Consider the following 202621-nt stretch of genomic DNA (forward strand, 5'->3'; position numbering starts at 1 on the left):
CCGCCCCTGCTTGCAAAAAACCAAATGGAACGCTTTTTTATACTACGTCGGTGGTAAACAAGCTTACGACCCGCCTGGTGGTAAGCGGTTACCGTAGATTATGGACGCCTGCAACTCTAGAGAAGCTAAGATAAGCGTTAAAATGTATAGAAATGTTAGCAAAACGTTGCTTTGTTTTCTATAAACGATTGTCATCTTGACTAGGCCCCCTGACCCTACAAACAAATGAACGCAGCGAGTACATAGTATAAGTTTCGTTGTTTAATGCAGCTTAAAATTATAATATAAATTGTATTAGTAATTTTAGTTATATTAATTTCAATGTTAGGATTTTAAACATAAGTAGAAGTATCTGTCCGAAGCATTGAATATTATGAAGTTTGAAATTAGTCATATTTGTATACCTACGGCCAAAGAATATTATGCCCATAATATATTAGTAACACAGCTTTTTAGGCGAATTGAAGCATTATTATAATGAAATTTATGTGAAATAGTGTTATGCCAATCGTGTTAGCCATGTGAAAATATGACAATCCATTTTATGCGAAAAAGAGGGCAACCGGATAAAATAGATTCCGCCATTTGTTTTGCTTCAGATTTATTAAGTAATTTTTCAATGTGCAATCACTTTGTAAATGTGTTAGTTCATTTTAGACCACAAGGGTACGGCGTTTCATCCGGCCTAGGGACCAGGGAGCAGGGCGGCTGTCCTCGCAGCCAGTCTTTCAGCACTTCAAGTTGCTGCTCCACGGCCTGCTTGGCTGTCCCACCCGCGCTCGAGTACTGCTCCACGCTTGATTCCCACGAGAACAAAGAGGCCAGCTCCTTCTCTGTACCGAATTCTGGACTGAAAATGAAGATACAATATTACATCTTGAGTAAAATATAGCCAGTTCAATTTAAAAAATCCAGTAAGTTTTGCAACATGAATTATTTATGCAAGGCCTCGGGAATGGGATACAGTCTTAAATTGTTCTAGTTAATAACATTAAATGCATTCATTTTGGTGCCGTGGTCAGGATACATTTAGTAGCACATATTAGTTACAAATTCTAGTGATCATTTTATGTCTACCTTATAGCAACGTATTCGTTATGCGGCAGTCCCTGCAAGTCGACGCCCAGCTCCGAAGCACGACGCAGGGCAACGCCGATCAAATGGTGCGCACGACGAAAAGGCACGCCGTGCCGCACCAATGCGTGTGCTAAGTCCGTCGCTAGCATGTCTGGCTCGAGACAGCTAATTGCCCTACTACTGTTCACCTGCAATGTTTCGATCTAGAAATTAATCTGTAACTTTTTATTAAAAATCATTTTCAAACATAATTAGCACAATCGGAATAGGAACAACCTTAAAAATCTTAAAATCTCTGGTACAGTCCTAAAATTTGGCATGTACAGTGAAACTTGGTTAAGTGGGACCTGGATAAGTGAGAAACCCCTATAGCTGGGACTCATGATGCGGTCCCGATTGAGCACTGAATTACTTCTGTTAGTGAGACAAAACAAACCTCTATAACTGAGATTAGTACTTTGATTTTATCGTCACATTTACCTCTATAATTGAGACAAAAAGTGTATTTACCTCTTTTACTGAGACCATATTGGCAAGAATACTTTTGCTCAATTGTTTTTTTAAGAATGTTATAGGAATCGACCTCTGTATCTGAGATAACGTCAATCCCTCAACCTCTTTAACTAAGACTATTCCAGATAAATTCCCGTTTTTTTTACTAATTCTCACTTTAGGATGGTATTCCACCTGTATAATTAATTTGTTCAATGTGCCTTGCGTCTCACTCTCTCATTAAAGCAAAACGTTGTTATACCATACTTACCCACAAATTCCGCATTTGGTTAATTGCGTCGGTCTTCAAGTTTTATTGTCTTAGTTTAAATAGTTAAAACTATAGAAATATAAGCTAAAATCTTGATAAGTAACGTTTTTCATTTTTGAAAATGGTGAGACACAATAAAGCCTGTATCAAATTTAATGTCAAAATCTATCTTTTGTAGACACATTAAAAATAAGTTGCGAAAAAATATTTATAGACTCACAGAAAAGTTCACTCAATGTTCTGAAGGACAAGGATTATTTTACCTTATTTTTATTGATAAGATAACAACTCATACGTAATGTTTACAAAATAACTTACTAACTAACCACCTCTATAACTGAAATAACCTCTATTAATGGAACCTCTGTAAATGAGACATACATTTATTTATACCTGGCTAATTGAGACCCTGAGTAAGTGGAATACCTCTTTAAGTGAGACGAATTTGCAGGTGCCTTGAAGTCTCAGTTATCCAGGTTTCACGGTATATAAATTAAAGGCCCCTTTTTCATGCCCACACTATTTGACATTTGGGGACCTCGAGGAATCGCAGCCATTTCGGAAAATGTGTACCATCCAGGAGAAATTCGCTTTTTACTCTAAATCTACGTTCTTTATGAAAATATTGTGTAAGGCAACATTCAAGCTTATTAAATTCTACACAAAATAGTCTTAAACATCTTTGTGGAAAAAATATATCTCGCTATAAAAGAAAAATTTGCTGAACCCAGATATACCCTTTACGCTTATACCCTTTCAGGGGATATTCTCTTAATAGGATACATGGAAGAATATTAATTGCACTTTAACAATATATTTGTACATGGTCTATCCCAATATCAATATTTTACTTGATTGCGACTTAACCAGAAAGTAGGGTCATGGGTTTAAGTACTGATGATTCAGTACAACCTGTAGGTTAGGTAGATACTGGAACGATTTTTTTTACTGACGTATCTATAGATTCCTCTTGCCCTTCACAACATGTGTACACTTGTTTTATTAAAGAAAAATAAATACAGCCGCCTTGAGAGGATTTCGAATATTAAATAATATTTTTTCTTCTACTATTGAGCGTATTTCAATAAAATAAACATCAGTAGATCCATAATTAGTACACGAGTGCTATGCAATAAAAAGTTAGTGAAACTATCTGAAGAAAAATGTGTAGGGCTAAATAGTGTGATTGCAAAAACAGATTTTAGGTCTTATAGCGGGTTCAAACAATAGTGACAGTAATCAACCTACAATTTCTGGGATCCCTGTTTGCGTGTCTTAAAATTTGAGCTTCAGGGACATTTCGGGGACCACGGGATCAGACGGCAACAGGTGTCAATTTATTTATTGCCACTATTGTTTGAACAGCCGCCGAACATCATTGAAGAAACGAAAGCCGCCAGACTCCGATGGCTCTGGCACGTAGTCCGGATGGGTGAGGATCGTGCAGTCTGGAGGCCCGTACTCTGGAGTTCCTAATGGCCGAAGACCGTCTGGACGCCGCAGGTACCACTGGAGAGACGAAGTGCAAAAAGACCCTAGCAAACTCGGCGCCGTCGACTGGACAGAAACGGTTTTGGACAGAGAAGCATGGCGGTCTTTGTCACTTCCGATCGCTGCGCCACAACAGTAAGTAATGTTTGATTGAACCTCATTTAAGACCTAAAATCTGTTTTTGCAATCACATTATTTAGCCCTAAACATTTATCCGCTGTTAATTTTAGTCACTTTGTATTGCATAGCACTCGTATACTAATAATTATGGATCTACTGATGTCTATTTTATTGAAATCCGCTTTATAGTTTAGACGTTAGAAGAAAAAATATGATTTAATATTCGGAGTCCTCTCAAGGCGGTTGGTTAAATTTTTCTTTAATAAAACAAGTGTAAACAGGTTGTGAAGGGTAAGAGGAATCTGCCAATAGGTACATCATTTTAAAAAATCCTTCCAGTATCCTAAGCTATAGGATGTACTGCATCATCAGTACTTAAACCCAAAACCCTACTTTCTGGCTAAGTCGCAGTCGAGTAAAATGTTAATATTGGGGTAGATTACGTAAAAATGTATAGTTAAAAGTGGAATTTATATTGCTTACACCATATTTTCATAAAGAACGTAGATTTAGAGTAAAACGCCTCTCCAGGATGGTACACATTTTCCAAGATGGCTGCGATTCTTCGAGGTCCCCAAATGTGAAATGGTATGGGCATGAAAAAGGGGCCTTAAATGTATGTACATTCAAATTTCAGGACTGTCATAGAGATTTCAAGGTTGATCCTTTTCCGATTGTGCTAAATGACAGGGACCGGACCCGCTTACCCTAACCCGTTCAAAAACCCGGGTTATTGTAAAGCTGTGTTCCAAAAACCGCTTCATTTCGGTAAGCTTTTGATTCGCTTACCGGTTAAGAAACTAATCCTTTTATTTGAATTAATTCAGGTTAGCGCTTACCGATATTAAAAACCCGGGAAAGGGTTACCCCTTCAAGCGCTGATTAAATACGAACAAGCTGTTTTAACTTTTACGTGAACTGCATATGGTCTATTAACGTAGCGCCCGACGCGAAACACGGCGGCGCGGCGGCAGTCGGTATTTGTCAAAGGCTTTGTAATTTGCCGACCTAATATTGCTAATTCAAACAAAAGTGTACGTTAAGTCAAGTAGCGCACAACGTAGATTTCAAAACACATGCTAAAGTTTAAGGCAAATTACCTAATATGGTAAGGCGTTGCATTGATTTTGGTATATTTTTGTTTAGTACCTATTACTCCTATTATAGTCACTTTCTTTATCGTTAGCTGTCTGTGCACATCTCCTGTGTCAGTGGAACTCATCAATGGCTTCTAATAATTTTATCGAGTTCGGGCTCATTTTAAAGGTCTTGACGAGTTCTTTACGATACACATGGTGGAGAGGGTCTGATGGTGGAATCGGAAGGTGTCGATGGAACTCATCGATAACTACTAATAATGCTATCGAGTTTGGGCTCATTTTAAATATCTTGACGAGTTCTTTACGATACACATGGTGGCGAGGGTCTGATGGTGGAATCGGAAGGTGTCAGTGGAACTCATCGATAACTACTAGTAATGCTATCGAGTTTGGGCTCATTTTAAAGGTCTTGACGAGTTCTTTACGATACACATGGTGGCGAGGGTCTGATGGTGGAATCGGAAGGTGTTGATGGAACTCATCGATAACTACAAGTAATGCTATCGAGTTTGGGCTCATTTTAAAGGTCTTCATGAGTTCTTTACGATACACATGGTGGCGAGGGTCTGATGGTGGAATCGGAAGGTGTTGATGGAACTCATCGATAACTACAAGTAATGCTATCGAGTTTGGGCTCATTTTAAAGGTCTTCATGAGTTCTTTACGATACACATGGTGACGAAGGTCTGATAGTGAAATCGGAAGTTGTCAATGGAACTCATAGATGACTTCCCATAATGCTATCGAGTTTAAGCTCATTTTAAATGTTATGACGAGTTCTTTACGATACACATGGTTGAGGTCCATCATTTTTGAAAACCACATTCCCTAAAACCTATAAAACGACATCCATGACAACTTTTATGACAAATTGCATGGCCGCCATCCTGGATTCCAAAATAGTCATGATTTTCAAAATCTGCACTCCCTAAAACTTATATAACGACATCCATGACGATTTTTATGACATTGTACATGGTCACCATCTTGGACTCCAAAATGGTCATCTTTTTCGGAATCTGCACTCCCTAAAACCTATAAAACGACATCCATGACGACTTTTATGACAAATTGCATGGTCGTCATATTGGATTCCAAAATAGTCATGATTTTCGAAATCCGCACTCCGTAAAACCTATACAACGACATCCATGACTATTTTTCTGACATATATCATGGTCGGCATCATGAATTCCAAAATGATCATCTTTTTCGAAATCCGCACTCTCTAAAACCTATAAAACGACATCCATGATGACTTTTATTAAATAGTACGTGGCCGTCATCTTGGATTCCAAAATAGTCATGATTTTCGAAATCCGCACTCCCTAAAACCTAAAAAATTACTTCCATGATGACTTTTACGACAACATGTGTGGCCGCCACCTTTGATTTCAAAATGGTCATCATTTTCGAAATCCGCACTTCCTAAAACCTATTAAACGATATCTATGACGACTTTTATGACAAATTGCATGGCCTCCACCTTGGATTCGAAAATAGTCATCATTTTCGGAATCTGCACTCCCTAAAACCTATATAATGACATCCATGACGATTTTTATGACATTGTACATGGTCACCATCTTGGACTCCAAAATGGTAATCTTTTTCGAAATCTGCACTTCCTAAAACATATAAAACTACATCCATGACAACTTTTATGACAAATTGCATGGCCGCCATCTTGGATTCCAAAACAGTCATGATTTTCGAAATCCGTATTCCCTAAAACCTATAAAACGACATCAATAAAGACTTTTATGACAAATTGCATGGCCGCCATCTTGGACTTCGAAATGGTCATCATTTTCGAAATCCGCACTCCCTAAAACGTATAAAACGACATCCATGACGACTTTTATGACAAATTGCATGGCCGCCATCTTGGATTCCAAAATAGTCATAATTTTCGAAATCCGCACTCCCTAAAACCTATAAAACGACATCCATGACGATTTTTATGACGTAGTACATGGTCACCATCTTGGACTCCATCCATGACGACTTTTATGACAAATTGCATGGCCGCCATCCTGGATTCCAAAATAGTCATGATTTTCAAAATCTGCACTCCCTAAAACTTATATAACGACATCCATGACGATTTTTATGACATTGTACATGGTCACCATCTTGGACTCCAAAATGGTCATCTTTTTCGGAATCTGCACTCCCTAAAACGTATGAAACGACATCCATGACGACTTTTATGACAAATTGCATGGCCACCATCTTGGATTCCAAAATAGTCATGATTTTCGAAATCCGCACCCCCTTAAACCTATAAAACGACATCCATGAAGACTTTTATGACAAATTGCATGGCCGCCATCTTGGACTCCAAAATGGTCATCATTTTCGAAATCCGCACCCCCTGAAACGTATAAAACGACATCCATGACGACTTTTATGAAAAATTGCATGGCTGCCATCTTGGATTCCAAAATAGTCATGATTTTCGAATCCGCACTCCCTAAAACCTATAAAACGACATCCATGACGATTTTTATGACATAGTACATGGTCACCATCTTGGACTCCATCCATGACGACTTTTATGACAAATTGCATGGCCGCCATCTTGGATTCCAAAATATTCATGATTTTCGAAATCTGCACTCCCTAAAACCTATATAACGACATCCATGACGATTTTTATGACATAGTACATGGTCACCATCTTGGACTCCAAAATGGTCATCTTTTTCTAAATCTGCACTCCCATAAACCTAAAAACCGATTTACATGACGACTTTTATGACTTACTGCATGGCCGCCATCTTGGATTCCAAAATCGTCATCATTTTCGAAATCCGCACTCCCTAAAACCTATAAAACGACATCCATGACGATTTTTATGACGTAGTATATGGTCACCATCTTGGACTCCATCCATGACGACTTTTATGACAAATTGCATGGCCGCCATCCTGGATTCCAAAATAGTCATGATTTTCAAAATCTGCACTCCCTAAAACTTATATAACGACATCCATGACGATTTTTATGACATTGTACATGGTCACCATCTTGGACTCCAAAATGGTCATCTTTTTCGGAATCTGCACTCCCTAAAACGTATGAAACGACATCCATGACGACTTTTATGACAAATTGCATGGCCACCATCTTGGATTCCAAAATAGTCATGATTTTCGAAATCCGCACCCCCTAAAACCTATAAAACGACATCCATGAAGACTTTTATGACAAATTGCATGGCCGCCATCTTGGACTCCAAAATGGTCATCATTTTCGAAATCCGCACTCCCTAAAACGTATAAAACGACATCCATGACGACTTTTATGAAAAATTGCATGGCTGCCATCTTGGATTCCAAAATAGTCATGATTTTCGAATCCGCACATCCATGACGATTTTTATGACATAGTACATGGTCACCATCTTGGACTCCATCCATGACGACTTTTATGACAAATTGCATGGCCGCCATCTTGGATTCCAAAATAGTCATGATTTTCGAAATCTGCACTCCCTAAAACCTATATAACGACATCCATGACGATTTTTATGACATAGTACATGGTCACCATCTTGGACTCCAAAATGGTCATCTTTTTCGAAATCGGAACTCCCTAAAACCTAAAAATGATGATTTTTATGACAGTGTGTGGCCGCCATCTTACTAAAACCGGATACAAATAAGCATCTATATAGTAAGTCAACATTAACGAAAAGTACTTTTACGTCGGTAGTTACAATATAACTATCGAATCAATTACGTAATGCCCATCTCTGCCGCGATGCCGCAGCGGTGGAGGAAAGGCGCGGGAGAGGGGTAAGGCTTACCCTAAACCGAAAGGTTACCGGTTAGTACACGCAAAACACAAACCGAATCAGCTCCTGTAAGCGGTAACCACTTGTTACGATTAGGTTAATCTGAATAATACGGGTTAATCATTATTGTTGGGTAACCGGTTGAACGGGTTACCCATACGATTAGCTTATCATATGAAGGGGTTACCCATTCGAACGGGTAAGCCAAATGAACGGGTTTTCCGGTCCCTAAATCCGGTTCGAATAATTCGAAGTAATATGAATTCCAATAGAAAAAGCAAATAATGTAAACAAATATGACAGCTTTTGTTGCATTGACATATATCTAAGGACAGGCCTTACGGGTACCAAGACTGGTGCTAGTTGAGTGGTGTCACTCACGAATTCGACGATTGCACTGCACGATTGGGTGCAATTCGTGTGCGTGACACCGCTGTACTGGCCCCATTCTTATTGCCCGTAAGGCCCGTCTTTAGATATATGTTAATGTTTTGTTGGCATTTGGCATGTAACCTAACTTTTTTTATGGAGGTTTATTTACTGAAATATTATAAACATAATATTCAACAAAAAATTGTACAAATAAAATATTTAAGTATGTGTAATAAATATAAATTGTTGATAAGATCATAATATTCATAATTGTCGACAAAGAGTGCATGATTACGAAGTATTGAAGGTAAATTGATTTGTTTAGATCATATGCAATTTCTATTTTACTCCACTTATAGACCGATCTCTATTAGAACTATGTCGTATTATGACTGTAGGCATCGGAGTTTTTATCGCACGGTAAGACGTTAGCGAGCTATGGAGTCGACATTAGCAATAAAATTCAACTCATATTCATAAAAATTCAACTCATATTCAAATCAAAAAAATCCATTAACCCGCATGTCATATCAATGTGGTTCAGTGAAGGGGACGGACTGAAAATCAGCGCTGCGCAATCAATTTGTAATAAAATGGCTGACGCAGCGTACGCTGAGTCCGTTCCTTTTGCCGCGCATGCCTATTATTATTATTTTTAAGTGAAACATTGTATTTTGTGTGGCAATAAATGGTTTCTTATTCTTATTCTTATTCTTATTCTTATAATATAAAAATAACTGTTTGAAGGCTCAAGTGCTATGCTCATTTCTAAGGCGTTTTCATTATGGTAAAAACCTGTCAAGTGCGAGTTCGTTTTACTCGCGCACCGAGGGTTCCGTACAAACTTTTAATTATCTCGTGTAACTATAAAGGCGAAAGACCTTTGAACTTTGCGCGATGAAATGCACGTAGGTTGGTTTTTCGAGGATAATTCTCTATCGTGTGAATTAGGAAAGGTTTTTTGTTAATTAAAAAAAAAAAGTTACCAAGAATATTTTTTATTACGATAGGCTATTAAAATTTAGTTTTAAATTGATTTATTATACAATTTCCATTTTGATATTTAACTCCCCGCTCCATAAATGTGACCACGGCCGTCAACGTTCCAAGTCGCTTGCTATAAGTACACGTAACATGAGTTACTGACAGTGTCAAAACTGACATGTACGCTATCGAGAACGTAATTTACTTTCTATACATCGCGCTCGCACTTATATGCGAGTACGAGCGAGATGCATAGAAAGTAAGTTATGTTCTCTCTGTAAAGTAGGACGTTTTGCCGGCCGCGGTCACAAATAATGATGCTTTTACCTAAATTGTTAATTGAATGAACCTTCAAGAAATACCTTAGAAATACTATGAAAGTTTATACTTAGTCATGTTTTTTAAATACACATGTATTTTTTTTAAATATATTTATTTACTTCGCATTCGAAATTCAGCCGTTTTGCCATTTGTCAGATTTTCCAGTCGTTCAAGGGAATGCCAAACGACATTTCGAATAGGTAGCTAAAAAGATGTTTCTATGTTGCACATTTCTAAATGTCGACTGTGCTTTTTTCAAATATGCATAACACAGGCCCTTCAAACTTGTATTTACAACTTTAAAAAATATTCTAAATCTCAATTATATAATATATTTTGGAAACAAAATATATATCAATGTTACCTTTAGGCAACTGAACGAACTTAATGTTACCTTTAGGCAAGTCATAAAGGTAGTTTGGATTACACTAAGAGCTAGACTCAAATAAGTCAACTTTTTTTTAAAGTTGTGTTTTTTTATGACGAAGTATAAGAATTGTAAGGGAGAAATTGAAACGGCTTGTGGGCGCACCACTATTCAGCCTGCCACTAATCATAATTGAAAGAGGTTCCGTAAATTCAATTATAGAGGCTTTTTGGTGCCAGGGGATCGGGACCAGAACTTTAGTTGCAATTATTGAGGTTTCCCATCTATCCAAGTCCCACTTAACGGTTTCACTGTGTAATGATAATGATAAATTAGAAATACAAACCTCCATTGTGCTAATAGCCCCCGTTACGACTTTGAGGCAATCGAGCAATCTGTCATAAGATCTGAACAGTATCTCCTTATCAGACTGCAAGTCCTTATTATACGTGCTTGGTAGCCCTTTAAGGACACAGCTGAACGAGAAACTGTCTCCAAGCAGTAGCCCGGCGGCACTTCGAACCAGCTCCAAACCATCGGGGTTCCGCTTCTGAGGCATTAGACTGGAGCCAGTGGAAAACTGATCGGAGAAACGGATAATTCCGAATTCTTGTGAGCTATAAATGATTAAATCTTCCGATAGCCTGCTGAGATGTACACCACATAGGGCCGCCCAGTTAAGGAACTCCACTGAAATATAAATACACGATAGTACTCGTAACTTTGGTTTTAATTTTTTTAAGATCATGCTCATGTTCTAATGTTGGTTCTAATGCAGTTTGTCAGGTCCTCTCTCCAACCTACATGGATACAACATGTAGATTCTCCTGAATGTAAACTATCAAATAACCAAACAAGTGGCATTGAGTTACCAATATGATCTCGAGAAGATACAGCGAACATAGAGTTGGGCGTGATATCTTGGAACCCAAGGGACCGAGCGAGCCTGGAGCGGTCAATCGGTAGCGCACAGCCCGCTATGGCGCCGCTGCCCAGCGGACTCCTCGAGAGACGGCCCATCTGCTCTCCTAGCCTCATTACGTCGTCACGGAGACCCCATGCATAACTATTTAATATTTGAAAAAAATAAGTATGAAACTTATGGATACTGGAAACTGCTAAGTAAATACGCTTGGCTAGTTTTATAATGATCTGACGAATCTAAGAACTGTGTAAAATTTTTCCATGTGGGAAAAAAATGGTCTAATATTGGGATGTGTCTAATAGTGAACAATTTTCTCATTAAAATGGATTAGAAGCAAATAGATATATAAATTGTATGAAAACGGACCGATACCTTAATAGAAAGTGACTCCAACGAATTGGTTGAGCACGTTGGAGATGTGTATAACCTGGAGCGATAATGTCTAATTCGTCGCTTGCTTGCTTAGTTAGAACCTGTAAACAGTGTAAACAAACCATTAATTAAGACGGACGTCTGACATGTCTGATATAAATTTTATTTAAGAATTCGCAGCAAGCTCGTTTCTCCATACAAACATAGTTACGCTCTCATTTTAAAACGACTAGCCAGCTTGCTCTGAATTAGTGTAATTAGTTTATGTAGCTTCAGGTACTAAAAAATACAGCGAATTTAAGTTTTTCATGCAAAACTTGTTTTTGCTCTATTTGTTTTATAACTTGGAACTATATAAACTAATTACAATCCAACACGTAGTTTTAATATGAGAACGAAACTCTGTTTCTATGGGAAGCTGAAAATACCTCAATAAGTTGCTTGAGTGCAGCACCCAGCGTCGGTAGCGAAGTCAGCATCCACAGCCTAGTATCTGTGGCCGACTGGTCGTTGCGGCTGCGCGCGGTGTGCAAGCGCAGCGCCGCGTCGCCCGCGTGCGCGTGCAGTCTCCGCTCCACCACCGAGTGTATATCCTCTTCTGGGTCGTTGAGGCGACCGGTTTGGGAAAGTTCCTTTTCGATGTCTTTTTCTACCTGGAAATTGGGATAGTGCTAGAGTCAAACCAAGATACTAAACTCTGCACCGATTTTGATTGTGCTATCAAAATAGCTGCAGAGTTATCTTGATCTGCTTTTTAAATTTTGATACTACAGACAGATAGGAGATAGGTATTTATAACCATTAAAAATAAACATCATTCAATACGGGTTTGGTAATAAGAAAACAAAACTATTTTTTTAAAGTAAAATAAGTGTTTTCATATAGCCGGTCAAACAAGTTTGTCAGTAGTAAAACGCCTACATTTTTAGGGTTCCGTACCTCGAAAGGAAAAACCGGAACTCTTATAGGATCACTTTGTTGTCCGTCCGTCTGTCTGTCTGTCAAGACCCTTTTTCTCAGGAACGCGTAGAGGTATCAAGCTGGAATTTATATCTAATACTCAGGTCTACTGTCCCTTGGAGCAGTGAAAAAAATCAAACTTCTGAGCCAAAGTAAACAAAAGATACAGCCGTTTATGCCGCAAATTTTCGATACGCGCAAGGGAATCAAAATCTACAGCGTAATTGTCGTGAACTCAGAATCTTGAAAATTGGTACGAAGCAACGTCTTATACCACAGATTAAAGGAAAAATTGCGAAAACCGTGAATTTTTAGTTACACCATATAATAGAAATATTTTTATTAATTGAACTCGACTGCTATTTGTGTGTGCATGCATGTCATTAAATGTATCTCCATCTATCTTTAGAACCGCGTGCGTGAAAGGGACACAGTTAATAATCGGCATTAAGCGATTGTGGACGTTATTATTGTGGGTTTAGTAAACACAATGAAACTGATAACCTTCTTTCTAGAATCGAATGCTGTCACATGCCGCGAGGCGAACCACTTCTTGTCTGATTTAGAAGCCCTGTACCCGTACCACACACAGACAGACTCTGACACAGACAGGTTCTGACAGTGTCAAAACTGACATATACACCAAAGAGCATATAATCACTACGTGATAGATGTCATAGAGAGCCGGAACAAACTTGTGTCTGAAATTGAGACTTCCCTAAAAGAAGTCTCTGAATGGGGTCGACTTAACTTAGTCCGTTTCAACCCTACCAAGACACAAGTTTGCGCGTTTACCGCAAAAAAGTTAGAGTTTGTCGTATCACCTCGTTTTGAGAGCACTCCCCTGACTGCCACACCCGGTATCGGAATCCTTGGCGTCGACATCTCGAGTGAAGTCCAGTTCCGCGGCCATCTAGAGGGTAAGGCTAAATTAGCCTCAAAAAAGCTCGGTGTGCTCAACAGATCGAGACAGTATTTCACACCGGCCCAACGCCTACAGCTTTATAAGGCGCAGGTGCGCCCGCACATGGAATACTGTTCTCATCTATGGGCAGGGGCACCCCAGTACCAGCTTCTCCCTCTGGACCGCATCCAACGAAGAGCGACTCGAATTGTCGACTGCCAGGGCATTTCGGATCGGCTTGACTCCTTGGCGCTGCGTAGAGATGTGGCTTCGCTCTGCATTTTCTATCGCATGTACAACGGGGAGTGCTCCGAGGAATTGTTCGGATTAATCCCTGCCGCTTCTTTTCGCCATCGCCCTACGCGACAACATTTCCATCCTCACCACTTAGATGGTTGGCAGTCCTCAACTGTGCGTTTTTCCAGGAACTTTCTGCCTCGCACAGCTAAACTGTGGAATGAACTGTCGCCTGCGGTATTTCCGGACCGATACGACCTTCAAACCTTCAAGAAAAGAGCGTACTCCCATCTTAAAGGCCGGCAACGCACTTACAACCCCTCTGGTGTTGCAGGTGTCCATGGGCGGCGGTGATCGCTTACCATCAGGTGATCCGTCTGCTCGTATGCCTCCTCTACCATAAAATAAATAAATAGTGATATACACTATCGAGAACGTAATTTATTTTCTATACATGTCGCGTGCACTTATATGCGAGTACAAGCGAGATGCATATAAAGTAAGTTACGTTCTCGATAGCGTTTATATCAGTGCCGAACTGGTGGTAGCCACACTGGTACATCTAAGCTAGAATTACGTCATAAATCGTCGGTGTGTCGTCGGTATGTCGGTATTACGACAATATGTTGTTAGTATGTCGCTGTTACGACAATACGTCGCTAATAGTATGCTGCTGTTACGTTGCTATTACGTCCACGCCGTATTAGTGAATAGCGAGATATTGGCGGCCTAATAGCAACATACCGAAGATTCTCGACCAACACCTTGAGAGAACCTCGCTACGTGGTTGGATCAAGGGTCAGACGCAGAAGGCGGTGATCTTGGACACGGTGCGGATAGTCAGGCGGTTCCTCTCTCTGCAGCCCTGAGCCGCTGCTGGCGGCACCCTAGGTTAGGTTTTTATAATGTTTTTGTATGTATTTTGTATTGTTTTGTGTTTTACTTTTATATTCATGTTATAAATGACCTAGCCTAAGATCAAAAATAAATAAACAGGTAATAATAATAATAAATGACCTAGCCTAAAATCTAAAGTAAATAAAGGAAATAATAATAATAATTCAGCCTATATACGTCCACTGCTGGGCACAGGCCTCCTCTCATGCGCGAGAGGGCTCGGGCTATAGTCCCCACGCTAGCCCAATGCGGATTGTGGACTTCACATACACCTTTGAATTTCTTCGCAAATGTATGCAGTTTTCCTCACGATTTTTTCTTCACCGAAAAGCTAGTAGTAAATATCAAATGATATTTCGTACATAAGTTCCAAAAAACTCATTGGTACGAGCCAGGATTTGAATCTGCGACCTCCGGATTGAAAGTCGGACGTCATATCCACTCGGCCACCACCGCTTATTAATATACTAGTGTGTCGTGTGTGTATACTAGTGTAACTTAGTATAATAGCGATGTCACACTAAGAAACACAATATTGACTTTAGATAATGCAAACGAAAGAATGAATGCACTAGTTTCAGCCATAAACTATTATTATAATATAGCTTTTCCCGAAAAACGTGTCACTGTAAAGCCCAGAAACGATACCTGGATCACAAAGGGTATAAAAACCTCAAGAGAGAATCTTAATAAAATGGAGATACTACAAGCACACTTTCCTGATGATCATAGGAAAAACCGGATTAAAGTGTATAAAAAGGTGCTGAAAAAAGTGATGATTTGCTCTAAGAGGTTTGGAATCTCTGGACGAATACAGAACTCTAATAATATAGTCAAAGAAACATGGACAGTAGTGAACGAACAGACAAACCGGTGTATTACTGGGAACTCGAATGAAATTGAAGAGCTATTAGACAAGAATGGAAACAGCACAAAAGACCCTTCTAAGATGGCACAAGTATTTAACGATTATTATGCTACAATAGCAGAAAAAATAACATGTAGCTTAAAAGTTAGTGCAGAGGAATCCAAAAACTATCTAAATTCTGCTATGAAGCCAAACAACAAGATACATTTCGGACTTATAACACTAAAAGAACTACACATGATAATAAATAAAATAAAAATCAAAACGGCGAAAGACATACAAGCCATGGATACTAGAATATTGAAGATCATAAGATATAATGATAACATCATGGAATTACTGTTGATTGTCTTAAATAGCTGTATGGAAGAAGGGATATTCCCAGAAATACTGAAAACCGGTAGAGTCGTACCTATCTTTAAGAAAGGTAAATCTAATGACCCAAGTAACTACAGGCCAGTGTGTGTACTACCTGTCTTCTCAAAAGTCTTAGAAGCGGTGCTAAAAACCAGAATAATGGATTTCTTTGAACAAAACAATCTCTTCTCACACTACCAATACGGCTTCAGAAAAGGAAAATCTACAGCCATGGTTATAAGAAGAGTTGTCGATTTTGCTTTAGAGTCTATGGATGGGTCTCAGAAATGCGCAAGCATGTTCTGCGACCTATCTAAAGCTTTCGACTGCTTACGGTATGACATTCTCATTCACAAACTACACCACTATGGTTTTGATGGCATAGCTTTAAAAATGATGACTAGTTATATGCAGAACCGGAAACAAGTGGTGGAAGTGAGAAAAAATGTCTCCTCCCCTGAAATGTGTAAAATAGGCGTACCTCAGGGATCAATTCTGGGCCCAGTATTATTCTTGATTTATGTCAATGACTTACCTGCGAATATACCAGAATGGGCACAGATCAGCCTTTTTGCAGATGACACACATATAGGAGTCAGACACAAAGATCAACCATCGATGGAAAGACACCTAAGATGCATCACAGACATATTGCACAAATGGTTTGAATGTAACGGCATTGTTTTAAATAAAAATAAAAGTACATTTGTGAACTACAAGACACTTTCAAGTACAAGAAATACTAATATAACAACTACTTTTGAGTACACTCACAATACATGTTTCTTAGGCTATGAAATTGACAGTCAACTAGCACATTGCATGCATATTGATAAAGTTTGTAATAGATTAGCATCAGCCAATTACGCATTGCTGAAACTAAAACCTCTAGTTAACAAAAAAACTTTAAAAACTGTATATTATGCCTATGTTCAAAGTGTACTAACTTATGCGATTACTATTTGGGGAAATGCAGTAGATGTAAACCGGGTATTAATTTTACAAAAACGCTCGATTAGAATAATATGCGGGGTAAATTGGCGCACATCTGCGAGGACCTACTTTGTGAAGCTTGAGATAATGACGGTCATATCATTGTTTATATACAACTCTGTGTTGGAAATTCACAAGAATGCAAGCACTTTACTTAAGCGTTCGGATTGTCACAATTATAATACAAGGAACAGTAGTAAACTAATACTTCCATCACTTAGATTAAAAAAGTGTCAAAAACAGGGAATTTTCATTAAAATAAAGCTATTTAATAAACTGCCCACAAATGTCACAGATTTACCTTATAATGTATTCAAAAACACGGTCAAGACTTTTTTTCAAAACCATGCCTTCTATTCGATTACTGAATATTTATCATTACAAAATATTTTAATTGAAGCAAATTGTAAATAGATTTTTAATATTATTAATCGTATTTACTTCGTATAGTAAATTCATAGTGTAGAATATTGTGAAATACTGACTTACCATGTAATGATCATGTTACATTATGGTTAATAAATAAACTAAAACTAAAACTAAAACTATATATTAGTACTTTTCTATGGGGTCATTTTGCTATTTTATAAAACCAGATCCTTGTTTCGACAGACTGTTTGTCCTGCTAAGCATTCTCTCCGCCTAACGGTGTCATGAAGCGGGTTTTTACTTGTTTAGGAATCCTAGTGCTCCAAGTTTCAGAGGACTTTGCGTCTATTTTATACCACCATAATGGGCGAACATATCTCCCTCGTCTCAAGGTCCTGCTGTTAAATAGAAGTGAAGGCATCACGTGCGTGCTGTTTGGAGTAATCCATGCTCACTGAAGTCTGCAGTAATTGGGGTTAGGTCTTGTATGAAATGTATGTATATATTTCGGTGCTCTGGTTCGTGCTTGTGCTGGTTGCAGGGAAAACTTCTGTCATGATTGATACCAAACACAAAGAAAGTTTTAGTAATGGCATTGTTTCCCACGTGACTGGTGGGGGTGTGTGCTAGGGTGCTGATTATCAATAGACACGCTAGGGCGGCTTACTTCTGCCACCTTACCCGCGGGTGCAGAGGGGGCGCCAAGAACACTGGCCTATAAGTTGCATTTTCGGTTCCGCCAGCCAAACTTTAAATCTTCCAAACTTATAATTTATCTGAGTAGAAAATTAATGTTTTATTTGTATTTATATGTATTAATATTTCTATTTATTAGAGATATAATGTGGAGCACGCTCTAACGTTTTTGTCATACTAAATTGAACCTTATCACAGAGCCAGAAAGTTGTTCTTACCAGTCTAGAGAAAACGGTCCACTTGAGATAGCAAAGGTGGGTCGCAGTGTCTCACTCGCACATGTTGCCAATGTTAAAAACATACCATTGTGATAGTATTTATATCAATATACTACTGAAATTAAATACCTTCTTATACAATTTTAGTGCTATATTCAGAGTGCGGTTCTGATATCGTATTTATTTATTTAATCTTTATTGCGCAATACATGAAGGTACAAATGGCGGACTTAATGCCTTAAGGCATTCTCTACCAGTCAAACTAGAAAGATTAAGTAGGTGCAGTGTCTTTTAAAGTAAATGAATTTGTAACCGAGAATATATACGAATATAAACTATATATAGGTAGATAAACTTACACATATACTTAATACAAATAAACATACATAGATAACTGTTTTTTAGAATCATGTTTGACCCAGGATCGAGTAACTGTTTTTTTTTTTTTTGCGGGGGCTCGTCTATGGAACTGTTGGAATTATCGTCGGATAAAGGTGAGCTTACTCTCTGATTACTATTGCCACGTCTCCGTCCTTGGCCTCGCCCCCGTCTACGACTATGTGATCTAACTGTACCTCTAGAAACGCTGTTGCTGCGGCCTATTAGATAATGCTATTACCATTTTAGTACCAAGTATTAAGCCCTGGATTACCCCGGGTATATATTATACTCCGCTGCATAAGAAATATAATTATAAATTTAAATCCGTGCTTATACTCATTTGTCTTGTTCAATACAAACCCTAATGAAATTTATAATAAAAAAATAAATATTATAGGACATTATTAATCTCGAAAGTACCTAATAGAAAAGTTTATCAACGTTACATTAATGAACTATTTAAGTAAATATGAAATATTGTCGAAAAACCAATATGGCTTTATAGAAGGTATCTCCACAGAGGATGCGGTAACTGCAATTTCTACCGAAATTTTTAAAAAGGTGGACAACAATGAAAAGTATATTACCGTATTTCTTGACCTCAGAAAAGCCTTCGATACTGTCCCCACACTAATAAATACTTTGGAAGCAATAGGTATTAGGGGTGTCCCTCTTTCATTGATAAGAAGCTACATGGAAAACAGGAAACAACGGGTAAAAATAGGAAAATATGTCAGTGGTGAACGTGTTGTACGTTATGGTGTCCCACAAGGTAGTGCGTTGGGCCCTACACTATTTCTAATTTATGTTAACGAATTGTGCAATTTAAAAATCGAAAGAGGATCTATCTATGCCTATGCTAATGAGATGACACGGCCGTCGTATTCTGGGGTGATAGCTGGGATGAAGTTAAGAATACAGTAGAGCAGGGGCTTGCTACTATTGGCTGCTGGCTGCAAGCTAACTTACTCACCCTAAATACTGACAAATCTAATTACATCTGTTTTACCAAATACAACAGGACACAGTCGGATTTAAACTTCATAGTGACGATACATACGTGTGACAGACAACACACTTGAGTCTGGTTGCTCTAGTTCAATTATCAATATGGTCGAATGCACAACCGGTAAAATATGGGGCATCTGGTCATCCTTGTCAGGCTCCTCTTAGAAGCAACCGCGCCATAGCTGATGGTATCTGTCCCTCAGTTTCAGTACGACCAAACAGTATCTGGCAAAACGTGTTCTACAAAATGTCAAGAGAAAACCCAACCTACTTTATCAAGTCCAAGTTGGATGGCGCTGTTGTCTTGTTCAGACAGGTGTCCGCTGCGGTGCAACTCACGTGCCCAGGCCCGGCTGCCGGCGATGTCTTCTCTGTACAGCCGGGAGTCGACTGCCAGCGAGTCGTTCAGCCGCCGTAGTACTGCTGAGGGCTCCTCCGAGAAGCATCCGCCCCAAAGCTGGTATCTGTCCGTCTGTTTCAGTATAAGATGTTAGAATTTCTCTAGGTGAGATGGTTTTTAATATGCTAAGTACGCGACTTCGATGAAATCCATAGGACTATACTGTAAAACTTCCACCGGCTTGCATGATTTGAGATAATTATTCGTCAGAATGTTCAGGTTTTAAAGAGAAAGCCACTAATGTCACGTTCGTTAAGTCAATACAAATTAATAAACGTAGTAGATTAAAGTTTTACAAGATTAGCTACCGTTTGATTAAAATATACCTACCTATTCTGCAAAAAATTCAATCTTAAATAATACGTGTGCGGCATTAGAAACATTATCGTTTGCTTGCATGGTGAATTTACTCTCTGATAAGGCCGGTGTCTACAATGAACAAAGAGTCAAGTCAATAAACCAAAACAAGTAATATTAAAAATGTTATACAAATACATGCATGTCGATTACCTTACCATTCGTGCTTAAATTAAGACCTTAACAAGCGAATGGTTTCAAAATTGTGGAAATGATGCCTTTCACCCGAGTTAAGCCCTCTACTTTTCATTTCGAATACGAGGAAAGTAAAATACATGTGTTTAAAAAAAACATGACTAAGGATAAACTTTTATAGTATTTCTTGAGACTTTCAATCAACTTTCAATTGTCAATTTAGGGAAACGTATCTTTATTTATGGAATGGATACTGAAATATCAGAACACAATGGAAATTGTACAACAAAACCATTTAAAACCTAATTTTAATAGCTTATCGTAAAAAAAGTGAAAAAAAAACGTATATTGAAAGTAAAATGCTCTAGTGCACAAACGTATCACTTTCTGCACACTTCATAGAACAACAACCACCCACTTTCAGAGCATGAGAAATGAAAAATACTTTTACACATAAGTGGATAAAAAGCAATAATTTCTACTGTAAGAAAACTTTTCAGAGCGGGTGTGGCATGGTGAAGAATTATTAAAGTATTTACTAGTATATACTTACGTTAGACATCTAATACGAGTATACTTCTGAGCGTATATAAGACAAATTTCAAAAAGTTATATATTTATTTTCCTTGTCAGTCGACGAGTTAAAACATAGGTACTGCTACTACGAAACTGCTGCAATACTAAATAAGATATTAATAGAGAGAGGTTCATGAGGTTATCAATATTTTTTCAAACGTTATCTCAACGCTGGTGGCAATGGCAACTTTAACGCTTGTACAATAATCTTGACTATACAGAGTGTTTATTTAGTCACCTGCAATCATGTACGGGGTGAATATATAGGTCATACTGAGCAACTTTTAGTATGGGACCAACCCCGAAAAAAAATTGGCTGTTTCATACATTTGGCTGTCTGGATTTTTTTTTAAATAACCAATTAGGATAAAAAATGGTTACCACGTAGTGCGGTGGGACCATGGTAAAAATAAATTAATTTAGGACAACGGGTAAAAAACCCGTGGACGCTTGAACCTGTGGATCGAATCAGTGGGACCACAGTTAAAACGCGGAAAATTTCGGAGATATCATAGATTTTGTGTTCTCCCTAAACCGCAATAAATTAAGTAACTTTTGACTATTACGATTGAGTCATTTCAATAAATATAAATGTAATTAGGTGATATGATATTTTGTACGTGTTCAAATAAAGAGCTTAGCTGGGCACCGTTAATCAAATAGTTAGCTTCGTTAATCGCGAATACGTTATTTAAAACATTAAATAATCATTACATTTCGGGCGATGTAACGGAACTTAAAGTTAATCGTTAATCCGGTATCACGTAACAAAAATAGCTTTTTATTTTGTTGCAATACTTGCGATGGTGATCTACTTATAAAAAAAAATTACTTTATTAAAATAGGGAGTGTTTGTTTTTTTTTTTTAATTTTAGTTGGTTCGAGTCCCGGGCAAGGCTAGCGAGTTTTAGAAAATCTTGGAATGCAGTTTTGTTTCTTTTTCAAAATAAAGGAATGTCTCCTTTAAGTAAAATGAGCCAGCTTAAGGATTTAAGCTAGTTTCCCTCCAGGGCCCGACTTATCTTTCCACACTGTATACAAGGAGTAATAGAGAGAACCGGTACTGTTTTAAAGAACCGGGATTTTCGGTGGCAAACTACCACGGAAAGTACACAAAATCATACCTACTTAACAAAAAAATCGAAACACTCGACATTCAATTGCCGGGCGCTGAGTAATGAAACAATCTAAGGATCATATGAACACAATTTAAGGCTATAATAAGGAATTTGACACAAAAAAGAAAATAAACACATAGGTAAATAGAATATTACAAATTACAGTGATACATATAACGTGGTCCTTGTGAATTCGTTCAAAGAACAAAAACAAATCTAACTCAATTGCTACTCGATGAAGTGTCCGAATTGCGCGCGTAAACGGAGTTGAGTTCAAACGCGCGGATCGGCCAGCAGCAGGTTCGGTCGCCACCCCAACACAATACCGATCTGGTACGTTCAAACGCACATCTGCTAGGACTCCAGGGTTGCATAACTTGCCTCGTTGCAACTTAAATATATGTGAAGGTAGCTCTAGGGCTAGCAACAATAAACTAGAAGTTATAAGGGAACTGGTTAACTTCTAACTTGCCATCCTATTATTATTGTATCCTTCCGTTCCTAAACGAAAAATTTAGGGTACATTATAAAAAGGGTATACTCAGTGTAATTTTAAATATATATACCTAATATACTTATTTTGGAAATTTGTTAACTTCGTTAATGATTAACGAATGAATGCCCAGCTATGATAAAGAGTTATACTTACTTATTGTACTGAATCGAAGTCGAATATGACCTTTCAATGTGATGGCCACGAGATACAAACCTACAATTTACAAATTTGACCGAGCGTTAGCGAAGGTCTCCGTTACAGCTTGGGCAGAGCCATAAATTAATTCAGTTTTAAGTTATACGCGTAAGGTCTAGGTCACAGTGCCACTAGTTATTTATGTAACAATCACGTACCAAGATTTTACTTTACATTTCAATAAAATGTGCTAAGCCCATGTTTTTCATTCTAAACAAAATAGCGGGCTGCAGTCCTTCAGACATATATATTCATGGTCCTAATCACCACATGGCAAGCCACTGAAAATCCTGCGCGGAGGACTACAAGGTGGGGCTTGCAGACTTTGCATTGCAGGACCCAAGAGGCATCCTGCTTGGGTGTTGCCGGACGCCATCGCCATGCAGTCCAGGACAATAGACACATATTACACAATCCTGCATAATGAGGCGGACGGTAAGGCGGACTGCATGACAGGAATGTATATGAGGGAGTGGGGGGGGGGGGGGGTCTGTACGAAACCAGACTTGTTTAACTTGTTTGATTTTTATCGAATTCTACACTAGATGGCGCTGTTAAGTATAGTAAAACTTCTGAATCGCGCTGTTTTCTTGGGATGTTGGCCTCAGATTAAAGTAATATTTAATTTAGTTTACGAATCGCAAGCGAGTTGACGCTGACTTGAGTAGTAAAAATCCTAAGTCGCGTAGTTAAGATTTATAGCAAGTAATGGCGGTGTTAGTACCTACTTAGATACCGCTTGCTCAAGACAAAATACTAAAACGGCTAGAGTCTGTGCTGAAAGAGAAGAGTCGTAGAATGTATTGGATGCCATAAAAGAGTATAATAAGTATCTCTAGATTCAGACCAAGCTAAGTTGGCGGCGATTTTGATAGCACCACAGACTCACCATTAGCTTTACGCTTACCTGTCGTCCTAGTCCTGTGGATAGCATAGATTGTGCAAGTGCTATTTTTAAACCTCATACTTCTACATGAACCTAGTATTTAGTATGGATTGGGCATGAGTGGTGGGGGAGAACTGACAGAACGAGACAGTCTTATGAATCTTTCAGTAGGAGTACCAGAGAAAGCGTTATTATTGTTTGTCCTTGGTCACAGATTATTTATTTTATTCCCTACCGTAAATTTTACGATCCCACCAACTATGTACTTTTTTAAAATTGTTAGGTTTACTTACTTTTAACCGTAGCTGGGCACCGTTAATTAAATATATCGTTAATCGCTAATCTGTTAATAAAAAAGTTTACCTCGTTAAACGCTTAAGCGTTACATTTCGGAAGATTTAATCCAAGTTAACGTTAATCCGTTAACACGTAACTAAAATGGCATTTTGCTGCATTATTGCGATACTTGTGATTATGGTCTACTTATAAAAAGTGATAGTTTGGGTACTGGAAGTTAACAGGTTAAAAATAAAAAAAACCGGCCAAGAGCTTGTCGCGCCACGCTCAGTGTAGGGTTCCGTATTTACCTGTCTATCACAATAGGTTGCCTTAATAGTCCCCATCAGACGGGGGAGATTATTGAAAGACCTATTCACACCATGGGGTTGAAGCGAAAATAATGATTCATCTTTACGTGTAGGGGAAGTACCAAAAAAATATGTGTTTTTCTATTTTTTATTTTACCACTTCCCCGCGTGATATATAATTTATATAATAATGCTAAAATTGCAGCTTCTAGCACTAACGATCATGCAGCAAGGTGCGGACGGGCAGGCAGATAGACAGATGGACATGGCAAATCTATACGGGTTCATAGTTAACTACGGAACCCTAAAAAGACGTGAAAAATTGGGATGTGTTATTGAATCATCTAAGGGCCACCTCTCTACTGCTCGTATATTTAAGAGTTATAGAGAGACAGATAACGATAGTTCGATTTTTGCGGTGGGCTCAGATGATTTTAGTCTCTTAAATACACGTATTTTCGTCCATACTCCATAGTTAAAGGTATGCGAATATGGTATTAATTTGCACAGTATACTCTCATTCTTGCACTCTTCCTGTATAAATAGTAGAGGTGCAACGAATATTCAGCCACTATTCGGTATCCGGCCTATTCGGCCACAATTTCACTATTCGGCCGAGTACCGCATAGTGGTATAGTATTCGGTCGGATACCTAATAGTACGTTAACACGTTGGTAACGGTAAACGAGGGGTAAAAAAAGTAACATACTATAAGTAATATTAAAACCAGTATAATCTTTCAGATTACCTAGATAGGACAAGAACATGAGAAAAAGAATACAAAATTAAAAATTACACATACGACGAAAAGTCGAAAACTAACGCACCGTAATGTACGTAATTCAATACTCACTGCGTGCAGAATAAACGCAACATAGATCTACTTCATTTTAGGTAAAACTTGTAGCCGAATATTCGGTTATTCGGCCGATGGCTCCGCCGGATATTCGGTATGCGGCCAATCCACTATTCGTTGCATCTCTAATAAATATACACACTGCATAGGTGCAAACTATCACGGAAAGTACGTAGAGTTAAACCAAGATAAGTTGGCAGAGATTTTGATAGCCCAGGCTATGCAAGTGTTAAGTAAATGTCGTTATTACATTGGTGGTTGACGTTTAAAATAACAATTGCGCTGTCTGGGCTATCAAAATCACTATATTATAATTTGTATTAAAAAAAACACTAAGCGGCTCTTAGTAATAAAACAACCTAATGATCATCTGAATCAAATTTATTCGCAGTTTCCTCACTCACATGCACTGGCAAGTATCTACCTTTATAGTTTCGTTTCACTCACGATACAATATACGCTACGTGCCGCACTTTTGGAACGGTCGCGCTGTGTGATTAACGGCATTACGAAAATGTAACGGAAGTTAACGAGCCGTAAACACTTTTTGAAGTTAACTATTTGTTAATCCGTTAATCGAAATGATAACTTCGTTTATTAACAATAGGGTTGTTTCCATCTACTAAGATTTGTAGATGGAAACAACCCTAGGGCAGAATAGTATCCCAATAAATTCTTATGGATTATAAGAACATGTTGAACTACCTTTAGTGGACCTCTAATGAGCATATTTTTGTTAATATTGAATTTAAAATATCTTTTAACACACGTCACGTGACCCAAGCCGAAACGACATTGAAGATTCTGATGACGTCACAACTCACGGTTTGACACTGGGCTATAAATAAACCCGAAAATCGAAGTTCGTCATTGCGGGCATTTTGCTCTGTCATTCTAATTACGTCTTGGTAAGAGTAAAAGAGAAGGATCCCCACAATATGCGATTTTCTGTTTTTGCGGTAGGCCCCACGTTTTTATTATCTTTATTTATTTATTGAGTTTTTTTAAATAAATAGGCCCCCCGTTGTCTGTTCTCAGTACAAAATTTAATACTCAAGCCGTAGCCATTTTGGTGGTGGGCAATTGAAGCTTCGATATCTGCACTAAAAATTAACATCATAGAAATGCCAATGGATAATGAATACTTTATGATATATAATAACCAAAGAATATAATACTCACTAGGAGAAGAACGCTAACTCCATACAAAAAAATGCCTCTTTCAAAAGTTCGTTTATACTAGTGGCGCTCTCTTTGTATCTCAGTACTAAAATTGACAACCGGTTTAGCCTGGCGGGTTTTGGTAGGTAGTGATCCAGTTCTAGCTAGTGGTTCTGGGTTCGAATCCCGGCGACGGAATTTCTTTTTGTATTTTTTCATTTTTTGTTTTTGTTGGGGTGAGGTTTTTAAATTAGTATTTATCAAATAAAAAAATATTTTGTTACATATTAATCAAAATCACAGGCATCTTTTGTCCTAAGAGATAATGATATCTATATTTTAAAGTTTTTTCAATATAAAAGGTAACAATACAGTTTATTATCAAGTTATAAATATTTTTATTCCTATATATTAGGATGAAAAGAGCTTAATTCGTTCGAAAAACATACAATAGGCAGGAAAAAAGTCATTTTCTATACAAATTTATGTATCGGACAGTGCTTGTTGAACTAACTGTGACACTTCCATATAATATCTACATACCTATATGAATTTTATTCAATGAGACCACAGGTCGGTAATTTCGGTTCATTATTGATGTGGGTACCAAATAGTTACCCTATCCTGTGCGTGTGATTATCTTTTGATTTTTTTAAGGCGTTATTTATGTTTAGGTCGCCTATTTTTAGCGCAAGTTTTAATTCCCAGATCACTTTCATAACAATAAATAGAAGTCATTAAAATCTTCATGATAAAAACAATTTTATATTTTATATAACAATACCATCTCGTCACAGGTCGGCGCTCAGCAAGGTGATCCATTGGGCCCCCTTGTGTTTTGCCTAGCTATACAAAGCCTGATCACAACATTAGAATCACCTCTGAATGTCTGGTATTTAGACGATGGCACTATAGGAGGTGATTCTGATGTTGTTCTCAACGACGTCGGCAGACTTCTGCCAGCCCTGCAATCTATTGGCCTGGAAATAAACCCAGCGAAGTGCGAGTTGTTTGCCTGCAGTACCGCTGCGATGAACTCCGTCTCCAATTTCGAACCTTTACTTCCAGGCATTAAGGTCCTAGATAAATCATCCTTTTGCCTCCTTGGTGCACCGATTTTTCCAGAAGGGGTGAGATCGGTGCCCCAGGAAAAGACTTCGGCATTAAGATCCTCTTACGAGCGCCTAAAGCACCTTTCAGCGCACGTATCTCTAATATTGTTACGCAATTGCTTCACTATGCCGCGAGTAACTTACACTCTACGGACGGCGCCAACGTGGATGTTTAAGCAGGATGTTCAAGAGTATGATTCCACACTCAAAGAAGGTCTTGAAAACATCCTAAACGTCCAATTGCATGAAGCACAATGGAGCCAGGCAACGCTTCCTATCCGCTATGGGGGTTTAGGAATCCGTAGCATGAACGATGTTGGAGTTGTAGCATTCCTTGCTTCCTCTCATGCGTCGACAGGACTTGTCACTAAAATATTATCTTTTAATGGTGGCAAAATCTGTCTTCCATTCGTAGAGGAGGCCTTAGCTGAGTGGACGACCCGCTGTTCTGGAGCCGTACGCCCGGACAACCCCGATCTGCAAAGACCTTGGGACAACACCTTGTGTGAGCGCACTTATTTCAGCCTATTGAACAGCGCTCCACAAGTAGAAGATGTGGCCAGACTAAAAGCCGTTAGGCAACCCGAGTCGGGGGCCTGGCTGCACGCACTGCCTTCTCCGCAATTGGGTACCTTTTTAGACGATGACACATTAAGAGTCGGAGTGGCCTTAAGACTAGGATGCAAGGTATGCGAAACCCATCGCTGCATCTGCGGGACGATGGTCGAGGCTAATGGGCACCACGGCTTAAGCTGCTTGCGATGTGCGGGGCGAATACCAAGACATAACGCCATCAACGAGCTGATCCGTCGTGCCATGGTCTCGGCCAATATACCATGTATCCTGGAGCCGCAGGGCTTAAGCCGCACAGACGGTAAGCGACCGGACGGCCTTACGCTGGTACCTTGGGCAAAAGGCCGCAGCCTGATTTGGGACGCCACTTGCGTTAGCACCTTTGCCCCCTCCCACATCACCCATACTAGCAAATTAGCAGGCGCGGCCGCCGAGAGTGCTGCGAAATTAAAATATAATAAATACGCAAACTTGGTACCAGCGTACGACTTTGTTCCGGTCGCAATAGAAACTGCGGGGCCTTGGTGTGTGGAGGCCAAAAAACTTATTAGTACTTTGGGGCGACGTTTGAGAGATAGGGGCAGCGACCCCCGTGCCGGCTCTTTCCTGGTTCAGCAAATATCGCTAGCTGTGCAACGCGGCAATGCCGCTAGCATTTTTGGCACATTTGGAATTGGATCAGGTGACAGTCGGAACGGGACATAGGGCTTATTTCTAGTTATAATTTTTTATCAGAATGTCTTTTTATAATATAATATAATAATATAATTATATCATAGTATTATATTTTATACTTTATATAGGTTGAAATAAAACTGTAAATAAGTTGCTCCTTATTAAAATTTCGTTATTTTATATATAATTATACATATACTATTTATTGCACTTAATATAGCTTTTTATATATCTAAAACATGATCTTTGGTAAATCTGATTTTACTCCACAATTGCAATTAGTGTAACTTGTAATCATATCACATATATCAGCCCAAAAAACTAAAAATACATGAATATATGACAGACAAAGTCGTTATTACATCTATCCGATTGTCGGACACTTTCTGCTCCACAGCTCAGTGCAGCGGTCTTGTTGATGGTCACCGGGAAACTACAACTAGTCACAATTATGTGGCGGATCCGTGCCTTTTGATTGTGAGCCTTTCCAAGGAAATGATATGACGCCCAAGGATTTTTTGCTCACGTTCACCCTCTAAAACAAAACAGTCACATTTTAAACAATACTATAACCTATGTCCCTAATTACTAACCTTGCTAATAGCTACCAGAGTTCTAAATTGCTAGCTAAAACTATGTTAGAATTTACATCTATGATGAATTTAGATTGTAATTTTGGACGCGATAGGGCGGCCGTGCGACTTAAGAGGGTGGTAAGATTAAATTTATGTAATTGAATTTGGCAATAGTACACTTATTTTATTTATAGATTAAAATATTTCTTACCTTGAAATAATTGTTGTTTCTTAGTTTAGTACAATGGATTAAACTTTAACCGAGTCTGAGCGGAGATACTGTGCGGTGGATTTTTAATTTTAAAAATTAATCAATAAATCTATTTCAAGAACATAAATCGTTATTTAATCATTTTATATGAAAACTGATAGTTTTGAAAATCAAAATATATTGCGTCAATGACTTTGACAGCATTGACATTGCAGACTTTTGTCTATGTTCTAACCGGCCAGACCCAAGTGCAAGGCTTTATGGAGGGTATATATGCCTCTGACCTCCATAGATTTTATGAACATAGACAAAGACAAACTGAAATAGGTAATAATTTATATAAAATAATAATAATTTACATATGGTAGTGTGACATAAATCAAAATATTTGATAAAAATGATTTTATTTGTTCCCAAAGTTGAATAGACAAAGTCAGATAGGAGCAATGTTGCTGTAACAAAATATTTTTATATTCATAACTGGTATCTATTTCCAGAAGGTCAGACCACACATGCGCAATTATGAAGCGCCACGTCTTTCTAAGGAAGTCGACAGGCCTTGATAATAACTCAATTATTACAGAAAACATATTTTATTAGTTGTTTAAAAACCCACACGCACGCATACACAGCTTGCCCACCACCTAAATGGCTATGGCTTGAGTATCAAATTTTGTACTGAGAATAGACAACGGGGGCCTTGGTGTTACGTGTGTGTGTACCTATATACTTACTCTACTTTACTCTTTGGTATGTACATAGTTGTGTCAAATCGTAAACTGTGACATCCTACAATTTTCAAATAGCGTTTTCAGCGCGAAAGCAGGGGGCGGTGGCCACCACACTTTGGAACTTTTGAATCTAGCAATTTCGAGTACAAGTATCCGAACGTCGACGCGCGACGAGTTACAAAACGTCAAAAGTGTCAAAATAGTCGCAACTGTCAAAACAAAGTGGTTACTCGAGATAACCTAAGCATATGGTTAATCGATTCATACCTTATTTTTCTGAATTGTATAGCAACAATAATATGATTTAAACCGTGTAAAATTTGGTCTGCCTTAATAATTCATCCTTACGACTTAAAATGGATGAGATCGATAATATTGCAAGTAAAGACAAAATTGAACCGGTTAGTTTTCATCAATGCACACTTTTTGATATTAAGGTGGATCCTGGCTTGAAAGATGATGATGGAAATGAATTTCCGAGGCCATTTACGAAAAACCAGATGCGCAAATGGCTGAAGAAAGTAAAATGGGAGAATCACAAACAGGAAAAACGAGCTAGAGAGAAGGCCCGTGCCAAGCAGAGGAGACAGGAGGCGCGTGCAGCAAACATCGACCTCGGGCCCAGCAGAAAGTCATTGAAGAAAATGAAGTTCGAAAAATCCAAAAAGTCCACTGGAATAATAATTGACCTCAGTTTCGATGATCTAATGATAGAGAAGGATAGGTTCAAAGTTATAAAACAAATTTTAAGGTGCTATTCTGTTAATCGAAGATCTGCTTCACCGTTGCAGTTTCATATCACTGGTTTTAGTGAACGAGCAAAATCTGACATGTCACGGCATAATGGATATGAGAATTGGGATGTAAGTTGTGTAGCTTTCTGTTTTTATGTACAGATAATATGTTTGTAAATATTTTTTCCGAATATCAATTGTTATCTTCAATTTAGCCCTACTTCCCAGTTTTATCTTGAACAGTTTTTAATTTGGAATTTAAAGTACAATGAGAATAGGAATAATATTTAGATAAAAAAGATTTGGATGAAGAAACTTTTTGTTCACAGATCCAGTTTCACAGTGAAAGTTATTTGGATCTATTTCCTAAAGAAAATTTAGTTTACCTTACAAGTGAATCAGAAAATATAATAGAAAAATTTGAAGAAAATACCTTCTACATTATCGGAGGACTTGTGGACCATAATCAACATAAGGTACTGACAAAATTGGGTTAAGACACATCCCCGACTATACCAAAGCACAGAGCAAGTAATAGTACTACCGTACAGAAAAGAAACTTCTTACAAAACCAAAGTTTGACAGTGATTCAGGGACGAATAATACTGTCCTTTTCTAATGTATGGAACTATCCCTATCGGGTATTTAGGGTTGTCAAAATTCAAGTCATTATCTTACCTGTGGATATGCATGCAAAGGGACATCATCAAGTTGTGCCAACCCTAATAATTGCTCGGAGCAATGCTGAGCTGAATGGACCCGAGAATGCCCGAATGCTGCAGTTTTTCCCCCTTGATGAAAGTACTGACTTTTGACAGTACAGAGAGTAATAAATTTTTCACACAACAACAAGTCTTTATAAATTAAATAGTCTACTTTACCTTTTTTATTACAGGGCTTGTGTCATAAAATAGCTCAGGATCAAGGCATTAAACATGGACAGTTACCCTTAGACAAATATGTCAATATGAAGACTCGGAAGGTTTTGACTATTGATCATGGTATGAAATCAAACATACATATAAACAGCAATTAATCCTCTACTTAGAATTGTAAAATGCATAAATTATCTTTTGTTGCAGTGTTTGAAATCATTGTAAAGATTAGTGAGGGAGTGCCATGGCAAGAAACATTGCTCAAAGTCCTGCCACTTCGGAAAGGTGCTCATATTTGTGACAATTCAGTCTCAAATACTGATGATTCAGATGGATGAAGTAATCATTCACATTTTATTAATATTTTTATTGTTACTAGTTCATTATATTAATGTGTAAGGATAATACTGAGAAATAAATTATTATATTAACAGTTAACATTGACATACTTAATAAAAATATTTTATTTATTTATCATATCACCACATTTATAAAATTAAAGCTTTGAATTAAGGTAACAAGCACATTTACAAGTAGTTTTATGGAAAACATTGAGGTCAGTGTTGAAACTAGGAAGTATCCATAGCACAGAGTATTTGCTGTATTAGAATACTATAATTTACTATTTGAGATTATGTTTTTGTAAAAATTGTTGAATGAGTGGAGCTATAATTTCAGGATTATTCAGATGAACATGATGTGTACCAGGCACAAAGTGACATTCAAAGTTGTTATTGTTTTTCTCGAGTAACTCCCTCATCTCAACAGAAAACGCGTCAGTCGCATAGGGTGAGTCAATTGCTTTGACATATAATGTAGGACATATTAATCTTTTGGCAACACCTTCTACAAATTTCTTATCTTCCGGAGTAAACAAAATGTGTTTCAATCTAGCATCTCTAGAGAAATAATATTTATTTGGGTCTGCGCTTGAAGGTTTTAGACCTCTTGTCATTAAGTATTTTACACTTTCCAAGGCGACGGATTTTTTCGTACCCATATGCCAAATCTTTTTTATTTCTTCTGGTGTATAGCTAGGTGGCTCCGTCCCCAATCGTTGTTGGTCTGCTTCAACTTTCTTTATGTAGATGGGGTATCTCTCTATGACTGCGTCTAAGTCATAGTCGTCCGCGATCAAGCTGTCAATCGCAACATAAAAGTCGACATCATTAGGAAATATGCTAGCAAATCTCATACTAGCAATAGAGCCCATAGAGTGGGCCAGCAGTGAAACCTTGTCCCATTTGAAATGATTCTTCAACACGTATATCAGCCTTGGTAGTTCCCAAGGGTAGTAGTGAACACCTGAAAAAAATGTGGTTATTAATGCTATAGATACGAGTAGGGTCTTAAATTCAAAATAATGTAAGGAAGGTAACCAAGGAATAGGTCATGTCCAAGATCTGTTAGAAAGAAAATCGTAAAAATCTTAACTAATTTGACATGGTGACTAAGGTGACATGGTTGCATCGTAGCACAATATTTCATGATTTTGTTGAATGTGCATGGCTGGCTGGGCATAAAACAGCTCATGTGAAATTAAGAATATGAATAGGAACTAACCGGGAGGAATGTGATAAGATAGTCCGTGTCCCGGGAAGTCAATCGCCAGGATCGGACGTTCCGAGTTCAACATGGGAATCAGCGGGTCCCACGTGCCCGCGTTGTCCTGCCAGCCGTGCAATGCGAGTATAGGTCGGCTGTTGTTATCTTTACCCTTCCATAGTTTTGCAGCTAAATGCCCAGCACTTAGTGGGATTTTTATCTCTTCAAATGGGGCCTGAAACATGCGCATAATTATAAATCGAAATATTGAAGAGAACGTATAAGTAGGTAAGTCTACCACTAGACACAAGACGGTTTGGGTTGTGTGGTAATTCCGTAAGTACAAGATATGTTGGTTACGAGTTTTAGACATAATACCTACAATATATTATCACATCTTAGCAAAAAAATGCCTTAATAAGCGGTAGACTTATATATTCCAAAATTATTTTAAAATAAATGAAGCGCCTGTTGTAAATACAAGAGCAAAATTTAAGCCACTGTTGATGTTATCGATCATTCGTCGACATGCGCTTTTCTCTGACACTTCTAACTTCTGCCAAATACATACATTCTTACTCATTTTCTTAGGTCTTACTATCAAGCGGTGCAATTAACAATATAATAAAATAAGAATGTAAACATAACATACCTCTTTGGTGCTAAGTTTCCTACGATAAATGCTACCTAATGGCTTTATGGGCTTTATTTTCTGAACACTAGGGTTTAAAATTACGTTTAAAAGCAGCCGTTTAGCCATAGTGACCTAATGCGATACCCGTGTATAATCTGTTGGTTAAATTAAATGCTTCATATACAAATATATTTTAACCCGAATTCATTCCCGTTAGCTACTAATAATAACTATTTAGGTTATGTTTTCACACGACACGACCGAAAGTTAAAATCTAAATGATGATTTTCAAGTTAAAACACTCGCGTTACTTGTTTAACTATGACATTGCACAATACCACATTAATTTTACGGGAAAATTAACTTTTGACTGAATGAGTCATGGCGCGTGCGCTGTGGACTTTGGTAGATTGCTTACTGTACTGCAGTAAAGCGTAAAGGAAGAGTAAGCCGTGAACAAACCTAGTCAAGGACAGGTATTTGCGGCAGTTGTATAAAATGCTTACGTCATTCGTCTATCCGTTATTATCTATTTATTGATATAAATGCCTACCTATACTAACTACCTAATTGTACCTATAAACGTATGGTAATAAATATCAGCAACAAAAGTTGCTAAGCGAGCGAGGTGTACAATACAACCGAGCTAAACACGACTTTGTTGTTCAATTAATAAGAGCGAGTGGTAGGTCTTATGTGTACGTCACCTCATCCGCTTAGCGACGTGTGTTCCTAACTGTATTGTATCTACATATCTAGGTCTAGTATTAAAATACAAGCAGTCAATTCAATTAAATAAAACTTCGAATTTCATCAAATCTAACGTTCTTATAGATTATGTATTATCGTTGGTTGGTAAGGTTGGTGGTGGTATCTATTTCCATAGCTCGTTGCCATTGTGATATGGTTCTATCTTGTAGTTAGTAAAGGCACCTATTAAATCTTTCACATATCCTTCTAAGTTCCAGTAGCTTTAGTTTTGTTTTTCAATTTGGAACCTTGTCTTATTTCATAAAATGACTATTTTTTAGGGTTCCGTAGTCAACTAGGAACCCTTATAGTTTCGCCATGTCCGTCTGGCTGTCTGGCTTTGCTTCGTGGTCGTTAGTGCTAGAAATATGAAATTTGGCATGGACATACAAATCAATAAAGCCGACAAAGTCGTACAATAAAATCTAAAAAAATATTTTTTTAGGGTGCCTCCCCTACACGTAAGCTGGGGGTGAATTTTTTTTTGCTTCCACCCTACAGTGTGTGATATAGTTGGAAAGATCTTACAGTGTGTGATATAGTTAGAAACGAATAACGGGGTTTTCAACAAACATTTTTTTGATAAATATATTCGGAGATAATCGGTCCGAAAGAAAAAAAAATTGTCCCCCCCTCTAACTTTTGAACCGTAGGTCCAATGAAAACTATAGCGGACATGGGCAGTTTAGTCGTTTTTGAGTTATCTCAAAAAGATTCCCCTTCATAGTAAAAATACGTACATCCACAGTTAAATGTTATTAAGTACGACATTAAATGGGTTGTTAAAGTTATTTGGCATTATTCATGTAAAAAATTGCTTATTTTATTCATTCTATTTTTATTTAATATTTAATTTATCTAAAACAGTTTCATTGGCTGTATGAGTAAATCCGTTGACTATTGGCAGTTTCAGAACGAAAGAGTAAAAATTAAAAAGTAAGAGGCAATCCCGCTAATTTTATATTCATATTCGTTTATTGCACTTATGTACGATGCATTATGTCTAGGACTTATTGTTATACTTTACTTTTTCATGCTTTAATGAACCAAATCATTTTAAAATTACTGCAGTTTGCTAAAATATGTGTTTTATTCATCTATATAGCAATCTAAATGTTTTTCGCTATGGGATATTTTTCTTTAAGCTGTATATTTTACTGAGGTGTGCCAATATAATATTGTATCTATCTATGTGATTATGCAAATTTGCCTATTTTTTAACTCGGGTGAAAGGTACCGTTTCATCCCTTGGTTAACAATCTACTATACTTTAAGCTCCAGTTTAGCTTATTGTGACGGAAGAGTAACTACGGAACCCTACTATGAGCATGGCCTGACATGCTCTTGATGTTTTTTTTTCACTCAGGAGGCTATAATAATATATAGAGCAACCGTATAAAGGTATAAAAATAATCGTGGGGGACACTTCAATCTTAAATAATAAATGTAAGTACGTTAACTTTTATGTAGGTATAGGTAGGTAGGTATTATTATGTATCAGGAATAAAAGTAAAAGCAATGTTTTATTTAGAAACTTTCTATATTCTACAAAAAATATCACATTAATATTTCTGTACATACTTATTATGCTATCAGTACATTCTAGTATTTTTCAATCTCATTTAGAAATAGTTGGCACAAAATTCACCAATATGTTTATGTCCATACAATGGACAATAATTTTTACAGTACATATGGTACTACTTTTCCGCACTAGTGCGTAAATTAGTACATTATGTAACTATGTCGAAAATTTAAAGGGTCATATGTACTGTAAAACGTTGTACGATACATGTGCAAATAGGTAATTCGCAACTCGTGTTGATTTAAAACACTCCCTTCGGTCGTGTTTTAATTTATAGTCACTCGTTACGAATTTCCTATTTTTCGCACTTGTATCGTAAATAACTATTACCTGCTTATATCATAATAATATAAGATTCATCGTTAACAGAAGAAAACAATTTACGGCATTTTAGATCTGATATACGTTTATAAATTAATTTAAAAATACAGAATGTTAAGGACGTAGCTGGGTATAATTAATCAAATAATTGACTTCGTTAATCGCTAATCCGTTAATAAAAAAAGTTAAGTTCGATAACCGCTAAACCGTTACATTTCGGAAGACAACGCAAGTTAACGTTAATCGTTAATCCGTTAACACGCAACAAAAATTAAGCAACAGAAATTGCGCGGATGGACAGACAGACAAACGGACATGGTGAAACTATAAGGTTTTCTAGTTAACTACGGAATCCTAAAAAGACGTGAACAATTAGGATGTGTAATTTAATCATCTAAAGGCCACCGTGAAAATAGAAAAGGTATTTACCTCTCTATTGCTCGTATATGCAAGAGTGATCTATCACCTCTCTACTCTAGAGGCAAATAACGAAATTTATATTTTCGCCGTAGGTAAAGATTAATACAAAATAAACATACCTAGTCCCTCAAATACGGCCACGTATAAATTGGAATGCGAATATGGTTTTAATTTGGACCGTTTACTCTCACACTTTTGCACTCTTTCTGTTTTTATGTTATATATAAACGATATCACAGACTAAAAAAAAAAAAACTTTCGAACGTTCTTTGAAACGTTCGAAATTTTCGAACGTATTACTTTATGCTGATGATACTAAAATATTTAGAGTAATGAAAAGTCCTTCGGACCGTGACCTATTACAACAGGATTTACTAAATCTTAAAAGATACTGCTTCGATAATAATCTTTTCCTAAATAATGATAAATGTACTGTTATAACATGCTCAAGAAAAAAGAAAAATATAGATTATTGTTATACACTTTGCGATGAAATTTTAAACAGAGTTACTGAAATTAGGGATCTTGGTGTAACAATGGATGCAAAATTGTCATTCATTCCTCATATAGAAAATATACTAAAAAAGTCTTTTAAACATTTAGGTTTTATTTTACGTGTCGGAAAACCCTTAAAAAATTCATTAACTTATAAAATACTTTACAACAGCTAAGGTAGAAGTACTAGTGCTCGACGCTGCACTAGTCATCGACATGGACACTTTATTTCATGGAAATATAGGTTAAATTTGAACAACGAAGATTTTTCTGTATTCGAACTTAATCCTTGTCACTTTGACATAAAGTGCTCATGTCGAGTACTAGTGCAGCGTCGAGCACTAGTACTTCTACCTTATGTCCGTAGCCGTCTTGATTTTGCTTGTACCGTTTGGAAGCCTTTTCATTCTATACATATCGATAGAATTGAAAAGCTCCAAAAGAAGTTTATAAAGTCGCTTGATTTTAGAACTGGAAATAATTATGTTAATTATGCCGATTCCTTACGACGCCACAAAATGCAGCCACTCAGTAATCGGCGTGACTTCGCAGATTCTGTTTTATTATACAAAATACTTAATTCAAATTAGAAATCCCTTCCTTACTTGAAATGGTTTATCTCATGGTCCCTCGTGCCCGTATACTCAATGGCGCAGAAAGGAATTGTTCTCTCTCCCTATTAGCAAAACATGTTGTGCTCGTAATATGTTTATTAGACGTGCTTGCAGACTTTTTAATGAACGTGAAGAACTAACAGATTTTGATATTTTTAATAGTAGTATAATATCCTTGAAGAAAATGTTCCAATGAGTAGCAATACAATTCGCCACTGTATCAATTCGCCTATTTAGATCTCTCTATCACTCTTCCATATTATTGCGACAGTGACAGTTGCGTTTCGATTGCTACGGAGCGTAAGCGATTTGCATGTTGGCTACGCGGCCAAGACTAGTTTTTTGCGGAGCAGTGCGGCGCGATTAACGATTAACGGACTTAGGAAAATGTAACGGAAGTTAATGAGTCCGTGAACACTTTTGAAGTTAACTTAAAAGTTAATCTGTTAATCAAAATGTTAACTTCGTTAATTACCGATTAACGGATAATCGAGTTAATGCCCAGCTATGTTTAAGGAGATCATAATTAATCATAATGTACGCTATCTACTAATGGACGAACATATGTTCTAAATGTTTTTATTGTTTTCTCGTGTCAAAGAAATCTAATTACTATGGTAAAAAATGCTTCCTGAGTTTACTCTAAAATTATCACTAATCTTCGAAATGATTATAAACTTCTATATACACAAGGAAGGTGCTAACAGCGGTTCATGAACGGCTTGCTTCATAGCTGTCAGGAGTGGCCGCGGCACGCAAGAGCACGCGCCGCGCCAGTCGTCGAGGTCCATGGCCCATAGCGCGGCGCCGCGCAGGCCCGCGCGCATGCCCAGTGACGTCATCAGGTGCACTTCCTCCGGAAGCAGGTATGACGCCCATTGCGATCCATATACGGCATACGTGCCTTTGCGAGTGCGAGTCTCATGCCAGTCTTCTGGCTTGAAGGCGCAGCGCTATCAGGAAAAATAAAGATGTTAAACGGGTGCTACAGACTCGGAGTTTCGAAGGTCAGAAATAACTTTCTAATTGTAGGTAGTTCGCATCAACATAATGCTTCCACATAATGGGTAACATGAAACAGAGATTATCAATGAGGAACCTAAATCTTCGCATGGCCGAAACTTTTTTAACGAAATACCTATACGGAATTAAAGAGATAAGTAGGACAAAGTACAATGTGCGTATTTGGCATCTTATCTGGCAACGCAACACCTGATAAGATTACTATTTCGTATTCGTACTGTGATCGTACCTATTGTCATAGAGACAAAATTTTCGGCCTATATGCTTATATGTATACTTAACCCAACAGTATAAATATCATACAGTCTTAGATATTACAAAATTTTAGTATTTTTATTTATTTATAATTGTGTAATAAAGACAAACCTCATGATAAGCTAAAAAGCCTGGAACTCCGGTGAAGGGTCCAGGTGCACCAGGGCCGAATACTGGCGCGCCCACCTCGCGATTGGTCACCGTTCTTAGCGAGTACGTCCTGGCATAAGCTGGGATTCCAAGCACTAGCTGTCTGCCTGGTACTACGCTAGACCAGTATTCTACAGTTGCGTTCTGAAACAAAAGGTGAACATCATCAGTATCTAGACAACTTGGTTGAGAACAATTTAAGGTACTTTATGCTTTAATTGTGCCTATATGTGTTAAGTATCGTGTATGGTTGCCTATGATAATTTTTTCTTCCATTTCCTTCCAGTTGTTGATACAATACTGTTTGACCACCAAGATAAAAATCGGACTATAGTATCTGCCTGGATCTTGGTAGCACACGAAATGTCCATTGCCACTTTAGATACTTGGTTAGAAATAGGTAATATCAAAGATATTTACGAAGTTATTGTCCCACTGTTCCGTTGTCTCTAAAGGCACCAAATATCCAGTCCGTCCACTGGAAGTAGTGTAGTAATCATTAGCAGCGATTGCTAGCCAGTCAACATTATCTTTGAGCACCGCGTGATCGTAAGCAGTAGAAGCAATTTCAGGTGATGCCGCGACCATTGCGGATAACTCCATGGCGTGAGACCGAAGCTTTTGCGATAGCTCTATCAGCAATGAGCTGAAGTTATCCCGCTCTGCGAGTTGTCTATATGATGAGCATGGGACCTGCGAACAATGTAAAAGTTTTGATGACCATATATGTGTACACGAAATAGATACTAGTACGTTTTTAATTATTATGGAAACTGAAACTAACCTGATGACAACCAGGATACTGCCAGGCAATTTGCAACCCATCAAAGTTCCATTTCCGCAAGAATTTGTAAACAGATCTGCTGAACTTCTTTCTGTTTTGTGAGGTTGAAGCCATTTCATGCCACTTTTCTTCCTCTGAGTCTTCGAGACCACCGACGCCCAAGATCACCTTCACTCCAGTATGCCGGAGACTTGTAACTTTTCCATAGAAGTCTGCAATTATCAATAAAATAATATCTTAATGGCAATATAAGATTACACTTACATTTCTATGTTTAAAACGAGAACATTTTTTACCATATCCTACGTCTAGTTCCGAATTTCCAGGCATTATTTTGAAAGACTTCTTGTCAAGATGGGCCCAGGCATAAATTACATGGGTACACATAGAAACGTCTAATTGATCCGGACCAAAACTTCCATTTTCACGTCTGTAATAAAAAAAAATACTATAGGTAGTATCAATTGGCAAACAATTAGTAAAACAATTTTCCAGTAGAGTTGAAATTAATCGTAGTTCTGACCTGTAATATGCCCAGTCAGTGAAATAACACCCAACAATCGGTTTTTCATTCGAGTCCACGACAGTTCCTTCCCCTGCAGTTATTCTTAGATTCGTTTTGGTCCTGCATCGGGATTTATGTGGTTCATCACAGTGATTCTGCAATAGAAAACAATTAGTTAGACCGATGGCTGTAATAATAACAAAGATGACGAAGAAACAATTTTATATCAAAATGTCTTACTCCATTCCAAAGTAAACCATCCGGACAAGTAAGCTGCATGTATACTCCATTGAAACATAGGTAATATTTATTGCAATTAGTGTCATCGCCTTTAAACATCATTCCAGAGCAAGGTCTGCCATCGAGATAGCCCTGTAAATCGAATAATTATAATTACACAAATCGTAGTGCAATGTCTCCAATTCAAAACACGCATTGGTGAGAGGAACCTTACACTTGTCTCAATGTCCGAGTCTATTTCAGGAATAGCTGGCGCAGATTCACCGGACTCCACTTCACTGGATGTATCGGTTATTGCACCTTCTGTGATAGCTGTTGGTACTGTTGCCCCCGGTACTGTGGATATAAATGAATCTCAGTGTTAAATCAATTTCATGATCCCGATATCTTTCTAGTTCAAATTGATGTCTCAGTTAATGTTGTTCAAGGTATGATTCGCTGAAATGATACTGACCTTCCTGCAGTTCACAAGGTGGTGGAGCCTGCTTGCCTCTCAGCACGTGATTTATACTGCTCAACAGCGGACTCTTGCCACAGCCGCAGTACTGGCCCGTAAAGTCGTCCAAGTCTAGAGCCCACACCATATTTCCTCCCAGTCCCATTGCACGTGCATACTCCGCTTTGTGGCGTGCCATGAAATCGTCGTCAAATGAAACCCACTGGTCGTCGCGCGTTGCGTATGGACCCATGCGTCCGCCATAGTCTTTGACCACTCGCCAGCCATAAACTCTAATGCGTTCGCATATCTGTCAGAAATAGGTCTGTTACATAATCTTTTTGCAATTTATAAGAACGTATGAGAGAGATGAATCTTTTTGTAACCAATGTATGATGTGGAATATTTTATGAGCCAAACTTTACCTCGTAGAATGCTAAGAAGCCCCTGGCTCTAGTCTCGTCTCCAGGATCACCGCCAGCGTCTGCGGGTGCGCTTAAGCCGTTCGCAGAGTTGTCCAGGAGAGAGAAAGACTGTCCGTACATGGGCACTCCCAGAACTAGCTTCTGTCGAGCTGCACCTTTCTGGATCCAGTAGTTGACAGTGAAGTTCTGTAAAAGAATGTGGTGTGGTAACTAATTCATAGAGTTAGCCTGTTGGCGACCATAAAAAATGATGAGTCTTATTTAAAAACGTACAGCGTTGAAAGTAGAGTCATCGTCGTCCTCGCGAGCATACATGGGTGCAATGTGACCAGTCTTCTTATCCCATTGGCCGTGGTAGTCGTACGTCATGAGCGCTATCCAGTCCAAGTTTTTAGACAAAGTTGGCACATCGTATGCTGTGTAAAAAAATGTTATTAGGTATATTTATTTTAGTTACAATATACTCCATTCATGAAATTTTATTCAACTGAAACACTGCCTTGAGAAATGAAAAGAATACATCCGTTAATTTTTTTTAATAAACTGCTGTTGCTGCTTACCATAATCAATGACTCGTTTGCTTCCAGAAACGGCGGTAGATAAAAGAAGTCCTCGTGTGTCGAAAGCAGAGCGAAGCTCTTTTATTAAGCTGGCAAACCCTTGCTTATCGGAATAAGGTCCCTTTTCGCATTCCACCTGTAATCATACCATTGTTGTTATAGAGATTGTAATTAATTTGTAGTGTTATGATGGGACAGGTCTGATAGATATTTTTATATACTTACTTGCCAGCACTTAGGATACTCCCAATCTAGGTCCAGTCCATCGAAGCCAAACTGCTCAATGAAGTCTATCGCGTGAACAACGAATTTCTTTCTAGCTGACGGGTTATTCACTAGACGCGAATACTTGTCGCCAGCAGAATCATTCCAGCCGCCTAGACCAATTACGACTCTAACGCCTCGGCTTTTTAGGGCAGTTACCTTTTCATAGAATTCTGCAATATAAAATTAAATCGAAGCATATGAACAATGTTTTGAACTAAGTACTTATATTTTCGATTACTTCATTATTTAGGTTCTTGTTACATACTGTTTTCAATATCCAACGATGTGTCGTGTGGTTTCATAACTAATGTGTCAGCGTCGAGGACAGCAAATGCGTAAACAACATGAGTGCACAGTGAAGGATCGATGTCACTCGGAGTATATTTTCCTGGTCCAGGTCTGAAAGTGAGAAAGTTGTAATTCATTAGATTAATTGACACTTGTAACCGTTTTAATTTGAATACCATACGCGAGTTATATGATGACGATAGATAGGCATTAAATATAGAAAAGAAAGAGGGCAACGTTAGTATAGTTACTGAATACAGACGGAAATTAGATAGCATGTTTTTCTTTTATTATTTTTTTATTTATTAAAATACAGCGGTATTCTTAAAAATAATCGTAGCCCCACAAAATTCAACAATGAGTTTGACTGTGGGGTCGCCAGTCTCTAGTTATATAACTAAATATACTAAATAAACTAGGTAAATAACGACTACAATTTAAGAAAATGTTTTTTAATATAGATTTTAATTATTTTCGCGTCTTATGGCTTCAGGCCAACTATTAAGTGGATATGGAATCCTTTTCCTAAGGGTTCTATCCCCGTTCCCCGTAGTAGTTATTAATTCTAGGAACGGATAGTTTGCCTGAAGTCACAGCCTTTGTGATGTAAGCATGATTAACTGGTGTTAAGGAATCCGCTGAGTTAAGCTCTAGGCAGCTATGGTTATTTATCGCAAGTAGGTATTTATGTTTTAAGCTAACTGTTAAAATATTGCAAATTTTAAATAGAAGCCTGTAGTAAGTAAGTAAATATTCTTTATTGCACCAACAATTATACATTTTACATACATGTAAAACTACAAATAAAATTTTAAAGAAAATAGAACCAGGTAACAACAGGCGGGCTTATCGCTAAAAAGCGATCTCTTCCAGACAACCTTTAGGTAGCAGGAAATTTAGAACTCGTACAAAAGTCAACAGGTAGTGCAAGGAGCTAAATATGGAGACTATTAAACACAAACACACATACCTACTACTTACCTGTAGTTACCTTTACATTGGAGTTTAGTTTTATGATTAACGAGTAATTAAACAAATCTGATCTGCATATTCTCTACGACAAATAGTCAGGTGAAAGCAGTGTTTTGAATCATACAGTTAAACTACATTAGAGTATTATAAAAAAAACAGTCCAAGACTAACCTGTACCAAGCCCAATTGGTGTAATAACAGACTACTTTGTATCTTTCTTCAACATGTGGTACTGTAGGTTTTTTGGTAGTTTGTACAATAGGGCTCATTTGTGAAGTAGGTCTCATAGGGCGCACGGTAGTTGTCCAGGTCGGTTTGTTATAACCGGGCCTTACTTCTATGTCATCAAGATCATCATAGTCATCTATCGATGGTCTGCTTGTGGTTGATGAATAGGTCGGCTGTAGATGAATGGGCTCCAATTCTATTTTTGGATTAAGTAAACCTTTTTTGATGGTGTTGAGCAATGGGTGTTTTCCTTGTCCACATCTATAATTAAATTTCGGGTTAAACTTTTGAATATACGATCCATCTTACAAATTATATATAGTGTTGTTGGTTATATAAATAGAATTTTAAAAAAAGATCATTATATTATGATTATTTACAAGGCTGTACATACCTGTTTCTAAAGTCATCAAGATCAAGTGCCCAAATCATACCGCCACCAAGATTCAAAGACTTAATAAACTCCGTTTTCTGTTTAACAATATCTATGTCATCAAAACCGACCCACTGATTGCCTTTGTAAGCGTATGGGCCCATTCTTCCGTGAGGATCCTTTTCCACTATCCATCCTTGATTCCTAATTCGGTCACAAATCTGGAATTATCGGAATGACAAGTTAATAAAAGGTTCATTATGATTAAATTAAGAGATGATACAGGTCTTCGCTTAATGTAATCGAAAGTTCTAAAGAATAAGAGCGTAACTGGGTAGATATCAGGATTTTAAGTATCAACTACCAAGGTTGTTTCAATTACCTCGTAATAAGCCAAGAAACCTTTGGCCCTAGTGTATTCGCCCGCCTCGCCTCCTGTAACAGCGGGCACGTTCAACCCGATAGCACCTTTTCTACCAAGCAGGTCTGGATCCGTGTCCCACTGGACCCCGGTCGTGAATGTTTGTCCGTACATCGGAATACCCATTACGAGCTTCCTTGATGGCGCACCTTTAGACATCCAATAGTGGATGGTGTAATTCTAAAATAAAATATAAGTATGTAAAAATCATGTAGGTACGATCAATCGACTGAAAGTCTGACCAAGCAGGGTAGCCCACGATTTTATTTTTGAGTATCTGAATTTAAAAATCATTGAAAGAAATACGTACAGCGTTGAAATAAGTAGTATCATCATCAGGGTGATAATACAGTGGCGCCACATGTCCAGTCTTTTTATCCCACTGCCCGTGATAATCGTAGGTCATCACAGCAATCCAATCCAGGTATCTTGCCAGCACAGGCACATCGTAGCCTTCGTCTATGACCTTCTTGTTGGGGGACACAGCAGATGACAAAAGCAGGCCTTTAGGTTTCATTAACGCCGATAGCTCACGAACTAGATCCGAGAATCCTTCTTTGTCGGAATCAGGGCCCTTTGAGCAATCCACCTAAATAAAAAAAAAAACTTTAAATATTTTCAAACCAATAAGCCAACAGGCTGCGAGCTGCGAGTAAATCCTACTCTTAAAATTAATTACCTGCCAGCACTTAGGATATTCCCAATCCAAGTCAAGTCCATCGAAATTGTACGTCTCAATGAACTGAACAGCGTGCGTGACAAAGCGGGCTCGAGCGATGGGGTCGTTCACCAGTTTGGAGTATTTGTCTCCTTCGGAGTCGTTCCAGCCACCCAGAGCCAGGGATACTTTGACACCGTAGCGCTTGTACTCGACCACCCGTTCGTATAGACCTGCAAAAATTTATTGTAACGCTTATTGTGCAATACTTTCAAAGTGAGTAGAACGAAAATCAAGAATAAAGCGAGATAACCAAGGTTAGAAACACTTGTTACGATTGTCATAGTCCGCCCAAGAATCATGCGCCGTGATGAGACCATCGCTGCCGAGTACCGCGAAACCGTAGACGATGTGCGTGCACAGAGTTGGGTCGATATCTTCCGGTCCGTACTTGCCCAGCCCTGGTCGGTACCACGCCCAGTTCGTGTAGTAGCAGACTACCTTGTATTTAGCTGAAAATATGTAAATTAAATTAGAATGCAAAACTTTTTATTACATTGAGAGCACGCTTCGAAGAAGGTAATCGGTTCCAACATTGCGATAAAAAGCGCAAGAAGATCGAAGAAACCTCAAACACCTTTTTAAGACACCAAACGAAATAATATCAACTTTAGAGGCTAGATGAAACAGTTAAAAAATTAAAGTTAAGACAGTTATCAATTGTTAATAAAACCAAAGTATGTTTTCTTAGGTGAAGTGATGGTGACTCTTTCGGAAATTTATTTAAAATAGGTACTTCAATCTGTAGGTACTCACTTTTTAGAAGAGATGGTTTATTAGGCACTTCTGGTTGTGTGGGAGTGGGTGTGGAAACAACTGGACGTGCCGGTTCAAAGTGCTCCGTGTGCTCGTGATCAATGGCGGGTTTGGAAGGAGTTTCCACCATCGGCCTTGTTGTTGTCATTCCACTCTTGCTTTTACATTTCGCGCTCTTGGGCCAATCGCAGATTTGTTTTTCCTAAAATGCATTATCGGTTGAAAAATGAAATTAGATAAAAATTATATTAACATAGGTATACGTACTTAGGTACTTATAGCATCTTGGAAAGAGGCTCCAAATACACAACAACTTTCATTATGGACATGCATGACAACGTCAGCGTAATTTTAAACAATTTTGATTATTGAAATTGAGATTTCTTATTTTCATGCTGTTTTTACCCGTGTGCTACCCTCATTTATTTCATCCCCCTCTTTCATCTTTTCAAGACCTACTTTTTATTATATCATGCGTTGATGTTTGGCATGTTTTGTTCTCACCTCATTCCAATGAAGGCCAGCACTGCAAGGGAACTCCTCGAACTTTCCAAAGAGACAGTGTCTGTAGCGAGTGCAGTCTCCCTCCACCTTGGCGTATTCGCCATTTTCACAAATTTCTATGGATCGACAAAACATTATAATTAATTCCTTGATTACGATATTTTTTTAGAATTTTATTAGGTATTATTATCCCTTTCCAATACATGTATTTTTCCACATTTATATAAAAGTAATGCCGCAAGTAGGATAGGTGGAAATGAAATGATGAAAAGTTTTAATTTATTATGTATTTACAGGTACAAATTAGAAATAATATCACAAAGTTATTTCATTTATAACAGGCAGCTGATATAGTCGTTCATTTTGTAGCTGGCCCCGAACGGCTTATCCTTGGTCTAGTAAAACCGTACGCACTTACCTTCATAAAAAATGTTTCGTTCGTTTTAACCGGTTATTGAATTGCGACACTATGGTAATTGCAATAAAATTCAAAATTATGTTGCGAGGCTGTGTGGGGTCCCTCTATGGTTACTGAGTGCCGGCGAGTCGAACGCTACAGAACCAGTCTAATATGAGTCATCAAGATGCGTAGGTAACAAAGGCGCGTTATCGGAGAGCGCACTTACACGGCTGCTGCTGTTTTTTTTCAGGTAGTAGCACGAGCGGTTTTACTTACAATAAACAAAGGATTACCCGTTCGGGGCCAGCTAACAACTAACAACCATACAACCATACACTACTTATCTATTTTTTTGCTCTCTACTGTAAAGGTTATTAGTTAGATTGCAAAATATGTGATATTCACAGCAAATTTGTTTATTCATTTACACGAGTCTATACATATAAGTAAGACACCCTATTTTTAAAGTTAGATAATTGTTATCTACAATCAAGCGACTAGGTAGGATATTTTTCTGTGGTCTGGATACATGATTTGCCATACAGTTAAAAACATATTGTCGCGATAGTGCACAATAAGCTTTCAATAACTGGCACCGAGATGTTTAGTCTATTAACTTGTCTGGTCCTGGAGCTGCATGGAGACGGGCGCGGCGGGGTGCATGTTCCGGCGGTCGCCGCACGAGTCCTTGCGCGGGAAGTCGCACTGGCCGTTGGGTCCCCACACCAGCCCGGGTGCACAGCTCTGCGCCACCAGCTGTCCGTTCACGCACACGTAGAACTTCTCGCACTGAGGGTGCGGGTGGTATGTGCCGGTTTGGCAGCGCTGGAGAATAGTAGAAGAAATATCACATATGTACTCGTTAAAGGGCAATTAACACTCGCAAGCAGGCACCTTACAAACATACTAGTTTATGATTTCACTTGGAATTTTTTTAGAGTGCTGATTGATTTTTTTAACAATTTTAATCTTGTCGGTTTTTGCGAAGATCACGAGACACTCTTCCTATACCTATAGGTATAAGATAGATGGCAAGGTATTAATTTTAAACTTTTATTTCGTTAATACAGTGTTACATTTAATTAATATAAATAATAATTATATACTTAAATAAATGAAATGTTATTTATAACACAATCTTTAACAATTTAAACTAAATTAAATAATCGTCACGAATCGTACCTGGCTCAAATATCCCCATTACGCTGGTAGCGTTACCGCGCTGAATGGCCAGTGAGATCCATTGGACCAGGTACGATCTGGGCAGGGGATCGCACCCCCTGTCCCTCAGCCGCTGACCCAAATCCCTCACAAAGTCCCTGGCCTCCACAGCCCAAGGTCCCGCAGTCTCGACTGCAACTGGCACAAAGTCTTATATTGGTTCCAAGGCAGAGTACTTAGCACGCTTCATTTTGGCGGCATACTCCGCGGCTGTCCCAGCAGACCTGATAGTGAGACTCAAGTGGGACGATGCAAATGTACTCGCGCACGTCGCATCCCACAAGAGACATCGACCCTTTTGCCATGGCACCAATGTCAGACCATCAGGCCTCTTGCCATCCGTGCGGCACAACCCTGGAGGCTCCAAAACGCAAGGAATATTGGCCGACACCAAAGCTCTGCGGATGACATCATTGATGGCATGATGCCTGGAAAAACGGCCCGCGCACTTCATGCAGCTAAGGCCATGGTGACCGTCTTCTTCAACCATGATCCCACAAATGCACCGATGCGCCTCGCAAACCTTACACCCTAAACGCAAGACAACCGCGATCCTTAAAGAATCGTTATCCAAAAGTGTGAGGGGGCGCGACTTTGAGGCGCGCCAAGTCCGATTCTACCGCCTCCCCTAACATATTCACAATGATCTTTCTGCACAAAATATCGTCCCAAGATACATTACAATGTCTGTGATGTAGGTACAAGAATGATTGTAATCACTAATCTTACCGAAGGCGCGGTCGTGAGGTTTTCAGTAGGCTTCTTCGAGGTGGTCCATTGTTGTGGTCTCTTGGTGGATGTAGGCGGAGTTTTCGTTGCACCGGGTTTGACTAAATAACAAAAACCATAAATTACTACAGGTTTTTTTTTTTATACGAATTTGATCAGGTAGATACTTCATATTTAGAAAGATTTTAGGATTTATGTATTTTTTTTCATTGTAGAGCTTTTGTTACTTTGATAGGTACCGAATGAAATATTATTGGATGATTAATTTCGAAATTAGAAATTGTTAATGTATTAAAATCTATTTTATTTAATTTTAATTGCTTACATGTATGTACAGTCAGCTGCAGAGTAGAAAAGGTTAACCCCCCTGCATAGAAGTCTGTATGCAAAAGTGCTAAGCGAATGATTTTGCTGACTGTACATATGTCAGGTCTTCAGGTAACAATAAAATTGTCTCAATACATGATACCCATATCCCATATCGGGTGTGGCAATGACAGATATTTCTTGGTAGTAAAAAGCTTAGTAGCAGAAAATAAAAGAGCAGCTTGTCAAAGCAAACCATCACATATGATGAACTTTACCCAATTGCCGCAGTTAGTCTACTTGTCCCCACGTTGGCCGGGCGATGTCTCGACTAACTCCTACTCGTTCTGTTCGAACTTTAATGAGAACTCACTTTCGTTCTCCTTTTCTCACAGTAGATATGTCAGTGAAATACCAACCATCGCACATGGCGAACTCTGCCCAATCGCAGCGGTTGGTACGCTTGTCCCAGTGCAGGCCGGGCGGGCACTGCTGCTTGCGCCAGCGGCCGCCCACGCACAGCAAGTACGCGTCGCAGGTGCTGGCCGGCGTCATCGACTCGCCAGAACCGCACGAGCTGTCTTCGGCTGGGATGTTGCTTGGCTGAGCTGTTAGTAAAGCATTATATATATAGCATGATAGTTATTTGTATGGCCTTCTTACAATGGTTAGCTTAGCTCAATCAACCAAGAATTAAACGCTTATTAATTGGCTAGGTATCGTTTCAATAATACGCATACAATGACATGGCGGACGATATTGCTCCTGTTTCACTTCACCAATGGTGGCAATGGCATTGGCGTTATATAGGATCCATACGCATCGAATAGCTAACCACTTAATAGCGCCAAGGCATGATGAATAGGATCGTAGATAACTAACTATATTTGATTCCGCGTAAAGCATCGGCGAAAACGAACAATGACAGTATGACGTGCCTTGCGTGCAGATGTTCAAAACGAAGGCGCAGTGCATCACAAGATGTAGAAGGTAGAAGAGTCATCAACTGTCAGCGAATTTATTTTAAAATTATTTTATCCTTATATGTTTATACATATAAATAAATGCACTATTGTAACATCATTAATATCATCATTATCGGTTACTAGTAACTTACGAGTGGTAGGGGGTCTGGTTGGGAGTCGAATAGTTGTTCGGGTCGGCAACACAGCCGGAGTGCTTGACGAACCTGTGAATTATTATGCTGGTCATTCTGGCAGGCAGGTGTTCTAAATTCATAGAAAAAAATAATAGGGTCGTGAGAACGGGCCATCAAGTGTGTCCACAAATAGAAGGTAAAATTATAGACCGTGTCCAGAATCGAAATCTGAGACGAGCGCAGCGTACCATCTGTCGCTGTGTAAATGCAAGTCCCCAGAAACATAATAGTGAGGTATATTCTTTCGATTTGAATCATCATAAATAATCTATTATCGGCGTTGCTTATTTCGTCAAATTTAAAATTTTCTACGTCTCAACCGCTTAGACTCTGCCATTAAAAAAAGCGGCCAAGTGCGAGTCGGACTCGCCCATGAAGGGTTCCGTACCATTTATGACGTATTAAAAAAAACTACTTACTAGATCTCGTTCAAACCAATTATCGGTGGAAGTTTGCATAGTCATGTATATCATATATTTTTTTTAGTTTTATCATTCTCTTATTTTTTGAAGTTACAGGGGGGGGGGGGGACACACATTTTACCACTTTTTATTATTTTATTATTATTTAGGATTACCAACAGATAATACATCTTACATGCTCTTAAATCTATATGACAATCAGGACTGATGCTTATCTAATTATAGGTAACCACATCTTATATAAGTGTCTTCTACCAGTGAACATGCAGTAATCTTACGGTTAAATTAATTAGTACCAGTACATTACATTAACTAATGCTATTTGTACAACTAGGATGATGGTACGAGTAAATAGTTGATAACAATTATTAACTACTTATATACAAATATTTTATATAAATGTTTTATTAAGTATTTTTAAGTCATCTGTGAATCTGTGGCGAATTACTTTGTGATATCCAGTGAGCCAACATATTTCATCACCTTTCTTTTAAACTGATCTGGTCTATCGTTGAATATGTCAACTCCCGCAGAGCCAGGGATATGATTGTATAATTTTGCCATTCTTAAAAGGGCAGAGTTACGACCTAAATTTGTTTTCCCAAATGGAATTCTAAACAGCTTATACAAACCAGAACGAGGTAGCTTAGCAGGAACAGTTATTTTAATTTTACTTAACTGTTCTGGACAATCCAGCCCCGTACTATTAACCAATTTAGAAAGGAACATTAAATCTAGCACTTTTCTCCTGTTACTTAGTGACATAAATCGAAAGAATTTTAGTCGTTTATTATGTGATGTGAGTTTACGGCTTTTGGAAGAGGAATATCCTAAATGTGTTAAAACTTTGGAAGTGTCTCTCGCGCAAACTATTCAGTTTAGAAAAAAAAATGATATTAGAAACCTCAATATCATTTTTGAAGACCTATCCATAGATAACCCTCACGTATGGGTTTGATGAAAAAACATTTTTTGAGTTTCAGTTCTAAGTATGGGGAACCCCCAAAATTTATTGTTTTTTTCCTATTTTAGTGTAAAAATCTTAATGCGGTTCATAGAATACATCTACTTACCAAGTTTGAACAGTATAGTTCTTATAGTTTCGGAAAAAAGTGGCTGTGACATAAACGGACAGACAGACGGACATGACGAATCTATAAGGGTTCCGTTTTTTTGCCATTTGGCTACGGAACCCTAAAAACCACTGTATAGATGTTTTTCATAATTTTCAGTTACAGTGGGACAACGAATCGTTGTGTATGTACAGTTTGACATAAAATAACACCCCTAATTTTTTAAAGCATTTCAATTCGTGCAATCAAGCAATTTTCAATTCGTATTTTAGGCGTTGTACGTGTAACAGGGATAAAAACAAATTAAAATAACACTTTATTATACCCAATATAAAACTTAAAATAATAGCTTAGATATACCTTGACTTATTGTCTCACTAAATTAGTGGCGGTGATTACTATAACTGTTCCAAATTTTTGCTGTCTCCGTCAAACGGTCTCCGAGAAAACCGAATTTAACCAATTTGCGAAACCGAAGTGATTCCAAAAACGAAAAAAAAAAGAATATACAAACATATTGGGTCCAAATTTTCAAAGCGAGGTAGCAACCTCTAAAACGTAACTGAATATTCCTAAAATACCCTTAATTGGTTTTTTATGGCAGAGACTACATTATGTGGTTGAGACTTAGAAAGCTTTACTTCGACGAAATGAACATACTCGTACACTAGTGACTACGTAGCCGACGTGTCCGTCCACTACGATATTATTAGCATGTACCTACATAGATATAGAATAATGTATTAATAGTTAAAAATAAAATGTGTCCGATTAATTTTTATAGTAAAGTAAAAACAATAATTTTATTTCGTAAGTTGGACCCGTTACTGTCAACCATTGTTTAGCTATAAAATTGCGCTATGTTTAGTGCATAAGCTGCGACCGCCACGGATGACTATGTATACCCGTTAAGTTCTTGTAGCGTTATTGTATTAGTTTGTTAGGGTTCAGCTCTGTGTTAAAACACCGCCCCACAGGATATTGTAACTTCCCCTACCTACACCCCAAACTACCCCATCTATTAAACCCCAAACCTAATAAAATACTGAACCTAATCGTTAACAATCCCACCTTTAAAATTACCCCTAAAATTTACCCCAACAATAATTATACCTTAACAATAATTTGGCCAAGTGATCGTCTAGTTAAAGGTTAGGACCCCTCGAAGTGAACCGCGGTACTCCAGATTCTTTAATGAGTAACAACTAAATCTTGGACTCTAATTCTACCTGATTAAATATTACCTAGATGCTAAGACTCGGAAATTTACTATACTAAATAATTTATTATGTTGATAAGAAGTAATCGATAGGATTTTATGTTAAGATTCAACCTTCAGCAAAATACCGTAAGAATATGTTATTCCAAACCCTTTTCTATATTAAATATGACACCTTATAAGTAGAATGAAAATATATAACAATCGACAAGGTATGAGCAGTGTCGTGGTAAGGGATATAGGCTCCGCCCACATGCACAAGGTCGTAGACGACGGGTGTAGCCTTAAGTTACAGAAACTCAATGATTTTTGATGTAATGTAAGATATATTTTTATTAATTTATTAGAAAGATATTTAGTTATTGCAGCATATATGACTATATAAATATAATAATATATTTGGTAAAATCCTGCTACTCCTATTAAGTCTTCGGGGTAACATTGAAGCAGCACTCCTGGGTTAAGCCCATTTACACACTTATAATAAGATTAAATATTATTATTTATCAATCCTATCATCTTCTAAACGAGGTGTGAATGGATCACACGTGCTGCCTCTAATGCTAGATGCAGGTCTGAAGACTCTTACTCCGATCAGCAATATCAATCGGGCCACCTAATCCTATCTTATTAGCCAGACGGGCTATGACCAACGCTTCGCAACCCTATGCAAACCTAAGGACTGACGAAAAGAAGCGATAAGTATTCGTCAGACACCATTTACTTATCTCTTTTTTTTTATATCCAAAAGCTAAGGCTACTAAGCCAATATCCCAGTCCCCATAGCTAAAAGTAGGCTGAATTCCTAGGCCTTTTAAATGTATAAACGAAGTACAAGTTTAACTCATTACTGTACTTTATGAGATCGAACTATCAAGGAGAGTATTATTCCACTCAAAGATTCCAATGGACTGCGCTCGCCTGCCAAAGGATCTCTAAAACAAACCATTCTTTAATCCCAGAATAGTCTGTGTTCCTAAACCCAACTTGATATTTAAGGATTGAATATATAAATACCTTAGGACCTGATCGTAATACTCAGTACTTCGTCTCTACACCAAAAACCCAGAAATTAAAATAAATAGATATAAGATGTTACAGATGACCGTCAATTTTTTACTCAGGGTAACAGTCTGAAAGATTTAGGTAATTAGAATCCATTACCAGTATTTCACTAATATTATCATTAGTACACGTTATAAAACCATAGCTTCACGCCATTAGAACCTTTTGAAAGATATATATACACCAACCAATCAAATTTCTAGATCAAACCTAAGAGAGACCCTATAACAGAGTGTGTGACTCTACCCTATTCCTACCCTTAGTCCCTAATCTAGTATGTCCAGAACACAGATCGTACTTACCATTGATCTAGTGATTTGGAACATACACAAGTGTATCCCTAAGTCTATGCTGTAAAGTTCGGCCGACAAAACCGAGGTATAGCAAACCCTAGTGTCTGTGTGATTGGCCCCCTCCTCATCGCCACGTGGGCACGGTGGATGAGAATAGACCGCCCTAGCATGTCTATAGGTAATCAGCGCACTAGCACACACACACGTACCAGTCACATGGGATACCCTGCCATGACTAAAACTTTATCTGTGTTTGTTACCAATCATGACAGAAGCTCTCCCGTGACCAGCACTAGCATGAGCCAGAGCACCGAAATATATAAATATATTTAATACGAGACCTAGCCTCAATTACTGCAGACTTCAGTGAGCTGAGATTACTCTCAATGGCACGCACGTGATGCCCTCACATTCATCTAACAGCTGGACCTTGAGACTAAGGAGAGTATGCTCGCCTCTTATGTTGGTAAAGAAGAGACGCCAAGTCCTCTCAACTTGGAGCAAAAGACTTCTAAACAGCTGCAATTTGTCACCGTTAGGGAGAAGCTGCTTAGATGGACAAACTGTTAGTCCAAACAGTGATCTGGCTTTATAAAATAACAAACTAACCTCATAGAAAGGTAGTAAAATAACAAAATTAGATTTTACTAACAAAAAACTCACAATATAGTAACACAGATAAGGAAGTAAAGAATCTCCACCATAGCCTAAGCTTAGCATTACGACAACATTGTCCCCGCAATGCCAAACCTAGACACAATTTACAAGTTTAAATTTACCAGGATAATTCCCAGCAAACACAAACAAATAGAAGGAATAGTAGAGAAACTTTACTTACCCAAAGCCAGAGATACCGCCAGTCCGATGGTCAAAGAATGAATAATCTCCTCCGTACTTTACGGCCCTTTTATATACTTTAGTAGCGACATAACAGCGACATAACAGCGACATAACGGCGACATAACGGCGACTAGCGACATAATAGCGACATAACAGCGACATATTGGCGACTAGAGACATAATAGCGACATATTGGCGACATAATAGCGACATAACGGCGACATAATAGCGACATAACGGCGACATAATAGCGACATAACGGCGACATAATAGCGACACAACGGCGACATAATAGCGACATAACGGCGACATAACGGCGACACAACGGCGACATAATAGCGACATATCGGCGATATAATAGCGACATATCGGCGACATAACGGCGACACAATAGCGACATATTAGCGACATAACGGCGACATATTAGCGACATATTAGCGACATATCGGCGACATAATAGCGACATAATAGCGACACAACGGCGACATAATAGCGACATATCGGCGACATAATAGCGACACAACGGCGACATAACGGCGACATAATAGCGACACAACGGCGACATAACGGCGACACAATAGCGACATAACGGCGACATAATAGCGACATAACGGTGACATAATAGCGACATAACGGCGACTTAATAGCGACATAACGGCGACATATTAGCGACATAACGGCGACATAATAGCGACATAACGGCGACATAATAGCGACATAACGGCGACATAATAGCGACACAACGGAGCCATAATAGCGACATAACGGCGACATAATAGCGACACAACGGCGACATAACGGCGACATAATAGCGACATAAAGGCGACATAATAGCGACATAACGGCGACATAATAGCGACATATTGGCGACATAATAGCGACACAATGTTTTTCACGCACACAACGACAGTATTTGCTTAGTAGTCAGTTTAAGTAGACCAAAAAATGATAAAAGGGAACGTTCCAAAACCTGTCAAACATGAATATGCTAACATTATTATTTAACTTCAGGTATTATAGTTTTGTTTTCTGAAAATAACGTCTGTATTGTAATATTTTACGTTTATTATTAAGTTAGTAACTCAATGTTCTTTATTACACCAATAATTATGCATTTATTCTAGGTTAACTTCAATTGATTATTATCATTCTTCGCAGCATTTTAAAATAAAAAAACAATGAAAATTTACTGAGTGTTATGTATTTAATGGTACAAGTGGTAAAATACGGAAACGTGTCCTTCAAGTTGTAATTGTTAGAATACGGAGTGAAATCATGAATGAAAGATGCAAACGAAGAATACTGCAGTTTTTCATTATTTTCTATGTGTTTTAATATAAAACCAAGGCCAATATCACGAAATAGGCATATGGCTAGTCACAATATCTGCAGAGTCAAAGGAGTATTGTTTATTTTATTTTTGTACAATTTAGTGTAGTTTTTAGTTGCGTGGGAAACTCTTGGACCGCTATATCGTACCTTTATCGGGAGATAGTGTTGATACTATTGATGTCGAGTTGAGTACCTAAAACTATAATGACTCACTTTCACACTTGGCGTATTTGGGCCAATCGCAATAGTTCTGCGTAGGGCTCCAGTGCAGGCCGGGGGCACAGCGCTGCCGGCGCCACACGGAGCCGTCGCAGTGCAAGTATGCGTTGCAGTCTCCGGCTACGGGCTTGTATGTTTGGCCGTTGCATGGTGTTCCGTCCATGGAATCCCCTGTTGAAAAAATAAGGGCAAGTTAAGGTTAAAACTTTAAGATTTGGCTTTTTGAACCCGTTTAGAACACCTTTTTACAGGGCATACAACAATAATAGTTCCCAATGGAATTCAATAGGTACCTAGTTATTAACGAGTATTAGTTTCTGAAGGAGTATTTGGTTCTAACGACCATGTGTACAGTTTTACGTAGGAGTGGCAAATAATAGATATTTTAAGTGCTAATTAATGATTTTTTTAAATCACTGTCTGTTCTAAGACACTAACTTATATACCTACGAGTTTACATTTTTTTTCTTTCAGATCGATTATTTGTGTTACCAGAACTTGCTGCTTCAGTAGTTGGTCTACGCGTAGTCGTAGTAGTGGAAGTAGTGGTGCGTCTGGTGGTAGTGGTAGCTCTGGTAGTAGTGGTAGGTATGCTTGTAGTGGTAGGTCTAGGCGGGGGTCGTGCCGTAATCGGTGCGAGTGTGCTCGTAGCTGTAGTTGATTCGCTGCTTGAAGTCGCTGGGGAATAAAATGCATTCGGTAATATTATATTTTTATGTTTGTATAAATGCGACGCAACAAGTGCTCAAGTCCACAATTGCTTGAGCAATTAGGTGTCAAGCTAAAGATAGCTTTAGCGATAGTTGCAAGAGCTCATGCCTGTGCTTTACGTATCGCAATCGAGTTAGCTGACACAGTCCTTCCTCACAGCGCAAGGAAAGCTAATATACTCGACCAACCTGAATACCTACTTGGCGGAGCTTGCCAGTCTCAACGGTAGCGGCGGACCAATGCTGCAGTTTACAGTTGACGTCAAATACATGTTTACACGTTTGCTCCTTCGTACCTAATAAGGCGAAATCGTAAACATATTATTGTCGTCGACTGTACCTACACGTGCGGTACTAGAGGTAGCAGTAACAGTTCTTCCCACGCCCAGCATATGGGTAGGTATTTAACCAGTGACGGCAGTGACCAACCTGAGCACTTGGCGAAGCTGGGCCAGTCACAGCGCTTGGTAGCGGCGGACCAATGCAGGCCGGGTGCGCAGCGATGCTTACGCCAAACACCACCCTCGCATTGTAGGTAACTTTCGCAATCGCCTGCTGCCTCACGGTATTCGCCCGCAGTGCAAGGTTTGCCTTCCGCTGTAAAAAATACACCATTATTTACATATATCAAAACACATATTTTTTATTATTATATCGCATTTATCATATTAGATTTTGTATATACCTATCGCGTCGCAGTAATTTGTAAGTAAGTTAAATTTTGTGAGCAGGTTCTATAATTATGTAGATTTATTTATTTTGTAAATTCGGTTTTTCGAAAAAAATCGGTTTCGCGACTACCGCTCACAGAGCCACTAGTATAAAGTGAAATATTGTTTAAACTAAGCTCTACCCTACTTTTTTTTGTTGTTGTTACTACGGCTCAGCTTGTTGATAGTGTACGGACGTGATTCAAATATAGAATGAATAATAATGAAATGCTCTATATAATTTCATTTCATTATCTCTCTAAACGTCATAGTGAGCGTGTAATGAGTGTTTAAATATAGGAAACAAAATAAATTGACAGCTTTTTTTTTACCTGACAGTGTAAGGACGGACGTGCCTATAAATTCGGCCTTATTGCTGGTACCACAGAGTTCACTATTACAAGATAACTAGTTTTAACCCCTGATTCATATATAGAAAAATTGGCCTAGCAGAGTAATACGGGCTATCATATTCGACACGGTTTTTATATTTTTGCTGTCCGAACCTACACCGTGCACTCAATATTTAAAAAATTATGGTTGTCAAACTTTTCAGTTTGAGGTCAATGAACCCATGTGGGGTCAATGAACTCACGTGGGTTTATTGACACCATAAGCGCGGTACGTTGAAAGAAGGTGATATAATTTTTTTAGAAAAAAAACCGACTTCAACGAAGGAGACCAGTGAAAGAAAGATTATTGTTGATTTTGGATTTCATAAAAACATAACGAAGATGACAATTCGCCAAGCGGGAACTATGTGTCGTTGAAGAGTTCCATTCTGATCAGCATCAGCTGTTCCACGTTTCAGATAGCGTTGTTGTAACACGGGCAATTACATTTAACTCGACCAAACAATTGAAAACTATGACATATCAATGACATTTCAAACATCGATCGTCAGAGATAGTACGTACGTTAAGTAGCAAATGTATTTACTCGTACTAAACACGAATCAATATGAAAACAGGCCCTAAGGCAAGTGTACACGCTTTCTCGAAGGAACGGCAAAGTTAACCTTAGCAAGCAGTTCTGGGCTTCATTGATCAGCTATTATACAGCTTAATGTGATGGCGTTATAACCGAGTAGGTTTACACCATTATCCAGACAATAACAACATTGAATATTCTTATTCCGCCGTTACAAAGCTTTAGTTTAGAAAAAATGCTATTAGTTTTTTTTTGCACTTAATTCTGTATAATGGTGTTTCTTTATGTTATTGTAAAGCCAAAAGTAATAATTTTGGCATTATACAGCGGTAAATCAGCCTCACTGCATAAAAGAAACCTTTTCTGCGCTAGTTCAACTTCAACCCTTTTTGTACTCCGTTGTTCATCAGTTTTTAAGCTCTAAGCTGTTTATTAGCGGATTTAAGTATTTGTTTAGCCTTAAATGTTACTTGGGTGGCAGCGTTTCCGGACAAAAAATAAAATCACATTTTTTTTTAAGGAACATGTTAAACAATATTCGAAGAAGTTTAAAATAGATTGCCATATCGCTAAGCGTAATTATTTAGGCCGAAAAAATAAAAACTAGTTCCGATATAATTAAAACAACGTGGAAAGTAAAGGCGGCGTGGCAATAAAGTCCACGGCACCATTTTTTGCCACGCCGCCGCCGCCGATAAATGATCGGCGTGAAATCGGCGTGACCTTGAGTGTTAACAATTAACTATTCCAAGATGGTATTTGAATTACAATATGTTTTTTTTTTTAATTGCATGTGTTACAGTTGTCACATATATATCAATTAATTAAATGAAAAGTTGCACAAACTATTTGACGCACCGATTTAAGAAGCTGAGTAACCCTCAGTATTCAGCGTCAAGAAAGATGATGGAGCGATATATGAAGTAGGATTTATTCCTGTCAATTGTGAATTCACATTGCCTCACATACGAAGGTAGTATTTTCCGTCATGGAAATACTTACAATTAACTAATCAATGAAAACAGGGCCTATGTACCATGGGGCCTCAAGGTGGAAGAGAAAAGGAAAACTAACTGGCTAATTATGCGACCATCATCCTTGCTTATTTGCTTGCGTCTTAAAATGTAGTGGAGTCCTGCAAAAATTTGAGAACATTGATGTGCGAATATTCTCGAGACCTTGAAAAAAGTCGTGTGCCAAAAATATCGAGAAATAGAAAGAGAGAGACAGAGCGACACAGATTCACTGTCAATCTGGCGAACCGCGCAAGCGCTTGCCTCGCGGTTATGTGCAAGCTGTAAATGGGTGAAGCAAAATTTTCTTCTCACTTGTTGCTATAGTTACAGTCACGTGGATCACTGGGGCTAATATGATTTGGTACAAAAGTTCTTGTAACAACTTGTGCTATTATATTGTCACCTGCCTGACGGGAATAATAACAAGAAATATACCAAAATGGCGGCTTTTCTTTTATTTTATTTTAAAAATAAAGAAAATTTAAGTTGGTATTTACTTGACATTGACAACCGGTTACATTTATAACTTAAGTATTTTACTGAATAGGGGCATGTCATAATCATAAGTTTCGTTCATTGAAACGTGCAGCAATAAAGAATAGTACTTTTTTATGAGAGAATACTTATAGATAAAAAAATAAAAAAATACAACATTATAAACAATAGGAATAGTAATTGTCCAAACTAGGGAAATCAAGTTATTATACCTATCCTATATTCATTTACAAACCCTATTTGACTCACAGATTATTCAAAACTTTACGTAATTCACCGATCAGTGTTCTGAATTGATCAAATTTTCAAGAAAAACAACAAATTAATGATTTTTCTTAAGAAACCTGAAAGTCAAGGTCACGCAGATTTCACGCTGCCGCCGCCGATTTTTTGGCAAACGCCGCCGCCGATCATTTTTTAATCGGCGCACACGTCTACTAAGGACTTAAATTCATCACCCCCGTCTGCCGTTACATTGTTAGAAGAGAATGTCCCAGAATGTAATAGAAACCTTCATTTTGAACATGTGAGTGCCTCAGATATATTCAAGGCGTTTAAATTAATTAATGTAAAAAAATACTAGTGATCTCTGGGAAGTCTCTGTTCATACTGTCAAATCCTTAATAGAAGGTGTAGCGTCTGACTTGGTAGTTATACCTATTTAATAACAGTGTTGACTGCCGTGAGTGTTCTGATCTAATGAAACATAGTAAAGTCACTCCTTTATTTAAATTAGGCAGAATGACCTGCCATACCTTGTAAAGACCCACCATGATATAGTATTGTTTGCAGACGATATCTCACTTATTTTCAAAGTCAAACGACAGCAACAAGCTTGCAGTGATGTAAACAATGCTATTTCTAAAGTAGTTCAATATTAATAATTTATTGTTAAATGAGAAAAAGACTAAGTGCATTAACTTTGTTACAAGCCAGATAAGGAATGAACAAACAAGTGTCATTGTCAAGTATGAGGAATTGAAACTAGTAGATAGTACAGTTTTTCTTGATATAACTTTAGATTCTAAACTACAGTGGGGTCCCCATATTGCTAATCTCTCGAATAGACTGAGTTCTGCAGCTTTTGCAGTGAGCAAGATCCGTCAGTTAACAGACGTGAAAACAGCTCGATAAGTTTATTTTAGTTACTTTCATAGCATTATGTCATATGGTATTTTACTATGGGGCAGTGCTTCAGAGATAAATACCATTTTGTTCTGCAGAAGAGGGCTATTCGTAGAAGAGGCATATATAAAATGAACCATAGAGACCGACTTAGAAATAAGTTTAAGGACATTAAAATAATGACAGTGCACCGTCAATATGTTTATGAAAATATTCTGTATTTACATAAAAACATTGCCAGTTTTAAGAACAACTGTGAAATACATAAGATTAATACTAGAAATAAACATAAGCTCGCAGTGCCCTTCACTAGGCTCCATAAAATTAAAAAAATCATTCATGGGCAATTGTGTAAGATTTTACAATAAACTTCCTAATATTATAACTGAAATGTCCGTTAGTAAATTTAAAAATTATGTAAAACGTAAGCTTATCTCTAAAGCCTATTATAGCATACACACAAGACTACATGAATGATGAAATACTGTGGGATTAAGTGTGATTGTAAATAATGAATTATTTATTGTTAATAATGATGAAATTGATAATTCAATGTATATATACCGTACTTTTTTGACATTTAGATTTTATTCTAGAAAATTTTGGTGTTTGACGATCCTTTTGTGAAATTCTTATTATTAAGTTTGATATATCTATAATAATTCAATGTTTTTTGAGAACAATAATAACTGCATCAATAAATTGCTCTGATATTTAAATAAAGATGATATTTGTACAATTTGACGATTTAAAAGTGCTTGTTGCTAGGCCTATTTGAATAAAGAATATATTGACTTTGACTTTAACTCCACATATCACGCGATTTGTTAGTCGGAGGTACAAGTGCGGACTGAAGGGGGATCGGGACAAAATTGCAAACGATCTTGCCAGGTGTCCGATCTTAGTTGAACTCACCTTATAAGATGATTGAAGGAACTGTCACAGGGACCATCATTCGACGCGGGAGGTATAATATATGTATTATCTACAAACTAACCTAACCTATGTTAGATTGCAAATTAACGGGTGCAATATCTTACGGTGTCATTTATAAGGAGTTGGGTTGGTAAGAGTAGCTTTACGTTCCGCGTTCTCAAATTGACGGTTCGCCTTATTTAAGATGAACTAATTTGAAATTAATAAATAGAGAAGGTCGGATTGGGTAAAACACTCACCAGATTGTGATGATTGAGTGGTCGCCCTTCTTGTAGTAGTCGTTCTGACAGTCGTAGTGGGCTTCATCGTAGTAGTGGTAGCCTGCGACCACCATGTTTGCGCGGTCGTAGGTGTTGTGGATGTTGGCTTCATGGTAGTGGGCTGGGACCACCACGTCTGTGCCGTGGTAGCGGTGGTGCTCTCCGGTTTCCAAGCGGGCCAGGTGGTCTGCGTAGTCGGATGGTCATGACCGGGGTGGACGTGATCACCGCCAGCGGATCCTGGAAAGCAAAGCAATGTTGCGAAATACGAATTGAAATTTTCTATTTTCGAAGTGAAAGTTTCCTTTATGTCCAGTGAAATTTTCTTGAAATTTGCGAGAATTATTCCAACTTTTCACAATTCACAAACTTCATGCAACTTGCATCAGTAGGTAAGTATTATTAAATGCTTTAATAAGAAATGGCATATTAGAAATAAAGTAAGTTCACCATCAGACGCAACGGTGGTTGTCGTAGGCGGTGGCGGCGTGATGGGCTGAGGCGGGCGCTCGCAGGCGCCCGCGGGCTGGGGCACGGGCCGGCCGAGGGCGCGGCCCGCAGCCCGCAGCAGCGGCCACGGCTCCCCGCAGCAACGGTTGTTGAAGTCGTCTAGATCCATAGCCCACGCCGTCACTCCGCCCAGACCTTGGCGCATAGCCCATTCTACCTGTTGAAGTAAAGTAACAATAGTGAATCCAGCCGTTAAACTAAAACTATTTTTTTTTCATTCAAATTCGTAAGTTCGTAATGCGTGTGTATGTGTTGTTGTTCGTAATGGTAACAATTTTTTTAAGATAGGCAAGGCAACGTAAAGCTATAGGATAAAATTCTTGGTACCTGTCAATCCTGTCATAAATTAAACATGTTTGAATTAAAGTGATAAATTGATAAAATTGTACGTAAGAATTAATTATCAGAATAGAAACTTAATTAAATAAGTACTTGAATTATAATATGTGATAAATAATAGGCACCTTGTACCAAGTTCGGATTTCCCAATTCCACAGGTAGGTAGGTATGTTAATACAGTTAATAAAACAATAGGAATTCACCGTAGCAACCTTAGCCTACTAGCCTAGAAGTCTCTAAAAGTAAGTACGTATGTGTTATGTATGGCATACCACAGCATAAAGAATCTTCTGCCTTTTCGAAGTCCGTGAAATTTTTCATTTTCACGCTACTTTACTACTACGTTTCGGATTCAATATTTGACCATTTTTAGGGTTCCGTACCCAATGGGTCAAATAGGACCCTATTACTGAGACTTCCCTGTCCGTCCGTCCGTCTGTCACCAGGCTGTATCTCATGAACCGTGACAGCTAGACAGTTGAAATTTTCACAAATGATGTATTTCTGTTAACGCTATAACAACAAATACTAAAAACAGAATAAAATAAATATATGAGGGGGGCTCCCATACAACAAACATATTTTTTTTGCCGTTTTTATAAATAATGGTACGGAACCCTTCGTGCGCGAGTCCGACTCGCACTTGCCCTGTTTTCAAACGACGATATCTTGCGCGCATGTTCACATGTTCGTATTTAAGAAAAATACCCAAGTGGCTGTGTTGCGGATAGAAGTACGATACACGTCTTTGTTTTTTTTTCATAGTGCTGTAGTGAAAAGTGTTAAATATCAAATAATAAAGTGCGAAAAATGCAGGATACAATTAGTACGATGTAGTAGTAGAATATATTCAGACCGAAATCCGATGCATTGCTCAGCAGATCAGATATACTGGAGATAACTGTCAGCGCTGCTCTTCTCCAGGCGATGGAATATTACCGAATGTGACGGCTGGGTCACTATCCTCGGCAGTGTCGGCGCGAATGAATAAAGGAAAGAGTAGACGAAAAAGTTCTTAAATAGGTGTAAGGTTGACCTTTTTACGATTTCGGGGTATATAATAGTAACGTTAATCGTTACTAGATTTTGAGCAAGCATATTATGTCCAAATCTAAAGCCCCATGCCTTGGTTAAAGAATTTATTTTTCCTAGGCATAATGCTTGGGTGCGGTTCCGTTGTGTTACTAGTACTTAACACCGACCACATGTTTTATATCGAGTACAACAGCTGGGTTTATTCGAAACGCCAGTATACTGTAGATTACAAACCCGATAATTCCAGCACCATACGGACAGAAAGCTGTCGTATACCATTTATGCGAGCAGATGAAAAGTCAATTGCAAAAATGGGAAAAGATATACATGAAATGCGACCATGCACACCTCACCCTTTGTTGGGCTCAAATAAAACTCACATTTGGATTGTGAAAGAAAATATGTTTCATTATAATTTAAGTAGTTCCACTAATTTAACATGTTGCTACAAATCCTTTTATCGTCCTACGTCTATCGATGACATCACAGCTTCCGACATTGATGACCGAGTCAAATACAATACTTGTCGTAACTTTTCAGACATTATTATTGTGAGCGACGAGTTTGTAAGAGTTGTTTGTAGTGATACAAAAACACTCTTCGACTCTTTTTATGTATTTGCTCGTAAAAAAGAATTAGTAGCAAATTCTCAGACACACTTACCCTATAACATATTAATTTTGGGAATAGACGCAGTTTCTAGATTAAATCTTCACAGGACTATGCCTAAAACTATACATTTTTTGAAGAAATTGGGCGCTGTAGAATTATTGGGATATAATAAAGTTGGAGATAATACATTTCCTAATTTAATACCTCTGTTGCTGGGCAAAAAAGATACTGAATTACAAGACACATGTTGGCCAAACAGCAAGTCAACTTTCGACAACTGTCCTTTTATATGGGAACGATCCCAAAAAGCCGGCTTTGTGACGGCGTTGGCCGAAGACACCTCCTGGTTGGGCACTTTTAACTATGTCAAGCGTGGCTTCGTGGGCACTCCAACAGACTACTATCTGCACACTTTCATCCACGAAGCGGAGCATATTGCAGGTAACAATAAAGACGGTAACTCAAAATTATGCATGAACGAAAAATTCTTCTACAAGATTCTTGTAGACTATGTCGCGGATTTGACAACGACGTTGAAAAGTAAATTATTTGGCTTTTTTTGGGAAACAACCATGAGTCACGATAACTTAAATTATCCAATGGTGATGGATGACAGTTACAGTGACCTTTTCAAAAAAATGAATATCTCAGGTTACATGAACGAAACAATTATCTTCTTAATGAGCGATCATGGTATGAGGTGGGGAAAATTTCGCTCAACGAAGCAGGGGTTTTTAGAAGATAGGTTACCATTCGTAATCGCCTTAGTGCCCCCATCGTTTCGATATAATTTCAACGAGGCATATAACAATCTAAAAATAAACAGCCATCGTTTAACCACGCCATTCGACATGCACGCAGTGCCGGATTAACCCTTAAGCAAAATAAGCACTTGCTTAGGGCACCACGTCCAGGGGGGCACCAAAATCGTAGGCAAAAAAAAATAGTATTATGAAACTTTTTATACGTGTACAAGTAGGAAAACGAAAGGACGTAAGAGTAAGAGAGTAAGGGCACGTAAGCACGTCTTCAACATAGGCCTTTAATTCGACCTTACGCGGAGGCCCTCAAAGCTCATGGCCAAAAAATCTTGCAGTCGGGGTCGCCTACCCGTCAGCCGATTTTTCGACATAGGCTACCGATTTTGTAGCGAACTTGCTCTCTTGCACGCTAGATTTGTCGGCCAGGCCGAGCCGCAATCCTGCGACCTAATTGTCATTTTTTTAAGTGTTATAAGGGGCCCCGCGACGGTCGAAAACCAAAAAAATCCTATCAAGTCGCGCATTCGAATAAATCTAAAGGCCAAGCAGTACATACAGGTGTTTACATAACTTCGATTTCAAGCCACTGTTTTGCAGTTGGTGGGTCTTATGCGGAGCTAGGCCTTCTAGAGGTTCTCTAAATCATTGTCGGCAATTATATTGCCAAATGTCATTTCGCAGCCAATTCTTCGCATAATTTCATTTTGCCGAATGATCAAGTGACAACTAACTGTTAGCAACTGTATGTTTGGCTAACAACAAATAAATGCTTTTGACTTTTCGACTTTTAACATCAAAAAGACACTTTTTAAAACGTAACGTTTTTGCAAGTCGATCTTCTGCCTCACTTACACGGGTGGCGGTAATCGCTTGCCATTAGGTGATCCGTCTGCACGTTTGCCTCCTGTATCATAAAAAAAAAACTTACACTATGGCCATGGATCCAAATCCAAGCTTTCCTCTCTCGCAGCTCGGCCTTTGGCCTCGTCCACACTTCGCCATTGATCAATTTCAAGCTCTGCTTTCTTGCAGCTCGACCTTTTGTAACCTCATTCGTAAGAGCCAATCGGATGCTCCGCGTCTTCAGCCTTGTTATAATCTCAGCCATAGACTTTGCCTTTACACATTATTATTTTCGAAAACGGGACTTAATCGCGTTTAATTAAGTTCTAAAATTACCTTTAACGTCAAGATAATGATGTCGACTTTAGCCAGTCTTCTCCGAGACCATGGGGATAACGCCATCCTTAAAACGTCGGAGGTAATTTTAAAACTTAATTATACGTGATTAAGTCTCGTTTTGTAAAATTTGCTTTTTAAATTTGGCCATTAGTTGAGTCAGAGCCAAGCCCAACAGCTTAAGAGGTTGAAAAATCCTGCGCGGAGCACGGCCAATGTCTTCGCTTACACTTGGATATCGGTTGGCTCTGCCTTCGGCCTCGCACGGATTCCCGACACGGTCGGATGTTCAGGGCCTCCGGCTTTTTTTAACTTTATTATATATTTATGGCATCGCACGGCTGTAATAAATTAAATACACTGTTCAAAACTTTCAGGGTACTCTTGGTGTATAAGTCATGTTGCCTACACTGGGGATTATTTGAGGATTGAGAACCAAAACACGTTTTAATCGCATAGTAAAGCAAGCACAGAATGGTAATGAATGATATATTAGGTAATTTCGGTCATTTCGTTTAAATAGGCGCTATGATAAAAGTGGCATTCGGATGGCGACTGCAGCAGCATTACTGTTCCAACTACAACGTTACTGCTGCAGCACTGTTAATATCCATGATAAAATGATGTGACAGGTTGATGATTCTATTTTCAACAGTAATGTGGCATTGAACATCACTCAATTTACCAAGAAAATTCAATATAATCATGATGACTCTAGGGACAGGGGGCACCATGGTCTAGAAATGCTTAGGGCACCAAAACATCTTAATCCGGCACTGCATGCACGCCACATTATCCGATTTAATCAGTCTAGAAAATATCAAAAACGCTAAAATAATTTCTCGAAGTTACGATGCCTACTCTACTAATCGAGGCATCAGTTTATTTTTACCTATCCCAGGGAACAGAACTTGTGAATCAGCCGCCATAGAGGACCATTGGTGCACATGTTATCGATATACTAAGATTAAGTCCAACAGCCGTGTAGCTAAGGAGGCTGTTATGCAAGTAGTATCTCAGTTGAACGGTCTCCTTGAGGACTATCCAGAGTGTGCAGAGCTCACAATTGCGGAAGTGCTGGAGGTGACACGACTGTTACCCGGTAGCTTCAAAGAAAACAAAAAAGATTTTATTCAATTGACTGTGGTGGTACGTACGAATCCTGGCGGGGGTGAGTTTGAAGCCACCATAGGGCGTGAAGGTGGTCGTGGTGGCAAGTGGACTCTTGCAGGTTCAGTGAGCAGGCTGAATCTCTATGGAAATCAAAGCTATTGCGCTCCAACTTCCGAACTCAAACTTTACTGTTATTGCGTTAATTCGACGCTGACTACCACGGAACTTACATCTTTTGAAAACTAGAAAAAATGATGTTACTCTACGTATCAGAATCGTACTTCATACTGTAACCACATCATACCTATGTATTTCTTTGATGAAATTATTTTCATAGTTGAAAATAATGTGGGTGTGCATTTTAAAGGCCAGTCCAGATCCAGACGATGACAAATTTCGCCCAATCTGATTAAATTGCCTGATCAAATCAGGTGGTGCAGCCGCGAAAATAAAATTAGCTCGAGATCTTTCTTGATTCAATTTTAAGATTTTGATCTATCAAATGGAGATGCGGATCCAATAATGCCAATGTTCGACGGACGCTAGTATGCGAATTTGGGGCTATTATTTTTTATATCGAGCGGTCGAATCTCACCATAAATCTAAAATTGGTGATAAAACTGTGTACGTATGGACGCTAATGAGATTGACGCCAATTTGCGTTCTGATCAAATCGGTCGATTTGATCATTCCGTCTAGACTGGCCTTAAGAATAATGTTTGAGTGACTTTAGTTTTCTTATTAGTGCGGTTGCATGCTACTTATAAAGCGATTAACTATTGTAATTTGTAATTACTGTTTTCAATAGTGTAAGTAATTGGCCGAATAAGTCCAATCGCAGGACGTGTTTCTAATGGCAATTATGTAGGTCCTTAAGTCGGTATCATACTTAAAACGCGTTTTACAATCTAGGGTACGCAGTCTTTTCTAAATGCAAAGCAAAAACGGTAGTGTTACCAAACCACCAAAGTATAAAGTTGTTTAGAGTAATAAGTAATAAATTGTACATTGTAATTTTTGCTATTTTCTTTTATAATAGTACATTACGATACAAGTGCGAAAAATAGGAAATTCGAAACGAGTGGCGATAAATTAAAACACGACCGAAGGGAGTGTTTTAAATCGACACGAGTTGCGAATTACCTATTCGCACATGTATCGTACAACGTTTTACAGTACATATGGCCCTTTAAATGTTCGACACAGTAACGTAATATGCTACTTCTCGCACTAGTGCTATAAAGTAGCCCCATATGTACTGTAAATATATTTAAGTTTAAGTACGAAAGTAAATAAATGAATGTTACAGAATGGTTCGTTAGTATTATTAAAAAAAAAAACCTTATATATGGGTTATACAGACCTTTTCAGTTATGGATTTCGGGTCGTCATAACCCACCCATTGATTTTCTGAATACGCGTAGGGACCGGCTCTGTCTTGGCGTCCTGTCTTCCATCGCAGATTTTTAACTGTAGTCGAAAAATATACACAAAATAAGATTACAGTCCATGTGATCCCTTCAGTAGTATCAAATCAGGTATGAACTCGACTCTATTATCTCATACCGACGCCTTTAAGTTTTAGAAATGATTTGCAAATTTGGTCGTGTTTTAGGTTGTTGCCGCCAGATACACACCTGGCTTATTCGGCACGAACTATTTTGCAGTGCTTAACACTTTTTCCATCGCCTAATGAACGAGTTAAAGATAAAGATAAAGATAAAGATAAAAAATATTTATTGCCCCAACTACCAAAGATACAAAATAAAAAATAACATACAACAAACAATTTAGCTCCTAAAATTTTAACTACTTATCTGGTTTTTTGGTATAGGCAATGGGTACCTGTCTCAGCTTTATTGCTAGATATATACCCAGCGCTGATTTTCAGACGGGTCCCTTTTTGACAGGTCGGTCATTATATATCCTAGTCATAATATCTAATATATAATATATGCGATCGGCGCGGTTGTTTTGTGAATATGTCTGTGTGTGTGTGTGAATGCGTGTGTGATATATATATATATATATATATATATGTATATATTTATTAGTTAGTTATATATTTATTAGTTAGTTAGTAAGTTAGTTAGGGGGGGGGGGGGATCTCCTTTCTGTATTTTAAGTAAATGTACTTTAACCTGCTTCTTGAATTCTAGCAACGGCATAGGACTCCTTAGTGGTTGATGGTGCCAATGATTAAAGGTGTCCAACAAATAGTGACTAGAATTGAGAATATTGAGATTATGGTTCATTCATACCTCGGTAACAAATTTCGTAGTAGGCCATCATGCCGGGCTGCTTGGTGAATTCGCCGGGCTCGCCGGGGCCGGATGCTGCAGAGCCCGGGCCACTGGAGCCAGTCGTGGCGAGTCTGTACGTCTGGCCGTAGAATGACAAACCTAGGAGTATTTTTTTTGGGTCTGCGCCTCCGCTGATAAGAGCTTTCACGGCGTACTCCTGTTAATACAATTTTCTTGTTGTAATTGTTTTATCTTACGTGAAAACTTTAACTAAAGCAAGTTTCGCAGCGCTACAGCCGATATCCATCTACCCACATCGGGTAATATAAATTTTGCGCTTTCGAAAATATTACTTTGGATACTTACACCAAGTTATTGTTAAAATCCTATTTATTTTTAGAATTGTGAAACTTGTAGATATCATTAACAATAACTAATCATTAACTATTAGAAAGATCTCAATTTATTTACAGGTAGCTCTATCTTGGAGCGTGACTTATTCAAGATATTTCGGGTAGTTACATTTTTGACTTTTGGTTACATTTAGATCCAAATTACAAAATAAAGTAAATAAAATTCTTACGATAGAGTAGTGCGGGATTGTGTCCTTCGGAGAAGGCACCAACGGCGTGTGGTGCGCAGTAGTGCTTTCCCACCCACCATGGTAGTCATACGTCATAGCGCTTAGGAAGTCGGCGGCTTTAGAAATAGTAGCAAGGTCGTATGCCGCTTCTATCACTTCTTTATATCCAGATATCGCTACACCTAGTTCCATTCCGGCGCCGTGCAAAGCTTTAGACAGTTCCTGAAAAAGAACAGGTTTTATTTATGACAGGTCGACGATCTTAAATTGCCTTCAACGAACTTAAAATGTAAGTAACTAAATTAGGTGGTCTAATAAATATGACTAAACTCTGCAAGATTAACGCCCTACCTAAACTCTGCAGCTTTTAAGAATCTGGATAAAGCTTTATGACACAGATAAACTAAACAATTAAATAGCAGGATCGTTGTCAGCAGTACGCATAACAAAGATGAACACGAATTGACTTTTAAAAAATCATAATTTTACTCTTTTTATAACTACAAAGCGATAAATTTCAAGAAATAAATAGCCCTTACAAAATTAGCTTACCTAAAATTGTTATTTCTCTAAATTTAGTTACTTACCTGTATTAATTTTGCGTAATTCGCTTTATCAGATGCTGCGCCCTTCTTACAATTACTCTGCCAGCAAACCGGATAGTTCCAGTCTAAGTGAAGACCTCTGAAGTTATGCATGCGTAAGAAAGACACCAGCTTTTCTGTAAACTTAGTTCGTGCAGCACTCGAAGATACTAGGCGCGAATATTTGTCGCCGGCAGAGTCTGTCCACCCTCCCAATCCTAGTAGGACTGTCACGTCTTTCAGAGATGTTACACGTTCATATAAATCTGAAATGTTTTTTGCCAAGAATTAGAAGTTGGTATATCCAAGTCCTTATCGATCGTGATTGGTTATTCGGAGGCTCTAAGTAGACCAAATCTGAAAAAGCAAATTCGGGTAACTTACTGTTGGTAATATCAGTCCACGGGTCGAACTCTTTAGCGACGAGCTCATCGGGTGACAGTGACCCGTAGGCGTAAACTATGTGTGTGCAAAGTCTGGTATCAATTTGCTCCGGAACGAATTTACCGTCGCCGCGCCGATAGAAAGCCCAGCTGGTCATGTAGCACACCACTCGTTTGTTGTTTTCGGGACCTAAAGACAAGAGAAATGTTAATAATTCGGGGACGCAAAATTGTAGTTGGTGAAAGCTTTTGCTGGAATTGTTTATACATATGTTCAACATTATGAATCTTCATTCATACTGTTAATGGATTTTTGAGGTAGGTACTGCGTACCTATATATGCGCTACTTTGGGACAATTACACGAGTCGGTAACAACTAATACTATTTTTTAGTAATTTTCTATCAAACACTGTGTAGATGATAAATAGGAAAATATTTATAAAAAATGTTACCTAGCAGTTTAATAATCATACGGCGGTAGAATAGAACAACGTATTATTACATACCTTCTCTTGGTACTCTTGAATTGATATTATATGTAGCAAAAATGTCTTCATCCTGATTTCGCTTTCTTGAGTGATTCCCAAAAGTTTTCTTCTGGTGTGCTTTTTCTTAAGAAATTAGTAGACATCGGAAGCAAAGTGCCATAGAAGAGGAAAGATGTAATGAAACAAGACAAATATATATATATAGAAAGAAAAATTAGCAGAATTAGTGGTAGAAAAAAGAAAACCTAGAGATAAAAATACAAAGTTTTAGACATAACTTACTCTTTTTGAAATTTTCGGCCATTGAAATTAATTGAACTGGTTCTGTGTTCATCATCATGTCATGATTTACTTGGTCACTCCACTGCAATAAATTATTAACGCATGAATTAATAAAGTTAATATTCTGCGTGGTTGGATACGAAATTGTACTGGTATTGTATGTAATATTTACCTCGAAATCATTATCATATGCATGAGGTAATAGTCGTGCTGCTTCCTCCACGCTGATCCTAAGGCTTTGACCCGGTAGACACTTGGTAACATCCTGGTGTCTGCAACAGTAAGTATACTTAAATTATACATGAAGCGAAACGCGCTGAAGAGTATATTTTATAATTATTTAAAAACAAATAGATAGTTCCATTGTTTATTGCGTAGGTAAGTTATATCGTACAATTAACAAACTCAAATGTAGAATAGGTAGAATGAAGAGACAAAATGCTGTATCAGTGAAAGCTATAAGAAGAGGAGCGTTTAACTGTTCAAGTATCCAAACTATTGGACCATCCCGTTACTTTAACCGGATTACCGGACTATATATTAGGTGAATTAAAATAGTTGATGTGCTGGACATATACAAATACAATACAAATACGTTAATTTCATTAATTATTACAGCCGTTCATAGATACAAATATGTATTAGGTAGGTAAGTAGTTCATCTTAGGTACAAGGTGTAGGTAAGTATACATACAAGGCACATTTAAGGCAATTACCCTATCGTTCAAGAAACGTTCACGTGTCTCAACGCAGGATTAGTGTCTAATTAAAGCGAAAAAAAGTATTGACGTGGTTAAGAGGCTATACCGCCAAATTCGCTATTTTAACGTCGTTATAGCATGCTTGAACGTTGTATAAACAATTACGTTCTGTACACAATCTTTTAGCTTGATATTCTTTAATTATGGCAAAGAGAATTTGAAATAGAGGTGTATTGTCAGAGAAAATTTTGTAACGAGGTAAATTTACTACCATATTACGAAACATAATTAAAACTTTTAGAACGCCATTTGACTTTGATCCTTATTTTTTCACTAATATGTGTTCAATTTGTTAAATAGCAAAAAGTGGCGCCATCTAATAAATCAAAGGCCAAAAGTATAGCAGCATCATTTCGAGTGATTGCGCCATAACCTTTAGGTAGTGCCCGGTAAGATGGCGCCACTTTTTGATATTTAACAAATTGAACACATATCAGTGAAATAATAAGGATCAAAGTCAACTGGCGTTCTAAAAGTTTTAATTATGTGTCGAAAGATGGCAATAAATTTACGTCGATATAAAGTTTTCTTTGCCAATACACCTCTATTTCAAATTATCTTTGATTATGGTTACTATGATATTTCAAGAATATACCGAATCACAAGTAAATAACTTTTCCGTAAACCCTTTTCTTGAGTTAAAATCCGTATAAACTCTCTTATTATGCAACGCTTAAACATGAAACTTTAAGCAATAGTGAATAATGATGTACACTTCAATTACGTCTACCGATTTTTCAATTATATAAATAGTTTTTGGTAAATCGATACTATTTAACTTCGTGCGATGCACCGGCGCACGGGTGTCTACGCGGGCGATAAGGGGCAGTCGTCGCTTGGCCGTCAGACGGGTAACGGGTAACCTGTGTCAACGGACGCAATGACTTTTTGCTTGTGAAAATTCAAGTTGTCAAAGTGAAAAACGAGGAAGAGGGGTCGAGGGACTTGGAATGCTAGAGGTCATTTAGATTTTAACCTACCCGCAGAAACCCGTGGAAGGATCGTAAAGACGTTCATCTTCGCAAACCATCCTGAAGTTAATACCGCCGGTGCAGAAGTGGAAATGGGCGCAAGACTCTTCATCCGACGCCAAGTAAGGCATCATCGACTCACAGGATCCAATTTTTAAGGAAGACTGATCACTTTGGACGGGTTCATCTGTTAAATTATAAAACGAAATTATACAATTATCTAAGAAACAAGAATTTCATTCAATATCATTATTACTCTGCGATAATTACTGCTTAGCATTGTAGAAATTGTGCTTAGTAAGGGGAAGGGAGAGCCGCAGAGTCCACGGAAGTCATCCATGTCTATAGCCCAGGCCGCTGCTCCAGCCAAGCCTAAATTCATGACGAATCTCATCTGTAAATGTTACAATAAATTTCAAATTAATTACACAATTACTATTTCTAAAAGAAAAAGCGCTAGTGGACTAGCGGTAAAAGTGTGCGACTTGCAACCCGGAGATCGCGGGTTCAATTATATGTACGAAATATTATTTTATATTTACTAGTCGCTTTTCGTTGAAGGAAAACATCGTGAGGAAACCGGACTAATCACAATAAGGCCTAGTTTACCCTCTGGATTGGAAGGTATAGCAGTTGCTTTCGTAAAAACTAGTGCCTACGCCAATTCTTGAGATTAGTTGCCAAGCGGACTCCAGGCTCCCGTGATGAGCCGTGGCAAAATGCCGGGACAACGCGAGGAAGAAGAGATATTTCTAAAAGAAAAATATTGTTTACAGATAATGATGACCCCTGGATGTTTTACAAAGATTTCAATAATGAAAATAATGTTGAACTTCATAGGTTGAGCCGTTCTTGCAGTTCTTCGCAAAAAAGCATACCGTCTTATCAAATTCGGAGTAAAAGGAAGATACTGTTTGTAGTTTTTTGATCCCGTCAGTCAAATTTAGATTATATGCTTTAGATTGAGAGACAAAACATCATTTATATATGCGATGAACAGCGTTGGGCCCAAGATGCTGCCCTGGGGAACCCCAAATGACACAGGCATTGGCTCACTGACTAGGCTACCGATTTTAACGCACACTGGTTCCTGTCAATCAAGTAACTAGAGAACCATTTCAAGGCGATTCCACGTATGCCAAGTGCTCCCAATTTTCTCAAGAGGATTGAAGTAGAGACCGTGCGAACGCTTTTGCGAGGTCTAAAAATACACCCAAGATAGAATAGACACCCAATTGAATAATTCAATTATTGCGGAAAACATATTTTAGTTGGTTTTGGCAGGTCTCCCATGGATTTCCGCCACTGATTAATGTAATATCGAACTCTCAAAATCATACTGAAGACTGAAGATAAGAATATATAAATTTGTATTATGATGGTTATTTGTTCATTTTAGGTAGTTGAAATCCTTTCAAGTAAAATTAAAATTGTAAAAAATGCCGATAGTTTATCGATATGACTTCATAAAATGTGGCTGTGTGTGTGTGGCTATAGTGACAGCTGGCCTAGACTCATCTTTAGGAATATTATTTCTATGTATATGACAGAACCCACAGATATAACTAAAAAATAATGCGTATTGCATCCAAAGAGTAAAGTCAGTATATGTACCTATAGGAAAAGAGAACCCTCTTGAAGCATTTTAATGAAACTAATTTCGAATCCGTATCTTTAATTTGTATGTGAAACTAGCTATGTATGTGTGCGTGCACATCTACATATTCATGCGTATATGTAGGTACTTTCATACTATATGATAAGTTTTCAAATATATTAACAGTGTCCTGTAGTCCGGTTTTAGTAATACAACGTTGTATTACTAAAACCGGACTACTGAGGTTCCGTTTTATTGTAATTATCACGTGGCCACTGTCATTTATCCAGTATGATGGAAATTGTCACCGGCACCACGGCAACTTCAAGTCACGTCGGGAATAAATCAAATATTGATTGCAATATATGACTTCAATACACTACTATAAATAATATAATACCTTATATTAATAAGTTTTGGTTAGGTTACCTTTTCGGCAATAGTTGTTTGTGAATCATATGTAACCCACTGGTCATCAAAAACTGCGTAAGCATTACCGGCTTCGTCAGTCCCGGTTACGCCTTTACCTTCGCGTTCAGCTATGCATATCTGAAATCATTAATAAATAACAGTGTTGGGATTCTTCTTAGTAAGAATTATATGTTAGTTAAACTTGTAAAAACACCGTAAAGCTATATCCATCCCCTATTTCAAAAATTTACCTTTTCATAATATACGTGTATTTTCAACAAATAACGAACGATATTATTTCTCTCAAAAGTAAAGCTAGGTATGTAAGTTCTGTTGAACACAACCACTAATGGCAACCAGGCGAAGGCCAACTCGAGTCCGCTTGAATGTACTTATAGTTTTGAATTTAATTAAAAAAATTACATTGTTATATTGCCAAGGCGTTGGAGTGCGTGTTCAGATATTTTTGAGCACCTCGGCCGCTCCGATATATCTGATGGCGACTGTATAAGGCCTAAATTGCTTGACATGTGATATTTAAAATATTACTATGACTAAATACATAATGAGTACTAGGGAAGTAGTGATAGCTTCTCGCCATGCTATGGCAGGGCCTGTCAAACAGGCTATGCAATAACAACAACAACAACAAACAACAAGCAATGTGACAACCACACAATATCTCTCACCTCAAAATAAGCTAGGAGTCCTTTAGTTTGCGTATAAGGCCCCTCTTGGCCCCAACCGCTGATGGGCGCCCCGGGCGAAGTCAGCGTGGAGCTCGCCAGAGTGTAGCTCCGGCCGAATAAAGGCACCCCGAGTACTAGCTTCTCGGGAGCCATGCCATGACGAAGGATATATTTAACCATGAATTCCTATAGGAAAGATAAAAGAAGATTATTTTAAAGGGAGCAAAATGCTACTTTTTTTCTAGGAAGGCGAGCCGATCCAGAGCAAGATTTATTAAGCCACTCAGAGTCCTCTGTTGTCATAGACAAGTAACAATTCATCAAAGACAGACATTCAAAGAACTCACTAATTTTAGCAATTTTTTCGATTCGAATATGTGGGCTAACTAATATTAGTCTCTAAAGAACAGCTGCAAAATAAAAATAAAAAAACCTACAAACTTTACAATACTGGTACATACAATGTTATCGTATCGCTGGTCCCTAGACGCAGCGCCAGGGTCGCGGTGGAGGGCGCTATGCTGGACAGCCTTCGTTGGAGGCTCGTCCCGTTTCCCATGCGTCATGTCCCACGCCTGCAGAGTCACGTAGTCGGCCGCGCCGCTGACGGCAGCTAGGTCATATCCGTCTTCGATCTGATACCTTGGACAAGCATAGGTATAAATGGTAGGTAGGAGGTCTATAGGGAGAAATTAGATGATGAAGACGCCACAATTGTTTCTCTCTCATACCTATACATTATATTTTATACTACGTCGGTGGCAAACAAGCATACGGCCCGCCTGATGGTAAGCAGTCTCCGTAGTCCAGAGGAGTTACATGCGCGTTGCCGACCCTAAACCCCCCCCCCCCCCCCCCCCCCCCCCCTCCTCGTTGAGCTCGTTGATATTATAAGCTGTTCTCATAACTAGGATTAAATAAAAAAATGGCTCATCCCACGCAATGAACTAGTTAAATATACATATGTTGAATATATTTTTTAACCAATCCATCAGGATATCAATTTTAAACATGTATTAGACCAAAAGAAAAAAGTTATTATTCTCTGCCACTTTTTCTATGCTAATTAATAAATTATTTTGCAAATGACTCAACCAAAACTTACATTCATCAAATGCAATACCTTCCTAACCTAAATTAAAACCTGTCAGTGGATTGAATAATTAGGTACCTGAATGGAGGTAAGACCGTAGCAAGTAGAAGTCCGTATGGCGACATTTTTTCTCGCAGTTCGTACAGCAGGGATGTAAACATGTCTTTTTCTTCTTCATCTCGTTCACCTATAAAATAAATTAAGTCAAATAAATGGATAATGGTGTCGCTTTCGATTATAAACAAGCATCAAAACAGAAAACACACTATTAAATTTCTTTACACTGACACTTTACACTTGTTACGAATGAAATTCCCAAAAAATAATGTGGGACTTAAAATGTGTAAACGTCCCAATCAGTGCTAGGCACTACGCCTATTAATTTGCCGAGGTCTTATTATGGTGAATAGAGATGTACGAGTAGTTGGTGAAGGTAAGGGTTTAACATAATATAACTTATTATTAACTTGCTCGCGGGATCGCATTCCGCTAGAGGTAATTATTTATTGGTTAATTTATGGACTTTAAATATTTAAAAACACGTATAATTTTTAAATGGCTCAGATAATCTGACAGGATAAAGATTCTTACCTGGATAAATCCAGTGAAGATCGAGACCGTCAAAGTCATGTTCCCTCAAGAAGCTCACTGCGCTGTCTATGAAGTTGCTTCGTCTATTGGACTCCTGCACCATCTCGCTGAACAGCCGATCGGTTCCGTCGCCTCCGACGCTTAACATCACTTTCAGGCCTGTTTTTCTTCGCTTTAAACCTGCTGCAATTCGGTACCCGCCTGAAATTAAAAATACATGTAGGTCTGCAAGTATTGTTGTAATATTAACTAACTCAAATACAAGTAATAGGTATCTTACCCTTAATTATATCATAATCTTCATTTGCCGGCATCAGAGCATAGGTGTGTGGATGCATCACAGCGAAGGCATAATGGAGGTGGGTGCAGGTCTGAGGTACTAGGCCCGCGGTGAACGCCAGCGGAGGCACCCGGTACGCTGCCCATGACTCCACGTAGCACACTATTAGTCTCTTTGTGGCTGGACCAGTAGGCGTCTGCTGCATTTCTGAAAAAATACTCAGAATTTAAAACCCCTGACAAAAATGATGGACGCGGCCTTTGCACTGTACCTAATGTAAAATGTTTTGAAGAACCATGATGCTACCAGTTATTATAGAAAACGCAATGAAATATGGCAAACCTTGTAGATTAGCATTTCCCAGCTGGAACTTGTTCAAGTAATTTGCAGCGCCATAATATTGTCTGAGGTTGTCCGTATCTCCTACTGGAATATCTTCAACGTCCTGCAAAACACGGAAACACTTTATAAATACCTACTTAAAATGCCAAGAAAGAAAATTAGATGATTCGAAGCCGTTATCATCAAGTTAGTAACAGTTGGAAACTATTTTCTCATCTTTTCAGTTTTGAGAAAGAAAAAAAAACCCAGTAGTTAATTACCACCAATCAATTCGCGTTGGTGGTAACCGATGATAACAGCCCGATAGTTTGATGTAGTTTGTTAAATTTGTACCTCTACATTTACGCGCAAGGATTCGTCGCTTAATACTTCAATGGGTCTCTTTTCTACTGCATCACGCAATGGCAGTCTTTCATCCCCTTCATCTCGAAGACTTCTGCAAATGTAAAAAAAAATATATACAGATTTTATATTCATAATATTTAGCGATTTTCATTTTTAAATTATTGTTAATTTGTCTTCTGCACATATACACCTAATTATGTGATCTGATTGAAAGTGACCATAGGAACTCCGTGATTAAATAACGCAACCACTTAAGTTTTAGCTCGTTAGATTCGTTGTTAACAAAAAAAAACAGTTTAAAGGTGTTACCTAAGGTGCTATATAAATTATATTTTACCTCAGAGGAATGCTTTCAACTGACGCTCGTATAGGCGCAGGTATTGGGTCATGTTCAGGCACCGTCTCCACGGCACTTCTCACGAAGGATAATTTGTCTGATCGCGGGGACGCGACTGTGTGTGTACATAACAACCACAGTGCACACTGAAACATAGAGCTTGTTGATTATGTGGAAAGGAACATTATCTACAAAGAAAATTATAGTATTTGATGTACGACTTGTACGACTTAAGTAGTCAATAGATAAATGAAGAAATAATGACGCGCGCGGGTAAAGCCCAATATCAACATAAGGTTCACGATAACGCTCCGTGCACAATAGGAGTGGAGTTCAAAAGGTTATGAAGCCTTTCTAGCCTCCCTCCCTCTCAAGAGTTACAAGAACCTTTTTGAAATGAAGGACATTATCTTCATTTCCTTCGTTAGAACTATAAAAATTCGCCGCCTAGATTCGAACTCGTGGCTCCGGGACAGGGGTACACAACACACGGAAGCCGGACAGTGCTTTAGTAGCTCAATCGGTTAAAGTCTGAAGTGCTGAGTTGTCGCTGGTTCGATACTTGCTCAAAACGATATTTTTTTTCAACTATGTTCAACATTCATTATGCTCTATTATTGCTTTTATTTTCATTCTATATTACATAAATAAGATACCCGTTTAGCAACTTCTTATTCACGCCGATTAACGCAGCATGTTCTGAATAAATAATCAGTTTGTTCAACAAACGCCGTAGGCTGTTGACCCCATAAAAAAACTTAATACATTAGTCAACAAAGAAGATAGGTATCAATTACTTGGGCAATTCAATTCATTGACAATTTGCGAATACCGACCGTTAGGTATCGCGTTAGTTACAGTATACTCTACCTATACAATGCCAGCAAAAAATGTGTGATGGTACACTTTTTGTAAGTTATGTCGTCGGAAATAGGTTTCTGAATGTGCGAGGGTAATAGACGTACTACTTATAGGTATAGAAAATTTGAAGGCAATACATGTTTAGCCCTTTGAACGCTTTATGTCATAAACACAAACATCACTCAAACGCCAAGATACCGGGCGCAAGGGAGCTAATGTAAAATTTACTCGAAAGTGTGTGTTTACTTTGACAGCGTCCGCCTAACACCTATAGTTGTCCTTGGCGCTCTGGGCACGAATACTCGTAGTAACAACGCCTTTAGTTGTTCTTGGCGTTCAAAAGATTAACGCTTTCCTCTTTGGAAGTGATTTTTGTAAATGCCAATTTACTAACTGCACAATATGTGGGTGTACAATCAATACGACGAAAGTGGAGGACTGTGCGAAACAGCTTTTCTATACAAACGTAGTTCCCTTTTTCCTTTCTGGATGCCATTATAGAAAAATATTTATACACAATATTTGATGTATAATTAGCACAGCTCTATGCCTCTTCATTTGACTTTTTTGATTTTTTTATTATTACTTATAAGAGTTAGGACTTTTAAAAATTTATGAAATTTGTTTTTTGCTCCTAACTTGATCTATAATCTAAATCTCAGCCAAGAGCATGTCGGGCCATGCTCAGTGTAGGATACCGTAGTTACCTTTCTGTCAGAATAAGCAAAAAGGTGGCTATTAGAAGTATCATGTGCATTACAAGCATAAGGGAGTACCTTTGCAGCGTTTTGTACGTCTTTTTGTTAAGTATTTGTTGAGCTTTTGTTTTAAGAGTTTTTTTTCATATTTTTTTTTACCCATGGTTCAAAAATATTTACTTTATCAAAAAAGCGGCCAAGTGCGAGTCGGATTCGCTCATGAAGGGTTCCGTACCATTTATGACGTATTAAAAAAACTACTTACTAGATCTGGTTCAAACCAATTTTCGTTGGAAGTTTGCATGGTAATGTATATCATATATTTTTTTTAGATTTTTCATTCCGTTATTTTAGAAGTTACAGGGGGGGGGACACACTTTTTTTTCACTTTGGAAGTGTCTCTCGCGCAAACTATTCAGTTTAGAAAAAAATGATATTAGAAACCTAAATATCATTTTTGAAGACCTATCCATAGAAACCCCACACGTATGGGTCTGATGAAAAAAAAATTTTTTTTTTAATTTTATGACGTATTAAAAAAAAATACTTACTAGATCTCGTTCAAACCAATTTTCGGTGGAAGTTTGCATGGCAATGTATATCATATATTTTTTTTAGATTTTTCATTCTGTTATTTTAGAAGTTACGGGGGGGAGGACACACATTTTTCCACTTTGGAAGTGTCTCTCGCGCAAACTATTCAGTTTAGAAAAAAATGATATTAGAAACCTCAATATCATTTTTAAAGACCTATCCATAGATACCCCACACGTATGGGTTTGATGAAAAAAGATTTTTTGGGTTTCAGTTCTAAGTATGGGGAACCCCCAAAATTTATTGTTTTTTTTTCTATTTTTGTGTAAACATCCTAATGCGGTTCACAGAATACATCTACTTACCAAGTTTGTACAGTATAGCTCTTATAGTTTCGGAAAAAAGTGGCTGGGACAGAATCGGACAGACAGACGGACATGACGAATCTATAAGGGTTCCGTTTTTTGCCATTTGGCTACGGAACCCTAAAAAGCAGCCAAGTGCGAGTCGAACTCGCCCATGAAGGGTTCCTTACCATTTATCATTCTTGAAGACCTATCCATAGATACCCCACACGTATGGGTTGGATGAAAAAAAAAAGCGCCCAAGTGCGAGTCGGACTCGCCCATGAAGGGTTCCGTACCATTTATGACGTATTAAAAAAACTACTTACTAGATCTCGTTCAAACCAATTGCAAACTATTCAGTTTAGAAAAAAATGATATTAGGAACCTAAATATCATTTTTGAAGAGAAATCATATTCCCACGTTAAAAAGCATAGGTCATAAGTCATAGGTTATAATCAAAACTCAAAAGTTTCGGGGTATGTACAATATTCAAATCAAATTCATTTGGCTACAAGTTCTATTGAAAAAAAGGTTTATATATATAGAGTCCCACTCTAAAAACTTTTAGTGTCCTATATGCCCTTTGCTTTCTTGCTTTACTTTTAAATTAAGTGCACCGAGTACATAAATCATCTAACGAAAAGCAGATAAGCTTAAAACGTATTTTATCCCAAAGTTCTGAATGTCACGCTACGCACGATCTTAAAATATGAATTGTACTTACCTACAGGCTATAAGGACCTACGTTGAGGAGTAGGCGCCTAGATTTATTTATTTAAACTTTATTGCACAGTAAAAAATGTACAAATGGCGAACTTAATGCCACACGACGGACCAAACTGAGATCAAGCAGTAATAGGTGCAAGATTTTTTTTTTCTATATCTCATGCTCTGAAAGTCGGTCGTTGTTGTGCTAAAAATTGTGCAGAAAATGGCTAGAGCATTTTACTTTCCCAGTACGTTTTTTCTTTTATATTATGATAAACAATTAAAATTACAATTTGTTGTACAATTTCCATTCTGAAATTTTACTCCCCATTCCATAAATCACGATACTTTTACCTAAATTGTTTTTTTTTTCTTGACAGGAATGAGTGCCTTTCAATCCCTTGGTTAACAATCTACTATTAAAAATACGAGAAATTGAATATTAGAATATAAACATACACATACATATATACAACATACATATATATAATGCTTATGAAACCGATGGCTGAGATACACGTCATACTCGTGAACGGGTGCTGTTTGTGGAGACCGGTCTGTTTAAGCTTACACGGGGTACAGGTTATGTTAAAGTATGTAACTTTACTTTTGAGTGACATTAACGTGAGACACTTCATTCGGTTCTTGTCTGTTTTAATTTTTTTGTCTTTTAATTATTTATATAAGAATTCAAGCCTTGGCGACCCTCTACATCTCTAAGGATAATTTAATATATTTTTTATATTTTATCTCTGACACTTAGAGACTTATACATCTCTAAAGAATTTTAGTATTTTATGGTTTTATTTTTTTATCATAGTTTTTTTTTGTGTAATTTGACATTTAGAGACAGTATACATCTCTAATAAAGTATTTATTATTTCATAGATTCGATATTTGTAATTGTTTTTTTTTTTTAATTTATTGTTTGTAAAAATGGACATGTAAAAGTGCCCCTGTGGCCTATTTGCTGAATAAATGTTTGATATTTGATGGTCCCGGGTTTTGAATCCTGGTAAGGGCATTTATTTGTGTGATGAACACAGATATTTGTTCCTGAGTCATGGGTGTTTTCTATGTATTTAAGTATTTATAGATACTTATTATGTATATCGTTGTCTACATAAGCTTGGACACTAATGGCTCCTCTTCACGATGGCCCAGCGCTGGCCCAGCGAGATGGCCATGCGATGGCTGACACGCCACTACACGATGGCGACATTCAGTTGCGATCTATTCGTTTTCCAAGATGGACGTGGAAGCATTAACCGCTGCAGCAATTTATTTATATGCCACGTACCAACCTTTTCTTAATCTGCACAATAATAAAGTAATTAAAAAGAAATGACGTAGAAGATTATGGTGGATGTTATCTATCCATCGCAATAAGTAAATAAATAAACTACTTATTATTGGACAGTATTACACAAATTGATTAAGTCCCACGGAAAGCTCAATAAGGCTTGTGTTGTGGGTACTTAGACAACGATATACATATTATATACATATGTATAAATAAATACTTAAATACATAGAAGACATCCATGACTCCGGAACGAATATCCATGCTCAATTGCTCATCACACGAATAAATGCCCTTACCAGGATTGGAACCCGGGACCATCGGCTTCAAATTTGTGCAATAAACTCTTCAAAGCTTTGAAACCCTACTAAAAATCATTACTTGTCTTGTCTCTTCCTTAATGTGCCGCTGTGTAGGTATATATTGTGCACATATATTAGCGACTCGCGATCAATGCTATCGTAGGCCTTTTGGAAATCGACAAAGAGGATATGAAAATCCTGGGCATATTCCCACATCTTGTCCATTATCTGTTTAAGGAGGAATAACTGGGTCCACTGTGCCTCTGTTTCTTCGGAATCCACACTGGTAATCCCCTATGGTTTTTTTCAGCGTAGGGTTCTAGCCGCGACAGTAGGACATATGCCAGGATCTTGTAAGCAGTGGGAAGTAGGGCAATACCTCTATAGTTTGCACATAGCTTCCTGTCTCCTTTCTTATGTAGTGGGCATATGACCCCAACATTCCATTCCCTTGGTTGACGTTCCTCCGACCAGATACGTTCAATGATTTGGAAGACTAACCCTGACCTCCATTCCCCCATACTTCCATACTTCACTATGCAACCCGTCGATACCAGGAGCTTTATTGTCAGGAGCCAGGAGATGGAAGATCTGTTGTCCGAGCCGAACATCATTAGAGAAACGAAAGCCGCCAGACTCCGATGGCTCGGGCACGTAGACCGGATGGGTGAGGATCGTGCAGTCTGGAAGGCGTACTCTGGAGTTCCAAATGGCCGAAGACCGTCTGGACGCCCTAGTTACCGCTGGAGAGATGAAATGCAAAAAGACCTTAGCGAGTTCGGCGCTGTCGACTGGACAGAAATGGCTTTGGACAGAGAAGCATGGCGGTCTTTGGTGTCGGAGGCCAAGATCCATTTCGGGTCGCTGTGCCACAGCAGTAAATAAGTTAGTATATCGTTGTCTACGAGTACTATTATTTATTTCATATAATATACATATTGCCATAATATACATACATATACAACATACAAATCTGCTTTTAGATTAATATGAGTCTTAGTCAAAAGACCTTCCCAAAAGATGTCTTATCTCAGTTATCTTTGAGCTTGCCAAATCTTGAGAGGGAGAGAATTCCAAAGACGAATCGCGTGTATGGTGAAGGAGTTGGATATGGATCCGGAGCGATGGAACGGCACTGACAAAGTTATTTTTCTATTATTATGTTCATTTACAAACGGTGTTGAAAAGAAAGTGTCAAAATGTTAGTTTATTTTCTACACCTTAAAAAGATAAAAAAAACTTGTTTAATTGTTTGGAGATGTCAACAGTGCATACACATGAGTGTGCACACCGTGGGCGCTGCGGTCGCTGACCGATCAGTCAAGTATCGCACTTCATCTAAGCGAACGATTTACATAACTTGACATATACGAACAGGTCCAAGATAAAATATGTTTCTGTATCCTAATTTATCATTTATTTTTACTTATAACACTATTCCGATACCATTATTATTCAGGGTAATTATGCGATTGTTAATCAATAAATTAAACGAGTTAAAAGGCCCCTTCTACATAATTTCTCGAAATGTTTGATGCGAACAGTGATCTAATAAATCACCGGTGTACGAGCTTTGAGGACATTGACACGTCTCGGTCGGAAAACAACAGCATTTGCATACACAGAAGAGGCAGGTAGCGCGCACAAGCTGCCAGCTCTGGACCAGAGGTCATCGTCATTTCTCCCGAACCAGTTCAAGGTAGGTATTTGCTTCACACACCACCATCGATTAGGATTCCACCTTTTATTTTTAAACCTTCATATAAACTCGTTTTGGGCGACATAAAGTGGCCATAATTTTGGGTGTTCAAAATGTATCTCTTTCTCGAACGAAAATGCGCATTTTATTGCGATAAAAGCAAAAACTTACGTACCTAAGATCACCTGTAAGTGTTCTTTTAGGGTTTATATTTTTAGATTTTCATTAATATTGGGCTTATAAACCGTAATTATTTTGTACTTGTAATAGTAAGTAAACATTGTAAACAAATTGCATTAACAATTGACGTGAAGTGACAGAAATGACCTCAAGAATATTGTCAAGTGCAGAAAGGACGACACGGAAGGAAGGTCGAGGGATGTCGGTGCCAGCACCGCTGCGTGCTTGGCATACCCTGACCATTATTACTGAGCATTCTAACATAATATATCCTTCTTATCGCCTTGGTGAGACTACATGTTTTTTAATTCGATTCAAATACTTCAAACTGTTATTTTGGACTTAAGTATTGTATGTACCTAAACTTTTATTTGGATTAATATAGGTAAGTAATTATGGTATCTATGACCAGTATTATGACATAGATGTTGTCATATTTTGCTGTCAACGAAGTTGTAAATAATGCATCATTCTGTTTATTTTTATTTTGCTGTTATTGTTTATTATGGAGTTATACTATTATTAATAAAAAAATATTCAGTTATACTCGTGATTAGTATACCACTTAAATGGAGTGGTATAATTTGTTGTGGTATTCGGAAATTCTATCCTAATCACGTTATGATCCACGAACATAATGCTGTATAAGTATTTGCTTCATGCCGTATGTGTAAGTTTGCTTCTAATCTTTAAACTTAAATTTGAACTTAAAGTTCCTGACATGTCATTCAGTTGAGATTCTTAGTACTTACAGGAGCTGATCTGATGATGCAGTCGGAAGGTAGCGGAACGAACTCTTCGATAGAAGAACACAAACACATCGAGTTCAGGCTCATTAGAAAGGTCTCGAGAAGTACTTGATAGATATGCATTTGAGAAGTACAGTCAGGAATAAAATTTAAAAAACTTGCTTAGGTATGTACCTACACATTTTACGTCATTAATAATAAATCGTTGCGGTTTACCATATTTTAATAGATGTTGATTACTCCTCCTTAATTATTATATTAATGAAAGATGAAGTGATAACGACCGCACGTAATAAGAGTGTAAATATACGGTCCTGTTCTTGTATAAGTTCCCAGTCCTGGCATAATGTGTATATTTATGGAGTAGTCACGCAAGTCCTACTGCCCTACAATATCAGGTGGATCGGTACGACTTTACAAACGGCGTACGTCGCGCATATGTAATGAGCCAAAGTAAATGCCGATGCATTTGATTGAAGGGAAATTTTGGCCGTCTTATTTTAGTTAGTACCCACCGAATTTCGATTTTAATTTAAATAAAATCATAAATTTAAGTTCTTAAGTGTGCCAATTTTTGCTTAAATAATTGTATGGCAATGGGGTTTAGGAGCGTGTTTTTTTACTCTTAATTAATCAAAATTTTTAAGAAGGAATTAATCTATTCTTTTGCGGTATTAATAACATCTTTTATGAAGGTCATCAGCGTGCGGCGATTAGAAAACAATTTACTGTACCGTCTCAAAATTGTTTATGTCTAGAAGCATCCTAAGATTCCTTATGTAATAAAAAAATAATCACTTACCCAGAGAACCGTGTTCCACCCCATACCAGGGAGCTTAATTCATCAGCAGCTCTGAAAGTAAAAATTTTAGAATATTTACTGTCGGATCAAGAGGCTAATTTTTAAATATTGCATTGTATTGATTAGTTTCTTATCTACCTAGAATAAGGTTTTAGATGATAGATAAGTTTCCGCGAGAGCCTGCGTATGGGTCGCGGGCGGCGTGCGACTGAGCGGGCGGCGCGGGCGACTCTTAGTGTTAAATACTCGGTGTCATCGCGCTTTACATCTCACACCCACACTCACCATATGTAATTTGGACGATCCCCTGCATGTTTCTTTTTGGAAAATTATGAAATTATAATGTGATATTTGGGCATGGGATTCGCTGGTTATCATATTTGATAAAGATGCATTCGGCCTCAAAAGCGGCTGGAGACATTGTTTGGCATTGTTTTACTTTTCAAATTCACATTTGTAACCTACCGGGGCATGTTACTGCGACAAAGTACTACCTAGAATGTGCAGTGATTTCTGAAACTACTGCGCTTGAAAGGCATCTGACAAGTTAGGATTGAATAAAGGTATGATTAAATTAAGTATAATAAGTAGGTAGTTGTAGTAAGTAGGTATCTAAGTAATTGGGCGACCGGCGTGAATTTTCTTTTTCACGACACTTATTTACATACAATATACCTGTCTATATGTATTGAAATATTTTTTCTAGTAAGAGGAGGTCATAATAAACTGCATATATATATATATATATATATATATATATATATATATATATATATATATATATATATATATATATGTATATATATAAGAAGGTAGAGCCCGAGTGTCTGAGTGTGACAGTGACAAGATAGACGATAAAGGTGCAACCATCATATAACCACACACATTCGAACTTTCCCTTGATTGATGGGACTAATGCCGAAGTCTTGTGCGAAAAACTTTTACACTTCGTAAATTCTGGTGATTGCTAATGGTGGTCCCACACTGACTGTTGTATAACGATATTATAACATCGTATGACAGAGACAGCGTGTTAGTATTGATATTGTTTTATTTTGTGTTCCTCGTCGCGCAATGTTATATAACATTTTATAACAGCCAGTGTGGGAGCACCATAATAAAAATAATTGCATCTAATTATAAATCGTCTATGCTCACTGAAAACGGAGTCAGAATTATTGATCTACTCATGGTGAGATCTTTAGGTCCTCCCAGAAATGCACAAAATAAACGGACACTTATCTTGCTGGCGTGTGTGGGTGTATTTAATGATATGACCGCTTTGGTTGTGATATAAGTCTTATGCGGTTAATAGTTTAAAGTTACCTTTATTTTTATGGCTCAATTTTTGTTGTCCCGGCATTTTTGTCACGGCTCATAGGAGCCTGGGGTCCACTTGGCAACTAATCCCGAGAATTGGCGTAGGCTCTAGTTTTTACGAAATTAATTACCAATTATTTTTCTCTTGTGTTACTGGATGTCCTCAAATAATTCTACAATATTTTTATTTTTGGATACCGGGATCGTTTTTGTTGGATATAATTCGATGAGTTATAATCTTATTACATTCCCATGCTATAGAAATACAATTTTGAAGTCAAATCTTAATCAAAGAAGAAATATTCGAAAAAAACGACGTCATAAAATACTATAGTAACGCAGGGGATTCGCAAAGTCCAGTTATTACCGTAATCATGTGTTTTTTGTCAAAAAACCTCTCTTATAATGAGCTCCTTAACTGTGGAAAATATCTATATCAATTTTAATGTGCTTTCAAATTTTTAATCCTATCTTATGATGAAATCTAGATAACGTAACGCAAGAGAATTTCCGACTGTATGAAGAGCAAAAAGTAATTAAAACTCACATAATAGTAATTCTGACCTCGTTGCTGATATAAAAATAATTTAATTTAATAAATTATCCATACGCCAATACTATTCACTAACACAAATTTGACAAAAAAATATTTCTAAAAACTTTTTTGAAACCTGTTCCAAATTGGCCTCGTAAAAGTTGATTCGCCCTTGGAGCTCAAATTTTACATACAACGTATGCTCCTCTGCGGCGTCTGCCCCCCAACTCCCGACCCCCTAGGCCTCCAGCGATATCAACTTGCCTGCCCCCCCCCCCCCTCTAGTTCACTGGCTGGTTACGCCCTTGATGCCTGGTGATGGTAGAGAGCGATGGTGGTCATCCATAGGAACAGACGTCATACAAACGATTTTACTTACTAATAGATGACTGTTTAAAAGCGAATTACAAATGTCATCTTCCTCGCGTTGTCCCGGCATTTTGCCACGGCTCATGGGAGCCTGGGGTCCGCTAGGCAACTAATCCCAAGAATTGGCGTAGGCACTAGTTTTACGAAAGCGACTGCCATCTGACCTACCAACCCAGAGGATAAACTAAGCCTTATTGGGATTAGTCCGGTTTCCTCACGATGTTTTCCTTCACTGAAAAGTGACTGGTATATCAAATGATATTTCGTACATTAAGTGCCGAAAAACCCGCGACCTCCGGATTGCAAGTCGCACGCTCTCACCGCTAAGGCCACTAGCGCTTAAAGCCTATTACAAATATATAAATAAGTAATAAGTAATGTTTTATTATTATTTTTTGGTAAGAAACTCATTCATATTTTATACCACCAGATGCTTACCGGTTTCCTTCATTGGATTAAGGGTTGTAATATTTATGCTTATTGGCTGTTTCGTAATTGATTACTCTGATATAGTCGACTTTTACGATTGTCTAACCTGTTCCCGTGCCGTAGGGAGGGACCTATAGGTGGTTAAATTATTTTGATATGGCCCATCCGACACACGACACCAACAATTCGTAAACCGTCTAATAACTTAAAAGTTGAATTTAAATAATTTCCAAAAAGTGCCGTAAGTAGTTACCATCTTTTGACTAAGAGATTAGGCAGCTATTTAAAACTTAGATACCTATTTATAGTACATTGTGAAACGAGGGGGGGTAAGTGAAATTTTGGATACGAGGGTGGTTTGAAGACGAAAGACCAGAGTTTGTAATATTCTTACCCCCCGGAGTTACACACAATGTTTTTCATTACACTTGCGAATAAAAAACTACATTTTAAACGAAATAATTCTTAAATACGGTGACATATCAAATATTCGTCCGCCATTTTGTAATTTCTTGACAGGTTAGAATCGAGGGCACAGACCTTTTCGGCATTCAGCCACGATTGAAAATTATGCAAAAATATTTTAAAGGCTGTTAAATGGATCAAATTATTTTATTTTAAACATAAACAAAAATATTAATTTATAAACGTCAGTATTTTAAAAGTAAAGCTCATTTATGCTACATGATTTGTATGAATAAGTGACATAATTAAACAAAAACTATAACTCCTTAGGGAGTTATAGCTGTTTTTCACAATCCATCCTCCCTCCCGCGGGAACAAAATAGGCCTTTGTCGTTCAGTACACCTGCATGAAATAAGAACTTTTTCGAGCAAGTGTGACGAAAAAAATATTTTTCATTTCTCACGCTCTGAAAGTGGGTCGTTGTTTTTTTATGCAGTGTGCAGAAAGTGATACGTTTCTGCATTAGAGCATTATTTTACTTTCCCAGTTTGTTTTTTATTTTTAGGATAAGCAATTACAATTTGGTTTTAAATGGATTTGTTGGATAATTTCCATTCTGTTATTTAACTCCCCATTCCATAAATAACGATACTTTTGTTATATAAATCCTAAATTGTTAATTGAAAGTAAATAAACTAAGTACTATGTAAGTTTATACCTAGTTTTTTTATACCTCTTGTATTTTACTTTCCTTGTGTTCAAAATGAAAACTAGAGTGTTTAACTCCGGTGAAAAGCACCATTTCATTCTCGGACTATTGGCGTTCGAACTCCAAACTACCTCGACAGAAATAAGTGCCTTTCATTCCTTGGTTAACAATCTACTATTGATACATTACATATCAGGTAATTATTACCAAATTTAATACCAGTTATTTTGGTTTATAAGTTCAGTGTTTGCGGTACTCATGTTAATCGGGATGGTTCGAGGTGAATGCTCGGACTTATTTATTTTGAAATGACATTTAAGTGATACGAATACCTACTGCCATTGTTGAAGGAGCTTATTCATTTTAGGATTCACGGAACTTAAACATGAAATATACTTTGATACTTATAAATATTTAATATGTTTAAAAAATGCCTGGATATAATTAGATATCAGACCTACTTAAATACTAAATTGATATGGGCAGTAAATTTATATACCGTGGCTGTGATGTACATCGACAGGTAGTAAGAAAATCTAAAGAAATCAAATCGATCGATCAAATCAGATGTCATATTCAACTGCAAGGGTTCCTTTACTAAAACTAAAGCAGGTATTTATATACCTATGTTGTTTGGTGCACGTACCTACACTTTTACAAATCGATCCGTATCGACACCGCGAACCCTGCTGCGGAGTTGTTTGCCAAATTCAGATAACCGTTGGTGCGAGTAGGTATCTGTCAAACGTTCTACAAAGAGTTTTCCAATTTTAATTATACATATATTTAATCTTTACAAAATGCGAACTTAATGCCATACGGTATTCTCTACCAGTCAACCTTTAGGCAAAGCAGATAAGTTGTAGGCAGTGCAAAAAACATGCGGTATAGATGATACAATTGTTTTTTATTTTTATTATCATTACTTAAAGTTCTCGTTCAGTACAGTACTTTCGTGTTGTAGAAATTAATATAATGTACCTACTGAGTGATGCTTTAACCCTTAAGCCCGTGTCCAAATATTGTTTCAAAATTAAGAACTGTAGTTATGTCCTGAATATAGAGAGCCCTTTAATTTAATTAATGGGTTGTCAACGTGTTACTCTACGGGCCTATGAGGGTCACGCTTGTATCGTCTGTCATCGTGGTGGTATAGATGATAAAAGCGTAGCCATCATATCCCTCCTTGAATCTTCACTTTCTTGTAGTTGCGGATCTCGAGACAATTTATTACACTGGGCTGTAAGATGGCTGTAAGCCTTCGCCTACCCCACTAAGCATAGGTACCTATCATTACCATCCCTAACAGCCATTGGAAAACTCATTTAATTATATACCATATTTCTAGCACAATAAACTCCAATTCAAACTGATTTTCAATGGCTGTTACGGCTGTATACCTAACTCGGCCGTCACTCAGATGAAAATTTCGTGCGACAATTTGCATTCATTCATTGACATTTAAGAAATCGTTAAGTTTTTTATCAAAGATTTCGATAAAGTTAAATGAACTCTGTTTTTTATTTCCGCAAAATATATGGCTTTCTTAACATGATTTATCCTTTTGATATTTATCTTTGAATTCTTCCAAATAATTTAGGTTGATCTACAGACTATCATAAATAAGCTAAAGCGTAATTTTATACAATTAAACGATACACCACTTTGTAACTATCAAGTGCAACATTGAGTCTGGAATCCAGTCCAAATAAATTTCCGATGTATCGAAAATAAACACTCACTTATTGCAAATAATATTACAACTCTCGATTTCCAGGAAACACAGGCTCACTTTTCACTACTCGTAGAGTATATGCCTCCGGGTTGCTTGCTGCCGGGCAGCGGGCAATAAAACACTTGCGCACTGTCCACTGCACTGGCTTGCTTTAATATAAGAGGTAAGGAGTTCTCAACCGTTGGTTTATTTTAAGGAACACATTAAAAAACTTCTGATTATGTGTTCAGTTTGAGCGTGAAATATGTTTCCTTGAAAACAGTTATGATTAAGTTACCTGAAAATACTTTGCCATGCGTTTCTTATTAGGAGTATTTCGAGCTGACCCCTTTATCTTTAAGTTAAATTAGCAAATATACTTACTATAATTTGGTGTAGGTATCTACTTAGTATTATTCCACTATAGACGAAAATTAAAAATCCAGATTGGGGAATGTGATCCCTGTTGAGAAAGTCACTAAATAGATGGATAGGATGCAGTTATATTAAACTGCTTTGTAAAAAATACTCCGCAGAGATAAAAAAAAAAATAGATACATTAATATCACAACAATTTCCGCAAGTACTGAGTGTACGGTTGTCAACTTCTGACGGACTGCAATCCGTCACTGTTGAGCTCAAGAGACCCCATAGGTGACACTCGGACAACACTGGACAGTGCTGTTATTACAATTGTTTACAGTCAATTCGCAAAAAAATACTACTATAATTCAACTATCGATTATGCATTAAAAGTTACCAATCTAGGGATCAAGTTATACCAGAAGTTCTCCTAGACTCGAGTAATATACGTTGAAGCAGTTACATAAGTATCCAATTGTAAATCTAATTGCTAGGAGTTAAGGTCTACCATTGCTCTGTTAATTGTTTTGCTGTTAGTAGTGACCCCTGCGGGCGCTCTGTGCGCCACGGTCATTGCTATGCATGCGGTGTTCCTTCCTTTTGTGTTTCTCACTGGCATTGTTTCCCGGCACTAACTCACGCGGCGAGTAACTGTAAACTGACTAAGTGGGCCCTGAAATTGGCATTGCCCTTGTTTTGAAGAGATGACCTGTACGTGTGACCTAGCGCCCAAGTTACGTCGGGGATGAGAAGAATTTAGTTAAAATCATCTTATTATTCAAGAGATAAATACTTAAGTAAAGTTCTCAATGCATCAGCCTAACGATCCAGCGAGGAAATGCTGCCAGCGTCTTCGGTACTATGCCGCAGGGGCCATTATTAGATTTGTTTTAGTTTATTTTTAATTTTATTTTAGTCATATTTTAGTTTTATTTTACTTATAGTTTTTATTTTATTATTAAGTCTTTGATTTGATTTTTAAAATTCACTTCAGTAAAGTTTAAGAATAGTTAATAACTTAGTTTTAGCCTTAGATAATTTAATTTACTCCATAGAGAGTTAATTATAAAAAAGTATTTGGCTTCGGTTATTCAAAATCAATAGATGTACAAGTACAGTTTTTTAAATGGTTTCTTAGGTATGTCTAAATAATTTAATGATTAAATTACTTAACAGCGTAGATAGCCATTAACGAATGATCAGTACCAATACTTCCAATCGATATTAAAAATACTCAAAACCTGATAAGGAAAATATCTTCTTTAAACTCATTTAACGATCATAAAGCAATTACGGGCCGAGATAGCGGGGCGTAGCATTTGGCTCAATGTTAAGGCCATTGCTAGGACCTGCCCTTTGAAGATGGCCTAGAGGAAACCGGTCAGATTATTTACCTTTGCTAGGTGTTTTGTATGAAACAAGTGCTGAGCATATTTGTAGAGCGCGGGAGCCCGGGAGCATCCGAGCCAAGTTCAAGGCGGGCCGTTGGCATTTATTGGGCTATCCGTCAGACCCGGGCTCGGACGCCCACGTTGACTATTGGGATTCACATTTTGACGTGTAATTAAATACAAAAGGTCCATTGTAATTCGATAGAGCGATGACAGGCAGTTTTTTATGCGAAACGAAAAACCTCCTCTGAGGTCGGTCGGGACTTCGGAAACAGGACTTGTTACGACACTTTGTGTAGGTACCTACCTACTTGTAAAGGCCGGTTTTATTTAGGACCTAAAACATATATGTTTAGATGTAATTGAAGACCCGTCTTAATATAATTATGGATAATGGATAAAGGCTATTAAGTCATTAAATCTTGGTTGAAACAAAGTTTTTTGTCGACAAATTAACTAAGCTTTTACCTATGTCACTGTCACAAATTGTAATTTAAAAGTAACTATAATTTATAAGTAGGCATTTTTTATGCCAGTGTAAGACACTTTTGTATTAATGTTGATGCCGAAATTTATTTTTTCACCTATTAATAAAATAGCACCATACGTCTCAAAACCTGTCTTTAATTCTCAAATTACATCAACCATACTGATCTATGTTTCAAAGCTACTTGCTTTTATCGGCGTTATCGAACTGTTTACTTTCAATAAACATAAAACTGCCCGGCGGTCTGATAATAGAATCTGTTAACAGATCCATAGCGAGATCAATAGTTCACTAGTACGTTGACGGTCGTCGTTCAGTGCGCTTGTTACTTTTAATTAGCGAGCAATGGTTTTGCCTAGCCTTCAGTTGTTTTTGAGCCAGCGCGTCGTGACGGAGGATGGAGTGTCGGATGGTGGCGTCCTCGTCAATGAAAATGGCGTTATCGAAGAGATTCTCACTCGAACACAGGTTGACAAACTTATACAAGAGAGTGATGGAAAGATAAAGGTAACATTCACGCCAAACTACTTTGTATATCATATCAGTAGCATGAATAAGACACCAATCAATTCATTATACTTCAGTTAGCAACTACATACATATGGCTACCTAATTGGACTTGTAGGTACACGCACTATAGCTTCGTATTAGGTATGTTGGTATCGCAGGTATTAGTGTTATCACATCACACTGATGCGGATGACACGCCTGCTCCGATGTTTGAGCGAGACAGCGCTATGCACGTATAGGAATAACGATGTCCAGCTTGCACACCGGAACGGTCGCGGATTTGCATCTAATGTGAAGATTGCGAAGACTACCGGTAAAATGATATGTAAACTTCGTTTGAAATTTGAAAACCCTGACTGTGACAAAACGATGCTAATTAAAAATACCTGTACATGCATATACTATACATGCATGAATAGATGCACTCAACTTGCTGATAACTTTGTTTTCCGCTTACCGCTCCAAAACTAGCTACTTTAGATTAGAATATGTTATTGTTGTAAATACATATCTTATTTCTTTATTAAGACGATAATGGAGGACCCGCGCGAAACAATACAAATGTAGAAACGTTGTCCTCATTGTCCTCTCTGGATATTAACATAATTGAAAATATTTTGACACAATTCGTTATACTATATCAACATCACAGCTATGCCCCTACGTTTGTTTTTTGTTTCGAATTTTTATTATAAGAGTTAGGAGCATTTAAAAATTTGTATGAAATCTGTTTTTCGCACCTAATTTTTACAATAATCAAAAAAAAATTAAAAAGCCAAACGTAGGTGCCCCTAGCTATGGTTAATATATACATCTAATTATGTAAAAATATTTTCCATAATGTAACGTTTGTATGGAGAAGCGGCCGTCCCCTTTCCACTTAATTATATATTGCCTATTTAATTATCACATTATTTTTGTACAAGACTGTTTTTTTCCTAATTAAATAAATAAAATCGGTCAAGTGCGAGTCGGACTCGCGCACGCGGGGTTCTATACCATTACGCAGACATGTTTGTTGTATAGGAGCCCTACTTAAATATTAATTTTATTCTGTGTTTAGTATTTGCTAGCTATAGCAATATAGCGGCAATAGAAATACATCATCTGTGAAAATTTCAACTGTCTAGCTATCACAGTTAATGAGATACACCCTGGTGACAGACAGACAGACAGACAGACGGACAGTGGAGTCTTAGTAATTGGGACCGTGCGAAGTGCGTGGTGGGGGTAAGTAAAGCGATCCCAGCGCATAAGGTGGTAAAAATTTGAACTAACTGCGGATAGCGTCTTTAACATTTCGTACAATTATATGGCTCGAAATGAAACTTTGATTTACGATTACTCCTGAAATATTCATTTAAATTGTATGGTGTAAGGGACCATTGTAATCTATATGAAATGCTTAATATAACTAACGTATTTATTTTGATAATTGTTAATAATGTATCCATGTAAATAGCTTTGCAAATGCCACATATTACGTGATCTTTTTCTAGAAGTTAAGAATGGATATCGTAAGTTATCCTTAAAAGATAGACATTTCACATCGCGGACTTTTTTGTAGACCTATGAATAAGAAACAACCCCACCATACATTGTGTTGTTATAGCTCAAACGGATTAGGCAGCGTTTTCGATTAAAGCTCCTAGCCAGCGTGATTTTTTCCGACAACATCGTTATATTTCAAACAATTTACACAAAACCTTAACAAGTTATATACTTAAGCCTTCTTCAAGAATTACTCTATTGATAGATGAAAGTCGTATGAAAATCCGTTCAGTAGTTTTTAGTTTTGGAGTAGTTTTATAAGATGTAGTGAATTGACGTTTTCCCCTAGAATTGCGGACACTAGGTTGCGTGACAGTCGTGCACGCTCCCAATAGTGTCCCGTTTTTACCCTTTGGGTATGGAACCCTAAAAATTATAAGTTAACACGTTTTTGTCTAAAACAAATGCATGTATCGTAATTAATCTGCTTAGTGCACAAACTGTCATATTATGATACGTCGTAGTTATTGAGTTTTTGCCGTTTTTGTTTCTTTTCTGTGGTTTCTTATAATTTGCCCGAACATGGCGGTTTAAAATTCCTAAAGGCATTTGACATGAAAATTTCAGGTGGTCGATGGAGGGTCGCTAGCGCTGTTGGCAGGCGTAGTGGATTCCCATGTCCACGTGAACGAACCAGGTCGCACCGCTTGGGAAGGGTTCCGGACAGCAACCACCGCCGCCGCGGTTGGCGGCATCACCACCATCGTTGACATGCCTCTGTAAGGGTCTGTAAGTCTGGACACTGCGGATGCAGGTTCTGCCAGGAGTCCGAGGAGACTGCAATGCACATTCTCTTTTCCTGTGGACCACTAATGTCAAAAAGAAGTACCTACTTAGGGCGGCATGTATTGCAATCCTATGAGGTACAGAACATTACGGCCCAAAGAATCTGGAACTTCCTGGATTCCACGGGCATTAGTAATGAACTTTAAAAGGCCTTCACAATAGATCACTGCTTGGTCGACGTGGGACTCAAAAGCCCGCAACACCCCAATAATAATAAGGGTCTGTAATACAAATAGTTTTTCTTGCCTGTAGCAGAAGGCGACGTAGTCAGGGTTATCACGTCACTAATGATGATAATTGAGTGCTGCCCTAAAACAATTATTAAACTTCGCCTCTACGAGTTTGGTCTTATACGAACACCAATGGCGCAGACATTAAAAAAAACATAAACTTATTCGAAAAAGAAAACATAAGTATAATTATTATCGAACCGGAAAATTCACGAAAATCGGTTGAGAAATGCGACCTAGAGAAATGAGAGGATAACAGCCGGCCATAAGAAGGGCCTCCGCTAGCTGGCGCGAGTGCACGGAGCGGACGAACGGGTTAACGAAAAATAGTATGAGCAACGCTAACTGAAGCGGAGGCGTGCAGCGGATTTCACCTACATATAGCACCCGCGTGCTTGCGCACGCGGCGGGCGTCCGCGTCAGCTAGCGTAGGCCCGAAAGCATTTTTGTTGAAGCTGAAATGGAGACGCTTCGCGCTTGCTCGGTCAACAATAACGTGATTCAAATACTATTTTTATTTTAATTACTTTATTTTTGATCGAGCAAGCGCTAAGACTAAAATTATCTCTGTGGTTTCCAGAAATTCCATACCGCCTACTACTACCTTGGAACACTTGAAAACCAAGGCATCGTCAGCCAAAGGCAACGTTTACGTTGACGTCGGTTTCTGGGGAGGTGTTATTCCTGGAAATCAGGTAAATAATCATTTCCACCCGCAATTGAGTCGGTCTGCTAAGATGATTCAAACAACCTGGCAAGGACATATATCTATCCTTGGAGTTTGGAGCCGCGGGAACAGGGTTTTTTTTACGTTTCGGACTTTGTGCGCGATTGCTCTAATGAGCCTCTTCCATTTCCATTTGCGAATGGATAAATTGCTCACCACTATAAAATTCTTCCAGGATTCACTGAAAGACCTGGTGAAGGCGGGCGTAGTGGGATTTAAATGCTTCCTGTGTCCCAGCGGCGTTGACGAGTTTCCAAATGTAGACGCCGCCGAACTGGAGAAATCATTTAAGGCTCTTGAAGGAACAGGATCTTTGTTAGCTGTAAGTTTTGAAATAATAATCCTAATAATACATTTGGCAATCAATTGGAGTTGTAGGCGTTCATAGGCTACGATGGCTGCTTACCATCAAGCGGGCCGTATGCTGGTTTTCCATCGTCGTGGTACTAGGACAATTTAGGAGCCTAACATCGTCATTATTTACTTTGAAAATAAGTTGGTATTGTTGAGGTACTCAATAAAATGAATTGTCATAAATTTACTTACCACGCCTTGTAGCCTTGTACGAATGCCGACATAAATAATAAAATACGAGTAGCAAGTTAAAACGTTATGTTTAACTTCGGTTTAATTAAATATTAACGTTTTTAATTAAAGTTCCACGCTGAAATGGAAGACGAAAAACCTAAAAGTGGCAGCAAGAAAAAGTTAAAAAAAGGTAAATAATAGTGCTAGTTATTTCTACCTATATTTTTGTTAACAACATGTGACAAATAAATTATATAATATAAAAAAAAAACAAAAAAAAAACTAACTATTGGTTTCAGATCCCGAAGAATACTCAACTTATCTCGAGTCACGCCCTCCGACTATGGAACTAAATGCTATTACATTAATTACGAAGTTATTACAAAATACAAAGTGAGCACCTAATACCTAATGGAAAGTACTAATAAAAGGGGATTAAGTTGTTAATATCTAACTATACGTAGATATATAGAGTTCGTGTCATCCACGATGACATGACATTACGCATCGTCGTGAAAGACACGATCTATATTCTTATACTCAAGTGTAGGAAAACATAATGTTTATCTCGAATAAAATAGTTAGCTACAGAGAAATATCAATACGTGTCTAATTTTCTGTATTTTAAATCCATTTATAAAATGATTATTGAGTTCTATATTACAAGCTTTTATTTAACTTGCAATAAACTACCTATGTATGTACGTTTGTACGGGTCACATCTTGTAAGATAAATTTAACCCACTTCCCGAATTCTGATGAAGCTGAAAACTTGCATACATATGTAAGTCGGCTGACAATGTAATATTATGGTACCATCGAGCTGATCTGATGATGGAGACAGAAGGTGGCCATAGGAACTCTGGGATAAAACAACGCAACCTAATTGTGTTTGGGGTTTTTAGAATTGTCTCGATGAGTATTAGTTGCCTGTGGTAAGAAAAGTAGGCACAGTCAGCAATAGTAACTTTTTGCCAAAAACTTATTTTCATATCCAGAGTGCGCGTGCACATAGTGCATGTGTCATCGTCCAGCGTGGTGCCGCTCCTAGAAGAAGCCCGCGTAGCGCGCCGAGCAGCCGGGCATGCAGATTGGCGCGCCGGTGTCACCGCCGAGACCTGTCACCATTACCTCACCTTCAGTGCCGACCAGATACCCAGAGGACACAGCGAGTACAAGTGCGCGCCGCCGATCAGGGATCTGGACAACAAGGTATGAGAGTTATATACTGTACCTAAAACATGTGTCATCTGCTAGCTTGATATATCCGATAAAATATTAGATATGACCTTAGCCGGTCATAAAGGGTGGAGCACTGGCGTCACCTTCGTGTCCTGTCACTACCACCTCACTTTCTGTGCTGACCAGGAGCCACAGCGAGTACAAGCGCGCGCATCCGAACAGGGATCAGGGTGCCTGGCTAAGATACGCTGTGTTTCTGTTGCACTAATATGGAAAAGTGATAGAAAGAGATTAGCGTTTCGTTCGCCACAGCGCAAATGATCGGCATCTTGGCTAGGACAACAAAGTTAGTAGGTATGAAAGTTACTTTTTACCATTGATGTAAGTATATTTAACTGGATTCACAATCAGCCGAAAAAAATGGCTCCACAAAAGTAATGCTCGAACGGCTTGAGCATGAGTTTTGCTCCCAGTCTCGTTTCGGCCGGCGACAACGACAACTGTCAAAGATGACGAAATGTTCTGTGAAAAAATGCGCTTATAATAGCAAAACAACAAGAAAAAAGGATATCATGTATTTATTTCAGTGAGTTCTATTGATATTTTAACAGAACTAATGTGAATTAATGTTGATACAAATTAACGGCTGTCACAGAACAAAAATCTATGGAGTCTACATTAGATTTTTTTATATACCATATAGGTGGCAAACAGGTATACGGCTCACCGGATGGCAAGCGATCACCGTAGCCAATGGGGTCCAGTAATACCAGGGTGTCACATACGCGTTGCCGATACGTTTTTTTGTTGTTGTACATGGGTGGGCTTTTTTATGCGTCTGAAGATGTATTTATTGTTTGCAAAACAACTGAAACTTTTTTAAAACATAACATGCGAAGGGGAAAAAATAAACCATGACAATTCTATAATAGCATCTAATGTATTGAGATTAGCTTGGGACAGCACGTGATATTACGATGTCCTTGCTAGCATGGTTGGGCCTTACCTAAGCATCTAGTCGGGCCCCAGAACTGCGAAATCTGCCACCACTACCCTTTTTAGGCTTCCGTAGCCAAATGGCAAAAAACGGAACCCTTATAGATTCGTCATGACCGTCTGTCTGTCCGATTATGTCACAGCCACTTTTTAAATTATGCCACGACGGTGACAAACAAGCGTGAGGCCCGGCCAGCCTGACCTACCATTAATCTTTGAAATCCTACTAAAATGGATGATATTGTCCTTGTATAATGTTTGTATGAATACAAATATTAAATCACCTAAATAACAGACTTATGGTATTTGTTATGGTTTACAGGAAAAACTATGGGAATATCTATTAGAAGACAAATTGGACCTGGTCGTCTCGGACCACTCGCCATGCACCCCTGAACTCAAAACGTCGAACAATTTAGAAGCCTGGGGTGGGATTTCGTCTGTCCAGTTTGGTATGTAAATGTGTAGATATTTAAGTTAGTTATGCATGTCAGGGAAATGAGATTATATTAAATAGAGAATAGATCTGACTCAGACGTCTTACAAAAAAGGCGCTTAATTGAATGTCAGGTCTGTGTGCGTGCGGTGCTAACTTACACAATCTTGCCTATACTTGGCACTTGGCAGTACCTGGGTTATGATGCCACACTAGCTATTGTTCTGATTGTCTTTAAGCAGCTCAAGAAGGTGATTTAGTTTCTTTCTCTTCCACCAGGTCTGTCGCTCTTCTGGACTGCGGCGAGTTCCCGCAAGCTAAGCCTGCCGTCCATCAGCAAGTACCTCAGCGCTGGCCCGGCCCGGCTGTGCGGCCTGCAGGACGGCAAGGGCGCTCTAAAGCCTGGGCTTGATGCCGATCTGGTGTTCTTTGACCCTGAGGCTACGTTTACGGTTACTGCTAAATCCGTGCGGCACAAAAATAAGGTTAGATAGTCAACTATTATTTCCTATATCAAGTACTTATTCTCATTAAATACTTCCAGATGTTAGTCAGTGATACTGTATACTATAAATATAATTTTTTCCAGCTAACTCCATACATCGGCAGGGAGCTACGAGGGGTGGTGAAGGAAACTTACCTGCGCGGTCGACTCATTTACGGCAACGGGGACATCATTGGAGGGCCTAGCGGAGAGCTGCTGTTGAACAAGTTTTAAGAAGACTACCTAATAGATATTAGGAATGTATTTTTTATACTACGAGTAATTTGTTTGATTTCATCTCACTTCTGGAACTTGACTTTTTTACCTCGAAATGCCTATATTCCCTTTCCCATCGATCCTTTTTTACATAATTCGTGAATATAATTATAAACGTAAGTAAAAATCTTCAATTAAGACAATTAGGTATTGAGAGAGCGCGACTGCACGCTACAATTAATGCGACTATTGCGACACAAAGTAAAACTTCAACATTTATTCAGCAAATAGGCCACAAGGGCACTTTTACACGTCAACATGGAATTTACATACAAACAAAAACAAGCACAACAACAATTATAAAATACAATAATTCATTGAAAATATTAATGCAAACTACAGTATTATTGTTTAAAGAAAAAGTAAGTAAAATATTATTATTACTTGCTTAAATATGTATAAAGTCTCTAAATGTCGAATTACAAAAAATAAACTAAAATAATAAAAATAAGAAACCGGTTCGTTTTACTCGCGCACCGAGGGTTCCGTACAAGCTTTGAATTATCTCGTGTAACTATAAAGGCGAAAGACTTGAACAGAAGTACCTATACTAAGTATAATTGTGTACTATACTGTTGTGAATGTGAAAGGGTGTTTAAGAGCAAATTTGGCCTGGCCAGCCACATAAGAGCTCATAAGAGGAAAAACCCTTGATTGCTGAGGTCGCCGTCATCGAAATCGATGTGGAGGACTATATATATATAATTGTGTACAGCGCCATCTATCGGCAAATTGTCTAACTAATTTTCGCGATGTAATGCACGTATGTTGGTTTTTCGAGGTAATTCTCTATCATGTGAACCGATTTCAAAAATTGAGCTTATATTTGAAAAAACGTGTATTTATGTAATCTCATAGAAATTTCAAGAGTATTAAACACACGTAAAGTTGGTTAAATTTCAAACAGAAATCGGAAAGATTTTTTGTTAATTAAAAAAAAAAGCTACCAAGTAGAGGTCTGATTTTATTTTTCCTGTAAAATTTATAGTAATATTAATATTATGTAAAAATTTCATAATTTTTCGTCGGTACACTTCGGAGATAAAGGGGGGGGGGGGGGGTATTTTTTTTCACATTTTCCTTCATAAATCGATTTTTTTTCTCCAAGAAAAAGAAAAAATGTTTTAGAATGTACAATTTGATAGCTTTGATAGCTTAAGTGGTTCTCGAGATATTTAGCGATGTGACAGACAGACAGACAGACGGACGGACGGACAGAGTCGCACCATAAGGTTCCTTTTGTACCTCGTTGGTACGGAAACTTTTTGAAACGGAAAATTTCGATCCCCATACTAAAAAGTGTCAAGTTTCAAGTAAAATTCATAATTTTGGAAACATTCCAAAGGCACATCAGTATTCAAAAATGTCACAATGCATAGACTATTTCACGAAGGATCTTGTATATGTATAACATTATCGTTCGTCAATCTTATATTTTATCACTTGATGCTGATTTCAAGTATGCTTTCATTTATTATTATTATTATGTAGACGTCATTCCTAGTAAATAATTTTAGTAATTTACTCTTGTAAGTTTGTTCACTGATTGCATTGCAACATTATTATAATTGCAGACCTTTCTTTATTCTGGACGGAGGCATCCGCGCAAGGGCTCGGGGTATCGTCGGCCTCTCTCTATCTGTCCGCGGGCCCCGCGCGCCTCGCCGGGCTCCAGGAGCGTAGGGGGTTCTCCAGCCCGGTCTCGACGCCGACCTCTTCTTCGATCCCAACGCTGCATTCATCGTCACGCCTGAGATCATCCGCTGCAAAAATAAAGTATATTTACTTTGTTCTTAAACAATTTCACGCAACAGGTGGCTGACGATGGCATGGCATTGAAATACTCGTATATTAATCGTCGAGGAGGAAAAATGAAGATAATTTTATTTATTAACTGTAACTAAAGAAGACAACTGTAACACAATAGGCTGGTTTCTTGTGCTACGCTATTTTTATGTTTCTTATTATGTACTGTGTGAAATGAATCAGAGCGATCCCCAATAACATTTGAAAATTTATTTGTCCTTGTTTCAATTCTAATCTATTAGCCTCACTACCTACTTATTGTTGATACCTGGCTTACTTATTTCAAACTGTAATTTAAATTCGATTTCATAGACTAGGTACATGTGGGCGGCAATCCTTGATGTTTGTTTATATGCATATTTTTAAATACTTAATTTTAATTAGATTTTAATAATCTAAAATCGATAGTTACGAATTAATATAAAAAATATTTGATTTAAAGGAGGCATAGTCAATTGACTGTTTAATTATAACTTTTATATGAGAAGCTGATCATGTTTAATTAAAATAATCACAATATTATTGTACTAAATAAACATTATTGTTAAATTATAACTTATCTTTAGACGATCTAGGAAATATTAATAATTGGGAATTGTATTGATAAACAACTATAGCTCAGGTGGTGTGGCGTGATCTCAGGTAGTCCTATCTGGAAGGGTAGGGCGGGAAAGTTTATTTAAGTGGTTGCATGCCTTTGGTTGATTCATTCTTATGCTAAGCCTAGACTGTGTAAGAGCTCTAATCGTGAATAAATAAACAAGTGAGTTATTAAGTGAAACGTCTGTTTCTTATCTTCTTTTCTATCCTAATGGATGAAGATGAGAATGTGTTACCACCCGATGACCATGCGGACCATACGAATAGTGGAACTTCGCCGACAGCAGCGGTGGGATCGCAATCCCCTATACTAGGCAGGCACCGTCGACCGGTTGCTCAACCCGACATACACCTTGCTTTGTACCTAGGTGTTTAGACAAGTTTTTTTTTTCAGATCAGCCCTTACAAGAACAGGGTTTTGCGAGGAAAAGTGATACAAACATACGTAAGGGGAAGGGGTCAACTTGTGTACGACCAACTCGTATGGGAACCGAAAGAAAAATTGCTGCTTAGTAATCTGTAAAAACCTAACAAAATTACATTTTATTCTAAAATAATTTTGACGTTCTTATTAAAAATAAAGACACAACCTGCTAGTCCTGCTACCGTAACTTACGGGCGCTTGTAAATCGCATTGCCGATACCTACTTAAAAAAAGCGGCCAAGTGCGAGTCGGACTCGCCCATGAAGGGTTCCGTACCATTTATGACGTATTACAAAAACTACTTACTAGATCTGGTTCAAACCAATTTTCGTTGGAAGTTTGCATGGTAATGTATATCATATATTTTTTTTAGATTTTTCATTCCGTTATTTTAGAAGTTACAGGGGGGGGGACACACTTTTTTTCACTTTGGAAGTGTCTCTCGCGCAAACTATTCAGTTTAGAAAAAAATGATATTAGAAACCTAAATATCATTTTTGAAGACCTATCCTTAGATACCACACACGTATGGGTTTGATGAAAAAAAATTTTTTTTTTAATTTTTATGACGTATTAAAAAAAAAACTACTTACTAGATCTCGTTCGAACCAAATTTCGGTGGAAGTTTGCATGGCAATGTATATCATATATTTTTTTTAGATTTTTCATTCTGTTATTTTAGAAGTTACGGGGGGGGGGACACACTTTTTACCACTTTGGAAGTGTCTCTCGCGCAAACTATTCACTTTTGAAAAAAGCGGCCAAGTGCGAGTCGGACTCGCGCATGAAGGGTTCCGTACCATTTAAGACGTATTAAAAAAAAATCTACTTGCTAGATCTTGTTCAACATTTTACCACTTTGGACACACATTTTACCACTTTGGAACTGTCTCTCGCGCAAACTATTCAGTTTAGAAAAAAATGATGTTAGGAACCTAAATATCATTTTTGAAGACCTATCCATAGATACCCCACACGTATGGGTTTGATGAAAAAAATTTTTTTTTAATTTATTGACGTATTAAAAAAAACTATTCACTAGATCTCGTTCAAACCAATTTTCGGTGGAAGTTTGCATGGTAATGTATATCATATATTTTTTTTAGATTTTTCATTCTGTTATTTTAGAAGTTACAGGGGGGGGGACACACATTTTTTCACTTTGGAAGTGTCTCTCGCGCAAACTATTCAGTTTAGAAAAAAATGATATTAGAAACCTAAATATAATTTTTGAAGACCTATCCATAGATACCCCACACGTATGGGTTTGATGAAAAAAATTTTTTTTTTAAATTTTTATGACGTATTAAAAAAAAAATACTTACTAGATCTCGTTCGAACCAATTTTCGGTGAAAGTTTGCATGGCAATGTATATCATATATTTTTTTTAGATTTTTCATTCTGTTATTTTAGAAGTTACAGGGGGGGGACACACATTTTTTCACTTTGGAAGTGTCTCTCGCGCAAACTATTCAGTTTAGAAAAAAATGATATTAGAAACCTAAATATCATTTTTGAAGACCTATCCATAGATACCCCACACGTATGGGTTTGATGAAATTTTTTTTTTTTTAAATTTTTATGACGTATTAAAAAAAAACTACTTACTAGATCTCGTTCGAACCAATTTTCGGTGGAAGTTTGCATGGCAATGTATATCATATATTTTTTTTAGATTTTTCATTCTGTTATTTTAGAAGTTACGGGGGGGGGGACACACTTTTTTTCACTTTGGAAGTGTCTCTCGCGCAAACTATTCAGTTTAGAAAAAAATGATATTAGAAACCTAAATATAATTTTTGAAGACCTATCCATAGATACCCCACACGTATGGGTTTGATGAAAAAAAATTTTTTTTTAAATTTTTATGACGTATTAAAAAAAAAATACTTACTAGATCTCGTTCGAACCAATTTTCGGTGGAAGTTTGCATGGCAATGTATATCATATATTTTTTTTAGATTTTTCATTCTGTTATTTTAGAAGTTACAGGGGGGGGGGACACACATTTTTTCACTTTGGAAGTGTCTCTCGCGCAAACTATTCAGTTTAGAAAAAAATGATATTAGAAACCTAAATATCATTTTTGAAGACCTATCCATAGATACCCCACACGTATGGGTTTGATGAAAAATTTTTTTTTTTAAATTTTTATGACGTATTAAAAAAAAACTACTTACTAGATCTCGTTCGAACCAATTTTCGGTGGAAGTTTGCATGGCAATGTATATCATATATTTTTTTTAGATTTTTCATTCTGTTATTTTAGAAGTTACGGGGGGGGGGACACACTTTTTACCACTTTGGAAGTGTCTCTCGCGCAAACTTTTCAGTTTAGAAAAAAATGATATTAGAAACCTCAATATCATTTTTAAAGACCTATCCATAGATACCCCACACGTATGAGTTTGATGAAAAAAGATTTTTTGAGTTTCAGTTCTAAGTATGGGGAACCCCCAAAATTTATTGTTTTTTTTCTATTTTTGTGTGAACATCATAATGCGGTTCATAGAATACATCTACTTACCAAGTTTGAACAGTATAGCTTTTATAGTTTCGGAAAAAAGTGGCTGTGACAGAATCGGACAGACAGACGGACATGACGAATCTATAAGGGTTCCGTTTTTTGCCATTTGGCTACGGAACCCTAAAAATGATATTAGAAACCTCAATATCATTTTTAAAGACCTATCCATAGACACCCCACACGTATGGGTTTGATGAAAAAAGATTTTTTGAGTTTCAGTTCTAAGTATGGGGAACCCCCAAAATTTATTGTTTTTTTTCTATTTTTGTGTAAACATCATAATGCGGTTCATAGAATACATCTACTTACCAAGTTTGAACAGTATAGCTATTATAGTTTCGGAAAAAAGTGGCTGTGACAGAATCGGACAGACAGACGGACATGACGAATCTATAAGGGTTCCGTTTTTTGCCATTTGGCTACGGAACCCTAAAAACATGAACAGATTGATAAGTAAGTACTAGATTGAAAATCCAAAGTGTTCCTATTTTGTCGTGGAATGTTGTCCAATTATTTCATATAATTTTGGGTAAAATGGGACTGCAGTGTTGTTGGTTTATCTCACATTTTGTGCTATCGTATATGTAGGTACTTTTATTTATAATTAGATTGTTTCGATTTGTGACATTCTTATATACCTATGTATTAGTAATTAGCCAGATTTTTTAAATACTAGATATAATATATGCAAGAATCCTACAAATATTCTACCCGGAAGTAGGTACTTAAGTAGAAAAAAATAACACACTTTATCTACAAACATAACGTCATTTACCTAAAATCAGTAAATATGTAGCTAATCAATCAATGTACAGTCAGCATCAAAAGTAGCGGATCAAACAAGGTTTCAAAAGTATCTATCATTCTGTTACAAATTAACAAAATATGGTGGTTATATATGTAGAACAATTAAGACGGTAAAAGATATACTTTTGAATATAAATTTTAGAGATTTATCTATATTTGGAAAAGTTATCCATAATATCAGATACCTTTGACGCGTTTGTTTCATCCGCTACTATTGATGCTGACTGTGCAAGTCCGGCGCGCGAGATACCTACATACACATATCTTAATTTGCTATCACAACTGTGGCGTTCCATGCCTAAGGGCTCCTCTACACGATGGCCCAGCGTAGGCCAGTATAAGGGACGCAGCTATGCGGTGGCATGAGATAGCAATATCACTTACTCCCTCTAATGCATAACTGCGTCCCTTGGACTGGCCTGCGCTGGGCCATCGTGTAGAGGAGCCATAAAGGGTCCTTGTGCTAGGGTTGCCATAAAATTTGCATTTTTTAAATTTAACACCACGGGGACGACGACACCAAGCTTTAAACGGGGACGTGTGGCAAGTGGCAACCCTTGCAAAATTCTGAGCATTGACGGGGACAATTTGCTTAATGACGGGGATACGGGACACCAAGCTTCAAACGGGGACATTAACGGACATTAACGCTTATTACTAAGTAATTAATTTATGTTCTCATAATAAGTGAATTGTAAAATTCTTAATGGGAATAAATGATCTTTAAACCTAAACCTACATGTCCCGGTGTACCTTATGCTCCATGCGCATATGTAAGTACATAAGGCTTCTTTGATGGAAAGCCACAAATAGTAACAATTAGTATTTTGTATAGATGCTTATTAAACGACATAGAAAATATATTTTCATAAAACTCCTACAGAAAAAAAACATTTGTAATAGGTACATACATACTTGTACCGGAAAGCATATACACCGTGTGCTGGGGAGACCCGACAAATTTTAACCACACATTCCTGAGGTCATACATAAGGAGCAAAAAATGTTATATGAGTTTTGGTCAAATTCGGCAAAAGTGTCAATTTGATCCCTCTTAATAGGAAAGAAAAGTACCAGTTTGATCCCACTTAGCAGGAAATCAAAAGTTCTTTTTCGAATAGGTGATGTGAAAACGATATTTTGTTGTATTTTCTAGTTCGTATATAATACTATCTATCTGTAACACAATCACCGCTGAACTACGGTCGTTGCGCTACGTCGTAGCCGATATAATGAATTTTTCGGCATGTAGCGAAAATGCTTCGTAGAAACAATACGACGACGCGCGACGTGGCGTGATTAGCGCTGAATATAATATGGATATGAAACATCAGCTCAGCTAATATAAATTGTTTTCACCTCAGCAGCTCGAACAAGCAGGAGTGACGAAAGTACGACTTTCCTCACTCCAGGGAGTGAGACAAAGTAGCTTTTTAATTTAGTGAAGGTCATGAATACAGGAATAAAAAAATAACTTGATGTTTTTTTTAACCTTTAATATGTTCTCATTACTGAGGTGAAAAGTTGTATGTATCACACGAGAGCAAAGTTATTTTACATCTCGTGTTTTTGAGTAAGCGAAATATATCAACACTGGCAAGAAAAACTAACTTTCCTCTCTTGTTGCACAAATAACTATTTCAATTCGCCATATTTTTGTGCGTAAAATGACTGGAGTATATTTTCGAATGTTGGAAATTGTTTCCGTTTCACCCACTGCTCTAATGTATATCTAGAAAGTGTACGTACGAAGCTCCATAGCTATAACATAGCATAGAAGCTCCACACTTCCCACTAACAATAGTAGAATGTACAACAAGGGCATAAAGCGATCCATATTTACCCGAGGCAATTTATTGCCAAATAAACCAATATAGTTGAGGATAAAACTGGATATTTATGCCTGAGTTATACACTCTGCTTTTCACTTCGATTGCGAGGAAAATTTACAAAAAAATATATTTTTTTAATATTTTGAAGACAAGACTAAAGAAAATCATACTCGGGCTGGTCGGGAGCGCGCCGGTCGGGGACGCACCGGCAGAGCTGGCGGTTTGTATGGCAGATTTTGAACTTTATTACCAAGTGAATATAAGTCGTAATAGATAGTTTTACTTTATGCTCTAGAGCATAATAATAAATTTTACCTATGTCGCTTATACGCGACTTATATAAATTTTACGAGTATGAGAAGTGAAAAACAAGTTTAATACATTTGATTATCTTTTCTTTATTACCCGGACGCATTTACTACTTATTTGATCAGCATGGGTACATGCGATCCGCAGTAGGTATACTGCAGTGAGTTTAGTGACACAATTGATCAATATAATTGTCTTGCTGTTTGGCAGATCTTATCAGTTTAGAACAAGTCGTAGCATCGCTGCAACGTCTTAAGACTAACATTAATTAGTAATTATGAAGTTTCTTTATTGCGTAACGCAAATTGCATTGTTAGGTAAGTGTTTAAGTTACACAAGGTTTTCCTTAAATGTAAAGATTATAGTAAATTAAAATCATGTTGCACTGTAGGTACAATATTATGTCGGGAAATAAATTTAGTTCCTCGCAAGCAAAACAAGCAGTTGTTTCTGAGCCGGCGAGTGGTAACCGAGGCAGCAGAGTTCGACGGTGGAGTGTTAGTCAATGAGGCGGGAATCATAGAAGGCGTACTCACGAGGACGTCCGTGAATTCGCTCCTATCCGAATTTGGGAACAGCTTTGAGGTAATTACTTATAACTTCAATTTATTTAGAACCTATTATTACAAATGACATAAAATCTGGGTGCCTAGTAACAGCCCAGATAACCTTCTAACTATCGATAGGGCACCTTTAGGCTGTTCCAGAAAATGCACTTTTAGGTCTAGTAAAAGTTTCGTGGTTTTCGATATAATCGAACTTTTCTGTCTACTTACTTAACTTCATTCACCATCTAGGTCATATCTTTGTTTGTAAAGATTAAGATGTAAATAGCATGTGTTATACCATTTTTGAATCAATCAGTTCGTTTTTTATAGCATTAGAAAGAAGTTCACAGAATTAAAAATCACTTTTAAAGCTCTAACACACGTCCATAAAAATCAATATTAAGCAAAAAACAAGACGAGAAATCTTTTAATTTGTGGCCTGTAGTCGGTCATTAATGTTGAAGAAAGTACCAAGAAAAAAATATTTTTTAATCGTTTATGATGAATAAAAGTGTATGGAGACTAGTGTGACCAACTTTCAAAAAAATAGTTTATCTGATGCTGATTCTAAAATGGTATAAAACATGCTATTTAACTACATCACTACAAATAAAGATATGGACTAAATGATGATTCAAGTTAAGTTTAATATATTTTTTTAATAACTAGCACTTGAGCTATTAAAAAAGAGAGAAAAGTTCGATTATCTCGAAAACCAGGATACTTTTACAAGACCTATAAGTGCATTTTCTAGACCAGCCTAAGGTGCCTGTCGGTGGTTAGAAGGTTATCCATTAGTTACTGGGCACCCAGTATATAAAATAACACTTTATCCATTCATTTGGACACCCAGTATATAAAATAACACTTACATTAAGCCAAAACGTATTTAAGTAGATACTTGATTGCCTTATCAACTCTTAGGTGTTTTACTGCAAATAATCCAAAGAAGATAAGTAATTACTTTTATCAAGACAGTTATAAAACCAAATTTTATTAATAGGTACTGTAAAATGTGCGTACGTTTTTCATACCGATCCATATATTTTTCCATTTCCATCAAAATACAAAAGGTTCTTTCTTCTTATTTTGAAAAATAAAAGAATGCCTCCTTTCAGCAACTTCAGCTATCTTAACGTTTTAAGATATGTAGTTTCCTGGGAGTTCTCATATTTTTTCCATCCTGTATAGGTATCAACATTTTGGCGCGGCAATAATTTAAAAAATAAAATAAAATTTCGAATTGTGGAGAAAAGTGGGCACGTTTTACGGTAGTTGTCTAGACTTTGACTAGATACAGAAATTGATACCAAATAATCCCTCGAATATCAAAATTTAAAATACTTTTCCATTTACCTTTCTGTGCTTTGACTCGATACATCGCATCTTAAATGGGTTGATTATGGGAACTTAACCCTTTTGATAGTAGTTTTGATATTTCCTTAAATTTTATTAGCATGGGCTTCAATCAATAGTAAAAAAATATTTCATTTGATATGATTATTGACTATGATTAGCTTTTAAACGCACATTATATAACGGTTTTTAATTAGGTGATAGATGGAGGAGAGCTGGCGCTGATGGCAGGAGTGGTAGACTCGCATGTCCACGTCAATGAACCAGGCCGGACCTCCTGGGAGGGCTACGTGACCGCCACGCAGGCCGCGGCAGCCGGCGGAGTCACCACAATCGTTGACATGCCATTGTGAGATTTCTTCTTGTTTACGTTGTTTACATCTTATTTAGTTATGGAATATCGTGTCTCGCCAACTCTACTGCCTGTCTGTAGTATAGTAAACCAACCCTTAGCGTGTAAGCTGCATTCTCGCATGCCGAAAAAATTAACGGTATACTTGTCGAATTGGTGTCGAAGTGATATCACAGACAACTATTTTCATTTATTACAGAAACTCCATACCGCCAACCACAACACTGGATAACTTGAGAATCAAAAAAGATATGGCAAAGGAGGAGGTTTACGTGGATGTTGGATTTTGGGGTGGAGTTATTCCTGGGAATGAAGTACTTTATATTTATTTTATTGTATCAAAATCGTCGAAGCGCTGGTGGCCTAGCGGTAAGAGCGTGCGACTTGCAATCCAGAGGTCGCGGGTTCAAACCCGGGTCGTATCAATGAATTTTTCGAAGCATATGTACGAAATATCATTTGATATATACCAGTCGCTTTTCGATGAAGGAAAACATCGTGAGTAAACCGGAATAATCCCAACTAGGCCTAGTTTACCCTCTGGGTTGGAAGGTCAGGTGGCAGTTGCTTTCGTAAAAAGTAGTGCCTACGCCAAATTTTGGGATTAGTTGTCAAGGGGATCCCAGGCTCCCATGAGCCGCGGCAAAATGCCGGGACAACGCGAGGAAGAAGAAGATTGTATCAATATCGTAAAATGGACAGTTTTGAAACATTCCCTACCAGCCAACCGTCTGACTAGAGATATAAATTAATTATGACTACCTACTTCATATTTTAGAAAAAAAATGAAGTTCCCCATCTATTTATAATTTCGGCATATTCACACTAACGTTAGTTGTTGTATTGTATCCTTTACATCTCATTAAAGCGTCAAAAGGGCCCCTACGCGCCTCCCAAAAGTCCGAAACACCATTGTTCCGTGATGTTAAGAATTAATGATAACAATAAGTTTTCCTGTTTTTGTGTTGAACTGACTAATCTGCTGTATTATGTTATCTACGAATTAATGGCTGCAACAGGTATCGTGCTTGACTCTGATACCAAGGTGCATGTAATTATTATCGATTGCCATTATTTATTCGCATAATCTTACAGATGGAGTTGCTTGACATGATAAAGGCAGGCGTGGTGGGATTTAAATGTTATCTGATAGACAGTGGTGTCTCTGAGTTTCCCAATATTACTCCTGATGAATTGAATAGTGTGTTCAGTGTCCTTAATGGTACCGGTACTGTTTTAGCGGTAAGTATCTCACGCCTATGTATACGAGTATATACTTCACAATTTCTTAATTAAAATAAGCAGCTAGATCCCTGCACAATACCTTTTCATACTACACGATGTTATTGTTCCCTTGTGGGTAGGTATTTCTTTATGAATTGAATAGTGTGTTCAGTGTCCTTTAATGGTACCGGTACTGTTTTAGCGGTATCTCACGCCTATGTATACGAGTATATACTTCACAATTTCTTAATTAAAATAAGCAGCTAGATCCCTGCACAATACCTTTTCATACTACACGATGTTATTGTTCCCTTGTGGGTAGGTATTTCTTTATGAATTGAATAGTGTGTTCAGTGTCCTTAATGGTACCGGTACTGTTTTAGCGGTAAGTATCTCACGCCTATGTATACGAGTATATACTTCACAATTTCTTAATTAAAATAAGCAGCTAGATCCCTGCACAATACCTTTTCATACTACACGATGTTATTGTTCTCTTGTGGGTAGGTATTTCTTTATGAATTGAATAGTGTGTTCAGTGTCCTTTAATGGTACCGGTACTGTTTTAGCGGTATCTCACGCCTATGTATACGAGTATATACTTCACAATCTCTTAATTATAATAAGCAGCTAGATCCCTGCACAATACCTTTTCATACTACACGATGTTATTGTTCCCTTGTGAGTAGGTATTTCTCCCTTGTCGGTATTATTGGAAATAGAAAACAGTTTTTATGATGTACTTCGGAGGCAAACGAATAGACGAATCGCGCGATGGTACGCAATTACCGTCACCCATGGACACCCGCGACATCAGAGGCATTGTAAGTGCGTTGCCACCCTTTAAGATGGACACCTTTCACACATGTCTGTGATCTATAATAGTAGTACTAGTAGTTCGCCCGGAAATGAGAACTCGCGGCTTGCTAAAAACGATTTACCTAAAGCGATTAAATTTGTTGTCTGCAATGGATCGTAAACCTCGTTCGATTTGTTGCAATGTCTGTGGAGCCCTTAACTGACAGGTTTAAGTCACTATAGAGATTAAAAATAAACTGTTTCTGTGATAAGCCGTAATGTTTTTTGTCAAATATCAAATATAGTCCGCCAAGTCATTTCCGTCAGTAGAAAGTCCTATAGAAAATAAGAAATTCGCGCCTTTTTCCACTGACAAGTTGGGTGTTTTTTAGTTTATTACGTTTAAGTATTTTAAATATGGTAAATGTAATTACAAAATTATAAATGTGTAAACCGAGCGCTTTCATTTTATACCAAACTCGACCATATAATTTCTTGCAAAGAAGATGACCAGAATACCTCACAAATAGCCTTTTGGCCTTCTAAGTTCTTGTAGCTCCAAAATCCCTTGAACGAGCCTGCATATAATTGTATTTAATGAATAAAATATAATGGCGTAATATAAAAAATACTAAAATTATTGCGTAACAAACTATCCTCTGATAGCTCAGTTAAAAAAATGCACCTAGTCAGTCGTGTGTTCCAAGTTGAATGTAAGAACTTAGCTTCGCTTCGCTCGCTCGTTCGATAACTCAATAGGTACATAATTCAATATATTTTGATTTCAGTTTCACGCTGAAGTACAACTGAATGGAACAACAGATTGCAGTGAATGCGGTGAGTGTCTATTACCAGAACTATAAGTACTTATTGTCTTGTCAGGGTAAAAACAATGGCGTGTTAGTCATTGGTATCCTACGGACGCATATGCTGCGTATATAGGTACCTATCTGCAGCGTCACCATCTACAAAATGTGCCACTGTACGCTGCAAACAGCGTCAAAAGCAAGAATAAATAATAAATAATGTCGTATAATAATAAAAAAACAATGTATTATGTAAGTAATATCTTTCTTCCAATTGCAGATCCTGAGTTGTACAGCACGTATCTGGCGTCACGTCCCGATCAAATGGAAATCGATGCTGTCAAATTGATTGCCAGTTTCATACCTAAGACTGAGTTGGTATCTACAATAATGGCGTGTTTAGACGTAGCACTCAATGATTTTTATACCTGTGTGTCTGTGTGGTTATTCTGTCGCTGCTCTCTAAATAATGACATTGAGATGAGACCTTTAATGCCATTTGTGGGTCCTACTGAAAATGACACTTTCCTTTCTGAAAATGAGCCTACAAAATCCTTCTATTGCGCATGACACCAATGCTGCAATGTGCGTCTACGAAAAATGTAACAACATAAAGCCACGGGCTACGGCGTAGCACTCGTAGATTCGTAGCACACTGAAATAATAAAAGAATTGGCTGAGAGCATGCAGTTAGTTAGCATTCTGTTAGCATAGACTAACGCAGCGGCTTACGTGAGCGAATAACTCGCGAACGCGAAGCGGCGCGGCGCGGCGCGGGTGAATCAATCCTTTGATACCTATTGGGCGATCTGGTTGCGAACGCGAATGCGCTTCGCGTTCGCGAGTTATTCGCTCACGTAAGCCGCTGCGTCAACGGGGGCAAGAGAAGAATCGTGGAATGTATTGGGCCCCATACATTCCACGACTCTTCTCTTTACGCACAGACTCTATTAGCAAGTATCATGTACATTAGAAGCATAAGGGAGTACCTTTGCAGCGCTTTGTACGTCTTTTTACTAAGAAGAGGAGATTTTTTGCAACAACTCAAAAATGGATGAGCCGATCAAATTCGATATAGTTTTAATTGAAAGTATTTATTAAGATGTTTTTAGACCCATGGTTCAAAAGTTAGAGTTCCACTTCCAAGCGAGGCCAAAAACCGAGCAGCATGAGAGCTGATTTAATAGGGAGTATTAATGCAATGTTCTGTCACGAGAGTGCAGCTCTAGCGCACATCCTAAATCATAGAGTAACTAGTACATACAGTTTTTTGACAAGTTTTCACAGATAATTTGTTGCGAATAAATATGACATTGAAGCATCAAGACTCAAGACGGTTTGTTTACAAGAACATACCGCGAAAGCGAAACGCAAAAAAAATAATTTTGTTATCTCCTCTATCGTTCGAATATGCAAGCTTGCCTTTGGCCTCGGACGGAAGCTCGGATTCGACGCTCCGGGTCATCAGTTCTTTGCAGACCTTAGTCTTTGGCCTTGTTTTTAAAAATACAGCCATTTTTTCTTGTCCAAGTTTAGCTCTTCTGAAGCTCGTCTTTTGGCACCCCATGCAGAAAATTCTGCCTCGCGTGCATTTGGACTTTATTTGGATTCCAAGCTCTACTTTTCGAACTCTGGCCTTCGGCTTTGCACGGGAACGCGGAACGGGAAAGTTTTGGGCTTTCGGACTTGGATCGTTTTTGAGTTTGCGAATAAAGACGACTAACGTGAAGTGAAGCGTCCTCAGTAAATAAGTCGATGGGTAAAACAGACTCCCGTAGAAAGCGGCGTAGACTAAGACGCGGCAACATTTAGCGCACATAGCATTGATTGTTTAGTTTCATACTTGTATTACAATCAACTAATAAGTAAGTCTTGACAGTGTCCATGTCCATGTGGTGCACGTGTCGGCGGAGGGCGTAGTCCCGATCCTGGAGGAGGCGCGGGCGGCGCGGGTGCTGGCCGGTCATCGTGGCTGGCGCGCTGGTGTCACGGCCGAGACCTGCAACCATTACCTCACGCTCAACGCGGAAGACGTGCCTCCAGGAAGGACAGAGTTCAAGTGCGCACCACCCATTAGAAATAATACTAACAAGGTACTACTGCCGACGCTTTGCCAATGGATTGTGGATGGGAGACTGCTAAAAAATGAACAAGAGGCCAATTAGAACTTACATTTTGATATCTAAATGATTTCATTTCCTTGTTATTCGCCTGTACGTCTCGCTCACGCCAATACAAATACAAACAAGTACGAGCGAAATGCACACGCGAATGATTGGTTGACTGGTAGAGAATGCCTTGAGGCATTAAGTCCGCCATTTGTACCTTCATGTATTGTGAAATAAAGATTAAATAAATAAATAAATGATAGCAAAGTTACATCATTTAGATATCAAAATGTATGTTAGAATTGGCAACCAGCTTTATGTTTATTTGAAAAAGCGTTTCAACGCACCACTTACCTACCTATGCACCTGATTTGTAGCACACACACTGACAATAAGTATGGCGGGCGTCTACCTACGTTGTCTACCTATGCACCTGACTTGTGGCACACATGTGCACTGACAATATGGCTGAATCGATATTCCTCACGCCATTCATGTGTCTTTGCGATACGTGATCCAGAAAGCGTGGTTGACTGTACGAGTTGCGAGAACTGTATAATTAATTATGTTTCAATTTTTAGGAAAAATTGTGGAAGTATATTAAAGACGATAGACTGGATTTAATTGCTTCCGATCACTCCCCGAGTGTTGCTGAACTAAAAGGATCAGACTTTATGACGGCCTGGGGTGGAGTAGCCTCGTTGCAGTTTGGTAAGTTTATATAATATTATTTTATACAATCGTGATATAATGGAGAGCTTTTCAGTCGAGTACCGAGGTACGAGATTGAAAAGCTTGATTACGAGTATATCATGCACTATTGTATATAATAATACTGTTTCTACGAGTCAACATAAATAATACTTTATATCTACTAGTAAAATCGTATAGTAAACAAACCAAAAGTAGCTAAGGTCCGGCCGATATCTCGGTCTCGGTCTCGGTCTCGGCCTCGGCATTCTCGGCTAGATAGGCAATGAGTTATCATTGGTGGATTTGAATTTACCGCACACGAGCGCCCGTTTCTTATTCACCCGTTGGTTGCATCGCCCGGTTGGTGTGACGTTTTTGTGATTTTGATTGGTTTCGTACCCACATTTTAAGCCAATTACTTATCAAATACTAGGTGTTGGAATCGGATAGGCGCGGTTGCAAGTAATGACTTTTTCATTTGGTTCTTTTCGTTTTGTGGGTGTTATTATTGTGGAAGAGATAATAAATAAGTGTATATTTGTTATTGAGATGTAACTTAAATTAACTTGATTTGGGTGGAAGATGGATATTTTGATACTTAATATATGCATTTGTATTTACGGGAAAAAGTAAAGCAGTAGGTAAGTACAAAACTATACCTGTGGCGGATTACTGGTGGAATATTGGACATAATTTCATGCGAGCTTTGCGAATACTATTCTATGTAATCTTGACGAAAGTCGCGGTGTGATGGTCGTTGGGTTATAGGTTGATTTTCATTTGATGTGACTTATGTGGCCAGCGAACAACTTTTTTGCAAGGTTGGCCAGTTATACGAAGAGCGTTGTCACAATTTAACAGGCCATAACGCTGAAAGATTACCTTTTTAGGGTTCCGTAGCCAAAATTGCAAAAATGGACCCTTATAATTTCATCTTGTCCGTCTGTCACAGCCATTTTTAGGGTTCCGTAGCCAAATGGCATAAAACGGAACCCTTATAGTTTCGCCATGTCCGTCTGTCTGTCTGTCTGTCTGTCTGTCTGTCTGTCTGTCTGTCTGTCTGTCCGAGGCTTTGCTCCGTGGTCGTTAGTGCTAGAAAGCTGAAATTTGGCATGGATATATAAATTAATAAAGCCGACAAAGTCGTACAATAAAATCTAAAAATTTAATTTTTTTTAGGGTACCTCCCCTACACGTAAAGTGGGGGTGAATTTTTTTTTTTCGCTTCAACCCTAGAGTGTGGGGTATCGTTGGAAAGGTCTTTCAAAACTAATAGGGGTTTTCAAGAAACATTTTTTGATAAAGTGAATATATTCGGAGATAATCGTTCCGAAAGAAAAAAAAAATGTGTCCCCCCCCCCTCTAACTTTTGAACCATAGGTCCAAAAAATATGAAAAAAATCGTGGAAGTAGAGCTTAAGAAAGACATTAAATGAAAACTATAGCGGACATGATCAGTTTAGCTATTTTTGAGTTATCGCAAAAAGTTTTCCCTTCATAGTAAAAAGACTTATTTTAATTAGGTACTGATTATGCAAATTTGCCTATTTATTTAACTCAGGTGAAAGGTACCGTTTCATCCCTTGGTTAACAATTTACTATACTTTAAGCTCCAGTTTAGCTTATTGTGACGGAAGAGTAACTACGGAACCCTACACTGAGCGTGGCCTGACATGCTCTTGGCCGGTTTTTATTTGGGTTACAATATAAGTATTAGAACTGTTCAATTTTGATTATTGTTATTGTACCACTTTTTAAGCACATCCGTATTGAAAAACCGGCCAAATGCGTGTTGGACCGCATTATGGAGGCTTCCGTACCTTCATACGATACAAAAAGACATACAAGCAATAGAGCGTATGTTCCTGGCACTTAAGTCCTTTTAATAAGATCAGTTTTTTTAATACCTCTTAAATGGCTTTACTGAACATATTCAGAAAAAAAAATCATGAAAAAGTATTTAACAAGCTTAATTTTTTAGTTATTTTTAATCATTTTGCCCTCCCGGTTCAAAGTTAGAGGGGTATTTTCTTAGTTAAAAAAACATTGTTAGCAACCTTTATGTTAATTTTAACCTATCATTAGAGAATATTACTGTATGGATGGAGCCTACCTTGAAAATATTGTTTTATTATTTATATTATAAACTACCTAAGTAGCAACTTACTTACATAATACACCTACCTACCATCCAAATTTCGTTATTAAATATATCGTATAGTTTTCGAGTAAAATGGCTGTGACATTCGGACAGACATACAGACGGACATGACAAAACTATAAGGGTTCCGTTTTTGCCATTTTGGCTACGGAACCCTAAAAATACTATGTAATAGCGCTATGAATTCATTATGATAACTTTTTTTTGATAAATCGTGGAATTTCGATTATTCAAACATTTGTAGTGTAAAATTGTAAAAAACGTGTTCTTTCGTCTATTTTATAAATTCTCGGTCTCGGTCTCGGTCTCGGCCGAGAATCCCATTGAATCTCGGTCTCGTTCTCGGCCGAGTCAATAAAAGCGATCTCGGTTGAACCTTACTTAGAGCTAAAATACGCGAGCAGCCGCGACGCGATACCTCCATACGCGCGGTACGCGCCCGACCGGCTGATCAACGACACCGTCTCGTAAGTCATGAGGCGCTCTGGTACTTGTTTCCTTGCTAAATAAATTTTTTGACAGTTTTATTTCTCGATTGTGGCCACAGTCGTCAATGGAGCCTAACATGAAACGCTAAGCGGTCTTCGTAGTCCATGGATATAGCTATTTTAAGTGTGTCACATGCGCGTGAGAGTATCTAACCTATGAAGCAATTGTTTCTATTATACAAACTAACATAAATAATTAATTTGTGTTACATTTTGTTTCGTCTTCTTGACCGCGGCGGCACTTGATTGGTCAAATTTATTATAGTTGACTAAATAGCGTATCGGTATGAATATATTAGTTGAGTCGGGATCCCATAGTGACAAGTATGCGATTTCAGTTTGGTATACGAAGTCTTAATTCAACCATTCGACGAGTAGAAAAATCATTATTATTTAACAGTTGAAGAAATCAAAAAGATATAACCGCTCTCTTTTACAGCTACTATCTAAAAAGTAAACAGTGTAACTTAACTATCATGGAATTCAAATAATGTCTTCTAAACCCTTAATTGTTTATTAGGGTAAGTTGGTCTCACATATTTTTAATCAAAAGTATTCCCTTGCAGATCTGCCATTATTCTGGACGGAAGCGTCTGCGCGAGGCTTTGGTCTATCAAGGGCCTCACACTACTTGTCCGCGGGCCCCGCTCGCCTCGCCGGCCTCCAGGAGCGCAAGGGGGCGCTCAAGCCCGGGCTCGACGCCGACCTCATCTTCTTCGATCCAAACGCTGCATTCATCGTCACGCCTGACATCATCCTTTACAAGAATAAAGTAGGTTCTTAATTTCACGCACCGCTTGACTTTGACAGCATGGCATTGAAACTTATTGTGCGTCAAGTCGAACAAATGCACATCAATGTCTGTAATTACAAAAGAAATTAAAACCGGCTCCAATTTTCTTGTGGAATTTAAATTGTCTTAGAGTCATCCTGAAATAAATTTGTTAAAGACAATCTCAATTTTTTTGTCGAAAGATGCAACGTTTTATTCGATTCGTTAAGCCTTTTAGGTATGTCGGATCTTTACAAATTGTATTCATAATCAACTTACTTTCATGATTTTGACCCATAACTCCCTATATTATTTAATGTAGGAATTGCAAGACTTCTTCGAATTCCTAAGGTTTCGTATGTTTTTTTTTTTACAGATTAGCCCATACATGAACAGAGTGTTACGAGGAAAAGTGATAGAAACGTACGTAAGGGGTCAACTTGTATACGCCAACGACCAACTCGTAGGGGAACCGAAAGGAAAATTGCTGCTGAATGATTTGTAAAACAACAGTAACGCAATAAACTATATACCTACCTAATTAAATGTCACTGTTTACAAAAATAGTTTTTTTTTCAACATGACAATTGACTAAATTTAATTATATAAAATGAATTCGAAGACTATTTCGAGAAAAGTGTGTTAAGAACTCAAAAAAATATTTCGCAAAATTAGTATGAAAAGGAAGTTGACGTCACTTTTCTTGCACAATCAAGAGCTGATCAAGACTGTCCTTTTGATATTCACAGTTTGCTCACAGGCATAGAGGTACAATAAGTATAGAGATGAAATAGTAGAGCCGGCAGATGATTCAACGAGATGCTCCTATGGAACTTTCAGTAGGAGTATAGCACACTTGTCACAGTTCCATTTTTTTTACTTCCCCACCTTAAATTTTTAAATTTTAAAATTACCGATACTGACCGATAAAATTAATTAAATTAGGTTGATTTTCGTATGTTGTGAGGAATGTTAAAACGTGTTTTTAATTTGGCGCAATGCGTATGTTATGTCCCTCACAGGTTCTAGTTGATACTACCATATATGGTCACAGGCCAGTACACAAGGGAGTATTACTGCAATGTTCTACCGCCAGAGAGCAGCACTATCACTTTTTTTTTATAAAAAAAAAAACTGATCGGCGATTGACCCTAGTCACACCTGATGGAAAGTGAAGACAGGGCCTAAGATGGAGGTCACCGGTTCAGTAGTAGCCTATTGACTCTTGCTTTAAAGAAACCGAGGTCATATTTATCAGGGAAAACAGATGGCGGGAGCGCATTCCATTCTTTAGCCGTCCGTACCAAAAAAGAGGAGGCAAACAGTTTCGTGCGAACAAATGGAACGTTTACCACGAACGGGTGCATTCGTTCCGCACGCCTGGATGTCCGATGATGGAAAGGGGAAAGTGGGATCAGGTCGTGCAGCTCCTGTGCGCACTCCCCGAAATGTATCCGATAGAACACCGATAAGCTAATCGTTATCTGGCCTCTATCGCATATTCGAGTGAACAGAGTTTTGCGTAATATCCCCTATTAAGGACAATTTTCAAAAGGTACTGAAATGTATTAAGTATATGTCAACTTTTTAAATAATTTATATTGTTAATAAATAAAGAAGACTGTAATAAAAGAAAATGATATAATTTCTATTTATATATTTCAATATAAACCACGTAACAGAGCTTCAAATTTTGACAGATCAAAATAATGAGGCGCATGTAATCAACATGCTACTTAAATGTACTTATTTTCAGAATTGATTTTTTAAACACTGACTTAAAGGAAAGTTTTATATATATAATATATATGTTTTATATGATGTTCAAAATTCATAATTTCGTGTTTTTCTGAGTTTTAATACGTGTTTTCCATTTTTTTTGTTAGAATTGAGATATTTAGACTATGTTCTGAGTTTAGTCCTTCGTAGGTTTTTAAATTATAAATTTGCCGTGGGAAGTATATTTAACGGCATTTTACGAAAATAGGCATTTTGATGGTCAAATGAGTTAATAAAAAATTATAATTAAGTATGGGTAATTTATAATGAAAATGAAACATATATGGAACAATATAGTTTTATTAATGAAATAAAATGTTTTTTTTAGATACTTATAACAGTTATAACAAAAAAAAAATTAATATAAAAAACAAAAAACACGATTTTTTTTTTTATTTATAACTTTTTAGTTACCCCCAAAAAACCCTATGACAATCTCGTGATCAAGACGAATCTAACGATATCTCATACATCAAAATCCATCTAGCCGTTTAGGCTACAGGAGGCCACGAAGAAACAGACATACATACACTCGAAAAATATTACCCTCCTCCCTTTGGCAGTCGGGTAAAAATACACATAACATGTATTTATAAAACGCACGACTCCCGCCCCGCGCCCCGCACCCGTTTAATCTTTTCTACGGAAGCACGGCGGCACGTGATTGGTAATTTTTTTTAAATAAATAAATCAAAATATTTATTGTTGGTCATGAGTTACAGAGATGTTATTCTAATATTCTTTATGCCCTGCCTCAGAGAGGCGTTCAATATGGGATTAATTCTAAATGAGATCATTTATGTGGGTACTTATATTAACCTTTAATATTAACTTATGCTACACATTAAAAGGTTTTTTAACATATTATTTTTCATCCTGTTAAGAAATCAAACATTTCTCCACAAGCCAGTGAAAAAGTTTTCTTTTCAATTACATAGGCATCAATTTCTTTAAGTGGATTGTTAATTTATTATAGGTATATCTTTGGACACATAACCATAACACTTTGAAAAAAATGCCGACGTTGACCTAGGATATCCAATATCATAACCATATTTAGACTGAAGACGTGGTCTTGGATTTCTGCCTTCAAACATATGCGGGTTATTTTTAAGTTAGTATTTTTTTTATAGTTGACTACAGCCTATCGAAATGGATCTTATAGTTGAGTGGGAGCCCGCAATTATAGTTTGGTATACGAAATCTTAATTCAACGATCATTGCGAATTTACATTCGCGTGCGAGTGGAGAGTTAACTCGACGAGCTTTGCGAAGGGGCTGTGGCCGAGACACGCGAGACGAACCTCAACCCGAACGACGAGTCGAGACGAGACTCGAGAGTGTATACATTAGCTCGAGGAGCTTACAAGCTGTGGCCGAGACACGAGACCAAAGAATATAATACTCACTACGAGACGATCCGTGAGCCGAGCCACAAGCCGCAAGTGTAAACCGCAGTTGCAGTCGACGAGTTGAAAAACCTCATTTTCAGCTGACAGCAGGGATAGTAAGTATTATATTCTTTGGCAGGGATCGGAAACAGGATTTTTTTTATATAGGAAGGTAAACGGTATTTTTTCGTTTATTGTTATTTACTTCATTTCTAATTAGTTAATCTAATAATACGAAGTCGTTATCTGAAAACACAACTGAGTCTTACATTTGGAGTATAATATGGTTATTTCGAAGTTTTTGCAAAAAACCGGTTCCGATCCCTGCCTGACAGATCAATATTATATCGGAAACAGTCCAAATCGATTTCGTTATCTGCTTCTCTATAGCTCGAATATGCAAGAGTGAAATGCTCTTGCATGTTCGAGCGATAGAGAGGCAGATACACATAATGATTTTCATATTTTCGATACTGGCGATAGGCCCCTGGTCACTGCTTTATTTATTATTATAATTTGGCCGAGGCAGGATTGTCTCATTTCAAACATACAGCCAATATTAAGGGATACGTATATTTTTCCTGGTTCTTATTGACTGACAAGTTGTGTTTGCCAGACTTCTTCCTCGCGTTGTCCCGGCATTTCGCTACGGCTCATGGGAGCCTGGGGTCCGCTTGACAACTAATCCCAAGATTTGGCGTAGCGTAGGCACTAGTTTGTGTTTGCCAGACTATAATACTAAATGGAAAAAACGTCGTTATAACGAAGTTACTGCTTTTATCACGTATGTTAAGGAACGAGCTGGCAACACTTGCTCAGAATAAAAATAATTGTTATTGTGGCAGCATTGTACAATACTTCAGATTCAGACATCAACTGCCCCATGATGAGTTCAAATTCTGTATTTTAATGAATTGTTTTTATTTATATTGTAAAATTTATAGACTGGGGTCCTTATAAAAGTGTTCAAAGTTTTCTAGTAAATATTTGTTAATTAGGGAGCAATAAGTTGAATGTCATAATTAAAGGTAATGTTGATTGTATTTTTGACAGTTTGTGATGGTCAAAGTAACCTAAAAAGTAAAAACAAAAATTATGTTTCATGATTTGTTCGTGATATTGTGACTTCGTAGATGCCAAGTGCTGTGGGCATAGTTGATACTTCACACCCTGCCAACAATCTCAAGATGCAACTTGAGTGTTTAGAATTGGCCGGGTGCACCCTGGACCGGCACATAAACGCCGATAATTCGCGCCCTTCCTTTTTAGAGGTATGTTTTAGCCGTCAGCTCGGTTTTACACAACATTTCGTGGAATTTTGACCTTCCGTCTTAAATAATGAAGAATTTATAAACAATTGAACAATATAACTACTAAGCATTTCCTTGCTGGGCTATGATACAACAACTAAAATGTGTGTATGTACTTAACAACTAAAATGTTTTGTTATTTATCTTTATACCCTGTAGATTACTGGGATAGCAGCTCAAAGAGTGCCAACATGCAGTGGTCTAAATGCTGGGGATTACAGAAACCTGGCCGCTCTACTCAATCATCCAAATTTGTCCCAACTGAAGACACTCAACAAGGTTCCACTACCACCAGAAATCATGGAACACTTTGCGCGTATCCTTTTCATTGTCCAAATTTAATATCAGCCTTATTGTCTTTATTGAACAGTTACACATTAATTCGCAAAATAATACAGTAATGTTTAAAACATTTGCTGCACAATCAAGTTGATTTGGCTTCATGTAAGGTTGCTTGCTAGTGATGTTGTATTTAATTTTGTACATAAAGTAAACAAAGTGTAAATGTTATTGATAGGAGAACTTTCCAATAAATCATGTTCAAATCCTATTTTTAAGGTTTATGGCAGATAGTTTTCAAAAACCATTTCCTTAATCCATTTTCCCAGATATGCAATGTCATTGTCTAATGGGAGTCTTTCCAGAAATTAGTAGAGTGTGGCTCACAATAGATAGTAACATCTATGTGTGGGCCTTTGAGCACGGCACTGATGTGGCCTACTTTGACGGACTTGGAGAGACCATAGTCAGCGTAGGCCTGATCAAACCCAAGCCTGGAGTGTTCCAAAACTTTGTTAAATATTTGCTAGTACTGACAACAACGGTTGAAATTGTAGTTTTAGGTAAGATATATGTTATTTTTTAACAGGTACTGATACTGGAGCAAATATCTATGAAATCCGTCCACACTGAAGGAGGCAGTTAGTACCCTGAAGACTGCTAGGTTTCATGGAAGAGCTGAGGTGGTTCGAGTAGAGCTACCTTGTTTCACACTAAATAGGCACAAAGAATGTTAATTTGTGGAAAATGCTCAACAAAATTAACTATTGTCTTTTAAATAGTCTAGCAAACCCCTCACTTTCCACTAATGCAATATTGGGTCAGCTGTGTCAATCAATATTCAAATTTAAATCTTGAACTTTAAGGTCATTTTGGCTGGTAAATTAGAGTCCTGGTTGAGGTGTTATGCCCCATTAACGTTGGGTTTGAGTGTACTTCATGCATGTCCAAGGGAGAAGTTAAGCATTTACCATTTTTACTAGATAATAATATGTACTTTTTACTTTGCAGGAGTAACATTTTCTTCTAGCAAAAATGAAGGTGATAATTTTGAGGAAATGCACTTGGTACCCGAGCCTGTGTTTGTCCTACCCACAGATGGTGTGTCAATGATGTCTGTCAAATCTACGGCCAATGGTAGAATTTTTATGGGAGGTAAAGATGGGTGTCTTTATGAAATAACCTACCAAGTAAGTATAATTGTATTTTCATAGAATAAGAATACTACAAAATCACAATTTTATGTGAATAATTTATTAGTGGGGAGCAGGTCTTAAAAAAGCACAAATGCAATACTATAAGAAACTTGGATTGGTTGGTTAGTCTGGAGCTGCCATCAGATCATACTTGATCATTCCTGACCTTACCCTCATAACTGAAATGATGCAAACAGTGCTTTTTCAGTTCACCATGTTTAACACCATGTATCCTGATGCATTACTGTACTGTACATGTATACAATAAATACGAATACATTGAAAATCCCTAGACATTATATTTAAATTGTCATTTTGCACATGTATTTAAAAAATATTTGTATGTAGACTAGTGGAGACAGTTTTGAAGTAATGTATTGCATATTAACTTTTTATGTTTCAGGCTCAGTTAGGATGGTTTGGTAAACACTGTCAAAAGATAAACCATTCAACCAGTGCCCTTTCATTCCTGGTGCCATCCTTCCTAAATGCAGCCCTGTATGATGAAGATCCTATAGTTAAAATTGAAGTAGACAATTCTCGTTACATTCTCTACACATTGAGTGAGAAGGGATGCATAGAAATGTTTGATTTGGGGCAAAAAGGAGACAGTCTTAGCAGGGTGGTCAGACTGACACAAGGAAAGATTGTATCTTCTGCAGTTGATATAGTAAAGTAAGTAATTTTTTTTAATATTGTTATTTTACTTGGACAAAATGTGCATAAAAAGTGACCAATAACACATAAATTGATGATAGCAGTGTGAAACCAATTGCTATGCCTCTTGGAACTTAGTCTTTCATCAGTTTTATCACAACCTATTAACACATTCAGTGCCAGGAAGAGGAACATGTATGTGAGTTAATTTTGAATTGGAAACAGGGCACACGGCATCTAAAGTGTTAACTTTAGAGACTAACTAAAATTCAGTTATTATATTAAATTATTATTTTTTTAGAACTCTAGAACCAACGAACTTCAAACCCGTGATAGCAATCTCAGCAGTAGATGAGTCAGAATCTGAACATTTCAATTTAGTGGCAGTCACTCAAGCTGGGGCTCGGCTATACTTTACCACTGAAGGAGGAGAGTAAGTATAACTACTTAATATTTAAGGTAAAGTGAATGTGGCTAATTCCGTCATATTTTAGCTATGTAGTTCAACTTTGGTTGAATATTTGAGACATTTATTTAAAATATTAACCCATGGCGTAATTGACATTGGCTATGACTTGGCTTTTAAGGTAAATGATGAGTATGATTCAGTGTATCTGTGTTGCATTTTTTTAAACAGTCCTGTAGACGGAATTGCCCTAAAAATTGGGGCTATTCCGTCTTACAAGATGTTCCCCTAGCATAACGAAGTTTTTTCAAGTCTGTGCTAGTTGAAAATAATCACACGCAGATTTCAATCACATATGTGCATTCAGGTCTTGAACATAAGATTCACAATATGAGTTATCAGCAAAAATGTTTATTTAGCGTTATTCCGGCGGTTAGTTTTGACAGTCTGATGAGCTCAACCTTTTTAAGTTCTTTACTATTTTTTTATCAACTATAGAACGTGTCATTCACGACGGCACATGCCTTGACTCAATAATCTTTATAATCTTTTGAATTTAAGATAAGTAGTTAAGTTTAATATTATGTAATGTGATTTTTATTGAAATAAACAGCTTAATATTTTTTTTTTACTCGACGCATATTGATATTTTATTAAAGGTTAGATTTGACAAATCTGCGCGTCATCGTGGATGACACGAACTATATAGCTTTATGCACTATGCAGTCAGATGTAGTGTCCACTATTTTTAGTAGTAATAACTTAACTAGCCCGAGCAATCGTTAACGGGTCGATCTACACACTGGGTAGTGTTCATTGGTATCGAAGTCGCGGGCAACAGCTAGTACTTATATGTAAACAATTCTTATAATTTACCGCACTAAAAAAAATGTTGACAACATCTGAAATCGGGAAATACGTATGGGTATGCCGTCGGGAATGTCGTATGCCGTACGACGACTTAGCCCTTTTAATAATGTACGGATTATCTCAATTCATCAATTTGAGGTTTCTAACTTTACACGGTGAATTACTTAAACCAGCGAACTTTTACGCATAATAAACAGGCATCTGCCTACTAAAAGTATCTACTTTTAGACATAACGTAATAAGCTCACAATGTTAGAAATCTGTTTAAAATTTAACTTTAAATTGCAAAAAAGCATAACTCTAATACACTCCAGTTTCCACTTCGGAGCACAAACGAACTTAGAAAGCAGGTATTCTGCTTCGTCGATTGCGTAGCGCCATTTGGTTTTTGAGCTTGAACTGTAGGTACTCCGTTTTTTTTTAATATTAGAACTTTTATATATAAAAGTAGGCTTTTGAGTTTATAAAATTTCTAACCTGAAAAAAACGGGGTATAGGGAGCCCTGCTGCTCTATCGACTGAGTCGGCAGTGGCATACTGTGCTTAGATTCAACGCAAGCGTGTATAGGACGGCATAGTCCCGTAGACGGAATTTGTCATATTCGTTAGAATTGAAAAAGGAATGAAGCCAGAAAAACAATTTTATTTGATTTTATCTTGTCCATATACATACATAATTATTGCTACTGCAACTGCTATTGTCACTGTTAGACACTGTTTATAGGGGAAACTAAATCTGTAAAATAATTGAAAATGAGACAAACTTTAGTGACACAAGTTACAGAATAATAAGCTAAAAAGTATCCTTCAAATTTGTGTATCATGATCATGGCTATGCTTAAAGTAATAAGTGTAACGGTTTTCGCTAGTTGTAAGGAACTAAAAAAATCCTTTTGTTAACCTTAACCAATAACCTTACCTTACCTTGGGTATTACAACTGGGGACCTCTAATTAGGTTACGCTAAACTACCCCAGAGCACAGGACACGAATGGCTCTGCTGATGTTCGGTATGTTTCAGCGTGGAAGCGGTCTTGAACGAGGCCCAGATACAGGAATGCTGTAGAGAGTCGCGGTACAAGCTTACGGCAAAAGTGTTTTGGTTAGAATAAAGAGCTGCCCTACACGGCAGTCAGCTAGAAGTAGTTAGTTCATGAATGAATGAATTTTTACTTGTTTCACAACATCTACTCATTGCTTGGAAATTGCTCACTGCTTCGTGTAGAGTGCTCGGATACCCTAGGTGTTTGCAATCTAGTAGCCCTAAAATTAGTCGCAAAGCTCAGATTAGACAGTGGAACGAGGGAAAACCTTGTGTCGTAAATCCATGATGGATGTACGCATTCGATTCGAACGATATGTAGCTTTGGATCGCCATTTCGGCGCTTACATTAATATATATATTTAATTCAGTAACGACAAGAAGTTTACAATATGCAGGTTGGTGTCTCTTTTTAAGTATCGAGACCCCTGAGTCAAGAGACACTGTTCTTCCACGATAATGTAGCTTTATTGGTACAAGGCGAGTTTATATGTATACATAAAGAAAGAATGTTCAAGAATGTTGAACATTAGTAGACACCTATCGACGACGTCTCTCATAGCGTAGTGTAACAGATTTAAATAAGTAGTGGGTTGTTGAATTTTTTCAATAATTTGAAACTAATACTATCGATTCGACTCCAATCGACTTGATTCTCCAATTCCAGTGCCGGGCAAGGAGGCCCCTCGCGGCCGCAGTACCTCACGCTGCTGCACGTGCGGCTGCCCCCGGGCTTCACGCCCAACGCTTCGGTACTTAAACCCAAGCAAGTTCACAGTGCCGTATATGAGAATGGTAATTTACTTATTCAATCTATGTATATACCTAAATAAGATAACGGGTGTCCCATGAATTAAATCCCTTAAAAATATGAAAAACCTATACTGAAGCGTTTTTTTTTAATGATAATTATTACAAAGGTAAGAAGCAGAGGTTTTCTACTTGGGTCACGATATTTCGATGGTGAAAGCTGAGGGGTTGTATTTAGGTACAAACAACTCTATTATGGTTTTATTATTGAGTTGGTAACGTTCTGTCAATCAATTGTAGGTATTTCTAAGACTTCGGCATCACGCTACACTATGGGTTACTGAAAAAAATATCTCGTTTGTAAACAATTAGGTTATTAAGAAGAAATAATGGTATTATTAAATTGCCTTTCATACAGGAACTCTGCTCATGGTGTGCTCCGCCGGCGGAGGCGAGGCGGAGACCCTCTGGTGCCTCTCTCGAGCCATCCCCGGGGCCGGGTTCAGCGAGGCTCACACGCTGCTCGCGCTGGACGGGCCCGCCTGGGCGCTCACGGCGTTGCCCTCGCACCAAACCGCACATCTATCCCCAGCTTTATTGACGAAGAAAGGTAATACATTATTCTAGGAACCGTTTGCCTTACGAGAGTCGCCGGAGAGGTCGGTAAGGACAATAACAAACAAGCGTTCGGCTCGTCTGATGGTAAGAGGGCAACGTAATCTATGCTCGCTTGTAACTCCAGTGATGTCTCAATCGCGTAATACCCAACAGCGATATATATGGGGAGTTTGTTTGTGTGCTGTGTGCTCTACTGAAGCAAAAATATATAGTGTTGCTTTAGTACTTTTAATATATGATTTAAAGAAAAAAAGTGGTCCCGCGGATCTTTGTAAGAATTTTAAATAGTTGATGTTAGACCATTTTGTTTCTCATTAGACTCTTGGAGCGTGTCCCGTTGGGCCGTGGTGACGGGATGCGGCGCGGCGTGCGTGGCGGCAGGTGCGGCGCCTGACGTGCTGCGCACTTTACTGCGCGACTGTCGCGGGCCCGACGCGCAGCCCGTCAAGGACTTCTTCCAGGTAATTGAGGATTGAGAGGCTTGTTACCGATATAGTGTTGTTTAAGGTCAAGTAGGTTGAGGTTTTGACGAGGTTTGAGCCGATGACTTTTTATAAAATATTTGTATTCCTAACTTTGTTTTTCTAGTTGCACGGTGTAGACCAGTCGTGCGCTTGCGCGTTATACCTGGCCTGCGAGGAGATGAACACCGGAGACATGTCCATAAGCGAGTGGGCCACCCGCGCCTTCTTCCTCTACGGCGGGCAGGTCACGCAACACCCGCAGCCCATGTTCCAGCCCAACTCGCAAATGGCGTCCACGATAGGTCAGTAGATTTCACTGACTGACATAATTACATTGACATTGACATTTTAACTAACTTTAAGTAAAAATAACCTCTGTCCAAAAAAACCGTATTCGAGTTAAAGTTTTTAAACGCCATGGTCTTCAAGATGTTAAATCTGGGATCACGGGCAAGTCTCCTGGCTCACCGGCTTTTTTTCCGGACCGATTCAATAGACTTTGCCTGCTCCACTTCCTTTCGAAGCAAAATAAATAAATAGCTTAGCTTAGAAACTGAAAAAGTGGTAAAAGCTTGAATTTAGCAATTTTTTTTTTTCATTTTAGCTTCACCAAAGTTTTCGCCACGTCAAATGTCAACGCCCATGAACGCGCCGAAGGGCCGGCCTAACCAGTTCCCACAGAGCCCAACCGGCAACTTGAATCAGTCGTACCAACTGAGCCGCTCATACCCACGATCCCCTGGCCAGCAGATGATGCCACAGTACCCTCAGAGTCCGGGCTTCAACCCGAGTTTTGGGGCAAATGTTACCCAGCAAGTGAGGGACCCGAGCTACCCCATCCAGTTTGAGTTTAGCGCAAAACACAATGGAGCGTATATTTATGTTGGCAAAATTCTGTCCCCAATTTGGAATCAGAAATGCGTTTCGAAATCGCAAACGCCTGATAAGAAGGAATTTGTAAGTACTTTTAATTTGTTTAACAAGAACAATTTTATTATTATTCTAAATTCTAGAGGATACATGGGTAATACTGAAAGTTACACGAGATCACGCAGTGAAAGAAACCGTATATTGTTAGAAAATATAAGTCTTCTCGTCTAGTTTTTGAGGTAAAATTTATATAGGTGTGATGTGTATTTTAGGAATGGTATATCGAGCGTTTTTTTTTTTATGATAGAGTAGGCAAACGAGCAGATGGATCACCTGATGGTAAGCGATTAACGCCGCCCATGGACACCTGCAACACCAGAGGGGTTGTTAGTGCGTTGCCGGCCTTTAAGATGGGAGTACGCTCTTTTCTTGAAGGTTTGAAGGTCGTATCGGTCTGGAAATACGGCAGGCGACCGACAGTTCATTCCACAGTTTAGCTGTGCGAGGCAGAAAATTCCTGGACACAGTTGAGGACTGCCAACCATCTAAGTGCTAAGGATGGAAATGTCGCAAAGGGCGATGGCGAAAAGAAGCGGCAGGGATTAATCCGAACAATTCCTCGGAGCAACCTGAGAAATTCTCCGTGTTAGAATTTCATACGTCTTAGCAAAGTTATACCAGGTTTTGAGCGTTCTTATAATGAATTTTATAATTTTAGTTCGTATTAGAGTTACGAAAAGCGATTATTTAGTACATTATGATACAAGTGTGCTAAGTTGGTCATTACACACGAGGCGATATTGTGCGCGAGAGCTGTAAGCGAGCGCGCAATAAGAAAGCCGATGTGTGTAATGACCACAGACTACCTAGACGCCGCAAACATACTCAATAGTATGGAGACCGAGCGTGTCAATTTTTTGATGCCTACTATGACATCACGCAAGCGATTTTGTGATGTGCAACGCTATCGCCACGGTGATCCGATTCAAAGGCGTAGGTAATAATAAATCGACGTTTTTATGATTGATTTTATATCGATTCTTTTATCGAATATAAATCGAGTTTATGGACAAAAATTGTGAAGCGATTCCAGTACAGTCGGTGCTCCAGATTTGAGAAATATACTATAATATGAAGAATAACAATATTATATAATCTCTCACTTTATACTTAAGCTTAAACTTCATAAAGATCTTCGTAACACGAAACCGTCACAAAAATCGATTAAAAATCGAATTTCACAGTGATACTGCATGAAACATCACAGTGTACAACACTAGTGACTTAAAATCGAAAGAATATGAGAAAATCCCTCCTACCATGCAACTAAACGATGTACGAAAGTATCATTTGTTTGCTGTCCATTGCGATCTACAAATAAAATGCCTTTAGTCAAAACAGTTAAAGTACAATTTTCAAAATGGTGCTGGTGCACCAAAGCGTGCCGGGCTTGTAGGCGCTTATTCGCCAGGTCATTGAAGTAAGCTACCAACACGTTTTCCAAGAAAGACTGGGCGTTTTTGCTGATTTTTCATTGAATAAAAGTTTCATATGCCGCCAATTATTTTTCACCCGATTTTGATTCTGTTCTTGGCTCTTGCCTCTATTAGTATAACTGGCAGCGTCAATTTTATGTGTTCTTCATTTTCAATGCTTGAAATTCGCACTTGTATCGTAAATAACTATTTCGTCAATATATAGTTAAACTAAAGACATGCAAAACTATTCCAATTTTGTGACAAATACGAAAAATGGCAGGCGCGTTATTTTTTTTTACCCACGATTCCAAGCGCGCGCAAGGCAAAGGCGCAAACGAAATGGACAAACAGCCAATTAAAAAAATGTAAAAAAGCTAATATTTTCGTATTTCTATTCGACGGATGGAGATCAAATGTTATGTTTATTTATTAATGTAATCATCGATAAAATGTTATGTTTATTCATTAATGTAATTTACGAGATAATTTAATCTATAAATTATGTTTGGTGTGATAAAACCTCTTTGAACTAACATTTTTAACCTAATAGTTATTAGCAATCAGTTAACTTCTTTACTCAGTCGGATAATATAATGAAAAAGCACTAGTGTTATAATAGGTGTACTGAAAAAAACATGCGTGTTTAATATCTAAGATTATGAGCCAAAAATTGGTGGAATAAAAACGTCGTTTTGAGCAAGTGTGTTGAAAAACAAATTGTTGCATACCTACTACAGTTCTTGTGATTAAAGGAACTTTCATTATGACTTGTGTATGTATAGGTATTTAATTAAATTTCATTTTCAGAAACTAGAAAGGCATGAATAATAAACGAATTTAGATGGAGACATCATTTAGAACCTGTATTTATGTATTTAGTATTTAAAACTAGTACGGGGTACAGGGAAGAGGGGAGTTGTTTATCACTTTCAGTTCCAAGCTACCCATTTTTAATAAAAAATGGACACCTAGCGTGTTCTTGGCATTAAATGTGATTCAACATTCGAAGTCACGAGCAGAGGTTAGTTTGTAACCATTTTGTTTTACAGATGTCCAGCCGAGTGACGGGCGAAGACTGCGCGTTCATAGTGCAAAAACTGCATCGCGTGGCCGCCTTCCTCCAACGCGCCGTGCCTTCGCAGCATTCTGATGAAAACTCCTCCTTGCATGCCTTGAAACTGTTTGTCAGTGAGTATGAGTATAGAGATCGTGTCATTCATGACGACGCTTGCCTTGACTCATGTTATTGAAGGTTAGATTTGACAGATCTGCGCGTCATCTTGGATGACACGAACTATAAGCCGCTAAAATGTGTTTGTAGTTACAAACCTAATCCTAAATGAAGAGTTTAAAACTAATTAGTTGAGTGAATATTGTTCACATCATCAGCTCCGCTATTCAATTTTGAGTCCTTGGAGTCTAATCGTAAATACTGTAAGAAAGAAACATCATATTTCTGATAACTCACTACATATTATTGATAATAATTATTGTTTTATATTAATTTTATGGGCGTTATTTAGTTACTACACGCAATATGATTCGAAGAACAAACTCTTCAACCGATTTGCATTAACGGCGCGCCGTGAATTGCGGCTCGTCGGGATAATACCGGAAAAACATGTCGCGATTAGTGACTAAAAATAGAGTTAAACCACGCCAGTTTTAATTTCGTTATTTGCATGTTATTTTAGCAATGGCGATAGAGATGCTCAGCTTGTGGAAGGTACTTTGTGAACACCAGTTTCACGTTATTGCGGCGAGTCTACCCCCGGAGCAACAGAGCGCGCTACAGGCTGCCAGCTTTAGGTTTGTTAAACAATTTCAGTATATTAAAAAAAAAAAACATTCTTTAGTCATAGGGACGACCTGTCTGGCCTAGTGGGTAGTGACACTAGTGACCCTGCCTATGAAGCCGATGGTCACGTGTTCAAATCCAGGTAAGGGCATTCATTTGTGTGATGATCATTGATATTTGTTCCTGAGTCATGGGTGTTTTCTATTTAAGTATTTATAAATATTTATATATTATATATATATCGTTGTCTAAGTACCCACAACACAAGCCTTATTAACCTTACTTTGGGACTTAGTCAATTTGTGTAAGATAGTCCTATAATATTTATTTTATAGGGGTTTATGAGTTGTATAGCTCACAGTATAAAGATTAACCACGACTATATAACAGGGAGCTGCTAGTCGGCGGGCAGGAAGTGGCCTGCCTCCTGCTGGACTCGCTCGTGGCCGGCTACCTGCGCGACAACGCGTCCGTGGACGGCATCTCCCACAAGCTGAGGCAGTTGTGCCCCACGCTGTATAGACAGGAAGATGCTACGTGTTCGAAGGTAAGAGAAAATAATGACTCGCTGGTTTGTATTTTCTAAGGTATTTTGGTCAATTTGAACTATAAAACTTCCTTAAAACAAAGATATTTAAAAAACCGACTGCGTTACAAATTAATTAGAAAATTGTAAGTGACCCGTTTGAAATTCACTTTTGTCAAATATAGATTTTAGCTTATATATTTCCATAGTTGGTCGTTAGACTTTTGGTATTTTCGTTTAAATACCAAAAGTCTAACGACTTATACTAACAAATATTTGCGTAGAATATTCGGTCTTAATTAATGTTTTATTTCAGGCTAACGAATTATTAATATTCGCCAAGCAACAGAAGAATCCTGCAGAGAGAGAAGAAATGCTGCAAACTGCATTGAAACTCTGTAAGGTAAGATGTGCCATCACTTTCAATCTAATAGTCATAAATGTCATAATCATCATAGTTAACATTTTGCTTTAGGCCCTAGTCAGCAATTCAACATGTTAAATTCTCTCTACGTTAAGCAATTTTCCTTTACTACTTCTTCTAACTTTTATTATTTTAACCGTTATTGAAGTGAAAACTTCATTAGGCGCGTTGGGCATTTTTCCAGATGAGTAAAAACCATTGAACTCGCGACACTGTTACCGTTACTGACACCTCTGTATATAAGTATGTACACATGTTGTGTATGTACATACATAGATACACATGCATGTTGGCATCTTTTGAGATGGCATTCAAGTTTTCACTTCTGTCGGCACTCCTTTTTTAATTAGATCGTAGCTGTTTAAGTTCTGGGTGATTTTTTTCACCTAAATGAGTCTATATTGTTTGTGCCTTTTTCTTTGACACTTGATGTTCCCAGGACGTAGCCCCCAACGTGAACCTGCCGCTGGTGTGCTCGAAGCTGGTGTCGGCGGGCTTCTACTCGGGCGTGGTGGACCTGTGCGCCGCGTGCGCCTGCAAGCTGGACCCGCAGGACAAGGCGCTGCACTTCTACAGGAGCGACCAGCCCAGCCAAGATCGCGAGGGACAACTCATTTACTATAGGAGGTACTTCTCATTTTTACCTGTTTTTACCCCCGATGGAAAGAGGGATATTGTAAGTTTAACGTGTTGTGTGCTGCTCTCTATTTTAATTTAAAAGTGTTAGTCTTCGGCTGTCATTCAGATTTCAGGTTTTTATTGGTAAGAAATACAGATTGTTACACGTCAAATAAAAATACAATATGCATGATGCGTCACTTAAATTTGCGGTAGATATAATTCAATACAATTTCAAAATGTTAGTTATTTCGAATTCATCTATATTGTAACAAGCAAGTATTATCACAATAAGTTTGTTACACACAATGAGCACATATATAACTTCAGAGGCATTTTAAGTATTATGAACATGGTCGTAAGTTTGTCAGTAACAGTAGAGTAAATAAAAAACCGGGAAAGTGCGAGTCGGACTCGCGCACGAAGGGTTCCGTACCATTATTTATAAAAACGGAAAAAAAAATATGTTTGTTGTATGGGAGCCCCCCTTAAATATTAATTTATTCTGTTTTTTGTATTTGTTGTTATAGCGGCATCATCTGTGAAAATTTCAACTGTCTAGCTATCACGGTTCATGAGATACAGCCTGGTGACAGACGGACGGACGGACAGCGAAGTCCCAGTAATAGGGTCCCTTTTGACCCTTTGGGTACGGTGCCCTAAAAATATCCCTCTTTTGGGGTTTGAATACTAGCATATTATGCTCCACTGACAAGCGTCTCTCGCCGAACGATATTAATATTATACATGTTATTTATTGTTCTAGAATGGAAATATACCGCGAAGTGTGCAATGCTCTAGAGAGACTGTACGAAAGCAGTTCAGACAAAAACGCCAATGAGACCGGCGTGCTGAACACCTCACAAGGTCACTCCGCGACTGACAACACACTCAGTATGTCGGCTGCCGACGCTAACTTTCAGGTAATATTTGATGTGCATGTGTAAAATTATTTCCATTTAATTTATTGTCGATGCACATTTTACTTATATAGTTCGTGTCATCCACGATGACGCGCACATTTGTCGAATCTAACTTTTAATAACATGACAATACGAGTCAAGGCACACGTCTTCGTGAATGACACGATCACGAAATATATCACCGCGCGAGGGAGCACTGCGGGGGATGCCGCGGCATGCCGCCGTGCGCTCTCTCAAAAGGGATTAGTGACTATTATGCACGAGGTCTCCCCCGCCACGCAAAAATTTAAATAGTGGAAAATATAGATGAAATTATAGTGATCTGCGCTGGTTTGCGCAGGCCTTGAGAGTCCACAATATTCTAATAGTAAACACATGGACTGCTCTCATTAAAATAGTGCAACTGAGTGAAGCAACTCGTATTGTAGAACTTTATAAGTAAAAGAGCGCCTATGTGTGGTGACTGTAACTATTTACAAAAACAGCTGAATTCCTCTTATTTACAGGGACGAAAACTCGTTTGGGACTGTCTTTCACGAGATGACGAGCTACTACATGTGGCTGTATATGAATGGCTAGTCAGTAAAAACTTAGGATCAGGTAAACGATTCGTAGATTTTGTTTAATTTTATACCAATATAAACTGTAGTCGGCCCAACGTACGAGAAAGAACCAATATTTGAATTTAAATTTATCCTTATATATATGAAGATAGGACCTACTTTATAATTGAAAACCTTAGCTTTATATATATAAGGATTCCGTCCGTTGGCTCGTTGGGTAGATGAAATTCGAAAACTCGCGGGGCACTTCTGGATGAGACTAGCACAGTACCGGGATAAGTGGCGTACGCGAAGAGAGGCCTGTGCTCAGCAGTGGGCGACTGAAGGCTAAAATGATGATATAAGGATCAAGTCATAAGGTTCTTACGTTGCGCTCACCATGAGTTTATACTCATATGGAAAATGTGGGTTTGGTTTTTTACACGCATGTCTGTTATCGCGGTGCCCTTTTTCCGCCCGTTCCGTTTTATCCGTCAGGGCGAGTAGTAGTCAACCTACTTTCTTTTTTTCTCGGTTACATCTAGAAACTGACAACAATTACAAATTTAGTGCAGAAGACACAAATTGTAGTGTTTAGTTTTGATGGCCTTGCAAGAGAAATTTGAAATGATTGGTCTCTTCCAGAATTACTATCCCTCGGTACCGCTCCGCCGGACTCTCTCCGCACATACCTGAACGCCGCCGCGCGGACGGCCTCGCCGCCCGCGGCGTTGCATCTATTGGATCTGCTCTGGAAGGTTCTGGAGAAGAGCGGGGACCACCTCGGCGCTGCTACCGTGCTAGAGGGACTTGCCACTAGACCTGGGTAAGTTAAGTTCGGGTAATGATTGAATAGGATTATTTCTGCTTGCTAGTTCAATGCGGCACCGTCAAACCGAATTCTCTCTTAACGCTACACGTGTTACTCGGTGTAAAATAAACATCTTTAACCGCCATTCTATTATTAATGACCGCAATCTGAATACGAATCGAAAGTACAGTTAGCTCTACGAATTAATAATTATAATCACTAGTCAATTTATGATAATATACCTTAATTCTACAAGCCAAGCCACTTATTCACGAGCGGAAACGAGCGAAGCGTCTCCGTTAGTTAGTTTTGTTGGACATTTTCCGCAAATCGACAACCATTGTGCCTATTTTACGTGGAAAACGAGGTAACGCTACTCTCATCACTCCCGTTGTACCACGAAACCTAGCAATGTTTACAGGTTGCTAACTGTCTCCTTTAGTTACACGGAGTCCCTAGATATTTGTTCCTGTATACTTCTACCTGTTTACAGTCTAGGAGAATATGTTTTATTATTTCCTCCTCTTCCATGCACCCACTGCACATGGGGGTGTCTGTTTTATTCATATTATGGAGGTGTTTTGTTTAGTTGGCGTTTAGGTGTTTTCTGCAGTATTTTGGTTAGCTTATAGTTCAGTTCCGGTTGAATTTCTTTAGTCTGCCTACATGTGTCTATTTTATCCCAGGACGAGCGTCTCCGTCTCAGCTTGAGCAAATATGCTTTCGCATGTACACCGTTTGTCCGGCTGCTCGCTGAATTGCATTTTTCAATAAATGCTATCCTATAGTATGTAATCGGAAATTGCGGCATAACTAAACGTGTATATGTGCAAAGAGTTATTAAAATAGCAGGTATAAACTCTAAATAAAAATATGTGCTTTAAATTCGATAGCCGAAGTAGATTTCGCTGTACAGCTCAGCCACCATAAGAAATACGGCGTCGTATAGAAAGTGGCATGTCAAATAGTTCGGCCGTTCATGAACTTCGTGTTAAGTGCAAAATCACGGGCACGATCATTTGTTAAACTTTAAAATGTATATTTGCCTCTTTTACAATAAATGAGAATAACGGTTCGATACGTGTCAGATCGGGCGCGACGCTGGCGGCGCGCATGGCGTGGCTGTCGGCGGGCGTGGTGTGCGTGCGCGGCGCGGGCGCGGGCGGCGGCGAGCTGCTGCGGCGGCTGGAGGAGGCGGGCGAGGTGGCGCGCGTGCAGGCGCAGGTGCGCGCCGCCGCCGCCGCGCTGCCGCGCGCGCTGCGCCCGCCGCCGCCGCTGCTGCAGCGCCTGCACGACCAGCTGCTCGACATCACGCAGGTGACCACATTTACTATTACTATTTCGACTCTTTTAACATTCATACACAAAGTTAGAGCCCATTCGCACTTGCGGTTAGCGACCGCAACGGTGTGCCGCTTTAGGCGGCTCTATGGTCCTGGCGGCGCCCCGCCGTCGGGCTACACTAAATAACCGCTTTGCGACCGCCGGTGTATATGGCCAACGGCTTCCCTCCAACTATGGCCGCGCGGAGTAAATGCGTATAATGCGTTAAATTTTTTAGGATTCCGTACCTCGAAAAAAAAAACGGAACCCGTATAGAATCACTATTGTAATATATTTGGTTGTTGTTGTTAAAGTAGCACCGCCCACAATCTCTCTACTTTGCCTAAAGGTTGACTGGTAGAGAATGCCTCATAGCATTAAGTCCGCCTTTTGTACTATAGGGTTTTCTTAGGTGCAATAAAGATTAAAAGGTGAATGTTAAATTATAACATTTGTAACCGATATATGTGTGTGTGTTTTTCCCTAATATATTGACCATCTTTTGTACCATATTTCAAGCAAATTAAATGATTTATAATTATGATTATGATTATAATTTCACTTTACCTAAGGACAATTTATCTACTTATACTTGCTACATTACATTACTTCCGAGTCTTCTGACGTAATTTATATTTTACGCAGTTATACGAAGAATACGCCGACCGCTACAACCTCTGGGAGTGCAAGCTCGCCATTGTGCAATGCTCGGGCCACAACGACGACCTGCTGGTGGAGAACATTTGGAGCAATATTCTCGCGGAGGCCGAAGCGGCGGCGCGCTCGCTTCCGTCGCCCGATGACAGGCTGGCGTCTGTCCTCAGCAAACTCACTACTCTGGGGCGGGAATACGTTAATACGGGACACTGTTTCCCTCTATGTAAGTATTACAATATTTGGAGCAACATTCTCGCGGAGGCCGAAGCGGCGGCTCGCTCGCCTCCATCGCCCGATGACAGGCTGGCGTCTGTCCTCAGCAAACTCACTACTTTGGGACGGGAACTAAAACACTGTTTCCCTCTATGTAAGTATTACAATATTTGGCGCAACATTCTCACGGAGGCCGAAGCGGCGGCGCGCTCGCCTCTCAGCAAACTCACTACTCTGGGACGGACGGGAATACGGGACACAGATTAATTTAAATATGCCTAAGCCGTAGTCGTGATTCGCCGTCAAGTAAACTGATTAAAAGCTGGTTAGAAAATCGACATTATTCTCCTTTTTATAAATAATTATTGTTGGTTTATGTGTTAGTTTTTTTAATCAAATTTTCAACTTCAAATTCACCACAGGACATCCTGTAGCTTCCTAATATAAAATGAGACTAGCATTTAAATAATTTCGTTTAATTGCAGATTTTATCGTTCGTCAGCTAGAAATTTTGGCATGCAAACTTCAAGCAGACCAAGGCATGGTGTTTAGAACAATTTTGAATATCGGGGTTTCAATTGAACAAGTCTTGGATATTTATATTAAGTAAGTATTTTTGTTCTTCGTTATTCTACTATAAACTGTTTGTGTAATTCGATATTTTTATATATGTACCCCAACGTACAATAGGCGCTAGTCGTCGAGTTGTGGAAACCTGCCCCTACTATATAATATGTTCCCCAAAACATTATTCCAAAGATTTAAGATATTGTGTCAGTATTTTGTATAATTAGTTTTTTTGTTTATAACTCTCAAGAATCTCCATGAAATGTTTTAAACCACTTGGTGATCGATTTAAGTTATGCTATTTGCAAAATTAAGTACTTATTAATAAGTTACCTGAGGTATAAGGCTACATTCGACCGTGGAAAACTCCATACAAGAGGCTATTTTTAAAACAGAAATACACAAATTTTAACAACAATATTTATGCATTTAGCTCCAGCAGTTAAAAGCATTTGGCACTCTATAGCTGACGGTTGAAAAAAAAAAAAAACATTAATGTATGAGCCCAGGCAGTGCAGACTGATCAGCTGCATCGACACTATAAGCTTTTTGCCATATGTTTGACATACCATGGTAAATGATGTATTTGATACAAATGTGGTATTCTAGATTGGTGAGCGTGAACGAACGCGTGTGGCTGGGCAGCGGCGACGAGACGCACGTGTGCGGCGCGGCGGCGCGCCTGCTGGAGGCGGCGCGCGCCGAGCTGGCGCCGCTGCCCGCCGCCGCGCGCCGCCGCGCCCGCGCGCGCTGCAAGGACCTGCACGAGGCCGCCGTCTCCTCTTTACAGGTCTCTCAAACTCACAAAAAAGCAACGATCACTTGATACTCGGAGTGCTTTGTCGTAGTAGAAGGATTATAGCTGTTCCAGCTGTGGCGCTATAGAATTTTATACAATCGTGGTATAATAGAGAGCGTTTCAGTCGAATACCGTCTTTAGGCAACGAAGCTTGCTGAGTTGCCTAAGTAAGGTACGAGATTGAAAAGCTTGATTATGTCACTATCGTATTATCTAAATTAATACATACTATTTTTTTACTATAAAGCCTAAATAAGTAATGAACATTAAATTTAAATTAAATTAAATTATAATAAAACATAATACATTACAACAAATTAAATAAATAAATAAGTTAATTAATACATTTTTACCATATTATGATTACATTAAAATTAGATATAACAAATTACCAAAATTACATATCAATGTTAGTACAAAAGACATAAACGCGCAAAGGCAAGCGTTTTGTTTTTCTATGGGAGCGCGGCGGCACATGATTGATTTTTTTTTTTATAGTTGACTACAGCGTATTGAATTTAATATTATAATTAAGTCGGGAGCCCATACACGAAAAGCACGCAATTATAGTTTGGTATACGAAATCTTAATTCAACCATTAGTCGACGAGTAGAAAAATTACTTAAGTGTTTCCACGAAATAAAGAGAAAATCTCAAAGTCTTACTGGCTGAAAGATTTATAAAAAAAATTTTTTGTTGTCATGGCGTCTATCGTCGTCATTGGACATAAGTTTTTCAAAATGCTTTCAAATTAAGCTTTTCAAATATATGAAGCATTTGCTAATAGAGAAATTCCAGTTTACGAGTCTTTACAATAAAGTAAAAAGCAAAGCTATGTAGTAATAGTGCTCAAGAAGGAGCTAAACAATGTAGTATACAGGGTGGAATTTCATAATGGGTCAATGAGGGCAGCTACCAGATCCCGTGCTGCTACGCGAAAACAGTCTTAGAAGACTCTCCCTCGATTTCAAATTAATGAAGATTGGCGTTTACAGATTTTGGGATAACATACAGAGTGCGAGAAAAGGGTTATTATTGACAAACTTTATTTTTAAGGCAATTGATCCCATTCCTATCCAGGATCAAAAGCTTGTATGGGACCAAAAAAATAAACAGCTAGAAAAGCCACAAATCGAGGAAATCTTATCCCATACAATTTGTATGAAAAATGAGTGAATGAAACTATCCATGTGTGTATCACAAACCAATAAAATGGTGGCTCTGACTGTATACCGATACAGATGTCACTCACACAATAAAACTTTCGTTCATTCCATTTGTGCCAGTTTTTGTGTATATTCTTTATTCAACTCATCCTAAAATTTTAATTCGTCACTTAAAAAAATATAAACAGTAATTGCGTCACGCTTACAAGTAAGACCGGGGCTAGCCCTGCGGTACGGCGTCAGTATTTGCCCGAGGAACGTCACTCCTGCGAAGCCGCTCCTTATCTAGCAGGGATTACTTACGCAATTAACCCTTTGACCGCCGAAGACAACTGACGCTCGCGGCTACTGCTTAATATCAACCTTTCCGACAAGGTCCACGATGGACGCGCCGCACACGATAAGCCGGCTCCACAGGGAGCGAGCATACGCGCGAGGCAATTTCCTCACGCAAATATATGCAAAGGGTTACGAGCAGGGATTTACACGAATAATTCACAATTACTCTCAAATCCTTTCTCCCCTTCCACTTTCCTTCCCCCTTCTGCGCTTATTATGATTTAGAAATAAAAGTGGAATAGTTAGGTGTTTTAGAATCCAACTGTTCAATAAGAGTCATATTTGTATTGCAGGCACGGCCGAACACACAGCGACTCATCGACCGGCTGTCCGCGGCGCAGGCGCACCTGGACCGGATGGATTGATGCTAACTCCTAGTCTTACCCGTATCCAATCTTAGCGACTTAAGTTTATATTTAATTAGCAATTTAGTAATTCATGCCAATCTTGACATTTTCGCCTTCCATTTTAATCTTAACTATTGTTAAAAGTCAGAACTAATAAAAGATGGCAGTGACTGGAATATGTTTATTTCATATTTTACATTTTCTTTGGTAATAAATCTACGTAAACAATAGAAAAATTTATACAATTATTACAAACTTATTATTTTATTTCTCACATATTCATACTACCGAATATAATAATAGGTACTAATTTAAATGATGGTTAGTTATTTTAATGGCAGTGATAAGTTAATTATTGCTAGACCATATACTGTAAAAGTGTATAACAAATTGCAGACATACGATGATAAATATGATCAATTTCTTGTTAGATCGCCGCAGTATGTTTAATGTCAATGAGTTAGTTACGTCAATCATGTGCATGTTTAAATAATGAGATAATAGCCCAAGTGTTTATTGGTCTCTAAAACATTGATGATTTCTATTTTTGTAAAATAAATGATTCTTCATTTAATCATGTCTTATTATTTCTAACACAGGCTTCATCATCTGTACAGTCATCATGCTAAATGAGATCTAATAATTTAGAAATGACTTTACAAAAAAAATAGTTTTTTTTAACCTAATTATCAGTGCAACTCTATAAATCTATCACTTTTGTAAAGCCACTTCTTATTTGGTCTAAATATAAAGTTCTTTGGCATCGTGCATTGTGAGCATATCTCATAGTCCCGATTCCTTAGGTCTAGGAAATGTTTGGAAAGTTGTTAGCACGCCAGGCGTTCGCAGCAATACCTTGAAATAACGGAATGATAGTTAGTAACAAGTAATGATATTATTTTAGATGCAGACCACACGGTGTTGCGATATCATGAATTTGGACAACTTTGTACTATAGCCATATAGGAGCTGACAAGGTGCTCAAAAATATTTGGACACACACTCTAGCGCCGTGACAATAGAGGCATGTTCAGATATATGTCACCACCAGGGCCGCTCCGATATATCTGATGGCGACTGTACTAAAGTAACTGTAGATACAGTCGACGTCAAAGTTAAGTACATATTTTTCGCCTAACAAAGTAAGGTGGTTACCATATCTTTGAAGTAGACCGTAATATCGCGCCACCTCCACAAGCGTATCGCTCGTACGCCGGAACTGCTTAGCAATGCTTTTCAACCTCGCAGAGAGTTAGCACTATGTGTTCTGCACCTTATGACGAATCATCGAAAGGGTTAGTGTTTACCTGACAACCGTTATCATCAGGGTACGTGTACACGCCGGGCTGACCACTGACCGTCGGGACTCCGACAGTGTTCATTGAAGATATGTTCCCATACTGCGGTTGCCGCTGACTCTCCTTCTTACTAGAGTTCTTCCTAATGATTGTTGTGTACGTCGGACCCTTAGGCATGTCTTTGATCTTCGTGCCGGACCGATAAGTCCCGAATTCGTCGGGCGGAGGCGGCAGGGAAAAGCCGTCCGACGTTTGCGTAATCACAGACGCTTCGTCGCTAATTTCTTTGGACAGTTTATTCCGCATTTTCTTTGGCATTGTATGGAATGTGCTGGTCTAAAATAAACAAGAGATACTTACAATAATACCTAATTGTTCAATTATTAAAAAAGCAGGTGTTAGTATGGTTAAAAACTGCTAATCGCTCACTACAAGGAGCGTCAGTGTCAACTGACGCGAATTTGTCTTCGTTTGAGACAATGAACTCAATAATGTGATTGTTGTCTTTAAACTCCCAACACTCAGCTTGTAAGATAGTACTGATATTTAATTCTGGTTGGACATATTGGTCAGAGACGCCTTCTGCAATGAGTTTTTAGCTTTTAACCTGATTATTGGAACGTAATTTTACCGTGGGAGGTAACTGGGTGACTAAATGGTCGCACAGATTGTCCATGTCTCTTCTCCTGTGTATATTTTGCATGGAATGGACTCTACAACTAGGACTGTGTCTCAGTACGTCGTTGTGTTTGTGGCCAATGTCTTGTTCGGCGAAGTCGTGCAGATATCTGGCCGAATGGAAGGAGCTGGTTCGCCGGACATCGAAGTTCTTGGAGGGGTACCTGGCCATGGCCCGGCGGAAGGATTCAGTTCGTCTGACGTTGCACTCGCTGTCGTCGCTGTCGTTACAAGTGGTTTCTGAAAAAAAAAAGATTGTAGTTGAAGACGTCGGTCGTACTTAGTCGTACTAAACCGTTGTCTCATCGTGTGTGGGTACATTTGTGTCCACGGCCGTCAAAACGTCCCACATTGTCGCTCGCGGTAAGGACGAGATTTGCTTGTATTTTTATACGAATAGCCTGTCAAAGCGTCCTTATGGCAAGCGGCAATGTGGGATCTTTTACCGACCGTGAACACATTAGCATTTTACCGGATTTGGTTAAAATTTGATTGGCGCCATGTTTTATTAATCAGAGATCGGACAAATGGCGTCATTGCTCGCAATAATGTGGACATGACACCAAAACTAATCAAAATGTTAATCAATTAATTCAAGCTTGGCAAGTGCTTATGTGGACCTGATTTATACGGCGCTGGAACGCGCCGAGGACCAAATAGGCACTTGCCAGGCTTTACTTTTGAAATAAAATTTGAATTTCCGGAGATAATAGTTAATACGTGCTTATAATTATTATCAAAAGTGGTTATCGTTTTCGTCCATATTTTTATCCTGCTAGATATGATTATTATTTCTGACAAAAAAGTTTTCTAGTTCTATAGGTATAAAACCTCCGTGGATTTACTTATTCTTAATATATGTATTTTGACATTGATAGTTGTCAAATTACAGTTGTAATTGCCGTATCTAAATTACGCACGTACCGTACCTAAACGGCAGCAAAATTAAAAAATGGCTTTTTCTTTACTGATGGGTCCGGAATATCGCCAGTTTAGTAACGAATTAATGGCGAAAATAGAAATTAATATAATACGACGTGGAAATGGTATAAAAATGCGTATGTACAGTGATATAAATTCAAACAAGTATGCAGATACTGAATAAAATATATTTTCAATAAATTTTGGTTGTAATAGAAAATTTACAGTCTTCTTCGAATACTGTTGAATATACTTTGAGTAAAATAAGAAATATATGAACTAATTTGGACAGTATACCAGGAGAAATAGGTAACCGTTTGCAAACTAAAATGAAAGCCGTTCTTGACAGAAATCCCGATTTTGAGGTTATCGCCCACAACTTAGAACAGAAAATAAACTCTGAATTATACTGGAATAAAAATATTCCTATAAAACTACTTAAGTTTGCCCCATTAACATCAGTGGAGTGCGAGCGGAGTTTTTCAGCACTTAAATAGGTATATTTTTGATGTAAAAAGAAATTGACTGCAGAAAATTTGGAAAAAATACTGATTATTTTCTTTAATAAATCTATACTTTAACAAACTTTTGTATTTATTGACTAGGAATTAAAATTTAAGTCAAGTAAGAAATTAATTAAATAATTACATATTTGATTAATTTTGGAGTCATGTCCACATTATTGCGAGCAATGACGCAAATTTGTCCGATCTCTGTTTATTATATTCATATTCTTTATTTGTATTGATCATACATTGTCATAATTTACATTCATATACATATACAATATAGGTACTTATGTCAGAAATACATAAAATTAAAAACATAGAAACACGAAACAAAATAATAATAATTAAATTGACAATAATATAACACTACGTCCCGTTCCAACACGTCCTAATTATACCTTAATTGTCAAACATTAACTTTTGACAGCCAGACTTACCGGATAATGTCCAGCGCCATCAACATTATTTGTATAATTCATACCACGAATTAGTCATAGTAACATAATGAACACCTCTAGTACAATCAATGAACCTTTGTAGTTAGCCAGAAACGTACCGTCAGTGTTGTATGCGCACAGCGGCGGGTTGGGGTCGCGCGGCGCGGCGGGCCGCGAGCCGCGCTCGTGCGCGCACAGCACCAGCGCGCACGCCGCCAGCGCCACCAGCAGCACGCCGCCGAACAGTGCCAGCGATAACACCGTGATGTTGGCCACCGTGTTCTGCACGGGCTCCTCACCTATGTATAAATTTGTGAAGTTTGAAAAATACTGCTCACTACAACTGTGTTTGAATACGCATCTTACGTCGGTTACTACCACTTTACTACGGTTGTAATTAAGAGAATACGGGAGCTGAGATTTAAATATTTTAGGTGAATATATCCGTCTTGCTAATGGAAGCGGCTCCTAAAACTAGTGTGACAAGGACAGCGCCAGGTTAGGCGAAAAATCCTGCGTAAAAATCTCAAAAAACGATGTTTCGTACTCGACTGTTTTCTCCTCCAAAACATAACCAAATGTAGCGCAATTTTGATATCTAAGTGATACTGAAATTATCTGTGTCGGACTGTTTTGCTTTTAAAGCTATCGGATGTAAGTTTTGAATAGCATGCTTCTTTTGCGGCCTAGTAAATTTGGCGGTTTTTGCGAATATTTGAAGTGCCCTAGCGCCTTAAGGAACAAAAATAAAAAAAAAGCAAAACAGTCCGACACAGATATTAATAATAATAATGTGTGTTGAAAAAAATAATTGCTCTAGCTTCAAAAACCACGGAGGAAACAGTCGAGTACGTTTGTATGACCACTCCTGTTGCCTCTTAAGAATTAGAATAATTTATTGAGAAACCTTATTGCTAATGTTACATTATGGGCGCACTTTTGCATACGAGTATTACGTACATTGGTAATTACGTGCGTCTGAACTAGGAATATAATCCTGTATCTCAGACAAAGAGATAATATTCTAATTTAAAGAAAAATAAATGCAAAACAAATTGTTGGCTATTACGAGATTTTTTAGTCAGGTTAATCGTTGCTATTGTTGTTTAAAGTGCAACTGATACAAACTTGAAAGGGCAATACATATACAACATATCTAATGTTTTAGTTCGAAGGCAGACTGACATGTGATTTTCGTACGTTGATTGACCTTTGTTAGAGTATTTAAAGTGGTCTATATCTATATAGTCAAAACGTTGAATCATCCATCACCATACTGTACCCTAAACATAAAAAAAATGTGGGTACAAACCAGCTAATTCATCTATAATGCTGTCTTTGTCAATTTCGACTAATCTGCTGTCTCCTTTATCGTTAGACGCCACTATTTCGATTTTGAAATTCTCTTCTGTTAAGTCTTGTATCAGGAACTTTGGCTCTAACTTCGTTATCGTTTCTAGAACTTCGTCTGTGTCTGTGGATTTTGCGAAGATTGTGAACTTCTGAAATATTTCATTAATCGAGTGAAAGTGCGAAACTGCATGTCCATCTACGTCAGAATAACCTAAGTAGGTATAAAATGGTTTCAATACGTTTACCGACACAGCGGATATTTGAATTTGGGACCTACTTGCGGCAAACCGCCGTCGTGCCCCTTGTCGCAAGTGACGGTGACGTCACGGTCGTGTTTGACAGCGACGCAGTTTAGGGGAGGCCGCGGCGCCGTTTGGTCCGTTATGAGAAAGCTGCACGGCGTTTTGGGCAAGTCGCTGTCAGGCACCTCGTTTATTCCCCAGCAGAATATCGAACCTGAAAAAAATATGATTAAAACGACTATCTTCAATACTTGTAATAAAATGTGGCTTAGATTATAAGGCTTTATTGACATGAATATCGGACACTCAAAAAAGCAAATTTTTCTGCCCTCCAGCCGGAAAGCGTCAACTTTCGGCCTAATGCGCTAAACAAAGTAGCTGCTTTCCGGTCCCATCGGGTCGGACAGAAAAGTATGTATACAGATACACACCTCAAGCAGTAGATAAGAAAGCCTTTGTGATCTGAGACATTTCTTACTTTACTGCCTTTAAACTTAGAATAAATTTAAAAGTGGAAAAATTACTATCTTGGGTGAGACTTGAACTCACGGCCTCTGGATTCTGGATTGTAATCGTTCGCAGACGTTTCTGCTTGTTAAAAATTAATTTACTTCCTTTGGTATAAAGTAATATACTTGAGTATACTAAACCCTTGTATGACTCACAAACCTTTACTTTCTGAGGTCTTTTTACTACTGATACCGATTAGTATTTTTGATTTAAACGGTAGAATTTTTCTAACCATATTGATGAGAAGTGAACGCTGAAAAGAAACTGAAAAAAAAATCAACCATTGATATGGTTGAATTTTTTCATTGGTATGGTTGTATTTGAAAATAAAATTGAACTTACTGAACGCGGTGTCATTAGGCCGTGTATACAAATACGTGTTGTTATCCGTTACTACAACATTTAGAGGTATTTTGTTCTCGAAATCATCGGCTTTAGCTTGTCCATTAACAACGGCCCAGCCGTACTGGAACGGCGGCGGGTTTGACTTGACGTTGCACGTTATGTTGATGGACTCGTCCACTCCCAGACCGTACTCGGCCACGGACTCCTCTTCGCAAAATGCTGGATCTGAAAAGCATTACAATTTGGTAACTAGTTACGAATGAAAGAAGTACCGGCGGTGTCCTTAAATAAGTATCCAGGTGGGACACCTGCATAATATAGTATTTAATATTTCTAAATTCTGTGTTCGCTGATCGGTTATTATTGGACTACTTCGAAGTGAGATCTCTGCGATAGACTAAACCAGGGGTCACCAATTAGTTTCGCTCGGGGTCTGTTTTAAGTAATGAAATTACCATCGCGGTCCGCACAACATTTTATAGAAAAAATATTTGTATGTCATTTTTTGTTGCGGACTATCTGTCTGAAGTTTGGAGTAAAATTGGTGCAAGCTATTGACATTAAATGCTGGAGATGTTCGTCAGTAAGTCGTGATCGAAATTTATTCTTAATGAAGTTCATCTTCGAAAATGCTGCTTCACAAATATATGTTGACCCAAACAAAGTAAGAAGTTTCAAAGCTAATTTTTGTAGTTCTGAATATTTAATGCCACACACAAATTTTATCCAGAAGTCTTCACTGGAAACTTCCGCATGTTTGTGTTTTAAAACTGTGTTTTCTTGGAAATCTATCATTTCTATTTGCAGAGTAGCTTTATCACTCCCGAAAACAATTGCAGCTTCGTTGCTCCATTCACCATCAGGATGCAGAGAGTAAATGCTGCTAAGGATTTCTACAACATTCTCAATTTTTTTAAAGTCTGCGAATCTGTTTATAATTCCGATTTAAGATCCGTAATGAACGTTATGTATTGGCCGACGTCAATCTCGTTGTCACTGCTGATTATTTTATTTAAATTGGGGAAGTGTAAGCATTCATTACCAAGATCATTCATAAAGAGATCGAGTTTTCGCGAAAAACTTTTTACATCTGACATGAGCTCCCATACAAGCTTTCCCTTGCCTTGAAGTTTAAGGTTCAGGTCATTGATATGTTTAAAAATATCCGTCATGAAAGCAATGGCAGCTACATTTTCTTTTTCGTTTAGGAAACTTAAGTAGGCGTTTGCTGAAATCTGATCACTGTTGAAAATAAATGTCTTCAAGTGTTCTAAAATGCTGAAGAATCTTTCTAAAACGCAGCCTTTGCTTAACCATCTCACATTATTATGCAATAGTAGATCGGATACATTTTTATTTCTAATTACGTACTCTGTAGTGCAAAAGTTGCTGTGTTCTCGCGGTCCGCACAAAATGGGTTGGCGGTCCGGATGCGGACCGCGGTCCGCCATTTGGCGACCCCTGGACTAAACTAACAAACTTAACTTACAAGTAAGGTCTATAAAAACCGGTTCGCTGTAAGAGGATCCCTCGGCGTTGATAGCGCCACAGACGTACACGCCTCGGTCTTTGTCAGTGACCTCGTACAGATTCAGCACCGGGTGAAAACTGCTCTCGTTGTTGTCTGTGTAGTTAGATATGATATCATCCTGTAACACAAACATTGAATTAAAGCCAAGGTGTAAATTAATGAAGATATATTATATACAAAGTCACGTGTCTTATTACTACATTTACACTTAGACAATAAAGTAGTTGTGCGGTGGTTGTCTATACCTATTTTACATGCCTTATTACGAAGACAATAGAGTTCAACGAATTGAATGTGCAGTTTACTAAATTCGTACCTGGTGAAACCATGTGAGCTGGTGTACTGCCGGATTGGCTTGGCTCGTGCAGTTTAGTGTAACGTTGGACCCCTTGAGCACGTGTAGTGTGCAATTTTCGGCGTCCAGCTGTCCGCCGTATTCCACAGTTATATTTAGCACTGGTGGATCTGTACAATAAAATTAGTATATTAAAATATGCCGCTCAATCCACTGGTTGAGATAGGTGAAAGTTGCGGTTCTGTTTTAAGACTAGTTGGTAATCAATAATCATGTTAAAAGCTACCTTGGAGAATAAAATAATGCAAAAACTTGCGATGAAATACGAGTCATTTATCGCAAAATAATCGTAGATAGTTTTCTCTTATCTAATTTATCTTTTTTGGAACCAAAAGTTAAATTTGTGTTACAAATGTCCACATTTTTTCCTATTTTAGGAAATTAAGTTACATCCAGACTCACAGAACACAGAGAGCGGGAGAGGCGGCGCGCACGTGAGCTCCGCGTCGGTCTTGTATGCGGGCACGCAACATGTGACCCGTGCCTCGTCCCATGTGTGGTCTATGCTCAGCTCGATCTCGCTGATTAGTAGCCGCTGCGATGGCTCCTCCTGTAAGAAAATCAGTCATATATAAATATATACTCGTCTATTATCTATTGTTCACGGTATGGGAATTGAGAACAAAATATTAGCTGGATCCTCAATTTACCATTATGCGTGAGCATAAAACAAAACGGATGGAGCTTGAAAATCGGAACTAGAAATTTTGGGCATGCGTAGCGCTAAAGGTTGGTGATACATTTTTACTATCCCTACAACGGCACTGCACCCCTGTGTCCGAGTGCACGCTGTCCTTAGCCCGCCTTATGACGTTCGACGTGGGCCGCGCGCCCTGCACACGGCACTACACAACTGTGTCTGAGTGCAAGCTGTTGTTTGGTATCTTACTGTGATATCCTGCGTTAGGTTGATGAGTGTAGCGCCCCTAGCCCGCCATATGACGTTCGGCGTGGGCCGCGCGCCCAGCACCCGGCACTGCAGCACCACTGTGTCCTCCGAGTGCACGCGGCTGTCGTTTGCTCCTAGAGCCCGCACGGCTATCAGCTCCGGAGGAACTGCAAGCAATGTGGTTATTATTAAAAAGTAGACAGAGCATATTTACCTATACTTCATCTTCAAATACACCTATAAGTGCAAAAACTGAAAAAACACGCTAAGTAATTTCGTACAATTTATAATATTTTTTTCTTGACTTTTTTTAGATTTTACACATCTTATATAACGGATGAATCTTTGGTAGGCAATACTATTATCTACTTATTCTGTAGGTTCCATCAGCCGTAAAAGTGCATGGCGACTTTATCAATAAATTCATTCATAATTTCTCCGTGCAATTTACCAGCTCACTGTACTTCAATTCCTAGATCATTCCATTTGACAGTAGTATAACAATGATCTTACGATGCATATCGATGACAATGTCAATAGCCAACGGCGGTGTGACGTCATTATTGTTGGCCAGACACGTAAGCACCAGGCCATGGTCCTCGCGCCGCAGTGGAGCGTACGTCACGTCGCTGCGTACGCGCTGTGGCGACAGCACCATAGTCTTGTTCTCGAGGAGACGCTTGCCTGACCACCAGGAGAGCGAGGCTTGTGGGTTACCTGACAGAACAATTTTTAAATTGAAATAAGTTTTTGACAAAAAATAACCGTAAGTCGGCGATAATAGTTTGTATCAAACAAGCTTTTATCACCGATTTTTATTTTCTTTATGCAGGTAGGTACCATTCCATCCATATAATTTTGCAGTTCGATGTAAGTACATGTTAATTTACGAAATCGTAATTTCGACTTATCAAGGTCCCATTATGTATTTATGTTATGTTGCGTTTCTGTAGTGCATCTACATACTATACCAAACAAGCATATTTAATGAACCAACCTCCGAAAGCTACGCAAAATAGTTCGAGAGAGTCGCCAATATAATAAGGACCGATGTTCCCGCTGATGTTGGCGCCCGCGCTCGCCGATGCGATCTTCGAACCATTCTTCTGCAGCCCCACCCACGTCCGCTGAGGAGGCTCTGCAATCACAAGTTTGACCTTGTCATATATGTAGTAAAATAATGTAAGCAGAGTTATTGATTGAAGAAAAGTTGAAGGAGATAAAGTATGAGAGAAAAAAATTTCTGCAAGTTTCACAGCCAAAATAGATCGCGCTACGCCATACGACGCCATAGTGTTTTGTGGTAGGTAACTGAATTATCAGACGTCAACTTTTGACAACCAGAGTTATCTTATCATATATTGTACATAGTTACATACCTACTTAGCACCGGCGTTCGTAGAGCTGGCAGCTTCCTCCCAAAGGATTAGTATAGCGAAACAGCGAGGCATCCCACATCCCGACCTCATCCCTAGGCAAGCCCTAGAATGGACCCCGCAAGGCAAGAGAGGACCAGGCCGTCCCAAATACTCCTGGCGGCGTTCAGTGGCATCCAAGTTGACAGCCATCGGGCTATCATGGCCTAAGGCGAAGCACGCAGCCCAAAACAGGACGAGATGGCGGCGCACTGTGGACGCCTTTTGCCCCACCTAGGGGACGCAGGACTTTAGTTCAAGTAAAGTCAAGTACATGCCCACTTAGAACCGGCGTTCGTAGGGCTGGCAGCTTTCTCCCAAAGGATTAGTATAACGAAACAGCGAGGCTACGATACTAGTATCTACAGTACCTACTGTACATACCTATGTATCATGCAAAGAGCGATTTTTTATTTAAATTTATTATTTATAGGTGTTAAATTTAGTTATTTAATTCTGTTAATTAATTATTTAAATAAATCTAATATACAACGAGCTGCCAAAGTGCATTCATAGTGTGGGTATGTACTTTTGCATCTGGGTATATCGTGTACCTAAGTTGCAAATAAAAAAATACAAAGAAATTAAAGAGATTGTTAGAACTAGTTAGCAACAGGCACAAATAAGAACAATACGAGTATAACGTAATGGCACTAATGGCACCAATGAGCGACACTGTTTTGGCCTAAGAAAATAAAAGTAGGAAACTGATTTCTTAATTTTGCAATACTGTGGATTAGATACCACACTGTTGGCTGGCATCCATTGAAATTTGAGAGATATCCGTCTTTTTGTTTAAAAATGGCAGTGCTTAAATCCAATACCGCTAGAGATCTGGTGAGAATAATAGAACATTTTAAGGAAGGAGTACATTTTTTTGTTAATAATCCCAATGTAATGTCATTTACTCGAATTTAATGTTTGTCACGGGTTATTATAAGACCTATGGGATTTATTTTTGTCATGACGAAAGGATAAGGTTAACTATTTTGATATATGTAAATTGTTGCTGTCGATTACTGGTTTTCACAAATGTGACTGTTCCAATAATCGACACGTGTCGATAAATTTTTTTTCAACATATTTCATTTGAGAAGCGAATAGGATTCCTTTTGCTTGGCCTGTTTGGTAGATATTTGAAATAGATTAATCAAAGTAGAGCTACCAGATGGTCTACCGCGTACACCAAAGTTCGCAAAGTCTGTGTGGAAAGCGAAGAGTCAGATAATGTTTTGGTTTCCTATTAATTCACGACTGTTCCCTTCTACGCACAGACCCTATCACCTATACTTAGGTACTGTAGACAAAAAGTAAATACTTATTGTGATCAATTTTTCTAATCACTTATTGTAGTTAATTTTATTTAATTACCGACTATATTATGGTATAATTGTGGTGATCTGGCATGTGCACATTACGGGTAATTAATCGGTAACGGTCCGTAACTGGGTGTCGGTGAGTGGTAACTGTCGATAACTGAGTGTTGGTTACTGGAGTATTAGTGTCAATGATTGGAGATTTATACACTTTTAATTTTTTTGGATTTTCTTCTAGTCTGTGTATAGTTAATAAAAATAATACACCTTAGATAAGTCACAAGAATAAGGTATACCTTACCATACTCAATCGTTACTATCGGCTTAATGATGACTAAATCACTCTTAATTTTATAGACAACCCCACTATCTCCTATAAGTGTCGATCATTGGTGCCACTACGTTATATACTTATATATTTACCTATCAGAATATTCGCCTAAAGGGATTCCCCGCTTTTTCTCTCTTCCGTTCTATTGGTAGATATTACCCGATATAACAGGAGTACGTCCGAGTTCATTGTTTCTGCCCTATATTTCATACGGCGTACAGGAAGGCGGCAATAATAAAATGTATGCCAATGTTTGTCGAAGGTCATATTTACTCTCCCCGCCGGTCATTGCATTATTCATAATGCGACCTAAAGGGAGCTAATGATGTCTGGATGTATATCATACATTTTATAGTAGAGAAGATTACAGTGAAAGTCTGTTTCATAACTGATTTGGAATCAAAAGTTTTACCTACTGTATTCCCTAAATCGATGCCTGAGTTGCTAGGTGCTGCAACTGGTTATTCCAATAGAAATTATGGATACCTAATGTGATTAAACACAATTAAAATATACTTCGCGTTTGACCATTATCACTAAGCACAAAGCATCTCGACGTAGGTACAGTCAGGTCTGAAAATATCGATACGAAAAAAGTGCCAAAAACATGTATACACTATCTTAATATGTGGGCAATAAAGTCGTGTATACATATATTTGGCACTTTTTTAGTAACGATATTTTCAGACGTGACCGTACTGCTTCGGATATTCACTGTGACTCGGATGAGTGATTGTTGCTAACATTACGAAGTGTTTGCGCCGCATAATTGTTGTGTAAATGGACAGAATTGTTCCGGCGCAGCATCCTCATTAAACTAGGGAGCCAATTAATCCCGCGCTATTTCTCGGCATAGGTAAACTTGCAGCGCGCGGTTTTACAGCCCGGTCGGTAAATAAAACGAAAAACTTCAGTACACAACAGACTGAAACCGGTATCTACAATATTAAGGAGCCGTGGGTTCAGAGAGCGGAGATTTTGAAAAATCGTACCGCTTTTTAGGGTTCCGTAGTCAACTAGAAACCCTTATAGTCTCGCCATATCCGACTGTCTGTCTGTCCGAGGCTTTGCTCCGTGGTCATTAGTGCTTGAAAGCTGAAAGGCACGCATGGTCCGCCAGTTTAGTCAGTCAGTCATTCCATTCCATGTTCGGGTGCGCTTGCGTTCAGTCGAGTTTTGGAATATAACTGCGAATTTTATAATAAATGTCACAGATGACACCAGTGAGAGCTCACAGTATAGCTCCAGCTCTGACAATGATAGTGTTGATTAAACGATTAAAAAAAAATGTATTTTCATAGTTATAATATAAGTATTTCCACCGACTGTAATACTTCCGTAATATCATATGGTGACTACGGCAAACTTTTTTTATCGTGCTATCTCTTTCCCAACTCCACAACTAAGTGTGTGTCACAACTCAAGCGTAGTAGGCACAAAAAGTGACCAGTCGACTTTCATTGCCCTAGTCGCCAAATGATGTTACTTAGTGAAATTGTAATCGACACCTCACGGTAAAAATAAGTGTAACAATAATTAATTAAAAATCTAATAAAAACGGTATTTCTAATATTTAACTTTTTTTTTTCTATTCAATGAAAGAGTCCTAACAAAATCCTAACTCAATTAATTAGTGCAAATATTTTAAGGTTTGCGATTCCTGCTCGGCCTTGCCTCGCAAGGTTCCCGGTACCACTGTATTGCAGCAATAACTAGAAATGCTTACTTTGGGGAACATTAGCAACTGTCGTTATTGATAATTACGTTTTAGTGGTGCGGGGTGGTAACTACCTGTTCTAAAAACTTACTGTTCTTTATATCCTACTACCCTAAGGTTGTCTGGAAGAGATCGCTTACAGACCACCGCATGTTGCTACGTTTCTTTACATTGTAAATCTGTTTTTAAATTTGGTTTCTTTGTGGTGCAATAAAGAATATTTACTTACTTACTTAAACCGTGCAGAATGGAAGAAGAGAACAGGGAGGGCCGACCCCAAGAAAATGGGATAAGGTCTGGGAAGAAGAAGATATATTCTGAACCAATTTGTTATGTGTTATCCCAAATGAATTCACTGAGAAAAAAAAACCATTTAAAACAATTGAAATTGAATTAAAGTTTAATGCTTTAAACAGTTCCATATGAGTCTATCGAACAAAACAGTAAATTTGATTGTTCCGACAATACAGTAAACTTTAATGTTTTGAGTAGCTAAAATGTAGTGACTGTTCGTTTATTTTTATCGTTTTTTCAATACTTGGAAATGCTCAAACAGTTAACGTTACTGTTTTGTATTTTTCTGTTTTTCAAACATTTGGTGGTTTCCCAACTCCACAACTAAGTGTGTGTCACAACTCAAGTGTAGTAGGCACAAAAAGTGACCAGTCGACTATATAAAGCAGTTAATCTTAATGAATATCACTTGAATGTATGCTCGATAGATTTTTTTTTTCAGTGTTACCACTGCAGGTACATTTCGCTGAGACATGACTAACTGCAAGCATTACACGACACTTACACTACTAAACTCACGCTTCCTCTTGAAGTTGAGGAAACTGACTAAGCATGATGAGCAAATTGAACTTCATTTGTCAGTTCAATGTACTTTATTTCAGGTACATACTCGTAGAATCAGTCACCTGCAGTAATATGTTTCTCTTCGAAGGCCGCAAAAATATGTGACACGCTCTCATGGCTCTACAAATAAGATCGTGTCAGATAGATATTATTTGCGGATTTCTTTGTGTTACATATTACTGCAGGTGACTGTACCATATAAAACAAACTTAAATATGACGAGTAGTTGAGAACCTCCCCACCTTTTTTAAGTTGGTTAATGATGAACTGTCATTGAACTCTTGTAATTACATGTTATTGATGTCGACATTTTAGGTCAATGTGAACTGATATTTTTTGCTACTTTCAAGAGCAATGCAAATCCGTCACTGTGTGAAAATTTCTACACAAAATAACCCATTGTCATTGCACTTAACTTTTGTAATGTATTACGTCATAGAAAGTCGATGTAGCCATATAGATTAGGTATAGAGTATAGACAATAACGCGTGACATCATTTAATGCCACATGTCTACAAAGTCGAATACCGCCGCGAAAGGCCCGTCTACAAAATGATCAATTTGACAATTTGATCTGAAATAAGATTTGGCAAAAATTTCATTTTCGTACAAGCTTTTATCGCTGACTGTAGTTTTCTTTCCACTGTCAACGAATACTCTTCGAGACGATTCTAACAACCCCGAACACAATAGTTTGCGTTGTTTTATCAGTTATCACAGAGTGCCAATGACCACCTCCTGTCTCAATCATCAGATTAGCTCCTCCATGTCATCATAATATTGCATTGTCATTGCCAACTTAAGATTTGACTAACACTTACGAACTAACAAAGCAATTTAAATAAAAGCTTGTATAAAATTAGCGCCAATCTCATCTAACGTCCACACGTACACAATTTCATAGAGGATTCGGTGAACTAGCCAATGTCCATCAATTAAATTTTTGCGTCCACACCACCAGATTAAATTGACATTTTAATCAGGTGGGCGAAAAATGGTCCCACCTGGATTGGCCCTGAGTACGGTTTGCACGACGGATCTGAAATTTATGGGATGATCCGCGGATCTGGATCCAGATCCTCAACACCCATCTATAATGCATATGGCACAGATTAACATATATTGTACCCTACCTATTTATAGTACCTAACCGTACATACCTTTTCTCGAAGCGCTTCGTCGTTTTTGAACCTACTTCGGTTTGGATTATCCTAGATAAACAAAATTCTCGGGATATGATGTCTATAGTGGATATATTAAGCATAAAAAATTCTATTGCATAGCTCTCATACTTTATATTTTATTTTCTATGTTCATCACTACATTTATGCAAATAAATATATCTTTATCTTTTATCATATCTAAATAACCCCGATTTCGTCACTGAGGGGCGTTAGGGGGAAAAAAATGTTGAAGTCTGTATGGGGAATCAGTAAAAAAAAGCAGATAGTATAAAATTGTATAAAACGTCCAAGCCATAAATTTGACTAAGGTGTAGAGTTTGTGAAGTTAGGGCTTGTGGAATTAGAAGCTTGGCTCTACAAGAGATCTGATAACTTTTTGTCAGTGCGAGTCTTATGGTTTCGAAATTTTACATGAAAATGTTTTTGATGGGATGTATTTTTCCGAGAGTGATTAACAATATAATAATTAACTAGAAAACAGGAATAAAAAAAAAACTGGTAAGAGCATTTCGGGCCTTGCTCAATATGAGAGTTTCGTAGTTACCCGTCGGCCTTCCCTGAACGGGGGCTATTAGTAAGAATCAAATACATAACAAGCAAAAGAGAGTACCTTCGCAGCGCTTTATTAAGGTTTATTTTTACGATTATTTTCATATTTTTTTAAACCCATGGTTCAAAAGTTAGAGGGTTCACAATTTTTTTTCGGAGCGATTACTTGTATACAGTCATTTCATCAAAAAATGGTTGTTGAAGACCCTTATTACATTTTGAAAGACCTATCCAACGACATCCCACACCATAGGTTTAAAGAGAGTAAAAATTCATCTCCACTTTACGCGTTCGGTTCGGGAGGTACCCTAATGTGTTTTCGAGTTTTTATTTTACCACTTTTTCCGCATGATTTATTTACATATCCAAAGCTCTCTAGCAATAATGATCACGTACCGAGCAAAGCCTCAGATGGACAGACGGATAGACAGACAGACTGACATGGCGAAACTATAAGGGTTCCAAGTTGGCTAAGGACAAACATTTAACAGTATAAAAACACATAAAAAGGGTTAACTAGAAAACTAAATCTAGAAAGAGTTAAATTTTCATAACAAACGTGGGTAGAGCAAAGGAGGTGAAAGGCGAAATACCAGCTGAGCCCGTTCTAAAATTTAACAATTTTAGGTATATATGTATCTCTGTCGCGACAACTGCAGCTTTGGCGAAAAATCCTGCGTAAAATCTCAGAAATCAAGGTTACGATCTCGACATTTTCCTTCTCTAAAACTTAACCAATCGTAACAAAATTTTTAGAACATAATGAGAAAGAAATCATCTGTCTGAACGTTTTGTTTTTTGCGTTTATTGTTGTCGATTTTATATGCTAAGCTAGGTCTGTTTACGGCGCGTTTAGTGACCGTTTTAAGCGCTTTTGTTTATGTTTAAAAATATTTAATTTAATTAATTTAACAGCCGTTAAAAATATTTTTACATAATTTTCAATCGTGGCTGAACGCCGAATAGATCTGTGCCTTCGATGCCTAACCTGTCAAGAAATTACAAAATGGCGGACGAATGTTAGATATGTCACCGTATTTAAGAATTATTGCGCTTAAAATTTAGTTTTTTCTTCGCAAGTGTGATGAAAAACATTGTGTGTAACTCCGGGGGTAAGAATAATGCAAACTCGGGTCTTTAATTCCCTCCAGCCTGCGGCTGTCGGGAATTACCACCCTCGTGTCCAACACTTTACTTACCCCCCTCGTTGCACAATGTACTATTTCTTCCTTCTTTTGTTTTAGCCCATATTGTCATTTAAAATGTTAAAGGAGAAATAAAGTGTGAAACCGTTTGACGCGTGCTATTTTCAAAGCGCTCGCCTAGTGCCCGTCATTAGTGTTGGCTCGTACGTATCGAGTGTATCGATAACATCGGGTAGGGGTAAACTCGATAGAGCATTGCACTGGCTCGCTAAGGTTATATTTATTCTGGCAAAAATGTAAGTGTAATATGTACTACTTTTACAAAGGGTTCATTGTGGCGGAGATAAAGAAACTCTTGCTGGCGTCGTCGTGCCTATTGTATTGTATAAGTCATCTCTAGTATTTAAGAAACACGCCGGTGTCGGCAGACGACAGGCCAAGAATCAAGGTAGTGTCGGACCACGCTAAGTTTTCATGCAAAGTACTTCGTCAATACTTAGTGTGGTCAGAGTCTATTCTTCTTTACTTGTAATATCATCTCTAGGATCGAAGCGCTGGCGGCCTAGCGGTAAGAGCGTGCGACTTTCAATCCGGAGGCCGCGAGTTTAAACCCCGGCTAGTGCGAATGAGTTTTTCAGAATTTATGTACGAAATATCATTAGATATTTACCACTCGCTTTTCGGTGAAAGAAAACATCGTGAGGAAACCGGACTAATCCCAATAAGGCTTAGTTTACCCACTGAATTGGAAGATCAGATGGTAGTCGCTTTCGTAAAAACTAGTGCCTACGCCAATTCTGGGGATAAATTGTCAAGCGGACCCCAGGCTTCCATGAGCCGTGGCAAAAATGCCGGGACAACGCGAGGAAGAAGATCGTCTCAAGGATCGACTCACCGATACCGATGAAGAAACACGTCGGTGGTAGTAGACGAGCTTCGCCCGAACTACATGGAAAGCTGGTAAGCTGGTAGAATCAGGGTATAATCCTCTTCAACCTCTCAATACTAATTGACTCACCGATAACTTGGAGTAGTACATCAGTGGTGGTGGATGGGCTGCGCGCGTACTCCACGGAACACTGGTAGGCGCCGGCGTCGGCAGGCGTCACGTCAGGAATCACCAATCGGTGTTCTTCTTCTGCCACTATCATCTGGTAGCGCTCGGCCTCCGCTGCCAAACGCTTGCTTTTCCCTCGTCTATCATAACTGTTATATATAAAAGGAAATAATATGTTAGTCACAGTCATTATCTGATTTTTTAAATCATATAAATCGATATAAATATGTTGTAGTCAACCTAATATGGTGTAGAATATGGTGTAGGTAGCTGCTGCTTTACCTGCCTACCATCCTAGAAATCTCGAATAAGCATTATTATTTATTTATTTAACCTTTATTGGACAAAATGAAACCTTATAGTACAAAAGACGGACTCAATGCCATGAGGCATTCTCTTAATAATAAATAAATAAATAATAATGCTAATTCGAGATTTCTAGGATGGTAGGCAGGTAGGTATAGCAGCAGCTACCTACATATTAGGTTGACTACAACATAGGGAGGTACTTATATCCATTTCTAATGAAAACGGTAGTTTAGGGTGGATAATGCAATAACCTAATTAACATGACAACTGAGAGCTTTTTAAAATTAACGAACTACTTTGAATTTGAAAGCTATTTGTCTTGCAAAAAAATTCTAAAATTACATAAGTCCTTATTACCACACGACCCCAATCATATAATTATAGGGAGACGTAAGCAAAATGTTGCGCCGATACCCCCGACCGAAACGTGACCGAAGTCACGGTTTGCCAAGATTCGGTACAGTAGAGTCTCAGCTCTTCCGTATCACAAAATTAACAATAAAGTAGATATATGTCCTCTGCAGTCATTTAAATGTAAAAAAAGTAGTGATAGAATTTAACCGTTTAATCACAAAGCTATGATAAAGTTGAGACTCTCATATTATAATACATAACAATACGCAACAAATAGGTGTATTCCCATCTGTCCCCGCCGGGCACAGAATAGGCGCTACATACAAATCATTCCATCTGTGCCCGCCTCTTGTATGGCGGTGGTCACGTGGGGCGGGCACAGATGGGAATACACCAACAAATAGAGAATATACATTCACGCACACTCACAAACAGTTTAAGAAATTAGTATTAGATTAGATTAAACTTTATTCAAATCAAATCAGATCAAATTAAATGTATTAGTAAAAAGGATAATTAATTAATTAATATTGTAAATATTAAGACAGTTTTGGTTTTTAGACAACAATACTGTTTATTGTTTATATTTGTTAATTAAGTAAAGTTCTAAACATGTTATGGAAGAGCGGGGTCGTCTGTCACAGGTATTTTATACTTACTAGAAAACTTCAACCTTTACAATTGTGCCCTGTATTATTAACAAATAAACATTTTTTCACTTTTTTTAAACACAAACAACAAAAAGGGTAGAGTAAGACCAAGATAACTCTGCAGCGATTTTCATACCACAGACGTGGAACTGTTAAACGTCATAATCTCATAGAAGTTTGCCGTTTAAAATAACACTTGCACGTCTGTGCTACAAAAACTCGCTGCAGATTTATCTTGATCTGACTCTACCTTCTTATTACGCGGTTATCACACTGATAGCGCACGTTGCTCCGGCAAAAACTTTGCATGTACAGTCCACTTCATAAATATGTATACATTTCTTCATCTTAATCCATTGCTATAAGGTGAAAAAATGTATAAGTTTATGAATTCGACTGGACCCACCTATACATAGAAAATTCCCAATATAAGTTAAGGTGGGGTAAACGAACATAGTTTATCTTGCTCGGGGCAATACTAACAGTATGAAGACTCCCTACAAGTGTTTGTCTTTCCCTACAAGCTGGGATGGTTAGAGTAGCGCTACCTCGTTTTACGCAAAATAGGCACAATCCGCACAATGGTTGTCGATTTGCGGAAAATGCCCAGAAGAACTAACTAAATAACTAAGTAGTTAGTCTTGCCTCGGTGATAGTCTTACCCCACATTACCTTACTCATAAATTTGTTATGTCGACCACATATTAAATATACTACTTTCTGTATCGTTAAGTACACACGCACTAACATTAACAAGTCACATATATCGTGTAAGTAGGTACTTGTAGCAACTACATAGATATACCTAGCTTAGGTAGGTATCTACTAGTCGCACACAACGTAACCGCAACCGTCGCGATATTTTGCGATCACGTTACAAGGTACTAAGGTAGCTCACCCTGTGCTACTCCACAGCTACACTAAATTACCACTAGATCGGGCCTTGTTAAAGCAGTGTTGTATCCTTTGCGGTACCAGGCGACAACAAGAACAGGTCGTGGAAATTATACAGTCACGTCATCGCTACAGGTACATAAATAGGTACCTCTTAAGTATTCTTTATGAAAGCAGTGTTGGAGCCGTCGCGGTACCAGGCGACAACAACGGTTTTGCGGTCACGTTACAGGGTAGCTCCGCGCTGTGTCTCGCCACCGGTACCACTGAAATATCATTATGATGAAGCAGTGTTGGAGCTGTCGCGGTAGCAGGCGATAACAAGTAGCTCGTCGTCCCGGTGTTTTGCGGTCATGTTACAAGATAGCTCCGCGCTGTGTCCCGCCACCGCTACCACTGAAATATCACTATGATGAACCTTGTGAAAGCAGTGTTGGAGCCGTCGCGGTACCAGGCGACAACAAGTAGCTCGTCGTCCCGGTGTTTTGCGGTCACGTTACAGGGTAGCTCTGCGCTGTGTCCCGCCACCGCTACCACTGAAATAGCACTATGTTGCACCTTGTGAAAGCAGTGTTGGAGCCGTCGCGGTACCAGGCGACAACAAGTAGCTCGTCGTCCCGGTGTTTTGCGGTCACGTTACAGGGTAGCTCTGCGCTGTGTCCCGCCACCGCTACCACTGAAATAGCACTATGTTGCACCTTGTGAAAGCAGTGTTGGAGCCGTCGCGGTACCAGGCGACAACAAGTAGCTCGTCGTCCCGGTGTTTTGCGGTCACGTTACAGGGTAGCTCTGCGCTGTGTCCCGCCACCGCTACCACTGAAATAGCACTATGTTGCACCTTGTGAAAGCAGTGTTGGAGCCGTCGCGGTACCAGGCGACAACAAGTAGCTCGTCGTCCCGGTGTTTTGCGGTCACGTTACAAGGTAGCTCCGCACTGTGTCCCGCCACCGCTACCACTGAAAGTTATGACCAAGTTCAGGCTTCATCCTGATGCTTCTAATAAGTACTGTAACTGTAGAATAAGGTAATGGACTAATAGATACAGGTAATATCTTCTGTACACGTAAAAGTGGGTTCAGCCCGTTGAAGACCTTTTAGCATTTAGTACACAAAACATAAGTGCCAAAGATATTCTTATCAAAATTATATTTAGACCTGGTAGACCTATGATCATTATTTGCTATTTGTTGAAAGAGTGTTGCTAAAAGGTACCATATTTTAATTGCAGATAGGTATTCGCCAGTCATATCTGATTGAAGCCCATCCACGGTGTAAGTGTATGTAGGAGTTTTCCGTAAATAGTGTACCCAATTAGCGTGAGTTATTAAGGAAAGTTAATCACTGTCAGATTTGTGACGATGGTTAAGCATTAAAGTTCAATAAAAACTTGATTATGGTGTTCATTTCATAAACTATAAGCGATATTACAATGTAAAAACCGGCCAAGAGCATGTCGGGCCACGCTCAGTGTAGGGTTCCGTAGTTACTCTTCCGTCACAATAAGCTGACCCGGAGCTTAAAGTATAGTAAATTGTTAACCAAGGGATGAAACGGTACCTTTCACGCGAGTTAAACAAATAGGCATATTTGCATAATCAGTACCTAATTAAAGTAAGTCTTTTTACTATGAAGGGGAAACTTTTTGCGATAACTCAAAAACAGCTAAACTGATCATGTCCGCTATAGTTTTCATTTAATGTCTTTCTTAAGCTGCTGCTGCGCTGCTACCACGATTTTTTTCATATTTTTTGGACCTACGGTTCAAAAGTTAGAGGGGGGGGACACATTTTTTTTTTCTTTCAGAGCGATTATCTCCGAATATATTCACTGTATCAAAAAATGTTTGTTGAAGACCCCTATTATTGATTTTATATTTTATTGTACGACTTTGTCGGCTTTATTGATTTATATATCCATGCCGAATTTCAGCTTTCTAGCACTAACGACCACGGAGCAAAGCCTCGGACAGACAGACAGACAGACGGACATGGCAAAACTATAAGGATTCCTAGTTGACTACGGAACCCTAAAAAAGACAAAAAGTTTATTCCCATAACGATTTCATGCTTAACTAGTGTCGTTACAAAACTGACAGCGATTAACTTTTCTCAACTACTCACGCCAATTGGGTACACTATTTTCTCAAAACTCCCATCTACCTTACTTAAACTTATCCTTGATATAAGTACTTGTAATAAAATCCAAAGAAAAATTAGGCTTCATTTAATGCCATCGTGCACGTGCAAAAAAATTACGGACTAACTTTCTTTATTTAATTTGGAATAAATAAAAACCTGTTAATATATATAAATAAATAAAGTATAAATACCTAGTTTAATACACAAAAGAACATACCTGGTTCCGAGTCTTCTTGCACACTTAATCCTATTAAACACGCAATAAAGCCCACTATCAAAAAAACTTTCATAATGTCTCACCAAACTTATTGCACTTTAGGGATTAGTCACGTTCGAAAGGCAGGACATGGCCCGATCGGGTCGAGGAGCGGACACGCGCTTCAATTCGCGCGGCGGGCAAGCAATAAGCGGCGCGGGGACTACCGGCCGGCCGGTTGCGGCCCCGGGCGCTTCCGATCGTGACGTCACGGGCGCCCGCTCAAACACCAGCCGCAGCACGCTGGCTCATCGTTTACATACCTTACACTTTTTAATTGGTGAGGTCGAAACAATTGGGTCGTCAGTATTAGTGATTGCAGGGCGGAAGTAGATCTATTTTTATTTTGAAAACGCCAATCGAAATAGATGTCATATATATATATGTCGGTGGCCGATCGCAATATCAGGCAGATAGTAATGTTGACGGTACCAGCTAGTCACATTAAACAAATAGATTGCTCAGATGCACGAAGGGCAAACCGTCCAGAAATAGGAGCTCTGTCGACTCAGAGATCGAGACATAGATTTTCACGTTTCATGATATGCCTAGGAATATCAAAATCTGCCTGATTTTACGATTAGCTGCCGACATAAATATACCATAGAAAAAGTGACCAAACCCTCCACCAATTTAAACCCCGCGTCGGTCTTAGAGAATATATACCTAGTTCAAAGATTTCGTACACGAGAAACTGAGACGGATACCGCCATGGCCGAGAGGCCTAGAAGTTATAGGCATTACCTGTGAAAGCTGAAGACGTCGGTTCGAATCCGGTCTAGTCCACTTAGTCCACTAGAGTCCCTCTAAGCTAACTCTGTACCAATTTTGATACAACAAAGCCAAACTTTGTTCTACAAAAGGTGTCAATATAAAAGTCATATTTTCATATATCCAAAATTTTAAAAAAAAGTTTAAAAGTTAGCTTGATACAACTTTAGGAGCTTGGTCTTTTTTACTTTACTATGACATTTATTTAAATTTATAATTTAAAAATAGTAGTGTGACTTCACTATTTAATAACAATAATAACACAAATAAAAATATTTAATAAAATAACTGTTCCCGCCGCTTCGCTACGTTTACCATTAATTATACGTTTATTCTAAGTTGAACCTTGTTTCCACTACACAGAGCACATATTTGCTGTATCGAACCGCACCCAATCAAAACACCTGAATATCGCGTGATATGTATAATTAGCCAATCACAGCTCCGCATCCTCACGACACATATGCCGGAGCCTTCAGCTCCCTCCACTTGCTTTCCTATCGCCACACAAACCACACTACTCAAAATTCCCATACTTAAACTGTAATTAAACAGTATTTCTGTATTTAATTTGTGGTTTACTTTCAAAAGTCTCTAAAGACTCCTTGTTCCCATCTGGAACAATAATGTAATTTGCCAGGCCTGTCTGCTCAAAATCTAAGGGACATTTTTTAGTCTGTCTATTATGCCGCTAACTAATTTTATGATGTTAAATAACTATCATATCATAAGAGAAATATGTTGTTTTGTGTAATTATGACATAATTACTTATTATAATATAATATTTTTATTGGTTAGTCTCATGTTAATTTGCTTCACAAATTACACTACACCGTACAAATAGGCAAGGCAAAGGCTTGAAACTACATGCAAATTTCTAGTGCATTGGGTTGTTTAGAACTTACACACACTCTGTTCACTATTTATAAACATTTATTAATCTGAAAAAAATATATTCATATTTCTTTTTACTATTCACATTAGTTATCTTTGATATGTTTACGGCAAAAATAAGAGGTAGATTACTCCAACCAGTATATTTGCATATTGTCATGTTTTAAGGTTTTCACCTTATAAGAACTTTTAAAGATTAACATGAAAATACTTATAAAAGATGCTTAAGGTATGTACTGAATCTTAAACAATTAATGTTTAAGTTGTTTTATAGATCTAAAAAATAGAACAGCTAGCACAGCAATGGCCATACTGCCGACAGTTCCCACAGCCAGTTTCTTTTTCTTGGTTATATTGGACTCTTTTCTCAAGGTCTAAAACAAATTAAACACATGATTGTTAAACACACGAAGATATTTTTTTATGGAAACTACTCTTAAGAAGCAATTCTAAATAACATTATAAAGATCTGGTCTTTTGACTCATTTTCTCAAATCTTATAATTGTTATATAAAGTTTAAATACTACTCTTATGTAATTATTCTGTTAGAAGTTTACCTTAAACTCCGTATGAAGTTCTATATCCATAGAGTTCAAAATTGTAGTCATTTCACTCAGTGTTGCCAGAGCAATATCAGAAGCATGCTTCTCTTTGTGGAGGAGGCAGTCCGACAAATTATTTGCCTTCTTCAATGTGAGGGTATTAGCTAACATACTCAGGTAAATTCTATACAAGTGTTGAGAGCTTTCTTCCAGCATGTCAACTATTTCTATTGGACCTAGACATGGCCGGGTCTCAGACCTGCAAGTACAAATACATAATAAAAAAATTGTTTTGATACAATTTGTTTAATATTAAGCTAGGCATTATAGTAAAACCGGCCAAGAGCATGTCGGGCCACACTCAGTGTAGGGTTCCGTAGTTACTCTTCCGTCACAATAAGCTAAACTGGAGCTTAAAGTATAGTAAATTGTTAACCAAGGGATGACACGGTACCTTTCACCCGAGTTAAACAAATAGGCAAATTTGGATAATCAGTACCTAATTAAAGTAAGTCTTTTCACTATGAAGGGAAAACTTTTTGCGATAACTCAAAAACAGCTAAACTGATCATGTCCGCTATAGTTTTCATTTAATGTCTTTCTTAAGCTCTACTTCCACGATTTATTTCATATTTTTTAGACCTATGGTTCAAAAGTTAGAGGGGGGGGACACATTTTTTTTTTCTTTCGGAGCGATTATCTCCGAATATATTCACTTTATCAAAAAATGTTTCTTGAAAACCCCTATTAGTTTTGAAAGACCTTTCCAACGATACCCCACACTCTAGGGTTTAAGCGAAAAAAATAATTCACCCCCACTTTACGTGTAGGGGAGATACCCTAAAAAAACAGACAGACAGACAGACAGACGGACATGGCGAAACTATAAGGGTTCCGTTTTATGCCATTTGGCTACGGAACCCTAAAAAAGGACTTTTGGCAAAAGTAAGCCTACTAGTAATTGCTAGTCTACATATGTATATGTCAATGATTAAAATGTTATTAGAAGATACTTACACTTGTAATTCTTGGTACAATGGTAAATTCTTTACTTCTTCCAAAATTTTTGTTCTTATGTCTTGATCATCTATTCCAAATTTGATTAAATCTTCATCACTTAGTTCAATTAGAGTTGACTGTCCAATATTGTTAGTCCTGTAATAATAATACTTTGTGGCTACTAATTTCAATAAGCCGGATATTTCTGCCCCGTAGATAGGTTTTAAAGGATATTTTATAGTACTTACCTAAAGACTTCAAGATACTTTTCACCTCCCAATCCTATTAGCATCGCACTTACAGCTACGTCAAACTCATTTGGATTTATTTTTGTATCGTTAGCGCTAATTGGAACTTCATCTGAATTGGTGTCTGCCATTGTATATTATTGAATTTATTGAAAATTTTATAGTTGAAACGAAATCGAACCCGGCTAGGCTTAGGTGTTCGTGTATATTTATTATAAATCAAAATATAAAAATGTCAGATTTAGACATCTGTCACACTGGTATACGTTCAGAAATCAAAGAAAAAAAATCTTGATTAAAGTTGATGTATGTATTTTTAAATTTTAATCCTGTCACTCGCCATTCCGAATATGAGGAGTCTGAAAACTCGTTTTAAATACAGTTACTCAAGAAGTGCTACGTTACGTGCTAAACTGGCAGCTAAGAGTTCGCGGTTCATATTTTGATTAGAATACGAGTATGACCCGAATAGGGAAAGGTGTATAAAATCCCAGTAGCTAAAGTGCGTACTGCCTTTGCCCGCCGTTTCGCCGACTTTGCACATCCCCACTTGTACAATGCAGTCGTTAAAAGGTGCGAAATAAAAGAAACAAGTGTTAGAAACGCAAAAACTAGGGTGAGAAAATGGCTACTTGACACTGAACAAAAAGAAGCTGAAAGTATCCTGCAAATAATTTCGTAGCTTAAACAGACTCACACACACACACACTCGCGCGCGCACACGCACACACGCGCGCACACACACACGCGCGCGCACACATACTCGCTGATCTCAATTATTTATAGCGAATCAAATTGATAATGATAATATATGAGATGACAAATAAATAATGAAACTATGTATAATGCATGACCGATTCCTGAAATAGTGATAATGACAAATAGTGTATGTGAAATAAATGTGAAAGTCGTTTCTAACAGAATACGCAAACGTGGAGTCACGGGACAGGCTTAGCCTAGTGTGACCCACAAAATTTATGTAATTGTCCCTGATTTTTAAAAATAAAATTTTACTTTACTTTTTATAGATATAAGAACTTTCTATGATCTGAGGGTGTATGCCATCATAATACTTTGAAGAACCAGTTAAATAATCCACGTATAATAATTTTGTGCAGATTAAAAGATAACTAGTTAAAATGTTGTTATGAAATGACAGACTAAGCCAACGTAAAGTAAATATTCATTGTTGCGTTAACATATTCCGCTATAATAAGTATTTTATTATCAATCTGTATGGCAGTGCGTAGTTCAGGTACAGCCAGCAAAATTTATATGGGTACACGAATCGGGTTATAAATATTTGAACAGGGGGAGTGACAATAAAGGCTCATCCCCACTTTCAGTTCCAACGGAAATATTTTTGCGCTGTGTAAATGCAAGACGGATGGAAGATTTCTGGGCAACTGCAAGTGAAAATGCACAATGGTAGAAAGATTCGACAAAAAGTCTTAGCCATACAGGGATATACGAGTATATGTACCTAGTAGTGACTTTAAAGGTCATACTGAGCTGAGAAAAAATGCCTGTTTCATACATTCCGGCTGATTCTGATGCCGCTGATTTCTATGGGACAGCCAAAGAATTTTTCGCGCTTTCGGCATTGGTCCCATAATAAAAGTTGTTTAGTATGACCTACAACTACTACAAAGTCACTACGCAGAGTATGGTTGGTGGTCTTCACCCTGTATGTGACAGGAGAGGGTGGATTCAAATGATCAACATTTTCAGATAATGTCTGTATTTGTTAAACTAATTCATTGAAAGAGTGACAGAAAAAACGTATCTACATATATAGGAGACCGGGTATGGTTATCTCACGGGTTGGTTGTCACGGAGCGGCCTTAACAAAAAATTGAACGAACTGATAAATTTATAAAGGTGTTGAAAGATGTAGAAGGTATTGGAATGAACATAGAACATAGTATTGGGACCGTGCTGCGTGAAATAAGTTGCCATCTAGTGTTGACAAGTTTTCAAGGCAAGCACTCATTTTATAAATTTTACCTTTAAAATAATTTAGATATAGATAATTAAGTGAAGAAACAAATAAACAGCATTTGGGTGTCATGATAAAAAGCCTATAATATAATATAAAAATCATAATTTTCCAACAGCAACATTCAAATTCCCGCTTGTTAGCTGTCGTGCTTCATTGGCTGTACGTTTCAATAGGTTCAAGCGAGACTAATACATGTTTTTAGGATTCCATGCCAAAAAGGTACAAAAGGAACCCTTATGGTGCGACTCTGTCCGTCCGTCCGTCCGCCCGTCTGTCACATCTCGAAATATCTTGAGAACTACTGAAGCTATCGATTTGAAATTTGGAATAGTTATGTATGAACAACGCTAACCCAGACAATTCGAAAGTATTTTTTTTTTATTAATTATGGAAAATGCCCAAAATGAAGAGGGGACAAAATTTCACAGCCCAGTGACTAGATCAAGTGGGGTATCATTTGAAAGAGCTCAATTTGTACATTCCAAAACATTTTTTTCTTATTTTTCGTAATGAAAAAAAAAGATTAATGGAGGAAAATTTGAAAAAAAAATACCAAACCGCCCCCCCTTTATTTTCTCCGAAGTTTACCGAAGAAAAATTATGTTTTTTTTTTCATAATATTAACATTACTATAAATTTTACAGGAAAAATATTATGCCACCTCTATCTTGGCAACTTTTATTAAATTAACAATAAACATTTCCGAATTCAGTTTGCAATTTAACCAACTTTACGTGTGCTTATTACACTTGAAATTTATATGAGATAGATTACATTAAAGAAAGACACCTTTATTCAAATAAAAGCAAAATTTTTGAAAAGTCTTTCGCCTTTATACACGAGATAATTCAAAGTAAACCGAACCCTCGGTGCGCGAGTAAAACGAACTCGCACTTGACCGGTTTTTTTTAATACCACGACGGTGGCAAACGAGCATACGGCCCACCTGATCGTAAGCAGTCACCATAGCCTATGGACGCCTGCAGCTCCAGAGGTGTTACATGCGCGATGCCGACAGTTTATAAATCTGTACACTCTTTTGAAGAACCTCATTCTGTAGACCCTGGGGAAATCCTCGGCAGGTAGTTTGAGGTTTATTCGATATAAATGTACGAGTAAGCACAGTTTATGAGGCCAAAATCGGGTGTGTCACAGATGTGGATTGAAAAAAGCGAGGCCATTTTCGGGTCCAGAGATGTCAGGGTAGGCAGATAAGTACATTATTAGGCACTGATATCTACTGAAGCAGATAATTAACCATAGTAGGCACAGACAGTTTAGAAGCCAATTCGCCTGCAAAAGTTCTACCGCGAGCAAATACTTATCTGTAAAAGTTCTACCGCATCATTTCGTTTGGAGCCGGCCGCCCAGTCATCTAAAAATATTATTTTTAAAATAGCTAAAGAAAAACGATATTAAATTCTCACGCTGCGAAATTCTAAATTAAGCACCTGAATTAACGTTTCTAAGATATTAACACTTATAATAATTTATGTACCTATAGGTAAATCTAATCAATTAGTTGGTGTAGCGCATGCATGTCATTATAAATTATAAATCATCATTTGTGAATGACTACGTTGATTACTTTTACATTTTCTCGTAGATGACGTGTGCAGATGAAAGTGGGGCTTTTAGCTAGAAAATTAGCTACTGTAAACCAGGGTTACTTTGATTTGCGGGTTGACTTTGATATAACAACTTCCATCAGCTACTAAAGTGATTGTTTTAACGAGTTCAATAACACGTCAACATTTTTTTTTCTTTTTTGACAACACTGATAGTTGCTCCAATGCATATAGTGATCGGGTGCGCGTAATACTATTATTTCGTCGACAAAAATTTTTTTAATGGGAAAGTACATATCTAGGACAAGTAATTTCAACCAAATTATTTTCTTCCTGACTTTATTTGCTGAAAAACTGACGGTAGTTGTGTAAATAATGAATACATGTAATTTTATGGCGTCTTAAGTTCATCAGCGTTTATTCGTCAGTGTAAAAAAAACCTGAATTCGACAACCCATACATGTCTTTAATCATTTATACGTGGCAAAATTGTTCAAATTATTACAGTAACACCAGGAGCTATTTTGGGAGCTTCCAATGTTTTCATGTATACTTTCAATACCTTATATCACGCCTTATATAATAAATAGGTATCGTTTGTGAGTCTGTAGTAGAAGTAGAGTAGAGGTTGTAAGTTTGTATGTAGAGGTTAATCTCCGGAACTGCTCATCTGATTTAAAAAAATCTTTAACCTGTTTCTATTCTATAGAATGAACTTTCTGGGTGGAAATGACCTATATTTTATCATGCTGCTTTGCTTTACGCGCGTGATGCCACAAGGGTATTAATTTAATAATAAATAAATAAACATTGTTTTTTTTTTACAATAAATATCAATAAGAATAACTATATGATGGCTTCGCAGACAAGTGGCGGGCAAAAAATATATTAGTGCCGCATTGGAAGCATACGAGATTTCTTATAGAATATTATACAATAAGTGTAAAGGCAACATATCTATATCATAACGGAATAGCTTGCAATTCAAACATCTGCTACTAAGTGCGATGATAAGTAAAGTACCTTAAAATACATATATAACTCAAAAAGTACTCCGATCCGATTTTTTACAGGCTTTTCAGCGGGTTTACTTGTCAGTAAAACAAATAGTGGGTACAAAGTATATTCTTCACATAACTTTGATCGCTTTTTTTTTAACAAAATACAAGTCTTTTTTTTTATTCGGCGGGCTGAAACAAGAAGAAAAACCGATTAATTTATTATAATTTCATATTTTTATGTATATCAAAATCGTCAAAAAATGATGCCAAACTCTAAAATTAATCAAAGTAACCCCGGTTTACGGTACCTACTTACGCATAGAGATATCACAACAGTTTGTCGGGGGGAATCTTAGCTTCCTGCTATAATCAAATAAAACGATCGTTCACACATGTAATTATTATATTAATGCCATTTTCACGACAAGTTAATGTAACCAATTTAAAATACCTATGCCGGTTACAATAAGGCTAATTCTCTTCTACTAGGCCACAAAGTCAGATGGTCTAGACCGCAGGTGAAATTGATAGTTAAGTTTAATTTCACCTTAGCATTACGAATTTAACGCTTGTATTAACAATTTAAAATAAAAGTGGAAACAATTCGTCAAGCAGGTCTATATAGTATAGGTAAAGTAGTCTTAGAAACATGCAAGAAAGTTGTCTTCTTATAGTTTTCAAATTGGGTTAAGCGATTTTACTAGTTATTTTAGTAGGTATGAGAGTTATGATCCAGGGCTTAAATTATCTACAATAGCTTTGACAGCCTGCCATGTCTCGCGGGCTGTGGACACTATTTGTGAGCCAGGCAGCAGGAATCCGTAGGGTCCGAAGGAGTCACGCAGATCCACATGGTAGGCGAATTTGATGTTGGCACGAGCTTTTGCCCAGTCGTGCGACATTCCCGATGCCGGCTGTCGAATCTCGGCTGCAGTTCCGACCTGAAGGAGAAAACATGACTATCCTCAAGAGTTCTTCCTTGCGGTATGGTGCCTGTTAATTCGAAAATCTATTGCGTCAATAATTGATGAGGGACTGTTTGAAGTAAAGGTAACTGATTTCTTCTTGGCTACGACTTGAGAGACTGGACTGGAGTAGAAGATTCGACGACATCCACATAATTTGTAAGCGTACCTGGTACTTAGTGCCATACATATCAGCAAGCGCAGCTGTAGCCAGCTTCCCCATTTCCACCAGTACGCCATCGTCGGCAAACGGCGCGTGAGCATGCGAGCTTGGCACCAGCCATGCTTGCGAATACGCGTGCAGGCTTATGTACACCTGAAACAAGTAAATTAAAAATAACTAGTAGTTTGCCCCGAACCAGAGACTTGTCATACGCTTCGCTTGACAGACAGATGAAGTGTGCGAAAGGGAAGCCATCACGTATATGAACAAGCCACGAGTGTGAAAGAGGCAGACTACATATGAGAAAACGTAACCATTTTTTGAATTCGAAGGCGGCCGAGGCGGCCAAGCTCATATTGCCGTATTTTTTAACGTTAAAAATATACGAGAATCAAAAACAAAAATAAATATTAAGTAATTTAGTGAAGATGGTGTCATGTTGTGTGCCGGGTTGTTGTGTTTCAGGGCCAAAAAACCCAGGGAAATACTCATTTCACAGGTAATTATGATAATCGTAGCGAAATTTTCGTAACGATATTTTATCAAATTAACAGCATAAAAAGTGTAAAAAGCCAATTTGTACAGTTCATTATAAGTTTTTCTTCAATTGTGTGTTAATATTTCATGATATTAGTCAATAATTTAGAATATTTTGTGTAAAAACCTAAACTGTTACTTTACGCTAGGGCTTGACAAAATGTTCATATGACTGTATCGATAACTTGTCGGTATATTAGTAGGTATGGAATTAGTTGTTCACAAGACATCATTAAGATATTAACCTTTATAACCGACTTAAAATAATAACGATTGTTATAATACCTTTTTTGAAGGTGCAAGGTTCAGCGATAAATTTAAATTTCACTTTCCAACACATTACTTACATTTTAACCACTTTTCCACGGCTTTGCCGCCAACACAAGGAAACACAAGACAGCGTATACTTGTACACAGCGTATACACACCCAACCCAACTTGTGAGGCGGAAAAGGCTCGAAATTCAAATTTTCTTTGGTAAGTCAACTATTTGCGCCTACTGTTAACACTTAGCATGTGTTTGTGTTAACGACATTGCACATGTTACACCACTCACACCCGCATACGACAGAAACCTGCTTTATCAACGCGAGTCACCTGCTTTACCGACAGCGCCGCGTTCCATAATGCTTGTTCGGACTACGTTAGTAATTTAGTCAAGTAGCGAGTATTTTAGTTACTAAACGTCCCAGAACACCAAACCAGGTGAGAAAAATAAAAAATCGCAATGAGTGGCGATACGATTTTAAGTCGACACGAGTTTCAAATTAACTATTCGCAAATGTATTACAATACATATGGCCCTTAAAATGTTCGATATAGTTACGTAATGTGCTAATTATCGCACTAGTGCGGTAAAGTAGCTCCATATGTACTGTAAAATAAGTAACAATATATATTTGACCATTGTGACACATGTGTACCTATACATTTGACCATTGTGACACATGTGTACCTATACATTTGACCATTTTGATGCTGACTGTAACGACTGTAACTGTAGCCTCGGTTATCACTATCAGTATTGTTATTTACTATGCGTCCGCTGTAAAAGAAAATTAAAGGTACTAAAGGCGCTAATAAGGTCTAATAGTAGTAATAATACTCATACCTATTACATTTTTTATAAAAACAAACATTTGAAAAAGTAGTCAATAAAGCAGTTAAACATCGATAGATTATTAATATGTTGTAACATGACATCACTATTTTTGTTCGCACATAGACAATTTACGCACACACTTGCATTTCATTTTTGGTCACACTTTTGAAGTTTGACAGTCGTTCTATACTATCCTATTTCTATGCCCCGAACTGAGAACTCGCGTTTCGCCAAAATCTATATATAGTAAACACCCCTATGATGGGACTAGTCAAATCCTGTAAAATAAGTATTTACCATCAGTTTTTAAACTCTGGCAACATTTTACCATAAACAAGAGCAAAAAAACTGCTTTAGTTTGATTTTCCATTGATATTTAAAATCCCATGACTGGAGCAAAATCACATGGTTTTAATTTGTTCCTAATATTAAAACCAATTGCAGCTTTGATTAAATATAGAAAACATAAAGGACATTTTTACAATTATAGCTTGGGATTCCTCCTCCAGATATCAATGTTCATAATGCTATCATAGCATAAATAAAGAAATTCAAGATGGCGACCGTTTGTTCCAATTTTGACTACAGATTCATATTAAGCGGCTTTTTATAACTGGTAGTAAATGTAGTTATCAGTGTTGTTATGATTTTGATATGACTGAATTAAAAAAAAGGAGAAAATCAAAACTGGCGAACTCTGTTCATTGTTGACCCCCGTTTAACGTTTGTTATTAAAAGTCCTTCCGCACACCCGCAGGTCTTTATTTGGAAATCACAAACCAGTGACACCTACTAATATTTTATATTCCCCTTAAAACGCCCAGTTTCCCGAGTACCCACCACAATTGGACAGCAATTAACTTCTAGCTTCATAACATCATAACATAACCCCTTAAATCGAGCCTGCTCATAATTAATGAATAAAATGTAATAAGTACCCTCAACAACGCGTTTACCTAATTTCTTTTATATCAGAATAAATTTACTAAAGTTATTATTTGAATGTACATACCTAATGACAGTGTGGCTACCACTGTTCGGTGTTCGGCACTGACATAAAAGCGATCGAGAAACGTAACTAACTTTCTATGCATCTCGCTTGTACTCGCATATAAGTGCGAGCGAGATGTATAAAAAGTATATTACGTTCTCGATAGCGTATATGTTATTAGTTTTGACACTGTCAGTGACTCATAGTACGGGTACTATTCATTAGCATTTTATTTACTTTATGTAGGATAAGTGCAAAATTCCTGAGGTAGGTGGATAGATACATTTAAATAAGTACTTCAATTAAATAATCTGCAAATGGGGTCGAAGTCACTGGAAAACGTCAGCGATCAGATAATTACTAACAGTCTAAGCTACCAGTAAAAGAAAACCGTAATAACACGAGTGGAATTAATTATAGACAGAAAGGTGAAAGATATGGCGCTATCGTTTGTTCGTATAGACAAACGTGTATATTTTATGCCAGTCAGAGTTTACGTTGACTTACTTATTCAATTAAAGTAATTGAAGAAATTACTTTGAGCGGCTGTAGTTATATAAGTAGTTCGTTTTAGGGTTCCGTACCCAAAGGGTAAAGCGGGACCCTATTACTAAGACTCCGCTGTCCGTCGTCTGTCTGTCTGTTTTTCTGTCCGTCTGTCACCAGGGTGTATTAGATATAGATACAGCCTGGTGACAGACGGACGGACGGACAGCTGAGTCTCAGTGATAGGGTCCCGTTTGACCCTTTAGGCACGGAACCCTAAAAAACAGAATAAAATAAATATATTTAAAAGGGCCCATACAACAAACGTGATTTTTTTGCCGTTTTTATAGATAATGGTACGGAACCCTTCGTGCGCGAGTCCAACTTGCACTTGGCCAAGCTTTTTTTTGCATTAGATAAAAGGCAAACAATGTTGACGTCTCTTTTTATTGAAGATTATAGAAACACGCTTTTAAAAAAATAGTTTAGATTGCTTATGAAAGCAAAAGAATGAAAAAAAAAACCTTATATGATTTATAATTGTCAACATTTCGATTTTCTGACCCTATAATTTTATTGGTTCTCTAAATTTTAATTGAAACGAGAAATACGCTGATAGTTTATTTTTTCCACTAGGATTTGTATTTTATTTATTATAATTTTTTTAATGTGTACTTATTCTAAAATTGCGTAACTTCACTTCTACGCTAGAAGTTAGGTTTTATCTCTATAGAAAAAAAAAAGACTTAATTAATCTGATTTCTGTCATTGGCAATGTTCTAACTAAACTGGTCCATTGTTGTTTTAAAATAATTTTGATAAAATATCATTATATCTACGACGTTTTGGATGTTATAACGGATACTGATACACGAATACGATACCGGCTTTCATACGGATACGACGGATCGACGAATTGTAATGTAATTAAACGTTTCTATTGTACCGATATCTTCGACGAATCATTTTTGCTATTTTTGCAGTAGGTAAGGGACGAAACATTATTTGGTATACTTTGGAGGAGTATATACCTCATCGATCCATACGGCTTTGTCCATTTTAAAAACGATTAGTAGATAGTAACTTATTTATTTGTTTTGAAATTCAATCAGTAGGTCGTATTTAATTGACAAGGTCAAATCCAATATTATGACTTTATTACAGCTAATTTTTTTCGTGATGAATGGCAATGGCATTTCACGTATTGTGCCGTAGAATAGGGTTGTTTCTATCTACAAATCTTAGAGCAGAATTGTATCCCAATAAATTCTTATGGTTTATAAGAACATGTTAAACTACCTTTAGTGGACCTCTAATGAGCATACTTTTGTAAATATTGAATTTAAAATATATTTTAATACACGTCACGTGACCCACGTCGAAACGACATTGAAGATACTGATGACGTCACAACTCTCGGTTCGACACGGTTATAACCGCGAAAATCGAAGTTCTCAATTGCGGGCATTTTTCTTTGTCACTCAAATTACGCCTTAGTAAGAGTAAAAGAGAAAGATCCCCGCAATATGCAATTTTCGGTTTTCGCGGTAGGTCCCCCGTTGTCTGTTCTCAGTACAAAATTTAATACTCAAGCCGTAGCCATTTTGGTGGTGGCAATTAATTGAAGCTTCGATATCTTCACTAAAAATTAACATCATAGAAATGCTAATGGGTAACGAATACTTTATGATATAATATTTTACTAGTTGGTTAAAAATATACATATACACAGCTTGCCCACCACCTAAATGGCCACGGCTTGAGTATCAAATTTTGTACTGAGAACAGACAACGGGGGGCTTGGTGTTACGTGTCTATGTACATAGTTGTGTCAAATCGTAAACTGTGATGTCACACAATTTTCAAAGAGCGTTTTGGGCGCGAAAGCATGTGTCAAAACATTGAGGTGTATAATACGTCTAAAATACGTAGGTACCTAGCTACGTGATTATATGCTTTTTGCCTAGCTAAGCCTGGAAACTGAATTCGTTTGACATCTCACGGCTTTAAATAAATTTAATAAAAAATTTGCTAAATACTTGTTTAAATACGTTTTTTAGGGTTCCGTAGCCAAATGGCAAAAAACGGAACCCTTATAGATTCGTCATGTCCGTCTGTCTGTCCGATTCTGTCACAACCACTTTTTTCCGAAACTATAAAAGCTATACTGTTCAAACTTGGTAAGTAGTTGTATTCTATGAACCGCAGTATGATGTTTACACAAAAAAAGAAAAAAAAACAATAAATTTTGGGGGTTCCCCATACTTAGAACTGAAACTCAAAAAGACTTTTTTCATCAAACCCATACGTGTGGGGTATCTATTAATAGGTTTCTAATATCATTTTTTTCTAAACTAAATAGTTTGCGCGAGAGACACTTCCAAAGTGGTAAAAAGTGTGTGTCCCCCCCCCCCGTAACTCCTAAAATAACAGAATGAAAAATCTAAAAAAAATATATGATATACATTCCCATGCAAACTTCCACCGAAAATTGGTTTGAACGAGATCTAGTAAGTAGTTTTTTTTAATACGTCATAAAAATTAAAAAAAAAAAATTTTTTTTTCATCAAACCCATACGTGTGGGGTACCTAGGGATAGGTCTTCAAAAATGATATTTAATTATTTAGGTTTCTAATATCATTTTTTTCTAAACTGAATAGTTTGCGCGAGAGACACTTCCAAAGTGAAAAAATGTGTCCCCCCCCCTGTAACTTCTAAAATAACAGAATGAAAAATCTAAAAAAAATATATGACCATTGTATATTATATTACCATGCAAAATATATTACCATGCAAACTTCCACCGAAAATTCGTTTGAACCAGATCTAGTCAGTAGTTTTTTTAATACGTCATAAATGGTACGGAACACTTCATGAGCGAGTCCGACTCGCACTTGGCCGCTTTTTTAATTTTTATCCTATTTTAGCTCAAGAAAATTAATAAAATCGGGAGAAATAATTCGTGTAGTTTCGTAAATTGGTATATAAGTAGTTATATCTTGTGGTCTCCAGAAAAACATACTAAAAGTCTTCCACGGTGGGGTTTGTGTTGAGGGTGTAGGAGGGGGAAATACCTTCAACCCCTCCTACACCGTGAGCACAACTCCCACCCTCGAGGACTTTTAGCCAGCTTTTAGCATGTTCATCTGGACACCGCAAGGTATAATTGTGCCAATTTACAAAACTACACGAATTATTTCCCCTAATTCTCCATATTCGGGTTCATTTTCTTGAGCTATTTAGTTTTTAGGGAAACTTAATACCTGCCTTAAGTATAAACTGAAATGAATATCTTATACTAAGAAAATTTCAGTTTGTAATTTATATAGTAGTGTTTCTACTTGAAATAAAAACAAATTAAAATATTTTCTGAAAATAATTTATTTTTTTCTAATACTTCTAAAAGGACCAAGGTGGACCAAGGTGTGCAGAGAGTGGAAAAGAAAACAACAAAACATATTCTCCTAGACTGCAAACAGGTAGAAGTATACAGGAGCAAATACGTGTACACTAAAAGAGGCAGTTAGCAACCTGAAAACATTGCTAGGCTTCGTGGAGGATTTGGGCTGGTTAGAGTAGTGCTACCACGTTTCACCAAAGCCTTTTAATTTCTTTGATTACCTTTATTTGCCCTCTATGCTCGGCCAAGAACTCAGAGACGGCCCTGGTCTCAGGCTCGCTAAAGGGATGTGGTCCAGCGTAGTTGTCCGCGCAGGGGTCTCGTGAAGAGTCCTTTTCGCCCCAATGGTAATCCCAGTTACGGTCAGCGTCCACTCCAACACAGTCTGTGCGGCCCCAATTCCATGGAAACCTGTTAAAGACAAAGACAAGTACTTAAACAAGTACTAAATGTAGTACTAGTGTAGTGGTTTTCAAAAAAGAACCTCCCTGACTGAGGAAAAATCTGTGAGTTATTACCTCATTTAACAGCCTCCTAGCGTAGTAGCCCGACCTACGAAGCTGGAAGTACAGGGGTTTGAATCCTGGTAAGAGCATTTAGTTGTGTGTTCATCACGAATATTGATTTGTTCCTTAGTTATGGTTGTCAATCAAGTTGCCCGTAACTATAAACATTATGTAGCTCATGAATGTGAATAAGTGGTAGGCAGGTATTCTTTAACTATCATTCATGAGGATGTGTTGAGGATGTATATTTGTTAATGCTCGTTCTCGCTAAAGTGGTCAAACGGTTTATAATGAAATTTGAGAGCTGGTGATCTAACAGTTACGCGTGCGGGTTCCAAAATAAATAGTCATGGATTCGTAGTTTTTCGAGTGCACTGGACTTTTGGAAGGCAACTGTTATCTGGCCTTTCCAGCCAAAGGGTCTATTAGGCATTATTATAATATCATATCCCGTACCCATGTATAAAATATGAGTTCCAATAAGTAACGCATTTGCATGAGTCGAGGTTTCGCATTGAACCCACGATTTCCGGTTTTGAAGCCTTATGCCTCTGCCTCCAGCGCTCTCAACCTGTTTAGTGGGAATGGTCTATATAAACATAGTTCAATGTTTATGTTCGTTGAAACAAGATAAGGAACTGTGTCCGGTAAGAAACAGTTATATAAATGGTGCCATCGCCACATATATTCTACTAAAGAGAAAACTTCGCGGCCACGGCAGAATTACCTTATGGTCTTGTAGCTACTTGTATTGGCAATGAGTCGATTCAAGATAAATGTAAATGCTAATTTGTTATAAAATATTTTAAGTTTTAAGATTGTCTCATCCTTAAAAAGAATTGTATCGAAATGAGCCCTTTTTAGGGTTCCGTAGTCAACTAGGAACCCTTATAGTTTCGCCATGTCCGTCTGTCTGTCTGTCTGTCCGAGGCTTTGCTCCGTGGTCGTTAGTGCTAGAAAGCTGAAATTTGGCATGGATACCGTAAAACGCTGCAACTTTGCCTGGATTTTGACGTTTTTTTCTTATATCTGTGAACCTATTTTTCATTATGAGTTTCATGAGTATTAGTCGGAAAATATACCCTATGCCTTACCAGATAAGACTCAAATCTCATTACCTAATCATACTGTATTTCCGATTTACAAGCAATCAAAGTGGCAGGCAAAGTTGTAGGCCTAAGACGTAACTTTGCCTAGACGGATATCTCCATAAATAATGTGTTGCTATTTGCAATAATATTTACTCTTGTGCATGAGACATTATGCTTGTCCCTGACAGTCAAATTATTGCCATAAGCTTAATACTTTTTTTTTCACATGTAATAGGTAAAGTTGTAGCAGGTTCCACAAACTTTCTATACAAAAATATCGTTAACTGTAGGGTTGTGCCAAAAAATTATTATTATTAAAAAAATCTATTTATATTGTTAGTTACAAAATAATCAACAAACAAATGTAATATAATGTTGTTTGATTTATTTTTCTTTTAGTATTTAATAATTTGAACTTATTTTAAATTTTTTATTACAAGTACATTGCAGATACACTATTTTGCTAATTTTCAATGCATTATTATAGTGTAAAGTTCTATTTCATTGTAAAGTTCTAATCACCCATCACCTTTGAACTCCAATTGTAATCGACCTGACACCTGACAACCCAGATTTCGATAAGAAAGATAACTGCAAGACAAATCAAATGAGCCTAAACACAGTAGGTTTATTATGTGTAGTTTGGAAGTTGCTATTTTCGGTCTCCATCATCAGACCATCTCTATGAACATTGCATTGTCACCTAAGTTACATAAGTATGTCAAACACCTCAATTGGTCGCTAATAAGTGGTTGAAAATTAGATTGCAAATTTTGAACAAATAGACAATTACAAGTAAACATACAACATAATTATAATACAATAAATATACAATTGCAAGTAACTACAATAAAAATATAATAACAGATTGCAATAAGTTTTTTTTTATAATTTTCTTTTTAATACCCATAAGTTTTTTTTGTTAACGTTAGTTTATATGCAATAATAAACTGAAAGTCGGTACCCACACTGAAAGTCGGAGAAAATCGACTTGCAAGATTTGACTTAAACAAACATTGCAAGTTAATAAAAAGCTTGTAATAAATAAACTCATTTAAGCAGTTTAGGCAAGCTTATTTTTACTCTTTTCTGTACATTTATAAAATTCAGCTAGTGACAGCCCTAGACCCAGGCAAAATTGTGTCATTCAAGTTTCCAAAACACTGCCCAATATTGCCTAGTACGTTATTATGCTATCATGTCCTTTTCTTGAAAATATTAAACTAACGGGAAATAGACAGTCTTTACTTACCCTGGGACGTTACCACTTCTCAAAAAACACCTTTTTCGTAGATAAAAATTCAAAAGTTACGAGACACTAAAAAAATGCTGCCACTCACGCCGACTTATGATACGTAACTGGCGGAGCAACAATGGAGTTACCATTGTAAAAAAATGAAATATGTGTTGCCAGAATAATGAAAATTACTACCAAATGGTAAAAAACAAGAAAAAACTAAGCAAATTCGAGAGATCGTAATTGAAATGAAATAGGCAAAATTGAGCTTAAATGGCAAAGTTGCAGCATTTTACGGTATATAAATCAATAAAACCGACAAAGTCGTACAATAAAATCTAAAAAAATAAATTTTCCCCTACACGTAAAGTGGGGGTGATTTTTTTTTTCGCTTCAACCCTAGAGTGTGGAGTTCGGAGATAATCGCTCCGAAAGAAAAAAAAAATGTTTTCCCCCCCTCTAACTTTTGAACCATAGGTCCAAAAAATATGAAAAAAATCGTGGAAGTAGAGCTTAAGAAAGACATTAAATGAAAACTATAGCGGACATGATCAGTTTAGCTGTTTTTGAGTTATCCCAAAAAGTTTTCCCTTCATAGTAAAAAGACTTACTTTAATTAGGTACTGATTATACTAATTTGCCTATTTGTTTAACTCGGGTGACAGGTACCGTTTCATCCCTTGGTTAACAATTTACTATACTTTAAGCTCCAGTTTAGCTTATTGTGACGGAAGAGTAACTACGTAACCCTACACTGAGCGTGGCCCGACATGCTCTTGGCCGGTTTTATTTATAATAAAAATAAGTCGTCTTCAGAAGAATATTTCAAGACTTATCAATAGAAACTTCGCTACACACATAGTATGCCATAAAAATTACAGCGAGCATGGACACATTATGAGAGGTTCGAACACTGTTCGAACATATACCAAATAAACAAGAATTTGACACGAGTTAAAGAGTATGTTGCATTGAAGCATCATATATTGCAAGTTTCATCTTCAAATTCTCTTTAGATCTATTTTAATCATAGTACAGTCAAGGTATTAAATATCGACACGGACAAAGTGCCAAATATATGTATACACGACCTTAATGCCCATACATTAAAGTAGTGTGTACATAATTTTGGCGCTTTGTCCGTGTCGATATTTAATACACTGACTGTACAATTCAACGGATCTTATGATAGACCAGCTAGCCATAGACCCAGTTTTAACTGTCAATATAAAATATAGATCTAAAAAGAAAAACATGTCTCGCTAAATCCATTTTGGATCCATAGACTGGATCCATACTGGATCTATCGAGATAGCATCCTAGCCCGGCACGTTGAGTCCGCTTGCACGCCAGTACCACAGTGTAAAAAGTAACAGTGGGCCGACGCTGTTTGCGTAAAAGCCGACACCGCTCAAGGTCACCTACCTAGGGTTGTCACAGACTTACACAACTGCCCAAAAGAGTAGGGAAATGTTTTTAGGTTTCATATATGTGTACTAATTTTAAAAACGGCGTCTATTTTGGAAATAAAGATGGCAGACGTCACTTTTTTTTAAAAGTCGTCATGGGTGTTGTTTTCTGGGTTTTTGAGGGTGTAGATTTCAAAAATGGCATCTATATTGAAAATAAAAATGGCGGAAGTCACTTTTTGAAATGAGTGTCGATGTGTCTAGCACTAATTTTCAGATCTGCACCTCCAAAACACCCCAAAATGGACGTCATTTCAGCCGGAGGAACCTCGGAGATGACACCCATATCGATTTTTAAGAAAAAATAATGTCCACCATCTTGGATTTCAAAATGGACGTCATTTTCGTAATCGGAACCCGGATGAACCTCGGAGATGACACCCATATCGATTTTAAAGAAAACATCATGTCCGCCATCTTGGATTTCAAAATGGATGTCATTTTTGTAATCGGCACCCCGAGGACTCTCAAAAATAATTAAAACATCAAATACTACATGATAATTACCTATACAAACAGAAGCAAGAAGCAATTTCTTACATTTTAAATAAACTCTTAAACTACTCGTAATTTCTTAAAATAAGCTATAAATCATGTCCGCTATTTTGAATTTAAAAATTTGATATCATGTAATATATTTTTGTTTACACTGACAATTAGCACATCTCGTATCGTCGTATGCTATAATTTAATTGTGCACAAATTGATTGATAATTACAAGACATGCGTCAGCCCTCAAAATCATATCCCGGAATACTAACAATGGCGTGTATGAAACTCAGGGACCGCCCCTCCCGCCCGCTGCCCCTCGCTCCCCGCACGGTTGCTCCGTTTAGACGCCTTCGTCGACCGACTGTATTATTTCTTAGACTGTGCCAGTACCTAGGGTATCTACAATTTACATATAGTCAGGTCAACAAGACAATTTTTTTTTTAATTGAACATTTAACCCCACTTATTTTATCACCATTTTTATTAGTGATAGGTAAAAACGTCACACGTCAATTGTATTTTACTAACCAGCCGATATAATAGTCCTCAGATTGGTCCTGGAGCCGAGACCGTGTTTTCTTCCACAGTCGGTCGTGCGTGTGGGAATGCTCGTAGCCGTCTGGGTTCAACACTGGCATTATGTAGAAGTCAGCCTGTTTGAGTACGTCGAGCTCTGCGCCTAATGCAATGAAAGAACAACATCAGTTGTCGACACAAGTGAAACCAAAACACGTCTGTCTACCTAGACTCAGAGGTAGGTACAGGTACGGACTTAAATTGTTGAGACATTTAGGGCTTACTTTACATTGAACATTTCATACCGTTAGTATTGACAACCAATTTAGATTGAACCCTCAATGGCTCCACAATTGAAGTTCGTGACTGTACAGTCAAGGCATTAAATATAAACACGGACAAAGTGCCGAAAATATGTATACCCGACACTAATGCCCATACAGTTTAGTAGGTACGTCTTTTTGGCACTTCACCCGTGTCGATATCTAATATTTTCTTGACTGTACCATTATCGATAAAACTTTACAATTCACACAAAAAATAATTGGTTTAATGTAATACAGGTACCTACTCAAACTATTTTCAGTTTTATGTAGGTATACAGAGTCTACGAGGACCTAAAAAATTTAACTGTTAGATTTTAAGGTATGAACATTATTTCTCTAGTTTCTTACCATTATATGAGTTAATACGGCAAGCAATATAGAACGCTGAATTATCGCAGAGCTGAACACTAACTTAGCTCGTAAAATTATCATTAACTACCTAGATTATCATTAAAGTTACACACATAGGTGCACGGTGATAACAATCTTTAAATAAAACATGTACGATTGGAGTGACATACCTACCTACTTACGTTTCTCTAAGTATATTCAACCGATTGGAGCGGTATCTTTAATAAATTACAAATTAAAAGTCATAGATTAAGCGTCATAATATCTATTCGCTACCTTATTAAGCAACTACGAGTACTAAGTAATACTTAGATTGATGACTGATGAGACCTTGCCGGTTTCGGTCACAGCGACTGCGTGTACTGTCTTATATGTATTACCTACTTATAATTGCGCTGGCGCTATCTCGGTGAACATCATTCGCTTGGCTTGCATCTTCTCCTTGCTGACTTTTCTCTTAAATTGCTTTGATTTTATTACCTAGGCCCTTTTCGCCTTCAACTAGTGCATGGAGAATCCAAGTAGCAACAGCGGGCGCAATCCACTCGCGAGCGTGCGCTCCTGCCTCGAGCCACACTGCTGGCTTCATCCGAGAACGCAACTGCCATTTCTTTTTAGGATCCTTAGATTTTGTTCCCACTGATTGAGTTTCATTCGATGGAAGTGAAATCTGAATAAATATAAGAAATTGTTAGATTTTACGAGCTCATAGTTATGAACAAAATAATACTAAGGTAAGGTTAGGTAAGGTAAGGTAATAGTAGAGATACTAGTAATGTATTATGTTTGGCTCAATACCTTCACAGCTACTAATGGTAGACCCTCGGAAGATCGCCCCAAGGGCACTAGCTCGATGAGGTCGGCATGGAGATGCTGCAAGTACTCCAAGTAACGTAGAATGTCAGCGTAGCGATGGTATCGACGCCAAGTCATAGGGTGCCCTCGCAGCTGTTCCAACTCCAATCTTTGTTTCTTTGACAGTCTGGGATTTTCATATGTTATCGCTTTCTGTGAGACAGCAATATTAACAAGTAAGTATAATTAATTCTAAAGTTACTTTTCTGTCTTAAGAGCAGCGAAGTAATTAACGAGGAACGGTTTTAGTAGTAATTTACTGATTAACGGAACGGTTTTAGTAGTAATTTACTGATTAACGGAACGGTTTTAATTACATACTACTTTAACAATAACTATCTATAGGTATATATTTTAATACCTGCAAGTCCCAAATAACCACATCAAAGTCGATTTTCGAGGATTTCATGTGATCTTTGACGTCGATGAGGAGGTCTGGTGGAACCAGCAGGTCGGTTGATCCGTTTAGCGAGGGCGGCGTCCACCACATGAGGTCCGAGCCCTGAGCTTCTTCTTGCAAGTCTAGCATCTCGCGGACTTTCCACTGAGCGTCTGGGTACGCTCTCAGCAGTTGAAAACCTTTGTAATTTTTCTTCAACGACTTTTTGGCCGGCTTTTTCTCTATCGAAAACGAAATAAGACTTAGTATTGTAATATAAAGCAATCGGTATATTTAACTTTAGTTAAGCGTAGATACAAGCTATTATGCCCAATTCGAATTGGTAACTGTAAATCTAGTATTTTGAGAAGTGCTATCTTAATTTAGAAAGGATTATTTAAGATAAATACGGGCTTGTTATCTCATTATCGACCATGTCTAAGTAGGCATGGCCATGTAATCTAGTCCGATATAAAAGCGCAATTAGGTACATCAGAAGAAAGTGAGATGCACAGAATCGATTAGGCGTGTTTTTACTTTCGTACTACAATGTAGGTATGTGCATGAATTGCATTTTATCTATTTACTCAGGTTCTTACTTTCATTGACAACATACGCGCCATCGTCTTCTTCGGAGTCCAGCAACGTTTGAAACCAACCACTTGTAGAAGTTGTTAAAGGTGCGTTAGTGGTTGTCGAAGTGGTGGTAGTGGTCTGTTGTTTCTGTTTTGACTTTTTTGTCCACCCACCACCAAACCAAGGTTTTGTAATCCAATTATATATACTAGAAATAAAACCTGGAAATAAAAATGATTTAAAAGTTTGGAACAGTTTTGTGATGATAACTAAAAATATCAATATGTCGTCAGCTATCATCATTTAAATTTTCTTACACGTCTAGACTATCTCTCATATTCTTATACAAGACTTTCAAATGGAATTTGCCTTCTTTCTCTAGTCATTAGGTAGTCTAACTTATTTACAACGTTATACTGAGTCTGTGCCTTTTATATATCTCACAATTTGAAGTATAATAAGTATTAAGTATGTTTTGATGATCGCACATTTTGCAGAAAAGGCTCATGAGCACAAACGCATTTTTTTTCGTATATAGGTAGCTGCGAAATTGCATGGAGAAATTATGAATGAATTGATTGATAGAGTCGCCATGTACTTTTTCGGCTGATGGTATATATGTTTTAATGTTTTCAGTCGATGATTATTCTACTGAGCATTTTTAATATCCACTGTGACAGAAAAAACGGTACTTGCAAATCTTCAGAACATTTGCGTTTGTACGGGACAACGCAACGCTAGACAACTTCGTGGAATGCCCCAGAACCTGTTGTGAAAAGTAAACAAACATCGATTATTATCTCAACACTTTCAAGTTTTTATGTTTCTTACGTGTGACTTAATGTAAGCACTGGTGGCCTACCGCCACTTACAATCCGGAGGTCGCGGGTTCAAACCCCGGCTCGTACCAATAAGAAACCGGTCTAATCCCAATAAGGCCTAGTTTACCTTCTGGGTTAGAAGGTCAGATGGCAGTCGCTTTCGTAAAAACTAGTGCCTACGCCAATTCTTGGGATTAGTTCCCAAGCGAAACCCAGGCTCCCATGAGCCGTGCCAAAATGCCAGGACAACGCGAGGAAGATAATTTGTGACTTAATGTCCAATAATTATTTTGCGTGAATATCATTTTGAGGCCCTACGCGTATGTACATCATTCTGATCTGAAAATCATTAAAGGCAAATAGGTAGTTATAAGTTAGGGTCGGTAATAATAAGAATTCTCAACGTGCCTAACATTGGCACGCGACAATGCATAAATGTTAACCAATGATCGGATACTTGTGAGTGCAAAATTGCGACCCTATGCAGGGGACAGTTGGCTATATCGTACCGCCGGTACATATCGAACTTATGAAAGAATTTTTTTAATGTGTATTTGTAATACCACTACTGGTGATAAGTTAAAAATACCCAATTGCGTAAGTGTTTATAATTAGACAATCAATGCATATATTTTTGTACTGATTATTTTACTAAAATAGCTAGTCGTTTAAGTCTTACTATACCTAGCATACTAGCAAAGGCACGATTTCAATGACCAATTATTTTTAAGATAAGATAAAGATAGTTTATTATTCAAGTAGGCATATTACAATGCGCTTATGAAAGTCAAATAAAACCACACCGGCTCTAAACCCTACACCTCTGACCCGAGAAGATTTAAATCCCCCCTCAATTGGAGGAGGGTATCCCAATATGGACCGGCAAGAAACTCCGCGGGATACATCTTTTCAAAACATTACATCCTATAATTACATGCATTAAATAAGAACAAATACAATTTAGATTACTATAGAAATCATGCAATTACTCTTTTTGAGTTGTATAAGTGTGATTTCGGATTCTGGTAATAAATATTTGTCATTTAAACCTAAAGTAAGCAATAAACTTGAAAAACGCTTCATAGATACCCTACAATGTTAATAGATAATGCATTTTGAATATGTAATTTAATCCCAGAATGCTCATCTTCATAATTTATTTATTTATTTAACCTTTATTGCACAAAATACAAAAAACATACAAATGGCGGACTTAATGCCTAAAGGCATTCTCTACCATTCAACCATAGGGCTAAACAGAAATGTAAAAATGGTGCAAGAAGAAAAAGTAAGAGAATATAATTTTAAATCTATTGCAAACAACTGGATAAATTAATAAACTACTACATATTTCTCACTTACATATTAATATATGACGATGGATACTAGTCAAACTCTTGTTTCAGCAGATGCTTATGAAGCAATCTCTTGAAAGCTGATTTACTCGGGGCTTGTCTTATGTTGAGAGGGAGCGAATTCCAGAGACAGCAAAGGAGTTAGTCATGAAACCAGTATGGTGAGCAGGAACTGAAAGTTTAAGAATTCGGGAGGTACACAGCAACAGCACGCAGTGCACAGCCTGGGCGAGGCGAGGGGCGTCAAACAAGAATTTACTCTTAAGATACAAAATAGAAAATAGGGTACAGAGGGTAGGTTAAGGCATCTACGGCGACGGATAGAGGACTGGTTAGGTCATTTTCCGAAAATCATTATTTCCTTGTAGCGTAATTTCCAGTCGCATTTTTTCCTATTCTTAATTTACACCAGACGTATTTATTCCTAACATGATTTTTCCATTCGCATATTTTCCCATTAGACAATTTAACTATTCTTAATTTACACTAGACGTATTTATTCCTTGCATGATTTTTCCATGCGTAGATTTTCCCATTAGACAATTTATCCACAATCACCCAAATTGCGTACAATTAGCAATACCGACGGAGCCCCGCTTGCGCGGGGCTCCTATTCTGTGCCGTTTGGCCTTCGGCCGTTTGAAGATACCTAACGAACCTAACCTACCGTTAAATTTTCACCGTCCCAATCCCAACACTCCCAACACCGACAATTTTGCAAGGAATAAATACGTCTAGTGTAAATTAAGAATAGTTAAATTGTCTAATGGGAAAATATGCGAATGGAAAAATCATGTTAGGAATAAATACGTCTGGTGTAAATTAAGAATAGGAAAAAATGCGACTGGAAATTACGCTACAAGGAAATAATGATTTTGGGAAAATGACCTAACCAATCGGATAGAGAGCCAATTGATAAATCGTATCATAATGAATTAGTAACAAGCAGTAACGTGCATAGGTAGAAAACCCGTTTCAGGTTTTTTTGGTGATTTCGATTTTACGTATAGTTTGTATAATAAGCATGTAGTTTTAGAATCAATAATCAGTCTTCTACGACATTTCTATTCACTTAATTTTTACCAAGACAATTAAATTTCATCAATAACTGGTAAGTATTGGGCAAAGAGATATAGAGTAACGTTGGAGACTAAAACCAGATAGTAAATATCACGAGATTGACTTTTGTTATAATTACTCCAATAAACATTTTAACTAGAATTCAATAAGCGTTACTATTTATAAAGTTAAAACCCGGTTTTTGTATTTGGCTGTAAACCCGGTTTATTCGATTTCGGTGAAATCGGGTTTATGACGCCTAGCTGAGATGTAGTATGGGATAGCGCACCGTTTAAAAAATAGGTGGTACTGGTAAATTTCCAATATGACTTTGGAACTCCGGTAGCCGTTTAAAAAGTGTAAGACTCTTACGGTAGATGTCGCTCGTCAGAGCCTCCCTATGTGCTCAAATGACAGAGCACTGCACTAGTGATCCAGTAGTCGTGGGTTCAAGTCCCACCCAAGACAGTGAATTTATCCACTTTTGGTTTATTCATTATGAATTTAGCCAATATACTGAACTTTTATATACACAGTCAAACACATTTGTAACATCGTCCAAAAACAAAATATCCACGTTTAAGTAAAAACTGGTACGATATAACCGACTCTCCCCTATATTGCTGGGTAATTGTGATAGCGAATTAACTCTTTGCGACGCCGCTTGGATCGTTTGTTCGTTGGATCATACCAAGCTGATTAAATGCCATAGACGCGTCTAGTTACTCCTAAAAATAGAGGTGGAAAACACTGCTCTGGTGGTTCTTCTGCATTTATTCTAAGTATGTTCTATTTTTGCCTACACCTATAAGGTCAAGTTCGACACGATTTTCTACTGAATTAAGGACGAGAAATTAATTTATGCAAGGGATTAATCTCGTTTCCGCTTTGTTACCCACAAGAGAGTTGAATTAATCGGGATAAGGTTGTTTGCCAAGCGGGTCTTCGAGCTTTTTAAGGATGCATTAGGAAAAACGCTAAAATTTTCTTCATATGGATAGGTACACTAAACCTACATTGTAGTAATTTAGTTAGTTTCATTGCTTGACTTTATAGTCCCACGAAATACATGACTGAAGTAATTTGTGGTACAAATCAGTGTATAAACGAGATGACTCGCATACATTGTAAAAGTAGAAAACCCGTGCGCCAGTGGGGCAGGCGGTGCAATCTCCACCAGAGCGAGAGCAGGATCAATTTAATTCCGCGCCAACCCTCATCGTTTCACCTTCTCTAGCGAGTAGGTTTAGATAGAGACAGTTGTGACCGACAGCGGGAAAACGGGCAGGTAATAGCGCGTGAGAGCCTACGCGGGCGCAGGCGCCGGCGACTGGCGGTTTGCAGATCAATTTTCGCATAACTCACTGATTGGCCACGCGATAACAGCCGGAAAGTCACTTGAAACGACCCGCACGTAGACCATCATCACTATTATCCTTAACACTACTTTCTCGGCATGTCTTGTCCGGTGTTTTAGGTAAATGGATATTTATTTCATCTATAAAATAGGTAAGAAATACATTTCTCGAACTTGCGTCTAAGATTAAATGATGTGACATTATCATTGATGACTACTAAGTTGATACATTTACCCACATATCATAATAATAATTGTTTTAAGAATATTTAAGATGTGTATTCGCATCAGTTATTCAACTTACTACTTTGTAATAATTTTTGTGCGAAAGAATAGTCATCATTTGGTGTAAATGTGACAAATATGTAAAAGTTCCATGGCAATTTTTGTTTTGAGAACTCGAAAGCATTTAAAAAACTGGAACTTTTCCTAACATAATTCTATAGGACTGAATTACCCACCTATAAACCAACCTGGCTTAGCTTGCTTCTTTGGTGTTTTCTTCACTTTATCTGTGTTAAAAAACTCAGGTAACCATCCAGATTTCTTAGGAGGGCATGTTTTATTCTTATTTGGGGTTGATTTCGCTGGCTTCGTGGTCCTGCGCGTCACAGTGATTGGACGACGCGTTGATGTCGGCTTCTTGGTTCTCACTGTAGGGCGCCGAGTGCTAGTTTGGCGATAGGCGTCTGGGGCTGACCCTCCTATCCATTGGTACTGCACCCCCGTTGCCAAATCGGGTCGGTTATGCTGCTCTTTAACAGGCGGCCGTTTAGTCACTAAGAAGTTTGTGTGGCTTTCAATGTTAATTGTTGTACTTTTAACTATCTTATTTTTATTCTCACTAATTGAGTCTTTGTTTACAGTTTTATCATTTTTAAGTCTCACTTTGGTCGGTTTAGGGGTACGCGGGCGCGGTAAAGGAGTCGTCTCGAAGGACTCCTCGGTGTCGTCCCATATTATTAATGGGTCCAACGATTCCGAATCCGAGGAGGAGTAAGAAGGTAGGCGGCGAGCCACGACCGCGCACGCCAGCAGCGCAAGCAGCGTCAGGCGACGCGCCATGTGAGCCACGCGAGCGTGTGTACATGGCGAGGTGCGAGCGCACTGTACCCGTACCGGCGAGGTGTGCGCGCCTGTGCAACCACCTTCCCTGCCACCGCCATCAAAGCGACAATGTCGCTTTCAACTCGCCTGCTAGCACTAGGTCAAGTCGCTCGCTTAGGTTTTATGTTATTATTTATTCTCTTTACTACTTACTTGTCTAGTCATCAACGATTTGACTTGTTTCCACAACATTAAAAATAAAACACATTTCTGCGGATATAAAAGAAAGTACCTAATTCACATAAGTTGATTACGATTGTGCACGCTGTCATTGAAAACTACTGTACTGACATGCAGTGCGTAAAGTAGATCATTTTCTATGGTCCATTTCCCGCGCCTTGGGCTAAAGGGGTGTTACTTCACGAGCGTATCATCTATAATGGTAGACTTGTAACTGGTGACATGTCATTGCATGGTATGATGATTTGCATTATAGAGCTCTATTTTAGTTATTATTTGCTTTCCAAAAGAGAACTCAAATTGAAACTAATATAGTTAGTTGCATGTAGATATCTATCGACATACATAGTGTAGGTAGGGATACGATAGGAATCTAGCATGGATTGTTAGAGACACACAAAAATCCATTTTTCATATTTTAAAGGCCCAGCACCTCTTTGGTACCGTATCCATTTTTGCTCCTCTATCGATTTCACTAATAATATATATGTATATTTTTATCTTTAATGTATATATCTCATGAAATAAAATAAAAGTGGCGATCAACTTTAAACTGAACTTGGGATTACTTACTCCCTTTTTTTCGACGGAATTTGATAGTCCAGAGTAAAACTTCAACACATTTAAAAAAATCCGTTCACAGGTTTAGGATTTAGGGTAGTGGCACCAAAAGATGACCGGCCCCCAAAAGATGAACATTTGGCCTTAAAATCGATATAATTAAATCGTGAATTATTTTACGTACGAGGGTATTTTTTCCTAACGCGGCAATACTTTACCATGGTTGACATTTAAACTCCCAGACAATTGTGATGTGCGTGTGGTTAAGAGCGATCGTCAAATGCGCGGTCCACACCAAAATCGTCATTTGGATGGAGATCTTAATAAAATTAGCGCTTCAAAGTATACGCTTATAATTGCGTATAAAATTTAATTATGCATCTACTTACATGATTTTACACAGATAAGATTCTTGACTAATTCCTCTAACGTTTTCGTTATGAAGTATTGCATAGGTATTTTATCTTATTTTATTAAAATATTTGCAGTTCAAGTTATGGTTCCAATAGATGAACGGTGGTCAACTTTTGGGCAAGGGCTTGTTTTTTCAAATGCTTGTATAAAATCTAATAGAAAAGGTAGACGCATAATTTATGTTTTAAATTGATAGCTGGCTAGTCCTTGATTTTTTTGATCAAAGGATGAACAAATCTGTCTTTTATTTAACCCATTTATTTCAAGGTTTATTTTAGTATGGGCTGTTCAACTAAAAATCTTATCTCTAAAAGATGAACTATGATACTTAACTAGTTCATCTATAGTTCATCTTTTGGGCTCAATTCCAATACATGAATTTTGCATAAATATTGATAGTTCATTTCTTCAATACCGTGTCCAAAACTTGAACCAAGTAATTTGTTCGTTCATGTTTTTGGTAGCATTTTCAACACTAAACAAGTTTAAATGTAAAAATAGTGAATTTTGTATCTTTAATCGGTAGCTTAATTACTTTTTTTATATTATTTACAAATACAAATTTAATAAGTGT

At 37.9% G+C, this 202621-nt stretch overlaps 10 protein-coding genes and 1 long non-coding RNA gene across 16 annotated transcripts; 4 read left to right on the top strand and 7 right to left on the bottom strand.

The window, feature by feature from the left end:
- Positions 1–584: 584 nt before the first annotated feature.
- LOC133521336 (argininosuccinate lyase) lies at positions 585–21637 on the bottom strand. Its single transcript, XM_061856242.1, has 8 exons — positions 21028–21637; positions 19850–20054; positions 12123–12343; positions 11695–11795; positions 11270–11463; positions 10744–11087; positions 1078–1265; positions 585–850 (listed from the first exon to the last, which is right to left on the bottom strand). The coding sequence occupies exons 1-8, from the start codon at positions 21034–21036 to the stop codon at positions 649–651; spliced, it is 1464 nt and encodes a 487-aa protein (XP_061712226.1). The 5' UTR covers positions 21037–21637; the 3' UTR covers positions 585–648.
- Positions 21638–28856: 7219 nt separating this feature from the next.
- Positions 28857–29933, bottom strand: LOC133521335 (uncharacterized). The gene is made up of 2 exons (XR_009799889.1): positions 29496–29933; positions 28857–29244 (listed from the first exon to the last, which is right to left on the bottom strand). It is a non-coding gene; the product is annotated as an uncharacterized LOC133521335 (long non-coding RNA).
- Positions 29934–30443: 510 nt separating this feature from the next.
- On the top strand, positions 30444–32273 carry LOC133521334 (tRNA methyltransferase 10 homolog A). Its single transcript, XM_061856241.1, has 4 exons — positions 30444–31089; positions 31290–31436; positions 31856–31961; positions 32043–32273. Exons 1-4 carry the CDS (start codon positions 30583–30585, stop codon positions 32171–32173), a joined length of 891 nt encoding a protein of 296 aa, XP_061712225.1. The 5' UTR covers positions 30444–30582; the 3' UTR covers positions 32174–32273.
- A 2-nt stretch (positions 32274–32275) lies between these two features.
- On the bottom strand, positions 32276–34459 carry LOC133521333 (probable serine hydrolase). The gene is made up of 3 exons (XM_061856240.1): positions 34033–34459; positions 33399–33615; positions 32276–33140 (listed from the first exon to the last, which is right to left on the bottom strand). Exons 1-3 carry the CDS (start codon positions 34138–34140, stop codon positions 32458–32460), a joined length of 1008 nt encoding a protein of 335 aa, XP_061712224.1. The 5' UTR covers positions 34141–34459; the 3' UTR covers positions 32276–32457.
- A 1715-nt stretch (positions 34460–36174) lies between these two features.
- On the bottom strand, positions 36175–94856 carry LOC133521338 (probable chitinase 10). 4 transcript variants are annotated; one of them, XM_061856244.1, is made up of 52 exons: positions 94790–94856; positions 89280–89330; positions 81096–81241; positions 80747–80849; positions 80414–80516; positions 80072–80278; positions 79792–79992; positions 79279–79387; positions 78569–78749; positions 78108–78293; positions 77437–77556; positions 75681–75804; positions 75420–75597; positions 73851–73950; positions 73679–73760; positions 73415–73519; positions 72908–73096; positions 72527–72789; positions 71940–72161; positions 71375–71573; positions 70477–70583; positions 64015–64231; positions 63544–63804; positions 58522–58689; positions 57875–58060; positions 57377–57553; positions 50878–50949; positions 50180–50368; positions 49455–49555; positions 48122–48329; positions 47105–47220; positions 46601–46802; positions 46120–46296; positions 45806–46017; positions 45437–45715; positions 45088–45306; positions 44727–44926; positions 44276–44593; positions 43110–43243; positions 42803–43014; positions 42578–42713; positions 42291–42433; positions 42018–42203; positions 41611–41902; positions 41371–41492; positions 41157–41288; positions 40935–41071; positions 40708–40841; positions 40412–40623; positions 40048–40320; positions 39589–39771; positions 36176–39152 (listed from the first exon to the last, which is right to left on the bottom strand). In XM_061856244.1, exons 2-52 carry the CDS (start codon positions 89301–89303, stop codon positions 38880–38882), a joined length of 8820 nt encoding a protein of 2939 aa, XP_061712228.1. In that variant the 5' UTR covers positions 89304–89330; positions 94790–94856; the 3' UTR covers positions 36176–38879. The 4 variants fall into 4 exon arrangements, with proteins under 4 accessions (XP_061712230.1, XP_061712228.1, XP_061712227.1 ...); XM_061856243.1 differs by lacking the exon at positions 94790–94856 and adding an exon at positions 89418–89884; XM_061856246.1 differs by lacking the exons at positions 50180–50368; positions 94790–94856 and adding an exon at positions 89418–89885 and having other exon boundaries at positions 36175–39152.
- Positions 94857–104711, top strand: LOC133521339 (allantoinase-like). Of its 2 annotated transcripts, none has more exons than XM_061856249.1 (10): positions 94857–94945; positions 99631–99782; positions 100660–100774; positions 100982–101128; positions 101464–101524; positions 101634–101727; positions 102333–102546; positions 103835–103964; positions 104228–104433; positions 104538–104711. In XM_061856249.1, exons 2-10 carry the CDS (start codon positions 99775–99777, stop codon positions 104664–104666), a joined length of 1104 nt encoding a protein of 367 aa, XP_061712233.1. In that variant the 5' UTR covers positions 94857–94945; positions 99631–99774; the 3' UTR covers positions 104667–104711. The 2 variants fall into 2 exon arrangements, with proteins under 2 accessions (XP_061712233.1, XP_061712232.1); XM_061856248.1 differs by lacking the exon at positions 94857–94945 and adding an exon at positions 97222–97509.
- Positions 104712–113205: 8494 nt separating this feature from the next.
- LOC133521340 (allantoinase-like) lies at positions 113206–124884 on the top strand. Its single transcript, XM_061856250.1, has 11 exons — positions 113206–113331; positions 113406–113599; positions 115116–115267; positions 115470–115584; positions 116366–116512; positions 118081–118129; positions 118379–118472; positions 119978–120191; positions 120788–120917; positions 124115–124320; positions 124697–124884. Exons 1-11 carry the CDS (start codon positions 113292–113294, stop codon positions 124823–124825), a joined length of 1470 nt encoding a protein of 489 aa, XP_061712234.1. The 5' UTR covers positions 113206–113291; the 3' UTR covers positions 124826–124884.
- Positions 124885–128302: 3418 nt separating this feature from the next.
- Positions 128303–149056, top strand: LOC133521341 (nuclear pore complex protein Nup154). Its single transcript, XM_061856251.1, has 25 exons — positions 128303–128518; positions 128624–128761; positions 128960–129116; positions 129409–129642; positions 130091–130269; positions 130679–130950; positions 131234–131365; positions 133917–134044; positions 134418–134609; positions 134936–135078; positions 135206–135383; positions 135686–136038; positions 138479–138617; positions 139124–139238; positions 139618–139774; positions 140070–140156; positions 140617–140804; positions 141562–141718; positions 142225–142318; positions 142906–143086; positions 144160–144388; positions 145040–145274; positions 145750–145870; positions 146441–146621; positions 148429–149056. Exons 2-25 carry the CDS (start codon positions 128624–128626, stop codon positions 148498–148500), a joined length of 4062 nt encoding a protein of 1353 aa, XP_061712235.1. The 5' UTR covers positions 128303–128518; the 3' UTR covers positions 148501–149056.
- LOC133521342 (uncharacterized) lies at positions 148650–172764 on the bottom strand. The gene is made up of 16 exons (XM_061856252.1): positions 171685–172764; positions 170168–170285; positions 167084–167271; positions 158548–158688; positions 158064–158267; positions 157551–157717; positions 157064–157211; positions 156623–156771; positions 156265–156424; positions 154773–155000; positions 153956–154134; positions 153638–153827; positions 152445–152624; positions 150412–150698; positions 149790–150116; positions 148650–149337 (listed from the first exon to the last, which is right to left on the bottom strand). The coding sequence occupies exons 1-16, from the start codon at positions 171755–171757 to the stop codon at positions 149266–149268; spliced, it is 2811 nt and encodes a 936-aa protein (XP_061712236.1). The 5' UTR covers positions 171758–172764; the 3' UTR covers positions 148650–149265.
- A 646-nt stretch (positions 172765–173410) lies between these two features.
- LOC133521344 (uncharacterized) lies at positions 173411–176207 on the bottom strand. Its single transcript, XM_061856256.1, has 4 exons — positions 175180–176207; positions 174950–175087; positions 173948–174191; positions 173411–173763 (listed from the first exon to the last, which is right to left on the bottom strand). The coding sequence occupies exons 1-4, from the start codon at positions 175308–175310 to the stop codon at positions 173641–173643; spliced, it is 636 nt and encodes a 211-aa protein (XP_061712240.1). The 5' UTR covers positions 175311–176207; the 3' UTR covers positions 173411–173640.
- Positions 176208–180135: 3928 nt separating this feature from the next.
- Positions 180136–201652, bottom strand: LOC133521343 (carboxypeptidase A4-like). Of its 2 annotated transcripts, none has more exons than XM_061856254.1 (9): positions 200259–201652; positions 195217–195414; positions 194600–194859; positions 194182–194391; positions 193864–194053; positions 192719–192869; positions 187617–187806; positions 180885–181031; positions 180136–180691 (listed from the first exon to the last, which is right to left on the bottom strand). In XM_061856254.1, the coding sequence occupies exons 1-9, from the start codon at positions 200848–200850 to the stop codon at positions 180476–180478; spliced, it is 2154 nt and encodes a 717-aa protein (XP_061712238.1). In that variant the 5' UTR covers positions 200851–201652; the 3' UTR covers positions 180136–180475. The 2 variants fall into 2 exon arrangements, with proteins under 2 accessions (XP_061712238.1, XP_061712237.1); XM_061856253.1 differs by having other exon boundaries at positions 200247–201652.
- Positions 201653–202621: the final 969 nt, after the last annotated feature.

The sequence above is a fragment of the Cydia pomonella genome, chromosome 9, assembly GCF_033807575.1.
Source record: "Cydia pomonella isolate Wapato2018A chromosome 9, ilCydPomo1, whole genome shotgun sequence".
NCBI classification, from domain to species: domain Eukaryota; kingdom Metazoa; phylum Arthropoda; class Insecta; order Lepidoptera; family Tortricidae; genus Cydia; species Cydia pomonella.

Excerpts from the sequence above, each read along its gene's own strand:
- LOC133521336 (XM_061856242.1), bottom strand. Across the intron at positions 11,796-12,122 it reads CACTCAAGCAACTTATTGAG|GTTCTAACTAAGCAAGCAAG; the intron begins GTATTTTCAGCT and ends CACTGTTTACAG. Across the intron at positions 11,088-11,269 it reads ATCTTCTCGAGATCATATTG|TGGAGTTCCTTAACTGGGCG; the intron begins GTAACTCAATGC and ends TTTATATTTCAG.
- LOC133521334 (XM_061856241.1), top strand. The coding sequence starts at position 30,583 with ATGGATGAGATCGATAATATTGCAAGTAAAGACAAAATTGAACCGGTT. Across the intron at positions 31,437-31,855 it reads TGGACCATAATCAACATAAG|GGCTTGTGTCATAAAATAGC; the intron begins GTACTGACAAAA and ends TTTTTATTACAG. Across the intron at positions 31,962-32,042 it reads GGTTTTGACTATTGATCATG|TGTTTGAAATCATTGTAAAG; the intron begins GTATGAAATCAA and ends CTTTTGTTGCAG.
- LOC133521333 (XM_061856240.1), bottom strand. The coding sequence starts at position 34,140 with ATGGCTAAACGGCTGCTTTTAAACGTAATTTTAAACCCTAGTGTTCAG. Across the intron at positions 33,616-34,032 it reads GGAAACTTAGCACCAAAGAG|GCCCCATTTGAAGAGATAAA; the intron begins GTATGTTATGTT and ends CGCATGTTTCAG. Across the intron at positions 33,141-33,398 it reads ATCTTATCACATTCCTCCCG|GTGTTCACTACTACCCTTGG; the intron begins GTTAGTTCCTAT and ends CATTTTTTTCAG.
- LOC133521338 (XM_061856244.1), bottom strand. The coding sequence starts at position 89,303 with ATGGGGTGGAACACGGTTCTCTGG. Across the intron at positions 71,574-71,939 it reads CAATCCCGCACTACTCTATC|GAGTACGCCGTGAAAGCTCT; the intron begins GTAAGAATTTTA and ends TTGTATTAACAG. Across the intron at positions 70,584-71,374 it reads CTACGAAATTTGTTACCGAG|TTAAAAATCTGCGATGGAAG; the intron begins GTATGAATGAAC and ends TTTCGACTACAG.
- LOC133521339 (XM_061856248.1), top strand. The coding sequence starts at position 97,348 with ATGGTTTTGCCTAGCCTTCAGTTGTTTTTGAGCCAGCGCGTCGTGACG. Across the intron at positions 101,129-101,463 it reads GAACAGGATCTTTGTTAGCT|TTCCACGCTGAAATGGAAGA; the intron begins GTAAGTTTTGAA and ends TTTTAATTAAAG. Across the intron at positions 101,525-101,633 it reads CAAGAAAAAGTTAAAAAAAG|ATCCCGAAGAATACTCAACT; the intron begins GTAAATAATAGT and ends TATTGGTTTCAG.
- LOC133521340 (XM_061856250.1), top strand. The coding sequence starts at position 113,292 with ATGAAGTTTCTTTATTGCGTAACGCAAATTGCATTGTTAG. Across the intron at positions 113,332-113,405 it reads AACGCAAATTGCATTGTTAG|GTACAATATTATGTCGGGAA; the intron begins GTAAGTGTTTAA and ends GTTGCACTGTAG. Across the intron at positions 120,918-124,114 it reads AGTAGCCTCGTTGCAGTTTG|ATCTGCCATTATTCTGGACG; the intron begins GTAAGTTTATAT and ends ATTCCCTTGCAG.
- LOC133521341 (XM_061856251.1), top strand. The coding sequence starts at position 128,624 with ATGCCAAGTGCTGTGGGCATAGTTGATACTTCACACCCTGCCAACAAT. Across the intron at positions 130,951-131,233 it reads TCTGCAGTTGATATAGTAAA|AACTCTAGAACCAACGAACT; the intron begins GTAAGTAATTTT and ends TTATTTTTTTAG. Across the intron at positions 143,087-144,159 it reads GGACTTGCCACTAGACCTGG|ATCGGGCGCGACGCTGGCGG; the intron begins GTAAGTTAAGTT and ends GATACGTGTCAG.
- LOC133521342 (XM_061856252.1), bottom strand. The coding sequence starts at position 171,757 with ATGAAAGTTTTTTTGATAGTGGGCTTTATTGCGTGTTTAATAGGATTA. Across the intron at positions 158,689-167,083 it reads TGTACTACTCCAAGTTATCG|AGCCTCCTCAGCGGACGTGG; the intron begins GTGAGTCAATTA and ends TTGTGATTGCAG. Across the intron at positions 156,425-156,622 it reads AGCTCACATGGTTTCACCAG|GATGATATCATATCTAACTA; the intron begins GTACGAATTTAG and ends TTTGTGTTACAG.
- LOC133521344 (XM_061856256.1), bottom strand. The coding sequence starts at position 175,310 with ATGGCAGACACCAATTCAGATGAAGTTCCAATTAGCGCTAACGATACA. Across the intron at positions 175,088-175,179 it reads AAGTATCTTGAAGTCTTTAG|GACTAACAATATTGGACAGT; the intron begins GTAAGTACTATA and ends TTATTATTACAG. Across the intron at positions 174,192-174,949 it reads TTGTACCAAGAATTACAAGT|GTCTGAGACCCGGCCATGTC; the intron begins GTAAGTATCTTC and ends TTGTACTTGCAG.
- LOC133521343 (XM_061856253.1), bottom strand. The coding sequence starts at position 200,850 with ATGGCGCGTCGCCTGACGCTGCTTGCGCTGCTGGCGTGCGCGGTCGTG. Across the intron at positions 195,415-200,246 it reads TAAGCCAGGTTGGTTTATAG|GTTTTATTTCTAGTATATAT; the intron begins GTGGGTAATTCA and ends TTTTATTTCCAG. Across the intron at positions 194,392-194,599 it reads TGGTTATTTGGGACTTGCAG|AAAGCGATAACATATGAAAA; the intron begins GTATTAAAATAT and ends GCTGTCTCACAG.